The 288,358-nt window shown below is 39.2% G+C and overlaps 5 protein-coding genes and 2 long non-coding RNA genes across 15 annotated transcripts; 3 read left to right on the forward strand and 4 right to left on the reverse strand.

Moving 5' to 3' along the window:
• Positions 1-16,594: 16,594 nt before the first annotated feature.
• RNGTT (RNA guanylyltransferase and 5'-phosphatase) lies at positions 16,595-189,360 on the reverse strand. Its single transcript, XM_063389629.1, has 16 exons — positions 189,225-189,360; positions 183,373-183,482; positions 177,499-177,602; positions 177,283-177,371; positions 172,300-172,375; positions 168,937-169,186; positions 163,164-163,273; positions 162,294-162,395; positions 146,371-146,506; positions 139,736-139,807; positions 125,133-125,297; positions 108,154-108,222; positions 80,573-80,673; positions 51,349-51,415; positions 22,259-22,382; positions 16,595-19,416 (listed from the first exon to the last, which is right to left on the reverse strand). Exons 1-16 carry the CDS (start codon positions 189,286-189,288, stop codon positions 19,253-19,255), a joined length of 1,803 nt encoding a protein of 600 aa, XP_063245699.1. The 5' UTR covers positions 189,289-189,360; the 3' UTR covers positions 16,595-19,252.
• An 87-nt stretch (positions 189,361-189,447) lies between these two features.
• LOC134546657 (uncharacterized) lies at positions 189,448-196,322 on the forward strand. Of its 4 annotated transcripts, none has more exons than XR_010079232.1 (3): positions 189,448-189,612; positions 190,727-192,683; positions 193,326-196,322. It is a non-coding gene; the product is annotated as an uncharacterized LOC134546657 (long non-coding RNA). The 4 variants fall into 4 exon arrangements; XR_010079231.1 differs by having other exon boundaries at positions 189,457-189,612; positions 192,523-192,683; XR_010079233.1 differs by having other exon boundaries at positions 189,505-192,683; positions 193,326-194,102; positions 195,448-196,322.
• A 10,458-nt stretch (positions 196,323-206,780) lies between these two features.
• On the reverse strand, positions 206,781-208,081 carry BORCS6 (BLOC-1 related complex subunit 6). The gene is given in 6 exon segments (XM_063391756.1): positions 206,781-207,649; positions 207,651-207,722; positions 207,724-207,814; positions 207,817-207,895; positions 207,897-207,964; positions 208,015-208,081. Coding segments are annotated over 6 exon segments (1,110 nt in total). The 3' UTR covers positions 206,781-206,916.
• Positions 207,944-210,178, forward strand: PNRC1 (proline rich nuclear receptor coactivator 1). The gene is made up of 2 exons (XM_063389631.1): positions 207,944-208,460; positions 209,022-210,178. The coding sequence occupies exons 1-2, from the start codon at positions 208,080-208,082 to the stop codon at positions 209,460-209,462; spliced, it is 822 nt and encodes a 273-aa protein (XP_063245701.1). The 5' UTR covers positions 207,944-208,079; the 3' UTR covers positions 209,463-210,178.
• A 13,587-nt stretch (positions 210,179-223,765) lies between these two features.
• On the reverse strand, positions 223,766-241,194 carry LOC134546661 (uncharacterized). Its single transcript, XR_010079240.1, has 3 exons — positions 241,072-241,194; positions 237,241-237,338; positions 223,766-225,014 (listed from the first exon to the last, which is right to left on the reverse strand). It is a non-coding gene; the product is annotated as an uncharacterized LOC134546661 (long non-coding RNA).
• A 73-nt stretch (positions 241,195-241,267) lies between these two features.
• Positions 241,268-259,136, forward strand: PM20D2 (peptidase M20 domain containing 2). Of its 6 annotated transcripts, none has more exons than XR_010079239.1 (9): positions 241,268-241,828; positions 241,901-242,049; positions 246,377-246,519; positions 249,495-249,649; positions 252,011-252,146; positions 252,875-254,166; positions 255,875-255,957; positions 256,440-256,547; positions 257,340-257,362. XR_010079239.1 is itself a non-coding variant. In XM_063389632.1 (7 exons), the coding sequence occupies exons 1-7, from the start codon at positions 241,400-241,402 to the stop codon at positions 257,540-257,542; spliced, it is 1,323 nt and encodes a 440-aa protein (XP_063245702.1). In that variant the 5' UTR covers positions 241,271-241,399; the 3' UTR covers positions 257,543-259,136. The 6 variants fall into 6 exon arrangements, 1 of the variants encoding a protein (XP_063245702.1); XR_010079235.1 differs by having other exon boundaries at positions 253,858-254,166; XR_010079238.1 differs by having other exon boundaries at positions 253,858-253,993; positions 257,340-257,355.
• Positions 259,137-260,352: 1,216 nt separating this feature from the next.
• GABRR1 (gamma-aminobutyric acid type A receptor subunit rho1) lies at positions 260,353-275,252 on the reverse strand. The gene is made up of 8 exons (XM_063389633.1): positions 275,094-275,252; positions 273,712-273,779; positions 271,680-271,903; positions 268,089-268,171; positions 266,773-266,913; positions 266,173-266,325; positions 264,325-264,521; positions 260,353-263,524 (listed from the first exon to the last, which is right to left on the reverse strand). Exons 1-8 carry the CDS (start codon positions 275,110-275,112, stop codon positions 263,237-263,239), a joined length of 1,173 nt encoding a protein of 390 aa, XP_063245703.1. The 5' UTR covers positions 275,113-275,252; the 3' UTR covers positions 260,353-263,236.
• Between the last annotated feature and the right edge of the window lie 13,106 nt (positions 275,253-288,358).

Below are 288,358 nucleotides of genomic sequence, written 5' to 3' on the forward strand. Positions count from 1 at the left end.
TAGAAAAAGCACTGGTTTTGGTGTGGGCTCAACAAAATTTTTCAATATCTCACACAAAACAAATTGGTAAGAGAACTTTGCTGAATGAAGATTAGAATAGCCTCACCTATTTTGGTGGAAGGACCTTTCCAAATGCAAGTCAGGAACAGCTTTTCCATTGTTCTCAGCCATCCACTCAGCTTCCCAAAAGTCCCGGCCCAGATTCAACACTGGGCTGTTACCTACATGACACGTTGAATTCAGCTGGAAGAACAAAGAGCCTTCCTAACACCAATAACACACACACACTTTTAAACAAACATGTGGGTTTAGTTACTAACTCCACACCTGGAGTGAGAAGGAGGTCCTCAGTTCCTAAGCCTTCCCAGTTTTAGATCAAATTGCTACTTCTGGAGTGGAAGCAGTGTCTTTCCTGCCCCAAACACAGCTATACAGTGCCATATCAATAAACAATAAAGCGAGGCAAGAGATCAGAGAAATATAACAGTGCTCTGCCACCTCGAGTTTGGATTACTTACAAACTGCATCAATTCCTGGCAAGGCTGACCTAACTTGTGATCCTGAGAGCTCAATAAATTGAATTCCACAGGGTTCACCATGCAGTGGTTTTCTGATGAAAACTTTAAAAAACATTGTTGTTTGGTTTTTTTCCTCTCCACAGCAGCATAGTTCTAAGAGTGTTGCATAAGCATCGTGACTTCTCTTTCTGCTTTGAGATAAGTTTCTTTACGTGCTATGCACTGAGTTCTCCGTGGGTTTTTCTGTCCACCCCAGAGGATGCTGTGTTTCCATGATGTATTATTAAAGTGTGTATGTTGTTTATGAGCTATCCTGATATCCTTCAGTAGGGAGACACAGTCTAAATGTAAAATAGCATTACTGTGATAAATAAGGAGAATTCAAAGCTCTGGCGTCTTTACTGCATGTATGAGATGTGCTTGGATACTAAAGCTATCTTCTTTTGCATGTAAAACACTAACACTTTGTAGTTTCTTCACTGAGATCTGTAAGTACAGAAACAAAGTCTGACTTCTAAATGACTAATGTTTGCAACTGCACTGCAGACCTGAGACGTTGCCTCTGCAGCCACCTGAAAATGATTGCCTGGCTCACAGCAAGCAGGATGGAATGGCAGGAAGAAAGGCCTGAAGTGGAAAATGATCCTGCCCCATCAGTTGACAGGAAGCTTATAAGGTGCTTTGTTGATTCATAGAACAAAAAATGTGAGAACTGGGAGAGACAGAGGCCCAAAACCTAGAATGCTTCACCGGCATTAGCAAGGTGTCTCATGGAGTGATGGGTATAATTCCCTCCCTTAGAGAGTTCCGTGGGGACTGTGTACGAGATCCACCAAAGTGAGGCAGCAATGACCCCACTCTGCAGCTCTCTTTTGACTTAATAGGAACAGCTGGTCACTGAAGTGTTTGCTAGAAATTTAACAAGGCTCAAACAGTGAGAAACGTCTGCCAATAAATCAAAAGGGAGCACCAAGCTAAATGAGTTTTAATTTAAATTCCTACCTAGGGCTGACAGATGAGAGCTGCATGGCTCTTCACGCAGGTCTGTGCCCACAGCAGCAGCTCTGGGGAGATGTTTCTGGACGGCAGCTGGGGGTCTTGGGTTCAGTGTGTGGCCATGGTGTGGAAGAGTGCATCGCACCAAGGGGCGGTGGGGAGAGGCAACGGGGAAGTTCTCCCTCATGGCACATTTCCAAGCCATTTGAACACCATGAAAGCCACTTGGCCATGAATGTTTTGGGTTCTGCTGTGCCCCCCTGCTGCCACCAGCTTGATTCTGCTGTTCCCTGTCAGAGCAAGCAGCCATACCAGAAAAGGCTTTGACCATAGGAATAACATTCCCCTAAGTGGCAGCTGGGGATAGCAACAGGAGGGAAGTCAATTAAAATTTCTGTTCCCTTGCCTGAAGAAGCCCTCACAACCTTCAGTGAAAGGCCAGCTTTCTCTGAACTGGCAGGGTATGGTGGGTATAGGAGAAAGCCTCCAGAGGGTCACCTCACAGTGACCAAGGCTGTCACAGGCACAAGGGGGTTCATGAATCCCTGCTGCTTCCCTGAGCAGTCTTCAGTCTGGCAGCAAGGGCTGGATTTCAGCTTGGGACACTCTCAAAGGGCTGCCTTTGACCCCCTGGGAGATCAGGAGAGCCATGCTGAGGGGAACATGGGTGTTTGCTGATTGTGCCTGCACATCCCTCTGCTCTACCATGAGCAAAGCTGACTTATTGTCAGGCCAATGCTCAATCTCACTCATTGTGACTTTGGAGAAAAACTTCATGGCTGCTCATGGGCACCTTCAGCACTCACAACAGGGGCAATTCCACTTCCACAGACTTTGTCCCTTAGCTGAGCCCGTTTGGCATCCATGCCTGCTGGCTTGTCTGAAGGAGGCTGGCATCTGGTTTCCAGCAGTGCTGCACCATGTCACTCGGGTTTCTATGCCCTGGGGAAAACTGAATCTGCTGCTGAAGCAGCATCCACTTTGCCAGGAGGTCTTGTGGTGGCATCAGTAGAAATAATCCCTTTTCAGGCTGTTGGGGTAACGCAAGCAGTCAGTCAAAACTGCATGAACAAGAATAGCAAGAGGGATATTGCCACCTCACAGAGGTGAGAACACAGCCAGGTGCCAAGGTGGCTGCCTGTGTGCCTCCATGGTGCAGGGTCCTGGGGCCACTGCAGGGCCAGGCACCCTCAGGTGCCTCTCCCTACCCTCCCTGGCCTCTTCCCATGGCTGGAAATCACTGCAGAGGTACATGGACAGCACGCTGGCCCTCAAAACATCCTCTGTGCTGCCCAAGGTGGCTTGGTTTGAATCTCACAGAGATGCTGGATTGTGTGCTCACAGCTCGGGATCCAAGACACAGGGCTGGTTGTCCCTTCATCTGGGATGTGGCATCACTGGAGAGGCAAAGGAGAGAGTGAAGGTGGGAATGGCTGAAGGATAAGCTGCAAGGTGAATTTCTCTGGGCTGACCTCTCACTGAATTCTGCATGGCTACTCTTTGCTTCAGTTGGGGAATTAGTTTGGCTGCTTTTTTTGTTTTTCCCCCAAATGAGATCAGAGATATTCAAAGCATGAGATACCAGTGTTTAGCAGGGGGTATTTTTGGTCTGTGAACATACCTAAATAAATGCATCTGTATGGAAAGAATTGTGATCACTGCCTCTTATACTCACCGATGCTCTGATGGCAAAAACCTCAACAAAAACAAACTTCCTTTTGTAATGTTTTCCAGAAGTATAAAAAAAAAAAAAAAAAAAAGAGAGAGAGAAAGAGAGACTGAAAATAGTGCACAAAACACACACACAAAAAAATTCCACCAACAAACAACCAACCATCCCCCTCCAGATATACTGGTATATTGACATTCCAGTTAGCTTTTCATACAAATACAAACTTCCATGCATGCACCCACATGTATGCACACATAAAATGGATTAGTTTAGTTCTGAAGCTTTCAAAAACAGCAGCTAAACTTTTAAAAAGCCAGAGGCAGCTGTATTGCCCTCAGAAATGATCTGGTAGGAAAATATCACAAGCAGAATGTGCAGGCTTTTAAAGAATTGTGTAGGAGCAAAACGAGCTTATTTCTGTTTTAATCCAAATTGAATCATATGTCTTATGTCAAAGCTATAAAAAACAAGGAAGGTAAAAGAGGTAATTCATGTGCTATAAACTTTTAAAAATTTTTGTATCACATTATTTCCTTCTCTTTACACAAAATTTTTTTAAAAAGTATCAATTCCTAGCAAGAAAATTCTACCTCCTTCCTACCATTAAGAAGAAACTAAGGAAACACATCCTCTTCTGGTATAGCCTGTTACAGCTCCTCAGGAATCAAAGGAAGTAGGACAGTTCCCAACAATGGAGGACATGATTCTCAGATCTTTACTAAGTGAAAAAGCATCCTGTCTGGAACGATTTGGGAGAGGAAGCTTATCCAGGGATAGCTAATAAAATACTTTCTGTGCTCTGTAAAGGAGATGAGTCGATCCTGGGTAGGAGCCGCTGCCCCCGCCTGCCTGTGGGGAGCAGCGCGGCTTGCCTGGCCCTTTCCCCAGCCCCAGCGGAGCTGTGGGGCCGCAGAGCTGCCATCTGTCCCTTGGACACGACTGCCACCACGTCATGGCCCGGACACGGCCAGCTGACCGGGAGGAGGGATCCCAGATGGCAGTCTGCTGAGGATGCTGAGAGCACTGCTCCCTCCTCAGGGCTGGGAGCCCGCGGGAGGGACAGCATCCAGAAATCCTCCGGTACCAGGAGCCTGCTTCTTCCCTGCGTGCCTTCGCAGAATCCTCAAATCCTGCTGGAGCGAGGGCTGTGCGATGGACTCGGCTCTGAAAAATTAATGAGCCAGATACACACACTCTGCATGGGCTCAACATGCCCAGTCAGGACAGTCAGACACTGCATAAATGTGTAAATGAGTCTCAGACTGGGCTAGGACACAAGGAGGATAGAAGACCTGAAGATCTCCAGGCGAGCTGAAAAGGTTCTAGTAACCTTGGAGCCATATTCAGTCAAAAAAAAACGTAGACACCAACGCAACAAAAGCATGATGTCTGGTCCAGAGAGTATTTAGAGTGTGTCAGTAGGGTTCCTGTAGGACATACACCTCCCACTGATGTTACACACAGCTTCAGAGCACCCAAGAGGGTGAAGACTCCAGCACGGAGCCACATCCATCCGAACAATGTGGACTTCCAGCACTCCCTGCTGCCTGCTCAGTACTTGCCTTGGTATGTGGAGCAGGACCTGCCATCTCCTCTCCCTCCACTGCTGTAAATCAGGGTGTATCTACTCATCTCTGTTCACACAGTGCAGGGGAAGGTGATGTCTTTTCAATCCACCTCTTTTTCCTCCTTCCCTTCTCAGAGCAGGCTGAGAGATCGTCACAGCACTGCTTCTGTCAATGGCTCCAAGGCCACGATGGGTCTCCCAGACACAAGATCAGAAACTAATAAAAGAATAAAAATCCAGTAACAGTTCTTGCAACTCAGCTTTTTGCTTTCTCATCCCCCTCACTCTTGGGTTCTGCAGCAATAACAGCAGCAGCAGAATTTCTGTGAACAGAATAATACTGCAGAGTTCAGGTTATCTCTAGAAAATCTTCCCAGAACAGCCTGAAGTGGGCACATGATTTTAAAGAAAGTGGGAGGATGTCACTTTCACTCAAAGGCCAAGATCAATTGCTGAACTGGATCCATTAATCCTGTCTGAGCTGCACAGGTCTCTGAATCACCTGCCTCTTCTGGGAGCACTGAAATATTAGCAAACTAATACAAAAACTATCATCACCCCAAGCCGTGTTCATACAGTGCTAAGAAACTGTCCCATGCCTTTGCACAGATTATGTTGACCTCTTACACTACCAAAGTGGCCTTTATTTAAGAGATTTAATCAGGTTCAGATCAAACAAAATATGTTTTGGAAGACCAGAAAACTGTATAAAATCGCTACCATAAAGAGAAAGACATTTTAGAGCTGCTCTTTCTGTATTTATTTTCTGCATGTGAAATCAGTCAATCATTTGAATGCTTGATAAAATCAAGGACAATTAAACTAAATTGAGCTTTAATTTCAGACTGTGACATATGTCTACGGCTATGTATTTCTTTCTGCAGTGTCTGGAATTACTAACCAGCAGCACGAGCTAAGTTCAAATATCAGTCAAGGTGGGAAAAAATTCTTCACTGATCAAAAAGCAGACAATAAAAGTGTTGGGATACTTTGCATTACTCTAAGAACAGGACAAGGTGAAGCAACAATGACCCAGCTAATGAGGAATCCCACCTCTCTGTGCAAGAGGATAAATGAGCCCTATTGAGGTCTAAGCTCACAGTATTCATAAACAGCACCAGTACCTGTGGTCCCAGCCTCCTGCACACTCAATATCACCTTCCTGAGCCGCATCACCAAAGATCTGTAGAGAAATAATCCTTTATTGGCAAAAGCACAACTGCAACAATTGTTTTTAATCCCACTATCAAATCCAACTTTCATGTCTTATAAAAGCAAAATCATTTTTCTCTGCTTCTTTTGTCTATTGTATCTGCCTGTTATAGGGTCTGGCTTTTCTTCTCTGAGCTACTGGTGCTTCCCTGTGAACTGACCGGAAAATTGGTCCTCCTGACAAAGTCTGCTCATGCAGCAGACTTTATTGCCATCCCACATTAGCTCTGAGTTTGACTCCTGCTCCTGCATCTTTGATGGCAGGTCTAGGCTGGTTGTTAGCCTGGCATAAAGTGCTGTGCCTGCATGATTTTGATCATGTTCTTTCCTTTCAAATCCTCAGATGACCTATGGGAAGAACAAAGCTTTTCCAGGCTGAGCAGATGGCTTGCAAAGGGATACTTTTTCAGGAAGGGCAGGCTGTGCTAATGACTTTTCCAAAGTTCCACCATCCCATTGCCAACAATGTCATTTCCAGAAAGTGAATCCTGTGGCAAATCAGCAAGGAAAGATGATTTTAACTATACAGGGCTCTCTTCAGCCTATATGAAGAAGTTATAAAAACTTTTTTGCCTCACAAACAGTGATGCAGATGAGTTTTCTGGATGGCTGAAGTCCTACAGAGGGGAGCAGAAGGGAGATGACTTGTACTTTCTGGAAAAGTAAAGTCAGTTGAGACTAAAGAGACTAACTGAATCATTTCATTAAGACCACACGGACTCAGAAAAGCAGTTTGATTCCATCCAAACCTTCTCTTAATCACAGGAAGCTACAAAGTAGGATATTACACAGACTAGGGGGGAAAATTAATATCAAACTCCTTATGAAGTTGTTCATTTGTGAAAAGTCCATCCAGCTCAGTCTCTAAGGCACAACAGCTGGCCTATCAGCCAGTCACTATTCAAATCCCTTCTGTCCAGTGACAACTCTATCACAGCAGAGGAAGTGTTAGATGTCTTACTAGAGGTTGGCAGAGCAACTTACACAGGGACCTGTGGCTCTTACCATTTCCCTCTCAGCCCTAATGAACAGTCATGTCTAGAACAATAAAATCTCCTTTTCTCAGTGACAACTTTGAGAGAAAAATCATCTAAGAAGCTGATTAAGATCCAGCTTGGGTACAGTAAAACCTTCTACTGTCTATTTTCATCTACCTTTGAAATGCAGACTGCTACACAGAGGCAACCTAATGTCCCAGTTTAACCTCTTATGTAGTTATCAAATCAAAAGGAAGAACAGTGAGAAATTCAGCAAATCAAAGGCTTCACAAGATGGTTCAGAGACTTCAAAACAGCCTCTTCTCACATGCAACACTTGCATAGGAGAACAGGGGGAGGAAAATGTGTGTTCAGCTCTTCAGTCAGTGCAGGACTTACTCCTGTAACTTTCTGACATCTTTATCTATTATAACAAAACTTAATCCACTTCACAGGCGTGACTTGTTATCAGTTCTGTTTACAGCACAGAGTGCCAAGCAAAAAACCTTCTGCAATAATGAAAGTTACCAACTCAAACAAAATCTCTTGACAGCAGGAGTCTCTTTTATTCTATAATTTATTTCTTGGAAAGAAATTGAATTTTTAGCTATTTGAATTTTTAGCTGCCCAAGTACATCAGAGAGCAGCATATAAATAGGATTCACTTGCAAAATGGAGGCAGCGCCAGACCCATGAAATATGTCAAAAGGGAGATTAATTATGCCCTGTTTTTAATGAGTGACTAAACCGTGCCATGAAATCTATAACGGAGGTATCAGAGAAATTTGTGACCCAGTAAAGTTGAAACAAATATTTAATTCTACAGTATGCACAGACATGGCTGAGAAATTACCCAAAGATTTCTCTAAGAAACATCAAAGCAGTTAATTTCTATCCCATTTTGCTGGGGCTGATATTCTCTTTCATTTCCAGAAAGTTTAGGGAATTAACAATGGTCTTGGCAAATATTTATTCTGACAAGTCAGTATGCCATTCTTCTAGCTATAACAAGTATACTTTTTCCCTAGATCTCTGTTTACACATCATTCTCTCTACCCACCAGCATTTTGGAACAGGGCCCTGTGTGTTGAGGAAGTTACAGCAATAGAAAACGCTACCCCCATATCTAGTCACATGGATGTCATGAAGCTGAATTCTGCTTTATCCAGAGGAACAGAGGAGGAACCAAGAAAAGCTAGACCAGCTCAGCCGAATGTCTGTGAGCTGCCTCTTATCCTGCCTGGATACCACGCCCTGAACTTGGTTGATTTATCTTCCCTCCAACAGGACACACCTCACCTTGGTTGTGACAATCTTCCGTCCTTCGGGACATTGAAGCCCTACTCCAAAACATGGCAACAGAAAGTCTTGCCTTCACATCACTGTGTTTTGATTTTAGATGGTTCACTACACCAGGACAAATTGATTTTTCCTCAAAGCTGAGCAAAACAGAAACAGGCAGTCTTTGCGAGCCACCCATCAGAAGGTTTGAGTTCTCACTTAGGGAAGGTCAGATGTGGCAATGATTTACGCATCACAGACATGAAGGAATGAGACTGGGTTCCTATTTGGGAAATTACACTGCTTTAAATATAAGGCTGAGATTGGAAATATTTTTTTGCAAAATCATCTTCTAATTACTCCAGGCTTTATGCACTTGTGGGTACTTCAGTCCTTGCATGCTTAGGAAAAGATTTTGGGTTGTCACAGAAGGTAATTTTGTACTCTGTCACAGGACCATGGCTCAGCAGAGAGAAGGGTTTGCTGTGGAAATGGCATTCCAAATAGCAGCTCCTGTGACTTTCTATCCCCATTTGCAAAACAGGACAAGAGCCGCCTTGCAGGAGCATAATCCAATGTCAGTGAATACCTTTGTAACCCAAGAAGGGGGAGTACTCCAGAAACACAGAATGCTATTTTAAGCCAATGAATGTATTTGCGACAACAATTAAAACCTCTAAAAGGCCATCTGCTTGTAAAACTTTGAGGTGCAATGGACATTGACGACAGGCTTGTATAGATGCTGCCTTTCAGATTTAATCTATATGTGCTCTGTGTGCACATGAGACACTGCAAAACAGCCATTCACTCACGCTAGAAAGTAATTGTGGTATTCTGGATGATTTGTTGACTAGTTAATGGCTGTCACTGAACATACTGTATGTACATTAGCTGCCCTGTTTTAATGAGAAACAGAACTCTTTAATGTTCCTCTTCTGACATTTTTTGATTTTTAATATGCAATTAAAAAATTACAAATGCAACCCTCAGAAGAGGTTGGAATAGACAATCTCTGGAGGTGTCTTCCAGTCTCAGCTATTCTGTGACTTTGTGAAAATATCTTGGAGTCTTTAGGGGAAATTAGGGGGAATATCACCACCTGTGTGTCAACAGATAGCTGAGACACCAACATGGCTGGTAGCAAAACGAGATTGTAATGAGTTGCTTTTATCTCACACTGCAGCAGAAATGCCTTAACTGCATTACAAAATGTGAACGCGAGAGCTCCCTGAGTGCCATTTCAGATGGCTGCCTATCCCATGTAATTTGTTAATATTTCTCCCAAAAAGCAGGTGTCAGAAGCCATTATGTGGCTACATTTCAGCTGGTCCCATCTTTCTGCACCTTACTCAACACCAGCACTAGGAATGTGTCTCTCTGTAAAGGACTGAAAGAAAATTCCACATTGCCATCAAAAAGAGCCCAAGGCTGGGCCTTGGGCATGTGTATCCCTGGGGAGGGTTACACACACATTGCTGCCTGACCTTGGGAGCCCTTGGACTAGTGTGACTTGTCACCACAATGGTGGCAGCACGTAAGTCTAGGCTTGGTGTTCCATTTGGCATGGTTGATGCTGACATCCTATTCCATAAAAGAAAAAACAATATCCCCCTCTCCCCTGTGGTTTCATGAGAGCCACAACTGCCTGAAAGTTACTTTGGTTGTTGCTTACCCAGATTTTTGCTGTGCCATAACTTTCTGTCAACACAATTTTCTGTGTTTCCTGGAATTTGTTCTGAGTAAGTCTGAACAAAACCTTCCATTATATCTGCTCAACAAAATTTCTGGTTTGTGATACAAAATGGCTTGGCTGGCATCCCACAGCCTAGCTCAACACATGCAAGCTTGTGTTGGAGGTCACCTTTAGCTGGGATTGTGGCACTGATCACTCACCTGGATGTCAGAATGAATTTTGCCACTAAAGTACCTGCAGCTGGGCACAAGGGGGGTGATGTGACACCGATACCAGTTCTTTTAAGGAACAACAGGCAGTCTTTGGATGTGAATTGAATTCCATTGTCACTTAAAATCTGTCCAGGAACTTGAAAACGAGAGTCTTAGCACTTCCAGTGTCTGGGCTGAAGCAATTTGCACAGAGTATTGCAAGCTATTTTCAAGGCTCATCTAACAAAGCTGAAAAAGTTCAGTTTATGAGAAGTGCAGAAAAGATTTCCTGAATTCCACCTGCTGGCTATTGTACTGAAGAGCACGTGGTCTGTGGATACTCTGGACATTGCAGTGCCATTGCTGATCACCATTTACCCCACAGACTGGCTGGGCAGCACCTAGCAAGCAAAGAATCCTCGCATGCTCTTTGTAGCACAACGGACCTGGACTTGACGATCTGAGAGGTCCTAAAAAAGTACTTTAATCGTTTCATGATTCTAAGGCACATCACAAGAGGTGACAACCCCTTCAGCTGTCAGTTCATTTGCTTTAGCATAGTGGAGAGGGGATAAAGGACTAGAACCAGTTCACTCGGGAAATGAAGCCCTGCTGCTGGGCGGGGGGAGGAACCCATAGTAAGAAATTGCTTCTGGAGAAAACAGCATAATTGTGAGACATTTTGTAGTTGTAATGCCTCACGGATAGATTTGCATTTGCATATTACACACTAACCAGTCCCTTGTGCATCATTTAAACTCTCCTCACACAGGCAATGCGCCGTCAGTTTTCATAACCCAGCTGCCTGTACACGAATTGTTCTGTTTTCACTTCTAAAGCTGTATGTGAAAGCAGAAACATTCTGTGCTCACAACTGGCTTTGTGGAATAGGTATTTTTGTCAAATCTCCACAAAGGCAGAAAATATTTTGCCTATGGATTGAGCAGGAGCTACTACATAAAGCAGTAAATTTTGAATTTCCTAATCAGTGAGAACTTTTTCCTCCTTGAAGCTATCATTAGCAGATATTTCAGGCTTTTGGTATCTGCTTCATAGTGCTCCACAGAGACACAGGTACATAGGCTCAACTCTTTTCTCCATCAAAAGGGTGGGGAGTCCCAGTGTCACAGACTGCTGTTCTCATTCCATTTCTGCAAGCCTTATGAACACTCTTTGTTCCTTCACACCTCTGGGCCAGCATGACCAAATCTTAACGAGCGTGTCTTTAATTTTCTGTGAAGCATCAAGAAGCCTCAGTGGCACAGGCAGATTTCAAAAGGACAACAGTTATTATACACAAATCCACAAGGCCTTAGTTCTTGTGCAGCTATTCTGTGTCAAGGGCTTTGTGGCTCCTGTAAATTGAAGACAGAAGAGTTACAGAAGTTGATAACTACAAAGCTGTAGCTGAAAGTGACCTCCTTTTGCTTCAGACCTGTGTGCCTGCATACTTGCTACTGTTGGACTGTCAGCCCATTTCCACCAGTCAGGATGACCCAGCCATGCACTTCACCTCTCACTGGAGCTAAACAGCCCCCACTGTTCCCCTGGGACCAGCTCGCCTTGCTTGCCCTTGAGGGAAAAGAGAGGGAAAACAAGAGGGGTATTTTGCCACCCATCAGACCAAAGAACCTCCTTCGGACACCTGTGCCTTTCTCCTCTAAAGCCTCCAGCCCCAGTCCAGGGGACTGGAGAGCATTACCAAGCCATGCTGTCCAAAGCTGTGCAATTGAGAAACACAAGCCTGTGAGTGTCCAAATGTCTCAGCTCACCTCCATGGGGCAAAGCTCTTCTAAGGCCATGATGGAAGAAGCCAATTTGTACTTTTACTGCTCCAAATGCTGGAGGAGATTGGGCTGGAAAGGAGGGTGCAACACCAGCCTTTTCCTCCATGCAGTCACACTTCTCTCGCTGTGCCTGGTGAGCTGCACCAGGCAGCTCATCCCACAAGGAGGGAGAGTCCAGCCCCACTTCTAATGGGTGCACCAGGCTCAGCAACAGGAAATCAGCATCCTCATTTAGCTACGTGCACTTTGAGAAATGACTTGGCTGTGACACCAAAACCAAAGGAAGTTGTGTTTTTCTGCTTGACGAAAGGAAGAGAAAGGCCAGCTGCTGGTTACACTGGCTGGCACAGGCTCCTCTGAGTGTCAGGGATAAAACACACAGATTTGATGAAAGCAGCAAATGGTGAAACGCACAAAGCCGACCATGACTGCTTCAAAATACAGCATTTGCCTGCTGTAGATTATTTTTGCAGAATACCAGCAGGTCACTGACTCACATGGATAAGTATTACCTGGCAGCAGAATTATCATTGATTTCATATGATTGATTTCTCAGCCACAGAGTAACATACTAAATCTTTTCTGTTAAAAGAACAAACTACCATGGCAGGAGAAAGTAAATTATTCTGGAAGACCACAGCTTAAAGACCAGAAAACCTTTCAGAGACGTTTTTCACTGCCTGATGGAGGAAAGAAACTTGTTTTCTTCCTAAGTGCTTTCCAAGAAGTTATTTTATGGGTCTCAAAACTTCATGTTGTCAAACCAGAATTCTTCATTAAAAAGATCTTGCATACAATAGTCTATAAACTGAACCAAAGGAGATTATAAGTACTAAAATATACAATGAAATAAGACTGACTGCCAAGCAAACTGACAGGGGGAATTCAAACTAAGATTGTTTTGCTATTCTTATCTTACCTCATTATAAGTCAGAGCTTTTGTTTACCCTTGAAAGAGACATGTTTCTGGTTTTTCAGTCCTTCTGTGCCACTCTGAATGTGTCCCCTTGTTCCTGCAATGCCAGGCCTCTCAGCAGACTTGCTTTTCTCTTGGTCCACCTCATCAGATATACTACATAGCCATGTTTGTGGCCCATTTATGAGGCTTCTTAATCTGGAGTTCACCAGAACAGCATTTGGCAAAGACAGCCACCTGGTATTTATTCTTTTACCTTTCCAGTCCTGGAGTCTGCTCAGTTCTTCATCTTAAATTAATACCTACACAAGTAAAATGTGTGTATTTCTATTGGCAGAATATGAGGTAAGAGAAAAGTGGAGCATGTAATGCCCTGGTCCTACATGCCCCAACTTGAGAGTCCAATTTGCCCTTGCCATGCAGCCAGGGTAGGCAGCAGGAAGGCCAAGGCCATACCCAGCTGCTGCAACAGTAACATCTGTAATGAGGAGCTCTACTGGCTCTGCATATGGGTTTATATAGCACTTACCTAAAAAGGGCTCAAAAGTGTCTCCATGCCCTTGTGCTGTGATGCAGAGATGTGCTGCATATTCACCATGCTACTCCCAGGGATCTGGGAGCGTGCTCATGCCCAAGGATGTAACTGTACCCCCAAGCTTTTGGAGCTCAGGAACAGCACAGCTGTTAGGAGAAGAAAAGTGTCTTACCCATAACTCTTCTCTTTCAGGCCCTCATCACGAGCACGCTGGCTCTTGGTCCTCCCTCACTGCTGCCAGCTCTCTCTCTCGACAGTGCACCTGAGTCTCCTGGCTCCAGGGTAGGTCCTCACCCCTCACACCAGCCCTTGCTGCCTCTTCTTGTTCTGCTTCCCCGCTCACCAACTTCCTCTCCTGTGTAAATGCCTCTTTTCTGAGTGTCACTGATGTCTGCTCTGCTCTTATCCTTCCACTGGAATTCCCTACTCCCAGTGCCATCTCACTATTATTCTACTTCTTCCCTTCCTCTTCCATACATGAGATACGAGCAGTCCTGGCTGCCTTTCATGCCTTTGCTTCACAATACCAAGCTTATAGCATTGTATGGTGTCCTCTGTATTGTTGCCTGGTCTCCAGTTCCTCCCACTGCAATGCACTGAGTTTTTGGTCACAGAAACATTCAGCATCCCCTCCCACACCAACAGCAGTCTGTGGAAATTTGTACTCTTCCAAGCTTTTTCTGTTGGATCATCTTATCCTTTTGAATAGAATTTTTCACTATTTGGATTAAAGTTTCCCACCCATTGATGATTAAATTAGTTCAGAAACTTTGAAGTATGTTTTAATAACAAAATACAGTTCTTCCAGTGTTACGAACTTGGCATTTATACAGACCTTTTTCATATGATAATGTTATCGTCTCCCCACATTAGAGCAAGTTCTGAGTAGCAGAGTTAATCAAAACTTAATTTTCTCAAAGTACCATAGATGAATGCTCCTGAACCCAATTAGTATGCTTTCTGCTAGTCAAATAGACACAAAGATACAGAGGGTGGAGGAAGGAGAAAGGAGAGATGAAAGTATTTCTGATGAAATAAATTTCTATAATGGGAGTCAATTTGACTATAATTTGATTTAAATATGTATATTGTTTTTACATCCAGTGCTAAGAGAAGTGGAAATGGTTTGCACTTAAATTTTACTTTAGGTTTCTTTGTAACACCAAAAGAAAGTATTATTACTGTTCCCTCAGCAAGTTCACTATCTTCTGTATTTTCACACCTCTGGATGCATGAACATCACTGAAAGGTTCATGCTCATGTGCTCCCCCCCATTGCTGAATCTGGGTTGAAATAAACCAGATTAGAATGAGCCCCAACTGAGGGAAAACTGTTTTGTAAATGTCTCAATCAACCTCCAACCTCAGCCCTACAGATCTCTGCAGAAGCTCAGCAGACTCTCACCAGGGAAGCAGAAAGAGCACTAACCTATACTCCCACTGCAAACATTAACTAATTTATCCAGATGTCAGTGTAAAGAGTACGTCTTACCTTTGTACATGAAATAGGGAGATGGGTCATGAGGGAGGGAAGGGGAAAAGGCTCCTTGCTCATATGATGAATACTGTCCCAGCTGGTAGATGCAGCTTTGATTTCCCTGTGCAGGCATGACTGACAGGACAGTGCTGCCCTACCATCGATCCCCACGGCTGGGGTCATACAGGAATGAGCACACAGGCTCAGAGTGGAGAACTGCCCTCAAAGAACACGAGTGGGCACAGGTTTCTCTCAGTCTCACACCTGATCGTGGGACAACTGGAAAAGCAGGCAGGTAGGTGTAAGGAGGACTGAAAACAGAAGGGTAGAGGTGAAATCTAACCCCTGCAGGGTTTGTGAGCCTTGGAAGCTGCAGCAGCCCCCAGGCAGTGTGAGAGCAAACCTCGTGCTGTAGCACAGGACAGAAGTGGTTTGGCTATTTAGGGCATTTCAGCCAAATGTTACTCCCATTCAAGTCAGCAGGACTGCCTGGACTTAGCAGCAGCTGTGTGGGGCTTGGCTGCTGGCTGGGGCTAAACCATGACAGAGGACTAAAGGAAAGCAATATAGTCTATTGAAAATAAATAGCTCTTGACCAACTAATTGGATATTTTTAATGACCTTATAAATTTAACTGACATTTCAAGAGTTTCAATGCTGTGAAATAAAAATATTTAACACTTTGGTCACAAAATCCTAATAGCACAGGGGAGTAACATAAAATGTGACACATCATACTGATTGAGAAAGAATTGAGAGGAAGAATTGAAGAGACAAAAATCTGCATAAGAGATGCAAGACGAACAAATCTTATTTCAGCTCCCTTTCTCTCTCTGCTGAGTATAGATGAATCCTAGGAAATTACCTTGCTGTGCCATCACCTTTGAGAATACTCTGAGGTTGTAAGAGAAAATTATGCCTCACACATTATGCAAATGTAAAGTCACACCTCATAGGCACAGAAGTGAAGAGCTGCCATGCAGAGGAGCAGGGATCCTGAAGGACTGCTCCAGTGAACAACCAAGCCAACACAAACTACACAGTGTGACGTGCTGGCCCAGGCACATCAATCCCCTTCCTTAATGCATACAGAGCAGAGGACTGAGTAGGGGATAGAGAAGCTACCATACTTCTCCTGGTGTGCTCAAATGTCAGATCTGGTTCGGCATTCACTTTGAAGCACTGCAAAATCAGAAATAGTTGAGAGAAGCAGCACAAGAATCACACACGTAACAAGAACATAACAGCAGTGGGGACAGGATCTTAATTAGAAAGAAATTATAAAAACAAAGATAGGCTTTTTAGTTCCTAAAATGTGCCACCTAGACAGCTGCAACTTGAAAAAGGAAACTGCCTCATTACAAGTCCAGGAGCTGATCCAAGTAGGTGGGCTAGCAGCTGTAGGGTCATGCTGAAGATAAATCATCAGGGAAGACTCCTGCAGACCTCTTGCACAACTTTTCATGCAGCTGCACTTAACACTGAATGGATAAGCTACATAACACTAACCTGTCACAGAACATGTACTTCAGGCACCAACTGGTTTTCTTCTGGTTCTATTTGCAGCAAGGTCAAATAGCACTTAAAAAGGGCACAATGGATCATGGCCACCACTGGGCTCGGGGGCTTCTACCTCAGAGAAAAGCCACTGAAAAATGTGGATCATTTTCTTGGAGGACTGAACACCAGTAACACTGAGGTATCCTTGTACTTTGCACAGGTACCACAGTACCACTGGAAAGGCATCAAAAGCAAATACATCTTTAGGGAAAGTATTTTAAACCATTGACTTTATTAAAATACTTAATACACGGTTTTTAGAGGAATGTACTTACATTTTCTGGAAACTCCACTGAACTCAAATTTTAATTATATATTTAACAAATGACAAAACAGTGGATGAATTCATGCTGTACACCTAAGTGTAGACAAGTCAGGGTATTGTTTTTCATCATCATCATTATTTTCCTGGCACAGACTCTTCTTTGCTTTAGCTTCAATCTCTTGCATATCTAGTAGCAGAGAAAGGAGGTTTGCGTTTCTCACTGCATTAAACTCATCTGGTCCTAGTAGAAGTCCATTTATTTTCACTATTTTCATTCAAACCTTCTCCAGGAACCTCTCCTTCCAGAAAAGCAAAGGTGATTGGCCTCTCTGAAAAGCTACAGGTCACAGAGCAAAACGAGTTTGACAGCCATATGTGAACATGGAGTTCTGAACCTTTTCAGAATCATTACTCTTTCAAAATATCCATTTCAAACCAAGAGTGGGGAAAAAAGACACTGTCAAAATACAAGGGCCAAAACACATACATGGACTTAGTGGAATGCACACAGAAGACAGCTTGCAGTGCTGCAGCTCTGAAGTAAAAGGTAAATCAGAAGCTAGGTCTTGTTGAAATACAAGATGCCAGAGCTGGGAAGGAGAAAGACGGAAATAACCTGTACACATTCTTTAAAAAATGAAATGTCCTAACCTCATGGAGAAGGCTGTAATCATCATACACACTGCAACTGCCATGAACCATGGAGATCAGTGACAAAGTATATGTTATGACAATCTCACTGACAAGTATAATCTGGGGGAAATTATTCATACCGAGCAAAGAAATAATTAACTGTGTGTTTCAATGCAAGATGCACAGAGGATGCATAGGTTTTCACATCAAATTAATAAGGCTCTTTTTAAGAGATCATTTTGCAACCTTGCATAGGTGATATTATATCTTTTCAATAGATAATGTGCAGAAACTATGTACAGTTGAAAAAAAGAACCTTGATGAAAGCATTTTTTCCCCTCAAGTTTTACCATAGTATAAAAAGTAACTTATATAACTCCTTCAGTTCTGTAAAACACATATGGAATATCCCAGAAAGAGAAACCAGGAACGCCATCTAAATGATGCCGTGTGCATTTATACAACAGGCTGAAACAACCAGAGAAGCCACCACAAAGCAAAGTCATAAAGTTTTCATATAGAAAAAAATAAAATCAAAAAGTAAATTTTGTTTACAAACATGAAAACTCAATTAAACAGAAATGCATTTTAGTTATAACAAATTAATGACCTTCACTAATCAGACTACTGAATGGATGGATGACTCACACACTAAGTAAATCATAGAAAGAGCCAATTCAATCCCTGCTTGATAAATGGATAGTAAACTTTAAAATCTGCATTTGGTTTCCAATTAATCCCAGCTCAGAACAACTCCTCCCTTAGACAGCCAGACGGCAGCTTCTCAAAACTAATATTATGAACATCTGCCTGTCCGCTGCAACAAAAGCCATTAGGGCATTCGTGTGCTTCTTCATTTGGTAAGAAAGAAAGTCAGCCAGAGGATGAGCACAGTGCCACTGGACAGCCAACTCCATCTTTGAAAATGAGTGTCCTGTTCCCTGGGACACTCATCCACCACCCCAAAATGACTTACCTTTGCCCTGCAATTATGTAAATCAGGAGACTTTCTGTCTGATGTGGCTCTCTTCCACTGAAACTACCTTCTCCTTCACACAGGAGTTGCCTGGCATTTGTTTTCCCATTTTGTGCCTGGATGCAAGACTTCATTATCAGCACTGCTTATTACTCTTGCATATCACAGTGATGTGTACTTTTTAGTAGTATTTACAATGGTATCACTGTGGAGAACTAAGCCCTGTACTAGAAACAGTCTCTTTAACAGAGACCTTAATACTAAGGATTTGGTACATTTCTGATCTACAGATAAAAAGGCAAAGCTAAAATCAGCTCACTATACATTTGGCATTAGGTTCAAACATGGGGAAAAAGCAAACATCCAGCACATTCCCTTGTTTCAAAGGGACACTATTTACAATAAGAATTCGCTTTCTTAATATTTCAACAACAAAAACCCAGCTAATTTTGAAATTAGAGTAATCTAAGGCGGCTTAGTATTTAATCAACAGAGAACACAAACAACATTGCTGTTTGCTGTTAAACACAAATCTCAGAAATGCAGGAAAACTATGATCTGATTATACTACGGGTGACAAATCACAGCCAGTTTAATAACAACAGTAAAAAAAACACTTCTGCTTTTTTTAAACACAGCTCCTAAAAAGTACGGCATCCCAATATTTCCTCAGTTCCAGATTGCTGACATTATAAATTAAAGGTGAAAAGAGATCCATATATAAACAAGGCAGCTTTCCACTGACTTCATTGTACTTGGTTCTTGTCTAAACCTTTGGAAACTTAACCTTCAAATACCATAATGTAAGGTTGAATTTATCAGTTACAAAACAATGTCCATTTGTATGTGGAATTCAGAAAAACAAAACAAAACGGAAACCAAACTGAACAAACACACACAAGTATTTACAGCGATTCAGATCTCTGTTTTCCCGGCCTCACACTCGCGTGTCACGTCCTGCAGAACTGTTCCCATCCCATCCTCTGGGAGCAAGGCCCTATGTTATGGTGCGAGGCCTTTTGGGCGGCGGGGGTGGCATGAGTTCAGTGTCAGGGTCAAGGTGGTGCTTCCGCGCCTGCCCTTGGGACGCCGCTGCACACCGGTCAATGAACTCGAACAGCATCTCCTTCGTCACCGGGTTCTGGATGCTGTTGCAGACAGCTGGGAACAAAGAACACATTCTCATGTAACTAAACTGATTTGTTCTAGTCGGCACTTCAACAACTTCACCCTCTCTTGGCAAAATAACAGCATACTCTGGGCTCAAGCACTGAGCCTTAAACACACGCTTTGACAAGGTGGTTGTGTCTGGAGTCACGAATCTCTGCTCTGCCCCCCAGAGAGCAAAGCAATGCCGTGGGCCCCTGCTCTCATGTGAGTCTCCTTCTAAAACAAACTAAAGGGGTGTGGGGGTGTGTGGGTGTGTGTGTGTGTGTGTGTGTAAGGCTTCCTGAAGCAACTATAAAACCCCCAAGAACTGGCATCCTATTGAGGCAAGGAACAGTAACGAAGGCCTTGTGAGACACGGCTTTGAAACACACATCAAATCCAAGCAGATCGAAACAAGACTGGCTTCTAATATTGAAAATGTCTAAATTATGGTAGCTTATTTTTTTTACCAGTTAAGTTCTATAAATACGCTAAACCTCCAATGCATAGTTCTTCTTTTTTTAACCCATATACCTTCATGGGGCAGAAAGACTTGACACCAAGCAAATGGCATGCCTAGAAACCCAGACCACATGGTGGAGGAGCAGCCACGGTGCTGCGTGGTGGCCAAGGCACACATGCACAGGCACTCCTGAGGTAGTTAACATGATTCCCCAGACCACAGTTTGTAAATCATAGCCCATGGGATTTTATGAAACAAGTAAATAGGTTACTTCACTTGAAACAAATGAAATATTTTTAATACTTTCCTATGTAACCTTGTATTCCCCTAATTAATCCTCCTGAGAGATTTAGAGGAGGAAAAAAAAGGAAAAAAGGAGCATGAAATTAAGTGGGAAACCTACAACTATCTTGGAAGAAAGCACAAAATGATTAGAGGATAATTGATAGCATGTAAGGGCTGTCCACAGTAAGGATGCAATTTCCATGCAAAACAATCTACTGACCCCCTAGAGTACTAAACCTTAGGACTCCTTAAAATGTACTTGCAATGTAGCATTGTTACGAATAACAACGATTCTCAAAAGCATTCCTTTGTTTCCTGCAGAATACCAAAACCGAAGGATTACTTTACAATTAATAAAGCATCTTTCTAGCACTATTTTTAATTATCCCACTATTTTTGCTGAAAAGGTGCTTTAAGAGTTGCATAGTATTTGACTTTAGCAGTTGGGAAGCATTATGATACCAGTAATTTAGGAACAGAATTTGAATCATACAGTAAGTGGTGTAACTCAGTATCAACTCTTGAGCGTTCTCTTAGCTTAACCACTCAAAAAGACCTCCTGTTTTCAATTTGAAAGGCAACCAAGTCCAAAAGCAAGATTCAGACAGATGCTTATTTTGTTGCTCTTTCAACCATGTGGAAAAATAAATAGCATTTTTCATCAAGAGAAAACTAATAGAGGATCTAGAGAAAGAAGTCTCAAATGATGAAAGTATAATTTCTGGAGATTCTGACAAATGATCAAAAGTGAAAACTCAGAGCCAAAAGAAAATTTCCTTTTCTAAAAATTTCCTAAAGAAAACTTGAAATAGATCTTAAAAATTCTTCCTGTAGCATTTAACTTTCTTTTCATTTTAATTTTAGGAAGTTCACGGCGTTTTGGGAGAAAAAAGGTCAGTAATAACAAAAGTGCTCTACAAATGGAGAAAATGAGAAGAGAAAAAGGGCAAATACATACACTCTTAAGAATGAAAGAATGAAGAATATACTACTCATAAAAAAAAAAGGAGAAAACTCCAGGGAAAACTAACTATTGAAACACTAAGGTAAACCAGAGAAGAAACATGTAGGTCACGGTCACAAAGAGATGTCATTGTACTTGTATGACTTTTGTGGTCCTTTCCTCTTTCCTGACAGGATTGCTCAGCAAGTATTTCAGCTACATTCTGTGCTGATTCCCTAAGGTGTCAACAGAATTATTATCTCCTGGCAAAATGACCACATTGTGTTTATTCAAGAAAATCTACTCATTGCTCAGGCAGAAATACAAGTAGAAGGGTCTAGAGAAAATCCTGCGTCAGCCCTAGTAATTAGCATGGTGTTAAATATGATTAAACTTCATTTTGGCACTTAACAAAAGTAAGTATCAATATGTTTATTGCTATTCAGCCTTGCACACACTTCTACTCAAACTCTTAACTTCACTGGAAAATAAATATCATCATTTAATTTACAATACTTGGCAAAATACCTTTTGGTAGAGAAACACAAAAGTCTTGCAACTCTGCATGAATATACCTTCACCTTTCATTAGTTTCCCTGCTTCATTGTTTGTGTAACTATTGTTGAAACCCAAGATGACATTTTTCTCCTATTAATTTTCTAGCCCATCTGCCAAATAATGGTTTTGGCATTTTAATGGATTTTTTGTTTAACTAATTCCACTCATAATGTGCCAGTTTGCATTACATGCCAGCAAGCCAACACGATAGGCACTGATGTCAGCTGAAACGATGTTATTGTAAATAAAATCTTTCTTGGCTCTGACTTGAAAGGCATGCCCTGCCATTTAAAGTCATCTTTGCACATGTGTTTGCAGTTCTGTAAAGATTTAGGCACTTGATTCTGTGTTATCTGTTACATTCTGCATCAGAGTATTGGTTTGACTGACTTTATCAAATAACCCTGCAGCCAGAGTATTCATACTGTCTAATAACTAGTGATGACATAAGCATTTGCAAGATGAGGCATTACTATAAAAATTAGGGAAGTCAGAACTCAGACCAGAAATGAGAACACAGAGTGCCTTTCCTACTTAAAACAGAACAGAGGTAAAATATTAAAATTTTAGCCTGAGAAACTTCTAAAGCAAATTGTTCTACTCACCCATGGCAGTGCTGTAGGCATTTGGAAAGCTTTTGTCTATCCTCTGTCTCATGAAGACCCAGCTGTTGTTCTCAAATTTGCACTCTATAATTTTGTTGTCGTACTGTTTGAGTTCTTTTGTCACCTGTATAAAAAAAATTGTTTAGGATAAGTAGATTTTAATTCACAATTTTTTCTTTCTTTTAGGCAAAAACAATAGAAGATCAAAAGCTGCCCTGCATTTTTCAGCAACATGCCTCCATCCTACACAAAAAAAAAGCACAGAATACATTTCCATTTTACATATGCTCAGCTACTCAACATTTTAAAAATACTTTTCAAATTTGCTGTCAATATTCAGCAATTATATTATGCTAAAACATCAGCATTGCTAACAGAGGGGGGAAAAAAGTCACTTCTGGCCCAAATGCAAATAGGTTTCCATGGGAATAAACTGCTTCCAGTTTAAGTGCTGCTGCCAGCCTAAGTGCACGAAATGTATTATCCATGTTTCATCAACCTTCTTTGTTGAAGGTCTCACAGCAAAATGTCAGATTTCAATACTGGAAAAAGCTTACAAAAATTCACTCCACTCTGTACATGACTGAGGTTTTTCTCTTCTTTTTTTTTTTTTTTTTTTTTTCTTTCTTCATGTGTTTTTAAAAATTAAGATGGGAACTTCAAAATAATGCAGACTTTCAAATTACATATATTCTAAATCTCCTTCAGGACCCTATTGATTCATAGATTTGTCAGGAGCTAATATCCCGAGCTATTTGTCTTTCTATCTGGCAACACGGTGTGGTTTGGAAATGTAGTTTATATGCATTGGACTTCGTAGTTGTTTTGGCTACTTCATCCTATGCATCCTAATCTATGATACAATGCAAAATTTTCATGTAACCATGGAAACCTGAGAAGCTTATCTAACACTTTAACAATTTTATCCATATACTTCACTTTGTTCCAAAGAGCCTCTTCAGCAGTATAAAGCTGTATTTTATTTAAACTGCTAGCTGCGTTTAGTTGCTATAGTTTACCAATAAAAAGCTGTACAAGGTAATGTAACACTTTGGATTCAGCATCTTAAGCATAAGCACTCTCATAAAAAGGAGATGGTTACTGCAATTCATTAGCATAATTTTTCACCTCTGTTGTCTACTTGCTCCTGAGCAGTGACACAGGAATTTACTACTGTCAGAGAGATGCAGATTCGAAAAAGGCCATAGCTGTCTCCAGACAGCTTAATAGCACATACAGTGGAAAAACTCATGAACCCCTTTTCCATTAACTCCCAGATAAAGACAATTAATTAAGGAAATGGTCCTGAGCATGGATCAAGTCCTCCTGTACTGCATAGTACAAGATTTGATAAGCAGAACCCTAACATTGTTGGTATTTAATCTGAATACTTGTGTTCACTCCTGGATAAGGAGCCCCTAGGTTTCTACTTGTCAAGTGAATGTGAAACTTTAAGAAAATTTCATAAAACTTGCTTACAATTGAGTCCTGTCCTGCTGCAGCACTGACAGAGTTTGAATGAGGTTTTTGTGTCACACACTGTTCTTTATCCATTCCAGCACCTACAAAGAATTTTTTTCCTCAAATCATTTATTCACTAAGTGAAATTTGTGTCTTCTGTTGATCATTAGCTTGCTCAGATTAGCAATCTTTTCCTTTGCAGAATGCCCTGCACAACACTGCTCTTCTACCATCTGCACTGAACAGCTACATGCAGTCCAGAGGTCTGACTGACATCCACATGTCTATGGATGCATAATTTTTCATTAGGTGTATGCAGGAAAACACAATATCCTTTTCCAGCATACTATGGATATATAAACCCAGGAAGAAACTCCTGGCTGTGCAGTGCCTTGGGAAGGTATATTATTTTGAAAACAGCTGCCTAGTGGAAGGGAGGGCAGCAGGGGGTATAGCCACATGTCTGATTTTCTGCCAAAGCAGGGAAATGTTAGAAAGATCACCTGATAGAGAAGGAAATGCATAAAACTGCATGTAATGACTTCAACTAACCACCCACCTTATAAGGTTTTCCCATGACCTATCATTCTTCTAGTGTTCAGATGCTCAGAACAGCAATAAATTAGATGGCAGCTTTATCTGACTGTGGCAATTAAGCAATATTATTAACTATCGAGAGACTTGCTTGGCCATTCATTAGCAATCTGGAAGATGGATCTTTCCACAAAATATGAACACCTGCCAAAGCATTGACTTAAATGAATTTTCCCATTAGAAAACTGGTGATCACAGCCTTTAACAATTGCAAGTTGTAGTAATTACTTTACAAAGGAAGAAATACAGCATCTACTCTTTTCTGTACTTTGTTAAGTGACCTTAGTCTTACAAAGATACTTACTCTAATATAAAAGACCCTTTTAGCAACTGCTGGGCATTTGATTAAAACTACAAGTATTCTGAGCAAAACACACTTTCAGTATTAAAAGCACTCTTCCACTATTGCATATTAGTAGAATTCTAAATGGGTATTGTTTATACAAAGGACTGAACAAGGCCGCAGTGATTCTGGTATCCATAATTCACAACTTACATCTACCTATCATGTACATGTTACTTTCCGGTATTTCAGATTCAAAGTGGGACAGGGAAACCCTCAAATTTAACTGTCTAGAAATTTCTTCACTTAGGGAATTAATTCTGAGCTCCTCAGCACAGTGTCTTCTTGATTCTCCCTTTGCAGTGTGTTCATCCCTCCTTCTTCCCTTTCAATATTACAGTCCATAGCAGTATTCGAATAATGCACCATCACTTCTCTTCCTCAGAAGTACTTCTTCTAGCTTCTAGTGCTTCACAGAAGGTGAATTAGGAACGATGGCAGTTCTCAGTCAAAACACTTATCCTCAGGTCTGGTACAGTGCCAGCGTTTCTGCCATACTGTTGATAAAAGGCCTTGGACTAGCATTCAGCAATTTCAAGACAGAAGCTCCCACCACACTAAGGACTCCATGGAGCCTGCTTTAATTAAACATTTATTCCTTAGCCTATTTTCGGACACCAGTGAGAATCAGAATACCAAAGGATCAAGCCTTGGACATGGGGCTATCAGAGGTGGTGTGCATCAGAACAGCAGCATTGGTCTCAGCAACAACTGTGTCCTGGGCAAGGACACACACCAACATGTACACTTATTTCTTTTCAAAAGGAAGGAAATTGTTCAGCAGCAGCAATGTTCAGTGTTCCTGCCTGTACTTGATCTAATTATCAGGAACCAGCCTATTTGCCCAACAGAATGAATTTCCAAAAACACAGAGGAGCATCCTTTTGGAAGCTGATTCTCTACATTACAGCTGGTTGGAAAAAAAATGGCTTGAGCTGCATCCCCATTTAGCACTAATTCATTATCAAATCTGGTGTAACACAAGACCAGTGCCTAAGAATGTCAGATTACATGACTGTATCTTCCTTGCCCTGCTGAGAAAGGCTTCCCCCACCATCATCATCTGGGCCATTCACTGGGAAAAACTTCAGTGGCATAAGCTTATTTCTTTTTCTAAGAATGAAGACAGTTAAGGCTTAGGAAATCTCTAATTTTCCAGGTTCCTTCTACCCTCTATGTTCTGAAAGAAATTCAAAATATATTTGTAAAATTTAAAATAATTTCAAAACTCTTGTCAGGCTGAATAACGGATGAGTAACATGCAGCCACAGTTTCTGTTAAATTATAGCAAAATGTGAAAAAACCCTAATATATCCAGCTGAGAAAGAGAATAAACCGTTTAAATTGAATGTAGTTAACTCCGGCCTCATGAAGATGCCTTTACTATCTCTGCTGGCTACCAGCAGCCAATGCTTTTCTGTGTCTCTTCACAGGGCACCTGACTGTCAGACTGGTCCATCATTCCACTCAAACATTAGTCTCATCGCCCTTAACCCTGAAGGAGAATGAAATTCATGGGCAAGCCTCTACGCTACATAAGAGGCACTAACAATGCAAATTTAGATTTTAAGGTTATTAAGTTAGTATTTCAGAAAACATGTCTACAATGGACAGGCTTAAATTTTACAAATGCATCTACTTTCCCCATTTTCAAGTTCTTTAGAAAGAAAAAAGAAGATAAGCCTTTAGATAAATGGAGACTTGGCTGAAAGAAGCCATATGTTTCCATATGCATGTGGGGTTTTTTTGAGCAATTGAAATTATTTCAGTTTAGTAAATAATCCCCTTTAAAGAAAGTGATGTTTGTAAGGAAAATCTTAAAACATTCCATTTCAAATTCTTTCTCTTTAAATGCCTTTTTGCTGCACTTTCCCCCCTATTACCAAATGTAGATAGAAAAACATTCTTCAATCCACACATTTCCATTCTTACTCCACACCCCTAGTCATCAGCCAATCTTTAAGGTCCCTGAAGAAAAGATAATAGCAGAGACAGAAAACCTTCACTTCCATGAGAGAAAAAATGAGCAAAAGCAGCTGTTGAAATCCTACAAAATGAAAAACATATTTATTTTCAAATACAGAATTAAAAAGTAAAAGGAACCATAACATAAAGGCAAGATATATTCTAAATATGATGGGTTTCTATTTGCTAAGAAGAATCTGCCTTTTTACAGCTAGCATGAGCAATGATGGCATTTCCTTTTGATATTCTCAAATACACAAACTGTTTGTTTTCTTTTTTTAAACCTAAGTTCCAGTGCCTGGAGGCAAGAAAAGTTTAGAGCTGCTACATAAGGCCCAGAAAGTAATTCTTCCTCTTACTGATTTCATAACTACATTTTCTCTATTAGGATACATTCCCACAGCCAAAGGGAACAAACAAGTGAAAGAGGCACAACCCAAAACAAATGATCAGCTGTGTGCTCATGAAGGAGAAACCTCTTGGTTGCTTCCCTGTCTCTTACTGCAGGAGAACTGAAGTCCCACCCCCTCCCTTAGGAGGTCACCCAGCAAAAATTAATCACAGTTTTGTAAGAAGTGTCCAGAACCATAACATGTGTGAGCTTCCTGTCCTGAGGGTATTGGGATATGCCAATGACAGCCTAGTAAATAAAACCTCTACAGCAAAACACCACATCTCAAATTCCAGTTTCTGCATTAGTCTCTAATGCTGTGACTGCCCACAGCTGCGAAGTTGCAGCAGTAGGGCAACATCTGAAGATCAGGGAGATGCAATCACAACAGTCAGGGAACAAAAATAAGAATTACATGGGAATTTGAGGAAACAAAGAGGGGTCAACACTTCCTGAAGGAATAGGATGGAGACAGAAAAAATAAAGAAGCAGCAGTAACAAAATGAAACAGCTTCTGAAGATAGAAAGATAAGCCAAGCTCAAAGCAAGATCTTTTTAAAGGTGATGAACTCCCAGGACATTCATGTCAAACGAAGGCAATTGAGAGGAAATGAGGTGTAAGAAACAGTGGTGCTTTGAAATTATGCTTACATGTGATTGCTGGTGAGGTCATGAATATAAGAAATTCTAATGATTTGAGTAAGAACATCTGAGGCACTGAGTAGACATGAAGTTATTAGAGCCCCCACACTTACAGGGCACCGTCCAGCACCTAACACAGATCCCGAAATGTTCATTCAGTGCTTCTTCCTTGGATTCTTGGACTGTTAGTTCAGATGCATTTCAAGAACTTTTTCCCCATTCACATAAAGTACCTCATGATTTTCATAGTCAAATTTCTTAAAGAATAAAAAATTCACAAGATGGCTACTAAATGCCTGTTCACATAAATTGTGTACACTGAACCATGTGAATACTGTCTGCTGGAAAAAGTTAATCTGCTTTGCATTTTTGCTCAAGTCCAAGCAGATTTTGTAATGCAGCTTAGTATCTATTTCTTTATACAATTCAAGAGATTATTTTATCAAACCATAGATTTCTTGCTAAACTAAACATACTGATTGTGTTTCCTTCTTAAGGAATGTATTACCCAACAAATGGTTATCAGCTTGGGTAAACACAATGCAGTTGAGATGGTTATTTACATTAATAAAGCCTTCTAAGTGCAACTATGCTGCTTCTTATGTACATAGGAAATGGAAATGCTCCAATTTTGAGATATCATTCCTGAAAAAGAATATTAAGAAATATAAAATTTTAGTACTTTTCTTCATGTCTCATTAAACCACAATGTTAACACCATGCACTGTAGAATCACAGGAAAAGCAAAAAAAGTAAAATCATGTTTCCAAACTACAAGAATAAGGCTTTTTAAAATTGTGGAATTTTTTTGTTTGTTTTTGACTTCCAGTGTCTGGCACTCTCAGTTCATGATTTAGTCTTTCTTTTTAATATATAATATTTTCTCAAAGGATCTCTCATTCTTACATGTAGTAATTAAAAATATGGGTACTGCTTTCTGATGCATATAATGGGTTGAAGTCCTGGGGTTTTCTTGGCAAGTGACAGATGGAAACATCAGAAATAAAAAGCCTTCCTCTTATCAGTGGTATTACAAGTTTAATGACTTTCAGTGCCAGCTGGAAATAGGTTTCTTAATGTATCCTGGAAGCTCTCCTGTACACCTGACCTTGCAACACCATTTGAACTATCTGTAAGAAACCAGTGTTTTCCTGAGCTTTGTTTTTCACTCTCAGAGGAACACACTGGTATCTATGACAAAGCAGGTAACTGGTAACAGCTTAGACCAAGATGTGGAACTAGACATGAGTTCGCACAAATGTTTTGCTCAATGATCACTATCCTAGATTTTTTTATTTTTATTCTTTTATTCATTTTACTCAGTGGTAAAGCCATTTGCCACAGCAAACCAATAAACTCTTTGAATACTTTTGGGCATTATAACTCAGGCGTCTACATTACTCAAAGAGCAGCTGACCTTTCTCCTAGACATTGTTATCTCCACCTAACTCCTGAGAGAACTCAAAAGCTTTTAAAACTCTTGTTTTCTTTTAATCATCATCAAGAACAGGACACAGAGATTTGGGTGTCCATACACATCTTGAACAGTTAAATGAAACAGAGTAATAAATGATTGTCCTCCTAGATCTATATCCCTTCCCCCTGTGCTCTAATCATCACAGGTCTCTGGATTAAAGGAAAAAAATCTCTGTAAAAACTGAGAAATGGAAGAATTCTGTGCTGAGGATTTGTGAGCTTGGCATAGCTCTGTTGTGACGAGTTCTTAAATAAAGTCGTATTGAAAAAGCAGCTCATAAAATTCTCACCCTCAGCATGCTGATGAAAGAGCAAGAAACTCTCAGAGGAATTGCAGAAACACCCAGGCATTAAGAGAGCAGCAACAGAGCTCTCAAAGCAAGTTGTCAGTGTGACCTTACTGCAGAGTGGATGTGTGTTTGGTGCAAACAGAGCTTCACCTGCTCTACAGCTCATGAATTTGTAGGAAGAGGTAAAAACTATGCTCTGCAAGCACTTGGGTTAACTCTGCAGAGGCCAAAGATAGCCACTTTGCATTTGGCACATCATAAATAACTGTGCTAATAAAAATAATAATCCCTGGAGTCAGTACTGAAAGTGCTTAAGTTCCAAAGAAAAGCAGGCAGATACAAGCATAGTAGTAAAATGCTATAGCAAACTGCAGAACTGTTCAGCAGGTTATGCAAAAAAATAAATAAACAAAAAAAACCCCAAAACACCTTTCTGTGAAGGACAAGGAATCCACAGGAGGTTTCTGAAGGAAAAGCCACCCCATCAGAAAGGTAAGCAACTGTACAAGAGGAAAGAGAACAAGGATATACAGTGCAATCTGGCAAAAAAAGCTGAAATAATAATATTGAAATGATTCTGTGAGAAAATATTTCATTCACAGCTTGATACATTTTGAGGACTGGCTTGCCATGAGCTAGCTTGTGAAAGCCAGTCTTAACCCTCATTTGTGCTTTGTTCACTCAGAGCCTGCCCCAAACAGGGAGCACTGCATAATGAAACACAAAGATCCAGGAGACAAGAGTTATACATTACTAGTAAAGAATATAGTTTGAAAACACCACTTAGCTCATTCATAAATTATTAATTTCTTAAGGCTTATTATTCTCAGTTTGCAAATGGGGAAGAAAGAGATAGTTTGTGGCCACACCACAGGGAAAGCATTTACCCCCCATTAGGTTCTCTAAACCCAACCTTAATTACCCCTCAGGTACTTACACACACGCTACCAAGAAATCTTGTGACACAGGGCAGCTGAAATCTTGTTAATAATTTATCAGTAGAAACCCAAACAAGAGTTCCAGAGACAAAGCAATGCTATCATTTTATAATCACATTGGCAACATTACTCCTACACCTCAAAATAAATGAAAGAGAACTTAGATGATTGTATCAGAATAGGATGTGGAGTTTTTTTGACATTTGCTGCCTTTCACATGCTGGAATTCACCTTGAATAGGATGGATTTCCAGACAACTGTTTGTGCTTCTCATACATAGATTTTAGAGGGTACTTTCTCACATTACTGTTTTCCATCTGATCTCTACCCAAGCTCTTGCTAATGTAGGAGTCTAAGTTAATCTCGTTTTACCTGTACTTATTACACCATGCAAGGGATTCTGTCAGACAGAATCCTTGCTGTCAGAAAGAATCCTTGCTGTCAGACAGAATCCTTGCTGTCAGACAACCAAGGATGTGTTAGAGGGAGACTCCACAGGGCTGAGCTATCAGGAGCTTCCCAGCAGCCTTTCTATGGAGGGAAAAACTACTTTTAAAAGTTCAGACACTATCTGATAGCTATTCATGTGGCATCCAGCTCTAGAAGCTCTTATCCTTGTCAGTTATGTGCCTTTGAGCAGCTTCAGAAGATGAATTAGCCCACACTAGTGTCACAGGATTGGGCCCTAGACCTAATTCTCGTTATTTCTTATCTGGCTTCTGAAACATTCTTAGAAACCGTGGGTTTATACTCTTTCAGAAAGATGCCAAATCATATCAGAATACACTAAAAGAAATCTAAACTAGAATCCAAAGTATCAAGTAATTGAGTCTTTTAAACCCACTTTTACTGGTAACAACACACAGCTTTCAAATTACAGCCATTAAGAATCATATTCTTTTTTTCCATTTAGATCCCAAACAACCACTTGCTTGAAGTTTTTTCCCCACAAATCAAAATTCACCACCAAGAACAACTGTGTCAACACTGTAAGGAAATTTGTTTGCTGTGTTAAATTGAGCTTCAAAAGCATAAACTGAACATACATTTGTGATCATATGTAATGCGTCTTCTTATATCCATTCAGAGTGTTTACTTTATTACAGCTTATTATAAATGTACTGTCTAAAATGCAGCAGCATGACTGTTCCACTTCCAGGCCCTAATTTTATGGTAATCATATGTAATGTATTCATATGTCTACTTCACTGCCTAACAAAGCCCAAACTGGTTTCTTAGCAGACCTGATTCCCCCATGGTTCAAATTTCTTTGCCTCATAAAGTTACTAAAAAACAACATTAAGAAAGATATAATCAAAATTTTATTTTGCATTTTGCACTATAGTAGGCAAGTAAAGGAATATATCATTGGAGGCTGAATTTGGCATACTGACTTTATCAAATACTGGTATCTAAGTGATATGTAAATTATTAAACATGCTATGCAAGCATTATTAGAAAAATGGGGGTAGGGAGCAAGATTATAAATTTATAAATCTTTTCAGCATCTAGAAATCCTATTAATACTTGAAAACATTGAGATTATACAAAGAGAATGTGCAGATAAACTAAGACCAGAAACAGCAAACTTGCTTTTAATCTCCCATACTTAATATGTGTTTCAGTTTTTGTCTAGAACATATTTACAAAAAATAGTAACAGTTTTCTTCACAAATTTCAGGGGCAATTCCTAGTTACTGACAAATCTGACACTAGAACATAGAGAGATTTACAGGACTTGTAGGAAATAGAAATTCTTTTGATCCCCCTCTACTCCATTAGATCAAATGGATTGTCATTAGCCAAGTCTCCTAAGAACCAAAGGGTTGAGCAGAGAGGAGAGCTCAGCCTTGCTCACTGTAGCTTTTACACGTAATGTACAATACATGTAATGGCTTTTTTAGAAGAATGTCAGATCTTAAAATCAGAGAAGTCTCTTACAGCCGAATAACACCTTATTTCTTAATGAAATTTTCAGGGTTTGTATTTGTATTAGGTATTTCTTTTGGCAGGAGTAGTATTAATTTTCTTGACAGTAGCTGGTACAGGGCTGTGTTTAGGATTTGTGCTGAACACAGTGCTGAAGATGTGGAGATGTTTTTGTTATTGCTGAGCAGGGCTTGCACAGAGCCAAGGCCTGTCCTGATTTTTGTACTGCCAGGCTGGGAGGGGGCTGGGGGTGCTTGGGAGGAGACACAGCCGGGACAGGCAACCCCAGCTGACCAAAGGGACATTCCAGACCATGGAACATCATGCTCAGTATATAAAGCTGGGGAAGAAGGAGGAAAGGGGAAGATGTTTGCAGTGATGCCATTTGCCTTCCAAAATCACCGTTGGGTGTCATGGGGCCCCGCTCTCCTGGGGATGGCAGAACACCCGCCTGCCCATGGGAAGCAGGGAATTCATGGCACAACTTTTGCTTTCCCTATTAAACTGTCTCTATCTCAGCTCATGAGTTTTCTACCTTTACCTTTCCTATTCTTTCCCAGATTCTGCTGCTGGAGGAGAGTGAGTGAGTGGAGTGAGTGAGTGAGTGAGTGAGTGAGTGAGTGAGTGAGTGAGTGAGTGAGTGAGTGAATGGCTGAATGGGGCTTGCCTGTTGAATGGACTTAAACCATGACAATAACAAAGCATAAACTTTTACTTTCGTAATACATGATTAAAAAAAAGTCAAACTGCAATGATTTTTAAAACCCTGATATTTTGAGGAGGCATTCTTACACCTCACTGCTGAGGTTGGATTTCACATCCTGCTGATTCTGCCTTTATTTTTGTAAATAATGAGTTTTAACAGGATGAGTTTTAGGTGACTGTTAGAACCACTTGAATGAGGAAGCTGATAAACGTCTTGATCAAACACTGCAATAATATGAAACACAAAGCCAAGTGGAGCCAAACAATGATAACAACAACAAAAATAATCTCAGCAGTGCTATGACACCAAAATAATAAAGCAAAGATGTGTTGGGAAAAAAGCTGCAAAAGTCATGTTTGGGATTTTTCATCCTTCTAAGATTTCAATTAGAAGGAAAATAATCTTTTTCTCCCATTACAGATAATACACCACAACAAAAAGATTAATAGCTGCTGACTTAACGCAGACTTTCAAAAATTAGCTTTGATCAAAGGAAGTGCTGTAGTGAAAGTCAACTGCCCTAACCCACTTCTCATCTGCCTTTATAGCATTGAGCTGGCATGAACTCCCTCCCCTTTCTTGAATGGTTTCCTTTAAACTTCAAAGCCTAACTGGCTTTGAGGCTTAAGACACAGAAAGCTTTTTCCTTCTTCTTCAAAAGCAATTAATGACATGATGTATAATCTGACCTACAATCTAGTATCTAAGCACACAGGTCTTCTTGATCATTGTAGGGCTACAGAATCTAAGGGGCTTGACAGAGAAGTTAATCGTGGCTCAGTAACTGCAAATGGTTTTAGGGTGCCTGCCAGCTGATGAGGTCAGTCCACTGAAAGAAAGCTAAGCAAGGGCTAATCTATCAATGGCACAAATTTGTCGATAAATGAGGCTATAGGGGGATTCTTACTGCTTTACCTTTTATTGCAAGTTCCTCCTTCCTTTCCATGACTCATTATTAATGAGTCTGCAGAGTCTGGAAGCCAGATTTCCCAGGACACCACGGTAATGGATGTGGGGTGGGGCAACACAGACTGCAGTAATCACGAGGCAGAGGAATGGACAATATTCATGAACTTTCAAGAGTCACAACTGGCTACAAAAGATATAACGGATTTTGCAAGATGTGGTCTGAGAAAACTATAAACTTCTTGGTCTGCTTGGGCAGCAGTGTTTCCAAATTAATGAATAAGGACTGTATCTGAATTTTTGTTTCACTATCAGCTAAAAGAGATTGCAAACTTTGAATGGTGAATGCTGATAACAGGAAATAATTAATGGTTTAATAGCTGGTCCAGCCAAAGCCCTAAAATACATGAAGTCTGGGAAAGGCCACTGTATATGAACACACTTTTCATGGCTTTGTCCATATATTTTGGGTTTATATGTGGGATCAGTAACAAAGTAAGTGAGCAACACTTAGTCTTCATTCTTATATTTCACAAAAATACTTCACCCATTTGGCCTGCAAAATCCAAGGCAAGCAAAGCCAAGGAAAGTCTCTTGAATTTTCTAACCATATGACATCTCCAAGAAAACCCTTGTCATAAAGCTGATTTCTGCAAAGATCTCTGCATGGGCCAATTCTTAAAATTCCCCAGAATTCTGAGACTCATTTGAGTGCTCTGCTCAAGTGCTACACTTGTGTTTGAGCTGCTGTCTCCCCTACCTAAAGCCCAGGAACAAAACAGCTTTAGTTCCCCAACAAACACAGTTAAAGATATTTGTTTTGCTTTTCACATGACATAATAGTGTTTCAAGTAACATCACAAGCCCTTTCTAGAGACAGCCATTGAGACTAACAAGTCCAGGAAAAAACAAATCCTTAAGTATTCTTCCCTAGAAGAACAGAGATAAGAAAAGAGAAATAAAGAAAAAGGTAACAGCAATGGTAACTCTGCAAACCTGTTATCCAATAATCTCAAAGTTATTCTTATACACTTGTAATGTGTATAAGCACTTGTAATGTTAAACTCATTTCCTTAACACACTTTAGATAAAACAGCTGCATGTATGTAATTTTGCAGTTGAGAAGTCCAAGGTAAAAGGGAGCTGATTTGTCAGGCAAGAGTGCACACAGTGGGGAAATTTATGAAAAAGCCTTGGTTTATAGTTCATTGCTATAACTACTAGCGCTAATTACTAATCAGTAATTAGTTAGTACAGATTTTTCCTTAAAGTTCTGAATGAAATATTAACAAGGTAGTAATTAAGTAATTCAAGGTCTGTTTGCTTTAGTGTTTGCATTAGCATTAACTTTAGTATTGTAAATCCAAAACTGACTCACTGATCCATAAACGTCCTACTAAATTAATCAGAGACATCCTCTGCTTTCCTTTTATTGAAGGTAAATTATTCTGAAAACCCTTTCTATACATTAATGGTATCCAAAGTGTAACAGGTGGAAAGAGAATGCAATGATGTAGTAAAAAGCAGTAATTGTACCTTGCATTATTTTCTAAAAGAGCAAAAACATTCTTGCCTCTAATCCTGCTTTTGCATATTCCTTTACATTGCTTCTGCTACAGACCAGCCTCTTCCCTACACCCCAGAAAGGTTTAAAAGAAATGCTACAACATGTAGTTAATCTGCTCCTACAATGATCACCAATCAAGCATGGCTAACCATGACCCACTAACGAAATGAAGCAGAAGCTGGGTTGCACTTGTGTGTATTACTGTTAAATTACACCTGGGTAGGTTAATGTGCTCATGGGGCATTTTATTTCTCGTGTGGTGCAGCAGGAACAGGCAGGCAATGGGCAGCTCCTCAAGGCAGTGAGGACCATGGTCAGTACTGACCACCTCTGCAAGGGGCAAGAGGTTCAAGAGCTCTGCTTAGCCAGAGCCTCACTGCCTCCCACTTAAAGCCCCATCAGGGTCTTGGCTGACCCAGTGAGAGTTCATGGATGACTTCTGCACAGTTAAATGAGACAACTGTCTTCCAGCAGACCCCAGGTCATTAATTCTGTTGTGAAACAATGCTGACTTCACTACTTCATGCATGGAAAATAGAGAAAAATCTCACATCATTGCTGGTACAGAATCCAGCACGACATCTCACGAATCTACCACTGAGAACATGCTCAAATATTTTTTATTACAACACATTAAGCTAAAATCAATAGATTCATTTACTGAAATGGATTTAGTACTTCAGCTAACCAAGGGAAAGTAACACTTTTTAAAAAGAAGTGACATTTCATTATAGCATTTGGTTGTAAACTCACTGGCAGAAATTTTTCTGTATACCAATTAAACAGTAACTCACTGGAGTTAGTAACATAAAAAGCAATATTGCGTATTTACAGTTCCCTTCTCAGTAAATGAAAACATCTACAGTTCTCAGCAATACAAATAAAGTCTCTGCATTATGGTTCTAGCAATGCTGCCACATCTCTGATCTTTTCAAATACTTCTGAACTATTTTTCCCGAAGATATAATATGCAATTGTCTCTACAATCAACCTTCTCTTCATTTGGAGAGAAGCAGAAGTGGCATTTTGAAAACTTCAATCTGTTGAAATATAATAGCAACACTGAGTTCTGTTGTTCTTCACTTTTATTCTCGCTTTATGCTGGAAAGATAAAACCACAGTGGCTTTACTACTGTCAAATAAAAAGTAAATGAATAATGGTTTTGTTCACTATTACATAACAAGACACTGCATCACTATTAGTCAATTGAGTTATCTCTCAAATGTGAAACTTTAATAATACTATAATCATTCTGGAAAACTGCCAAGGAAAGGTATATATGACCCTTGCCATGAGAACTGTGAAACCAAATTTGATGAAGAAACCATTTAAATATTTTACTGTAAATTATACAAATAGAGAAACAAATTAAGAATTCAAAAAGAAATAATCTTACCTGATTTACTGTCTATCTACAGCTTCATTTTTCCCCTAGGATTACTGCTTTGTAGATATCAAGGACATTTTTTGAATCGCACAAGGTGCTATTTATCACTTCCCTGGTCAGATCAGCATCCTTCTACTTTTACTAGTACTAAATCTCATCTTTTTGCCTATAGGCAAATCTGGCATGGGCATAATCTGGTTTAATTACATCTTCCTCCTTATTTGCTAGAGCCACCAACTTTGTCATCAGAGCTCTAACAGATCCTAACTTGCAGGACTCACCTGATTTTGAAGACTTATTGATAGAAATGGTGGAAAAAATGGATATCTGAAAATCAATTACCAGAAGCTGAACTACCAATTAAGCTACAGGACTTGTCTGTGGAGAATACTATACTGGAAATGCTCACTTCCAGTTAAAACAGCTGTACAATTAGAATGTAGTTTTACTCTAGCCTTTAATCTCATACTTAGAAAAGTTCAGAGAGAAAGGCAAGATGAGTATTTGCATCATTATATCAGTTATGTCAACTGTTTTCCACCACCTATAAGGAGCCTGCAGGGTCTGTGGTGGCTGAAATTATATCATGTGACCTTCTTTATAGGTATTCTAATTAGACAGGATATTATCTACAACCCCATTTCCTCTCAAAGCTGATATCCTGCATAATTATCTCATTTGATATTTCTTCTACCTTCTATGTTATTGTTTGCAATCCTATTCTTTTTTTCGTATCTAAATTTAATCTGCATTTGCCTTTTACTAGTCCTAAACCAGCACAGTACCTCTCAATACGATAATTTTTGCCATCAACTGCTTTTTCTCCAATGTTATCAGTATCTGACATTTAAAATATTTCTCATTCATGATATTCACTATTCATTTTACATATACTATAAAGAAAGGTCTCAGAAACAATTTCCTAGTCAAAGAATTTCCCTATTACACTATCTCCCACCCTTTGCAACTTCAACATCTTGATTTATTCATGAGTAATTTATTTTAAAGACATTATCATCTGCATTTCGCAAAGGTACTACAAGTTCAAGCTCATTTATCAAGTTCAACCTCATTTTTTCAGTTCAGATTCAAAATAATTCACCTCTAAAAAGCTTAATAAATTTAGATACTCTCTGCCTATAAACTGCACAGTAACAATTTGCTTTCTTTTCCCCTGTCAAGCCTGATCTTGGCTGATGTTCTCATTCTTTAAAATAATAAACAACTAAGAAATGGTAAAAAAATGCCTAAAACATCTTTTATTGCCCCTTTCAATTAGAATTAATTTCTAATAGGGTCTGATCCTCATCATTTTACTTAGGATCTATTTTTTTATTTATTCTTTCTCTCTGACTGTTATCCATCCCACTGCTTTTATTTCACTTGCCTTCATTACCAACAAAAGCCTCTAACAGAGAAAGAAAAGATGAAGAACTTATTTCAAAAATCAGAACAGATTAATAAAGAACAATTAAGATCCCAAACATGGTACAAAATGAGTATTTTCTGATGGAAACAATAGAGACACACAAATTTAAGACACTACTTTCTCTGAGAATTATCTACAGTAAGTTTCATAAATTGCCTAAAACTCCAAGAAACTTGAGCACACTGCCATACTGTCTGAGTATTATATTCTAGTCAAAGAAAATGCAAATGCAATCACATTTATGGAAACGAAGTGTGGGGATGTCTACATCAAAGGAAAAAACAGTCCCTACTGCCAGTCAAGCATAAGAGCTGGCCCCATAAACAGCTGTTGTCATCAAGGTATCTTCAATTATTTAGAACAAATTACACACTCTGTGTGCAGAGGCACACCCAAACCAGGTTTGACAATGCAGTTATAACAGACAAACAGCTGCAGCAACAAATTATCATGTTCAAGAGCTTAAAATCATCATGGACAAATCATTCTCTCTACCAGATGATTTTTGTAAAACATAAGAAAGCAAAACAAAGATGCTGCCAACCCCAAATCACCCATGTATGGGAGCCAGAACACTCTCAAACACTGAAGCTTGTGAAAGAACAATGTGACAAAGAGGACAAGGACAATAGCAAAGCACAACCTGCACTACAGCACAAGAAATCTGGCATTTTTACAATGACCTGATCAGTTATTCCACTGTGAAAAGTAGGAAGGCTCAACGCAAAACAGTAGAAATATCTGCAATATCTATGCTCATCTATTGCTAAAACAAACCTTTCATTCCCAGGATCTTTCTCAGCAATTTTTAGTTGGTAGTGAGCAATAACTTTATGTTTGAGAAACAAAGCTTAAGCCTTTTGTTTTGTCATCTTTTCAAAGTGGAAAATAAACTGTCTATTAATGTGTTATTATAATGAGACATAATCTGCATGTCCTAATGCTCACATTTATCACAGTATGTTTCCATACCACTGGGCATAGGAAAGCTACCATCAGAACAATCAGCTTACTGCTTTGAAAATTCAGTTTTCTGTATGCCTGTACCTCTCAGAATGGTATCTGTAGGGGGTCAATGCTAAATACTTGGAAAATTACCAGTAAGGTAAGAAAGCAAACGAATTCAAGAAGAAGGAATGCTGAGACAAAAAAAAAAAAAGAAAATAATGAAAACTAAAGTCTCATGGCACATACATCAGCTCATTACTTATCAAAAGAAAGGAAATGGGAATTCCAAATGAAACATCTCTAATGTGATAAAAACCTGCTTTTTGGTTTATTCTTGTGGGTAGTATGACAGAAGTGCCCTAACTGAAACAATTGAAGAAGAAAATACTAATGGTCTCAGGGTTTAATTCTGGAGGCTCCTCCTAAGGGTCAGTGCTGCTGTTGGAACAGGGGCTGCAAACAAGACTGTAGGGGAAGGGAAGATATGAATGTTAGCATGACTGTGATCTCCCAGCATATAGGTAAGTGTTGTTTCCTCAGGTATCCTGTATTGTAATGCTGTTACACACCCTCTTCCTTTACTAATGCACAAGAGTTACACCCCATTTCACACATTTACAAGGTCTCTTGGCTCATTTACATCCAACAGCTACTCCAGCCTGTTACTCCTGAGTTTTGCTACTAATCTAGCTACTGCTGCCACTTCCAATTTCTTTTCTTCTTTGCTATATTTCTTTTAAAATTAGTTATATAGCTCTGAACAATCAATAAACTTCTTGAGTTTTAGAGACATTCCTGAGAACACCAGCTTCTCTCAGCTCCAGTTGGACTCAAAAATTTTTAGATTAAGCCAGAGATGCTTTATTTTCAACATATACCACATACTCCATTTAAAAAATCCATACTGTGTCATTATGGGAAAACAGCTGCAGAATTACTTCAAAGTAAAACACCCATCTTTCTTCTTCCGAATAAACATTTTAGTGAAGAAAACACAGCATGTTCTTTGAAAGAGGACCAGGATCTGTAGAATATAATGTCATTCTGCCTCTTAATGGAAAAATGGGGCATAATTTTGTATTTTTTGTATTATGAGAAAAACACACACTTTCAAGGTAAATGTTTAAAAAGAAAAATCCCAAGATACTAAGAATGGAAGTACTGAAAGCCTTGTATAATGCAAGTTGTGGTCACAGCCAATAGAAAAGATAAGAAGGAAGATCTGACAGGAATACTGTATGCTCATATTACAGACTGAAATTAAGCTCTATTCAATCAGCAACAGCAGAGGTTCACAAACATTCGACTCTAAAATTTCCCAATAATATATCCTTATGAACTAGTTAAGTTTCACAGCAGTGACTGCTTATACTCCAAAATGTCACAGAACCCAAAAAATTCAGGTCAGAAGGGACATCTAGCCAACACACAATCCAGCCTACGGCTCTAGGCTGGTTAACTTCAAAGATGAGTGAGGTTGCTCAGGGTCTTTTCCAGTTAAACTTTGAAAATCTCCACAGACAGAGGCTTCACAGTCTCTTCAGGGGATCTGCTGCTGTGCCCAACCAAACTGCATGCAAAATTTTTCTTGCATCCAATTGGAATTTTCCTGCTTGTCCTTTTCCAGACATCTCTGAGAAGTGTCTGACTTTCTCTTTTTCAGCAATCTCACTTTCAATGATGGAGGACTGCAATCAGTGCCCCCTTTACCCATCCCTTTTAAACAAACTCTATTTCTTTAACTTCTCCACATAAGCCATATGCTCTTCCCTTCGCCATGACCCCCACAGGGGTCACTCTAGAGGAGTGGCTTCTCAAGCCCCAGGGAGCCCAGAACTGTGCACAGTTACCCCACGTGCCTCCCAGAAACGCTTGAGCAGAGAACAGGGACCTTCCTCAACCCGCTGGCAACGTCCTGGCTAAGACAACCCAAGGTGTGTTTGGCCTTTCACAGTGCCAGGGCACTTGGCTGGCTCAGCTCAGCTTGTGGGACCTTTGGGTGCTGCTCTGCAGAGCTGCTGTGCAGCCACTCAAAGGCTCCAGCTCGCTCTGCCCCCGATGCACAACTCTGAATTTGCTGCCCCTGAACTTGTTCAGGAGGTTCCTTTGTCAGCACTTGTTTTTCTAAGCTTTTTGAGAAATGATGTATGATCATACTTATTTTGTATTGCTAAGATGCATTTGTAAGCCCGGGAAATGGAAGGCTTGAAAAAACTGCAATCTGTTCATTTTTATAATTCTCAAAAAAAGCATTTGAAGGCTTTTTTTTCTCCACAGTTAATATAGAGGTAAATAGAAAACAACAAAACCCGCCCAATAAGTTAAGATCTACAATCAATTAACTATTATTTTAACCTTTACAGAAGGCTTAATTCACCCCATGCTTGCCAAGAAAAACTTGGATTTGTTTTCAAAAAAACCTACTAGGAGCTGAAATAACAAAATTTGCCCCCCATCCCCCAAAACGCCAAAAACTCAACAAAAAACTCCAACAAAAATCATATTCCAAAACAAAAAAACAATTATTCTATCCTCTTGGCAGCAACAAGAGAAAACTGCAGAGATAATATTCCTAATTCTGTGGACTTCTATGGAACACTGCATGCTTTACAGAGAACCATTTTTAAACTGAATTCATAGCTATAATCATGACAAAAAGCAAAATGGGGCCTGATCCATCAGAAGAGAGTGAATTTGTATATTACAGCTCATTAACATTTTGTTCCTAGGGGCAGCAATTGTGACAGCATACAAAATCACTGCTTCAGTTTTTTGCAGTGTTAATGCAGATTTTATAGTTATTCTCTTTCTGTTTACATCACCAGTTCTAAGGCTAGATTTTTAAAAAGTGTTTTATTTTTGCTCCTTAATATGTCTACAGAGAATAAATATGTCCACTGTATGCTGGCTTTTACTGTATTAGAAATGCAAATATATGATATATTGATATTTATTTATATTATTGATGTCCAACATTTCCAGGCAGGACTGAGAATTCTAATATTCCAGGATCTGTAGAAACACACAAGCAGGCTGGGCTTCTCTTGCCCTTAAGAGAAGCAAGTATGACAAAAGCTGCAACAATGTCAAGACCTATCAAAAGGTAAGGAATAAGTCAAGGGATAAATAATTAAGCAATATGCTTTTTTTCTTTCCTAATTAAGTCTCAAAGTAATCATTCAAAAGTGTCTTTTTTTCAAAATGAGCTAAATTTGTTACCTTTAACAAATATATAATTTAGGAATAAGCAGCTGGTGATTTTTTGCTAGCACCTTCTATTTTCTATCTTGCAGTTGGTTCAGTAAATTCTCGCTAGTACCTCCCTCACCTTCTTTACAAGATATCAACTGTGTGGGTACGGCAGAACCCCCCATGGATTCTGTTACTGTTCTCATGAATTCAGAATTTACTTATTGAATATGTTCAGATTATTGTTTAGGATACAAAAAAAGACATCTTGAACTTGGGATAGAAGATTGCAAGATGTCTAAGCACTCTAGGTTCCATCAAGTTCACACTAAGTCCTGGGGTGTCCTCCTGAAAATCATCTGGCTGCTGCCAATTATTAATTTTATCTTTAATGTAAAACCTTTCATCATTCCTGCCAAAGGCAAACAAAGTCCACAAACCTATTGTCTTGGGTTATGTAACAAAAAAAAAGTGTATTCTATTTCATCAGTAGAAACCAGTTGGGGGATGGTTTCTATTTTCTTTATCTCTTGTAACTCCAGGGGGGAGGAGGGTGGATGCCTCCTGACAATAGGCCATCTGTTAAAACCAGGTGGGGCAGTGTTTCTTATCTCTTTTACCACCGCCCACATTCCAGGGGATATCTTCTGTTAATGGGCCATTAAGGCTCACCAGTGACATGACAGATTACACCATCCCATTGTGAGATGCTCCACCCAGTGGGGGGGAGCCAACTGTTCCTACAAAGATAAAAACTGAGCTGTAGGAACACCAAGAAGCTTGTTTTCCACTGGATTCTTGGAGGAGGGCCGGACCCATCTTGCCAACACTGGACCCTTTTTTCTACAGGATCATCTCTACTCCACAGAACAACATCTGTTACTCCAGGAAGACTTATTTGGACTGCTTCCAACACCCTGACAACAGGGTGTCAGGTCATGTCTCTGACTCTGTCATGGTTTTCTAGGACTTTTGTTTGTTTGCTTGCTTGGGTTTTTTTGTACTACTGCATTTGTATTTTTCATATTCCTAGTAAAGAACTGTTATTCCTATTCCCATATTTTTGCCTGAAAGTTCCTAATTGCAAAATTATAATAATTTGGAGGGAAGGGTTTTTATATTCTCCATCTCAAGGAAAACTCCAGTTTTCCCTGACAGATACCTGTCTTTCCAAACCAGGACACCTATGCCAGGTAACTTTTCATATATCTCAGAGAACCCTGAAGATAAAAAAAAATACGGTGAATTTGACTCAGTACTGTAGAATGATGTGGAAACAACACAGAAGAAAGGAATGAGTAGAAAAAGACAGGTTCAGCCTCCAGAAGGCATTATCTCAGCATTGTATGACTTCCCATGAGAAGACTGTACATTGTTGTCTTGTATCAATAAACATTAGGAAAAAATCCCAAATTCCCACTATATTGAGAAATTATTCTGAAATATCATTTCTCCATCAGCCCTATTTTTTAAGTTTTGGTGCTAAAACTGTTTCCATGTGTTGACTTCTACATGACACACAAGTATAGGTGGTTACCACAAAAGACAGAATAATAAAAACAAAGAGAAGGGTTTCTTTACACAGTGTCACAACAGCCAAATACTAGTAATTCCAATGATGCCCAGTACAGCTTCTATGAGTAGCAAGAGGATATGAAAATCCTACTGTAACATCCCACAAAAATGTATAAAAACCTAAGAGCCACCCTCTAGTTCTCTTGGAAGACTCTTAACAATATTAAATACATATAACTGATGTTGATTACTTGGTCCTAAAGATGCAGTCTGAACTTCAGATGAGGTAGACTATAAAGCTTTATCCTCATTCTGTGTGTTTTAATTTAGAGTGATTGTGTTTAATGAAATGTAGGGACTCGGATTACCTGGATTTATCTTTTTCACAATCACCAAATCATGTACTTATCATGTTCCTTCTCAACACTGTCAAGGTACTTGTTCCCAGTGGAAGCTAGATCCAGATCTGTAGCTCTCAAACCATTGTTCAGCTTTCAGAATAAAATTATTTCTGTCCAGGATAACCCATTTGCTGTCCTTCCTAGCTAAAAATAATCTTCTCCTGCTTTTCTTCCCCTCACTGTTCATGTTAACTCTGCTAATAAGAAGATGAAACAGTCCTTCTCTGACACTATCTTGCTAAGCTAATGAAGGTTACAACTATTTGTCTTTAATTTGATCGGCCCCTGTTCAACCCAGTGATGTCTCTTTCAGCTTGAAATTACTTGTCTTCAATGTGAACAACCAGAATCAAACACTTACAGATAAATCTGTATTTCTGTTTTCTCAGGAATATCTCAATTCAGATATTCCAGGGCTGTACCATCTTCAAGCTGAAGACATTTTTTCCCTATGTCATATTCTATGGCATTTCATACCACATAAAACACTGTAATAGCACATAACAGTAAGAAGGGAAGATAGGCTACAAAAACAAAATTCAGGTTATGACTTGACCATGATAAACAAGAAATTCTTTTGCTCTACTATTTGCTCTGGTAGTGAACACAAAAACCTCTGGGATAATGTATGAAAGACCAGTAAGCAAAGCATCAAAGAATTAAGACACCAACATATACTTAGTGGCTGTCAACAGGCTCAAAGGGAAAACTTTTAAACATTTTTTGCTAAAAAACTTTACAGACCACACTGCTACTATGGAGCTCTGTCTGGACAGCAACTGATTGTGTGGCCAAAGTTGGACTAATTCTTTCCCTAAATTTGGAATGGTCTGAAGACCTGTGCCCTAAACAAGGGTATCCCAAGCTTTGGGATCACTGATTGGAAGTCGAAGCCATTATCACTCAGGGAAGAAAAACATGTCAGATTCAGTTGAGAAATCAGCAGCTTATCCTACCTCAAAAAATTACCTCCTAATAGCAGCAAGACCATAAATTCATTCCAGTTCCCTCTTCTTCAGGAAAGGATTGTTTGGTAAATTGTGGCAAGTCATTTCAGTAATCAACTACAAAGGTTTGCCATTGCTGAAGGAGTCATGAATTCTGTCTGACCTGCTTCTCAGACATCAGTTCAGCCTGTGTGTTTGGACAAAGGTAATGCAGCTATGAGGTTCCCATGAGGTTTCAGCTCCTCAGTAAATTCTCTGAGTTGCTGAGCAGTTGCCTGCAGATCTTAAAGTAAAGGTGGATGGATTTGTATCTGGAGAGTATACAGGTTTTGATTTGATATGAACAAAGAAATTATTTTGGGGTGATTACCTGCTGCAAGGCCTCTCTCTGGCAGAACTTTACTATGCTTTATCACGTTTTAAATTAAAAGTGTATTAGCCAAGGGAAAATGAGGCAAAATGTCCAAAATGAGTTGGATACATAATAGCCTAGAACCAAACTATATTCCTGAAGTGTAGGTCGTCAGCTTAGCTGCCTCAGCAATTAGCAACACTGTTCTCAAGTTTAATAAAATCATAGATTAGGGCTACTGAGGTGCAGGTCAGAGCAGAGATCTTGATTCCTTGCTAGTCCTACAGTAAGACTGCTGTAACTACAGCAAATTCTCCAGAAGCAAACTTAAAACTCAGAATCTTTCTACTGGGATCCTATCATAAAAAAATTACCAACAACACATTATTATTTTCAAAATATTCTTTTCAATCTAACTGTCCTCATATTCTATCAAATCAAACAATTCTGTTTTGAACAAAGTAGTAGTTATTATGAAACTTTTAATAACTGCTCTTAAAATACTAAAAATAAAACAATAGTAATTAATCTTTATTTAAAGGGTAATTTAATGTGCTAAGAAAGCCAAAAAATGAAACTAGTCATTAGCTCATAGTAAAGACTGCCAGAAGCTTCATTACTTATTAATAATGGAGAACTCAGTGTACTGAACATTTCCCCTAACCCCAGAAGCTACTAGAAACTGAACTGCAAATCCTAATAAATTGATTAAGCAGTATGATTTTCTTTATAGATATTACTGCATATAGTGTAGCTAACTTTTCATTGTAATCTACATTGATCAAATCTCAAGTTTAAAAACAACATGTCATAAACCCCAGTAATGTATCCTTCCATTGTGCAATTACTATATCGAGACAATGGACTTAGTTACTTCTAATAAACACAAAATTTCTATGATTAAGTTTTTGCTGTAATAGCTTCCTTGTTAACAACAACAAAAAAAATACTAACTATATTTAGGGAAAAAAGATAAAAGAAAGCTGGCCAGTTAATTCCAGCTGATGACAATAATTTATCTTCTCGATCAAGATTATCACTTCCAGAAACATTTTTCATTTCATCAAATTTCCAAGAGATGTTTAATAAATACAACCACTTAAGATCCAAAGAAAGCTGCAAATCATTGCATTGCTCCAGAGGTCTTCGAAAGAAAGCAGAAGTGTATGACACTAACCACTAGTATTGCTACTGCTAAAATAGCTTAAATGGGAAAAGATACTGAAAGCAAACATTTATGGTAAAACTGTTCTACAATACCACTGAATGGACATTAGAAGTAAACAATAACTTAGAATAGTTTTATTTAGAAACAAAATTTAGTTATTAAAAGTAACAACTCTCTATTAAATTGATTCCTTCAATATAACCTTAATGAACAATCCCCTGGGAAAAAAAAATGAGAAACCATTACCATAGTAGAATTTTGAAATAATTAATTGTCTCATAAGCTAACTGAAACAGCCATCATTTATATAAGTCACTGAACTTACTGAAACTCACGAAATATTACCCTAGAACAAGAGTACTCACAAACACTGTACAAAAACTTACCTGTTCTATCATAAACTTTGTTCAAAGTAGCAACATAAAAAAACTTGCAATACCTATGAACTAGCACATTATTAGAAAAGCAAAGTTCCAGGCAGATCCCTCTAGCCAGGAAAACTCTTTTTTCCCATTTCTTCTACCCATCTGCTACCAGGTGCAAGATTCAAAAGCTTCAAGAGAGAATGATTCCCATTTCTCTTGCATAATGATGTAAAGATATGCAACACCTATCAAGCATAACCGCTGAAAGCAAGTTGAGGAAGAAGATCAGGTAATTTCAGTTAACCTTATCAGTTCAGTTATGTCTCAGAAACAATATAAATATTAATATATATTAATGAATTATTGATATAAGAAAGAAAGACACAGAAAAATCATCCTAGAAGAGACATTAGTATTTCAATCAAATTGCCATCCACAGTTCTTCATCATCAAAGACATTGGTGTAATTATCTCCTGCATAGTTTTGGAAAGTCAAATGTGTTTGCTTTTGAGAAGGGATACTTTGATAAGGAGTTCTTCTTTTTTCTGTTTTGTAAATGCACATAAACTGAAACATGACTATATGAGTGCTAGCATCACAGTTTATATGTTTACTACGAATATTTCAAAGACCTGGGAACATTCCTACTTGTCCAACTGAAAGTGCACTAAAATGCACTGGCAGTACTGCTGTCTAATAATGGTCCACTTTGAGTAATAAATCTACACTGGCAGAGGACTGTAGTGGTTTGGGGCATTCCTTAATGCATACATTTGGCAAAAAATGCTGTATCTTAATAGAATACATAATACTTGGGATATTTGCAAATGAACATGAGCAGGTAATTTATATAACAAGAGAGACTAATCTATCACACAGTGTGTAAAAGCATATTTGAACCAAAAGGTTATAATGACTCTGCCTTATATATATTCAAGGACTGTATGTAGTTCACTGGTCTTTTAACTGATGGGATCATTAGCAAAATCATATTAAATGCCTGAAGAAGTGCTGAGGAAGAATAGAAGAAACCTGTGTCAACAGTTACGAAAGACCATAGTGTTGGAACTCTAGGTACTGAGAATTTTAGGCTCTCTGTGCTGACAGCCTGTGCTAACAGGCTTTCTATGCTAACCCTCAAAAAACCACTGCATTTGACCTGAAGCCATAGAAAAGGCTTCCAAAATTGAGTGATAGCACTAAAATTATGGGTGTATAATTTAAATAGAAGTGTGTAATATCACATAGTAGAAAACCTAGAGTTTAAAGTTTTAGAATATAATAACATATACAAAGCAAAATAGAAGTTTTAGCATAAGTTTGTCCTTCTTCACCTTCTTCTTCATGGATTTAGGTGGTATTTTGTAATTAGATAGAAAAGTCTGCATTGCGGACCACAGGTAGTTAATTATTATTAGGTTAAAAGTAAAAATAATTTAAGTATCATTTTTTAATTAGACAGTTTGTTCTTAAAAACCTTACAGAAAAAGAAATAGAAACCATTTTTTACTCTGTTAACTAGAAGTATGTAAAACTCATAAAACTATAATATAAATAAAAATAAACATCTAAGTCCAAACACGAAACACCATCTCAAGCATTTAATCCTAGCAATTAAAAACTCAAATACCCAAAAAACAATTACATCACTGTACATCTCCAGAGTACATAAACTTCTTTTTGCACCACCAACTCTCAATGTGAATTATTACTGTATTTTTCTTTTTTTGGTGTTGAAGATCTCTGTAAAGCTGTGACCCCATCACTCTAGACCACTTCCTCCTGCTGCCATGCAGCAAAAATCTCTCTAGAATCCCAAGCAATCAGAAAGCAGCTTCAATTTCAAAAGCTTTTTGTCTTTGTTAACTACATGCCATTTCCCAGCTTAAGGTAATAACAAGCCAATCAGCTCACCACTGCAGGATTTAGGACCAGAACCAAAGCAAAGCAAAGCAACAGTGTGCAAACAAACACCTTTATCTATCCCTATAGCCCCCCAAAAAAGTTATATTTTATAGAGTACATCTTGTGGAATTAGGTTATTCAAACTTATCAATGTAATCTTCAGTAATTAAGTGGAAAATAGGCTTTGTTTTTCAAAGGCAGCAACTGAAATTTATTTTGATTATCCACTTATCCTATTCTGTGGCAAATGAGACTATACCAGTGATATATTACCAGAAAGTCTAGTATTAACTTCCTCAAATTAACTGTATGTCATGTATTTACCAAGCATGGTACCATATATAAAGAACTGCAGACACAACAGAAAACACTATTGTGCCCATGTCTTCAATACTATGCCATCCCCTACTCTAAAAAAAGCAAAACTAGAAATACAGAAGGATACATAAAACAAAAAATTGCTTGGCGATACAGGATGGATTTCAGGAGCAATTAAATAGATTAAGTTTCTGTGGTCTGGAGGATGCAAGATGGGGTAATGTGGAGGTGAAGATAAAAATCAGGAATGGAGAATGACTGCTCATCACTTCTCTTGACATAAGGGCTAGGTTGAACCAAAAAGAGTAATTTGGCAATAGATTTAAAAGATATAAAATAATACCTTAACTCACAATGATAGTATGGCTTTGTATGTAGAAAATTTAGTGGAAAATCCCTCAAGCACACTGAGGGAGGGAAGTCAAACTGAGTCTATTAAGCAACAGGATACAGATACCACTTCCAGCAGAGAAGACCCTGCATGCAAATAGTAGGAAGCTGTCTGCAGGCTTTGTATTGATCTTGTTAGTGCCCTCTTTCCCTAGGCATTTGCAAGCGGCCTCCACTCAGTCCTGCAGCTGCATCCTGTACAGCAGCTCTGCAGCTGTCCTGTGAGCAGAAGGGTCTCTACCTGGCACAAAGTGTTAGGAAGGGTACCACTGCTGACTGCAAGCAGCAGAAAACAACTGGGGTATTCACCTCTGCTCTCTCACTTCCACCTAGTGGACTTAAAGTCTTCCCAGTCATGAGGAAAATCTCCCTTTTTGGTACTTATTATAAGTGGATGGAGCAGGCAGAAATGGAGCCTCATCTAGAATGGGAGAACAGTTAACTTTTATAAAGCTATTAAAGAAGCACTAGTCTGAAGAGGTATCAACAAAAGTATACAAGGTTATTTTTTAAGAAACTTCAAGCAAGCTGTTTCATGCAAATAACATTTTAATTGTTTGGTTATTAGCCAAACTGAATAATACACAAGTAGGAACTGAGGAAATGAAAGAGAGGGGAAATAGGAAGATAATATGCATGCACTTCTTATTTTAAAATAATTTTAATACAGTACTAAGGTTTAAGTTATAAAAAGTATTTGCTAGATACAGTTGGGAATACTGTTTAGTAGCATAATTAGGGATGGCAAAGGAACACATCTGAATTTTAGAAATTAAGTTTCATTTTGATGTAAAACAAAAACAAGGTTTTTAAAATTCTGAAGCACAAGCATATGCACATGATGGAGGGAACAATGCAGCCAAGAGTCTGGAATATGTAATAATTACAGGTATCATCTAGGACATGGGAACACTTCAGCATTCTAAAACAGATACCACATTTCCACATTACAGTGTAATGGCTGATATGCTAATGTCTCCCTCTCTTTGTTCTAATGAAAATATCAATGACACTCATCAGAATCAGTCCATATATTCTTGTAAAACATTTTTGTTTGCAAGTGACATGGCAACAACTAATTAGCAACTGGCAATTAGAAACATGAAGCTATTATAGTTCCACTGAAGAAAAAGAAACAATAAGTCATATAAAAGACAAATTATTTTCCAGCAATTTTATGAGCCTTTCATAATAAATCTAATAATACTGAGAAAACAATCTGCGCTTTTTACTGCAGTATCTTCCCTGTCAAGGATCATTTAAAGAACTACAAGGTTTCAAAAGTTGCTTTGCTTTGAAATATCTCAGACAAGAAAACCTTCCGGTAATTAAACCAGAGTCAAAATTAATCAAAAGATTATTGGAAAAATGAACTTCTTTGACAAGCTAAGAGCACAGATTAAACCAAAAACATACCCAGAATATGGTAAACATAACAAAGCAGCATTATTTTCCACTGTTTTTCCTGAAGCTATATTGATAACTTGAAGTCCTGAAGTTCTCTAAATCATACAGAAGTGAAATAATTCAAGTAGCACCCCACCCCCCCAAGCTTAATAATCATACCTTAATTTGTGCAAAAGGTCTGTCAAAGTTTCCAACATAAAGGAGACCAACATTCTGGGTGAGTAGCCTAAAAAATGAAAAGAAGACATCACTTCACATCCATAAGTTTTTTCTGCATTCGCAGTAATTGTTACCAAACCCAAGCACGGCAACAATCTTCACCATGATAGCAAGAGCTACCCTTGCAAATCTGATTACACAATTCTGTTTGAACTACTAAAAAAGGGAAAGATGTGCATTAAAAATGGGTCACACCAGTAATTTGTGTCTATGTTACACGCAGGTCTTCAACAAAATCATTTCATAGGCTTCTTTGTTTTGGATGCCATTCAGTACCATGGAAGAATGGCAGGTATGTGCCTTTTCTATTTATTAGAGACCATTAGAGACAAAGAGACAGCAAGACAAAAGAATCGTAAACAAACACATTCAGAGCAGCAAGCCCAGGAGTTAGATTAGGGCACATAAAAGTATGCACACAAATGACATCACTACAAGCAGAGAAATAACAGTGAACCTCTGTAATATTGCCTAAAGGTTTGTTAAATAAAAAAGAGCCCCAGATACAGCTTGTGCTTGCTGTTCTCTCTAAGTCTTAATAAAGTTGTTGAGTACACCACCAAGATCCAGAGGGACAGGGGGTAATTTGTCTCAAATGCCTGTTCATACTTCCGGGAAAGAGTTTGATTTCTGCAGATACTGTGAAAGTCAATGCTATCAGTACACAAACTCCAAATTCCAGAGGAGCATTAGGGCACTGCTGTTACAAACAGGCTGACAAGAACATCACTGGCCAGCAAAAAGGGCAGGAGAGCAGTGTTCTGTTCTGACGGGATAATTACAATGTTCCTCTTGCTAAGCAAAGGCCCAGCAATCATTCCCTCCAGTTTAGAGCCTCATAAGCATTGCACTGAAATACAGGTTCTTCATAATAATGAGAACTTTTTTGATCACAAATCCTGGAAAGTTTCTGTTTTAATTAAAAGAGACATTGAAAACACATCATACTCTTCAGCAGCTCCAAGTTTTCATTAAGTATTTTCTATTTTCTATTTTCTTTCAATTTTACATCCCATTCCATTTAGCAATAAGGCCTCACATATGAATTAAATTAAACAGCCAGAAATAAGTACAAATGTAGGCATCACTCATCTTAAGCAATGACACTGAGGTGTCTCCTTCTCACACTATTAAGCATACATAGATATATATATACACACTTATAATTCATATTAAGATTTTTTTAATAACTAAGCCACCTGTCATTTTCAACTCATTTCTCATTATTGCCAGGCCTGTTTTCATAAACAAAAGAAAACTGAAACTCAAATGGCAGTAAATAATTTTGAGCCCACAGAATGTACATACCTTAGTATGATCTTGATTCTTCCCAGTTCTGACAATATGATCTTACATGACTTTAAACTGGCTCACCAACAGTGGGAATTGGTGGAACTCAGCAAAATTACAAGGTCAAAGCACTCACACACATAACAGTTAAGTAAAACAGTTAAGTAAGAAGAGGTGTTGAACTATCACTCTTCAAAAACCTTTCTGTAATTAGATATGGTCTATAAAAAAATCCAGTGCACTGACAGAAACTCCCTAAGAAAAAAAAGACCAGTAAGGATCAGACCACATCAGCCACAGTACAGACAGGCAAGTGGGTTCCTCCCTTTCCCTATCAGTGTGCCATCAGTCTCCATCAGGAAGACTTGTACTGTTATGCAATGGTTCAGCAGTATATGTCAGTCAGGATAAGCATATTGAGCTCATTTTCAGTCACAGTAAGTAAAATTTATTTAGAACTCAGGTGTCTGGAACTGGAAAATCCAGCATATTGATCTAATTTTCACCAAGAGCTATAAAGCAAAATCAGAAAATATTTAATGGTTTTCTCAGTGGAACAAAACATATGGGAAGAAATTAGCAAAGAAGGTTTAAAAAGGCTACAAAAAGAAATCAAGGTAGGTCATCCTATTTCAGAGAGAGGCACCTTACAGCAATAAAGTATTCTTACAAAGAACTGCACATAATTATTATAAGACAGAAAAGAAAAACAAAATAATCCACTAGCTGTATTTCCAGTAAGGGACTTTAAAAAAGAGAAGACATTCAATACGATAATCACCATGTGGTTATTCTTCACATTTTCTTTTACCAGATAAAAATGTAGGACCATTAGAAATTGAAGTCTTTAGGATTGCTTTAGTTAGAAGTAACAAACATTCAGGGAACCTTTAGACTGGTCTTTCCAGGAGACTGCCCAGTTGTCTACACAGTTTTAAGTTGCTATCACTGATATACAGTCCAAGTGAACTTCAAGACTTGGCTTCCTTATTAAGATTGATATTGTCGCAGTACAAGCTGAGTACATTACTACTCATTCATATTTCACTGCCTCTGCTAAAAAGTATTTTACTTAAAACTTTTTATTTGTACTCTCATGGCACTTCAAAAAGCAATGTTAATGCAATGTTAGGAAAATTTTTAGGGAATGGAAATATTTGTAGCTTTCCCTTCCTTAAATAAGAGGCTGCATTCTATATTTCTCCAGTTTACACATTCCTATCAGTTCTGTAGTTCAAAATTCTATCACCAACAAGTAGTCAGTTTCCATTTAAGAACTCAAGAAGGTTGAAATCAGCACCTCCATATAATCATAATGTAATCTTCTGAAATATCTAGAGTTTATGCCCCTAAATGGTCTGAATAATTAAAAAAATACCCAATCTCATCACTAGTCTAAGCTCTTTCACTCTGGATCTTTCTTATGAGCATAATCTCTTATGTATTTCAGAGGCTGAGATCACACAGAAGAGCCTGGAGAGGAAAGCAGGCTGCGACGAGAGTCACCACTGAGGTTCTGAATAAGCCAAGCTACTGCAAGAGTGTTACCATCTCCTCAGCAGCCACCAGTGGCAGTGCCAAAAAGCCACCTGCCATTGAGGAGAGGGTTCAGACAGAGGAGTATGTGCCAAACTCCATCTCACCCATAAAAACTCAGCACAACTGACCTCTTAGATGTACCTCCCACCAGTCAGAAAGTTCAAACTATACATAGCTGGGTTTGGAGTTCTTTACCACAATACTAGGCTATACTTCTAAGTACCTAAAATTAACTTTATATTATAAACGTCGATGTGTCTAAATTGATACAGATATTCTCCCCTAATACTCTCAACTAATTACCCTTTGCCTTTAAAGAATTCCTGATGGTAAGCAGGCTTGGTTATAAGCACTTACATGCCAATGATAACTTTTAAATGTCAGTCTTCTATTTCTTACTTAGATTAACAATTGCACAGTTCTGCTCTTAAAACACAATCAGCACTACTCAACCCTGATAAAAGTTGGACATCACTTGTAATTGGCCAAAATCAATACCAGGCTATGAAACAGTGATGACAGTTTCACAGCACAATTATTACCTTTGAATTTCACTTCAAAAAATTGCCTTAAAATTATGAGAAACAATCATCAAAAATACAAATGCTTACTGGTGCTTCAACACATATTCATTTTTATTTAACAATATGTAGCAATATACAAAGTTGCTTAGCTTACAGACTGTCATGTATCTTATTTGTACTCTCTTCCATTCAATACATTATCCATATAACTCCCTTTTCTTTTCTGGACATTGAAAGAAAGAAACATGACTCAAAGAAACAGTAGTTCTTTACGATGCGCTTACAGTTCTTTAATATGTGCCTTAAGTTCCTTAACATGTGCCATATGTAATACAACCCTCCACACTTTCCTCTCCTATTCACCCAGGTGAGCAGATCTCTAGCCCAACACGCCTGTTAGGGCTGCAGAGTTATATTTCAATGCAAACTACATAAAAACCCCAAAGGTGTCACAACAAACCATTTCAGAGTTTTGACAATATAATATCAAGGTCCTTCCAGTACCAAGAAAATGCTGCTAGATAGTTATCACGAAATATCCCTAGATTTGGTCTTTTCTGGGATATAAATGTACACAATGTCTTCAAAACCCAAGCTGCAGGAGCCAGGCACTACTCCTCAACCAGGTAATCCAAAAAAGTGTGGTGGCAACAGTGACATAATGGTGGTTAATGCAAATAAACACAGGACAGGACTAAGAACTTGGGTTAGAGGAAACTTGGAGTAAGGTACTGTGGGATGGCAGGGGATGTAGAATAAAAGGGATGAGAAAGGTATAAAGGAGTGAAAAAGCAGCCCTGCAGGTTGGAAAGCACTGGGGTAGAGCTCTGGGCTAGAGAAAACCAAAGGATTAGAGAATGGGAGCAGCAGAAACTGATTTACCACAGAGTTCATCCTCCCTGAGCATAGCTGACCTTGTTGGGACAAGGTGGGACATTCCCAGTACCACTGCCTCCTTCCTACTGCCTTTGGCCACAGGAAGCAGAGTGACCCTTGGCTATGGACTTTATGAGAGCAGCATGTTTCAAAGAAGCCTGATTATTTCCTCTTCTCCACCCACAGACTACTCCTGCTAACTCACTAATACACATTAAGATGAAGGTGAACAACCCTTCCAGTACTTAAAGGGGGAGGGCAATAACAAAATTCAGGCACTGCTCACCAAGCCACCAATGCTCCAGCCATCAAGTAGTATTTTGTGAAGGCAGAAAAGCAGATGCCTACGAGTTCCTTCATATCTTGTTGGGAGGTGTGCCTTGAGGACATGGTTACAGCTTGATCTGTACCCCAAATGCCCACCCATTCAGATTGGAAAGCTGCCTTGAAAATCCACTCAGGTTACCAAACAGGGCCACCCAAATGAGAGCTGAACGCATGAACTTCTGAGTGGTTCATACACAAAGCAGCTGTGAGTTTCCCTCTAGGCTACCTAGTGCTCTGTGCAGATTATGGAAGGAGGCTTCCAGAAAGGAGCATGCAGAGAAATAAAGGTGCAGGAAGGAGAGGGAGGAGCCAGGAGCCGCTACCTCTCACAGGAGCAAGTTACTGCAGATGAGTGAACGCGGTAATTTGCTCCTGTGCGAGGCAGCAGCTCCTGTGCTTGCTCTGGTGGGTGCAAGACTGGTGGCACATTGTGCAGGGACACAGACAGACTTGCAGCTCTAGCCAACAGCACAGAAGTCAGATAGGCTTGAAAAGCAGGGAGTATGGAGAGAAAAACACAGTGTGGACAGTAGAAGGGCTGAAAAGAGGTAATTGGCACTGGAAAGGTGGAATGTGTAGAAGGAAAATGATGACCAATGAACAAGCACATGGCTTGGGGTGTCTGGTTCCTCAGGAAGAAAGCTGCCCTGAACAGGCAGTGGTGGGCACAGAGCTGCTCACAGCAATGCCTCAGTTACTCAATAGAAACAGAACATTCAACTTCTTCCTTGCATTTCAACAAAAAGCACTCACAAAATCCCAGAACTGATGACAATTTATCAAATAACGTCTTGCAGTATTTTATTTGGCAATTCTAAAATTTAACTCAACAAACATTATGCTTGAAGAGTAGTTCATTGCTCCACATAAGTCAAGGAGTTTGATACTTTATTTCTGGTTTATTCTTGATGGTTGCCTGTTTCATCAGTTCCTGCAACCACCGGAACACGTGACAATGGATGAGTTTCATTCTAGATACGCATGTGTTTTGTTTTTAGGAGCTTTGTAAGTGCTATAGCCTGCTACCATCAGAGCTTTGTTGGATGTAATAAAAGTTCACAGTTGTATTCAAGAATCACAAGATTTTGATGGCATGCAAAACTGCAGAAACTTCCAAAACTCATCTTGATACTGTGCGTGTCTGTCTCCACTTGCAATGATAACATGGATGGAATTGACTGCTTTCTGCAAAGGATGAGAGGCAGCCTCTGTTGTGGTCTGTTCTCTTATCTGAAAGAACTCTCTCTGGATCAGACAGGTTTTTTTTCTGGTTTATATGAACAGTGGGTTGATACCTGAAATATCCTTGGTGTCTGCCTGGAGGGATCTTGCTCTATCAGAAAATGATTAAAGAGGAATTCCACTGATGAGATGATGAGCTAAAGGGATTAAAATACATGGATTACTTCCACTTTACGGTCAGAAGCAGCAAAAAGCAGCTACACTGGCACTGGGAACTGATGTAACAACTTCATCCTTCATATGCTGTGGGCAGACTTGCACTCTCCACAGAGATTGGTAGTAAAAAGATTTCAATCCTGAGATGTGTGCCAAGACTGGAATAGTTGTGAAGCAAAATGAAAAGAAAAAAACATCGTGACACTCAGTGGGGTTATTGACCCATCTGCACATCTGCATCTTTATTGCTAAGAACATATCAGTGTCACATCTGTGGTTGATAAAGGCCAAAACACTCTGTTTTGAATATAAATTGGAGAGTCAAAATAAAATTTTAGGAAAATCTCTGTGACCACACTTACAGTCTAAACTCCCATATTTAAAATAGCTATATAATGGAGATTAATATTAGTTTTAAACGTTTTTATGTTTAATTTTAGAATTTATCTTTTGTGTGATAGGCATATACAAAAATGATACCAATATGCTCTGTATGTGCTTTTAACTGTCTCTGAAAATCACCCTGGGTCTTTTTGCACATTTTGGGCAGAAATGACTGTTAGAAGTCATGAACAATATGAACAGTCCTGAAAACAGAAGTAACACCTTTGTAAGTTAAGTAACTGTATTTTCAAACACTGCTTGAATGTTCTTCATGGGTAGCTTTGAGGATAAAGGTAAATTTCTTACATAATGCTATAAATTTTCTATTCAATTGTGCAAAGAAGTTATTCCACTATGTCATAATTGCACATGATGACCCGAGCACAAAATACAGCAGAAAGGACACAATAATCATGTGATGAAGCCGATGTCCTTTTACAAACATAATAAATATTCTGCCTTTATCCTGTGTTCATTTAAACTGGGAGGGATAACTGCACTGTGCTGCAATATCATAACCATAGAAAAAGAAGCAGCTTCCTAAGCAATTTTTTCAAAAATCACTTGAATTCTACAACAGTGACATTCCAATTATATTTTGCTTCTTGCTTATGATAATCATTTCCGATTGGTTTAAAACTCTAATATGTATTTTCTGTTAATATAAAAACAAGAAGAAAATCAGAAAAGCATAAACAGAGCATTACGAAAAATGATGTTAGGGTCAAAAGAATTAACTTCCTATATTTAATTTTTTTAAGATCATTAATTATTTCATTACAGTAATTCACTGACTATTGCAAGAGTAACATAGTGAAAATACTACACTAGGTATTATGAAATATTTTAAAATATATAAAAGGATCCAATACAAGTTCTGAAAAAGGCTAATAACAGTGCTTGTAAATTTAAATTGGCATATATGGTCTGCAAACAGCATTCCATCTTTTTCTAGAAGTATAGAGAGTCAAGAACTTGATAGTTCCACAGAAGCGGTGCATGCAGAACAAGGACAATGGCAACACAGGAGCTTCACAGGCAAGACAGAAGAGCTGTCTCCTGCTTTCCACAGTGCATTTACCAAACAAGCTGTTTGGGCTGGTTTGGTAAATGCACAAAAATATTCTATCAAAAATTGCTACTCATCATTCAAGCAAGAAAACTTTTTTTTTTTTTCCGGCAAATATAAGCTATTCTAGTATAATCATCATGGTAATGAGTAGGTAAATAGACTATATCTGATTTAGGACATTCTTCCTCAAATTACAGCACACACTGAAGTTATGAGGGAACTGAAAGAGATATTATGCACTGCTGCTTACATAGTAAAAATACAAAAATCCATGGATTAGAATACAGGGGGGAAAAGGTACGGAAGGAATACATTAAAGTGCAAAAAAAGAGATTATAATGAGTTTTATCATGCTAAATTCATCTCTACAAGAAATAACCCCCCAGAAATCTCAGTAAACCTCTTTTACTCCATGAATTCCGAATTTGCAGAATAGTCCAATCCAAGTTAATGGTGATTGCAATTAACATAAAAGTGTATTCCAAACAATATTCCCAGGGAAAAACGCAGTGGGTAGCACAAACTACAGATTTGAATTTAACACCCTCAGCCCTCCCACAACAGTACTACAACAGTGTGTGCCATTTGTCATATTAATAAGCGTGGTGCTTTCAAGCACATGCAACTCAGGCAACATCATCAATGTTGTGTGCTAATTGCCCTTCGAGCTCTTATGTGTGGTACTTGAAAGGCTTCACTGCACCACCTCACTCCCTACAGTAAATCACTATCTGTCACTGACTATTGATAATGGGAATCTTGGCAGTAACTGATCCCTGAAAGACATACTTCCACTAAACAATGTCACCACTCTTATATACCAAATGAAATAAAAATTACATTTAGAGGGCTTGAATCTGCAAACTGAAGTGACCTCATATCTGAGGTAATGGTCTGCAAGTAATTCTAGACCATCAAAAAGAATAAACTGACAAATATGAAGGTTTACTTTCAATTAGTAGGATTTAATTTGCATCAGTTTTTGAAAAAATGTTTGGCTATGGTGGGGATTTTTTTTGGGGGGGTGGGAGTGTTTGTACACAAGCACTTTCCTAGACACAGGGAGATTTTTTCAAGGCACATTTGTGCACTTGATAAATAAAACCACAATATTAGATGTTTCCAAACAGCACTTCTTTTTGTTTGCTGCATTTATGTCTAGAGCTGATAATATTTTAATGTTTGCCCAAAGCATGTTTGGCTTTGTTTTACAGGCAAATAACATAAAGAAGTATTTTGACTACATTTACATATAAGCTATCCATAAAAACTAGAAAGGAAAACTAAGTAGAAACAAAAAGCACCTATTAAATAATCATGCCCGTTCCTCCACCAATGGAATATTACTCCCTGTAGTATAATGAGCAATTTGGCCAGGCTGGCCATAAATTATGTGGAAAATGAGGCTGCTTGCCTTTTCCTTTGGGAGGTTATTACATAGTTCAAGAGATTTCACTATTAGAATCTATTTCTGATCGTAAACATCAATTTTTCTTTCTGAATATCATCCCTTTCATCTCACTGAAATATAGGACAGGAGTTAGGAACTATTCCCAATTTGCTGAAAGATCTGCCTGACACTGGCTGTGATGCAAGTCTGCCCAGATTTATCCATGTATCACAAAGCAAGAGCACTCACACAGCTCTGCAGTGGCCTCACTGGAACACCATAAATCCACATTCTAGTCTATGACCCCATAGGGTCCTTTCACCTTGGCCATCTTTTAAAATATAACAGACACCACAATACAGCAAATTCAACTACCAGAATTAAGTGAATTGATAACATAATGTGAAGCACGAGACTTCAATAAAATACAGAGTCTCATTACAGATATTTTAAAGTCTAAACAAAGACGTTTTCAGTGGTTCAGAGCTAGTTAAGAAAAACAGAATTCTAACAACTAATAAGATACAGAAGAAATAAATGAGATAATGAAAAAAAATCTCAAGCATAGCCAAAGTAGAAAACTGGTTAAAAAAATTGATCAGTAGATTCACTTGATCATGTGGAAATACAGGAAACAACCAAGATAGGGAGACTGAAGAAAAGGTAGTGGATTTGTTTGTACCCACCAGAAAAAAAAGGGCATCTAGTCATGAACATGGGGTTTTTTAGTCACCAAAATGAAATCTCTGCAGAAAAGGGAGGTACTAAAAGGAAAGCACTATTATTATAGAGTTATATTGATAATTAATGTCAAATAAATCACCAAATCCTGATGCAACATACCCAAGATTTCTGACATTTCTTAATATGGAAGGTCTGAATTGCTATTTTGAAAAAATCCAAGTCAATCTTACACACAGAAATAGGGTATTTTCTGCAAACTTCCCAGAGCCCTACCCTTTAGCACAGCATTGTTCAGCATGCCTACCTTGGCCACGCGTGGCAGTGCTACTTAGGAGGTTGCACATCCCCTGCATTCACACTGTGGCTGCATCTGCCTCTCTTTTGATCATTTTAATGAAAGAGTTCTTGGAAAAGTAGTGGGGGATGGGAGAGGCAGCACACTGACATAATCGATTCAGACTGCCAAAAGGCGTCTGTTATAGTCTTATTCCACAGTAATTTATTTTTGAAAAACCATAAAACTAGGCAGTAAGTACTTTTATATTGAAGACACTTTTTACTCTTATGGACTAAATCCAGCTTGAGATTGGACAGGCAGAATAAATGGTCAGTTCCCATCTTGGCAAAGGCCAAGTGACTACTTAATTTATATAACAGACTGTTTAATATATTTATTAGTAATCAGAAAAAGTCAGGAACAGAGAAAGTCTGCTGATGAAGCAAGTTATGAAGCAATAGCTGACAACTTTAGCCAGATTACAAAGTTCATCACTTTGAAAGGAAGCTGATGTTCTATTTAGTATCACTCACATCAGCTCAACATAACTTTCCTCTGAAGTCAATGATGCACGCTTTTTGTGTATGACTGGGGGAAAGGTACTTACACCATTTAACTAAGAGATGTATCATAATGTGAATGAGCCTGTCAACTAGAACCCTGTTATTTCCTAACATTTAAAGGGTTGACTTCAAAGCTCAATGAATTTCCTTTCCATGTGAAGTTTTGTCATTCCTTTGTTCTTGGTCTTCCTAATAGAAAAAAGAAAAAAACAACAAACAAAACACACACACAAACAAAAATCCCAAAACCAAACCGCCCCCCACACACAAAAAAACAAACACAAAAACAACAACCAAAAAAAACCCCACAAAAACCCAACCAACCAAAAAACCCCACAAAAATCAAACAAAAAAAACCACTCAAAAAACCAAAACATACAAACAAAAAACCCCAACCAATCCACTAAAAATCCCCAACCTCCAGATGTAGTTTGTCCTGCACAACTATTCTAAATCATAAGAGCAGAGCTGGAAATTTGAATATTCTGCAATTTTAACAGGTTGTTACTACTGAAAAACCATGACAAAGAACTGGCAGGGAAGTTATGATGGGGTGATCTCATCTGGCTACAATTTCCCCCATTCTGCCCTTCATTTGACAGCACAGATGCTCCAACAGTTTTCTGGTTTTCCCAGTGCCCTGCATGCCACACTAGTGGTAGCAAGACCTCCTTGGTACCCTGAAAGCAGTTGGTAACAGTATCCTTTCCACAACACAGGGCAAACCAAAGACTCATCAGGTGATCTGTACTTAATTCTTGTAACAAAAGAACAAGGAGTCATTGAATTAGCCCAATTGAGTGAGAATTCAAATATGATAAATATTTAAACACAAACCACATAATTAAACTGGAGCTCATAGATGCTGCTCTGGTGTGCAAGAGAAACAGATACTGGACGTGCATGTGCATAATAAAAACATCTAGAAGACCAGAAGTTTCCCCTTAAAATAAAACAGAGAATACAAAATTCACCTGTCTACACTGACCAGAGATATAATCAGTATGAAAATTCCCATCTTCTTACTGAAGATCCCCCATGGGAACAGCATCCTTAGCCATACGGATGCACACAGCCAGACCACTCCATTTCTTTTTCTTCCTGTTTCTCCACACCACTTTAATCATTTATTCAAAATAAATACTTTATTAATTAATCATGCACAACCAGAAAAAATGATTAAATTACAGTACAAACCATTTAGGTATGGGTTCATGGGGGACTATGCAGATTGCACTCCCAAGGTGAAGCCTGTAATGAACAATGGATTGTTTGTTTGGAATATAGGATATGGACCCAGCTGCCACTCTATCCAGACTCAAGTGCCACCAGCAGAATGCTTGAACAGCCATCTGCTGCAAACAAACCTATCACCCAAAATAAGGTAGGAAGGCTGTCAGAGACTTCATGAACTCCACTGAGTGCTTTAAGCTCATTACTGAAACCTTTACGGATGGTGCAAGATTTAGTTCCTCTGTCAATTATAAAATTAAATCCCTCAGCACAGTCGTACACAAACTTGTAAATGAAATTTCTTTTATAGAAATTCTTCAGGTAGTAAGAGATATAAAAGCAATATTCCACATTCTGAAGTATTAGAAAAGCAGCCTTCCTGGGCGTGACAAAATAAAGGACTATTATCTTGTAATATCAACTAACAACACTGTGATACTCGTTATTGCATCTGTAATCTATGAGGCATTTACAGGAAAGCTTCCCTGTGTTCCTAGTGTGTTACTCTGCTCAAAAGAAAAAAAAAATTTAAAATTTCTATCCTGACCCATAAGGCTCTTTCTCTATAAGAGAAATCACTGCTCTGTATCAGGGTGCTCTGCTTCCCTTCAGAAGTGCCACATCTTCTGCAGTAACCCCTTTATCCATTTCGCTGTCTTTCCTTTATTTCTCACTTTAATGTTTAGCTGTCCCTTGGTTGTGTTTTCTACAGACTTTTAAAGATGGCTATGTCCCTTCAATACATTCCACCTCTCCCCCTTCTCCAACCCTTTATCCCAACTCCCAAATTTACAGGGCAAGCATACTTTTATCAGAGCAACCAGGAGGGGAGTGGGAATGCACTGGGATGATGGCAGCTTGAACAATGCGAAGAAATGGAAGGCATAGAGAATTAGGAACAAAAAAACCTTTCTGAGATGCCTCTGCTCCACAGTTCACGAGTGCTGTTCCAGCTGTGAGCAGAGGCATGGTCTCCACTCCAGCTTAAGCCTGAGGCAGCTACTAAACCCACACAGGGCTGTAGCCAGGCTCCCTCCTTCCCAGGCCCTTGGCACACGTTCACATCTGAGTTCACCCTGAGCAGTCCCACACAGCCAGATCCATCATCCTCTGTGAGAAAGAGGACCTGGAAGCTCCATCTTAAGGAGCTGCTTCTAGAGTGGGTTTTTTTTGTCCAATACAACCATTTTGCAAGCTCTTCATATGCTATCAGTATTCTTCTTTTGCAATGCCAGCTTTTTAGACTTTATTTAAAATTATTATTCCATTTTGTGACACTCTCCAAAAAGTCAAATAAGCTGAAGTCTGTGATAAGTAACTTGCAGAAATGTATCTTTTCTATAAACTGGGAGAAAAATAATTGAATTCTTTACTAAAATTTCTGTATTATTATTACAGAAAGAGAGCATATTTTCATTTACTGTACTGAATGATTAACTTTTATTATGTAGGGCACAAGTGAAAGAGCAATTATGATTAAATGCAAACTCCATAGGGCAAAAAATTGGTTACTTCCAGATCCTGGTTGATAACCACTGATTTAGCTGGTATCAGGATGACCTGCTTTGTCTCTTCTTTCACTTCTAAGAAGATTTATGTAATGTAAATTATTAAGTTAATAATTAAAAAATGTGCATTTTTCCATTTTGCAGTATGCCTCCAAGACATAATTTTTTAGTCCAAGCAATTTTGCATGTCCTCTTGCACTATAATTTACCCTTGCTAAAAAAAGCTTGCTTAAAAAAAAATTAGTGCAACATGGTTCAGTATATTTTGGTTTTCCAAGCAGAAAATCCTCATGGTGGTTTTGTAGGGTACTCGTCTTTTAAAGTAATATAGTTAACTGCAAGTAACTATTGGTATTACAGAAAAAAACATTATTCATTATAAAAATTGTGAACTTAATTCAGGTTTGATTTAAGGTAGGACAAAGTCCCTAAGAAAAAGTAGCATGTTTTCTTAGGCTAAGCAATACAGTCAGGAAAAACAAGGATGGAGCACACAAGTTAATCTCAAGTATGAAGAAAGACTTTGATGTCTAGAAATTTGGCTATTTTTAATATATCTATGATAAGTGTAACAAAATATAAGCAATTGGCTTTTCCTATATACCAGCAACATCTTCAGACCATCAAAGAGAAAAACTTATCAATTGGCATACAGGCATACAGGAATGAGATTTCAGCTATTTCATGGAAATTCTATGCATTTTAACCAGGACTTTAATCACTTTGGAGTAGTGATACCAAAAAAAAAAAAATCACCCTTACTGGGAAACCAACCCTGAAGACTCATGCAAATATGGGTGAGAGAAGTAAAGGAAAATGAATAAAACTTCAGCAGGAACACAAAATTGAATCTATCTGGGAACAGTGACACAGTAATGAGAAGACACAGAAGAGAGAAAAGGGCAGACTGGTAGAGCACATATTGCTGTAATAGATGATGGGAAACCTACATTTTAACACACCCCAGCTGTCAAGTTTAATATCAGCTAAGAAACCTAAGAGCTGAGTGTCTCATATCTTCTTTTACACCTTGTTTCTTAAAAGAAGTGCAATTTAGGAGTGATTGAAGTTATTCCATTTACTCAGCTACTACAGATCTGTGCTCTGGTTTCTGTGCTCTGTCCCAGTACAGCCCCTGAGGTCAACTCTTTATGGAAGAATTCAATTTCTTTTGGACATTCCTCTGCTACATTTTACATGCACAGATTAGTGACAATGGGATTACACTGACAGTTCCTGCAATTCTACTTTTTTTTTTTTTTGGTCTAAATATTTGATTTCAAATTCAGGATATTGCTTTAATTTTTCACACCTGACATTTACAGTGGAAAAAGCCTTATCCATGATTGGTTTAAAATACACAGAAAAATAATTAACTCTAAGTTAATATTCCTGAAGCAGTAAAAGAATATCAATCAGACAACACCTAATACTGCAAAATCAAGTTCCAATTGTTCCTTCAGAGAAAACTTTATCACTCCTTTTTGAAGCTACTTTCAACACCACCCTGAAAATTTATTATCAGAGAGCAAACAGGCATTTCATTAAGATATAGATCACTCAGAGCTAAGACAGAACATAATTGTTGTATTTGACATTTGAAAACTAAGAGAAAGAAAAATTAAATTGTTTTCCTTAGGATCAGAATGCAAGAAGAAGGGTTTTTGGAGAAGCTAGAGAATTCTTGTTCATTAAGTTGTTATGAAGATGCCCAGGCTAAAATAGTCTGAGGGAGGAAAGAGTGTGCAGTCTTATATTCGAGAGCTTGTGTGTAAGAAATAATTTTACATCTCTCAACTTTCTCAAGCTTGCACACATGGTACAAGCATAGTTTCTGCAACTGTCCCAACACCCCAGGCAGTTCTGTAAATCCAAGTTAGTCTGTCTGTGCTGCAGTTGAAATGATGGTTATTCGCCTCACTATACATTACCCTTTCTCCATTTTCAATAAACCTCACCTTTGTCTATCAGTGGTTGGTATCTACAGAAACTCAGAGTTATGGGGATTGGGGTGTTTTTATTGTTAGTTTTGTTTACTCATATCAAACTTGAGTAGAAAGCTACCACAGGTACCAACAAATAAATAACAGATTACCTAAAATGAGGGTAGAGAATGAAGTTCACTAGAATTAGGTTTCCTCCCACTCACCTTTCCCACTGCTAATATCATTCCTTAACTTCTGTATTTCTGTCTTTTCGGGTCCCTTTATTAATTAAACTTGAGGATGAGGCTTTGTCAAAAGAAACCAAACAAAATTGCCACCAGCTTCTCTATTAACAGAGTTGCTGTTTTAGAGCTTCAGAAACCCTTTTGATTTTTTAAAGTTATAAAAAAAGAACAATATGTGATTCTAGAGCTATTACATCATAGGAATTAGCTTTAAATAATTACCAAATTTTTGCCCTTCTGTCAGAAACATCTATGCTTTGTCTTGTAAGAAATTTGTATGAAGTCAAATTTAGTGAATGAAAGGAATAATTCAAGTTGAGCAATAATAGAGATATGCCTTCTTAACAAGAAGACATCATTAAACAAGAGTTTCTGCATGAAACTTTCATTTTAGAGGAGTTATCAGTTTCATAACTCAGCTTTCGCAACAAATACTTTTGGACCAAATGCTGTACAGAACCCTCTGGGAAATGAACGACCCTCAGTCTATACAGGGGAAAGCACACAACAGACAGTGCCCTATAATTTCAATATTAGTTATTTTCTGCAGTCAGTAGGGTTCATAGCTCTTCCTCAGGCTTGTCCAGCAAACTTGTCAAGTTTTTAAGTAACTGGTACAGGTTATACCATGCTTTATATATGAGGGATCAATTTACTTTCACTCAAATGAAAGTGTTTTACAAGTGTAAAACCATGGCCCCTCCTCTTGCCACAGTTAGGACATAGGCATGCCTTTGGCTCATAGAGGCTCTATCAAAACACAAAATTTGCCAAACATCAAAAAATCTTAACCTAATCTCTGAAAAAGGCAGGATGTCATCTTCAGAAAACACATGGAAAATTCCTTCATATTTCATGTATCTGAATATTACAAAGAAACAACTGGCATATGGTACATGAAAAAAATTTAATTGTGCAATAGCTTCCTCTTATTTTAAAACTCAAGTAAAACAACAGGGAAATTATCACAATGCACAAACTATTAATCATATCTTATTAAATGGTTGAGCAAAAGAGAAAAATGACCAGTTTTGAACATTTTGTTTAGGTGACATAATTCAAATAACTGAGGCTGAATACTTCTGCTGTTAAAACAAGCTGTATTTATGGCCTATTTTAGCTGGAAGAAAGCATTAGCATGCTACACCACTGCCTCTCCTAAAACCAAAACATTATTCCAGTTTATCGTGATACAGAATTCACCTTTTGAAACACAGTTTCTTAACACACAAGTAAAGTGGGAAGACTTTTTTTAAAGTGAGCATTGTGCAGAAATTAAGTGCAAACATCTCACTCAGTGAGATTTGAGTAATTTCTGCTTCTCTTCTTGAATGAGACCAGAATGATCAACAGTAAGTCCTGAGTCAGAGCTGTGTTCAGATCATTTTAATTATAAATTAGGAAGTCAGAATGTTACTGACACTAAGTTGAGAAGAGTTAACCATAACTCTTCCATAACCATTTTCTCTTCTACAGGAAATTTCCACTTTTGAAAGGGAGATAATAGTTCAGAGCTTTCATTAGGAGATATCCAGTTCACTTGTGAAACTGTCTTAATCTATTCCACAAATCCAGAGATCTGCAACTGAATAGCCACTTTCAAATAGAATTCTGTATTCCTAAGGAAAAAATATTAAAATCCGGAGTATTTGATATTTGATGCTTTAACATTCACTAAAAGAGTGAAGTGCTTTTATAAACATCTGTGTGAAATGATGGTTTTCACATTTTCCCATTGAGAGGGAAAAAATAAAATAATCAAATTCACTATCCTGTTTCATTCTTCTCATTCCAGTCTTCTCTATCGTATAATCAGATATACACATTATATTTAATTTATAATCCACTGATAAATATTTGCTCACAGTGCAATCTTTTAATACTTTGTGAAGAAAAGGCTTTAAGTATGAAAATAGCCAAAGATTACAGCTTTGAAAATATTTAGTTGTTATAAGGGGGAAAAATGCCATCTGCTGGGTACAGCTGAGGACTGTCCTTTTCTTACCAACATACCATACTGTTCTGAGAGAGTTTTCTCTCCACTTAATAATTCATTTTTCCCATCTTGAAAACTGATACAGATACATGCATTGTTTTTGAGGGGATGTAATAGCAACCTCACTAAAACTCTATAACAAAAACTTTTTACCATATACCTCTCAGAGGCTGGAGGGCTGACAACAGATAGGACAACTAGCAAAGGAATAATAATGCTATTAATCTTTCAAATATATTAGACCTATCTTTAACACCCCTTCTCCCACCCCCAAATACTTCACATACTTTTTATTTTCACTTTTATAAACTTCACTATTAGGTGATTTATAAGCCATGGAAAATTGGTTGGTGGAGTAGAGGTGAAGAACCACTTAGTTACCTAGCTTAAAAGCACAATCCCAAGGCTCTGAAACCTCATTAATAAAGCAATAAAATATGAAAAAGAAGTGGAGAATGTCCAGTTAAGAAATATATTTGTATGAAAGGAGTTAAAAATTAGAAAGTGAAAAATCTGATTTAATAAAATGGATAAACTTAAAAATTAAGAAGTGTGATAAAAGGTAGATAGGGTTTCCACATGTAAACATGAAGAAGGAAAGAGAAGAGTTGTTTCGATTCATAACAGACAATGAGACTATTTTACATTTTTGCTTGTTGTTAATTTTAGTGTAAAATGTAATAGCTGTCACCTGTGTGTGCATATACACACACATATGCATACAGGTATGTATATTTATGCATTAAAAATTCTGATTCATTTCAGATGAAGCTGAACCAGCTTACAGTCTTGGAAATCTGGGTTTCAAAGTTAAAATACAGGCTTATTTCTCATATATACAATGATGCTAAAAATCAAGTAGCTCCTGTGAATGTACATATCTTCCTTGTGTTTAAGATAAAAGCTTTGAAGTTGATTTCAGAATAGAATTCAGTACAAAACCATGCGTGTACTTCACACTCACGGCCATGACTGCTTTGTAAAAAGCGAGCAAGCATGAAAACTATGAAAATAAGGAATTTAGCCTTTTTAAGATCTTCTAGCAGGATGACATGTTGTCAGATGGAACCAAAACTCTACCAAAAACTGTTAAATGCTTTTTTCAAATTCCCACTCAAAGTGCAGTATGTGCACATGCTCCATACATTGCAGTTACCATTTTCTTCCCCATTGCTCGGCTAAGTAACAACACATTCTCCATATCACTGACTGATCAGGCCCTGGTTATGCAAACTGATCTCCCGCTGACAGATACATGCACCCATAGCCTCCCTGATTTTAATGTGCTTCTATGGCAAGATAAGCATCTTTTCCCAGAAAAAAAGCTACAAGCTGGGTCTTAGTTAAAAAGACAGCAAGCGTGATTTACCAAACCTATGGCACATCCTAAGTCATTAAGCAGATATCAAAAATCCAATTTATTTCCTCAAAATGAAAATGTCCTTAAAATGTTAATTTTTAAAAATTCATCCTACACATACATAGCTTTTTTAAGTCAATTATCACAACTTGAATCCCACAAAACCAGAGATACTAGATAATTATCCTGAAAAAGGATTAAGTAGGTTTCTTTTCCAATGTCTCTGAAGTAGTAAGATAAGCACATGTACCAAGAGTTTCTCTTTTCTATCAACGAGGGAAGGTGAAACTGCTGATAATCTCCCTACATTTCAGAAGCCCACAGTTGCATGCACACCATATTGATAACACTGTTATGGCAGAAATGCAAACAATCTGCATCAGAGTAATTTATTTTGTTGACATATTTTGCTGATTCCAAAGTACTTGTGAATTCAGTAAGACACAAAAAAAAAAAAAAAGCTGGGCTTTTAATTCCTAAACCAATTTCAAAACATTCTGATGGTATCAAAGCAAACTGAATGGTAGTTCTGGAGCTATGACTGCTATGAATTATTTTTATCTTTAATACAGTCATTATTTAGTACTTATATCTGTTCTTTTACGATTTGTGAGTTTGGTGTTGTCAGAAAATTAAGTACTAGAATGCTCAGAGTAAGACCAATGAAGAGCAGAAACACGTACAATATCTTTGTCTGTCCAGACTGTTTACTCTATCATGGTGATAATTTCTTTTCCCTTTTAGTTTGCTTTATTCTTCTTTGAACTACACCACAGAAGGTGCAGAAGTCATCTGAGCTGAGCTTTTTTTCCCTTTAAATGTATGTTTCATAGAATCACAGAATGGTTTGGGTCGGAAGGGAACTTCGAGATCATCAAGTTCCATCCCCTGCCACAGGCAGGGACACTGCTCCCTAGACCAGGTGACTCAAAGTCCCATCCAACCTGGTCTTGAACACCTTCAGGGATGGGGCATCCACAACTTCTCTGGGCAACCTATTCTAGTGCCTCACCACCGCCCCAGTTAAGAATTTCTTCCCAATACTTAATCTAAATCTGCCCTTTTTCAGTTTAAAGCCACTCCCCTTTGTTCTATCACTACAGGCCCTTGTAAATAATCCCTGGCCAACTCTTCTGTTGCCCCCTCTTCAGGTAGTGGAAGCTTTCCTGTCTCCAGTTCAGAACAAGCCAAACTCTCAGCCTGTCCTTGTAGGAGAGGTACTCCAACCCTGTGATCATCCTTGGGGTCTCCTCTGGACTCATTCCCACAATTCTTTAATTTCAAACACCATGGAAAAATAATTTTCAGATCTGTAATAATCCTATATTAATGCTCCTTTCTGAACATAGTTTAAGATGGACGGATCTGTAAACTCAAGAAAACAGACAATAAGATCTGATCAAGTAACAAAACCGCAAACACATACCACAAAAAAAACCCCAAACGACTGAATATTAATGCATACTGTAAACAATTAATGGAGAAAAAAATATTCTTGAGTTAAAATACCATTCATGGCACACTTAAAAAAAATCTAGAAAATACCCCTTGTCTGAAAAAGACCAAATAGTCATTACATGCAGAAATGCAACAAAATGCATTTCAAAGAAGCTCACACCAATTTCTAAAATCCATGTAAAGCACTTTGAAGATGTTCACAAATACCCTCTAGTAAGTCCTATCATTTAAAAAATTTTTATGTACTGGTGAAAAAAAAACATGTTCACAAATGAGTTCCAGTAAGTTTGAGACCAGTGTATCTATTTCGAGCTATAGCAAAAGGAAGATGAACATTTTTTTCTATGTAAATTAGATGGCTTTTAAATTATGCATCTGGCAAACCTTTACAATGTATGTAACATAGAACAATATCAAATTCCTGTTTATAAAAACTATGTTATTTTATTTTGCAACTCACAAATCTTCTCAAAAAGGACAATCCCACAATTTGTAAATTAAATACATGTACAATAAGTATTCTTACTCTAAGTACTGTACTGAAAAAACTCTATAGTAAAGAAAGCGTAAAGAAAGAAAAACAAAAATGTGTTAAAATATGTATTATTTTAAGTGTCTAACAGTTCCATGTTATTTGCAAAATATTTAATATCTGATCTGCAAGTTATCTTAGAATAAGTCTGATTGGCAAGGACACTGCATGCCATCTGCCTCATGCTCAGGACTGGGTCAGCTTCCAAGTTATATCAAGTTGCTCACAGGCTCATCTAATTAACTTCTGAATGTTTTCAAAGATGGAGACTCCACAACTTGCCAGCCTGCTAGAGTGTTTGACTTTTATCACACTGATTCTCCTCTTGACCTTCTACAATTTGTGTCCTTTGCTCGTCATTTTTTCAACATGAATCTCTGAGCAATGCAGCTTCATCCTCTCTACCACCTGCCATTAGGGAGTAGTAATCAGCAGTAAAGCAGTAATCAGCCTTCTCTTATTTGAAGAGAGGAAACCCAGTTCTCTCAGCCCTTCTTTGTATGCCATGTTCCCCAATCCCCCCCACAGTCTCGGAGGCACTCCACTGAACTTGCTCCAGTGCATCAGTGTCTTTCTCAATTTGGGGAGCCCAAAACAAGACACAGTACTACAGATGCAGTCTCACAAATACCAAATACAGGTGAAGAATCATCCACTCCACTGCAGCCCAGCTATCACATTAATTGTTTGCTTTTGCTCCAAGGGCTAACTCTTGCCTCAATATTGAAGTTTTTCCTTCCAGTATCCTGAGGTCCAGTTTGCCTATGTAGTTTCTAACTTCAACTTCCCTGCACTCTGCCATAAGGTTCAGGGACCTCAAAAGTCTGAGAACAGACCAAAGCAAAGGGTGCAGAGTGTACCCTCAGCCTTTTTGTATCTTTTCCACTATCCAGTGCTGCATCAGCATCACACCCTTTCCTTAAGTCTTCCTCACATTAACAAGGTGCCTACAGACATCAGTGATTTACCTTCAACTCAGTATAGTTTTGGCTTTCCTACTTCCTTCTCTCTACACTCAAACACTGTTTTTACATTCTTCACAGAGGTCTGTCACTGTTTACAGATTCCATACATTTCATTGTTTGGGTGAGTTGACTTAGGAGTTCCCCATTCAAGGAAGCTGTACCTGTTTGCCATACCTGCCTGTCTTCTTGCACAGGGAAGAATACATCCTTGTGCATTTGAGGAAGCTGTTCTTGAAGGTCACCAGCTGTCCTGAGCCTCTTTGCAGTTCAAAAAGACCTGACATGGGATACTACTTCTATTACATGAAAAAGCCAAATCCAACCATTCTGAAATCAAATATAATTTCTTCACTCCCTGCTTCTCTCACTCCTTTCAGATTCTATCACTTTACAGTAGTTAAGTTGAGGGTGGCATCAGACCTCCATTTCCACATTCACAAGTAGCAAGAAATCCGAGCCACATGGACAAATAGGAATAAATATCTATCCAAATGTAAATTAGAAGAGAGAAATACATGGGAGGTATGAAAATTTATAAGATATGGTATTTGGATGCTTTTTTTGATCTCACTCAAGAGATACAAATGGATCTTAAGGTGGATAATCATGATGATAACTGACACAAGCAACTGGAAACACTACTTTAAAGCAGCAGCTAGTACAAGAAAAGGGAACAGAGTTTATAAAACATACGAGACTACATTTACATTCCAATTTGCAAGCATATAGATAATTTTGGGATGATATGAGGCAAAGCTTTTAAAAATCTGGAGAAATGAGTAGCTGAAGTAGAATAATTATCTGACAGATGGAGATTGTCCAAGACTGCCACTTGAACATATAAAAAGATGAGGCTGACTTCATTTTTGAAATAGAACATTAGAAATTCTGAGAGCATCCTGAGTATTAATTGTGGAAGGTACAAGATTTTGTTCAGTGTACCAGAGTATAAATAGAGGTTAGATTCAAAGCTTTACTTTGAAAATAGTTTTTAAAGCCTGAAGCTTTACAAAAGGATTTTAAATATCCTCATATAAGCAATATAGCATATATATTTACAGCGTAGCACTTCGCTAAAATGTCTGTCTACCAGTTTCCTTTGCAATGCCAATGCTGCAGCTGCACATGCACATTTCTACCGTGGTGGAATTTGGGCTTCCCCTTCCTGTTCTTTCTGCACATAACATGCTCTTTCATCTGTTGGCACAGCCATGCCCCTACATTTCCTTTTTTAGGTGGTCAACTCTGGTAACAGCTGAAGGCCTGAAGGTAATAGTTAAGCAATTCACTCCTTTACTTTCACTTGCAACTCTCACAGTTCCACAAAAAGTAAGCAATTCCAAAGCATGTGTACTTTCTTTAACAACAGTACAGCCATAAACACACTTAACACATTCAATCCTGCACTCAGCCTGCTGTCATCCCCACACGGCACAACTTTGCCTCTATTTGCAACATCTTGTCCTTATTTGTTCCATTATTGCTGTACACCTTCATCTGCATTCTGCCTCGTAACTCCACTGTACCCAACAGCAATGCAGCCCCAACACTGACTGTGATCTTTGGAGACTAGGGGAACGTGGGATTATTATTTTTATAATCGAGGTATTACTTGTAAAAGTCCCTTTCTGAGACTGGATGGCACATATAAGAATGAGTTTGTGCTCTTTGATAATGGACATTCTGCAAAGAGGTGAAAAGGCAAAGACTTCACAACCCAAACTAACAACTTCAGTATCACATAAAAGTGGGAATGGGAGGAGAGGAAGGAGCACCAACACCTGGGCCATACAAACTATCACATCAGTTCTGCTATCTTAGCAGATTCAATTAACTCATGTGATTTTTCAGGCAGTTATTATTTTTTTTTAAAGCAGGAGAGTGAGAAAGACTAGCTTATAAAAAGGACAGAAACATAGCTACATGAGAGCAAATCAATATCACAACCATTTTGAAGCAGTTGCAGCTCTTCTTCTCCCCCAGTCCTTTACAATTTATAAAACAAAAAGGAAAACTAAAAAACACTTCTAAATAAAAGGAAAACCACTTCTAAAAAAAAAAAAAAAAAAAAGAAGACATGCACTTGCATGTAGTCATGGTATCTATATCCCATTGTTGATTTGTAATTTCCAATGGATCCAAGGATATCTCCACTATCTTTGAATGTATTGTATTTTATCTCCCATTTTTTGTTAGTTGACAATGTCCAAGCTAAACAGAATTTTGCCTAAACACTGTTTGGGGTTTTCCCCATATGGTCTAGTCAATCATGGACACAATAAAAAAAAAGGCAAATGTAACACTAATAATAGTTCATGCCTACTTCAGATTACTAATTTTTTACAGGAGTACATCTTCAAAGATGAGTAAAATCCTTGATGTTTTCCAGCACTTCAAGGTACTACATAAAATTTATATTATACTGTGATTTGAAATGGTATCAAATTCACCCAGAAAGATATTCATTCAAAGCAAATAAAGCAAAACATTTGCTTTTAATTTGATTTTAGCAGTCTGATACAGATAAAATTAAGGGATCTGCACAGGCTAATTAAAAATCTGTAAAAGGAAGCATAGACATTTAAGAAATTCTGGTTATGGAAGGTACCAGAAATATGCTACTATGTGACATTTTCAGTTGATATTTGTGACATTTAAATAAGACTCAGAGTTAGTTTGGGGTTTCTTGGCTTTTTAAGAAATATTCATACAGTCAGACATTTTGAGAAAAAGCATCTCTACTATTTAAAAGCGGTCTTCCCTGTAATATAAGTGAGAATCTGCACACAGCCAATAAATATCCTTCACATTCCCTACTGATAAGGTTATTTAACTTGTAGGTCATGGGGAAAAGCAATCAATGTGCTTAAGACCCTCTTATTTTATTTTTTTGTGATCATCATCATAATTTAAGAAAACACAAGCTATACATGAGACCATTGTTGTAATAAACCTGAAATGAAAGAGAAGTGTTGGGAAGCAGGTCAGCCTTTTTAAACACATGGAATGCTAGGGCTTTTCAGTTCAGCTGTTGTGCTTCACAAGAGACAAACAACGAAGTAATCTCTTGTTCAACTGATTTAATGAGATGCTGGTTGTTACTGCAAGGGTTTTGTGTTAGGGAGCTTTGGTGTTTGTTTGTCTTTTTTAACTAAGACTAACTATATTAATGTAATGAGAAGAGACTGAGACAGAACACAAGCTGAAATTCTTGCTAACATGACACAAGAAAAGTTAATCTAACCATCATCCTGATGCTTGGAAAGGCTGGACTATGATAAAACACAGGGGACAATTACTAAGGCTCAGCTGATAAGATGTAACTCACTAAGATGTAATAATGCAATTTCTTTCAAATAGGTGCACTGAACAGGAGTGTCAGCATTAGGTCAATGAGGTTACAGAAACCCTGCCTTTCTTTGGGATGCAGTATTATCGTTTTTCTTTATGTTTATTCTTTGTTATGCAGTCTTCATCTTTATCAGGCTTATTCTAAAAATACTTCACAGATTGGAAGACCAATTCTTTTAATTCAATGGCAAAACTCCCTCCAAAATCAAGACTGAAATAACTAAAGCCCAGATAAAAGCAATTGGTCATTCATCCATAACGGGACTACATCTGGGGTGACACAGCAGCTATTTTGCAGTTAACATTTCTATTGCAAACTGATCTATGGATGGAAATGCTCAACTCAAATCACAGGGGAATTTACATAGACGGAAAATAATCACACCGACTAAAATCTGGCAAACTCCCCAGAGGTAACTCCTTTATTCAGATGAAAAATGCACAAGATTGTTTACAATTGTTCAGGATCTCAATTACATATGCTATCTAAAAGACATGTCCAACAGCTGACGGAACTCTAATCTCATCCTACTGAATAAATAACGCTCCTATATGGGGTTTGTTTCAATATCTGAGTGAGTAGGGAACTATAAATGGAAGGGCTGCATGGTTGTAGCTTTGTGATTTGGTTCACTTTGTAATACTACTGCCCAGGCTGTAAACTGTGATAAGATCACAAACAACTGCAACACAGATTTAGTTATGTCCGCATTTCAAGATTTAAAGATGAGCCTGTAAATCAGAACAGAGGACTTGGAAATTACAGACAATCCCTGTTCACATTGTTTCAAGCTGTTATGTATTTGAGATCAATATTTTACCTTGGGCTCCTTATTTGTCTGTAAGAGATCCATACAAAGGCATACCTTCTATTTCTGTAAACGTTGCTTGCCTATCTGTGCCTAAACAGCATGCAATTTCTGTAAATTCTCTAATAGTACTTCAGCCACATCTGTAGTGTTTTGCTGTCAAATGCCCAACAGATTCACTGGATGAACAGCAGATCCCAGAGGGTTGAGATCAGTGGCACAGGGTCTAGTTGGAGGCCTGTCACTAGTGATGTCCCTCAAGGTTCAGTAGTGGGCCCAGTATTGTTTAACTTATTCCTCCATGACTCGGATGGAGGGGCAGAGGCCTCCTCAGCAAGTCTGATGATGACACAAAGCTGCAGGAGTGGCTGATACTCCAGAGGGCTCTGCAGCCCTTCAGAAAGACCTCAACAGAGTGGAGAGAGAGGCAGAGAGGAACTTTCTAGAATTCATCAAAGGCAAGTGCACACAGGTACATGGGGAGAATAACCCCATGTGCCACTACAGGCTGGAGGTTGATCTGCTGGAAACCAGCTCTGCAGAGAAGGACCTGGGGCTTCTGTTGGAGTACAAGCTGACCGTGTGCCAGCAGTGCCCCTGTGGCCAAGAAGGCCAAGGGTATCCTGGGGTGCATTAGGGAGAGCATTGCCAGCAGGTATGGAGAGGTGATCCTGCCCTTCTACTCTGCCGTTGTAAGGCCACGTCTGAAGTGCTGTGTCCAGTTCTGGGCTCCTCAGCACAAGAGAGACCTGGAGCTCCTGGAGGAGGTCCAGTGAAGGGCAACAGGCACGAGTGACAGACAGAAGCATCCCTCTTACAAGGAAAGGCTGAGGGAGCTGGGCCTGTTCAGCCTCGAGAAGAGAAGACTCCAAGGGTACTTCATCTATGTCTGTAGGTGTCTGAAGGGAGAAGTCAGAGGCTGGAGCCAGGCTTTTCTTGGTGGTGCCAAGCAATAGGACAAGAGGCAATGGGCAGAAACTGATGCACAGGAAGTTCCATCTGAACAAGAGAAAGAACTTCTTTACTGTATGAGTGACCAAGCACTGGAATAGATTGCCCAGAGAGATTGTGGAGTCTCCTTCACTTGGACATATTCAAGAACCATCTGGATGCAATCCTGTGCCATGAGTTCTAGGATGACTGCTTGAGCGGGGAGGTTGGACCAGGTGACTAACCCACTGTGGTCCCCTCCCAACCTTACCCATTTTGTACTGCTGTAATTCCATTTGGGTTACTGAAGAAGAAAATTTTCTTTAACTTAAAGGTTGAAACCAGTATCACTGCTTGCTTTTAATCTCAGTGTGGTGGGAGGAGGAAGGAAGCCTAATGTTGTCACATTAGAACTGAAGTAGCAAGACACTCAGCTCATGAAATCAAACAGAATTTTAGTTAGTGCTCAGAACTCTAAAACTGTCTTTATATAGTCTAAAGTTAAAGATGCTGCTTTTAAAACTCTGGTCAACAATTTCAAAACCTGTTTTATTCTGAAGTTTCTTTAAATAACTTTAGATTTTACCCAAAGTAACAACTGAAGCAGGCAAACCTGGAGTATTTAATTCACAGTTGTGTTTCACTGAGCAGAAGCTACTGTTTCATAGGACATTATTTAAGGCAAATACCTCTCTCCCAAGAGTGCTAAGTTATTATTTTCTGACCCATACTTCATTAAATTTTATTTTTGTTGGATGAATGCACTTATATTACTAGTAATGGTCAATTCTCATGTGTGATGGAGTAAAACTTAGCTGGAAAAACTGTACTTTATTTATAAAATACCAGATTTCTAGGATTTTCTATAAGTATGTGCGAGCAGCATAAACACTGACATATTTAAATATTACATTATTTACAGAGTAATTCAGGTAGCTATTTCCATAATATAAGAACTGCTCTCATTTTCACATAGCTGAAATATGATAGAATTTTTCTAGATGCTAAAAAGTTATTCCAATTCTACAATGGATCAGCCATTCTTTAATAACTTGTTTTTAACTGCTACTAACTTTATAGAAAAAGCTTTTTTGCTGGCTCATATTTATAACAATTCATGGTTATAAATAACCAATGAAATAACCAATGATGTAATATTTTAAACATTAACAGCACTGACAGTTTTGTATTTGAAATCAGAGATCAACCAATACTCCTCTAATAATGTGAAATGAAAACTGTGTTGCATATTGTTTCTGAATCACAAGCCAGTACTGTATATGTGTAAACTCCAGCAGAAGTCATAAGAATATTCTAATAAAAAAAACCCTTCCTATCAAATAATGGGCAATTTTTAAGAGAATTTTTACATAAATCTTTCATATTACATTATTCTGTGATTTAAATAAATTGCAAACAAACATAAAATGTTGTAATGAGCTGATTATCTGAAGTAAAATCAAGTATTTCCGTGTATTATTTGAAACAGTTATGTTGTTACAGAAGACTTCCATTTTTAAACACAAAAATTGCTTTTTTAAACACAAACTTTTGAACAGATAATTCTGACCTCATGAAACACTGAGAACTTCTCAGTTGAGTACATTTTGAATAAAACCCCCATATCCTCAAGATTCTCTCTATTCACCAAAAGTTTTCATTAATGTAAGATGGAGATGTCTAAAAGTTAAATGGGCCAGTATTAGCCCTCTGGAATATGCAAGCAATATCTGAATTAGTTGTTTAATCATATTGAGTTGCCTGTGGCACCAAGAAAAAGAAAAGTTAAATGTCAGTATTTCACACTGTCAATTGAAACGAGTCCAGATGTTAAAATATTAAGTGACCTAAAACTCATGAATTTAATTTTAAACAAAATCTTTTCCAAAGCAAGCTTAAACTAGTGAGTCAATCTTTCCCTTCCCCTCCCCAGCACAACTAAACATGGAAATAACCCCTATTTAATATGTGCAGTGACTGAACCAGGCAAATAGTACACAGGACCAATGTAAAGATTTTTGTGTCTTCTGCCATTAAAATCCACTGGTTTTGATTAAGATTTTAACGGTTTTGAAGACAATATCAAAGAATCCCTAACAAGTAAAAATGTCAGGCTTTGTTTTTCTCTAAGAAAACAAGTACTGTTTACCATTGTGCAAAATTCTAATGTAGAAGAAAGCTTTGATTGTTATCATTTTGTCTAAAATCAATGGAATACAGTTTTAGGAATTTAATCTAATACAGCCTGGCTACTCTCAAAAACATACAGGCTAGTGCCAAATTCAAATAGGACTTTTTTTTCAGCAATTTGAAGAAAATTTAAGAATGGGTAAATTCACAATATAAACATCTGCCATTGTTTTCAGTACAACACTAATTACAACAATTGCTTATATTTTGAATGAACAAGTTCTAGAGAATATAGAAAGGCTTAGCCCCAGGAAGTGTCAAGAAATATCAGAGGAGATATTAACTTTTAAGGGACATTCACATGTGTTACAGATTTAAAAAGGGAAGAGATTACATACCCCTCTCCACCAATTCTTGTTATCTTTAGACGAAAATCAACTGAGTTCAGGCTGGGTGGCTTCCATTTCAAAATATCATCACATCGACCAGGCTTGTATTTCTGAAGTAAATTAAAATGCAGTTTAATTATGCTTATTGGTTTTCACTGGTTTTAAAAGTAACAATTCAGCCTTTCAGACTCTATTAGATGTCTCTAATGAATTACAATAGTTAGTGACTGAAACAATGAATACCATTACCATGGAGGTAGTTGTGCTTCACTACTTTATTTGCTTCTCTCTTTTAAAACTGCTTAGCACTGTAGCTCTGCCATTGCATACAATAAAAAACTGAGAATGGAAATAAAAATTAGCTTACTTCATTATCTCTCTATGGCTAATGGGAATTTTCAAGAAAATAAGACAGCAGAGAAAGAAACAAAAACACTCATAGGACATACAGAAAAGACACATTTAAAGTAATCTCAACATTTTGGAACTATTTTATGAACAATATTTTTGTTATCCATGCTGTTGGCTGACAAAACATGAAAAAGGCAGAAGCCACCATACTGCCAGCTCTCAGAAAGACTCATCAGAAATATGTTCTTTCATAGCAAAGGAATTTAAGTTATGCAAAGATTAAAGAACATCATGATATACCAGAATATAAATAAGAGAGCATCTCTTGCTAAAGAGAGAGAGTACACATTTGAACCATAAGTTGAAAGGAACAATTTTCCCTTAAATTAGAGCTTTAGTTTTAGTTTTAGATGGTCTCTGCTATCATCTGCTGCCATTTTGTTCATCCTCAGCTACCAGTGAGAGTTAACTTGTTGACCCCTTCCTTACCGAATATCTTCGTGGCAATGGAGAAAGCCTGAATTAACATGAATAGGACAAAAAAGAATACTTTGCAGATGACTGGAATGAGAAATTTTACTTCTTTATTTATATACAGTGAGAAAATTTATGAAATTTTATATGAAAAATAAAACTAACCAAGAACATCCAAGAACTGTCTTTTGGAAACAGAAGCCATCAGCACCACAATGCACTCATGCTGTGTAAAATATTTCCAAAATACAGACTTTACTGATGTTAAACCTAACAGTTCTAGATCTAAAATGATGAAAGCAGATGAATTTTCTGTTTTCTGATGAAAGAATGTAAAGTTACTCTTTCCAAAACAAATGCAGTGTATCTTACTTATAATTTCTTGATTAAAAGATGGCCAGTAATTCTTAATGATGCAAAAAGGATGGACCAACCTCTCTATATCACAGCACTGAAAGTCTGAGGAAAAGCTATATCTGATCTGTATAAAAACCTCCCTCACTAGAGCTCTTGTATCCTAACTCTGACAAACAGCCAACAGCATGTGCTCAGGGAAGATGAAAAGCAAGGCAATTAGATGTCACATTTTCTACTACTACTCTTTGAGAAACTATCCATTTTGAAGCTCAAAGACTTCCTGATGTGGATGTGATTCAAATGTGATTCCTAAAAATTTAGCTGTTTTCAGTTTCTCTGCATGAGCTTATATAGCCTCCCAGTAAGACCATGTAAACCTCCATCAGCTGCAAAAGCCCATGGAACAACCTTTCCTGATTACCGCGCAGGAATAAAACCACTACCTTTTGTTTATTTTGAACAAGTTTCTGTTGTTCTGGAAGACCTGCACTTCCCAGGGATCATACTAAGAGAGATGCTTAACAATCCAACCCCATTGTTTCCATGCAACTCACAGTTTCATTTGCCTCTATATGCATAGAAACTCAGCTCAGAGGCTATCATTTTATTTGGGCTGTTACAATTTTTTCTCCACTTACGTTACTCTACATTTATCTACATAGAAGTTTATGTAGATAAATTTCTTTTGTCACACAGCCACCTGGTTTTGTAAGAGCTTACTATAATTCTCCACATTTAGGACCAGCCCTTACTGATCCATCAAGAAAACATCACTCAATGGTTCATCCAATTTTCATACTTGCTTACATGAAGTACAGGTGGCTCCCTTCCCTGGTGAGGACTGAACTGTATCTCATCTTTCACTCCTACTTTATAACCAATTAGATATCTGTGCAAGAACCTTGTAAGTCTCACATTACTTTAGTTTCTTCAAGAAAATTTTGACAAGAGGCTTTCTGGAAATCTTAGCAAGAAGAACCATATGATCCTTGCTTAAATGAGTTTTGGTCCCTTTGTTGGAGAGGCATAACCTTCCTTTCAAACAGCGATGTCATTTTCACTAACTATATAAATCATGTTCACCCAGATACCAACTAGTACATTCCTTATTGTTTCTACTCCTTTGTCCCATCCAGAAACCAAGCTTATAGGACTTTCCTGATCTTCCATGATACCTTCATTTTTTAAAAATTGGTAATGTATTTTTTACCTTACATGCTTAGGTACTAATGTAGATTTTTCTCATAGGATCTACTATCTGACTTTTTCAAACTCTTTCTCCTAGACTGACAAGTTATATCCTCTGAAAAGTTAGTAAGAAACCAGCCTCACAACAGACAGGAACAGCTATTCCAAGATCAGTAATGAAAAGCAATGTTTTGACGGAATATGTCTGCATACCTGTAATTACAGTGTAGGATCCACAATTTTGACTCAAGCTTAAAATTAACTGGCTGGCTTACTTGAAGGGAATGGGGGGGATTTTGCTAATTAAGATCGAGTTATTTTCCTTACCTTGAGATCCAGCATAGTGTGAGACAAGTCTCAGATAAACATTTTATTCTATCAATAAAGAAATAATAATCATCACACCTCAAGTTAGTCAAAGATATCTCACTCAGAAAGCAATAACAATAAATATACCCTTTTGACTATTACATTTAATTTTGATCACTGTTAAACAACAGCCTTCTCACTTCACAGCAATTTAATACCAAACACCCGGTAAAGGCAACAGGTAAATTACAGATATCTTTCAGAAGCAATTACAAAGCCTTAGATAAGCCATCAGAATTCAATGCTTGTGCAAGGAACAATTTATACAGCTCCTCCCTGCCCTCCCCCAAGTTCTTCTGTTACCACAAAAGACAGAAATTCACAGAAATCTGACTCAAGAGGAGAATTCATTCAAAGGCCGTATTAATAATCCCTAAGTAAGAGATTAATTTTTAACAGGTGAGTCCATACATACGAGACAGCACCAGAAAGTTATAGAGTTTGAATGCTAAGTGCTAAATCAACTTCTTTAAACATGAGCTGAAGCCAAACAAGAATTCGGCTTGTTAAATATATGGAAACTTCACCTTAGATGAATCACTGCCTACTGCAGACCTGTTCTGCGTGAAGTTACTCTTTATTTTAATTCCAAACCAAAATGTGAAGCAATCTGTTTGAGATCGAACTACACCCTAGCATTTTAAATATAGCATTCATAGCAATGATATCCTCATCACCACTCCCCAACAAATATCTATGTACACGACTACTTCTAAAACATCTGAGATCCCCTGTCATCTCAAATACAAAGTTCATGCTTCAATCTGAAACCTGTCAGCCTAGTCTAAGCACAAAAATTAGAACTCCACACCAAAAAGGTACATTGACAAATCAGAAACTATCTCAAATATCTTTAAAGGACTGGACTAGGTGGCCTCCTGAAACCCCTTCCAATCGAAATTATTCTACAAAACTGTGTCGCTCTTTGCTTGTTTGTTCTTTTAGGAGCCATATTTGAGTGACTTTTAGTTTGCAAAAACAATGACCATTCCAAATAAATCCCCCCAGTTGGTCCTATTTACTATACTTTTATAGTAAAGCTATAGTTGCAGTAGCTGGGCAGCTCTGGTGCATGTAAACTGGATTTCATCAATGTAAAACCAAATTTGAAGTTTTCCTTCAGGGATACACCTAATGCCCTTCATGCTGAAGTACAGACACTGGAGGCCAATTCCATTGCACTGCTACCTTGCACCTGCAGACCACAAACAAACCTGAGCTGTGAAGATATCCTGCAACATCCAGAACTGATGCTTCAGAGAAATAAGTGTCTAACTGCCTTCAGTTGACTGTGAACTCTAAGCTCTCTCTCTCTTTTTTTTTTTTACATCTTTTTACATCCACTCACCATCTACACAACGTTTCTTCTATCTTTTCAGTAGTAGTAGTAGCAGGCATCATAAAAATGTCCTATATTCTGTGGCTATTCTCTCCTGGCAAAACCTCAGGCCCTTACATTTATGAAAAGGATGAAGATCAGAGACAACAGATGTGTCAGAAGTAGCATCGCAAATGTGCCCCTACTATGGGGATCTTGAACTTCAGGCAAGAATACAATAATGACCCTAAAACTCAGGTGGACACCCAATGCCATGAGATGAAGTCATCACTGAAGACAGCTCAACAGAGAGCACATCCTCTGGCATCCCTCTTAGGCTGCTAAGCTCATTGATTTCTCACCTCAAACTCAATCCCATAGGCTCAAGTGGGTCTAGTCAAACCACCATGAGGGTTTTGTTAGACCCTTGTTAGAACCATTTTAGTACTCCAGGGCACAGTTACAGGTTGCTCGTCATGTTGAACCTCAATCCCCTGTCCTGTCCCAGAGTACTAAGTCTAGTTCCCCCCCTTCCTCCACAGCTGCCCAAAAAGGGGGGCACTCTTTTCTCACCTCCCATCAGATCAAGAGAAAGGGTGGCCCTCAAAGCCTCAGGTTCTGTTACCTTAACTTTTGCTGACACATTTCTTGTCAACTGCAGATAGCCTCACGCACAGGTTTGGGATTTGCCTAAAGCCATGGGCCAGCATTTGCATTCAATGGATGGCACAGCAGAAAGCTGAAAGCCTAGACAATGGAGGTATCAGCAGCCCATAAGGAGGATAAACTAACTCCAAATAGCTGCTTCCACATGGGATAGATGTTTCTGCTTAGTATTTTGTAGGAGGAAGAGCGGGGTTAGTTTCTGGGACTACATTCTGGGCAGGCAGTCTCGGGTGTGGGGCGGCGTTGACTCACCATGAAGACACCCACCTGAAGACTGAGTGACTTTAGCCTAAAGTCTAGACAAAACAAACAGTTTCTGTAGCGACTGAAAAGGAAGAGGTGGTGGTATGTTCAAGAGAGAAGTTCGTGTCTCATCAAGAAGAGGAAAAGAAGGTTTCCTTTAGAAGGGTGGATGTCTCACTATCCTACAAAGTCTAATCAGCCAGCTCTACCTCCCATAACCTTTATTAAATACCATCCTCCTGAAGTGCAAGCAGCAGCTAACACAGGCCACCTTACATTTCCCTTCCTCCATATCTTCTCTCACTCCTTCTAAATGACAGGAAGCCAGCAAATACCCAGCTCTTCCTTTTCTCCTAAGCAGCACAGAGCTGCTGCTTGTCAGCCCGAATTTCTCCTCAGTAAACTGGTCAGACCTAGCCCTGCAAAGTATCTGAAGGGCTGCAAAGCCGGCAGCTGCAGGCACGCACCAAATTAGAAAGAAAGCTAAAATAAAGGTCACAGAAAGCTCAGGGAAGGTTTGTTTGCATTGTCATGCTTGCCCAAGAGTTGTGGAAGGTTGAGTACCCTTGAGGAGTAAGGGCAGAGCAGGTGGGAGGGGATGGGGTTAACTAAGACTGGGAATGTACTGGAGTTCTTTTAAATCATTAAATGTAGTTTGCCACATTGCAAATGATATTAGCATCTAACCACATTGAAAATGTAATAAATGTAATAAAGTATTAAATGTAATATTTAATGTAATAAAAAATGTAATAAAGTATCCTTGAATATGAAATATAAATATTAAATATAAAATTTAACCACTAAATATAAAACTTAACTATGACAAATCTATCGTGACAACAAATCTGCTCCTCTTACAACGCAAAACAGTGTTAAATGTTTTATCTGAAGAGCACTACTTAATTCTGAGGCCTCTTAATCCATACAGCAGCTGCTGGCCTGCCCAAGCTAATAGTTTGCATTCAGCTGGGTAAACAAAAAGACAGAATAATTACCCAAAATGTGTTTTTATTTTCTTGCACTACAGACCCTGGATCATTTTAAAGAACTAAAAGGATTGATTATAATCAATCATTTCAGGCTAGACTTTATAAAGAAATGAGCTGAAGACATGGAAGTTGCTAACACTGTTGACAGATTATGTGAATAAATCTCAACAATGGATCAAGAAACCACAAGATCAAAGGCAATCATTGAGTGAATTGTATATTCATAGATTTTTAAGACTGGAAACCCTTACTGGGCTCATTGAGTTGGCTCTGTAGCATAAAGGACAGGGAAACTTGAACAACCATATTTATATCAACCTTATAACTCCTATTCAAACTACAATAATGTTTATCTCAAGTTTATAATCGCTATTCAAAATACAAAACACCTAGAGGAAAAATACAACATAATGAAGAAATCACAACACGTATCTTAGGGAAGTTACCACATTCATTTATTACAGTTGTGCTTAAAAATGCTTATTTCTACACTGAGTCTTGTTAATGCCTTGCTTTAGACTGAAGCTTGGCTCTCCATGTAATTACCTCCCTTTTTAAGATAAAATTAGTAAGTCTGAGTCTTACTGCATGGGTAATTTCACTGTTGGCTAACATACACATCATCATAGTGTAATTTCACAAAAGCCTTTAGAAGAGTAGACAACAGAACCCACTATCCAATATTCTTTTCATTGCTTACACATACAGCAGTACACAAAGTGTATTTGTATTCTTCTGCATTGCACTGAGAGGTGTTGATAACTAGCTGAAAAAACTCTTTTCAGATACATGCCTTTAGCTGGGATTTCACACACTTACTCCTGGAAATACGGCCCACATTCGTCTGTATTCAAGCACCATCACAAGATCAAATGATCCACCTTAGCCTACATGATTGATTTTTCAGGAAAACATGCAAGTTTGCTGAAAAAGTTCAAAATACTAACAACATGACCATAAAAACATATGTAAAATCCCAACACTACCATTAAACACCCTAAAGCCTTTGTGGTAATGTACTTCTTTAACTGTCACCAAAACAAAACAAAACAAAACAAAACAAAACAAAAAAAACAAACAAACAAACAAAAAAACCCACCACAACAAATACAAACAAACAAAAACCCAACCAACCAAACAACAACAACAACAAGAAAAACACACACAAAAAAACCCAAAAACCAAACACAAGACACTAAAACCTACTTTAGGAAATAAGTTACATCACCAGCAGTTAAATTGTGACCCTTAGCTCCTTCAAAAATTCTGCCTTCTGTCCCTTCCAGCTTCCCTTCTCAGTTCCAACTCCTTCTGTTCCTCAAAGTGCCCATACAAACAACTCACAATCTCACCATAGTTCCCACAGACCATTACTGCGATTCCTCATGTATTCTATTTTCTTTGCCTGGGAAAAAGCTAAGCAAAAGGGAATGTGGCACCAGAAGATTCTTGGTCATTGATGGCTAAGTGTGATTAATGCTTGTTCTTGCTGTATATTGAGCCAGACACCAAGAACTGGAAGAAAGGGATATACTAGTCTGATCACAAGCCCGCTGCACTCCCTGGCAGAGGAACAGAAAGTCCAGCTTCTCTTACTAATGTCAGAGACTAACAGGTTATTTGAAAAAACTGCTTTGAGAGCAGTGGGATCGCCCCTAACTCCCATCCTTGGAGGTGAAGGCAAACAGTGCTGTACACTGTGGCATTTATGGTGTTTGGTGGGGCTCACTGGTCATCAGCAAACCAGCTTCAGAGGTTATTCACCCCACCCACAGAGAAAGCTACTTTGAATATTGGTAGTGTAGGAGAGAAAGGAGAACACTGTCCAAGAGCAAACACCTCTAGATTCAAACAATGGGGTGTGTGACTACAAAGACTGATACACAGAAAAAGTGAATAAAATTAGTGCTTTGATCTGAAGTGGACAATAGAAATAAACATCTGGACAACACTTTCTACTTAGACCAAATATCAGACGGTAAGAGAAAACTATTATTGTTCATTCTTGCACTAAACCATCATATTTACTTCTTATTTAAAATATATCAAAGCTGGCCAAACTGACTATCTGTCTTTGCCAAATATATTCCACATACCACAGAGGCAGAAAGAGAACTCTTAGAAAGTCTGAGGAATTCAGAGGCATCTAAGAAACTCCTATGAATGAATGCACTAGATTAAACTTTTGACAAATGCACTTCAGCAAGGAAAAGATGCATAACTTCCACTGAAAAAAGATGGTTTAAAAAAACCCTCTTCAATGGCACTCTGTCTCAAAGATTTATCAGGATTCCTTTGCTCTTTATAAAAACAAATCAAATGTACCAAGTACTGATTTCTTTCTTATAGATATTTGACATAATCTCTCTGTAAACTCTGGAAATAGTAAAGCAGGCATTTCTTTTAATAAATGTGAGTCAACTTTTCCTATATTTGTAAAGAAAATACAGGGAGATGTGATTTGTAAGTACTCGTCAGAGTGATCAGGCTAAGAGAAACTCCTGGATAAACACAGATGCTTTCCCAACACCTGTCAGTTCTGAAAGGCATTTCTATAGCTGAGACAAAACACAAGAATCTAAACACAGAATGGAAAATATGTAAGGACACAAAATGGCTGCAAACTTTGTACAGCTACAAAACACAATTGAAATGCTTTCCAATTTCATGCAGTTTTCATGTGTTGTACCAAACCTTCCACCAAGCACAACCTGTGTCTAACCATGGAGAGATGGCCATGACGCCCTAACTAAAAAATGACCAAAAAACCCCACCCAAAATGCAGCAAATTCCTTCTCTTCAAAAAAACTCTTTTAACAAAAAATAATTAATAAATGCTGCTTTTAATGCTTAGTGTTCAAAATTACCGATTCAAACCACCTGAACAAAGAGCAGTCCTCACTAAACATCAGCTTCTGGTTCAGTGATTTGATCAGAACAGACACACTGAAGTTCAACAAATATTTGATCAGCCTGAAAATAAGGTTGTTAATGAATTCCAGACATTATACAAAGTAATTTTGTCACATCATTGAAAGTAAATCTGCAACAGTAACTTTAGAGACTCAAAAAAGAGAAAAGACAAGTTCCTTGGCTAAACTCAACTAATACAGTGTCCATGGTTAAGCCAAAAGGATGACAGAGCCAACTCCAGATAACACAGTTTTAAATAACTCATTACTTGTCAGTGAAGTCTCCAATGCTGCTTTAATTTCATGTAGTCAAACAAATTTGTTTTAATTCTTCCATTCCTCCACTTCAAAAATCAAAATAAGGAAAAATTAACATGTTTGAAGACACAATCACATCTGTATTCCAGAAATTTTTCCTTTAGAGAGATAAAGAATTAAGTAGGAATGCATTTTAATGCATTAGGACCAGTTAGCTGTCAATAGCTGTTTTGGAATCCTTGTTTGAGAAAATGTTATTGTACCACAATTTGTCTTTTATAAAAATGTGACTTGGAGCTATAGGAAGTAGAATGAAAACTATTATAATCAAAAGTGCCTATGAAATATTAAGCTTAACTGTCATATCAGACTAAGAAGCAAAACATGAACCCATTTAAATACTGTTAGATTATGTTTTATACGAAGTATTTTAACACTTGAATGCAAATCAGGTTTAGAAGGTTAACCTGCATGAAGAAATTATTTTGTTAATATGTTAATAGAAAACTGCTTTTTCCAAAAGTGCCTCTGATCCTTGAGCTAATGTAATATTTATATTGGACTTTGGTAATTAGCAGGCTAAACGTCTTCTCCTCTTGCACTTTAATTTAGCTTTATACCTCCAGCTTCATTAAACATCTTGTTTCATAGCCATACTAATAGCTTTTCTCAATATCCCATTAAGCAAGGAGAAAAATATGAGGACATTTTATTCATAAGTGAAATCATTTACATATTAATCCTATTAATATTTGATAAATGAAGTTCATATCACAGCTATAACTCTATGTTTATGGCAATCAAAATGTAGCAGCTAGAAAATTCTTATTCCTCCTCCCCACAGCAAATTACTATGAGCAGCAGAAACCTATTTTTGATCATTTTTGTCCTTTCACCGAATACAATGGTCTGCACCTAGAAACTCCAATACTTGGGTTTGAAGCAAAACTGAAAAAGTAAATGGCTTCAAATAATTGGCTAATGTATATATGATCCAATATGGACCAACTGGTGTCTGCCTTGGATTATAAACTCTACTTTTGGCAAATTAAGGTAACTGTTGAAGAGCTACATACTTCTACCTTTGTGACAAATAATTTCCTGACAACAGAACTACAGTGCCCATGGTCAAAGGAACTGGTGATTGTCCATGTCTGCTACTTAAGATATTAGATTTATATTGCTGTTGATTATTTTGTAATCTTCTTATTTTTCACCATCACTAACCTCGTTTATTACTTCATTACATATGTCCTAAGTCCTCTGAAAAATTAACACAATAATAGAAACACTCAAGATACTTCAATTTGTCTTCCATTCCTGTATTTGACTCTATATTTCACTTTGTACCACTAAGTTAAACTGAAATGACCTCAGCACGTGGCAGCAGTGTAAACTGTCATTAGAAACTATTGTATTTACTTCTCCAGATGAAATTTTCTTTCAAATTCAGCTTCACAACTCATTAACAGCCTTAACCAGAAATTAATATGATGGAAAAGCTCATATGTACATAACTTTTTCTCAGCCATACACTATTAATTTCTACCTGCCTAGAAACACACATAAGCAAACCCAAAATTAAGAAGCTAAATGGCTTAAAACAACTGTCCATAAACTGTTGGAGAACCAAGATAATACAGAAGCACTCCTGCCTCACTCCTTTACTGGTTTTTCTTTTCTTCTTCTCTCTTAAAGTAATGCTTATTATTCTTCTCTCTGCCCCAGCAACACAACAAATCTTTGAAAGATTCTTAGGGAGATCTTCCTTCTAATCTTCCTTTCACACTTTAATTGTGAAAAAAGCCTTGGTCACATGAAGCCAGTAATGGTAGAGAACAAATCAATTTTTATTGTGTAAAGTGGTCAGTGTAGTTGCTTCACTGCATCACTTATGACCCTTACTGTTTATGTTTCTTTATAAGTTTTAAGTGTTGTACATACTAGCCAAAAATCTTCTCTTATTTCTCAAACCTGATGGCACCAATCTCTCTTCACCTTCTGTCCTTTTATTTTTACCACTCTGTCTTAACTCAAGCTTGAGTGTAGTCATCACTTAAATTCACATCAGAGAAAGAAGGAAGTCAGTCTCTCAGAGGGCTTCCTTATATGTGGCTAGTTAGTTTGTGATCAAAAAGTCCCACAAAAATTGGGTTGGATCAGCAGAAAGTACTTAGTGCTTCAAGGCTGACAGTCACAGCATCCTGGTATAAGAAAAGAATCTCCACGAACTGAGCAGCAGTGCTTTTGGCTGACTCACTACAATAACCCGATTAGCAAGCTGGGTAATTTATCAGTATTAGAGGCCACATTTGCAGAAGCTCCAACCTGTAAACTCAAGGCTTCATCATAACATCGGGTTTGCTGACATTTTTAGTAAGCTACAAGGATAATCAGTATACCAGGAATAACATTTCAGAAAACCCCCTCAGAGCCCGGGAAGATTAATGAAAACTACCAAACTTACACAGAAAGATGCAACAATATATTTCCAAACACTTCTTGAGGAATGCCAGTCTTAAAAAAAAAAAAAAAAGAATGAAGCCTTACATCAAAAGGCAATCAGTAGGCTGGAGCTTTTAGCTAGTCTGAACATAAGGAGAAATGTGCAAGTACGAAGAAATTGCAGCATGTTGGTCTCAGACATAGTCCAATTTCTCTTTATAATTCCAGAGCTAAAAACCACCTAGAGCTGAAGAGATATGCCTGAAAGATGATGCACAGAATTGCCAGCAGGATTTTTTTCTACATGTTGCTAAATGTATCCTACACAAAATTGTCATTAAGGGCTAGCTTATTACATCTTACAGGGCTACAAATCTCCTTGAATTAAATATTCGTGAGTCTTGCTAGGAATACTGAATCCTGTGTCATTTTATAAGAAACAATAGAAACTAGCCTTTTCAACTACGTATTCTAGTACGTAAATTATAAAATTATGAGTTTTAATCATATTAAATTCATCATTAGCCACTGACATTAAAATAGCAAACCATGAATTTCACATTCTTATTTTCAAAAGGAAACATTTGTACAATATGGGAGTTAAGTCCAACCATTAGAACTCAGCACGTGCTTCACAGTGCTTTTACTTTGCAAGTAGTAAGCTGATATGCTCAGAGATGAAAAAGCAAAGTGGGGAAAATGTATATTGAAAAAAAAAATCAGTATGTACTTTCTCTTTCAAATCTCCTACAAGACTAATACAACTTAAAACTGCATTTTCAGGAGACTAATCTGGATAATGAGCAGGGAAAAATCCCAGTCTAAAAAGAAAATTCATACCATGCCAAACGAGAAAATGAAAGGATCCTGCTCACTCTTTGGTGAAATTAATCCTTGTAGTTCTGACTTAGGAACAAACAAGTCAGTGCCTCTGGGTAAGAACAGGTTAAGTTGAATAGGGTAACTATTTGCTGAGCAGTGTAAATAAAGGGTACAGAAATACAGGTTATATTTTAAGAACATTACTCAAAAAAATTCCAGTTACTGTGAACTTAGTTGCTATCCTTTTTGGGAAGGACCTTCTTCCATTAAAAGCAGTGGTTCCAATGTAAGTTGTTAATGTTGCCTTGTAACCAAACAGTAGTTCCTGCCACATCAGATTTTTTTACCCTTCCTACAAAGCATGGCCACTCCTACAAAGCATGACCACACAAACATGCAGACATGCAACACAAAATCTTGGTTTGAATACTGGGATTGAGCAACTGCCATGAAGAACCTGTTCCAACTTCTCTGCTGCTGGCAGGCAGCTTTCATTCTGTTACTGGCAGAAGGGTTGAAGTCAGACTTTTTTCTCCTTTCTCTTCTCTTAAATGTTTCTTCTTTAATTATACCAAACGTTTAAATGTTAATGTAGCTATGCTTCCAGCAAGCAAGCAGCTGAAGGGCCAAAGAATAAGGGGAGGGGGTAAGTGACAATTACCATTTGCCAAAACAAATGCCATCAGGTTTATCTGCTATTCAACAGTTTAACATTTTAACAGGGGAGAATAGAATGAGAAGTTAAGCACAGCTTTTCCATAAACAAATGTACAATGTATTTAAAAAACAGAATCATATTTCTTAAGAAAGAGAACTGCAACTCATAGCGCCAATTCACCGGCATCCATCAAGTAAATTGAAGCATCTGATGTGCAGTCACTGGGAAATTCTGGAGATGAAAGTAGACAAACCTGAGCCAGTTCAGGATAAGCTTCTCTCAAATCTGATTTCTCTCCCATGCATCCTTTTCCTTAATGTCATAAAAAGACAACAGTCCTTTCCTTAACCTCTAGAACATAAAATACAACTGAGAACGCCATAGGAAAAAAATAACATCATTGCTTCAAGCAAGAATCTGTGATGCTGTTTGGAAGACAGTTTAAAAATTTCTTCCAACCTACAAGATAAAGCCAGTTTATCACTTCAATGAAAACATTACTAAAATGCTGAGATAACGAGTATTTTAGTAATGAGCATGCTAGTATGAATTCTAAGCTAATAAATTAGATGTCTGTAAAGCTCAATCCTACTTGTGAAACAGCTTCAATGGAGTCCTTCAAAAACTTTCTTAAAGCAGAATGAGCGGTACAGAGATGACAACAAAGTGAACAAGACCATCAGTCCTCGATCCAGCAGGTACTCCAGAAACAATCAGAGAGCCACGTGGAACTCCATCTCTCTTCACATCAAGAACAGTAAGTACCACGCTCATTTTATAAGCTGTCTTGTAAAAACTTTTTCTCTAGTATAGTACATCCTCAACAGAAGGAGAACGTGACTTTTATAAACCACAATCATTCAATAAGCTATTTGTTGAAATTAATTCTAAAGTTGGGACAAAGACTATGACTTAGCAGATGTGGAGTCAGTGGTACTGGTTTTGGTGGAAAGATCTAGAAATTCAGTTCAAGTGGAAATCAAAGACATCTCAGCTAAAATAGAGCTATGATTGCAGTGAAAGTTGAGGGAGACTACTAGATGAAGCACCATTCTGCATTTACCAAAATACTAAAATAGGTGGATCAAAGTTTTAGCTGCCTTACATAGACAACACTTCGGTTATTAGGCTTTTGAGTACATTTTATCCTCAGTTGCACATTAGTATTTGTGCTTTTGAAATGTGTGAAATTGGGAAAAGCTCTGAAAAAAATGGGTTTCAAAAGGGGTAGCAGCTCAGGTTCTGACAACTGTTTATAACTGTTGGAAACAAACATTACAGAATAAAATGCTCCAAGAAGGTATTACAAAGGATCTAAAGCTTTAGACTCCCCCTCACAACTGGGGGTAAAAGAGAAAGACCATTAAAAAAACACAACCACTCTAGGACACTAAAACCTAATTAGAGCAGAAGAGTGGTGTACAAAGGGAACAACAGTCAGCTGTTCATTAGGAACAGAAGGAACGCAATTTTGTCTTCGGGGTGGCATAAGAATACTTAATGGTGTTTAACTCCCTGCCTCCCTCCTCCCCAGCACCCTTTGTACAGGAGAGAATGGGTCACACGGTGGTGTGCAACAACCACTATTGTTCCCCAACCCCTCTATTCCAGCACCTGGGGATCACACACTCGTGCATTTAAGTGCAGCCTTGTAGAAGAGAACTGTGAGCACGTGTGACTGCAGTCAGAAATGCAAGAGAGCAGTCAAAAGCTGCCTGCAGGTGACCATGACATTGCCCTAGCAGTCAATAAAGGAACTCCCCTTTATGAACAGCTGCCAAGATTTTCATGTCTCAAAACCCCTTTTTTCATCTTAAGAAAAAAAAAAGGCTTTGTAATTTACCCCCAAGCCAATAATTGATTCTTAAACAGTGAGCTACATCATGACTTGAATTAAAAATTTACTGTTATTCAAAATTCCCCTCCAGTACAAGGCAGTTATCACAGTATAAAGCCATTAGCTATGAAGCTAAACATTTTTTTTCCTAAAGCCAGCAAAACTCTACTTAACTTCTTTAATAGCTGTAGGCTTTTTTAAGCAACCAAGATGTGTACAAGCAGAGCAGTATACCCAGTTAAAATCAAGCTGGAATATCTATTCTAGTAAAAAAATATTATTGAAAAAACCTTGCTTTTTGCATGATCAAAATTTTAATAACTTTTTCCCTTTCATTTTTTTCCTGGCCAGTCACCATTAATAGTCCTAAGAAATTAATTCATATCTATTAGCAGTGAGACACTGCAGAGTTTCAGAAGTAATGGAATAACACCCACCAAATTTGGTAGAGGACAGAACTCTCTACTTCTTTTGAAGTCCTAGCAAAATATGCAAGCAAATGTCATGGAAACAGAAGCTCTCTCCATAGTAACACCATTTGTGGCACTGTAGCTAACCACTTTAAGATGCTCCAAGACAAGGTATTAGCTTAAACCCAGTTTTTATTTAGTATTTGTTCCATAACATTCCATATATCTATCAGCTGTAAAGATTTATTAAAAACATTAATAGTTCCCAAGAATGCAGTTATTAAAGCCAAAGTCAAACATAAGTGTAAGGGCAAACTAATTAACTGTGATAAAGCAAGCCTGAGTAACACTGTCTTTTGGGAAAAAAGCCAAGAGACTGATGGCACTGTAAAGAACAATTATATTACAGCTGGTTTCTACTACACTCTCTGACCCCATGCAACAATTGTCCAATGTGCAATAGCATCTTACATGAAACACACAGAAGGAGCTACACAGTAAGGCACATCAAAAATAAAAGTAAAATAATGTTTTAAAAATACAAAAACATATAATTACACCTTCATTATATAATTACACCCTTATATAATAAGCAACACTCATTACCTGCTGTTACACAAAAATTTAAATTTTTATCAAACAACCCAGCAACCAAAATTTTCAAAACCATCTGAACAAAGACTGACCAGCATTGTAGCTGCTCTCCTTGGAGATGGACAAGCTTAGTGCATAGCAATTGGAGCCATGGGAATCACTTTCAGTGAAAATTTATTTGACAAATTCAGTCCTGTTTGTGAACTATCTGTATGCAGTTCATGACTCTGACAAATAAACAACTAAATAAACAAATAAATATTTTGTGGCAATGCCTGTTGGCCCATTTTCTGATCTGATGACCAATGCAAAGTTTCACTTCCCTGACTGTTACTAGGTACAAGGCACATGGTACTATGTGTCCCTTCCATCCAGAAACTGAAAAGGGTCAGTAGTGCAAACGGGTACAAAAATACATTACCTCTGACACTTCTGCAAGTCAAATACCACGTCCTGCAAGCATAGCAAATACATCTTATCCTGCAGAAATTTTTTTAAATGTCAACAAATAATAATAATAATAATAATAATAATAATAATAATAATAATAATAATAATAATAATAATAATAATAATAATTTGTTACGTTCCCCTGGGGAAATGGTTTCTCCCCCCTCAGGGACTTATAGAGCTTGTACCATGTAATTTGACCCTTCCTTCCCTTTCTGACCCCATTGGCTGTGTCCCAAACTGCCCCTCCCTGACAAGAGCTAAGATAAGACCCTGTTCCTCTGTGCATGCCCTCTTTCCCTCTGGAGACCACCTGGAATAAACATCTTACTGCAGCTATGGGTGAGAGCCTCTTTTGAGTCCTTTTTCCTGTCTATGATATATTCCTCTAGAGCCTGAGAAGGCCTGAGCTAGCTTAGACCTTCGGAGGGGTTAAAAAGGAGGATTTATTATCAATAATTTATGTGGTTGTTCTTGTTCATATGAAAATTATGAAAAGTTACACTCATTCTTTACTGGTTCAAATACTTTAATGAAATATAAAGTTTAAACTGAATCCTGTAACAATGTAATGCTTTACTGTAATACTTAAGCTGTCTGAAAAAAAAATTTAAAAAAACTTTACCAATCTTTGTGCATGGAAGTAGTCCCATGTTCTATATAAATATTTTACAGAGTACAGCTGATTCTACTAAAAAATCAAACATATGCTTCCAAAAGCATGCTAGGGCTTAAAAAAAAAAAGTTTTGAAGGTTTCCAAAATATAATATATCCAATTATAGTTCATTACATACATGTTTGTCTTATAGAAAAATCTGTATTACTTAAAACTGACACCTTTAAAAATACTCTGTGAATAACAAACAAAGCAGTAATGCTTTTGTCTATTTGCCTTTGTCTACTGGCCTTGGAGCCAGCTCTTTAAGGAGAGTGGGGGGAAGGAACCCCAAAAGCCAAATATGAATTTGTTTTGCTTGATGTTAATTGATGATAAGATTGCTGCAGAGGAATATGCTGCCTAAAAACTAGCAAATCCTGACCTCTGCCAGTCTCTTCTTCAGCTAAAATCACATTTTTCCTCACCACCATATGCATCAGACATCTTGCAGAATAGATTTAAATAGGAAACTGGAACTTTACATTTTATACTTGAAGACAAAAGGAACAACCTTGAAACTCTTATTTTGTTAATCACATAGCAAACTTCTTTTTTCACCTGTTTTGAGCTCTGAGCACTATGAGCACTGCATCCTATGATCAACTTACATTTGTTAAACAGCTGTTTCCAAAACTATTTAGAATTATCCTTTATTCTTCTGATTCCTTTTTCTCATTACCAGCAGAACAAGCCATACTTTCCCTTAAAAATGGCAACACCAATCCACTGTCTGACAAGTCCCAAAGATACACATTTCAATTGCTCTCATAAGTTAAAGGTTCTCTCTAGAGAATCTCATGTTGCTTAAAAGATGTTTTGTTTCAGTGGCTGGATGAATATACAGATGCAAGATCTCCCTGGGATTTCTAGTGATCACTGTTTGGAAACAAGCAACCTACTGTTTGTCAGTTCAAACTTGTCAAAACTTTCAGATAGGATATAACAAGTGTACTAACTGGTTTTTAATGAACCAGTTCTGTAAGCATACAGAATACCTGCATTTTGGAAATCTGAGATAATTTTCAGCCAGGACTTCTAATAATTTTCCCCTTTTGGAACAAACCAGCAGGCACGCCATAGTTGTATACTCCCCTACTTCAGTGGAAAGCTTCTAGAGTAATGTGGAGAAAACCTGAATTTCATTTCAGAAACACAACTAACACCATTAAAAGAAAATAAGCTTTTGTTTTAGGAATATCTGCTCTAATTACATAGGAAACCTTCATCAGGTTTCTGGTCTTTGCTTCTATAATCAGGCATGAAGTCTAGCACTGCCCTTCTACCTCTGTACTTTATAGACCTGTATGATACAATCACACCTAAATTATTCACCACACACCTCAGCAGAAGACAATGAAATTTTCTTAGAAGCAATTTATAGCTTTCATATCAAGCTCAAGACTTTCATTTTTAATCATGTTAATGGACTTGATTCACTATTTCTGTAATATCAAAGGCTAGGAGTGCTAATGAAAGGAACAGAAAGTACAATTACAACTGAAGCTAAAGTTACTGCCAGTCAAAAGGAGACTGAATTATCACACAGTGTACTGTTGTACCTCTTCAATACAGAATATTATTTCACAGGGTACTGTTCTGTACAGTATCATGAACATGATTATTTTAAATGTGCAGTCACCAACATGTACAGTTACCTTCAAAGATTTATCTAATAATACATGTTAGCACTTAAGAAAAACATTCTTATAGTTAAAAAATTCAGTTTTCACTCTTTGGTGATTTTTATCATGTGTTTTCAAAATCATTGTTTATAAGATCAGTGACCCAGTAAACACTTCAAATTACAATTAACAGGGTAATGTAGAATAAATCATTCTTCTTTTAAAGAAAGTGTCTTTAAATGTTTTGACCATCCAGATACCACAGTGCAAGTGCTGATATTCCTCTGAAACTCATCCTGCCTCCTCACATCTCAGGTATATATATAATTTTCCTGAAATGCTAGGCTACTGCTTACACTAAACAGCAGGATGGAGATCTAGCTAAATATTCTGTTTATCCTGAGAGCATTGTTTTTTACTGCACTGCTCCTGCCTAATAAAGAATATGAACATTTTATGAAGGAACTTCATGAAAACTTGAAAGGTTTTTTGGCTGTCTTGTTCTTCCATGTACAGAAAACAGAACTGGGAGAAACTAATCACAATAACCTAATTCTTCCCAATATTTTGCTACATCTTTTCAGTTTGATAGAAAGAGTACAGAGGGATCATAAATGAAGCACTCTGTTTAGGGATATCTGTTCTGGGATCTGAAGAAAAGAGAGTATTGACAAAATACTTTCTACTATATTGTCCAGTTTCCAAATCATTCCTGATCTATCAGCTTCTCTGTCCTGGAGAGATTGCTGTAAATTTCAGGATGAGTCAGAACACTACTATGAAGACAAGTGACCACTTCATTAATCTATTCAAGAGCTGAATCCAGTGATTAATAAAGAGTTCTCCGTGATTCAAATCAAAAACTCTCTTAAATTTCCCTATCCAGCTATAAAAGAGTTTTGTTGGTTTTTTTTTCAAAACTGATCCACAACACATATAAATCAATGCAATTTTTGGAATACAGACCTACCATTTTACAAAAGGTATGTTTTGCAGAAGCTGAACTATTGTGTTGGTATTCTTACCTGAAATCCCATTTACAGTATATATTCCTAATATTTACCTATTTATTTCAGTTAGAAAGTACATGTAAACATAGTTAGAAGCAATGACAGCAAGTGCACTCCACAAGCTCCCTGACAGCTGGCTTTGAGACAAAGAAACTGTGCAAAAAACATTTTTGAAAGCCTTTATGACTGATAACTCTACAACTTTATTTTCCCAACATTTAAAACAGTAGCAGGCAGAGAAAGTGGGTTTTTTTCTTTTCCTAAACAGCACATGCAGAGACACCATCATATTAATGTCAACTGACAATCCCAAGGATGACTAACCCACATTATGTAGGAAAGGTCTTTCCTACTGCCACTGACAGGCAGAAAGATTAAACTGCACAACAGAAGTTCAAGAATCCATTTAGATAGCACCCATAAATGCAGTTCACTGCCTGAGAAATCAGAGAATGTCAGGCAGTACAGGTCATTAGCAAGCAAATGAGACAACATACCAATTAGGACCAACACTCTCCTTAGGTAATCAGACTCAAGGCACTGACATCTATTCAGACTGACATAGTAAGAAAGTCAGGTTAAACAGTCCTAGCAAATAGCAAGTATCTTTGCATTTCAATCTGAATGTACTAGAGGACCAAGAGCAGAAAGTAAAACAAGAAAAACTTTTGCTGCACCCCAAACCTTACTGTATTTAGAGCTAGAAATTATTCATAGAGGGAAAGAGGGAAAAGTAGATATTTTCTTGAGTGCGAATCATCTCACATTCTTGGAAAGTAAGCGGAAATCATAAAAATCTGCTACTTTCAAAAATCATGGTACTTGTATCTAGGACTCAAACAATTAATTAAATAAGCTGTAATTAATTTTATTAGACCTTACTGGTGTTTAGGTTAGCATTTCTTAATTTTCTCGTTTTCTGATTAAAAAAAAAAAAGAAGTAGAAAACAAGTCACTCCACGGGAGCAAATACAAACTTTAATTGGTATAAAAGTTATACCTGTATAGTCACAGAAAACTCCTCAAAGGAATATTGTGTATTGCTGATATATTTGGGTATGTTTGTAAAGCATATGAAAAAATGGTATATTTGAGAGAGGAATAGCTACTTAAGAGATGAATTGCAAAGAACATTGCCATGGAAATTGAATGCAACAATTATTCATAGGCAGAAAAGAGTTGCAAAGCTCAGTGGCATTTCAGGAGATCGACAGCAAGTTCTCTGTTAAAGGAAAACCACAACTGCACAAAAAGTCTACACTGATACGACAACAGCATCCCCTGACAGCAACAGATTCAGTCAGGAATATTCCTCTTACAGAAGAAAACACGTGTAGCAAAGAGGTACTCTAAAGATGAAAGGTTTAATAATGTGGATCGACACAAAAGACTGATGAAAATGATTCTCTCCAGATTCTCCTTACTTCTGCTGCCAACTCTAGAAAAAAAAATCAGGTGGTGTGAGCATCTGTGTTAACAAACTGAGGTGCTGATGTCTTCTCCCAGTGACAGGATGCATAGGAACAGTTCAAAGTTGTGCCAGGGAGTTTCAAACTGGATATAAGGATGCATTTCTGTACTTGAGAGGATGGTGAAACACTGAACAGGCTTCCTAGAGAGATGCTCAATGCCCCAGGGCTGTCAGTGTTACAGAGGCATTTGGTCAACGTGCTTAATAATATGCTGAAATTTTTGATCAGCCCTGAAGAGGTCAGGAAGCTGGACTAGATGATCACTGTACATTCCTTCCAACCGAAGTTGTCTGTTCCATTCTATTCTATTCCGTTGCCTCCAAATCTTATATGAATCACTACAAAAATAGAAAGCTAAATCCAGAAACATATATTTGTTAGAAGCAAAAATCTATGCTATTATATGATTCTTCCTAAGCCTTTATATATCAGCTTTGTTATTGAGAGTATATTTGGTATATCTGAGTCTGCCTGAAGCCATTACTTGCTATTGCACTAGAAATATGTAACAATAATTGTTGTCCCATCACTGACAAACAGGATGTTTGAGTTTCAGAAATAAGCCAGCAAGTGACTAGGCCTATGATTAAAAATTTACACACCATTTGATAAAATATATACTGTGGAAGAAAAGGCTTTCAATTATATAGGATTATTTAGGACAAACTGGCACTGCTTAATGAAATAAATCATGGAGATATTTTATTTGGTGGTATCTTTTGGAGATATTTAATTCAGTTTTAACTTCAGTGATTTTGGATGAACTTTTACAATGACAGAAAATAACACAGCCTATTATACAGTGGGAATAGCACAAATAATTAACAGGCAACCGCTAAGTCTGCCAAAGGAAGGGAAAAAAGATATAGTAATAACTCATGCAGTGTTTTTCAGTTATAAAAACCTGTTCATTATTCTTTCATTTTAAAGGCTAAGCTTTGCATTAGTATTCAGTATAGGGAGTTATGTGTTAAATAATTCAGCTGTTCTTTAAAATAACATTTATCTTAGAAGAACAGAGCTCAGCAGCTGCCCTTCGTCCTTCCCTCTAAAAATCCCAATTCCACACAACTGGATCTTATTTCTCATCCAAAATAAGAGCATAGCAGAGTATCAAACAGAAATCAACTGGAGCCAATGCAAAAATGTAACAGAGCTCAGGAGGCAAAGACAAACCAGAAGATTTTAAGTTGTGATACAAGCTTTCCACAGATGCTTAAAAGCTGTCCTTAGGCCTTCCTAACTGATGGCCAGTGAGTCTTCATTTAGTTGGATAAAGTGAGAAAATAATTCCTACATCCTTTCCTGAAGCAAAGGAAAAGTAATAGTTTTAGTCAGCAAGAAAGCTGGTTATAAGGAAATTACTAGAATAAAAATTAGACAGTCTGAGATATCTAGCAAGGCTATGATTTACAAGGTAGACATGAAAAATAATTTCACTGATGAGTGGGCACAGGCCAGAGAGCCAATTCTGCCATCAGAAGAGGCCATTTCTGAGATTTCATTAAAAATGTACAAGCTGGTAACCTGCTAGTGCTCTAAAACAAATGCAAGAAGTTTGCTGTTTTGAACCAACATTTCAAAAAAAGGACTGAAAGCTTCCAATCTTCACACAAGTATTCAGAATCTGTAAATAAGGCATGTGGCTTTCACTTTTAAACTGTTATAAATGCCAGGACAAATTATTTCCAAATTCAATAATTTGGTTTATTAAAAATTCAAATCACAAAATTTGGAATTAAATCACAGAATTTTAAGCAATAAAAATAAAAAAAAACACCCCCACACAAACAGCGACACTTACTTGACAGAGTTTCTCCCGGGAAAAAGAGTCAAGGGTGACCCATAGACACAGACCCTGGCCGTCTGTGTTTCAAGCTGGGTACACACCTTCGCCCGTCCAGAGGCTCAACTTAAATACACTTTATTTCCCCCCTCGGCAGCACTCTTCCCATTGTTTCTGCTAAGCACCGGCAATTAAGAGTGTTGACACTAAACCCTAAAAAGAGCCCCCTGGTCCATTCAAATGCTAATGTCCAGAGTAAGTCCTTGCTTTGAGTAATCCTTCGCTGCACGTAGGCAGGGGTAGGTTGGTCCGTGTTCATTGTCTCATCAGTGCCTCGTGTTCTCACCTTCTATTTCTAGACCAGGGAGATCAGGAGAGGTGCTTTACAGAAGTCCGCGAAACACGCGGGTTGAGCATACACACATACCTTTATACAATATATTACAGTTTCCAGCTTATAATTATTTATAGAACATGAATTAAATAACCCGATTTTTCACATAAACTAACTCACTCACTGTCTGGGGCACGATCCCAGGGTGAGATACCTGCCCATGAAGTTTCCTGCTGCTCTGTTTTACTGCTACTTAGCCCTTATCTTTGGGCCCTGCTCTGCCAACCTGTCACAGGTAGAGGAACCAGAAAGTTGATCAGATGGAATAGAGCTGATTTAGGCATATGGGAGTTATAGTGATAGGATCTTAAATGGATACACAATGATGTAGGCAAAAGAAGTGTCAGGGAGAAGCAACAGAGAAGGGAAATCAAAAGGAATGAGGAAATGGGCTGCTGGATAGAGAGAATGTATGAAGACAAAAAGAGTAAAGGAAAAGAGTGCAAAGGGAAGAAGAGAAGCAATAATAAGAAGACATTTGTCCGTTGTGATGGAGTGGTTAAGAGTTAATGAGGAATTGCATAAGAACCATACATCACATCAAGCTACCTACAAAGCATTCTTAAATTGTAAATGAGGCAAAAACATCCATCACTTCCATTAAACATGCTCTTTTCATGATCTGTGAAAGCTTTCATACTGAGAAGGGAGGAAATGGGCAGGAGATGGGATGCCTCAGCCACTGCCTTTCAGCTGTCACTGTGAAATGAAAGCCACTGTACACCACGACCAATAACCAATAAGTAACTCAAGTAACTGATGAATTAGGAATAATAATGCTCATTATTATGTTAGTCTGATCTTGCAAAATAAACTAACCTGCACAAGCAGAAAACAATCTCTTTACTCCTTAATGTTGTTTCTACCATGATCAGTCACAGTGCAAAATAATTTCTGCTTCAGCACAAGAACCTTGCTATTCATAATAGAAGTTTAGATAGGAATAGTAACAGAAAAAAAAAAAACAAAAACCTTACATCTGCCTGAGACCCTAGATTCAGTAGTAAAACTCTTTCACTCCCTTTTCATTAAAGCATACTAATTTCTCAAAACTGGACTAATACAGAGACACTTGATGCCAAATCTCTTCAAACCAAAGAGAAAAGTGAGAAAACCAAGAGCTCTGAGAGGCTAAAAGCATACTCACAAGTAATTTTGGATGTTTTGAGTTTTATTGCAAATCAGAATTATACCAGACTTCAAAACAACAAAATAGTCTTTCTCCATCCATATTGATTCCCAGTACCAGTGTTGCCTGTAGCTAGTGGGGAATATTCATATACTCAGATCTGGATGCCTTTTTCTAAGAGCAGACAACAAGAGGAGCAACTCTGAGTAGACCGCAGCAGAGGGGAAAGGAAACTCAGAAAAGACTTTCAAACAGTATGAACTAACAAACTCAACATTCCTTGTATTAAATAGTTAACTTCTGCATTCTGCTTCACCTATCAAAAATATGGTAAGTGTGGGTAATTTTCCCCGAAGAATTTTCTGTCTGTACATGTTGACATCCTGTTTATTCTCCTCTGCTGCCACTTCATTCTTTGTGATTTGACTTCAATTCCTGTCCACATTTGTGTACTCCTCGAAGCACACACTGGATTTCAGGAGCTCCCACAAAATGTTCTTGAATTTTGAATGGTTTTCTAAAATTCGGAGCATTTCTATCTATCCTTTCTTTCTGCAAGATCAAGTATGCAAATAAATATGGTTCTTCATTTTCTTCTGGATATGCCATGGTCTCTTCACTTGAGACAAACAGGTTTTATAAAGGTCTCTAACTATCAAATAACTAAAGTTCAGGGCTCTACATCCCAATCAACAACACAGGGTTGTTTTCTCTCTGACAAGACCTAATACATCATGCATTCATGTACAACAAAAAAATTATATCAGTTAGTATTCTCAAGGGGCCATTTATACACTGTTATACTGTTGCTCTTTTTTTTTTTTTTTGCTGCCTATTAATTTATTCCCTCTGCATCAGATAACAAAAAAGCTATCTCTATCAGTTTCATCCCTTTCAGTTAACCAGCTTTAATGCTTCTTTCCCAAGTAACAGGTCTACAATAATATTTTTCACTCTAAATATGTTACTTATACGTTTTCAACTAAGAAAGTCATTACACTGAGAAAACTGCATATTGCTTCATCCAGGAAAATCAGTTTAATAACAAGTGCAATAAACTATTAACACTTGAACATTAAATTAAACAAATACATTAAATATTAATAACCTTTATAAGCATTTATAAAAGAAGACTGTTTTAGTTGGGTTATAAATTTTTTAGTGTGCTAAATCAGAAAACACAAGTTCTAGAAACAAAACATATCAGATATTGATTTCCTGTAACAGTGACTAAGAGATATATTTTTCAGTAAGTTCATTTCATCTAGAAAAGGTGATTTCAGCTTTAGCTGTAGTAACTCTGCTTAGCTTAGCCTCTAATTTTCAGAGAAGTCTTTCTGAGAAACATTTACAATTGCTTTAGATCCTAACAATATGCTAAGGTATCATGAGGACTTCTTATGAAAGTGTGAACTTTCTTTCATTAGTAGTTTTGCTTTAAATTAGAAATTATTATGTATTAAAAATAGTATGTGACCTAATTGCTTAGTTAGCTGATGTAGAACTTGAAATCTTGAAAAGAGAGGTTTATCTTATTTCCAGATGGGAATATCATCAGCCCTTGCTAGGATCTACAGTATAGGAAGTAGACCAGGAAAAATATGTTTCAACTGGAAAAGCATACACATGTACTTTCCACAAGTAACTGGAAGGGTGGAAATATCTGTGAAATTTGAAATAATTGGAAACAATTCCTTGCTTGATTCAGTCAACACACCAGAGGGAAGAGATGCCATCCAGAAGGACCCTGACAGGCTTGAAGTGGGCAGGTATGAATATTCAAGTTCAACAAGGCCAAGTGCAATGTCCTGCACCTGGGTCAGGGTGCAAGCACAAACACAGACTGGATGGAGAATGGATCAAGACTTCCTCCCTGAGGAGAAAGATTTGGGGGTGTTTGTGGAAAAAAAGCTCAACATAATCTGGCAGTGTGCACTTGCAGCCCAGAAAGCCAAGCAAACCCTGCATCACAAGAAGCAAGGGCAGCAGGGCAATGGAGGTGATTCTGCCCCTCTGCTCTGATGAGGTCTCACCTGGCATGCTGTGCCCAGCTCTGTGGCCTCCAACATAAGAAAGACACAGACCTACTAGAACAAGCCCAGAGCAGGGCCACTGAGATGATCAAAGGGCTGGAGCACCTCTTCTATAGACAGGCTGATGGAGCTGGGGATGTTTAACCTGGAAAAGAAAGGGCTCCAGGGAGACCTTATAGCAGCCTTCCAATATCTAAGATGGGCCTACAAAAACAGATGGAGAGGGACTTTTGACAAGGGCATGTACTGACAGGACAAGAGAGAACAGCTTCAAATTGAAAGACAGTAAGTTTAGATCAGATATTAGGAATAAGGTTTTTATTATGAGGGTGGTCAAGCACTGAAACAGGTTGTCCAGAGAAGCTGTGGATGCTCATCCCTGGAAGTGTTCAAGGCCAGGCTGAATGGGGTAAAAGGTGTCCCTACCCTCCTCCAGCACAGGACTGAAATTAGATGATCTCTACATGACAGCTTGAGTCTCTTCCGACTCAAACCATCCTATGATTTACAAGCTAAGAAAAAAGTCAAGATGGATGATGCTACAGCCATGACCTATGCCAATATCCAATATGCACTGCAGTATATCCACTGTATCTGATTCAACAGCAGGAGTAATAGAATGCATGAGGCAGTGATAGCTTAAGAAACACTTGCATTATTTTTCCTGGTTGTCTGCAGTACTTCTTTCTGGTAACTTCTCCCCAGGCCATTTATATACCTTTACACTGGCAGACGTAGCTCAAGAATTTATCATGCTTCAATTGCATTAAAACAACATGAATCACAAGTTTTAATGAAATTTTAATGTGTGAGCATCCTTGAAAAAGCAAAATAATACAAGAGCTCAAATCAATGGTTTAAAGATTCATGAAATTCATGCAGTAATAGAAAATTCTTCATTATTTAGCAGCACATTCGTAGTACATACTCTAAAAAAACATGAGATGATTCCTGAAAACTACCACCATTGATCAGTAAGAAATCACACATACTACAAATGAGATAGCAACTAGTCAGAAACAACACTGCAAAGTAATCCTGACCAAAACAAAGATTAGCTAGTAGATGGATGAGTGGGGAGGGAAAGCGAGAATTTCATCTGGGACTAAAGGAAGAAAAATCAATTCTTTATGCTACTTACTCCTGTAGGCTGAAATATCAGTCCATCCACTTCATGGCTAACTTCTCTGGCAAAGTTTCCTTCCAGGAGCTGTAGAACAAAAGAGAAAGAAATCCTTTTTCCATAGAGAAATGCACATCAAAGTGAGTAGCAGTGGATTATATGTTGCTATTGCAGTCGTTTGCCAGTAAACAACTTATTTATGGTTTAATGTTAGAGCTTGGGAAATGTCAACGTCAACAAAGTAGCAGCTTCTACAAAGAATACTCAAGGCTACAAAATCCTTTGTCCAAAAAGAAATACTTAGGAACCAAAATGATTTTATGTACTAGAAAATAAAGAAATATCAGTTCTGATACAGGACACTACAGTCATCTGTGGGCAAATTAAAAAATCCATTTGCCATTTTAACACACAAGTAGCATTTACTTTAGATTGAACTTCTTTCCTGAATAATACTTCAGGGCAGCATTTGAAATTCATGTTTGACAGACTTCCTAACTAGGGCATAAACCAGTAACACAGCTACATGACTGTAAAACAACTCTTTGAATTAATTTGTATTTTGAATATTCTATTTTATGCTTTCAAAGACTGTGAATTCCATATGGAGGTAAATATATCCATCAAGAGGAATTTACCAGAGGAAAACCGTCTAATTAAACAAACCACTGAAACCAGCTAGTCAACAGTTATGAGAATTGATGATATACTTCCCTATTAAATTATGACTTGCCTAAGGAAAAGCAAATAACCAGGAGAATTACAATTGACAAGTAATAGCAAAAATTAGGAGAATTACCAAAACATCTCTTTATTAATTTCAATTTATGTTTCACTGTTGAGATGATGTATCTGTCTTGAAGTTGTAGATACTTTTAATAATATTTGAAAACACTTTGGCATGAAAGTAATCACATGGTGATAAAACATAGCAAATACAGAACCAGTAAATCACAGTTTTAAAAGCATTATTTTGGCCTGGTCTGCTAATTTTGTACAATTTCCTTTCTAGAGCTCAACTTAATGACCTGCTGACCAAATTATGACTAAATTATTCAAATGAAGTCAATAAACTATGAAAGGAGCTGAGAACTAACATTTGTATCCTACTAAGGCTGTACAACTAAAATTTGTGTTTCATGGATCAAAAGCCTGACAGCCAAATACTTCAAACAATAATAATTCAACATATTTCACTTAAACCTGTAACTGCACAGAATGACTGATCATTTTGCTATAAAAAGCCAGCTTTTTCTCTTACTCAGTCATTGTCCTATATTTGTGTCTATAGCTCCAACAACAAAGCAAGCTTTCATTATTCAACTTATAGATATAAATTGGAAAAAACACACTATAAGAATACTCTCATGTGGAAAAATACCTTAGGAATATTTAAATCCAAGTAAGAAACTATCCAATGAAACACAATTTTTCAGAAGAGAAAGCCATAATTGAAACTTGAAGCTGCACCTTGCTGTTATAACCTGTTGCTGTCTTGAAATGTACAGCTGAAGTTCACAATGTAATGCATCTGCTACCACATGACTACACAAAATAACAAGAAAATAATAATAATAATAATAATCCCAAATTATTTCATAAATCTATTGTTAGTCTTTTTTTTTATTACAGCAATGAGTGAATTGGAAAAATATTTAAACAAGTGTCCAAAAATTTTTAAAATAGTGGCAGTTTTTTATTTCTACACAAGCTAAGTCTTCCGTGGGTCACTTGCAAGTTACTCAGCAGTTCCAAAACTGACTGGCCAGTCATCTACAATAAGAGTATACTTCAAAATTACAAAAATGCACAAGACTGATTTCATTAAATTCAGGTACCAAAAAACTCTCACTGAATAATGTTAATAGTAAGGAATAACGATATTTTAAAAACAAACAAACAAAAATACAGACAAAACCCAAGCAAACAAAAACAAAACAGACACTTCAAATTAGTTGAGACTACTTTTTATAAATTTCTAACCAACTTATCAAAAGTGGCAAAGTGAGAAATCAATCACCTCTGTTTCTGCCTCTCTGTTTTTGAAGTTCTTAAGGAAAGTACAATTTGAGGAGACAGTTACTTTGGTGTTGGAGCTTACAGAACTGAATTATGCATTCCTTCCCAAAATAAAACTTCAGAATATAGAAACAATCTTTGAAGTGGGAGTATGTGGAAAAGCAGAAACAGTTACACTGTTTGGCCTGCAACTCTCTCCACTCTGGTGAACATGTAGTTTTAGAAAACCACATTAAAGTACTATTACAACTTGAGAAATGGAGAGGAAAATATAAATTAAAATACAGAAACTTCAGAATTTCAGAAATACATTGTAATACTTTTCATTTACTACTTAGTCAGAATTACAAAATGTAAAGGAATCTGTCCCATCAAGCTGCCACCCAGTTTCAGAGTCAAACATGTTCTCCATTTAAAGGTCCACAGTGTTTTCATTAAGAGAGCTCAAGTGTCAATTAGAAATCAAAGACAAAAGGATTTTAAATCCAGAACAAGCCTCAACAGATAACTACATTTCTTTGTACTTCCAGTTATTCTGTTTTCATCCTCATTAGGTCATTTACATGTATTTGAATGATAACACTCTCTCTAGAAAGGAATTTTGACTAGAAATTATTAGCAACTGGGGGAAGGGAATAGAGGAAGGAATATACATTTTCTCTGACATTATTCCCATAAAATTTTTCTTGAGAAAATTAACTATATAAAGGTTGTCTGTGAACAGCAGAATACACAGACATTGAATATTGTAAAATGTTTGGAATGACATGGAAATGAGCAGAAAATGGATGTTTGACATACAAGCAAGTATTTTTGACTCTAAAGAAGTTACATTTTTTTCAGTTTATGAACTTCAAATGCAAATATCATGGTTCGTCTTTTAAAAAACGTTCAATGTTCCACATGTTCAAATTTCTAATTAACTTGAACAGAATGGTCTTTTAAATCAGCGCCATGATAAATGGCACACCTGCTTGACTGGGATGACTGCCATGGATCAGATAAAGTGCAATGCATCTCAATGACATTTTATAAAAGATGGGTAAATGATGCATGTGAACCAGCTCTTCTGGCATCCAATTCCTTGTTGCCTCATGGCATCTATTTCCACCTGAGATCCCCTTTGTTCACTCCTTTCAGCTTCCTTCTTCCCTGTGAACACTGCAACAAGCCGTTGCAGTGTTTATTATTAACAAGTTTATTTTTTTAAATTTTTCCTTTCATACTTTTCAACTATTGTTAAAATTACTGTTATATCTAATAACACTTCTCTAAGCAAAAGAATGGTATAATTGCATAGATTGAGTGGAGCTGTATGATGACTAACAGGATTTCTCCTTGCACCTTAACCACTGAGAAGAACAGGAGTATTTCACCAAAAGAGCACTAATAACTTGCTGAAGCTGATTTTGCTAAAACACTGAACAGTCAGCAGTTCTTCTGTGGATAATTGAAAACTCGCTCTTTAGAGATCTCTCTGTACTTATACCAACCAAGAAATCACTTTGCTTCTTCAGCAGGAACGGCAGAAGATTTAGGTGCACACAGATTTCATACAATGCTAGTAGGTTTTCATCAGTGTTTCCGTATTTCTGAACCAAGGCACATAATTCTATGAGTTTGCAGATATTATATTATTCATAAAATAAATAAGTCCAGCAGGTACTACTGTGCCTTTTCCTTCTCCTTACCAAAAAAAAAAAAAACAAAACAAAACAAAAAAAAAAACCTCATTGAAACACAGCACAATGTGAGTTATGAGGATTCTGAAACATAATGACGACTTTGCAAAGTCATACTGACTTTCAACAAAATAATTTTACTAAGGTCCTTGCACACACATTGCAATTAAAATAACAACAGCTAACCATTTTGTCTGTATTTCTGATTCAAAACTGACACTGCTTGGCAGCCTTCTGAAATACTTTGGGATACAGAAAAAATGCCTTTGAATGTTATAATACAAGACAAATACATGTCCCTTTTCCTTGGTTTTTCAGTTTCAGAACTGCTATATGCTTCCCTTCAAGTCAAGATAGAACAAATCTGCCTGCAGTCCCTATGGAGTTTTCCAGATCCACCATCAAATTCCTTATCATCTGGACCTGTTCACTCTACAGAGAGCTGTGACAGGGAACATATTTCACTTTAAAGTAGTAGTTACAAATAAACTATTAATGGAATTGCCTGTCAGTCAGAACATAAAAACATGGGCCCTACTGTCATTCCTAACTTCAGAGAGCCAGCATCTTCACCGTCTTAGGTTTCAGTCCAACTTAAAGGACCATCTCTTTCTCCAAGGATGACAGCCCTCACCATCAGCCTCGATATTCTCACATCCTGACAACTGTTGAGTTTTATAAACATGAGCTCATACATCTCTGTAGATAACCTACTACATAAATCTTCATAAATCCTGTGTTTGAATGACATCAGAAATCCCACAGAATGATTTTTATGATAAGATGAGTTAAAATAATGCAAAAATAGTCTGGTGCAGATTCATCCCAATTATCACATTTCCCAGAAATAAATGTCTGTACCAGGCAGTGATGGAGCCATCATCCAAACTACTGACATTCTAAATTCCAGCTTTCAAACAGCATATTTTGAAAAGGAGGCCTCCTGGAAAAGAACTAAGCATGCATTTGGTGGGGTATAAGCTTCCTTTCAGATGATATGCAGGCTGCTGTGCAATGTTTCAAAATATTATCAAATGCAGCTTAATGCCAAGTGAGGGAAGCTGGTCCTCTAAGCTACGGCTGTGGTCTCTGCTCCTTCCTCCTCACCAGAACCTTTCCAGTTTCCCCTGTCCTACAGCATCACATCTTCTTGGTTTGTTTTGTGTCCAAAAGCAGAGAAGTTATCAAGACAGCTGCTTTCAGTCTCAAAGCAAAAAAGCAAAAAAGCATCAAATAGCACGTGAGTAACTAGAGTAACTATGCCATAGGGAAAAAAAGTTTCATATATTATTTAAAAATAAAACACAGAATCTCAAACTTTTCACAAAGAGAAGTTGGCTAGTTCACATTTTAACAGAAACAGAGCCCAAAACAAAGTGTTCAGAGAAGTTTTGATTTCAGTTAACTGACTGAATTACTACAAATATATGGTAAACCTTTCAAAACAATCTCTAGTGACTGTGGGGAATTCATGGTTTGGGGAATTAAAGGAAGTACACATCTTCTCAAATATAGATTAAAAAAGGGGGCAAAAAATCAAAAACAAACACACAAAACTCAATCCATGCAGACTTTTTTATCTTTTTCATGTTCAGGATACCAATCATCTCATCTAACACTGCATTAGAAGTAAAACAGTTCATCTAAACAAACCTAGTGTAAATTAAAATCTGGGGGCAGATGGGAGAGGATCAAAGAAACACCTTTGGCAGATCTACTGCTTCCTACCCTCCCTGCTCCAAACCACACATAGCCTGGATCACCATTTCAGACTAACTTTCAGACAACTAGGAGGATGAAACCTTCTCCTCTCACACATATTTAAGTTCCTCTTCAAGTGATATGCTCAAGCGCCAAGTAATTATTTGGAAAACTGTGCAATCTCAAATTATAGCATGCTGTGATGAAGAACACAATCTTCATTAAGCTGTCCAACGAAGTACTACCTGTGCAATTAAAAAATGAATTCCTATTTCTCAGCAATTTTTTCTTCGTTCAACTTTTCTTCTTTGCTCCTCTTTTTAGACTCTGACCAAGACATCTCTAAAAGGGTTTTTTTAGAAACAAGGTTCACATTCCAAACATTTCACAAGGAAACAGATGTAACTCTTCAAATATTTCAATCCGTCCTCAAAGATATCCCACAGATACCATTTTTTTATCGACTGAAACCCTGTCATTTAGACTAGGCAGAATATTCCAGAAAGGCCACAGCAGCAAGAAAAAAATGCACTCCCTGTTCTCTTTCACAAGAGTCTCCTTTCAAGGAAATATCTAGATACATGAGCACAGTATTTGACCAGCCAATGACTTATTACAACTACCTGCTTGCCTCAGAGTGGCTCCTTTCACATAGTTCTGAAGATCCTGAAATCACAGCCAATGGTCTCAGGAGTGTGACTTAATACATGGTCACAAAGTAAAGACTTCTGCTTCAATGTTAACATTTATTTCCCTCAAAAAACCACAAGTGATCTCTCATTTATATGATTTCAAGTTTTCCTCCAAATGACCTATAAAAATGTTGAAAAGCAGGTTTTCAATAATTTAACATGACCCGGTTTCCTGTGCATTAGTCTCATTTCCTAATCAAAATATGATGTTCTTCCTTATGTCAGATAAATGAGGTAAGAACAGTATCAGTTGAAGTGTATCTGCACCAGGGTAATGTCCAATTTTATAATGCACCCTCCTTCATTAGTCATTGTAGTTAGCTATATTTATCTTACCAGCAATCAAAGGAAAGAAAGAAAATGCATCATAATAACTGAGAGTACAGACAGAAAACCACAGCTTATACTATTCTTAAGGTAATATGCTAAGAAAAAATCATGAACTAACAAAATATTTCCTGGCACATGCCAATGATCTAAAACACGCATAAAGGAAAAGTAGGATCAAAAACTGTAGAAAATAAATTAAAAACTGAGCTCTCTAAGAAGTAATTGCTTAAAGAAGTTTCCTATGCTAATTAGGAACCAACACATATTGAAGATAACTGCTACATTTTTAGTAAACCAGTGAAATTATCTACTTTGCCCTAACTGCATATGGAACACAAAGTATAAACTTCTCACTTGCTCATTACTTAAAAAGAAATTTCATGCTTTTGGGCTGTAAAATCAGTATGAAAATCCTTTAAAAAAATTCATGCTCAAAGCTCAAATCCTAGCTTTCACACAGCTATCCACTCAAGATGCTAATTCTAGACAAAAACAGAGAAAAGCTGCAAACATTATTTTGTCTGTATGAACACGTACATCTTGAGAGCACTTGATGTCAACCAGTAACTCAGTAACTAAACAAAAAGAGTAAAAGTAAACTCCCAAGGTTCCCCTGTTTAACAAAATCACCACTGTTTTGAAGTGTGTAACCTCTGGCAACAGCTGAACCATATGATGATGAAAAATACACCAAATGACTGTGTAAAGATGCATGGGAATTTTTTCAGTTGAAAAAATTTTAAAATATATACTTCTTATAAAATATTATTTTATGGAAAGCCTTTCAGTTTGTTAATTTACTAGAAGCCCTGAAATCAATCATACTGAGAGACTAAAAATAACCTCTTTACCAAGTTAATCATACAGAACATTTTGGCTCAAAAGACATGAGAAAACACCTAATTATGGCAATAGATTTGTTCCCTATAAGAATAAAAGCAGATAATGGCAGCATTGTGAGTGAACTGATGTTCACTAATATGATCAAGAGACTAATTATTATCCATGAATCATTTTTAGCATTCAAAACTTGATTAATGTCAGGTCAAGTTTAACATGTGATAGGTTTTATTAGTAATGCTCAGCTATCCACAGCTTGTCAATGTACATGAGTGCCATCTGTTAGGTGTAGGAATAGCCAACAGCCACAACAAAAACACATTGGCTACAACTGGTCACTCAAGTACATTTCAAGAATTCCTTAAGGAATACCCTAATAATTTTAAACACACTAGACCAAATCCAGTACTAAATACCTGCTAAAGACAGGAAACTTGTGGCCCAAAAAAGTGAGCATGCAAGGCATGCTTTCCTTTTTTAAAGGTCAGTCAAAGGTGTGTTTAATAATATTGAATATTCCACAGACTGACTAGTTTCTAGCAAATATTTTTTTGCAAGAGAAATATGTGTAGCTTCCTCTCTACACTCCTCCATGGATGTTGAGTAAGCCCTCCTGGAGAGAATGCCCTGCTTTACACTTCAGAGCATCGTTCATGGTATTCAAATACATATGGTCCTAATGGCTCATCTAGCAAAACACTCTTAGAGGATGCTCAATCTGAAATTCATATTCCACAAAAAAAAAATCACTGACAGCCTTCCATTTGTTCCAATTACAGATAATGTCAAGAAGAAATCCTTTTGTGGGAGAGTCACTTTCTAGTATTTCCCAGCACTTTGCTGGAGGTCAGCTTTACCAGGGGGTCAACTCTTCCATGTACAGCCCATTGTAGCAGGACAGGAAGTCACCTGAGCACTTCCACTGAATCTCCACAAGCCCTGTACTAGTAACAGCGTGAGCAGCAAGGCTGAAATAACATGAAGTGGCAACAGACAGGTGCAGGCACAGAGAGGAAGGAAGGTGACCTAATTCTGGGTTTGCTCCAGCAACTATGAACTCTCCTCTGCCTACAACTAGTTACAAACTCAGCAGGAACATTGAAAGAAACATTTACTTATCTCATAGCTACATCAGCCCTCTCAGACGCATTTTAAACGTGTTCTCATTTGATGGCCCTCTTGCAGTCCAAGTGGATGAAGTGGCTGAAAGGCTGCAAACCTAGGCTGCCACTGGTACCTGCAGTCTGCACTTTAGCTCCAAGTATTCTGTTTCCTGCTGAAAAGTGTGATGTGCAGGGGCTCCCAGACTTCTTTGTGTAAAATATGTAAAGGTCAAATATGCTTAAGACTTAATTCTAGTTGGTAGATCACAGACCAAAAATAACATTAATTCCAAGAACCACAACTACTGCAGAGTGTCTTCCTCAATCATTTGCCCATATAATTTCATACTCAGTGACTGACAAGGGCCCAAACCACTAGTGACTGGTCATTAGCATTCTAATGATGCCACTCTTCATTATCTTTTAGAACAGCAATTCTACAGAAGGGTAGAGTCCATATATTTTTTCCAGAAGAGGAAGGCAATTGAAATTCCAATTTCTACTCATGTGATAGGGAATGGGCAACATCTCCAAGCAAGAAAGCCAAAGAGATCCATCCCTTCTCTCTGCAACTTGGGCTGCACCTCTTGGGGAAAAAATCAAGTTATTCCACACACCGGACTTTTGGAGCTTCCCCAGTTTCTACTGGAACTGCTGCCAATTTCACAAGGCAGTTTTAAAGTCTGCTTTTTTCATAGAGAACTTAAGAGAAATCATATCTGAGAGAAATCATATCTGAGAGAAATCATCTACTGAAAGCTGTTTCTTAAATCTACTCCCTTCTAAAAGATTCAAAGAAGAGATATGAGAGTAGCTGGAAATCACTGTAGTGTGTGTTGGGATGCAACTTTGGATGTTAAGAAAGTCTAAGAACCAGACTAGCTTGATTTCACTACCCAGTCACACAGGAAAAAATGCACTGTGAACAAGAGTAAAGTATATTGTGAGGGTAGCAGGGAATCAAGTTTGATGCTTCTAATTTTTTTTTAATATTCTTCTTGGCTTTGCAGCTAATTCATTAACAGCACTTTTCAAATATGCTAATAATACTAGCTGTATGCCATGTTTCTTAGTTATTTGGAGATATTTAGAAGAACCTAGAGCATGCTACAGTAAGAGCACCACTGAGCTATCAGCCACGTGCTGGTTCTCAGTGAACAACTCCAAAGGTTATGCACCTAATATATTCAAAACAATGCCCAAGAATAACACAAGCCCTATGTGTGTTAATGCTTAATTTGACAGTACATCTGCATTCCTGAATTCAAAATAAGCATGAGGCACTTCTCACTGTCAATCTCTTCTCAAAAACACAATTGGGAAACTGACATCAATTAACTAAGATGTTTTCAAATGCTTCTTTCGAATAAGAGAAATAAGCTCCTCCAAGAAACTTTAATTGACTTTTGTGATAGCTTCAAAATGAGACAAACATGGACTCCTTGAAGCCTTGCAGGAATGACCCTGCCAAACAACAATATTTCATATTTATTTTTCCTGATGAAGAAACAGCAATATATTTCAGCGCTTGGCCATTTCATTTACTGTTCTCTTCACAGTTCTCTGTTTCAAACCGCACAGTGTCTTCATTTTCTTTCTTTTAGGCATGGAGATGTTGCCCACATGGCTCTCCCCACACTCTCCTACCTGGCAGAACACACCTATCTGAGATTTCAGTCTTGCTAGAGCTGGAGGAGGTTTAATAGGTTCCATTAGCAAATGCTTTGACCTATTTACAAATTAGTTGCAACCTATGACATTCCTGAATGGATGAAAGGTGCTCAGTAAAGTCTGTAATGTCTTCAACTAAGCAAGGCTCTCATCACACTGATGGCTTGCAAGCTCCCTAATACTCTTGACCAAATACTACACTCAATAGTTCTTCATAGTCAAAGGAAAGAATGGCACCGGCTTGAGTACAATGGGGCTGAATTATCTTCAAGTTACACACTTGATAAGGTTTATCTGTTACCCAGTCCCTGTGTAAATCTGTTATCCCTGTGTAAACTGGTCCAACATAATCTGGTCTCTGGTTGTCTAAATCATTGATAGGTCTGTTTTAATTAAGTCAGATAATTGAGGATTTTGGTTTTTTAAGCATTTCTAATAAGACTTGTCAACAAAGACAAACTGTATATACAATTCAATTAGACACAAAACTGATATAAAAGAATATAATATTCTCATACATTTACTGTTACAATTCCTGATTCAAACTGGGGTAATATTTTCTACTGGGCCTGAAGCATTGATTTTAATAAAAAAATTAAGGTTTTACTTCATAGTCTGGATGTTTAAAAAAATTGATTCTTCTGCTATGCAATGGCACTTGAGGGCTTTATTTGCTACAAGTTGAAATTAAAACCATAAAGCCATAATAGTAAAATATTAAGATTTTGTAATTTCTTTATTTTAAAGATTAATTTTGTACAAGGTCTGGTTTCGGGGTTTTTTCTCAACATTGGGCATATCACAAGAAAAGAAACAGCTAGCAGCAGTGTCATATATTCTTGCACCATAATAAATTGCTTTAAATGTCACCCCTATTTTTACCATTTTCATTGTGCTTTTATTCATTTTATCCAAATTAAGCGCATGTCTCTTGAACGTCATTCCAATAGGAGAAGGCTGATGGCTTCCCTGTGGAGCTGCATTGCCAGAAGGCAATGGGAAGTGACAGGCTGTGAAGTGGCACAATGGACAATATTAAACAGTTGCCCCTCAATTAATGACTGGAGTGACCCACTTAGTCACCACAGCTGAGTCTTCTAACTAATTCGGAAGATCTCAAATATACAATTCAATTGCCCATACTGGCATACCAACTGGTAATTAGGTCCAAACAGATTTACATTTCCCTGGTTTGGTAATACACCACAAAAATGAAAGAAGAAATCACTGTTAAAGACACTTTTCCTACTTAGAAGGGTATATAGTATTTCCACTGCACAAAATACAGAAGAAATAATTTACAAAAATGTTAGAACGTTCAAATCTAATGTTAAAGAATTAAAAGCTAAGCTGAATATGCACTATCCTGATGTTTAAACTTACAATGTGCACCAAGTAGAACACTTCATACATAAGCCTTTATTTTTTCACTAGTTCCATGGCTTTTTTCCTCACATTATAGTTTGACAAGTCAGAATTTAATTACATATTCCACATCTGAATTATTCTACATTAATTTAATTTGTACCACTAGCAATATCTAACATGAGCTACAAGTTATGAAAATAATCCTTCATGGAAATACCCAAGACTGTTTGTTCTAACTTCAGTAGATCACTTTCTGAAAAATGTGAAATGTAACTAATATGTGAATAATTTCTTAAACTAAAAGAAAAAATTTCTTTCCTAACCAAAATTCTACTGTGCTGAAATATAATACTTGACCTTCAACATTACAAATAATAATAACCAAAAGCAAGTAGCCTAATCCTCTTCTGTTTACTCTAGGAAACAAACACAGATCCTTGTTCATGAATGGGTCTCCTTAAGTGACTCCAGCAACACACGGAGGCTAAGTTAGCCACAGCTGAGTCAGTGTTTGCCTGAGCTTGAGGGAACCCAAATCTAAGCAAGTTCATGCTGCCTCCCTGTCCCACAGAAAGCAAAGGAAGAGTCAGAAGCAGCTGGACAGCCCACCAGCACTGGCCTAAAAACTCTCTGCTACCCTCAAACTCTGACTGACAGAAACTCTGTTTACCAAATGGTATTCACATCATTTCACTGCTGCAATCGGCTGCATGAAACAGCTCCAGCTCAAGCACTGAATTTCAAGTGGCAGTAACCTACATTTAGCTCAAGATCTGCAGTTTAGTCACCTATTTCATCTAAAAATTTACAAAGCTTCCACTTGGGCTGATTGGCTGCACTTAGCTTTACAATTCATGTGGTAAAATAACTTTGAACAATCTGGCTGAAGTACTACATGCTGGGATATAAGACAGCTCCCAAGTGAAGATTTCAAATTCTAGTATAAAAATAAGGCAACATCTTTGCAGCTTCTTATTCACTGTTTGTTTACTAGGTTCCTCAGGTCAAAGATTATTTGTGTTTACAGGAAGAAAAGCGTGCCAAAAAAGAAGATTTAAGTGACCGTTACACAAGCACAAAAGCATCTAAGGGTGGAATAAGGCAATATTGCTCTTACACCATTAAACTTTCCATTTTTGGAGAGCTGGAACAGGACAAAGTGAGCAAGAAATACAAGAAATAAAGAAATAAAAACAAACAGAAACAAAATAGTAGAGGGGACATGGGTTAGAAGACAATTAAAAGGTCATTAGACGACAAATAGGCCAAAACCCTGGAATGGAACAGATGGAGTGAGAAATATGATGTAGCCCAGACACCGAAGAATGGCTGCCAACTCTAGGTCAGGAAATGCAGGATTGAAAGGTGAGCAGATTAAACTGCTCCTGAAGGCATAGAAAATCAAAACAAAAATAAAAACAGAGGAAATAAGTCTTCTTGGCAACAAAAACCCTCCAGATGGTGACATTCCCTCTCCACCGAGATGCAGACTTCAAGATCGTCAATAAATAGAGTACTTGACACTTCTGCATCCACCATTGCTGCCATGCAATTCTTCTGTCTTCTGTCCCATGATGCAAAACTTTTCCACGTGTTGTCTTTAGGCAACTTGGAGTATAGGACAGGGCTTTGTCATTCTCATCAGTCTAGGTTAACAGCTCTTGGCAGACACGCAGGAGCAATGTCTGCATCCTCTGCCCTTCATCAGGGTTCACGCTTTCAGGGCATGCAAACACTAGCGTACATCTGCCTCAGCTGTCTGCAAAATACATCAACATCAGCAAAGTGTGCACTTACACAGTCTCCTGCATCATCAGAGGTCCACAGCCACTTAACTTTCCAAAGCAAACCGTCTCAACAGGAGTTATACCTTTATTGGTATAAACTCTGAACATTGCACCTCTCCTAACTACAACAAAAGCAGTTCTAAAAAGTAAAAATAAAAATTGAAATGTCAAATAAATCAGGAGAACAAAGTAAGTCATCTGTCAGTTCACAGATTTGACTGAAAACTTTTAAGAAGATCCTAGATTATTTAATCTTCTAGCAGAGATTACCTTCTCTCTAATTCCTCTAGGACAAGCTGTCTTTTTAAAACCAGATAATAGTCTAAGAACTGACAAGTCATTGACATACAGCGTGCTAACATTTGCAAAAGGTTGCTCATTTGACCTGTATCATTGTTTAACCTTTAGCCCTATTGTTCCATGGAGAGTGATGGGCACAATTCTCCATGGGACCACAGACTGCACAGAAAGGAACTTTTCTCCTACTCATGCTAGACAGAATTTTCACTAGACAATGGGCTTTAGTGATGACATCCAGACTGAGACTGTCCACACAAAAATGCCTAGCAAGAGAACTGTGAGTTGGTTTAAGCAATGAAAGCCAAGAGTTTCCAAGAATTATTTCTATGCACCTGTACTTCCTGTTCAATATAATGAAAAAAATGTCTTGTTGAAAATATATTATTTATATAATATATTTTCAATATATAAATATATTATTTATATATTGAAAATAATATTCCTGCAAATACAAGGCCAAAGTTCAAAGCCTAAGAGTATGAAGAATTTAAAGCACTAAACTAAAACTCAGGCTCTTCCACTGACTGCTGCAATCCTTAGGCAACAGTTGGGAGAATCTGACCACATCACCTCCTTGAGTTCTGATGCAATTCAATAAATGCAAAGAAAGCAAGCAATGCAACAAAAGTGACCAATCATGCAAGTGTAAGGACAAACACAAAAATTCAACTTTGCTCAACAATGTCTAAGAGTACCTGGAAGTTACATTAAAAGGAAAAATTTATCACAGAATACATGTGTTCCCAGCTAACACTAAAATACTAATCTGTGTTTGATTACAGAGGAAAAAAAATTAGTGATACTGCTTCCTTCATCAATATCAGAGTTCAACAAGGCAACATTTTTAGAGACTCTGGGAATACACAATCTGCTCCCCAGTGATTGTCCGTTTCTTTTGCCTTACCACTAAAACTCATTCCTACAAAAAATAAAAGTCCATCCAAACATCTTAAAATAACTGTGAAGGCAACATTATAAAGACACAGCCCTTATTTCCAAAATCCAAAACTAAATCTCAAGACACAGCTACAAATGCTGCCATACATTATAACTGCACTTTAAAAGTGCATTTCATTACACAGGAAATTGATTTTCAGTTTAGAAAAAAATCAGTCAGTTCCTAACTCTGGTATTAAAGTTCCAAATCCATAACTCTAAGAACATTTTCATTATTGGATGTATTATATAACACAGCACAAAGTTTACTGCTATTTCAAGTAATTACTTCCACTTTTTCACTGAAAACAACTAAGTCTACATGGAAAACACTTATTTTTTCTGGTATAATTAAAAGTTTTAGCCACTTTTTCTGCTATTAAATATAGTGCTGAGGCTCCTGGCCTCTTGAGTAATCTTCCTACAGTCCACACAGTCTAACACATGCTTACTGATACATTATTTTTAATAAAAAGAATGGAGTAGAATGTCTTAGATCATAGAAAGGAATGATGGAGGGAGGCTGTGAGAAAGAGGTACAGAATATTTCTTTTGTGAGGTTCAAACTGCACCCTGCAAACTGCATCTCTTGCAAACTGCAAGAGAACATGTTTCAAAAATTAAAGCTTCTCAAGACAAAAATAAGATGTGATGAAGCACATGATTGTTTGCTTGATCCCAAGCAAACCCCAGTTTACTGAAAAAATAAAAAAAAACCCCAAGAAACAACCAACTCCAAATCATACTCCAAAAGTTTTGATGAAACCTATTCTGACCAGGTATGAGTTTTGCACTTTTTCAGTCTTGAATATGCTGGTGCAATCAGAGCCATCCTATCTGTGACCAAGGACTGCTACCTCCATTGATCTTTGAGAACAACAAGCCTTGGAGGTGACTTCAGAAGTCACGTCTTCTCTCAGTGAAGTACACTGGGAAGAAAGTAGGGAAGAAACCTAGGCTTAAAAAAACCACAACTTTTCTGAGACCAATCTAGGGTGTATAATCTTTAGGGATCTTGTGATGGTTTTTAGCCAGAAAATAAGCACCACAAAGCTGCTCATTATAGTCAAGAAAGGAAGGATCCTGTTACAGTCTTTCTAAACATGAAAGGATCCAACTCTTCTTGGAAAAGAAAAGAAAAACGCCTAATTGAACACAAACAGAACATGTACCTAAGCAGGTTCCACTTGACACCCTTTAGGATCCATGCAGCAGCACCTGTCTCTGTAGAGGGATTGATGGATAGGAACAGACTTAGCTGACACAAGAAATTCCTTCTCTTCCTGCAGACCTTGCTATCCTGTACAGAGTTGGCAAACCCTCTCAAAGAGGAAGTCTGCTCGCTTTTTCAGCTATACTGATGAGGTATTCATCACTATGTTTGTTGCTATAGTTGCAGCAATGACTGAATAAAAATAGGATAAAGATCCTTTGGTCAAAACAATACTATTTTTAAACAGTTTATTCTCAGAATAGGGCAATGCTTCAATAGACTGGACTATTGTTTATAGTCTATTCTGACCATACATAATGAAAAATTCAGAAAGTTATGATGAATATGAAAATGCAATCCCTTTTTCATTACCCTAAGGAAGTTTTACAGGCATCACACTCATTAAGTTCACGGAAGTAATGAAATGAAAAAGGTATTTTGAGGTAAGAGCAACAATAATATTTAGTTTATACATTGATCTTTTGAGAATATATTTGATGAACCCTATTCTTTTGAGCAGATATAGATTTTAAATCAATTTTGAACCAATAATTATTTCTCGTAAGTGTTTATCAATATTGCCTTAGATAAAACTCCACATCAATACTGGAACTGCTACCTAAAACTCCTTACAGTAACCATAGGGCATACAAACAATTCTCAAATATTGACATAAAACTTATTGCTTATTGAAAACAATGATCAGATATCAAGCCTCCTAAGAAGGTTTCTCTTCTAAGAGGAGTAAAAAGAACATATTTCAGTAGGTAAGACTGATTTAAATGAGGACAAAAATATCCTATAATGTACACTGTACAAAAATAAAAATGTGTCACCTAAACTCCAAAATGTAGAAGACTTCAGAGTCTGTCATGATTGACACTTAAAACACACACCTCAAATCAACAAAAAAAAAAATCCAAGGAAAAAACACCAAAGAAGCCATACAGCAACCACAAAGATCCAAATAAATTAAATGTGTATAGATATTTTTATCACAAAGATGCTTTTAAGGTGGTGGTAACACATTAGGGTAAAAAGTTGTTGACTGAACTGCATTTGAATCACAATCATCTCAAATGCAGATTGCAACGTCCTTAAAGTTTTACCTGGTACTTCAGTTTTATTGATATCTTCAAAAACTGTTTTCTAAAAGCCTAAGGTAAGTAATAAAACAAAACAAAATCCACTTTTCAGAATATCCAAGCCGCCAATCAGCCCACGACCATTGCTGAACATTTGGTTAACAGAGAAACTCACTGGAAGACACAACAAAAATGCTGAGGGAAAACCTATACCTACCACTGTTTTAATGCCTCCGGTACCACAACATAAAACAACTGAAATCAACTTACCTTTCTGGAAGTGTAGATGTCAAAAAATGGTTTGTTTCGAACACTGAATGGTTCCTGTGCTTTGTCAATGAGACCACTTTTCATCTTTTCATGTCGTGGAAATATAATCTCTTTCTCTATACATGCAAGCCGAACATTAAAATCACAGTCTCCAACAGGCTGTCCCTGCCAAGTTACAAAAATCAGTATTAAAATCAAACACCAAATTATTTGAACCATCTAAGTTTTCCTAACACAATATTTAAAATACTACAGATACATAGAAGTATTATCAAATTACTAGATTTTTCCCAAATATGTGGTTTTCAAGCATTTTTTCTCAGGCTGTAAGAGGTTTAACCAAATCGAAGTTCACAGAAAGCTAGAAACCTGTAATATGCATTCAACCACAAATGAATTAAACACCTAAATACCTTTAAAGTTAAGTAAAATGACACAAATATTCCCTAATTATAGCTTTTATATGGCAGCTATACTTCTCCACATAGCTTTCCTCTGAAGTTATATAGATCATTTTGTTCACAATACTTTCAATGACAAAGCAACAAGATTTACACATTTAAGTGAATTCCTTGCTCTGAGTGCAGCATATTGATGCCTTGAAAGAAACATTAATTAACGTTCATTTTTCTGTCATAGAATAAAGAAAAGTAGCTGCAGTTGGAAAATGTGCCAATAAACAATGGCTACAAAAACCTGCAAGATATTTGATGGCTCAGTCACAAAAAGGCAGTAAAACCCTTCACTAAGCCTCAGCAGCATGCCCTGACCTTTCAAGAGCTGAAATAAAACAGCAGCTTTACATTGCTCTTTCTATATTTGGTGCATTGCACCAGATCAGTATGAGCATTCAAAATGTGCATTTGTCAGATTAGTAACGGCTTGTAATGGTGTTTATTATCTTTTGAGCATTAAATAGTGAGGAAAACACGCTATGGATATCACTAGAACAAAACAAGCAACTGTCAGCTAATAAATTCTAAAGCTCGTTTCAATCGGAGGTGTCACTTTCACAGCAATGAGACACAGAACTCGTACATTTGCACTGTTACAAGTGTGATATAGCACCGAAAGCTATTTACATGAGATCATCCCTCATTTTGCCACCCCATTCACACAAGAAAATAATTTTCAAAACCCACTCCTTTCATGGTCTACAGGGAATAAGCTCACAGAGCCTTGGCTTGCAAACCATAATTCTTCAAAAATTGAAAGCAATGAGTGAAAGACACAGGGAAGACATGGGACTCAAATCATCAATGGCAGCAGTATAGCCAAGCAGAAGAATGGTACCAGCTACCAGGTATCTCTGTACTAAAGGCAGCTCAAAGGAAAAAAACACTGCTCCAACATGCGTCAGAGAGGAGCTGAATTGGTCAGCTGGAAAGACAGCCGAAAAAATAAATGGCAAAATGACATTCTGATGAGGCATACAAAGGTAAGAGAGCAAGTACTATCCAAATGGGTATCTCAATTAAGAGAAAAACTGAGTGCCAATTTTAGACAATATGAATTTAATCAGTTCTTTCCAAAATCATATTGGCTTTCACCATAATCTTTGACATTTCATGCTCCCAACATGGCATTAAGTTTCTCTTATATTTCTTTGCCAGGATTAGAACCTACTAGACCTCTACCAAAGTCCTCAGTTGTTCATGGCAACAGCTTTGAGAATCATGCATTGCTCCCATACCACATGTAACTCACAAGCACTTTCTTTTAGGACTCTGCTTCAGTCTACATAAGAACAGGCAGCATAGCCACCATCACTGTGTGTGGAAGCACATCTTGTACAAAGCCTGTGGCAGACACCATGGGTGAAATGTCTCCCAATCTCTGTTCACTGATCCATGCTCGTGAGGAAGAAAGCTTAGCTGGCTGTTAATGTACCTGCAGTGTTGTCTTCCTTTCAAACATGAATGTGTTATCAGTTAAGAGACATTCCAATGAATGGAAAATTAAGAGTATGGAAAAATCCAAGGGGCAAGAGAGTGGTTCACTCTTTATTCATTTCTCACAGAATACAAATGCATGATCTACAGATTTTTAAGTGTCACAGACAAAATCTTGGAAAATTAATCAATCTTTTCTTCCTTCTTTTACCTTCCTTTCTCTCTCTCCCTATGTATAGCATACAAGCTCAGTGACTGAGCTTGTCCTGGTTTATACATGTAATTAAAATACAGAAAACATATCTCAATCCCTGTAACAACTGACTGAAGAACTGATTGAAGAATTTTTTTTCCTGAGAAATGTGTATATATGGTTTTTTACAACTTAAAAAACCTCATAATTTTCTAGGTAGATTTCAGCATGATCTAGTGCACATTGTCTCTTCCCTACAGTACCTTTTTGACTCAGTCACATTTTATTAGTAGGTCTGAAAGAGCAAATTAACTAATTAATATTTCATACATTTAAGCTTCCAATAAGCCAATATGCAGCTAGGTTATTTAGAAAGCTTTTTTGACAATGACTCCTTCAAAAAATGGTTTTATACAGTGATTTAAATTTATTTCCATCCCTGAACAGTTAAATTAAAAGCTGAGGCAACTTCATACGCACCATAAACCAGCTGAATCACTTTCTTTTCCTTAAAATATTCCTTTCACTTTTCTCATCTACTTGGAACTAATTATGTCCTGCAGTTCTGCCAATCATATCTTTCTGTTTTAAAGCCTGTTAAGTGGAAGGGTATATTACAGCTAGGTTTCATCAAATAAAGGTCAAAGCTAGGTTGACATATGATTATACGAGAAAGGAAAACACAGACAATGCTGCCAAGCTATTTCTTCATCAGACTAGTAAACTAAGAAGTCAAAGAATATTTCCTTCTCACAAAAGCACAGGACATTAGCAATAAGAAAATTAGCACATAATTGAATTTAGCTCAAGGACATACTGAATAAAAGCAATATTGCAGGAGAGTGTATCTTTCTTTGTTATTAGACATAGACATTTCCCATAATTACAAAAAATGTTGCTGCTATATAATGCATTTATCCCAGACATATCCAACATCTTGGAATGACAAAATTCTTTGCTTTTAGCAAATAAGTAAGAGGGTAACGTAGGCTGCAATAAATAATTCAGAGACCTTGACAAAACCAGGAAGAGATTATTTAGTGTATGAAGTACACTTTTAAAAGTTGTCAAAAACCAAGACATTGTTGTGTGCATAATCTAAACCCAGGCATTAAGTAATAGCATGTTTTTAGGCCTTATAGATGTTTTATTAACTTAAGCATTCAGAAAATGAAAATCTTATTCTAATATGTACGTTGCTACTTGTCTAAGAAGGATGAGGGTCACTACTGCTTGACAGCATAGTTACTGAGGTAACTTAAATGATAATTCCTGTTCTAGACATTTTAACCTAAAATAAGTGTGTTAGCAAAGGGTAAAACAAAATTAACAAGTAGCATGTATCTCCTACCTATGCTAGAAAGTTACACTTCCCTCTCACTGTAAATAAAATGTATCCTAAAGCAAAATATCATTTAGACAAGTCTTAAGAGAAAAGTCAACTGCTGAATCAACACCTCTTCCTCAAAGAGCTGAGTTTTCATCACCTGTTGAAACTCTGTGCATTGCACTAAGGTCACAGCATGGAGTGGGCTTGAAAAATATGCTTTTGATGTTAAAACATCCTCCACATAACTTCAAAATGTGAGATGAAATTTCCACTGAACTTTAAAACCCACCCAGGACTCAAAATTTCTAAATTTAAACTTGGGTTATTTCAAATTAACTTCTCAACAGAAATCATACATAACAAGTCACACAAGAATCACAGAATTAAATGGGCTTTAAAACACTGAAAAACAGGGTCTGCAGCTCATTTAGTATCCATTGTCTTGAGCAGATGGGGAAAGGTAATTTATTTGCTGAAAAAAACCAAGGGAAAAAATAAGAAAAATTTTAAAATGCTACTACCAAAAAAAAAATCTACCCACCCAACAAAACCAGTCCCTCTAACAATGCTCCAAATGGGTGCCAGAAGGCAGAATGTGGACAAGCGTCAGGCTGTGCTCCTGCCCTCCACCCATTCCCAGAGACCTCAGCGTTGAAGCCACAACCTCATGTTACACCAGGTGAGTAACTCAAATCCCAGGGCATTACATACAGCAAGATAGAAGGAGTCTCTGAGACGGGGATTGGAGGATAAGCTGATTTCTGTTGCACACCCTGCCTCTCTCTCCACAAGGAGAAAGGTATCCCTGAGGATCCACCATCACTCTCCAGGTTTCAGTTTCCCTTCCCTTGTGTCTCTAAGGGTTACCTCATGGTCACAGCTCAGCAAATTCCATAAGCCTTATATGGAGAGTCCTTTACCTAGATGGATGCATGAACACACACACACACTACACAAGCGCTAAATTCCATAAAAGTACTTCATCTTTGATTTTGGTATTTACATGGTTTTTTCCGCAATGCAGCTATAGTAAAAAGAAAAATAATGCCTGGGCCTCTGTACACAGCTGATAACCAGCATGGTCCAGGATAAACTGAGAATATTTATTCTTTTCCTCCATGAGATATGGCTGAACTCTATCCACCAGCAAAGCATGCTCCATTTGCTCCTCCAGAGCAGTACCTGAGACATGAATAATTCAGCACACACACACACAGACAGACATACGTTCCATGCACATCTTCACTTACTGAGCCAGAGCGAAACATATGTCACAACTGTCTTCGCTTTAATGATTTTGAGAGAAGAATAAAGAGTAAGCTCAGCCCGATATTCTACCCTGTGGTTAATGTTATTATTGACAATTCATGGCACCCACAGCTGACATCTGCATTCCCAGTGAAAGCCCATCATTAGTTCTCCCAACTTCTGAAGACCATGCAGTTTAATATTTTGCATTTTATATTAATGATCTGGCATATATTTCTCCTTACCATGGTTTTATAGATGCTGCCTTTTTTGTGCACATAGCTTTATATAAAACCAATCTCAAGGTGCTATTCGAGTTTGCAAGTAAGATTATTACTACATTCAATACCTAAAAAAAGGGTTTTTTTTATTTCCTATGAAGTTCTTCTAAGCAGGGTTAAAAGTAAAGTATAAGAGAAATGAAAAATTTTATAGAATTATGACCCTTGGTTTTTTATTTCTAAAAGGCAAAAGGCATGACAATCAATAAATAGAATCTAAAAATTAACTTTAAAATTTTGGCAGTTATCTAACTTCAAAATTTTGGGGCTTTTCTAACTTTTATACTCAAATATTGAAAATACATACAACAGGGGCAAGGAATTCAGCAGTTTCCAAAGTTTCTAAACTTTATCGGCATCAAGGAGGTACAGTGTGTGAAATACTGTTTCAATTGTAACAATACAACCAGTGTGCTGCAGGAACATGATTACAATTTATGTGTTGTTGTTTTGTACAATGAAATATCACTCTGATTTACCACAGAACAAAATGGTTTGAAGAATCAGACCTATTAAAAACATTGCTTGAGACATATATTAAATTACTATATTTCCTTAAAATATATCACTGAAAATAAATTTTAAAATGTACAAAGGAAAGAAGTTAGTAGCCAATGGATAACACCAAGGTCTAACAGAACATACAAATATAGCTCCATTGGGGTTTTTCATTAGTAAACATAACTTGAGCAAAATATCAGGACTGTCAAAACTATGACTAAACAGATATGACCACAACAGAAAAAGTAGACTGTACTACAAACATTTCTCTCTTACTCTTCTTGGATTGCTCAAAATTTTAAACAAATTCACAATAAAACCCACAAAACTCTGTAATTGCAACTGGATGATAAATTTGCATCACCAGTATAAAGATAACAAATACAAAGCAGAATATTTACAATCAGTTGAAGTGACTGAATTACAATTCTCATCACCAACACGGGGCAATAAAAAGGCAGAATTATGGAAACAGGCATCTAGCACAGATGAACACCTAAGCCCTCTCTTTTGAAAACAAAGCTCCAGTTGGGCACTGAAAGCTTAGTAGTTACTATTTTCAGAGAACAGACAACTCAGTCAAATTCATTGATTGAATGTACAGTGACTTCATTTAGAAATCCTTCTGAGCCCTCACAACCAGAACTCAATGAGGGAATTTTACTGGGACATAAATGACTAAAATAAAAAGGAATCCTGTTCCGTCTAGACTGGTTGCCTCCCCTCAGGTAATTTGAGTAGACGAACTTCCCACTTCAATTACAGAAGGAAAAGTCATAGTTCTAAAAAACCCTAATTATAAAACAGATGTGTCATTATCACCATGGGATATTTACACAGAAGAAAATTGCATATGGGAATATAAGTTTTAATAATTTATTTTACACTGAATGTAGGCTATCTTCAAAGTCAAACACAGGATTTTAGTGCTTCTGTTTTTTCTAATTATTTTTCCTAGAGCTTGTCTTGCATGTAGTATGGAGGGATTCTTACCTTAATTGGACCACCTAGTGTCTGTTGCAGCCAATATTTTCTCTTTCTACTTCTACTCTCCTCACACTCTTTTCCTTTCTATCAGCCATTCACAATGACTCCTCATAGGAATAGCTATTGCTAAGTTTTAACAAGGCTGTCTTTATGATAAGGAATTATCACTCCAGTGAATTAAAGAACCGTGGGAAAATTCCTTCATCTTAAAAACATTAGTCAAGCCATTTTATACTTGAAAAGATTGTGGCACTGGTGTTTTCAGAATATAAATCACATCATGGTATTTAAAATAAGACTGTCTAGTACAGTTAGTATGAAGCCTTGTAAAAACTAGAAATGAGGGGGGAAAAAGTAATAACAATCAGCACTTATTCACAACGACTGTCTTAGAAAAGGAACCACCTACGTTGCCTAAACCATGATAGAACTAAAAATTAAGTATCAGCTTGTAACACCTGAAGACTTGTAAATATCTATCATTTCAGTACACAATCTGTTTTCAGATATCTAGTTCATTGTGTTCATGGTTATCTTATGAGTAAGAAACACTGAAAATATTATACTCATTTCAAGAGAAACTGGTATTCTTCTTCATATTTATTTTAAATAAGAGGAATATTCTAAAAAGGATGAAAACATAGTCTTCACATTCTCTCCTAGACCATAAGAGTCAGTCAGGCTATTCAATCATGTTAGAATTATAGATTGGTCTGGGTTTAATGGGACCCTAGAGATCATCCAGTTCCAACACCCTGCCATGGACAGGCACACTTTCCACTAGACCAGGTTGCTCAAAGCCCCATCCAACCTGGCTGTGAACACTTTTAGCGATGTGGGGCATCCACAATTTCTCTGAGCAACCTGCTCCAGTGCCTCACAAAGCTCACACTTAAAAATTTCTTCCTACTGCCTCATCTAAACCTGGCCAATGAAAGCCATTCCCCATTGTTTTATTACTACAGGCCCTTGTGAAAAGTCCCTCTCCAGATCTCTTCTAGGCTCCCTTCAGGTATTGGAAGGCTGCAATAATGTCTCCCCTAAGCATTCTCTTTTCCAGACCAAATAATCCCAATTCTCTCCCCATTAGGGAGCATAATCCCAATTCCGGACTGAATAATCCCAATTCTCTCTAATCTCAATTAGGCATGGAAACGAAAATACTAGTGAGGTCCTTCTTTCAACCTTCATAAAACCAATCCTGAATTATCCAATTATATTGGCTACATCCTTCTAATTAACTTTGACTGGTTTTTTTTTCTTTAGTTCTTTTCCCCTAGAAACAGGAAAAAGATGGGAAGAGACGGGGAGAAAGCTGAAAAAATGAAATATTGTTGCTAGATCAATTGTAGAAAAGGAGTAATTAAAACTAAATTAGGGAAATAAGACATTACAACATTGGAACACACTCACTGTTTCCATATGACATTTCCCCAATACTCTATAGATTTTTGTTTTGAAATATATTGGACAAGAAAAGCCGTGTTTAAGACTTCACTGCCATTACTTAGAAAACTAGACATAACAATGCAACTGGAAAACCTGCCCCACTGGAAAGTTTTTCACACCTTCTACTTCAGCTGTGATTACTGTCACATTTTTAAGATATTTGAATATTTGCTTGAGACAGAAGCTAGGTTTACGTCCACTTGGCAGTCCCTATGGGAATGACTGTCATAAACTATGAGCTGAAGGAGACAGTTTTTCTATTTAATCATAAGTTTCCATAGCGTAAGAAGATAAAAATATACTGCAGACAAAAAGTGAGGGGTTCTAAATGTTCGAATTCATGAGAAGCAGAAAATCATTTAACAAAGATATTGAGAAAAGCTTTTTAAGGAAACCTTCAAAGAACAAAAAAATTGGTTTTGGACTTTATTCTCCAAACAGTGTTTAAGATTTAAAATATCTCAGTCATTTCATTTACAACCCAACTTAAACTTTCAGGTGTGACTTTGTATTTTTTACAGCAAGTTTCATGGTTTACTGAGAAAGTATCACATCAGGGTAAGCAAGTAAGAGTACAGACACAAACACCTGAAAAATATAAAGGATTTAGTATTATGGTCACTTCTAAAGCTACTCTTGGGGAACTACTTGTCCTGTATCTCTCTCCCAGAAGCAACACTTCATGTCTCTTCTGACAATTAATGATAATCTGCCATTCAAAATTTTCTGGTGAGACATGCTTCATGTTGAGGTATAAGAACACTTATATTTTGAGAATAAAACAGGACATGATGGAATTTAATTAACTCCCTTTTGCTTTTATATAATACTCTCTTAAACCTTATTTTGGAAAATATGGAAAACAAGGCACCTCCAGTATGATCCATAGTGCCCCCCTGGGTTGGGGAAAGGAGGATCAAAGTAATAGATGTAAGGAAAAGAAAGAAATCAATGGGGTTTTTTCACACAATCTAACCAGAAAGTAAAACAGTCAAGCTTCAAGCTAATTACAACACTAAAGAATGCTCCCCAACAGAAAGCAGCTTAGATAAAAAAAATAAGAGCATGAAAACACCAAAGACATCCTGATCAGCATGTACTAATTATCACTCTTCAACAATAACTTACTATTTGCACACACCATAGCAAAGGAGATCTTTTTTGAAAAGAGATGCAAAAATGAACAGAAATGCTACTTTCCAGTTGCTGTGCACTTTACCAAAACACAAGGAGTAACAGTGAAGAAAGCACAAGGTAGCTGTCTGAAAGTTTACCAAAAACATAAGATTTTTAAATTGTGCTATTCAGACATACAAGTCAGGTTTTTAATGATGGATAAAAGATGAACAACAGGGAAGGGGAATAAGGCAAGAAGGACTTTAAAATTACAACCAGCTATGACATGTCAATCCTACTTCACGGACCCAAAAGCTTATTCAGCATCACTCCCTTACTGTGTTGATTGTCCATCCTGTAAGCCACCATTTGTTGCTCTTCCGATACTGTAATACTGCCCTTTTGGAATTTCAGAATACTCAAATCCATTACCTGGCCAGGCTGCCCTTGCTCTCAATAAACAGTACCATAAAAACTGGAGGCTGATGAACAGCCAAGCTTAATGCACCTCTCCCAGACTAAGAGCAGAAAGCAAAGCAAAAAATGAGTGGATGGTCCATATTTCATTTACCTGACAGCCCTGAGCCATGAAGGAATGAGGTGACATGTATTGAGGGGTTGAGAATATAACACACAACAGGAACACCAGTACAAGCATTTGGGTGTTTGTTAGATAGGTCTTCACAAGAAATAATCTAAAGGGTGCAGGAGCAAACATGCCCATAGCATCCTTACTTTCCAGGGTACTATTAGTAACAAAAGCATTTTAAATCTGTATTTTCAGGTGATACCATTTGAAAAAGAATCTCAGAATTAAAATTAAGGACAGAAGGGTGACTGGAGCCAGGTGCATTTGTAAACAGAAGAGATGCAATTAAACACTTGCATCTCTGAATTGTGCCCTCAAAACTTTCACAGTACAACTTTAAGATAAGGTTAATAGGCCAAAAAGTGAGCGACAGCATGGACTGTGAGCCTTACATTGCTTTAAAATGAGATTTGTAAAAGAAAAGTCAGATATGGTAATATTTTACAGGGATTTAAAACAAACATTTTATCATGCATTAATTCAATGAGCACATTGGCTGTGGGCAGGATTTATGACCAGCATACCTGTTTACCATGACAAATTTTATCAATAGCAACAGCATTGTTATGTATAATGACAAAGAAAACTTGATCTTGACTTAATTCAATGCACAAAGTATCAGGAATTTAATCAAATCTTTATCTCCTTTCTAAGCATTTAAATAATTACTCTTCTTCAAGCATTCAGTCTATTCTTACCATTGCAATCTGGTCTCACAAAAACTTGGCTAGAGTTAAAAAATTTAAAGGCCAGGGTTAGAAAGGAAAAGGAAAGTTGTACTTATTTTCAGCATCTTTGCTAAGAATGCATTAATCAGATCCTACACCATGCCAGTGTTACTTTTTGTTACTTAACTGAGGAAAAAAATAGTTCCTAATGTTTAGTGTCCATACATTTACAAGTAGCTACTCAACATTACCTAAGAAAAAACAAGGTTTTTCAGGAAGAGCTGTCTCCAAGATGACTGGAGAATGAATACACATTCTTTTGTGGACTGTTTCAGATGAAAAGGGATTTCGGTTTGCCTGCATTTGCTTCCGTGGCTATTAGTTATTCTACTGTCAGCTTCCTTTGTTATGTTAGAATAATCCCCCAAATTAGAAATTCTAGCTATACATCTGCAGTTACTATAATGATGAACTCAACTACATACAGATACAAATCAAGAATCTGAAAAGCAACAAGTACTGTAGGGATTTAGCTCTGTACTCATTAAGACTAAACACCATAAGGAATGTTGGGTCCATTTATATTCAGAGTAATATGAAAAAATCCAGATTTTTTGTGTGTGGAGCTCACAAAGGTCGAGAGGCATGCTTATTTCACTAGGATACAGCATTCTTTCTATAAATTTGACTTTAGCAGGAGAGATGAAAGCAGTGAGACAGCAATGTCATATTTTGAGTTGCTATTAATAACAATCAACACCATGCCTCAGACTGAAGAAAATTACAATAAAAAGATCTTTTTAAATCTGAAGAATCACTTGTTTTTCTTGACACAAACATCTCTTGCAACAAAATGGGATGTGTTACAAGCTTTTAGAAACTAGATGTCACAGAAACAGTAACTAAAAGAAATAGTCAAAGGATTCCATCAGCATCCTTGAAGACAGACTTTTGCAGCAGCTATACATGATAAGCATCAGAATTCAATACAAACCCTATCATGTAAAGAGACAACCAAAACAATTGACATGTTTTACTTAAGAATTCACTTATAGATTTCTCCCAATCAAAGAAACTCAATTTTTTATGTTTCCTTCCTCCTAAGACTTTTCTGTATAGACACCTAGAGCCAAATACACACTATGTATGTCAATCAGTCTATTCTCTTAGATTCCTTTGTTTCTTTCTAGAATGCTGCTCTAGTTTATTCCTGACACGCTACAGCAAAATCAAAAAGTAAGTAACAATAAGCCTCACCGATAACAACACGGATTAAAATTTGTAACAAGCAAGTCCTTATCCACTCACTTTCTCTGCATTATGAATGCAATATTTCAGAGAGAATATTCTGACAAAGCCAGAAAACTCTGCAGTGCTCAGCTGGAAAAATAGGTCATGCATTTGACAATAAGCTCAGATAAAAATATCTTAGTTCACGAGACCTGACTAAAACTTGAGGTTGGGCTGAGCAAAGGTGTTTATCAACAGGGTTTGAATGTGCATTTCCCCAGCTGCAAAGCTGCATCTCCAAGAGCAGAGTAAGCTGAGTCATGTGGGGGGTGAGACAAGGGACATGCTGCAAATCTTGTAACTCATGATGGAAAGCAAGTACAGTAACTCCATCATTCACCTTCACGACTCAACTACTTTCCATAGCAAAGCAAACAATGCCAGATTCCAGAGCAACCTCTGCTTTGGGGAATTTTTGGAGTGAGGATTTGTTTGGAAGGCAGGGAGGAATGTTCTGGTTTTGAGCAGCAGCAAAAGTGAACTTTGTGTAATTATTTTATTTGAAGATCTGCAAAAAAAAATGAACAAAAAAAATGAATAAAAACCTAACTTACACAACTTAAATAGGAACTTACTTTTTCTTGCCATTTACAAGTTACATTATATTTACCTCTCTTGGTGATAAAATTCTGTTGATCATTTCTTGCCAAGCCAAATATCCTTGGGTGCCCATTTTTATAATTAAGCTTCTAAAATTAACCTAAAAACAGCTGTGCTTTTTAATCTTTATAGTAGGGCCACTGCTAATGACTTCTTGCAGCTAAAGCCCTGCTTGCACTCATACTGATAACATTATCTTAATTTGTCCTTGACTTTAAAAAGGTATTACATAGTAACTAGCTCCTCTTTCTCATTCCCACGGCACAGAAAAAAACAAACAAAATCAAACACTGCTCAAAAGCAGACTTTTCCTAAACACTGAGAATCCTCTGGAAATCTACTGATCATTTTTCCCATTTGCCAGGTGGGATTCATCATGCTAAGTATGGACACTTCACTACAAATGAGGGCTTCCTCCCATTCCACTACAAGACAAAGCTTAACCAAAATAATTATGAGTTTTGAAAAGTGTTATTTTGCTAGTACATGCACATGCCAAACTGAATGATGGTACACTTCTTATATTAACATGTTTACTTCAAAGGAAGTGCAACAGCAGTGAATGGCAGGTTAGACTCAAAAGGAGAGCAGAGACGAGGCAAGACATGAAGGTAAATAAACATGGAACCACAGGTGGAGCAGCAGGTAAGAAAATGTAAAAAAAAAATGAGAACCCATGAGTGGTTATAGAAGACTGTATTTTTCAGAGGAGTACATGGAATTCTTGCTTAGGGAAAAGTCTTAATGGTAGGAGGGATCCAGGAAACGAACACCTACTTTTCAGAAAAGGCTAGAGAAAGGACATCCAGATACAGAATTAAAATGTGTTAACAAAAACCTTCTAGTCCTAATCTAACACATCTTCCCCACAAATCACTCCTTTTAAAAAGCAGCTGTCCTAAGCCACAGTATGACTACACTTCCAAGAATACTTGAGTAATTTCTGGTGACTGGTACCATACCTACACTTGCAATTCCCACTTACACTGAGTGATTGAGCTGAGTAGTACCTTACTCAACACTGGAAGAATCAATTGTGGTTTAGAAAGGCTGAAATGTCCTGCAGTTTACTAATATTGGTTTTATCCTATTAGAAGCACTGAAACAATAATTTTGTTTTTTCAGAAGCATTACCAGATACTAGTGTTCTCTCCATGGGCTATTTTGGCTAAATTTAACACACTGTTGTGGTTTAACTACAGTAGGTGCTAAGCCTTCCACAGCCACTCACTTCCCTGGAATAATATGGGGGAAGAGAATCAAAAGGGTCTAAGTGAGGCAACTCAAGGTTTGAGATAAACAGAGTTTCAAAGTCATAGCAAAAGCTGCACATGCAAATAAAAGCAAAGTAAGGAAGTCATTCACCACTTCCTGTGGGCAGGCAGGTGTTCAGCCATCCCCAGGGCAGCAGGGCTCCATCACATATAATGGTGACTTGGGAAGACAAATGCCACCACTACAAACATCCAAATGCCACCACTACAAACATCCATCTTCCCCCAGCTTTATATGCACAGTACAACTCCACATGGCAAGGATGCGATATGATGTGATGGCAAGGATGTGACCAACTCCCTTCTGTCAGCAGAAGTCAGCTGTCCTGGCTGTGTCCCCTCCCCTACTCTTTGTGCACCCCAAGCTCAGTCACTGGTGCAGCAGGGCAAAACAGAAAAGGGCTTGAAGCCATGCAAGTGCTGCTCAGCAATAACAGAGAACACCCCTGTGTTATCAGCACTACCCCATGCTGATTTGCAAATCCAAAACACAATACTATGTGAGCTACTATGAAGAAAACAACAACAAATAAGTCTGGTAATGACACCAGCAAGAGCCCCTAGGTGATATTCCAGCCTTTATTGTATTTGAAAGCTGGTTTTATAGAAAACAAGTTCCCTATTTCTAGTACTGTTTAATAGCTCTTTCTTGTGATCACTAAGACTTTATTCTTAGACTCTATTCTTCTTTTCCACAACTTCTGCAATATACTTCCTCATTATACATTTTCCCTACAGCCTGTGCCACTGGGAGACCCTGCTGTTGAGGACTTAGCAGAGGACCAACTGCCTGGTTTCAAACAGAGATTTGAGAAAGAGGTGACAGAGCAGCCTAACAAGTACTGTGAAGCTCTGGTAACAAATACACCAGGCTAACTCCTCCATCCCCTCTTGATTTCACTGCCTAAATATTCAAACATGCTCCAGAAATGCGAAATTTTCCAACAGTGTCTAGCAGATGGTTTCAAATGGCCATTTTTTTCTTGAGCAAGTGGAAATAAATCAACATGTATTTTAAGGCTGTTTTCAGTCTAAATTCTGACGCATTGCTTGTTATCAAGATGCAAAATACTCAAATGCCTTTGGTGTTTATATTTACTCTGAAGCTTTTACTTATATAAATAAGATTAAAACTGAAGTAAGAATTAGTAACTAACGATAAGCAGTAAAACTGAAAGTACTTACATTAAACTTAATAATGTCGTATATCAAGTACCGAGGGACAACCTGTCCATTAACCTTGTCGATGATCATTTCCTTAAAAAAAGAGAGAAAGCATTGGCATTTTTTTCATAACTATAGAAGAAGAATGTCAACATGTTTATACATAGTGCATATACCTGCAGGCATGAAGCAATCAAATACTGGCCACATCGTTATAACAAAAAAAAATTTACATCAGGTTAAGTTTATAAAAATATTATCGTGGTCTTAAAGGTCTCTCATTAAGCTTTCAACAAAACACCAGGAAGCTGTGCTAGGGCTTCCTATTCTGATTTGCAACATTTATACATCAGTTTCCCCACAGCTTTAAAAAATTTGAGTGAACAATGAGTTTTTAGAAATGTCAGTAAGAACTGTGATCCTAAGCCAACGAATCACTACTGGAAATCTTGCCCACAGTCAGAAGTACAACAGCAAGGATGTAAAGAATAAGCATTCACATTCATTTTCTACACTTAGGTTGGATCTTTTCATTTGAACAGTGTCCTAGGCAGCAGTGAGAGCTGCAATTTGCTTGAACATTGCACTGTGACTAAACAGGATGGCTCCTTCAGACAGAAATATCCCCGACACTCTCTGCAGCACATGAAGTCAGCTACCATTCAATATGTACCGGCAAATCAGACTGAAAACAGGTCAGGTAGCAAAAGAACATTAATGATCAACATCCAAACACAAAGTTTCCAGAACTTAATGGTACATTCAAAAACACATATACCCTACATGGTGGTGCTTACATCTGTAATTCAGGCTTCCTATGACAGGAATTAGACATAGTATATAGAGTCTCAGGAACCAACAAGACTGAAAATTGTAACAAACAACCACTGCTAGATCATTTCCAGAGACAACTCTGAAATAACTCCCTCCCCTACCTGATTCTTGGCTAATAAGTTACAGGAGCTACAGATTTTTTTTTATTATTAAAAAAAATTAAAAGTTAAAATTCCAAATTCACACGAACAAGATAAAACAATTGAAAACCATGAAAACAGTTCACTATGACATGATGAAAACAAAATCAAGAGCTCAAGAATTATTTCAAAAAAGATCGTATCAACTCAAATTAATTTTGTTTAGTTAATGTCCTATTATTTTTATGTCTTACAACCTTTTAATTTCTCTCAGAATCCATAGATACTACAAAATAAACCCAAAAAAACCTGATTGACTCATGTAAGATTGATTTTTCAGTCTGTACAACAGTAACAAGATTCTTGAATTGTACCTAGCATCTAACCATAATTTGCTTTGAAAAAAAAAAGTAAGCAGTTCAGTTGTAAAAGCATAGATTCGGTTTTTTAGCAAACATAAAGCTTGAAGCATTTAAAACTAAACTAGAAGACATGAACACACTGTTCTCAAAAACCACTGGGAAATTTTAAGTTGCCTACTTAATATTGTGGAATCTCATCTTCTGTGAACACAACACTGAGATGAACACTGGGATTTCAAAGCCATGAGCAGCATTCACAGGTGTTGCGAATGTCTACCTGAGCTGGCCTTATACATCATTCCACATAATTTTTTTAAAAAAATAAAAATTAAAAAAGCATTAATCCAATGAGTGAAAACTGTTCCTTTGTAATATCGCAATATCTTACCTCTAAAAATTTAGTCATGGGCACTATCAAATAACATGTGTAAAAAAGGTCTACATAGAAGTGATGTAACAAATGCCATTCTGCCAGCGTCCAATATTTAGGTAGGACACTGGTGAGCTCTCAAAGGAACAGCAGACACAATGCTGCAATGCCTTCCTTGACAATAAATTTTATAACTAACTACAAGAACAGATGGGTACGACTCAAGAGACAGAAGGCATGATATGCAAACTTGGATGAGGGTGCAAAGATATAATGCAAGGGGGAAAAAAAAACAGGATAAAAAACCCCACTCGAAATTCCTCATAGTAATCAGGTGAAATAAATAACAAAGAAATAGTGAAACAAAAGAATGCTGTTGTTTTTCATTAGCTCTCAACTGAACTGGCAGGTGAAACAACTTTTTTGAAACACATTTAATTGTGCACATAGGGTTTAAAGACTCACTTTCTCAGTATGCATATTCAGAACCTCAGCTTTGATGCAAAGCTAGCATTTGTATGCAAAACCCTGAAAACATTTCAATGCCTGGTATTACAAGATTTTATGCCTAATTTTAAAAATCTGAATCTCTGCATATTCAGTTTAAGGATTATAAAATGCAACAAAGAGGACCAAGAACTGTTTTTAAACATCTTTTGAAGTGTTTATTTTTAACTTTTTCTCTACTTCAGACATGTAAATATTTTTATTCTATTACTGATCAAATAAGTCTTTTTTCCTCATCTCCTCCCTTCTTATCTTCCTCCCCTGCCTCCTGTTCTCTTTGACAACCTGAGTGAATCCCAGCTACCAGAGCAAAAAACAATAGCACAATATGCCTTAGAAGATGAGATGACAAATTCCTGCACTGCTCATCTTCATCACGACAACAACATTCCCTGCTCCATTAGTTACGCCAATACAACTGTCATAAGGCAAAAACTATAAAGTGAGTATAAGAATGGCTCAGATTAGAAATGCTCTAACACATCATTATTTTACAGTCTGATTTCAGAACCTTCCTTAAAATTACCAGAATTGAGAAATACACCAGGGAATAGCCCCCAAGACAACTTCAGAGAAGACAGGAAAATGTAGTATCTGAGAAATGACCACAATTAAACTCATTCATTCTTACCTGAGCAATGATCTAATACTATATTTAGACTCTATTTAAGCCAATTTTTAGATAACTAAAAACGTAAACCCAAATCCACTGAAATGACGTATAATATAACATAAAAGTATCCATAAAGCACACCTGCATCCATGCAGTTTCCTTCTACAGACTCCATGAAGATTTACAGCCAGTATTGTGTGTTTTAAAACTATCTCTGCTATTAACACTTTCCCATTAGCCACTGGTCTAGGTATTTACTTAACCCATGGGTCTGAAGAACACGGTCCAGTGATCAATTAATGCAATGTAATCTGGCAGCACTGTGCTGCTGTTACTCTCCTCAATCCTGCGGTGTTGCACTGCAGAGTTGTTCAGTATACCACACCTGCAACAGTGCTAAGAGCTTTTTGCGGGACAAGTACCAGAACAATGATGCTGGACTGAGAACTCATGGGCTTTTTTCCTTGAACTACATCTCTAGAGAGTAACTGGGACTTAAAATAATCCAAAATTCAATCACAAAGCAAAGGATCCAATTTTACCAGCTACTTGCAGAATGTATTTTTGGCTGACACAGAGTATGGAATCAGATCTAATAATGCACGTGTTTGTTGTTCTTTTTCCTCCTGTGCCTTTTCTTAATCTTTTATCCATTTATCTTTAACACAATTCTAGTCACTGCTGTATTTCAGGATTGAACACAGTTTTTGTTTCTTGCCTTTTTTCTTAAATCTATTTTGCATAATCTATTTTCTACCAGCTTTTGCAAACTCAAAAAGTTTTAAGTTCTGCAATTTTTGAGACAGCTTACAAACAGGAAGGTCTCTACTGCTACAAAAACATAAATGAATCTTTATCTAACTGTCCATTTATGAAATTCCCGGCCCTCTTAAGTCTTCAAGTGTAAACAGTATTTCATATAAAAATAAAATAATTTAAAAATTGTTTTAAAACTGTGAAAGTTATTTCAAAGGATGCCTAAGGATGCCTCTGCCTTTTCTTCTCAACTGTTCCAAAGCTGAGCAGAATGCCAAGAAAGCTCCTGAAAATAGCTGTTTCGGTTCTTTGCATGACAGCCAAAACATTTGAACAAAACTATGCATTCCCTCAGATAACACTATGGATGCAAAACACTCGGCTTCTAAAAGAATAAGTCATACTAGTCACCTGTAGGTGAAATTTAAATTAGCTTTAATGAGCTTTGCAGAAAACTTTCTTCCATGACAGGAGAACAATTGCAACTGCAAAGCTGGAGATGAACACAGAGTGTTGCAGATCTGTCATCACCCTGGATGTAACTGATCACGTAAGAACTGCTTGCAAGTAATTTCAGCCTGAAGTGAACCACAAATGCATCTGAAATTCTCAAAGACAACCACATGAAAGCCTTACATCAGAGGCCTTAAAGCAAGTTAATAGATCCCTGAATGCATGGAAATTGCCTTTATGAAAGTTTCATGTATACTGTCATTCTAAATAATGTTAGGGGGACATTAATCTTTTGTATTCTTAAACCCAGTAGTTGTTTGCTGCACGGAACTCATATTTCTGTTTTCTCTTGCCTTTTTTCTCATACTTTTAAGAATACTGTAAAGCCATACCAATTGGACCATCCCATTCTATATTTTCATTCTCTGAAAGAGAGAAAGAAGCTACTTCAAGGATAGTAAGTATGAACTACTTCAGCCTGTAATTAAAGAATAAACTTCAACAACCCTTCGAGCACTAACTAGCAAAATATGTTACTAGAGAAAAGGACAACTTCTTCCCATGGATTTAAAAAAAAAATAAAATCAATCATGCATATATCTAGAGAGAAGGATCATTCATGGATATTTTCATTTGGCATCAACATTAAACAAATATTCAATTACAAACTTAAGCTCTTCTGATGCTTCAATTAATAGGCAAATCTTATCCTCAAACTTGTTAAAGGAATTTCAATTGGAAAAAAAATATTCCAGCAACAGCTTTTTATTTAACTTTGTTTGTTTTTATTTAACATTAATTATTTAAATTTGTTTAACTGTGTATGTTTTTATTTTATTTGTTTTTTATTTAAAACAAATTCAGAAATCTGCACTATGGAAAGTATTTGTCCATTGAAAGGTCTTTGTTTTATCTCAGAGTACTTCATTCAATCAGTAGTTGTTCATTTCATGTCATTTTGCTTTTCACTTTATTTAAAAAAAAAGTGTGGGAAGAAAAAACAAGTAAAATCACACTAAGACTGATTTTATGCCAATAAAGTGAAACACCAAAATGCACTATTAACAGTCAAACTTTTACAGAACAACAAATTAAGCAAAGTTGTAGTTCCTGCCCTGGGTACCTGAGAGAACTTTAATTATTCTTAAGAGACCTAAACTATAAATCTGGGGAACACAGCACATCAGATCTCTTCTTCCATGCCCCAGAGCTACATTATGCACTTATCTCTATCCCTGTCTTCCACTGTGTACGTATCAGCCACCTTTACTAAAACATCTGTTTTGAAATAAAGAGAATCATTAAATGAAAGAGCAGCCATTTCCCTCAAGAACACCTAGGACTGCACCATATGGACACTAGCAAGTCATTACTTTCTCAAGAGCCTTAGAAGTAGCAGGGGAAAAAACCAGCAAGACCAGGCTTTTTATCTCAAAAGTATGGAACCTAAAGTATGTCATTAAGAATAATATTATGTATATCATTAGGAAGCTGCCTGGCTGAAGAGTCTCCTACCAGACATGACAGCTTGTGCAACCACTTCTGAGCTGACAGCATGGCATTTCTTGCATTATGCTCTCAATTTTTCAGTGAAGCAGAAGTGGTGGAAAATATTCCATTATCTGCTTCTCTGTCCCTAAGACAATCCATTGTTCCTTGCAGTAATTATCCTCGCAGATTCAATTTATACACGCTTCACATGTAAATGTGTGTGTTCAGTAAGACACATCACTCCCAGAAGTGACATTTCAAGCACAATACTGACAACAAGGGCCTGAGAAAGGAAAGAAAGTTAATAAAGACGATATGGCTGTAAAGTAAACTCTGAAGCATGAGGCTTCAGAGGATCAATATGGAAGATATCTCAGGTACAAAAATACTTCATCAAGCAGCAGTTACAGCAATGTAGAGTCTCCAATACTACTGAAACATAATAGGAAACTACACTGAGCTATTAGTGAAAGAGCGAGTGGAATTCTCTTGGTCATGTGAAATAAGACAGTCAAGAAAGAAATCATTTCTTCTTGTGGCTATGGTTCTGAAAAGTTTGCCAATAGTCCAGCCCAGCCTCCAAAACACAAATCCATATGTTTTACAGCTTGTTTTACAACTGGCTCAAAAAGTTCATTAGCAAGTTTACATAATTTAAATTAGCATAGCAACTTAGAAATGTTTTAGCCTTAAATAAATGTAACTAAGCCATTTCTAAATCACTCAAAAACTTAGATCAGTTGAAAATAAAGGTCACAGAAACAAAAACATCAATTCACAAAAAGTGTATCAAAACATGAAGAAAATTTTATCAAATTTTATAAGTATTTCTATAAGCTGTAAAAAACTGACCATGTTTACTATTTCAAAATATAAAGCCATAGCAAGAGAAAGTTCTGCAATATTTTTTTTAGATTCTCTTCAAGTTTTTCCTCATATTCAGAGAATGTCATCTCAATACCTTAATTTGTTTCAAAGACAAACAGCTCCCCCCAGAGCAGTCATCAGTCCTATTCTGTAGGTAAGGAATTTCTTACAAAATGCAACTCCCACATTCAGCCAGTGACTGAACTTATATTCCTCCTGAAATCCTATGATTCACCAATTCAGGAGTAAAACTTTGGCCCTGTTTATGAACAAAAGCAAATAGCTCTGAAATTGTTACAATGGTTATACAATATGCTCCTTACCCCATCTAGAAGAGTGTTTGCTAGATGTGTGCGAAGATCTTTACGAAACGGAAACTCCAGGTTGGACACATGAAAAATGGAATTGTCTCTATCAATCATATAAACTTCATTCTTGCCATCAATCAGCATCATGTACCTGCAAAGGCAGTGTTAAGGTATTATAATTACAGGTATATCCTCAAAATCTCTATTGTTTTGTTTTGTACTAAATGTTAAAGAAAAGTAATTGTGACAGATATTATTTAAAAAAAACATTTTAAAACGATTTTTTTACATTTAAAAGTTTAAACCTGTAAACTAACCAAAGGGATATCCTAGACCATATGATGTTCTCAGCAATAAAAAATGGGAAAAGGAGGAGGAAGGAGGGAACATTTGGAGTTACAGTGTTTTTCTTCCCAAGTCACCATTGTAAATGATGAAGCCCAGCTTTCCTGGAAATGGCTAAACACATGCCTGCCAATGGGAAATAGTAAAAATTCCTTACTTTTGTTTACATTTATCTTTACCCTTGATCTTTCTCACTTTCACCCTTCTGATTCTCTCCCTCATCCTGTTACAGGATGCACGACCTTAGTTGCTACAGGAGTTAAACCAGGAAACACCTCAGATATTCCTTTCACATGGACAAACACTTCAGGGCTGCAGTTCTTCAGCTGAGTCCATGTAATAGACCCCTAAAAGCCCACGGAGAATTTTCACAGGCATTCTGTATGGAAAGAAAGTTTTTGCTAAGCATACCTCTCTACATGCCATCTTACTTCATAACTAGATGATCTGGATGGTCCCTTCCATCCAATCCAAAACATTCTATGATCCTATGATTTCTATGATTCTGTATCTTACTTCAGAGAGATGCTGAGAAACAGCATGTGCTGAGTTTGAAGACAGACAAAAATCTCATCTCAGGACAGTGAATTACTTTCATGTAGAGTCATCTGTCTGGGTCTCATGGTAATATACCCATCTAGCTTAGAATCTGAACAAGTTCTCTGTTTGAGAAAGACATTAAACTGATCCAGATATGTCTCATTTTGGAAGTAGATTTTTTGAGGGTTTTTTAGCTGAATGGCTAGATCTCCTCTACTCTCCCAATTTAGTAAATTATTGAAATAAAACTATGAATGTGGTCCAAACAACAGAATTTATCAAAGTTCTAATTACTACCAACAGAAGACAGAAAAATTAGGTAAAGGATGGACTGACAAACAGAAGTGTTCTATGAGCAGCTAATAATTGAAAATGTGCAAGAAGCAAGAGATAGGCAAGGTTTTGGTGAAACTGAATTTATCAATTAATCAGGCATTTGAGCTGGTTGGTTGGTTGAGGGTTTTTGTTTGCTTGCTTCACTCAAAAAGTTAAAGTTCATGTGCTTAATGTCAGGTTGAAAGTTTTCCTGAGATGACACTGCAGGCATTCAAAGAGAACTCTTATAGACTGCTGAACAGTACATTTCTGAATATTATTTTGATGTACCATGGCCATTTATATTTTAAGAAGTTAATTAAGGTATTAGCAGATAAGCACTTGCACCAGAATAGAGAACACGCCTCTGGGCAACACCACAAAGGCAAAGAAAGAAGAGCAATGATTTCTCAAACACATTCACTAGAGAAAAAACACAGGAACTTATCTGTCATGCATTGCACTGCCCACTGTCAACACTACTTGCTATTACAGCTGTACATTTATTACTAATTACCTCTATTGTGTGAGGACTCCAATTAGTAACCAGGCCCCATTGTTTTAGATTCTGGGCAAGTACACAAGATGACATGGTCCTACATCAGATGGCTCAATCCGAATGTAAAACCAGACAAGTGAATAAAATAACAAAGGCAGAGCAGCAATAAGAGCAGTAACAGAACTGCTCATTCACCTCTGAAAACTATACATGGAAGTAGAGAATCCTGTTTGAGCTACAAACATCATCTCTCAAAACTGTCAGTGCAATTACTACAAACCAAGAAATTCTGACAAATAGAGGGTCAGGGTGTCCATACAGATTAATCTCACAAGCAGATAAAATATCTAATCATAGAAACGGTAATCTAAAGTTTTGTTAGAAGCTACTTTTCATTCAGTTCTGATCCTAAAGCAAAGCCTATTAATAATTCTAATTGTGACATTATTATTAACACAGGAATTCAGGAAATAAGATGAAAATTTCATCAGCAGAGTGACAGCTCTTGGCATTAGACAAACAGATCTCCAAATAACCAACCAGAGTATTAATAACTTTAATTTTTAAACTTTAAAAAATGTCAACCATCAAATAAAGTTTCCTTTTCAGAAATCAATTATTTTTAGCATACCCAAATAAAGGCACCTGTATCAAAAGCTCATTTGCCTCCACATATATCCTGTATCATGCAATCCATATCAGTTGGGCCCCAAACACAAGCTAAAAGAATTATTTTATTACATTTCCATTTTCAGTTGAGTTTGTTTTGGTGGTGGTGGTGGCCTTTTGGTTTTTACACTATCTTCAAGCTGATATGAGCTACACTGAAAATCCTAAGTTAAAAATGGAGGTTTCTCCTTTATGTGTATGTTTAGCATTTTTCATCATTAAACTTGAAAGTACATTTCAGGAAGATATTACTTAATGCATAAAATAAGGTAAATTACTTGGGGTCCATCAATCTACTGTCACTGAGATTAACACACAAGAACAGAACTGCATTTCCCAATCTCCAAATACAACACTGTACCCACTAAACATGTGGCCTCTGCCCTTTTATCCAAATTATTAGGATTCATAAAACTGGATTTGAAAATACTCCCCCAATACAGTACCTCACTGGTGTACCACACATAGCAAAGTGCTTGCCAAAACATATTTACCACAAAATTGATTGACTACGTATTCACAGAAGTTCTGTCTCCAATTTCAATTTTGTGATGTGTTTTGTCTATGTTTAACTTCTTTCTCTCAGCCAAAATGACAGCAACCACCTCAGCAGTAAGCTTACATATGTTAATTTTGTGCTTTATAGGAGTTCTAAAACCTTTAAGTATAACATAAAAATATAACACAGCCTCCTCAAACTTTAAGATCCTATCTTCTGAGCTTGAGCTCAACACACAAGTAATTTTCTGAAAAAAAAAATCTACAAGTGGCAAATGGATTAGAAATATTGTTTCAAAGGAAGCTTAAAAATTCAGCTCCTCTAGGAGCTTCATTTGCCCTGCAGTATTTCTTTAGACAGGCTATATCAAAGAAGATTATTTCTTTCGACACAGTGCTGCTGTCGCTGCCTTTTTTTCATTTTCCTTTTTAAATATGCCTGTGTCTGTATTATCACATTAAAGAATGCAAAACATAAGAAATTCCATCACCAACTCTAAGCGCAACGTACAGAGCAGCTCTCCATTCCGAAGGGAGTTCATTACACAGCCTGGAATTCAGTCTTGTGAAAGTGCTGCCCTCCCACACAAATAAGCATTACCCAAATCCGAACAGCAATTAGCATCTCTAATATGCTCACTGACACAGAGGCAACAACGAAACCCTGCTGCAGATATGATTTGCAATTTCTTAATTTCCTTTTATGATTGGCAACATCTCAAAATCACGGGTGTGTCACTACTCTGTACATGGATCAGCTAAGACAAGGCCAAGTCATACGAGCGCTTTACTTTGGACCCCGCCGTTCCCTCCTGACAAGAAAGCATCAACTTCTAGCCAGATGCATCACTGAGGAAATGGCCAGGAGAATGAAAATTAATGACGGCCCTTTATCCACTGACGGTAGGAGATCATCTATCTATGTCACTAAGCTGCTGCAGTTCCATGTCCTGACCCGAATCCACACTGTGCTGGATTTAGAGTAAGTTTAAATTAAAGAGTTTGAAGCTGGCCTATGGCACATGGAGCAAAACACCCTATATGCCAATAAATGGGAAAGGCTCAGCTTGCTTTCTTCCATTAACTGCTGCTGGCAAAGGTTGCTGCTTCAAAAGATGTCTCTTCAAGGATGACAGAGCCTAAATAGAGGGACACTAACACAGGAACTTACAAGAAGACTTACAAGATTATTTTCAATGCGTAAACAAAAGGAAACAATGTCTTTTTAATCAGCACACTGACAGTTGTGTCACAAACCACCTTCTCCAAAGTTGCACACATGTCATTTGCATGAGTACACAGCACACCAGCCATCAAGAAACACTGCTTGCTACATGCAGAAGCTGCTGCAGAATTATGTATGCAATGGTCCAAATTCCAAATAGTGTTTTTAAAAACACACACACAGACCTTTGGAAGTTAGTCGGCTCTGATTATACCAACACTTTGTATTTCTCTCACTTATTTCTAAGTTAAAGTATGCCATCAACAGTCTCCACAGCACTTTAAACCAAAAAATCCCTTAGATTGTGACTGACAGTCATTTCCAATTAACAGCCTCCAGCTCCAATAATTCTCATTCATGACCTTGCATTTTATACTACTAAATATCTTTCCAGTCTTATTATTCTGCTCCTGAGTGAATTCAGTGGCTGATCTCTCTCATTTGTTTATCAGAACATACTTGGATTCTGTTTCAAAATACTTAATGATAAAATTAATATTCAGGATCTCTACTTGTGCCTTTTTATGCAATTTCTTTCAAAACCATCCATTGCCATTTTCTTTCAATCTGCTCTTTATCTACCTTAGAACTCTAGCAATCTTCTTAGCCTCACTCTCTCTAATGAACAGAAATTTTGTCAAAGTCCAGAAGCAAGAGTCTTTCTAGATCAAAACCACAATTTTTCCCTCATATGAACTCCTAACAAAATGGCTGAACTCAGAGGAAATCCCATTCCTCATCTATACTGCAGACTGTGTTCCTCAGTCACAGTAATTCTGAGTAATTCTATTAACTACTGCCCTTAGGGCAACCAAATCTGTCATTTAATAAAGAGAAAACCTGCGTTTTCATTCTATTTTTAAGTCTCATTATAATCATAATGATTTAAATTTAAAGCAAAGCCTTAGCCTGATTGATCCAAACTTAGCTTCTAAAATCAAGACCTTTTTTTTCCCCAGTATTAAAATACTGTTACTAAGCTCGTGTTTAGTACATAGATGTATTCTGTATATCTCTTGCTACACTCAGAAGCACCCGGATTTGTCACCTGTTAAAATGTTCCACCCTGGTAAGAGGGTAGAATTCAGCTTCTGGTTAACTTCTACAATTGTAAGGTGTCTCCATGGGGTGAAATGACCAGTCCCCTGTGATTCAAAACTGTCTTGGGTAAACTCTTATTATGGAGGTCAAGACACTCAGCTTGCATTAGATGTGCAAGTGTGTTCATTGTGACAACTCTGACCAGGCATCTGCAGGAGATTCAGTAGTAACCCAGAAGTTTTCTTTAACAATCTTGTAGTGATTTTTTTTTTAATATCTGAACTCTGTAACATTTTTTTATCCTTTAGTTATTAGGAAAATAAAATGTTACTCCTCATATTTTACCTTGCATCTTTCCTAAACAAAATGAATGCTTTCCAATATTTATGTTACAGTCAAGAAAGTTATCCTAGTTCATCTGCTACACCAACACCTAATTTCATGAGCAATCAGGTTTTAAACATCCAGCCTCATGTTCTGAATCATTAGTTCAAGATACCACTGCCCTGACTCCATGCTAGTACAGAAAAAAAGTAACTTTCTTGTCTTATTGATCATATATCACAATGGAAGGGCTATGCTTGATTTTGATATTCACAGCATCATTTCAGGTGGAAAAGACCTTTAGGATAATTGAGTCCAAATATAAGCCTAACACAGCCAAATCCACCACTAAACCATGTCCCAAAGTGTCACATCTACATGTCTTCTAAACATCTCCAGGCACTGATGAATTGATCTTCACCAATCACCCTGCTTATCTGAGAACAAAGAATTTCATTTCCGCAGGATTTGTTGAGGTGGTACTCCAGATAATGAAGTAACCTTGTCAAGTCACCACTGGAAGTTAAGAGATACACACAGCTTATACAGCTTTTCAGTCTCCTTAATTTTTACTACTCATCAGTTTCCTCCCACGCATCAAAATCTTTTCCTTATCCTTGCCTGCCACCACTCTCCTTTAAACTCTAAATGCAAGCTTCCCTTTTCATTTGTTCCCCTTGACACTGCAAGGTCCAGAGGAGTAATTTTGTGACTGTTATGGCCCTCAACATCACCAAAAGTGAGGCAGTGGATCTGGAGATGACATTTACTACAGAAATCTTCAATATGCTTAAAACTACAGCAACAAACACTGCAAGTCTGAATATCCAAAAGGTACCACAGGCAGGAAGGGAAGAGATGTGATCACACTTCCCCACCTTAGAAGGCTCTACATAAACTGTCAGCTGAAAAAGCTCATATAGCAGCTACTCTTTTAGGGCTCAGTGAGAGCACAGAACAGCAGCTGCAGCCAAACAAGCAAACAAAACAAATCAGTAGAAACAAATAATTAGGTCAGATAACAGAGTAGTGAAAAAATACAGAAATAATGTTGCATCATTATACAACTTTATGGTATACCCTCACCTGGGAAGTCTTTTAATAAAGGAGACAACAGCAACATTAAGTACCATGGAAAAATGCATAAGAATTGTGGAAACTACTATAATTTCTCCTAATAAAGTTCTGCAGTTCAGACTGACTTCGAACTTTAGCTTTTCCTGTTTTATAAATCAAAGATAAAAGATGCTTTAATCAATTTAATTGGCAAATTCAGATGGCAAATTCAAAACCAGTGTAAAACTACATTTTCTATCTAAAATATTATTAGACTGTGAAACTGGTGGTAAAATGAAGAATTTAGCAAGGTTAAAAAGGACTATCCAGTTACAGTGTTTTTCTTGTCTGTCTCCCAGGGTTTTAATTAAGTTAGAGTGCTGTGGGGATTTTGTTTCTTTATTTTTAGAAGGATATTAAACCTTATGGGTTAAATTTAAAGTTGTGTTGTAATCATTATTTGACTTGCAATGAAGGGTAAATTAAACTATAACTACTACCTGTTGAGGAGCTTTTATAGTGTATTACGACATGATTTGTTTGATGTAAAACAAAAGAATTGTTAACAAGCTAGAAAAGATATTACCCAGTAACAACTTGCATACTAACAGATTAATTTTAAATACTAGATTCTTTTTGTTTCACCCAGTTTTTAACAATGCTAAGTGCATTTCTCAATTAGCAATAGGAACACTGCTGAAAAACAACTGCATGGTATAACATTCTGATTACTGTTTTAAAGCTGCAAGATTAATGGAACAAACTATATCTCAAGCTTGACAGAACTCTTGAATTGTTCCATAATTTTTTGCTTTTGTTGTTGTTGTTATTATTATTATCTTCATTATTTTTTGCAGATAGATTTTCAAGCTTGCTTGAACTTCTTTGGCTCCATCTCTCTCCACAAACCTTTGTCTGAAAATACCTTGGAGGTTTAGGGTAAAATTCATGCCTGAAGCAACAGGCTAAAAAAGATATTTAAGAAAGAATAACAAATTAATTTAGCATTAGATGACAAGTAGTTACATTGCTTCTTTCCCCAGGCAAGTGAATCATAATGTCTCTCATGGAGGGCCGTAACAGAACAGTCGCAAAAAGAGTAACACAGCTTTGAAAAAGGAGATCCCTCTAACTTGGAACTGATTTATGCCACAGAGTATTCTGGGTCAATTCTGCCTGCATCACCAGCACAAGCCACAGCAGGAACACAACTGCCATTTGTGCTCACAGAATAGATCAGCTCCAGGAGAAAGGGATGCCCTAGTTATCTGTACAGTTCAGCTTCACAAAGCGAATGTCATTCTTCCCTGACTGAACATAAGCCGTTCCGCTTCATGGATGTATCTGTAATGTCCCCCCAGGAGAACCAGCAGCACAGAATGTACTGCTCCACTATTAAAAGTGGGCTGGGAGAAAGGAAAATAAATAAATAAGCCAGTAATCACTGACACGGGTTGCTTGAAAATCAGATATACATGCAGGCACACCCTTTATCTGGATCTGATTAGAACCTTTTAGGACTACAGTTGAATATTCTAAGATTAGAATTCATAGCACAAGCTACATAATAAGCATTTTAATGCATTTACTATTTATAAATAAACAAAAGAGCTTGCTTACATTACAATCCGTTTAAATACTGTAATAGTTGCATATGAATAATCAGTTAGGTAGCCCAGAACTGTGACCATAAAACTTCATGTGTTGTCAAGAGGCTTCAGAACTGTGAAGTATCAGGCCTGCTGCTCCACAGAATAGACTTCTGTACAGTATCTCATCAGCAGTGCTCCTGAAACACTTCAGGAAGGGACACAAAACCCTTCTTTCAGAGTCCTCACAGTGTTGCAAGCACATATAAATGAGAAACCACAATGTAGAGTAAGAATGCTTTCTTTGGCATTCAAGTCAATTTGGATCCAATGATGGATAACGAGTTCTGTCACACCGATTTATTCATTCCTCTGCCTTGACTCAATGGCTGTAAAAGGAAGATTTCAGAAGATGAAGAAGCAATAAAGTGATAGGGATGTGCCTTAGTATTAAATGCATAAATACACCATGACCAGCCCCCCACAAAAAAACAAACACAAAACCAAACATATTTTCATATCCAGTGCTTCAGTATATTAGTCCAACAGTTCATGACATTCTATGCTGCCTCATTTGACTGACAGTCTCCCAATCAAGAGAGATTTCTCCTGGTTCAAAATTGATAGTCAAACAAAATGAATGAGTCATCTGGTAATACCCACAAGTCTGGCTATCAAAACCTGACAGCTCCTCTTCTGCTGTCAAAGTCTGCCAGCCAAAGCCTAGACATGCCCTCACTGCCAGTAGGGAAAACAGGGGAAAAGGACAACAGGGCAACGGGTGGAGATCATGAGGCCACCTTGCCCTAGACCTTCCTTGCCCTGAGCTAGAACATCTTTACCTAGGGCCAGGGGACATGCCAAACAAACCAGAAGTGCCCTTAACCCAAACTCAATTCATCAGTTTTGTTTTTACACTCTCAAATGAAAACTCATGTGAGCATACAATATTTTTGGTTCTAATGCTGTGGAAAACTGGCAAGTATTAGTGATATAATCCTAAATTTACTGGCCAACACAACTGTATAGGACAATTATTAAGATGCAGAGTGAGTAACAACTCACAGCTCCTGAACCCCCAACTCTCTAATGTCAAAACACATCATTCCTGCCTGCCCATCCCATCTCCTCTTCCTCTCCTACCTAAATGCACAAAATAAAACCATGAATTTGGCATCTGCTTTTTAGAAAATTAAGAGGAATACTGTATAGAGTGCTTAACCTATGAATTGCTCCTTTCAGCAATCATTAGAAAGGCACTTTATACGTTTTAATCCTGAACTATTTATGTGATCTTAATACATTTTTGCAGAAGCTTCTGCCATTATGTTATCATTAAACATTCAAAGTTAATCTGCATGTTCCTAACAATTACTACTGTAGTACTGTCGTTTATAAAAGCTAATTATTTAAAGCTTTTAATCTTGACTGGAAGGGAGTAAAAGCTTAGTGCAACCATTTCAATAACTTTCACAACTTTAGTTTCTAGAGAAAATATAAACTAACTCCACTTAGATATAATATTCAAAGTAAAGTCAGTGAAACAAATTCTGCATGGATTGCAGCCTCATTCTCAACCAAAATTCTTCCCTCTACAGAGGCAGATGTATAGAACTAGTTTAAAATGCCTGAGCTTGTTTTCCCCTAAAGAATAGATAAAATAATTATGAACAAGGACCACAAGGGACAATGGCATGTAAACAAAAAATGGGGTTTTTTCCCCAATGACCTTAAAAACTTATCATAACAACACAGTGTGGAGATTGGAAAACGGGACTAAGAACAGTCACTTTAATCTTAAAGTAAGGGGTTTGGCTCCAAATCTCTTCTTTAAGTGTCATCCCATTTTTGACAATTTCATGCAAATAATAATAGAAAAACCCTTACAACTACTTCTTTGAGAGATTCAATGAAAATAATACAAATGTCTGAAAAATGGCTGTCCTATACACACAAATGATGTATAATTACCAGTTGAGGCTTTGCCCATTACTGATAGTTATATAAGCACAATTGAATCAAGCTCATTTAACTTGCAATCAAAATAACTTGGGTTAAGCCCAGTTGGTCACAAAACCTGCCACTCCTATTAAAAAATCCATTTGGTCCTGAAAAATCTATTCAGCACATGCCCAATCTCCTTTAAAATTTCCCACCACTGAAACATACCACAGCCACACAGAAAGGGATACGAAACACTACCAACTAATGGTGCAAAATTGATTAATATTTAAGTCTATCTCTTAAGGTAAGTGAGGAGAAAAAGGAAAAGAAAAGGAAAGCATGGTTTAAAAGCAGCCAGATGATTCTTGTGTGGATTCTTCATCCTATCCTATGATTAGGAGGCCAACATTCCTTCCTTACTCCACACAAACACGCATTAACCCTAAATATGACTCAATGACAAGACACTCAAAACATAATTTATAATAATTCACTTTCTCAGTAACTATCTGGGTCAGAAGGCAGGGTGCCCAGGGAGAGAGCATTCATACTTTGAGAAACACTCTATTACTCATAAATGCTTTGTTGTGATTAACAGCCCTTAACTTTCCTGCTAACACCATTTCTGAAGATGTCTGAATATCTCAACACCCTACATTTTTGTCCCCCTCCTCTAAATTAGGCAAGAATGCATTATCAATTTTTCAAACCTCTACTTCAGAACCTTCCACTACCAGGCAGAAAATTTCACATCCATGAGAATCTGCTCATGTAACTTGTACAGTCTGAAAATTATTCTATGGCTTCTTTCTCATTCCCAATAGTCTCCTTCAAGTTCAACTCCACATTAATATCTTTGCTCCCAGGAGACAAGCTTTCCTTTGCAAACCCAGGACACTCCAGATCTGCTTTCAAGACAATCTGGTCTCTTGTTCTTAATAATGAGCTCTCAAGTGTACAGATTTGGGATTTAATTGGATTAGTACTACTCGCCAATCTTCTCTGTCCTCCTTCATGCTCATTATTACCTCAGTTTTTTCTCCTCTCTCTCAGGGATAATAGATTTTCCGTGAACTCATTCAAGTATCTTTTCTTTACGCATTTGCAGACAGGCAACCATTTTGCTTCCTTGCCACCTAATTTTGGGCTAGTACCTGTAACCTCCTAATTTCTAAAACAAACAAACATCTGTTTCTCAGTTTTCTCCTTTTTTTTTAAGAGTTGCTTTTGGTAGTGCTGATTTTTTCACAATTTACTCTGGATTAAATGACTTTTGGACAACTGCTCATATTAGGAATTTCCAATTTCTCAGTTAAGCATACAAGCTTCAACTTATCATGTAAAGGATCAAAGAGTAGGGAAAGAAAAATTATTGAGCCATGGAAATCAGAGAGAAACTTCAACCTTGTTTTCATGACATTTATAGAAAAGTTAGCTTAAAATATACTGAGTAGATTTCCTTCAAGTAAGGGTCACAAATATGTCTCTGAAAAGGCTGCAACAGCCAATAATTTTAAAGTTCTTTGAAAAAAAAGAAATTTTCTTCAATTTCTACAAAAAGCTGAACTAAAAAAACCCTAGGAAATTATCACAAGTTGATAATATAGTAACTAAATCAAAATAATTATATTCAATATAAATCAATACTCTCTCTATAAAGATATATTGACTTATTGATACATTCAAGATAAATCAAACTTATTTGATTAATAAACATTCCAAAACATGCCCATCCTTTTTACCATACAATTAAGTGTACATTTACTATTTTTATTTTGTATTAGGATAACAACAGAAAGTTAATTACTTAGGCAACAGGCCTTTCTTTTAATGTAAATGTAATTTGCCAACCATAAAAGAAAAAAACCAACTTCACAGATGTACCTATTTTGTTACAAACACACTAGACAATTAGCAGCAATTCTCAAAGAGATGTTTTATTCTGCATCTACTTATTTGCATTTAGATATCTGCAAGCCATCAAAATTTGCATGAATATTTTTCAAATTTAATAGTCTTTGGCAAGAACTACCTGTTCTGCATTTTTTAAAGTAGCTGCCTTACTATAATTGAACAGCCATAGTATTATGATCATATTTATTATTTTTCACTAAAACTGCATGCGTACAGATGTGAAAAATAAAAAAGATACTCAGAAATGTAGGAAAATAACTTACTCTCCTTAATCGGTTCCATTTAGTGCAGGTCACATTTTACCATTGTAAAACCCAGTCCTGTTTCATTGTTTTGACTGGAATTATTCCACAGCCATTTCTAAGCTTTTTATTATTCTTAGTGGTAGCAGTCTTCTCTTCAGAACTGGTGTCTCATTACTTTACCCTGCCTGAACATTGAGCTCCATTCATTAGAACAAGCATCTGCTACAAACAGTATTAATGAGATCCATATGAAGGAATACAACAAGCCCCTACCCACCTGGGCTCATCATTTTACAGTGCAAAGCTGATAATGCAGAGGCATCCAGCAAGGCATGGAACACACTGCAACAATTCCCTTACTCAGATAGTAACTACTATTTCAGAAACAGGGCACTGCAACATTGGAAACATTTGTAAAGACGTATCTACCTTGTAGCTACTGTTAACATACAACATATATTTCATCTCAACAAAGCCAACAGGCATCATTTTACTAGTGGGAAAATTGCCCTTTGGTTTATGAATAAATTAGCATTACAATTATTTATAAGACACCAATAGTTTGATTACTATTCCAAAAAAAAAAAAAAAAAGATAGAGAATTTACACCAAACTGATCAGAATAGCTGCAGAACTCAGTGACTTTTATTTAAATAATAATAATAATTTAAAGCAATATGATTTTAGAGGTGGTTTTCTCCAAAACAGCGTGAGTTTGCATACAGTATTTACATACAACCAAGTAGCTGGTACAAAGGAAATATTTCACCAAAGAGTGCCAATGCTAAATGAACTTCACAGATCTTTAAATTTAAAGTTCATTTCTCTAAACCTAAGATACAAATATACACATCTTTATACATTGGCATTTACAAACAGGAGGGGAGAAGTATTTGTTCACACTGCATTTTTCCTTTTGGGACAAACATGTTCCAGAAGGAATGCTGGAGCAGGACCAGGAGGTGTGCCCTACTGATACTTATGCAAAAGGGGCCCTGGAAACCAGGGACAGAAGAAGCAAGACCACAGTGAAGGCACAAACTCTTCAAACCAGAGCAGACTAGGCAAAGCAAGGCTAAGTCAAAAGACTTTGAACTCTCAGCTCCAAGAGAATGGAGGAGGATCAGATCTGACTCAAACCAGACTCAGAACTCACATACTTACAAAAATATGTAAGATACTACTCCAGTAAATCTTCCCATCATATTTTATAGAATCACTATCAAATAATTTAACAAATAATAATTTAACTAATTTCACATTGTTAGTCAACATTATATGAGAAATAATGCTCTTTTGTTTAAGGAAATACTTTCTCTTTTTCTAAAATTATGGGTAGAAAAATACAACAATGCTAAGAAAACAACATGTACAGTTCTACCACTGAAAAAAAAACAAACAATAGGGAAAGGGGAAAAAAAAAAAAAAAGAAAAAACCCCCACCACAACAAAATCAACATGGCTCTTAAAACAGAGGATAAGTGGTTCAGCTCCAGTCAGAAACTAGAATAGCAAATTCTTTTGAAGAAAAGTAGATGTCCTGTGAAGTAGTGAAGCTACTGACACTATGTATCAGTTAAGAAAATGTATAAAGATGCTTTAGTCATGAAACTTCTGGGAAAAATTACTGGTGCAGAAATAAAATACCGGTATTTAACAAATAGTGAAATTTAAGAAGTTTGACTAAGTTGAGCAAATGTCGCTACTAACTAAAATAAAACTGTTTTATTTCAGTAAGAAAGTATAACAGAAAGTTACTACTTATGCATCTGCTTTAAGTCCAATAGGGTCAACAAAACAACAGTGCTTTTTAAGCAAAGAGAGAGAACAAAGCAACAACAACAACAAAAAAGCATGCAAGCCTAATAATATTCTAATAGGCAAGGTCTAGACTGCTGCATCTAAAGCACTTTTAACAGAATAGCTTCAGAGATATTGGATGACAGGGGTTCCATCTCCAGATAATGTAAGCAGGGGATCCATAAATGGGTCTCCACTAACTGATGTCTTAATATTGAATTCAAGAAGGTCACGCCTGTCAACACAAGCATTCAGAATAACTAATGAAAATCTGTTTAATTACATATGAAGTCTGGATCACTGGAGAACAACTAAATAATTAGAAGCATGTCCAGTGTAAAAATGATTGTAATAATTTTTCATTGTTGATTAGGATACAAATCATGCAAAGTGTCTAAATGTCCGAATAATAGCTCAGGTTTTCATCTTTAATCTCTCTCTCATATTACTTAAGGTGAATTTCATTAACACTGGATCTCTGTAGGTCCATTTTCTTCTCTGAATATACCTATCAGTCTGTGTATCTCCATAATTTATTGCCAGTTATTATGTTTTGAAAAAATTTAAAAGAGCTATTTAGTTTCTTCAGTTTTGTTCTTCATCCATTCTGTTTTCCCATTCTAAAACTACAAATACAGGATAGAATGTTCAAAATACTGAAAATTTCTACAAGAAATTACATGTACACTTTAATTTCTTTCACAAAATGCAGTCTTCCAGGTACACTACTATGTTCTGTATAATTGCTTTAGTACTCAGAATGTAGGCATCCCATCCCACAGCTGAGTAAGAAAATGAGAATATCACATAAGACATCAATTTTCCAAATTAATGACACAAGATAGGACAAAGACTCTTGAGGTCAGTTTAAGCTGGCTGACTTCATTTGTTCAGGATCAGCAGCTTTGGAATGCCCTATGCCCTGTACTGCTGTGAGAATATGCCTTGACCTCCCAACACTCCATTGCCGTAACTTCCCTGGGAACACCTGCACTGCTCTGTCCAAGTGCTTGTGCATACAGCCAGTGTTAGTAAACCAATCACTCCCACACATTTCTTAATGCTTGGATGCCATACTGACTGCAAGCTTACTTTGACTTTTCATGCCATGCTCAGCCCAAGCTAATAAACCTCTGAAACACAAACTCCAGAGAGGAGAGACACTTGAAGGGTCTGGGGTTTTTTATACAAGACAGCTTAGTTCTGGCTGAATTGTCCTGAATCCTGACTGACTCCATATGGAGCCACTTGGCAATTCTCATAAAGACATCCAATTCCCCATATTCTCCAGGATTTTCATTATCTAGGATATTCCATTATAAAAGATAACAAACCTAGCAATATAAAGAACTCAGGAAAAACATTAGAATATGTCCAATCAGTCCAATTAGGTTGTAGTTTGTTATTAAACAAAAAGCACCCCTGCAATGAATGTTAAGAGAACTGGTGAGGGAAGATAGAATTATTGACTCTTTAGCTGACATGAACTGTGTGTTTGAACAAAGGATGACAGTATGAATTTAAAAAAGACCCTACAAAATTTCTAATACTACTCAGCTTCTGAAGGACCAATTAGAAGTTATAATTTAGTTTAAAAATAAAGTTTTCACCTTAGCAAACTCTCACTGGTATGTAAGATTATTCTAAGACCTTGGTGGCAAGTCGTGTCTGACAGCCAGGCCAGGGTTATGGAGAAGAGTAAGGGTACCTGCCCTTGAACAGTCAGTGTGTTCATAAAAACATATGCTACTAGGAAGAAACTTGGCCACAAACTTCAGCAAATGTTGGGTACCAAGACAGAATAAAAATTAATCTATGGAGCCAGTTTTGTTGCTATGCTTTGTCCTTTGTACAAGCAAATTCACTTTCCTCAGAAAATACAAACTGTCTACTGAATTTACTGTGTTTTGCTTTTTCATTTAAAATGAACTTACCGGGTGCCGTCTGCTTTCCAGCTAACTTTGTATGGCTTCTGCTCCAAAAATTTAATATTTTGCTTGTCCATGGAGACAGGCTGTGCTCCAGGGAATCCAGTCCTAATAAAAAAACCCATGTTTATTAATGGTTCTGCAATAAATAGTCACACAAGTAGACACATCTTTTACATCAGACTCAAGTCACACCTCATACCAGACTTGTTGAAAGGTTAACTCTGAGTCAGAATATCTTCTCCAATAAAGTATTTTTCAACAGAAGTCAAAAGCCTATCTCACAAGAACAAGATTATTTTTTTATGACAAAAAACTAAATTATGTGAAACTTCAAAGTTTTAACTCTGCAGAAACAGATATTTAATTTAAAAATTTAAAGCACAATAAGCATCAACAAGTTAGGAAGCAGTGTGGATCACCAATTTTGGAACGGAAAAGTTCAGGATAGTAGACATTAAAACCAACATTTTTATTAGCATTGGACACAAATCCAAGTTGGCTATAAAAATGAGTATTATACCTCTATACTGAAGTGTAATAGCAGTGGTATAAAAAAATCTACTGCTTGGGAAAGAACTAAATTTTATACAAATAGTTGGACTAGGCTACATCTGGAATTTGAACAGCAACGTTTTGCTATCTCAATGGAAAAGTAATTCTAGAATCTGCTTTCTTAACATCAAAAACTGATCATTCCATTTCATAGAACAGTGCAAGACTTTCACTGACAAGTGTGTTTGAGGCTTTTTTTAATAAACAATCCATCCAAAACTGGTCACCTTTTTTCTCATTTTTACAATGAGCAGCTTCATTCTGCAAAATGTAACACACTTCTAGACAGTATAAATAAGTAAGTTCTAAATATTCTCATACCCTTCCCATCCACAGAACTGCTGACATTTTTGCTGTATTCCTCCTAATTTCGGTTGCGTTGTCACCTGGGTCACACATTTAACTGTTATTCCTTCCAAGAAAATTGCACCCTAAATAAAAGAAAAAATTTTAAAAAATTAGTATTAAAGCCTCCATAAAAACAAATCAGAATATGTCAGTACAAGATTAAGTCTGTGCTCACAACCCTCTAGAGCAATACTAGCTTAAACATTCCTTACAGATTTACCCCCAAATGCCAAGATACATTCGCTGAGCTTTGCCAGGAAACTCACAGGTGAGCCATACTATAAACCCAGGAACTGAAATGAGTTATTTACAAAGAAAAAATATATTATTAAAAAAAAAAAAAAGGCTATAGGGATATGGCAAAAGGAAGGGATAACTAGTACTTAGATGCTTACACTACTTAGCTAATACTCTCAAAAAAGTTGATCTAGGACAAACTTAACAAAGGAGAAAATATAAACAGCAGATTTGCAACAAAATATTTGTATAAATATATTTTTATAATTTATTGTTAATCTAAACCAGGTGATTAAAGTGGAACTGCTATCCTGAATGCCCCAGAAAAGCCTACATAGAGATCAAAAAAACCAAATTGGAAATAAAACTCTAAAAGAACTTGTACATTCTAGAAAAAGTTTGATGCCAAGAGGAATAAAAACAAATCTTGCATAACAGAACACATGAAAACCATCAGGTCTACAAAACTACAAAATTAAAGATTTCTATGGAGATCTCAAATCAACCAGACTTAACAAAATCTCAAATAAAATTTTAATGCACACGAACAAGAACAAACCATGGCTATTCACCTGTTGAATCCTGTAAGTAAGATACAAGTATCTAAGATCTGTTCTCTAGTTCTCTGTTTCACTAGAAACCAGCTTTAACAAATCCAGCTGCATACTACTAATGAAAGGAGTAGTATTTTTCTCCTCTGCATTTGCACACACTGTGGCACTCATCTGTTAAACACTTGAGCAAGTCTAGGAACTAATTTGGCAAAAAATAACATCATAAATTGGTAATCTTCTGCCAAAACAGTATCCTAAACTACCTCACCATAGGATAACTCAGTACCAGTGCCAGCAGAAGGCAAGCAAAAGGGAAAGCAGGGAAAAGCAGGACCACAGTTTTCAGTACAGCCTGCAGTTAGTTAAGATTGGCTCAGTCACATCACCAAATCACATTCAGAGAACAGAACATCCCAAAGGTATAAACTGGTTCATAACCTTAACTACCTTGAGCTCCCCAGACTTTCTGCGTGCCACTCACCCCATACGATTCACATGGGCACCAGCCGTGCAACAGCGCACAGGGGAGGGGCAGGAGAGGCAGACAGCTCCTCGTGCCTGGCCAGCACATTGTCTGAATTCTGATAAGTGGGGAAGAGCACCAGGAAACAAAGGAAGGTGGTTCTGCTTCGGTGAATAAAGGCAGAGAGCAGTGGCAGTATCACTGCTAAGATTGAAGTAACACGCAGGGAATGGGAAAGATTTTCCAGAAAAGAAAAAGTAATAAACACAAAATTCGTACTTGAAAGTGTTTCTTGCAGATTATCTGCTCCAAGTGTAATGACTAGCTAAGGCACAGCACTATGAAAACAGTGTGAGTCACCTGGGCATTCGTGCTTGGCTAACTTAGCACTCCAGGTTTTATGAGGACATTCTTTGGGTAAAGTGCTAAAACTGAGCCAGACCCAGGCAGTTTTTACCCTACTGTTCAGCTACCAACGCCTTTGGAAACAGGACACTGGAGACCATGGTGCAGAGACTCCAGAGAACTCAGATCACCAGCAGCACATCGACTCCTCAGCACCTGATACTAAACCAAGAGTTTAAGCCCCAAAGGATCCAAGGCAACTACCTGCACTTGGTATCTACACTCTGCACAACCTTCACACCACCTGTACTAATCAACCTTGCCTCACTTGCCAGGAATTTCTCCACCCATCACTTTAGCTGAAGGAGAAGTGGCAGTGTGGATCATCCTGTGTTGGTTCACATCCTAAACACCATCTGGAGGAGTGGGTGAGTGGGAACAGCCCCAAACACACACCTTCCTGACCCTAGCAGCTAGCACCAGGCCTGGGTGAGAGCTGTCTTCAGCTACTCAGACTTGACTGCGTGCCAGTATGCTCAGAGACTGCCTCTCAGAAGACAAGCAACATTCCAAAACGTGTCAGGAAGAGACATCTTCTAAAATGAAAGAAGTGAGAGACAGTTGCACTGATCAGCTTAGATTTAATACCTAGAAACACAGGTGCAAACCACAGTAACTGCCTCTTGGCATGTACAAGCAAAAAAGAAAACAAAATCATATTGACTGTCACTTAGTAGCAAAGGTGTTCCACTAAACATTTGGTTTTCATAATGAAACAGGCTTCACAGAATTGGTATTGCATGCATTTGCCTTGGTTTGTCTTTTGTTTGCTTATCTTGTCCTCATAGAGGAACTCAGAAAACATGGGGTAGATGTTAACTTCCATAAAACAGAAGAGTAACCTGTTTCAAAACCAGGTTCAGAGGAGTTAGCATTTCACTAACAAAATGGAAGAATCTGCAGGGTCTGGTTTAGGCATAAGATAATTAATTTATTTCCCCTAAACTTCCTATTAGCATTCTTATTTTTGTGACATCTCTGACTTTAGTAACAGGGATACAGACTGGGATGGTAGTTTAAGATTCAGTGGTATTCTTAATTTTAAAAATGGGCTGGAAATAACACTGTGCAATTCAGTATAAACAAAGTTCTACACTTAATAATGGATAAGAAATTATACAAACACACACTGGTAGATAATTAGAGAAAAAGACATGGAAGCAGCAAGAGACCAAAAGCTGAATTAGTACTGTTCTGCTTTGTAAAAGGCAATTATGTTGAGATATATAAACAGAAATATTAGCCTTAAGACATGTGAAATTAATTTCTCCCTATTAAGCCTTACAAGGATGGCCTCAACTAGAGGGTTGCATTCAATTACAGGCACCACAGCATCAGGAAAACATGAGTCAACATGACAGAATACAAAGAATAACAAGAAAGGTCAGTAGTATAAAAAGTATGGACTATAAGGAAAAAGTGAACTAATAAGCATTTAACATGGAGAAGGAAATGATCCCCATATTCAACACATAAAATGGTGCTGCCAAACCAAAAAACAGTATTTTTCCCATATCCTTCAAGATGCCCATAGGCAGAACAATAAGTGCAAGGGTTAAACTTTGCAAAAGAGAGTTGGTTAGGCAGAAAAACCCCAAGACACTAATATTTAGAATCAATGTACTGTGATAGTTAATTAATAAATATCTTCACTACGTCAAATCAGTTTAATTGCTTCCTTCTGTCTCACAGATGACCACAAGACACCTGCACTCAAAATCGTGAAGAAAATCATTAAGAGCCACCATCTCTTCCAGACTGTTTAAGATGTCACTATTCATTTCAGAAGCTCTGCATCTCACACCCTGTAAATGCATGGGACTAGAAGAGACAACACTCCTTAATAAACCATAAAAGTTCCATATGACCCATAAAAGGTTTGTAGGCTCTGGCTCAGAATTACAACTTTTAGTCTGATTTGCAAAATGAAGTATTTTTTTCCTGAAGTGAGATTCTAAGTGTCAGTTAATAATGTTCTTTTGATGCTACAATCAATACTGCATGCACTGACAAAGTCAAAACTTGCTTGGATTTCCTGTGTGGCACCTCAGACTGCAACAAGCAGATTTCCTGGTACCTGCCAACTTCCGTCAAGTTATGACAAAGGAAACTGTAATGGCTTTATGTTCTAATGATTCTTACATTTTCTGTAGTGTAGGAAAGAAAGGCTGTCAAGATTTTTTGACATCAAAATATGGAAGTTTTAATGAAAAATGTTGCAGTAAAGCTTCTCACATCAGAGTTTCCGAAATGGACAGCATACTAACTTCATTTCACAGGCTAGCTGGCAGCTGTTTCTGACTATTCATTATGCTAGCAAGATGCCTGGGAGCTGTCTCAGCCTCTATTACTAAACTTTTCTTCTGTCTCCACAAAGATTTGGGTCAAAATGAGGAAAATTCACACCACTGCTATCACTACAGCTACCTGGATACCTCATGGCTTTTAGAAAAGAGACGAATTATAAAGGTGGAAACATTTGCTGCAGGAAACCAACACAATACTGAAAATGCAGCCCTTCAGAGAGTAAAAGAAGAATATCTGAGCAAGAGGTATTTACCTGATACTCACTCCCCCTGTAGACCGCACATTTACAAGGAATCACAAACAAACTGTATCCATCTCTACTGAGTTAAGAAGTCCCATCTGCCAGCCAAGAACCATGGTAAAGAATTCTGCCCGTTCCTCCTCTTCATGTCAAAGACTGTTCCTTCAGAGCTGCAAAACTGAATTATACGAATATGCATATTAACTAGATGATCCTTTCTTTCACAAATTATCTAACTCATAATTAACTTTTAGTTATTAATATGCTTATTCGTATAATTTAGCTTCCAGCTTTCAACAAAACTACAGCGGCAGACAAGAAAAAGCCCGGGAAGCCAGTAATCATTCCTGTTAAATAGATCAGCTGAGTTTTATACCTCATGAAAAGAGGCTGCCATTGTAATTCATCATAACACCTCAGGCCCTAATGATTCAGAAGGCACATCAAAAAAACTTTAAGATTCCAGCTCCCCCCCAAATATTTAGGTATCAATGTTTTACTACAAGGCTAATGGAGGCCATACCCCCTAAATATACTTTTACTATGTTTTTAGGTGTGGGAATTTTTTTATTCCAGATGAGGGATAATTTAAAAGTTTTCAAAGCTCATCTTGCTTCTTTAGACTGGATTTTGTATTCCTGTCAGGCTAATATTTTCCATACTCCACCTGTAAACCTTGTTAACCACCTGCAGTAACAACAAAACGTGTTTTTGCAGCCTATTTCAATATCAAGATTTCCAAGTGTCTGCAAACAAACACACCTCAGCGCACAAGTGAAATAATTCAGTATTATGAAAAAACCCCTATTTTTGCACTCAGCAATAGTCTAGCCTACTTTATTTGCAAATAAAAAAGCAAATCAGAAATTTGAAGAAAACTGAGTCACTAGTCTTCACATGATACAAATATAATCTTTGTACTTGAGTATTAGTTCATATCATGGTAACTACAGTAACTTACTTCATCAGAATTATGCAGGTGTATGTCAGAAATAACAGCAAGTGATCAGCCATATTTCTTATAAAGCTAAAACAGCTTTGAACACAATAAAATTTCAAAGCTGCCTTGGTTTTTTAAAGCTCATATTGCTTTTTGCTAATCCAATTTTCAATCCTACAAAATTTCCCAAAGAAAGACTATTTACCAAAATGAGCACTGAATTTTAAAAATTCTGAATTGCATCCACATGACTAAAAAGAACAAGAGCTGTTTCCACCCAACTCTAATACCATTTCATCTCTAAAGACAGACTAAAAATTAAAAAAACACTTTTCTATCTCAAAAAATTTTTATATTAGAAAATTCCTAAGTCATTTTTACAACCGGAATATTTGAGGTGTTGAATATTAAAGTTCAAGGTTCACATAGGAAATACAAAAAAGTTTACAATGGATCTACAATTTTTTCCAGTTAGAGACAATATTTCCAGTCCCCATTTGCAAGAGCAGTGACACGTGTACAGCATGTACATGAGGTAACTGACAGCTATGAGGTTATAAAACTATGTTTAGCAATTAGAACATTAAGTTCCAAATTACCAGTTTTAGGCGTTCTTTTCTCCTCTTGCCAAAGGAGGAGCTTGATGATCCGGGTTCTGATTCTGGGCCTCCAGGTTTACCATTATCATCATCCTCCTCTTCATCATCATCAAAGCACCATTCTGGAAGCTCTGGTGGTGCTGGTGCATCATCTTCATCGCCGTAACGACGAAATAATTCCTTCAAATAGTCACCTTTATAAATACCTGGAGGTCTGGCCTGAGCAAAAGTAGCCACAGCATCCTCAATACTGTCAAGAAAAAAAAAAAAAAAAAAAAAAAAAGAAAAATCCCTCTGGATGCTTAATTTACATGTCTTAGTCATGTCATGCTTTACCAAACATAAGAATTATTGGGACTGAGAATCAATACAAATTCAGAAGTGGTAATTGCAAAAATATTCCCTGTATTTGAAAGTCCATGCTTAGATCTGTCTGGTAGCAGTTGCTCTTGCACAAGATTCTGTGTAACTCTGTAGGCACTGCAAATGTCCTCAAGTGACTGCAGCTCAGGCTGCTTTGACTCCTTATTGTAGCTCCTAGTGGTCTGCTGATCACTGTTTTAGCACAGAAAAACTTCTTTTATTGCTATGGAGAAGCAATAGGCGACATACAGGTAAATACCTGAGAACTGCATGAACACAAAAACAGACCAAAGAAACATATCAACAAACTTAATGAAGAAAAATGCAAATGTTTAAATTCAAATAAGGTTACATTTTTCTCTGCCAAGAACTGTCCTTCCTCTCATTAGAGATTTTGCCATCATACTGGGAAAAATCACCCTAATCTTTTTAAATTACTTCTTTTTCCAGAAGTTTCTCATAAAAGTGCTGTGGTTCACAAGTCTTTTATGATGTACCTAATACTTAATCTTGCTCAAATAAAATGGACCACAAGAAAATTAGAAACCAAAACTAACAGTCATGCATCTTTACCAGCCAGCTGGAAAACTCATACAACAGTGAGCACAACACAAGGGTTTTTCTGGGTAATTCTGAATATAATTCTGTCTTCCATTTATAATGGCTGTGAAGAGCAGTAATGCTCCAAGGATCAATACTTTAAAATCTTACTGTAGAGGGGAGAGGAGAATCCACAAAAATAGAGATGTCCCTGTTAGCCTTCTTAACAAGCACGTGTCTTAAAACTGGAACAAAAGCACATTCTATATCCTATGACATTATTTTTTTTCAGATATTTAATTCAAAATGGGGTTTTTTTTGTCTGACCTGTACAGTATGGAATGGAGCCTGAGAACTTTAGGAGGTAAATTTTCCAAATCAGACAGAAACAGTGTCTAAGAATCAGTAAGGCTGATTCACTCCTCTGATCTTTGTAAGTGGAGAAAACAAGACTTTCTCCAGAGTGACACTATCACATGGTATCATTTCAAAAATGACAGTTTAAGAGTCTGAGTTACTCAGAAGAACCTTCCTTCTGTTTTCTAAAACTCCTAATTTCTTTCTCACAAGACATTTTTTTTTTTTTACTTTGCTATCTTTCCTAAATTATTTCACATCTTCTGTAATGAATGCCACTGAAAGGACAAAACAAACCAGAAGTTATGGGGTCTGAAAAATGGTCGAATTTTTCTCTGATGATATTAGAAGAACTCTATAATCTTCTGGAACACATGGCAATGAAAGCCAAAAGAGGTAGCACAGATTTCATATACAGAATCCTAGCTGAAAGAAAGCACTTTTCCAGGTTCTAGAAACACAGCAGTCTTTGTGAAAAATGAGTTGTTGAAAAGAGAATCAAGTAAGGTTTCTGACCTTATTGGTCAGAAAGCTGAAGAGCTTTCAGGCCTTTCTCTAAACTAACTACAAAATATATCCCATTGTACACAATACAGCAGCAACACTCCTACATCATACGCTTAAGGAATGAATACGGATGGATTTTTCCATCAGGAAGATCTTATTTCCTCATTAGCAAGAAACAGTGCCTTGTTTTAAGGAATGATACAGCAAATTAGATTTATCTTGATACAATGCTCAGCATTAACTAGCATCTTGGCAAAATTGTTTCTTTTGCTGTGGACATTTTTTCCTACCAGGGATATCTGGATGTTCTATTAAAATAATCTGACAACATGAACAAACTTGATACAATTAACTACCCAAAGCGAAAACAAATAAGACATGGCTGTTGAGTGTTAAGGCTCTTCCCACCAAGGTTTGAAAACAGAGGGGTGGCATAAAAGCAGCAGATCCAAAGAGATTCAAGTCCCTTTCCTCTTCAGAACAAGGATCAATTCTAAGTCTCTTTATTGCATGCTGCTTTAAAATTGTTTGATTAAAAGCATACAAATTTTCTAATCCATAGGAACAACGAGAATCATACTATAAAGACATTTGTGTCTGTGTCTACTTCCTATACACACCTACAATCCTGCAAAGATTCAGCCACCCATCACTAATGGTTTCCCATCTCCATTCTCCAATGCCCTTATTCCAGGTTTACTAGCAGACAGCAATGACCTAGTTCTTTGCAAACAGCTTGCACATGCATGCTAAGTATAATAACTCTATGTCCAGCCACAAGAAAATCCTGCAACAGGAGCAGAATTTTCTTCACTTAAAGAACTATACATAAGAAATATCATCAGAATGTTTAACGGGCTTGTCAAGAAACATGACTTTCACATGACTATGTCAAGAAGGAAACAGTGTTATGTAAATACTATGAAACAAAAGTTATGCAAAAGTTAATGTCCAGCAGGATGGTACAGGCATTGTTTGGTACAGGCATCTTTTAAAACTAATGTTATCTAAAAAAGATAATTACCCTGTATGAATGAATCAATATTTTTAAAAGATTAAAAAAAATGGGTGAGTCTGTACAGAAGCATGCTGTAGACTTTAGTCAAAAAACAAGCTGGAAACAAGGGCTTCGTCTGCCCCAATCCTTCAGAAGTATGTATGTTACTCTGCTGTTGCTCTAGTTAATCTCTTCAGATCTCAAAAAAGCCCAAAAACCTACACGACACTTCCATGAAAAAGATGAAAAAGTACAGGAAATAATATTTCAGGGATCTCAAAACTGTACATTCTAACTTAAAATGTGGGACATGTCATGGGAAAGAGACAATATGATATATATACTGCTAAAGGCCCACACACAGCAGGCACAGCTAACTTTTGACCTACCAGACCTGAAATTCTTGACTGCAACAGGCTAAGCTACCAAGGGATGATATGAAAAATGTTAATATGGGCTGTTTACTCAAGGTCATTGGGCAGCTATAAAACAAGCAACAGTGAATACATTAGCATAGCTGTCAGGACAATGAGTGAAACACACTGAAGAACCCTTTGGCCACATTCCACAAATGCCCAGGAACTAATATTCAAAGTTACCTCCAGTCCAACTTCTCGACCAAAAAGGCACAGATCAAAAATCCAGTTCTATTGAAACCATGTGTACAATGGACACCTAGAAAAGACAAGAAAAGAGCAGAATCACTTGCAAGTGGTTTTAACAAACATATTTAATATCAAAAGTATGGGTTTGGATCCTTCCACCTTGATCTGTAACATTAAAGGGTTATCTTCCTTCACATCACAGCACCACAGACCATATAAGGCATATAAACCTAAAAGGCAATTTACTATATTCTTCCTGCAAATTAGCAGCAGCAGGGATAGGATATTTCAGTTCACCACAATCAAGAGCACTAACTCAATGTGATTGAAATATGGCTAATACAGATAAGATTCACAAATCTGCTCAAATGCTTGTCAGAAGGCAATAAGATAAAATTTATTAATTGAGCTTTTAGTGGATTCAACAAGCATGATATTCATTTCATATCATCAGGCAAAAAATCGTATTCAGATTACCTTACCTCAAAATTGAAAGGGGTGCCAATAGACCACAATTCTAACTCAAATTCCCTCTTGCCATGCTAAGACCAGACTTACTAATTTGGAAAAAAAAAAAGAAAAAACTACAAAAAGAAAACTATTCAACAGTATAATCACCTTCAATTACTTATCTTTTCAATGTGAAAAGAAGAATTAAGTCTTCAGTCTCTATTTTACTGAACTCATCCTCCAGTGAGAGGAGGGATACAGTGTCAAATGCATTGCACATTTTTTCCTCAAAAGGCAACAGCACCATCTAGTGATAAGCAGACCAGCCTTAATACTATTAAAAATGTCATGAAGGATTCAAAAAAGATGTTGCCTCTTCCTCCTACCTAATTTTAAATGATAAGTATCATTTAAGTTTCCACTAACATCAGGAGCAATTATTCTTAACATTTTTCCGTTGTTACCGTAGAATCATAGAATTGTTTAGGTTGGAAAAGGCTCTTAAGTACATCTACACAGCTTTTAAATACCTCCAGGGATGGGGACTGAACCATTTCCCTGTGCAGTTTGTTCTTGTGCTTGACAACTTCATCTTTTGCTGAAAAAATTTTCCCTAATGTTCTAAAACTCCCTAGTGTAACTTAAGACCATTTCCTCTTGTCCTGTCACTGGTTGCCTGGGGAAAGACACTGACCTCCCTCTGGCTACAACCTCCTTTCAGACAGTTGTACAGTGATAAGGTCACCCTGAGTCTCCTTTTCACCAGGCTAAACAATCCCAGCTCCCTCAGCCACCCCTAATAAGACTGGTGCTCCAGACCCTTCACCAGCTCTGTTGGCCCTCTCTGGACACACTCCGGAATGTCACTGCCTGAGCACCAGTGCCAAATACTGGGGACAATCACTTCCTAATCCTGCTGGGCACACTGATGGCTCATGGTCAGTAGAGCAGCACACCCAGGTTCTTTTCTACAGGCAGCTTTCCAGCTGCTCTTCCCCAAGCCTGTAGCATTATCTGGGGTTGTTGTGACCCAAAGTGCAAGACCTGGAACACAACACCACGAAGCAAGCCACTTCAGTTTTACTTCATTTCCTCATTTCTCTGCCACAGCTAGTAAAGAAAGTTTAGTAAAAATTCACTTGATGCATATTCAAACAAAATGTGAACATATCACCGTGGAGGCCTAACCAGAAAACAGACTGGGGACACAGATCTGGGTGCAACAGAGCATGCCGGGCAGAAGACCCGGTTTATTTACAAAAACCTACTTTTATACCTTTTCTATGAGGCCTGTGGATTGGAGGAAGGAATTCCCACCTCACCACCACATTGGTGAAGGGGACTGTCACACAGTCTTGTTTGTCCCAGCAGGGAATGTAAAAACAATGGCTATGTTTATAGAACAAAGCTGGTATTTACATTAAAAGAGCGTGAGAAGGTACGAACTTCTCCTTTAATATGAACGCTCAGCAAACCAGGAAAAACTCATGGCAACATGAACATCTATCTTTTTTTACAGTCCTTTACACTGAAGTACAAACTTTTTCAACTGGAGAACCAAAGAAGTACCTACAAAGGTAGACGGACTAAAAAAACAAACCAACTTTAAGTGGGTAAAAAAAAATAGGTATTAACTGTAACAGGGTGAGGGTTTGTGCCTGCCCACCAAGGTTCCCCTCTTGATAAAGCAAAGTAAAAATTACCATGATTTTTTTGGATTCATCATTTCTAACAATTTAAAAGTACTAAATACTTGCATATATATATTTATTTATATATTCATTTAATTTGATGCAAGTTATACAACAACTTGCATCAAATTAAATGAATTTTAGCTTCTTTATGTAATTTACTCCTAACAATCATTTCTCCTTTGTTTTCTGCTGAAGCAAAATTTTTGCATGTCACTTCCTTAAGGCTGGCAGGCATAGTCCTGTCTTTCATGCTGCAAAAATAAAGTTTCCTTCCTATATTGTTCTAGATGAAGTAAAAATTTTGATCACTTATCATTCACATTTCAGTCTCTTTTTATATCTAATCGTGACACTGAGAACGAAATTGCACACAATTGCTATCACTAAGTCCTGCAGCTGTTACTGCTGCCAAGAAGGTTAAGTCAATAATTTTATAAAAATGACTAAGATAAGAAGCATCTCAGCATGAGACCAAATGGCTTGGAAGAGAAAGATCACACAGAGTGTGATGTTGCTGTAGACCACTTGCACTTTTGATAAACATCTTCCACACCAGTCTCTCTGATGCTCTGTCAGAGGAAACAAGTGCCTAAAATGACAAGTTCCAGTAATTCACAAAAGCGAAAAGGAAAATTCCAACATTCCCCTTTTACTATGAAAGCCTAAACAACATGTTCTTCAAAAGTTTAGTCAACATACTATTTTCTTCTTAGTTCTTTGTAATTGACTTTTTTCCCCTCTAGAGGTGAAATGTCTAAATAATGGAAAAACATCCCACACCTCATTAAAGCCAAAAAGTTAGTGACTTAATACTAAAAATGGCATTTTGTTAAGTTGAAATATCAACTAAATAGGTCTGCTACTTATAGGATATCACCATGCTATCCATGCATTATATAAATTGCTGACCATAACCACTATTTCAAGTTCTAAAATATTATTGCAGGACCAAGTGGAAGAACTGCAAAAGGAGACTCAAAATGAGGAATTGCCAAAAGAAAAGTGAGTGGGATCAGTCACCAACAATATCTTGCTTCTGGCGTAAGTTTTGAAGTACTGTTGGTGACTGGTTCCACTCACTCTCATTTAGCAGTTCCTCATTTTTTAAACCATGTAGTTGTGTTATCATTCAGAGAAGAACACGCAGGTTTCTGTCCTGGTTTCAACTAAGGCAGAGTTAATTTTCTTCACAGTGGCTGGTGTGGGACTGTGTTTTGGATTTGCGCTGAACACAGGGTTGATGATACAGAGATGATTTTGTTATTGCTGAACAGGGCTTACACAGAGGCAAGGCCTTCTCTGATTTTTGTGCTGCCATGAGGTGAGGAAGTTAGGAGTGCCTGGGAAGCTGGGAGGAGACACAGCCGGAACAGTTGACCCAAACTGACCAAAGGGATTGTCCAGACCACAGTGCACTCAGTGCATAGAGTGGCAGGAAGAAAGAGGAATGGGGGGACATTTGCCTTCCCAAATCACCATTAGGTGTGATGGTGCCTTGCTCTCCTGGAGATGGCTGAAAATCCGCTTGCCCATGGGAAGCAGGGAATTCGTTCCTTGCTTTGCTTGTGTGCATGGCTTTTGCTTCCCCTTTGGAGCTGTCTTTATCTAAACTTGTGAATTCTCTACCTTTACCCTTCCACTTCTCTCCCCAGTCCTACCAGTGGAGAATTGGAGGATTGGCTTCAGTGGGGTTTGGCTGCTAGCTGGAGTTAAATCACAACAGTCTTGAATTAAACTGCATTCTGTGTACAAAAAAGAAGCAAGTATCTGAAATACAATAAATTCTGATTCAACATGAGGAAAAAGCACCTGTATATTGTAAGAACACTGGAAGAGGCTGCCAGAAAAAGTTGTGGAGTCTCCAAGCTTGGAGGCTGCTCAAAAGCCAAATGGGCATAGTCCTGAGGAAGCTGTTCTAGCTGTTCTAGCTGTTCTAGTTGTTCTAAAGAAGGGCAACTGAATAGACAACTTCCACAGGTCCCTTCCAATAACTTCAGCTATCCTATCATGCATCTGGATGAATCCTAAACTGCATGAACATACCAGCTTCATTTACCTAGCTCTTAGCAAGGACACCTGCACAAACAACTGTTCCATGTACTCCTAACACAGACAGACACTCAGATTCAAGAAGGCTGCAAAATCATCCTCCAAGAGGATTGAGGATGACACCCATTCAGACTCTGGAAACTCACCTGAAAGTAATTTCTTGTCTCTGATAGTTTGCAGACAGAGATGAACATTAGTATGATTGAAAAAATCAGAGTAAAATAGTTTTTACTAAAACTAGAAGGCATGCAAATGAAACTCAGAACTTATTTCTTTCTGAATAAAAAGAAGTATGCTTAGAACATTCAAATATTTACTGCAAGACAGTATACCACAGAAGAAAAACTTAGCCTAGTATCTACTACCAGTTTTGTGAGACTTATTAAACAATCTCTGATAATTTAGTTACCAAATATGACCTCAAGTAAACCAGACCACCAAATGTCAACACAATACACAACTTGCATTTGTATCAGCAGAAGTTACAAAACCACAGTGCAAATATCATGTACTTGTAGACAGCTCTTGGGCCTGTATAATTTTCTGCATTAAGTCAACAGCTGTTATCAAACTAATGAACCCAGAAACACACTACTTTGTGTAAAAAAAAGAAAATATATTCATTTTGCAGTAAAAGCAATCAAATTTATTTATGCATAAACACTGTACTGAGGAAATTCCTTTGCTCAGACTTCTAAGATTAAGAGACTGCAATTACAAGCAAATATGAAACAAACTAAGAATAAAAACTAATGATGGGCATAAGATGGATATAAGCTTATACCTATAAGCTCTGAAGGATTCTTATCACTGAAGTGTTCACATACACGGATAAATGTTTCTGTATTCTCAGGTGTAGGGCACTCACCATGCCTGAAAAACACAAGAACACATGGATTAGGAGATATCTGGGGGAAAGGGAAAAAGAAAAAAAAAATTCTTCAGTGTGAGCTTTCAAATTAAAAGCCAAAGAAATAATTAAGAAGTGCATACAACTTACCCTTTACATTGAAGCTTTATATATTTAATTCCCTCTTTCTCTATATCGTTTCTGTCATAGAATCTAGTGGTGTTGGTCAAGTCTACTAGCAAACCCATTTTAACCTAACAAACAAAACAACAAAAAAAATTAAAAATAAACATATATGTGGTTCAAATACCAGTGCATAAATACTAAATGTCTAAAAACAAAATAATTAAAAGCAACTACAGGCTACATTTGTAAGTTTAAAAATTATTAAATATTGCATTTGTTTGTAAAATCTGTATTTTACCACTATTACAGACATCTGCATCTCTTTGTGAAAGCTGGTGTCTAAATTAGCACTAGTCATCAATCCAAAAACTTCAGTTTGCTCCAACCAATGATTCTAAATAAGAAAATTCTGCTAGCAGCAACAGTAAAGTCTGGTAAAGAGTTACTTTAACATGCTAAAAAGACAAACATGATGGAATCAAGTGCTCTTATGTGTGTGTTCTGCAAAGCAGAACAATACTAAACACTGGCACAGTGTAAGAAAAATTAACTACTGAGACTTACATATAGGTACACTCTGAGAAAAAATAATTCATTTTAATTTATCTGTCTATTGGAGTGCAAAACAACAAACATATTTTCAAGTTTATCAAAACTTATCAAAATAATTAAATTCCTAAAAACATCTTATTTAAAGCTAAAATGCAAAACAACTTCAGACATTCAAACACGCTGTCAGCAGCTAAGGTGGCAGTGTCAACCACTCAGACTTTAGGAGGTACCTGAATCCAGGATGCCTTGCCCACTCTACCCTAATGTGCCCCCTTGTGCATCAACTTAGGTTTTTAGTGTTTGTTTTTATAGCTGGAAAATAGGTCTTTCAAAGAGCCTTATGGAAGTTATTATGTTTTTAAGAAGGATGAAAAGCAGAAATTCCACTGGGTGGCACAAAACACACAGAGTATCAAAGTATACCCTACTGATCTTTGTTCCAAACAAAATTTACAACAACAAATCTACCAGTTTTACTGTGTAAAAACAGCCATTCTCACACCTGAGCAAAGAAAGTGTTTCTGCTTTCCTGTCTTGTAAGTGCCAGCAATTGCTTTTGGACAAAAAACTCAGTGTCATGCTTTCAGGTAGGACCAACAGACTGGTAACAATTTAACAGTGCAGTTGGAAGAATTACAAAGTAAAACACCATTTCCACGCAATTCAGAAACTACACTACAGTTCAGAAACAGCTATTTCACATTAAGATGTTATTTAGTAGACCCCTATTATCTACAGAGATAGCGCTCCATGATATTCAAACTTCTCATGATAAATGTTTGTAATACTTAAATACTTTCATATTACTTTTATTTAATAAATATTAAACAGCATCATTATGCTATGTCAACAGGATTAAAACTTCTAAAGTAATATCCAGATCAGTTCTGAATTTCTCATTGTAAACTTAGCATATTCTATTCAGAATACTTTATTTACTCTTATTACTGTGATTTGCAGAAATACAAACCACCTCACAAGTGGCTCGACCTGAAAACAATGTTAAACTTCAAATATAAAGTGTCAATGGAGCTGCTAAGCATGGAGACTGAGAGCAGTCTAGACAGTGATTAATTCTGTAGGAATTATGCAAAGGCAATTAATTCAATGATTACTTTCCTCCCTCTCCATTCCCTACAGCATTTTGCAAATGTCTCCAAGACTACTTAATTCAGGCCTGTAGGACTTCTCATTTGCTATTCTTTTGCCATTATTACAGATCATTTCAATCATATACAACTGAAGCTCATGTGAAGTGACCTGTTCCTCACACACTTCATGGAGCAGAAAGGCAAATGGGCATTGAGTGTAATTTATCCAAAGCTATAAAAGCATTTATGGTGTATAAAGCATGTAAGATCTGAAAGCAGTTTTCCTGCTTTACAGAAAGCCTAATCATTTGCATTCTCAGTCCATGGGACTGACTGCACATCACACATTACAATTTACAGAGTGCAAAGCACAAGGAAATTATACAGAAATCTTTAAAGAATGGGAGATTACACAACATAACTAAGTATACAGCTATTATTTTCAAAAAATCCATGCAAAAAACCCCACCAGTACCACTGGAAAAAATTAAAGCCTTTCCCTCACTTCCTCACATTCCAAATATCCCCAGCTGTTAATGCCTTATGCATGTGCTCTTCTGCTGCTGTGCAGTAAAATGGGCTTTGCTAAGTTCCCCTGTATGACCCCAGAAGCTTCTCCTTGGACACTGGAGATTGAAAACACCCTCCCCAGCAAGGAGATAGCATACTACAATACACTGAATTCACTCCAGTCTCAGGAATTTTTTCCTGCATTTCTTATTTGAGGAAAATAGTTTAGATCAGTGATTGAACGTATCTATGAAAACAATAATGTGGCTGAAAATTGGTAAGTAGCTTTCTTAACAGGAATTCTGTAACTTTAGCATACTAATTACCCAAACATTCTTTTGAGTTAACTAATGTCCTAGCTCTTCGTGACAGAAATAAATCTACCTGTAAAAAGCACAAACTGTACTAACCTACCTACTCCAGAAATAAATTTTTAAAAAATTATTCACGCTCCTGCAATTCACTTAAGAGAACATTAAAATACTATGCCAATACTGGTGATCAGAAGAAAAATGGTGCTGCCAAGGCTAATCAAATCAGTTTCTAACATTCAGATATTCAGCAACTAGGAGAAAAGGAATCACACAGGAAGCTTGTTAGAAACAGTTTCTCCCATACAGATGTTGTCTTAAATGCTAAACCAGTACCTTCAAAAATCTGTGGTAACAGCAGTCTCTCTCTATTGCACAAATCCAGGTGTAAAAGTTTCTGCTGAAGTCTTTTATTTGAGAGCTAAATTATATGGATTTAAGTAGTAACCAGTTTTCAGAAGTACTTATTCTGCAAAATATTAGCAGTAAAAAACACACTGCAATAAAATTACAACAACCATGCAGAGTGAGCTACTTTCACCTTGGGTGGGAAAACTCACTCTTACAGGGCTCCTCAATTTCACATTTATTTCATTGCTGGCTTGTTGGTAATCTGCTGATCTACAATAGAGGACTTCAGTAACCACTACATAACTTGGCAAATAAAAAAGAAATATATATTTTCAAATAGCAAACATTCATCAACAATGCCAGGGTCCAATAGAATGTAATGGATTTGATGAGAATAGAAAGTTTGAGAGAAATTCTGCTTGTTAATCAAAATTACCAAAATATAAGTGGGGATCCTCATGCTACTAATTTTAATATAAATTCTAATAATCTGATGTCACTCAAGACATGAATTTGTAGCATTACAACAGTACTATGTGACTACTGGAAAGGCTATAAAGTCTCACCATGATTGTTTATTTTTGGTAGCAAATCACTAAGGAGGCAAGCATTTAGAAACTCTGAGTAAGGCTGTGAAGTTCTCTGTAACTCCAAAATATATACAGAATTTAAATTACTTTACAACATGAAGAATATTGGTTTGGGAAAATTTCCATGTATGCTCATCAAATCCAGTCAGAGTCAAAAATAACATAATACATAAAAGAGGAACTCAAGTAGAATTTAAATGCACATTTCAGAGACTGAAATATTACAGTTTATGGTTTAAACATTTTTCTGAAGGATTTTTGTCCATTAAAACTGTATAATGAAGCTACACCAACAAATGCTGCATCACCAAAGCCCACCCTGAATGGGCCCCCTGACCGAGGCCCTGGAGTGTAAGCTGATCTGAGATAAGGTAAAAGTGACACTATTCTCAGGTCTGGACTGGGAGAACACTTCCACAGGAGAATTCAGCCCAGCAGCTTTGGAGTGGAGCCACAGCCCCAGGCTTATCTGCTGCCAGGTCTGCACAGACTCTGCCCCAACCCGGAGGGAGGAGGAGAGGTTCTGGTGTGTGGCCTCCGGGCAGAGGCAGCGAACACCAGGCACAGACTGGTGCAGCTCTGGGGTCCCCACCCCAGGAAAGCCACATCGACAGGACATTCACGTGAGGGACAGCAGAGGGGGGTCATGGTCCATCAAAGGCCACCCTGAATGGTTCCCTACCCCTGCACCGGAGCACTGCATGTGATGCAAAATGATGCAACTGACACAGAGCCTTGCAAGGGACAGCATCAAACTCCCCCCTGCTCAGGGGGGCATCTGGGCATTCCCACCTGGCCCAGATGTACATTAATCCACTGGATTCTACACTTCGTGGCAGGGGACCCTCCCCACAAAGACCAGAAAGAGGGGAGCAGCAAGATGTCACTGGGACCCAAAGAAGGGTGATATGTTTCTATTTAATCTGTCCCTGTCACTCTTTCTGTGCCCTATCCACCTCTTTTTTCTACTTCTTTCTTTCTTTCTCTTTGCTTCTTTTACTGTTAAACAAACTATATCCTTTTCTTGGTATCAACATTTAAACTCATTTTGCTTTAATCTTGTTTTCGGAAATATTTTGAACAGCAAGATTCTTACAGTTTTACAGATTCTTACAGATTCTTACAGAGAGTTCTGTTTGATCCTCTGTGATTAGAGCAGATCATAAAAGCACAAATGCAAGAACTCTAACAAGAAAAATCCTACTAGTTCAAGCACTGAGAACAGGCACATATGCTTCACTGGTTGTAGTTTCTTACTGCATTACTGCACAGGTACCTCTACCACTGCTACACTGAGTAGTTCATCATCTACTTCACATCTAAGCCCAAATAAGATTAATAAAATGAGGATTCTCATCCTTTAGTCACCTAATTCTTCTGACATTTAAGGTCTGAGACTGATAAACAAAATCAGAATTAATTTAACCTTGATCAACAGCAAAAAATAACGAAAAAAACCACAGAAAAAACACCACTTGCATGATTCATCTCAGAAACAATCAAAACAAATGGGACTAAACTTCTATACTAAGTTTAATAACCAATCAAATTAATTAGGTGGTAAGCCTTTCTTTGCCTGGCAGGCTCAAAATCCCATTTCCCACATCTCCAGATGCACTGGACTGGCCATAACCCTTCAGAGACCTACATGAAAGGCTGGAAAGGTCCTGTTCCCCATCCTTATTGTCACAGCTGTGCTGCAGTGCAGAACAACGTGCAAACTGAAGCACACAGATAGAAACGGGCAAAGCAGAGAACGAAGAAACGAGCCAGAACCACAAGTGTGTAGTGGTGGATGCCAGGAGGTTTAATAAGGCAAAGTGCAGGGTCCTGTGCTTGGGTCACAGCAGCCCCGGGCAGTGCTACAGGCAGGGGGAGGAGTGGCTTGAGAGCCGCTGGGCAGGAAGGGACATGGGGGTGCTGGATGACAGAAAGGGACATGGGGGTGCTGGATGACAGAAAGGGACATGGGGGTGCTGGATGACAGAAAGGGACATGGGGGTGCTGGATGACAGCTGGCTCAGAATCAGCCAATGCTGTGCTGCCCGAGTGGCCAAGAAGGCCAATGGCCCCTGTGCTGTATCAGCAATAGTGTGGTCAGCAGGAGCAGGGCAGGGATCATCCCTCTGTACTCAGCAGTGGTGAGGCTGCACCTCGAGTGCTGTGTCCAGTTCTGGGCCCTCACTTTAAAAAGGACATTGAGGCGCTGGAGGGTGAACAGAAAGGAGCAACAAGGGTCATGAAGGGTCTCTTATGAGGAACAGCTGAGGGAGCTGGGTTTGTTTAGTCTTGAGAATTCTAACCTGTAAGAAAACACTTTCAGAAATCCATTAATTGCAGAGGAGACCTGAAAATGTAAACAAACAAAAACTTTTCTGTGCTGGTGTCCCAAACAAGGCCATCAACCACTTTTTCCTCAGATCTGGAAAGAAACACTTGAGCAAACAGTGGTAATGAAAGCAATGTTTCAATTATTAGAAAATTTAACTTTACCTTCAGACTCTTTAAGTAGTTGGATAACATACTCGGGTGGAAACGATTTTCTTCAGCAACCTGTTCATCATATCTTGGTCCTAACATTGTCTTCAAGGGTAAAAACTTCCCTATGAAAGATAATAAAAATTTTCAGCATTTTATGTATAAGTAAGAACTTAAGAGTCAAAGCAATATGCTGAGTAGTTTTAGACATTCACCTTCAATAATAAATAATTGCAGAAATAGTACTGTCAACACTGGAATTTTTTTAGTTATGAGTTCTCAGAATTCACAAGTTTAGAAGTTTAAAGGAAATACAGGTCAGTTCATCTAAACCAGAATAATTTAACATTTTTAGCTAACTTTTAGTGTGATTTAAGTTGGGGGGCTACAGCACAACAAAATGTAGAAACTTTAAGTTGAAAACACGAAAACAGCATTTTAAAATGACAGTTTGTCATCCAATCATGTAAACATCAGCTTTGATTAACTACAAATATAACACACAGTAGAGCTCCCTGCAAACAAAATTTATCAACACTCTATAGAGTCTCAAATAAGCATCTATCTTTTGAAAAAGACATTAGAAACCACAGAAGACAGAGAGATGTGGAAACTATGAAGCTTTATGCAACAAGTTACCTCAGATGAAATGTTAGTGAGCAACATGAGAAACAGCTTCACTGTTCACCTGTCTGAGACTGTTCCAAAATTTACAGCTAAAAGGAGAGTTATTTTGTCATACTATCAACACTCACATTAAACAGTAATAAATTATAGTTACATCAATTTGTTAGAAAACTTCCACTTTGTTGCCCTTTGCCTTTGCATCCCAACAGTTACACACCCTCCATCCACCCTGGGGTTGGTTGGGTTGGATACCTCTCCTCCATTTCCTCATTTCTTCAACTACCTAATTTTCTTACTTCTTTGTGTTCCTTGTCACCTTCAACACTATCATTCAGCCTTTCTCTATTAGCCCTTCCACTTTAACTCATAATACTCCTCTGTACAGACTGATTACGCGAATCCTAAATTTACATGATCTAGACACAAAAATCTATCATCACCCTAATTTTTGCAAAACAACATCATGCTTGAAAGTTTTTTTGACTTTGCCACTTTTCACACCCATACTAACACATCTAGTCATTTATTATGGAACACAAAGAATGTAACTAAGCTTTTTTAACCAAGGCACTCAAGAATAGGAGCTACACTGACAAAAGAGTCAATGGCTACATAAGAAAACCTCCATCCTTTACAAGGTGCTGGGAAAACAGAAGAGTGGGAAAAGTGCCTGGAGGTTACAATTGTTTCCCCTAGCATCTGATATGAGACTGTACAGTCACACAGAAGACTCCTGTTCTCCATCTTCTGGAACAGAGAATAAACATGTTCATTCTCTTCCTAGCAGCAAACCTTGATTTAATGTCTGATTTGCACTCTGATTTCTTTTTGAGCAATCAAAATACATTTCTGTTCACTGACAGGAAAAGACAGACAAAGTAGTGTAGTCAGCATCCCCTGCAGCATTTGAATACCTACAGACAGCTGTGGAAGTGATGAATATTTCATATAGAGCCCATTTACTATGGCTTTCAAAGCTGAAACACAGATGTTTGGAAGTATTTAGGTGCTCAGCTTCAATAAATTCCAGTTTCTTCTTCTTTACCTGGAAAATTTGCAATTTGTTTTTTGTAAAAACCCCCCCTTCCCTGTGTACATACAAGCCTCTCATTAAGTGTCACCAAGCTACTGAAAATCTAACCTTTAATTCTAAAAAGACTTCTAAACTTTTTGAGTAATGGGGACAAGTATAAAGAAGGCAGCACCTACTGTCTCTTCTACAGTTTTGCTTTACATCTTACACCAAAGAAGTGATGCAGTAACAGCTGATTGCAACTCAAGCCTCCATGCATAAGTTTTTGAAGATTAAAAAATCGTTTGCTGAATTAGGTGATCCAACAGTAACACAGTGATACTTTACACGGATATCACCCCAAGTCAAGTACCTAAACTACATTATGACACTAATTGTAACTCCTCAATAGAATTTCTAAATTAACTTCAAAATGTTACTGGAACCCTGACAACTGATGATTACCTATTTCCACAATTAAGTATAATTTGTCAAAGAGTTTTGGAAAGTGGCTATTAAAAACCATTTTCCAAATTAGTTACCTGTCTAACAGATGGTATTTCTTTAGGCTGAAAAATAGGTAAAAATTCTAAAAATAAGAGCCTCGTATATCAGAGCACAGACATCAAGTGGATAAATCTGAGGGAAATCGAAGTGAACAATGTAAGACATCACATTTTCTATATGTACATGCTCTAACTTTGTCACTTTTTTTATCTTCAAATCTAAATTCTAGAGCATATCAGTGAAAAAATACTCTTAATTTAGCCTAATTTTCTGTGACATGAAACTGTCAACTCAAAACATGACATACATAATTATGTTTGACCATGATATGTTTAGATTGAGCATTGATTAGGAAGGCTAGACTCAGTAAAGTGACTGAAGGGTATAAAATTAAACTGTAAAATCCACAATTTAAAAAAATCTATCTCTAAAAAGTAACAATTTTCTAATTCAAGAGAACTATGCTGGATCAAAGCATCCATTTCACCTAGTATGTAATCACCAGCACAGGCAAATAAGAATTAGGAAAAAGAGTAAAACAGTGACAATGACAATCCATGATCAGATTATCCTCCCCAACTACAACCAGCTATAGGTCAGAAACTTCCTGAATCAGAAGCATTACTCTCTATTTAAGATGCTTTCTCATATGCAATATGGATGTTTTCCATAATAGCCCACAGTTCTGCATGCTACATGTGTCTAGAATAGGATTAACTAATATGCATCAATGGAAGGAGGCTGGAAAACACTGCTGAGACACTTCTCATGCCTTTTCTTCCATATCTTGCTAGCACTTTTCATGGCAAAATTGCCAAGAGAATGGTTTTTCAGTGGTCATGACAAGTAGGTATCTGCTGAGATGCTGATGCCAAGACAGTAAGGCTGAAGCATCCTGTTGACTTCAGATCTAAGCATTCAAGAAACATCTTTTCATCAAAATGACTGAACTTCTACTACAATGCAATAAATGTGAAAATGTGTGATTCTGAGGAACTGCTGTACCATAAAACCAGAAAGTGGCACAAGACTACCAATACTTAAAGCAGTGGACTGGAAAATAATGGGAGATGTAGATGAATTCACCTTGTCCGGGATAAAGGGCCCTGTTAACCTGAATGAACCCAATCTCACCAACAGCAGAGTTTCAGGCCTCATTGGTACTTGTATTGAGGTCATCTAGAAATTCAAGATGCCACAACCATGAGACACGAGCACCATGATCAAACACTTGATGAATATGAGTCCACAGAAGCCATACAAACTTTGCTTAGCAACACTAATACACTATCAGATGGAAATAAAGACGCACACAAGTGTTTAGAAATCTGATTAAAACACTAATTAAAACTAGAATGTAACATATCTGGGAGATAGTAGTACCACATCAGTTAAGCCCTAAAAATTGTCTCCCATAAAACTGTTAGATGTCTTTGAATGTAAAACAGCAAAGAAGGGAAGAAGACCAGTGGCATATCATTACTTCTGGTAAGTTGTTCACACTAAAAAACTAAAAATCAGGTAAACAAGAACACATCCTGATTAAGCACCCAAAGAAATGAGCCAACACTTTCACCTTTTTTACTGTGCATTAACTTCCTGTGAATGATCCCATGGAATGGAAAAGAATTACCTTGCAGTTCCTGAATAAACAAACACACAAGCAGTGATGGCACAGCAGATGACACACTGATGACCCTCATTCAGGCTTACTTTAGGTTGCTATTTCTGAGAAACCATGGCTCAAAAGACAGACAAACAAAAGCCACAGCTAACAGAGATCAAGAACTTGCTGAGAAGAAAAACACAGAATAAAGAATCATTAGTCTGTTTTTGTCGTGGTCAAAGGCTTAGGCTATCAAACCTCTCTAATTAGACACAAAATAACGAATGTGGCCAGGAGAAAGAAATAATGGACATGAGCAATCCAACAACACTGTTATTTAATTGAGCCAAGTTCAGAGAAATACAAGGAATTTGAGGGAAACCAGTAACCCACAAAATGAACAACTGATATTAAATACTGACAAATGCCAAATAATGCATGTTGATGATTACTGAGGATTAAACCAACTGAGATGCCCCACCAGGTTCTAAATAGTCATCAGTGTCTTCCATTCCACAACCAACTGCCAGCAAAAAAATGTAAGATGATGTGGAAACGTGGCATAGAAAACGCAGGAGTTGTAACTATTAAGCAAGTCATGGCACAGTGCCAGTTTAAATAACACATTGAGTGGCACATGTTGTGTTTTGAAAACATACCTTTACATCATCACAGAGAGGGATATGAAAGGAGTGAAAACTAGAAAATATTGGAGAAAAAAACAACAACAACAACTAGGGGTTGGAATTGCTTGTATTATAAAGAAAAGAAGATCTTGAGAAAACAGAAAAGAGATATGTTTGTTTATCTCATACCAAGCAGCAGAGGAAACATTCACCTGAAGTCAGTATGATAGTCAACACACAATCAAAATGTGTGATGACAAAATGTCTAGATGACACTGAATTCACTGCCACTGCATGCCAGAAGATTAGATACCAAGTAACAACCGAGACAGTGCATCATGGGCAAGAACACCCAAGAAGACAGTAGCCACTGACAAACCCTGAAATACAAGTGTAACACTGGAGTACAACACTTTAACTCATTTTCCAGCTAAAGAACTCAGGAATGCATTGGTGACTGGAAGGGCACTGTCAGTCAGTGGAGTAACAAATTGACATAGATAAGACTTCAGAGCATTCAGTTAAAAGAACCAAACATGGAAGAGGCTGCACAGAGGACTGGTATCCCAGAATTGGTCAGGGTGGAGGGGACCACAGAGGGTAACCTGGTCCAACCTCCCTGCTAAAGCAGAGTCATCCTACAGCACATTGCACAGGACTGCGTCCAGATGGCTCTTGAATATCTCCAGTAAGGGAGCCTCAACAATCTCTCAGGGCAATCTGTTTCAGTTCAGTCACCTGCACAGTAAAGAAGTTCTTCTTCATGACCAGGTGGAACATCCTGTACATCAGCTTTTGCCCACTGCCTCTACTACTGCTGCTTGACACCACTGAGAAGAGCCTGGTTCCATCTTCCTGACACCCTCCCTTTAGATATTTATACACATCAGTGAGATCCCCTCTCAGTCATCTCTTCTCGAGGCTGAATAAGCTCAGCTCTCTTAGCTTTTCCTCCTAAGAAAAATGCTCCAAGCCTCTGGTCAACTTAGTAGCTCCAGTATGGCACCCTCTGCATGCCTGGCTGTCGCCTCTATCATCAGATGTGACAGACAGGAAAAGTTTTAGCCCGAAACTGAACCAGTGCGAGGCGAGAGCCCAGCACTAAGGCTCCGTGGGCAGGGGAGGGCCCGTACCCCTGCACCTCGGGGTGAGGCCGAGGCGAGTCCGTGTCAGAGAGGACCGAAGGAGGGCGAGCCCGGCGCTGAAGGCAAAGCGCTGCAGCGGGCCGGGCTTTAAGGAGAACAGCCGCCCAATGGGAATCAGATCCGGGACAAACACCGGCCGGGAGCTCGGAGGAGAACACTGCACAGCCATAGCCCCGGGACAAAGAGCTCCGGCCGGGACAGAGGGCGAGAGGCCGCGGCGGCCCCCGGCGATGCGGAGGAGCGGGACCGGCGGACAGCGGAGCGGGCAGGGGAGGGGGCCGCGCCCGCCGCCGCCCCGCGGCCGCCCCGGGGCCGGGCAGGGCCGGACTGGGCCGGGCGCTCACCTGCCACGGGCTGTCCCCTCCTGGGGCAGTGGAGCCAGCGCGGCGGGATCTTGTTGAAGGACATGGCGGGGCCCGGGCAGCCCGGGGGGGGAGGGAGGGAGGCAGGGAGGGGGCGCGGGGTGCGGGGCGGCCCCGGGGCGCTCAGCGGCCCCTCGCCCGCGGCGCCTCCATTCACACCCGGCTCCGCCTCGGCCGCCGCCGCTCACAGAGCGCCGGGAGCCGCTTCCGCTTCCGGGGCTCCGGGACCAGGGGTGGTGCCCGGCCGGGAAGAGGGCAGCGAAAACTGGCGCTGCTCGGCCTGAGAGGGGAGGGGGTCGCGAACTGCTGCAGCCTCCTCCTCTTTGTCCACAGGAGGGCCACAAAGCTGGAGAAGGGGCTGCAGCACAAGGTCTACAAGAAACGCCTGGGGGAGCTGGGGGTGTTTAGCCTGGAGAAAAGGAGGTTCAGGGGAACCTTCTCTCTCTCTACAACTGGCTAAGAGGCGGCTGCAGCCAGCTGGGGCTCGGCCTCTTCTCTCAGGCAACCAGCAATAGAACAAGAGAACATAGCCACAAGCTGCACCAGGGGAGGTTTAGGCTGGATATTTGAAGGAATTTCTTCACAAGGATGATTAGGCATTGGAATGGGGTGCCCAGGGAGGTGGTGAGGTCGCCATCCCTGGGGGTGTTTAAGGAAAGACTGGACATGGCAGTCGGTGGTGTTTGGTCATAGGTTGAACATAGGAGGGATCTCCGAGGACTTTTACAACCTAATTGATTCTGTGATTCTGAGTGAGCACCTTCAAGCCGCTACAGGAAAGTAACAGGAGCTCAGCTGGAAGCAGCGGGGGGATCATTTGTCCAGCCACAAGAGCAGTCTACAAAGGCTGCTGCAAATGCAGCGTTTACACAGGTCTTAGGGAAGACCGAGCAGGTGCCTGAAAGAGAACGTAATCCACCGCTACTGAAGTAGCAATCTGCATCAGGTTTGGGAAACAGTCTGAGCTGAAAATAGCTAGATGCTTGGACAGACATAATTCCTCAGCTTTTACTTTTTGCCAGATATGCTGTTATAGCCAGAAGTGGATGTGGAAATAGGTGGATCCTTCCAGTGCAGCATATTCTAATCACGATGTAACAGGCTTGCTAGTGTAGCAGAGATACCTCTGTCCTGGGCCTGCTCTTTCTTTTGTGAAAAAGCACACCCGGAAGGATGGCATGCAGAGAGAAACAAAAATTTGTTTCCATACAGAATGCCTGTGAAAATTCTCCGTGGGCTTTTAGGGGTCTGTTACATGGACTCAGTTGAAGAACTGCAGCCCTGACGTGTTTGTCCAAGTGAAAGGAATATCTAAGGTGTTTCCTGGTTTAACTCTTGTAGCAACTAAGCCCACACAACCACTTACTCTCTCTTGCCTGTAGCAGGATGGGGTAGAGAATCAGAGGGGTGAAAGTGAGAAAGATCAGGGGTTGAAATAAATATAAGGAAAAATAACTAATTGATTTACTGTTTCCCATTGGCAGGCATGTGTTTAGCCATTTCCAAGAAAGCTGGGCTTCATCATTCACAATGGTGACTTGGGAAGAAAAACACTGTAACTCCAAATGTCCCCTCCTTCTCTCATTTTTTATTGCTGAGAACATCATATGGTCTGGGATATCCCTTTGGTCAGTTGGGGTCAGCTGTACCAGCTGTTCCAGCTGTGTCCCCTGAGAAATTCCTGTGCACCCCGAGCCTGCTCACTGTCAGCGCACCAAGAGAGGCAGAAAAGGTCTTGATGTTGTGCAAGACCTAATAAGCATTAGCTAAAACATCCCAATATTATTTTGGTCACAAATACAAAATGCAGCACCTTAAAAGCTATTTCTATGAAAATTAACTATCTCAGCAAAAAGCAGTAGAGGTGGCTTCAGTGAATCATTAAGAAACAACAGCAATAGATTATTTTTGTACCTGGTTTTCCAGTTACTTGCATTTCAGTACTGTTCTGTCTGTACTTTCTGTTTTGCCATAAGGCAGGCGTGCTGCCTTTTCAAGTCAGTACGTGCCACAGCTTGCAGAACTAACCAGAGTTGTGTATACACACATATATAGGATAGATATAATAGGAAGCTCTTAGGTTCTGTGAATACATTAAAACAATGAAAATAATTTCATCTGTCTGGAATTTACTACAAACTTCATTACACATTTTCCTCCTGTGTTTTATAACTGGATTTTATTAGACATAGTTTCTTCCCTAGAATATCCTCTCATAGTAATTGAGGTATTCAGTTAGGTAGTTTGCATAACTGAGTCATTAGGTTCTCATACTATGTTGGAAGTTTCTGAATTTTGTCTTCTAAGGCTTTTGTCATCATCAGATACTAATCTTCTCATCGTAGCTAAAATTGAAGGTCTTGCTACAGCAAAAGACTAATCACATTAATTTCCCTAACTGCTTGATGGGGGTTAGAGTTGTTTCTTTTTTACTTATAGAATTTTTCCCCATAAGTTGCTGGAGACTAACTACTGGGTACTTGTGAGTGCTTGACCCAAACAAAGAAGTGGCCAAGGGAAAGGGTAGCACTGGGCTGCACCTTTTGCTTTTGGGTCTCTGGGAGTTGTCTCTCGGAGGGGGAGATAACGCCAGGTTTGGGGCAGTTCATCTCTTGCTCTCGGCATTGGAGAGAGAGGACGGTCGGGCTGCTGCTTGCTGCAGGAAGAGTTCACTGTCACCACCCTGTCCCATCCTGGGAAATCTACCGTCATCTGCTTGGGTGCCCAGGAATCCTGAGCTCGCCTCCTCCTGCCCTGCTGGGCCGACCCTGTCCCACCGCCGCTGCTTCTTCAGCATTGCTTTGAGGCTTTTCTGCTACTCTGTAGCCCTGCACTGCCCAGCCCTGCCGGGACACCCCTGCCTCCAGCTGCCAGCACAGAGCTCCTCATCTCATCCACCAGCCCGGGACTTTCCACCCTTCCAGCTCGGCCTCTCGGAGTCCTGCAGGGGCACCGAGATCAAACTGCCCCGGGCTTTCTGTGAAAGAAAGCCCTCGAGGTTCCTGGTTCTGTTTATTATTAATGCTGTAGTTGTTGTTTGTTTGTTTTGCCATATATGCTAGTAAAGAACTGTTATTCCTATCCTCATACCTCTGCCTGAAAGCCCCTTTAATTTTCTAAATTAGAATAATTTGGAGGGTGGGGATTTGAATTCTCCACCTCTAGGGAGGTGCTGGCCCTCCCTAGCAGACACCTGTCTTTCAAACCAAGACACTGCCAAATGTACTTCTGTTATGTTACTTTATGCTCTTTGAAATAAGGTGCTGATTTTCTTTTGCAGAACAAACAAGCAACAAGTCAGACACCAGGTGGTGCTGAAGACTGGCCAGAAAAGAAAGTGAACTGAGTGCATGTTCAAAAAGAATGAGAAGCAAAAACCAACAGCAAGAGATTCAGTATCTGATTTCAGTAAATTGGGAACGACGTGCTGTAACGTCAGTGGTATGGCAAAATTAGGAATGAAACCATTTGGAGAGGGGAAGATTAGTACAAAAAGATAATGTGAAGTAATCTGTTCTCATCACCTAGATTTCAGATTCTGATATGCTTTTAAACAAGTGTAAGAGCTGCAGATCAGAAATATCATGTTATATACATATAATATAAAAGAGGAAGGTATATTTTATTTAGCAATTCCCAAGGCAAGTAATTGTTTACAGCTGATGTTATGTGCTATATGCATATATACGGACTTTGCCATATTAGACACTTTGAAATGATTTATGCAGGCATCTGGTGATGTTTGCATGTGACATCAAACACTCTTTGTGAACAGGCATGTCCTGCTTGCCTTTATACTGACAGTTAATTTTACTCTTCTGGTGTCAGCAGAGGAATCCAAGTCTCTCATGTCTTCCTGTGACTTTCCAAAGCTGACATGGCTGTGTCTGAACAAGGACTGTGAGGGTGGCCATAGTGGTCATTTCAAGCATTGCTTTGAGAAAACAACTGCAAGGTGTTAATAGTCTATGATATAACATTTCTCTTTACTGTATATAAATTTTCTTTTATCTTAGAGGTACTTAGATGCTTGTACACTTAACTCCAGTTTCTGCTTACCAATTTTAATCCTTTTCCTGGCAGAGCAGACACTACAATCAAGAAGTCATTTTCCCAGGATGCAGGACATCTTCTGTGCCACGGATATCACTGCTTTGGTTTCAGCTCAGCCATGTTGGTTTAGGTGGTGGGGAGCTGAGTTTTTGTTCTTCCTTGACTTTAAACCATTAAAAAAATACCACACAGGAACTGCACACACAGAGCTTTTAACTCTTTTTCCTAATTACGTACCAGTTTGGGTATGCAAATTACATTTACCCAAATTGTTGGTGATGAATAATTTTACACTTTTAATGTCATAAATTATATAGCCACTTATAATATTAAGTTATGTGTTTCACAAAAAATGAATAAATTAGGTACTTCTCATGACAGAAGAACACATGGTGTTGCCCTCTTCTATAGTGATAGAGGTCCATGACCCTATTACTGTTCTGCTTCAGTATAGCATTATTTTCCACGTGTTCATAAAATAATAATGAATGTAATATTAAAAACATCCCTTGGAATGCTCTATGAAACAGACATTTCTAGTAAATCTATCTAGTAAATACATTTCTTTAAAAAAAACAAAAACAAAAACAAGACAAAAAAAACCAAACAAACAAAAAAAAAAAACACACACAAGGACAAACCTCCCAACAAACAGATTATTTGCTAAGCTGAGCTTGCAAAAAGATTTCATTAAGGGAAAGTAATTGTGAAGGATGCTAACTGTATGCAAACTTAATTCATATAATATTATTTTTCCACTTTGTGGCATAGGTGTTCACTTGGAAAGAGACTTGATGCAAAACGCTCGTAAGTACATGGAACATAGAAAAATATGGTTTTTATTTACTGAATCAATTGATTTATTCCTTGATTATTGGTTTTAATGTTCATGGCAAACTGACTTACGAGTGCACTGTTCTTTTATGACTGATTTCAGCATTCATGAATCTTTTGTGGGGAGTACTTGTGAAGAAATATTTTGACTTCGTTACTGCAGTTGTTTTTTATTCCAATAGCACTTACATTCTAATGGTATCATAAGAAAAAAAAACAACTGAAAATAGTAAAATTAAAGCATAGTTTTAGATTTCAGTGGAAGTTAATATTATGGTTGCTTATGGTTGCTAATACATATGTAGGCTTCTACATTTAAAAATCTGTGAGTATGCACTGACTCTTAAAAAAATCAAAAGAAAATTCCAAGAATGCAACATTCTAAATTCATTCCTATTTGTTGGGTGTCAACAAATATTTAAGAACCTAACTTCTGAGACAAATTATGTTTGCAGGTTTGAAAATTAAAATAAGATTTAAAAAGAAAGTGATTTTTTCCTTATGTGTATACAGTATGAAAAAGGGATGTTGAAACAAAGTTTTGAGTGCCACAATATATTTGAGAAAATAAAATGTCATTTACAGTGTTGTTTCTAAAGCGAGCTTTGAGAGAAAGTCAGCAACAAAATTACCAGGTTTTAGTCTTCATGACATTAGGGGGCACCACAACCTCACAGACTTGGAATGATGTAAGTTAAAGTATGGTTACTTTTCCCGTCCAAAGTAAACAGGGGACAGCATAAAACAAAATCAGCTCCTGGAATCATTCTCTAGTGCGAGGTTATGATACAGTTCTTAATAAAATTTCAAACAGAAGACAGCCCCTACATTCAGTAGAGTATAGATGACACCCTCCTTTTTCTAAGGGTAATAAAATTAACAGACTAATGGATACTATATATACATCCTCCTTTCAAGTCTATTTAAATCTTGAAGTTTCCTTTCAGCTGAAGCCTCTAAGGTATCACAGTGTTAGTTCAATCAGTGGAGTGAATCTCTGTGTGGGCAGGGACTACAGAGTGAGCTTGGGACAGAGCTGCTTTAAATCCGGGTCCTTGGACTGGGTGTCATGCCTGGTGTAATCACCATAAGCTATCAGTGCACACCACCAAACACGGCCGTGCTGCACGGATGACGTGTAAATCTCACACTGCAAGGGGGGACATTGCCAGTCTTAGCCCAAGACAGGCAGACGTGGCAGATGATTTACTTAGTAGGCGATTTCCTCAGCAGACCTATCGAGGAAGAAGGTGTCTCTTCAGAGGGCTGGTGTGCTTGAAGAAGGACAACAGCTGTGATTTCAAGATCTGTTTTGCAGGCCTGAAAAACAAGATGCCTTGCTATTGATCCTCTACAGCTGAAATGATGGCGTGCTTGATGTATCAGAGATAAGAAGCTGGACAACAAGCTTATAAGCAAGATGCCTGTCATTCCTGGAAGACTAACACTGGTCTCCCTAGTGTTCTTACAGCTTGACCTAGACAACTGAGCTCTGAAGGATGATTTTTGATGGAAATCCACACTGTAAAAAATATCCACATGTAACATTGAAGAGTATATGTTCTACTGCAAAAAATGAATCATATGATAGTAGTGTGCTTTGAGTACAGATGAAGTAATCAAACAATTAAAATGTCATGAAGGGAGATGACTAGCAGTAGGGCAAAGTATGACATGATATATGAGAAACTCATCTAATTTAATTAAGTGGAAAGTATGACTCATAGTCTTTGGAGCTGGGCTGGGGAGTGACGATTCCACAAAGTAAAGCAACGATCTGATGCTACAGTTTCTAGTTTCTCTATTGTCTGAATATGGATGCCTTAGTAAAAAGCTCGCCCTGACTGGAGGCAGTGGTTAAAACTAACGGAGTAGCTGAGGTCCCGGTTAGTGCAGGAGGCAGACTGGGGCAGAAATAGCTGTTAGAGAGCTACTACTTCTCTACAGCCTGAAATAACAAAGAGTGGCAGTGTTTCAGCCTGTAAACCTGCATGCATGATGATTAAGACCTGGGTTACTATACTGGCAGAAATCTTTCTCATGTGGTCAGTCACACAAAGAAAAGATTATTACTCATTGGCACTCTCAGACTTTCTGTATCATAATTTTGTACCTACAGATATATATGCTATGATTCTGTATATGAATATATAGGCTGTGCAGAATAATACATGTAGGACCTATAATAAAGTACCTGAGAAAATACATACAGAGTTGATTTTATTTATAAAACCTTATTATCCAAAATATGTGTAACATACTATACAAAAGTAAATGAAGACCACAGTCACTCTTTTGAGATGCTTTAAGTCCTGAAAATACCCCAAGAAACTGGCCAAAGGCAAAGGAAGGGAATACAGACTAAAGCAGAGGGATCAGCCTGACAGCCCCACAGGCTTTTTAAAAATCAAACCTGAATATATATATTCTATACAAATTAAGGTATGGTTATATATATATATATGGTTATACATATAATCAGATGCTTAAACATTGCTCTTGTGAGGTTAGCCTCACTTTCTGTTGGTGTGCATTGTGGAACAAGCTGTACAAGAACACATGCTACCCTTTCCCAAAAAAGCTTCACTCCAAAGTAGAGAGAGGGAGGGGTATCCTACATCTGCAGCATCACTGATCTAGAGAACTTTAAGAATAAACTGATAAATGTCATTTTAAATAATGATGTTGAATAGGTTGTAAATTCTTGTCATCCAAGCATTACTTAGAGAAAGGAAAAAATTAATTTTTGTTTGGAATATGTCTGTAACTTCCTATGCTCCTTTCATATTCTCATCACTTTAGGCTTCACAGAACAATGATATTTTATTATGGACATGATAGAATAGGCTTGGCCTCAGGGAACTGCCTGTAGTCCACTGCTGTTTATACAGCTACATTGGAGTCAATGCCACGTCTTTCCACTGCTGGGTTTTACCTACTGCAACTAGGTTAAGAGTAATGAAAAAAACCCTTATCATCCTTATACTCAAACCTCCACTCAGTGTGGAAAATGGCCTTGTCCAGATGGACTTTTAGGGAATTACTCAGAGAGATTTAGTTCCTCCAGAAAGGGAAGGAGGTAAGAAAATTACCCTGTACTTGTCTGAAATTAATTTCCGAGATCTCTGAGTGGTTTAAAGTTTTGTACAATCTGTACACTCTGAAAGAGTGCAGGCTGTTACTGGAAAATGTTAACATTTCTTCAGAAAAGTCACTTTGTGAAGTCCTGTATCTAGCTCAGCCCTGCAGAAACAGCTTCTCAAAAATCCCCTTTGGGAGAAAAATCTCCACATGTCCTTCTACTTTCTGGGAGTTAGATCTGCTAAAATGATTTCAGTTTGGTTGCTTGGGGTTTTTTTAATATAATTGGATGTTTTGTCAGAGACCCACTATGTCACACATTCTAGGCTTTCTAACCCTCAGTGAAAGACTTAGTCTCAGTGAATTTAGGCCTGACCTATACATGTTCTCTAACATGGAGAATTAGAAAAACATGCCAGCATGTGTTGCTACACAACAGCAAAGAGTAGTGAACAGAACTAAAACATAAATTATTGGACAATGACACAGAGATAAAAATGCCCAAATGAGTACAAATACCATGTATACAATGCTGGTCATACACAAGGTTATGCTATTTTAAAATAGGAAGCCAGCTTTGATTATTTGTTTCAGCTGCAAAGTTTGATTACCACAGAGGGAACAGGGAGGACAAAAAGACAAGACATTTTGTCCTGAAAAACAGCCCACTTCATTATTTTCTATTCTTCTCTGTACTGCAGTTGTATCAGCTTTGAAACAAGTAGAGCTGTTGCTAGGTGATCTTCTTTATCTACTTTGTAGCTGGAATTTCAGCCAGGCTGAAAAAGAGTTTTTATATCTCTAACAGCATAAAATTAAATTCTAAGGCATTAATAACTGTTTTCATACAACCCTGCTTCTAACTATGGGCCTCTTTCCTGGGGCCAACCCAACCACCAGCACAAGCAACGCCCTTTCGTAGGCTGCAGGTCAACATGATTTAAGTGGTAGCAGCTGCAAACCCTCCCTGAGCATTTCCCTTATCTCAGCTGTGTGCATCTGGCTGGAACACCCTTTCCTCTCCACGAGGATTCCTCCCTTGTGCTGAGCAAACATCTGTGCCGTGGGACAAGGCTGGGAATCCATGCAGCCAAAAACAAACAAGTCTTCCACTCCCTCCTTGCTTGGCTCAACTGGGTAGAGTTCCTCACTCTGGTTTATTTTGTGGCTGCCCAAGGAGTCTGGGTAAACTCAGAGGGAAATGCAGTGGATGAAAAGGAACAAGTGGTCATGGCTTGGGCAGGAAAGAAGATGTTTGGGCTGCTTGAACATATGCCTGGCATTGCAGCCAAATATAAAAAGATAGCCTCAGATTTTCTTAGGTTTGTGATCTACCAAGGAAATCTGGGTCAGCTTTATGTGTAAAGCTGAACTAATTAAAGTTATAATTGACATTATTTATCCAGATCTTGAAACAAACATGTCATTTATACCTTAACTGGATAATGTGGGGGAGCGGATTTTATTGTTCTATCTCTTGAGATTTGCAATATAGAGAAGACAAAGTTAAACCCAGGACAGTTGTCACATAACCACAGTCAGCAAACTAGGGTTATATCCCCTGTTGTTCCTGATATACCTATGTTTTGTTCCATCTGTTACTGATACCCACTGTCACCATAAACAATTTTTTTTTTTTTAACTTTTGGGTGGCAAAACCACATGTGCAAAAATCAGCAATTGGCTGGGGTTTTTTGGAGGTTTTTTTGGGTTTTTTTTATGGGATGAGGGCTACAAAGGATAGTTCAATCACATTCATCATGTGTTTAATGTCAAGTATTATTTTCTTCTATGTGACCCATAACATGCAAAACCCTGACAAGTATCTGTGTATCCAGTTTCGACAGCATTAGTCACCTTGGAGATACAGTAATTTCTGCCACTGAAGGAGAGGGTGGCCTGCAGTGTGTACTTGCCAGCCCCGCAGATCCACCCCAGCCAATGTGGTGGTACAAACAATCTACCACCTGGCCTATTTATTCTTTATTCTGCCTTCTAGAGAAGCAACCTGGAGCCAAGCTTTCAGAGCTCCCTGTGAGATCGCTGATCTCTCTCTGCCCTAAGGGCATGCCACTTCTTCAGCAACTCGCAAAAACTCTTCTGCAGTGAGAACTCACTTTCAATCACACCTGCTATTGAATAGGTTGCCAAAATACAAGTATTTCAGCCTACTAGCACAGTGGCTGAGCCAACACGCTGTATACACAAAGTACATTTGTTAATTTATCTTCTTAGGAGTTGTTCAGAACAACAGTGTAACCCAGAAAAAGGAGTCCACTAACCAGGAAGGAAAGCTGGGAATGGAAAAAAGGGCTCAGTAGTACCATTCCCTGAGGGAACTGTTAAGAACTGAAAAGGGATTAAAACAAACAAACAACCCACAAAATTCCCCCAAAACAACAACAAAAAAGCCTAACATATAAAAAGTGTAACAGAGAAACCTTTTGATAGGACTCCCCAGTGTTGGCATCATCCAGCTGCCTTTTCATAGAAGTAGTACATACTGTTAAAGATAGGTTATCTAGCAGGCAGCAGTGACAAGTCATCCTGCTGTATGTGTCTCATGCATGTGTAACACGGTTTTATGTTCAACCCGGGAAACTTTTGTTTCCCAGGTACTGTGCAAATGGATATCAGCAGGATACTTAATTCAAAGTTCATTTACAGATTGATAGAGAAATAAATATAGTTTTGTCCCAGTCTTGTTTTGTCTGTTAGCCAAGCTGAACTATTTCTGAGACAAAGCATTGACCCTTATCTTGAGGCATAGCTTATAAATAATCAAGGTCAAAGAGCACACACAAGTGATTTCACAACCATAAGTGCTGATGAATGAATGCCGCAACCAAAAATTCCTACAGTGCTACGTAAATTCCAGTAGTCATCAACAAGTTACGCAAATTTTCTGGTTTATATTAACACGTAAGGGTAACATGTTCCATGACTCCTGCTTTGCTGAATGTCCCGATCAGTTACCTCACTGTTCAGTTAAAGTGTAAGAAACAGACTGTAGCATGAGGTTGGACTGAAGTCTTTGCAATCATTGCTGATAGGTATTTTAATTAAAAAAAAATCTACATACTTATAAGATCTGCACAGCTGACCATTATTAAAACCTGAATTTTAACAACTTTTAAGCTTGACTTTTTACAGCTATTCTACCCAGTACAGTCCAACATTAATTTTTGTTTTGAAACAGATGTTTTATCACTTATGTAGAATTAGTGTTTTGGTCATGACTTGCATTTTTTCCATTGTCTGTGCAGCACAGACAGTACGAATAATCTTGTTAAAAAGGAATTGATTTGCCATACTAAAATATGTACACATGATTCTTGGTGAACAAAAGAAAGGAACTGTTTTGGCATATTCTGTACTCCAAACATTCCATCTCATCCTTTTTCACCATGATTTCTTTCCAAAGTCTGTTGCGAGTAATAAATATAACACATCCCACTGAGTTTAATAACTTCCACAAAAATACATCCAGCTCTTTACAAAGTCAGCAAGAGCCCTGTGTGAATGCATGCCAAAATGAAGGCAGAGAGACCAGAATTTCATTTAGCAGTAGCCTTACTACAATATTTACTTAATCTTTCTATGATTAAAAAGAAAAACAATATAATTTGCTTTGGGGACTTGCACATATTGCATCACCTCACCATGTCACGTTCTGTTTGGTGTTCTATAACCCCAGCCTTGGGAGCCTACGTAAGCAGCAGCTGATTGATTTGCACCTCTCTTACCAGATATATCACAGCACTCACAGTTATAATAGTACTATTTTGCAAGTAGTTTGTAATTTTTATTTGCATTTGTTGGCCTATTATTAAAATAGATCTGAACCAAATAATAAGACCTAGCCCTCTCCAATTACAAATGTTTAATTTTTCAATAATGCCTCCTGTTTAGTATAATTATCTGCTATATATGTAGTTTCTGACTTGCCAGTGCCTGAGGTTTGATTTTAAAGCAAGACAATTGGTGGTGGCTATTCTGGATGCAAGAAGCATTGCAGAAGACAGCAGCACAGAATTATGGAAAAAGAAAGTGTAAGGTAATTTACTGTGACATTTTAAAGGCTAAAGGAATGTATAACATCAAAAAGGAATAGGTCAGGTAGGCAGCAGAAGCCTCAGCTAGGACTTGTAGATAGCCATTTGAAATTTGAGGCAAATAGGAATGAAAAACAAGGACAGCTAGAAGAGGACATAACTGAGCTAATAGGGGCTGGTGCCTTGCCAGTACGATAACACAAATGTAGGAAGTCATGCAATTGCAGACAGAAGATAAGTGGGATCAAAGAACAGCACAAATAACTAATGAGGTCCAGAACAAGGTTTTGCCAGGGGAAATGGGGTACAGCTGGTGGCTGTCGAAAATGGTGAACGGGGCGGGGGAAGAGAGGGTGGGGACACAGTTGTAACTTTCCAGTTCCTCTCAGCAGACAAAAGAAAGCTGATGGCAGCGGAGCAGGAGAGATGAAAGCCTTGTAGTTGCACATCTCTTTCTTTAAAGAGGGAAACAAAACCAAACTAGATCGGTATCATCAACTATAAATGGCATGGAGGAAGAGTTTTGGAAAATGGAAAATCACAGTGTTGCTCAGTGGTGAGAAACTCCCCTCCCCTTCCAGCAGAGGACACGTCACTGGAAAAGTCCCAGCCTGCGAAAAAAAAAATCCACTGAGTAAACAAATTGCACAGGCAGCGAAAACAGAAAGTGGAACAAAGTCAAATGATACTTCGGTTTTAAAGGAGTTCATTTTCAGGTTAGAATTTCCTTGAGTGGCATCAGCTCAAGTTCAGACGAGAAAAATCTCATTAGAGTGAAAATGCCTGGTAAACTTCACTGCTGATATTAGGCCATTGAAAGAGAGTTCACTTATTAAAAATCTAAGATTTCAACCTGGGAACTTTTGAATTTTCAGCTACTGAGTGCAGTAAAATGATCCCACTGACAAACCAGATACCCAGGATTGGCGAAGTTTGTGGGTCCCCCGTCCCCCCCACCTTTAATTTACATGTATTTCTAGACAAACTCCTTAACTAAACCTTTCTGAACAATTCACTGGGCGAGGCTCTTTGTCTTGCAAGCAAGTTCATTGGTGAGAATTTTTCCAGCCTGTCTATAAAGAAAACAAGGGGAAAACTTCCTTGGTGACAATGAGACAAGAAACACAGTGTTGTATAAAATTCTAGGATTCTTACCTCTCTAACTAGCATTCATAAAAATAAAAATACTGACATAAATTATTACCCTTCCCTGATAAAAATCTACTTTCAACAAGGGTACTTCATAGTAATTCATCACAGCAACGTTAACTCAGATTCTGGAAACAATTACTGTGGCAGCACTTTGTAGCTGTAATCTAGGAAAATAATCAAGACAGTTTTACCTTTGCTTTTCTGCTCCCACACGTAATGAGTGCTGCTGCATCCTCGTCAATGCACGTGACAGTCCAACCCTGCTAGCAAACTTTTCACATTCTCTCAGACTTGGGAAGAGGATCGGTTAAGAGTTTTTGGGTGAAGAGGTTATGAGTTTTTTGTTTGTTTGTTGTATGGCTTCTAATGTGTATAAACAGTGGAAGGGAACCAGAACTGAAGGTTTCAAACGTGGATTATCATTTTTCCTGTTCAAGACAAGGGTAATGTTACTGCTGTCACAACAAGGGGCACAAGGATCTTGACTACTAAGGTGGAAGCTCAGGGCTCAAGTCCATTGATCACATCTCTAATTTTGAAGCTTCAAACAACAGAGAACAGTGACAAAAGCCTTCCTGAAGGGGCAAACGTGAAATTCAGTCGCGTTTCAGTTCCTGCATCTGATGCAGTTACTGCGTTAATCTTTCGAAAAGAGAACTGTCATGAATTTTCCATGTGTGCTCTTACATGCGTGGGAGGAGGTTCCACAATGGGGCCAGGGTGAAGACAATGCTTGTAAAAATGTACTAATTGGACAAATTTATGAGTTTTATAGGAATGCTCTTTCCTCAAAGTAATTTTTGGGCAATAAAACCAGGTTGTGACAGTATCCTAAACATGATCTGCTGTTCTTTAGATGTTGTTCTTTTCATGAGTACACACTAGGGTAGATCAGAACAAGGTAGTGTGGCATCTGACAGCCAGAACCTGTCTTATGCAGGATGACACCTATTGCAAACACTTAACACTCTTTTCAGTTTTGGCTAACACAGTTTGCTAAAAGAACTGATCTTACTCCTCTGGAGAGCTGTTGATAATTTGGAGGCTTTGCAATTTTTTGTCTTCTGGTAGTACAACCATGCGGTTTGAAACCATTTCAAAATAGTTGCATCTATAATGCTAAGAGGTTTGCCCTTGGATTCAACTCACATGCTGTTCCTCACACTGGCAACTCAGTCATGGGAGTAAGTACCACCAAAAAGCTGTACATTGCAGCCAAAAATTTTGTGCATTTTAGATACAAGACACACACAAAGTTGATGTATTTACTTATTGAACATTTGATGCAGTTAAGCAATAGTGGAAAAAAAGTCTTAAAGGTGAAGTGTTGGTGAGGTTCATTCTTGCTTTGTGTGACCAGGTTTTTTCTCAGCTGTAGTAAGGTTTTATCTGGTAAAGCTTCTTTAAATAGCATGTATATGGAACTGGATCAGAGTCAGGGAATAGAAAACCTCACAAAGAAGGGAAGATTAAATATGCACTGAATGAATCAGAACCAACCATACCTTAATTAGAAAAAGGATTTCCAAAGTCAGACCTTACACTTGAAAAAAAAAAGTCAGACTCAGCCAGTTCCTAATGGGGTCACTGGTGGTTTTCAGAGTAGAGAAGTCATTCCTAGTCCACAGCTAATTCTGCATGTGACTTTGTTTAGTGCTACACACACACATCATTATATTTTGTGGACTTCCTTCCCAGACCTTGCCCATCTTGTTACAATGAAAGTTCATTGGCAGCTGATAAGGAAAGTAACCAATTGTTGCTGAGTGACTATGCAAGAAAATATATGCAAGCCATTTGAAGGTCTTGGAAAACCATGGTTTTATACTGCTCACCCACAGACTAAACAAAAAAGGCTAAAAGAACCTGAAAGTTTTCACTCTCACCATCCAAAAGCTGGAAGGTGCTAGAATTAACACAGGATTTGCACAAGAAAGCCTGGACTAGAATCCAAAGGACTACCTTCACCAGAAGTTACACTCACGGGCAGTTCACACGGGATTTCAAGGGCAGGGCTGGCACCAGAGCTGCGCTGACACAGACGCTGGCAAGTGTCACCATTCCTGCAGCAGTGGAGGCTGGCATGGACAGGGGGGCTGGAAACCACAGCAGCCCTGCAGTTACCAATCGATATTGACTGAGGGGGCACAGAACAGGCTGACATCAATTTGACTGTGCCTGCCCCAGGGATGGCAAAGGCACAAGGCAGACACCGGGAACAAGTGAAAGAGTCACTTCAACAAAGTTCAGTTAAACCTGCCCTTCAAAAAAGCTCAGGTGTTCAGAAAAATATTTAAAAAACAAACCCAAACAGCATAATTACTGCTTTCTTCATGCTTGCAATTCACTAGTCAGTCATTACATTTTCATCACATGAATGACATCACTGTCAGAAATTATTGCCTGAGGACCTAGACTGAAACCAGCTCTGCAATCACATTAAAAGGTCTCTGTGCAGATGCAAGAGCAGAGTTTAAATTAGCTTTCAAATTATTTTTCCAAATAAGAAACACACTAAGTGAAACACCTCAACAACTAATCACTAACAATTAAAAACATAAAAGTAATAACTTTATTCTACAGACTAGACAATTTTAGTAAGGAATTAGCATTGACTGAAGATGACCGCAAATGAAACACTATCAAAACCCAAGTGTACTCTTTATGGAACACTTTAAAGGCTTCATCTTAGCTTGTGTGAGTGAAGAGTAGCTGTACCTATGTGGCTACACAAATAAGCTTGCAGGTCTTTCCTGTACATTTCAACAGTACTCACAAATTGCGTAAGACCAACCTTTGGTGTTCACTCTTGGCGTATACTAAACACACTTAGCAAAACTACTGCATCTGCATAACAGACGAGTTAAAACTTTCTCAGGAATAACAAAACTATTAAAAGTACAGCTGTTACCGAAGTGTTAAGCAATCTTTAGTGTCTTCTAGGCCCATGGGATAGCATGCAGCAGCAAAGTTCTTTTTCTCCCTGCTAACTTCTTTTAGGACTTTGATCACCTCCTGGAGCCACAACTATGTCTCCAGCAGACAGTACCAGAGAAAGCCCTACCTTGGCACAGCCCAATTCCAATCTTGTCCCGTTGCTAGGGCTACAAGCCCACACACGAAACACACCTCTGTGCTGAGAGAAATACACGGACATGCCAAGGGGCTCGAAACAGGCCAGAGAGTGGCATCATACAAACCAGGGTGGCATTAACATTTTGTTATATTTATTTTGTTATAATTCAGTATTGTCTGCGTGCAGAAGCGCAGGGTATCACAGTGTCCACGCCTCATTTGGTGTTTCTAATGAGATTACAGTGGGGTAGCAGCTCTGTCCATCATAAACCTGTCTGCTCTTCAACCACAGGTTGAGCAGTATTTCTGGCTACCTTTATTCCAAGGTTTTTAGGAGCCGTTGGTCACCAAAAGCACTTAGGTAAAAACACAATGATCATTTTTCTGCTGAAATCTTGTTACAGGGACATTTGCGACCTAAATGGATTGCTACAAGCCACCTAAGAGGCTTTTTGCATTGGAACATTAGCAAGTAGAAAATTCAGCTACTCTCAGGTCTCAGAGGAAACACTCCCTGATATAGCAAAATCCCTTCTGCACACTGTGATGCATATACAAAAGCTTCAAGTGATACAAATAAATTATTCCCAAACATTTTATGTCAGTCACACACCCACATAATGTAATCATGTACTCATATTCCTCATGTAATTAGATCTTTTCCCTACTGGAAAGAAAAAAATAAACCAGTAACAAAAAAGCAAATTACAAAATAACAGGATCATTTCACAGTGATGCCATTTAAACTTTTACACCATGAAAATTGTAAGGATTAATAGAAGCAAAGCACATTTCATCTGAAGGCTTTTATTCAGAACTTTGGATTTTTTCTTATCTGAATCTCAATTATCTTCCATGGACTTTATATTCTTCTCAGAAAGCAAGTATCTTTACTATATGTATTAAACTTACTCTTATCTTAAAACTGTGTCCTGTAAGAAACGGCGTTCCGTGAGTTTCTTTGCTGTAACAGCATAGGTGAAAATTACCAAATTAACTACAAATAAGGACATAAACCTGTAAGCATCAAGCAGGTACTCACAAGAATTTTGAATTTGATTTTAAAAAATTAACAGCTACTTTTAATTAATACTCGTTAGTTTCTCTTAGCCTTCAATAAATAGAAAGCATAAGGCATGTGGAATCCAAGTTCTTTAATGGAGCTGAAGCTAATAAGCATCATCTGCCATTTACCCCGCGGTTTTCAACCGGGACCTTTTCCTTTGTCGGTTGCAAAAATTTCTCTTCGTCCAGACCAACACAGGCGATCTGGCCACCGATGCCGGCAAGTCACACACGGGAGAGAGCGAGCGAGGACGTGCAGGCGGGAGCTGCGGGCGCCGTGCGCGGTGGGGCCGCTGGAGCGAGAGAGCAGCGGCCCCAGGCCCCCGCTGCGGGCACGGGAGGGGCGGCGGCGGCAGCAGCTACTTGCAGAGCCCTTCCAGCCGCTCCAGCGTGCCCTTCATGTCACGGATGCGCTTGGCCAGGGCGGGCACGGGCTGCATGGCGCGGTCCAGCTCCTCGCAGCGCGCCACCAGTGCGTACATGGCGCGGATGCTGAGGTCGGCCGCCTCGCCCAGGCTCTCCACGCCGTCGCGGTAGGTCTGGATGCAGCCGACGCTGAGCGCCGTCAGGGCCTGCAGCCCGCAGTGCACGTTCCGCAGCAGCTCGTCCACCTGCGCCGCCACCTGCCCGGCCAGGGCCACCACGTCCTGCAGCGCCCCGGGGTCGATGGCGGGGATGGAGGACCCGCCGCCTCCCGCCGGAGGCTCGCCCCGCGGGGCGCCGCTCAGCCGGATCCGCCGCTCCAGGTTGTTGGCTACGAACTGGGTGAGGCGTCCCTCGCGCAGCACCGTCCCCTCCAGTTCCAGGGCGCTAGCCAGCGTCGCTCGCCGCCCCTCCGGCAGCTGCCGCCCCGCCGCCGCAGCCCCTCCGCCGCCAGCCAGGCTGAGCGCCTCCAGGCTCCGCTCGTCCCGCCCCCGCCCCTCCGGCGGCGCGGCCGCCGGGCCCGGCTCCTCCATGGCGAGCGACGCGTGCCCACCAGCCGCCACCGCCCACCGGGGGCGCGCCGACGCCTGTTTACGTCTCCCGCGATTGGCTGCGGGGCCCGCGGGGGTGTGGCCTCGGCGATTCGTGCGGATCCCGATTGGCCGGTGGAACACCGCCCGCCCGCCCCGCACTGCGAGCCCGTGACTCGGAGACCGAGGGCGTGCCCTCCCGGATTGGGCGGTCCCAGCGGAGGCGTGGCTCCGAGTGTTTGTGTCGCTTCCGATTGGCTGGAACGAGGGCAGAGAGGCCGCCGCTCCTCCGCGATTGGCGGGGAGGGGCGGTGCTGGCGCCGTCAGCGTTCGGCGGTTGGCGCGGGGGCGGAAGTGGGCGGGTCGCGCCCGGGTAACAACACCGGGGAGCTGCTGGCGGCTCTCCTCACTCCCCCGCCATGTTCTCCTAGCGGCGGCTCCGGTTGCGCCACCACTTCCCCAGCCCGTCACAAAGCCCGGGCAGACTCTCCTCAGCAACCCGACCCGCTTGTCCCCGCTTGGGCTCGACCCCTCTTCCCCGGCATAACTCTGGGTACCCACGTCCCACCATGGTTACCAGCACGGCGCCGCCGCCCTTCCTGGCTCGGATCTCGGCGGGCACCGAAGACCCGCGGCGGCTGCCGCCCTCCGCCCTGCTCCAGCGCCTCCGGCGCGGGGACAGCAACTGCGAGAACCAGCCCAGCTGCTGCCTGGCGGGCCCGGGGGGCAGCGCCCGCCCCGCGCTGAAGAGGGTGCGGCGGAGGAAGGGAAAGATCCGGCCCGGGCCCGCGGGGCTCCTGCCGAGCCGCTACCAGCAGTACCAGCAGCACCGCGCCGGGCTGGGGAGAAGGACGCCGCTGGGAACCGACCTGGTGACGGACGCCCCTCCGGAGGAGCCCCCTCCGCCTGCCCCCTCGAGACCCGCACCCGGCAAACCCCTCAGGAAGGAGGTAAAGACAAAGCTGCGCTACTTCTCCTCACTTCAGCTCTCTCCCGGTGCCGGGCGAGCGGGGCGACCATTTTACTTTTCCCTCGGGGTGGTCGGGGTGGGGGGGAGCAGCGAGCGGGGCGCCCCCTCAGCGCGGTGAGGGGGGGCCGGGGTGGGGGGGGGCGCAGAGTTTCCGTTACGCTCGGCCAGGGGCGGGGCGGGGCTGAAAGGCGAGCCGCATCGCCCATTGGCCACTCGGCGCCCGCCAATGGGCGCCCGGCGCTGCGCCCCAGCAACAAGCCAGATTTAGCGCTGCCGCTGGCCGCGCGCCAGCCCCGCCCCCCGCTCGCCGAGGGCGGGACGTGCGAGGCGCGCAGCGCCCCATGGCGGCCGGGGGGGCCTCCGCGCCCTCAGGCCGAGCGGTGCGATGGGCTGGGGGATAAGCCAGAAATAACGGGGAGAAGGCTGCTCGGTACCCCTTCCCCTGCGAAGCGCCCCCCCGCGCCTCACCGAGCGTCGAGGGCAGTATGGGAGCGCGGAGGAGAGGGGTCGTGGTTGATGTGACTCTTCTTTGTTTCCGCAGTTCTTAAAAAACAAGATGGGAAAGACGGAGAAGGCGGCCATCCCCTACGGCCAGCCCGTTCACAGCTTACACCTGTGTGAACAACCAAAGATTAACAGGCAGAAGAGTAAGTGTAACACGCCAGTGACGAAGATCGCCTCGGCGAAGAAGATAGAGAACTTTTGGCAGGATTCTGTGTCACCGGAAATAGTTCAGAAGCAGGAGAAAAAGCCACTTAAAAACACAGAGAACTTCAGAAATGCCAAGTCCAAGAAACCTATCACCCTAAATGAAGTGAGCCAAAAAGAAAATTATGCTGGGGCAAAGTTTAGTGACCCACCATCTCCCAGTGTCCTTCCAAAGCCTCCCAGCCACTGGGTGGGTGGCACAGCTGAACTGTCTGACCAAAACAGGGAGCTGATGGCAGTCCATTTAAAAACTCTCCTAAAAGTTCAAGCATAGTTTCCAAGATCTCTTGAATAATTGGCAAAGAAAACTCCATCCAGGAAACTTAAACATGCCTTGTTGCAACAAAAATTGCAAAAGACTGTCAAGTCTTACAATCACATAAAAAAAATCCTTGTATTATATTTTTTATGGTTGTGTAAATAATGTACATCTTGTATTATGTGTATATTCTTGTTCATACTTTGAGAGGTACATTTTAGTTTTGTTATGAAAGGATGTATTTTGCACTGCCTGATTGGTAGATGTCTTGTATATAAAATATGGACAATTTTACGTGTGTGCTTGACACATGAAGACTTGACTTGCTTTGCACAAGGTAATGAAAATTTTGGAAGGAGAGTACAGCTTTCTCATTAAGGTTCCAGATCAAATGTGAATGTTTTATTTGTGCACTACTGACAATAGTTTTACATTCTGCCTCCCAATCAAGTATAAACATGGAATTTTCATACAAATGTGAAGTTTTGCCCTCTGCTCTGGAAACTATCTGGAATTTCTGTTCATCTGTTCGTTTTTAAAATTAACTGGAATTTGACTAAAATTCCAACCCACCAATTTGAGCACTGCTGATTTCTTTAAAGAAGTTTAAAAAAATCAACAAAAAAAAAAAACCAACAAAAAAAAAAAACCCAAACAAAAAGAGCAGAGCTTTCTGCCAAAAATTCAATTGGTCACTAAAAAATTAAATAAAACAATTTGGCCTCCCCTTATACATGTCTGTGTTTTTCTTTGAGTGTGTGTCTGTTAATTCAAGTCTGTGAATTTAAATTACCTGATTGCCTTTTAGTGCATTAGTAGAAATACTTCATCTTTTCACTGTCTCAGGCAAAATGAAGAGATAAGTAACTCACTAAGAATTCCTTATACTTTAAAACAAAGTCACCTTTGTGACAAGTCGTTCTAGGGTTGTTTGGTTTGTTGAAAATACATGTCAAGCAAGTTGGGCAGTTAGACATTGAAATTCACGTGGTAATGCTCCTCTAATGTTTCCATAGTAAGTGGCTATTAAACGAGTCAATAGTGAAAAGTGGCAGTGGCAGAAAAATGAATGGAGCAAGTCAAATTTTATATTTTTCACCAGGTTTGTCTCTTGCTCATTAGCCGTGCTGGAAAATACATTCCCCTGACTTAAAGTTCTTTAAGAATTGGACTGTGGATTAGTCTGACAGACATGTTGAGGAGGTAACAGATTTGCAGTTATTTTCCTAATCTAGTGTTTAAGATTAATACTAAGAAGCATGTGAAATTTACATAAGATAGAAGAGCATTTTTAAGTGTTTTTAAGTTTTTGGATCCACCAAAAATACACTCTAGTCCGGTGTCCTAGGAGAGGTATGTAGGAAGAAAGCGGCTGCTTGTATGTGGCTGAGGTGGCTCTCTAGTGTGCACAGCATTTGCAGAGATGCAGGTTAAGCAGCATTAGGTGTGTTTATGGTGCACCTGCTGCAGCTTTGGTCCAGAGCATCTTCATTTCACACGGGCAATTGGTGGGATTCATTAGCTCAGCCTTGATATGAACTTGGTCAAAAGCTCAAAAACTAAGGTTTTTTTGGCTTGCTTATAGGCGTTCGTTATGTAGTTATAAAACTAGGCTATTTAGCTATAGATGTTCTAAATTAAGGGTTGATACAAAATATTTGCTTTACTCCAAAGAATTAGAGGCTCGCGGTCTTGCAAAGGAGACTGGTATTGGTGTACTCGAAGTCAGTGTGTGGCTTCAACAACCCAGTTTCCTGCCTAATCTAAGTACTCCATAATTTAGTGTCCCCCATCTTCTAGTCTAAAAATGAACAAAACCCTTCCTGGTTTTCTGTTTGTGGGATTTTTAATTTTTTTTTTTAATTCTACTGGAATCTCACCGAGGATGACTCAAGGACACTCTGAAGTCCCAGTTTGCTATATTTGGTAAATGCTGTATTGATCTGCCGTTGTGCCTGTTTTTTCCCCTTTTTTTCTTCTGCCTGAGTGTCACCGAAGTGCAAAGCAAAATGCCTTAACAATTGCCCATAGCTTTAGGCAATGGTTAATTTTGTCTGATCACCGTGAATGTTGCTAACTAGCTAGATAAGAGTTTCCATCAGCCAGTGGGTTGCATTGTTTAGAAGGATGTGTCCCTTTTCCCCCGATTCTTATCTCATTACCATCAGCCTCTCCCTTACCCTTCGGAGCTGACAGTGTGAGTTCTAGCTCTGATCCTGCCACATACCTCTTTGTTCCTGCCCTGATTTGCCGACGCACCCCTCAGGGTTAAAGAATTCATTAAATGTAAATTACCAATAGTTCTCAGCTCCTTGGTCAATTCTTTGAGAGCTGGTGGTTGAGATTCTGAAGTGTTTGGAACTTAAAACTTCCATACTTTGTTGGACCCCAAAGGGTAAGATAACAATCTGGTCTTTCTAAACAGCAGCAAAAAACCCAATGCATATTTAGCAGACGTCTGTGTCAATAATCCGGCAGGAGTGTTGGAGCACTGCCTGTTTCTGTCTTCCCGAGATCTTTGGGCTGAGTCCCTTCCTGCACAATTAGGCTTAAGTGCAACATACACTTCAACTGACCAGCTGAAAATCAGAACGTGGTCATCTTCTAGGACCATATTCTGCACTTGTCACTTTCCTGCTTTATGTTTCTACAATATCATCTTACAGGGATTTTCACTCTCAAGTTTTCCTCCACTTTGACAGATTCCTTATCCCAGTTCCCTGAACAGGAGCCATTGCATTACATGAATGTACTCTTTTTTTGAGTTTAGAGCCAGTAAAACATTAGTGTCGCATTTGGAGGGCTTGTTTGCAGTGTAATACGAAATTACGGAGTGACCAGCCTTTAAGGAAGAAAATTAACAAAATTAGTGGATGTGTTATCAGCTAGTCATGTATCTGCTGTACAGGAATTAAATAAATTGCTTATTAAATCTTCTGAGGTCATTAAGGAAACTGAACATTAGCACTTCAGTTAGATAATGGAAATGCTTTCTGTTTAAAAGTCTAGTGCAATGTTGAACAGAACTGCAGGGGAATCAGCCGAGAGTTAACTCCCACCTTACTTCTAAACAGTCAAATGTGATGCGTTGATGGTCCTGAAGAATGAGCTCTCACGGAGGACACAAGTATCTGTTGTTGGGTTTTCACCCGTGGCTAAGGCTCAGCCCAACAGACAGCTTCATTAATAATGGCTGGCTTGGTGCTCTATTAAGGCTAAAATGCCTCCTAATGCAACAGGAGCTAGAAATCCTGTGTGCATTTGAACTCTTATCACACCAGGATCTCTTTAGAGATTTTGCTGAATTTTGCTGAGTATGTAAGCAATCTGCATATGAGAGTGTAAATTTAATTTTATTTCATCTGATTAATATTTTATCCAAGGCATGTCATTTTAAGCTGTACTTCAATTGAGATTTTTTTGAGCTTTTGCATTATAAAACATTTGATAACTGTCACACTTAGGGATTTTATCCTTTTTTACACAGTTTTGAAATCAATTACAAAGGTCTATAGACTGTATGAAGCCTGAAGATTATAAATGATGTTCCATTGTCATTTTGAAAATAAGTTTACCTTTATTTTCTACATAGAGTCATAGAATCATAGAATGGCTTGGGTTGGAAGGAGCTTTAAAGATCATCCAACCCCCTTGCCATGGGCAGGGACACTCCTCTAGACCACGCTACTCAAGGCCTCAATCATACTGGCCTGGAGCAACTCCAGGGATGGAGCATCCCCAACTTTCTCTGGATATTATGTTCCAGTGCCTCACTACCTTTATAGCAAAGAACTTCATCCTAATATCTAATCTAAACCCACTCTCCTTCACTTGAAAGCCATTCCCCCTTGTCCTGTCCCTATATGCTCTTTTTAAAACTCCCTCTCCATCTCTCTTGTAGGTTCCCTTCAGGTTTTGGAAAGAAAGTCTTGACACTTCCAGTATGCAGTTAAACACATTGCTTATTTTCTTCAACTTCTTGTGCTCTTTGAACTTTGATTTTACAATGTGCTCTTTAATTTTTTTTCATATTATATGCTTGACTGAACTTTTTAAGAGGATTTATTTTCTATTGTAATTTCTAAGATGGTTTTCTGTTAGGAGTAGGCTAGTTCTTACCTGAAAGAGGCTATGATGTAAGCAAGAGGTAAAGTTGTAAAATATAAACATTTACTGTGAAAAACTGATGCTACCTTGCTGAACAGGAACCACAGTGTTAAATATTTTTGATAGCGAGAAGTAAATATTTAGTTGCTGTTTCACTAGAAAAGATTGATGAAGGGTGTATCTGTCAGTTAAGGAGAAAAACTATCCAATAAAAGGACCTAAGTGCTGAAGTTGAGCAGTAGAATGTTACCAGCAGTTTTGAGGCTGTGAACTTTATGGCTTGCTTTGAGAGAGTAGAAGGATGTTATCAGAGCTAAGACAGGAAGGTCAGCAATTCAGCTGAATTTGAAGAAGTTTCCTGAGGAATTAATTTGTATGACAGACATGTCCTAGCAGAGTCTCTCCCTGTGTTGAAGTCAGCATTCTTCTCTAACTTTTTTTCCCATGGGGTAATAAAATCTCATTTGTTAAACTCCCAAAAAACATAGGCCTTTAGATTTTGCAAAGCCCTGACTCTCTTGGAAGGCTGCATTGGTACATGGCACTAGGCTGCATTTATTTAACCTTAGCCTAGTGACATTGCCACAAGTGTGTGACAGATGCATCACTAAGTCTGAGTGGTTCATAAACCCTTGTCTTCAGTTTGAGAACTAGGCTGCTTATGTGCACTTACAGTGTAGATTGCCAATGGTGAGTAAATTGGTCTTTCCCAAAATTATACCTGGAAGAGGAAGTGTTTGGAGATCTAGGACTTTTCTCACACAGTCAGACTTTGCTGACTCTTTTGTTGTAATTCAGTAAGTGGCTGTATGTATTTCAAGAGGTGGTGTAATCATCATGGCCCTTGTGCCATTCTTAAAGTCATAAAGCAAAATATTTTGAGGAGATTGCTGCTTGTATTAAAGATGCCATCTTCTCCTTTAATGAAGCACTGTGCTTTCATCAAGTAGGCCTTTGAACCCTTTAATTTGCTAATGTCCTTATAAGTGATGATGGCAATGGCCATCAAAATAAAATTTACTTTTTCATTTCCTGAAACAAGACCTAGAGCTACATTTAATAAAGGGCTTAATACAGAGACTCAGACTTTCCTCTAGTTTCTCGCTTCACCTGATTCTTGTGTTCTTTACTGCCTAGTGACATAGCTGCATGACAAAGAATAAGGTGTGCTCTTACTTAAAATGATATGTAATTTGAGATCTGTAATTGCTTTTACATCTATATAGCATGAAGCTTTTTAAAGTTTCATTCATAGCATCAGGATATTCAGAAATTGCATGTTATCATATTTAGAATAGCAATAGGTCATTGTAGGAATTCATGGAGCTGTAAATTGGTTGACCTTGTCCAAATTTTAGACATTCCTTGTATGCAAGTAATAAAAAATGATGTATTTTTGTGCCCCTTCTCTAGTGTACTAGGAGTGAAAAGGGAAAAAATGGTGAGACAGGTAGAAAAAAATGCCCTGAAAAACAAGGTCATCTAAGAGATGAAAAAAGCAGTGTAGATATCATTGTTTAATGTTGGAAGGAAAGATACTGCAAGAAAAAATTATCTCCTAATGTTACTGCAAATTTAAGGAATTTTAATGGCTAGATGAAACTCAGTTTGCTTCTGCTCCTTGACTGTGACCATCTGGGGAATGAGTGTGAGATGACAGATCTAGTAACTAACTTTTTCTCTGACTGGTCAGTACTGTTATAAACGCCAGGACAAATTTATTGCCAAATTCAATAGTTTGGTTTATTAACATCCAAATCACAAAATTTAGAATCAAATTATAACAATTTCAAACAATAAAAACAAAACAATACGAACCCCACGAACAGCAAACTTACTTGACCGAAGTTCTCCCGGGAAAAGTAGAGCCAAGGGTGACCCCAGAGACACAGGACCTGGCAGCCTTGTCTCTAGCTGGGTTCACAAACTTGCCCACCTAAAGACCCAACTTAAATACACTTAGTTTCCCCCTCGGCAACTTTCCTCCCATTGTTTCTCTAATCATCGACCATTAACTTTATTTACATTAATTCCCGAAAGGGTCCCCGGGCACATTCAAATGCTAATGTCCAGAGTTAGTCCTTGCTTTGAGTAACTGTCGTAGAGGTGTGTGATGACCGGTGTAAGTCCTCGCTGGCACGTCTTTGCTGGCACGTAGCGTTTGACCTGTTGCGAGTCCCAATGAGTTGAGCTGCACGTAGGCAGGGGCAAGTCGTTCTCACCTTCCATTTTTGGAACCCGGAAGATCAGGGAGGTGCTTTACAGAAATTCATACAATATATATCACAGTTCCCAATCTATAATTATTTATAAAACATGAATTAAATAACCATATTTCCCACAACTCCCCCATTTCTTTTCTTTTGTCAATAATTTTAATTCATGTTTTGTATTTAACTTAATTGTTTTCCTCTCTCGAGTTTCCCGTTCCTTGGAGAAACACCTGACCAGCGATTCCTGAACCATGTTTGCCTTTTCTGCTTTTCTTCTATCTTTCCAATTCCCATGTCCCTGACTGCCTTTGAGTGCCAGCTAGTTACTTGTGTCTTAACAGGGGTAACTTTTTGGAGGAGCCTTATGTCACACTCCCTAGAGTGATCCGCAGAGGCTTCCCTCTGTCTGGCCCAGCGTCTGTCGGGTTGCAACCGAACAACGGGGAAGTTTCTTCGCGACAGCAGGGGCTCTCTGCTCGGACCCTCGGGGTGGTTCGGACGGCACACCTCCTTTTTTAAAAATTCCCCACCGAGATTACTTTACTTGCTCTGCCACCCACGGCACTACATTAGTTCGACGGCACTCCGTGGCTAACACTTGGGCCTTTAGATCCAATTTTCCCTTTAACCCCTTTTCGTATATTGAATACCACCCGGGATACTTTGGTTCTATCAATCCCAAACGTGTGGCACAGTTTAAGAATCGCATAGTCAGAGTCTGTTTTTCCTCAGAACACCTGGGGCATAACCCCAGCGGCCCCCCCACCCCCACTTGCAGTGCACCACCCAAATTTCAAGACAATAATTGTATTTGAAATGGATATATGGATTGCAGGGGGGCATCCAGGTTCAGAGCAGCGCATGGATATTTCTTCTGCCATTTGTTTCTGATATCCTGGGGTTGGAGTTCTTTCTCTTTAAATTTCTGGAGCTCCGGATTCACCCTTCCTGATGTTCTAACACCTTCCTTCTGGTTACCCTTCCCTCTCTCAGTCCTCCTTGTCGGGTGGTTATTAAGTTTCCTTTGAGGCTCCTCTAGGCTGCAGCTTAATGTTTCCAGGGTGTTGGCATCCTCGGTGCAGCCGGACCCTCAGATCTCCGGGGGAAGAGATGACCTTCCATTCGGGGTTTTCCCTCGGGGCTGTTAGTTTCTTAACCCTGGAGGCGTGTGTCCAGCCTCTTTCAGCTGTTCGGATGGTTGTATCTGTAGTTAAAAGGACAAGAAAGGGTCCCTCCTAATGAGGGGTTAATGACACCGCTTTCCAAGCTCTGATCAGTACTTTACCTCCTGGTTGTATCTCATGAATATACATCGAAATCCTGCAACTTCCTCAGATTGAATTTACCTAATACAAAATTCCAAACCAGCCCAATACTACAAGAATATTGTATAAAGAGAATCCCTGTCATGTCTACCATTCAGAAAATCTGAATATTAGAACAAGTTATCTAATAGTACATTCACACCTTTACCATAAAAACAATTTTGTCCCTGGATCACTATGATTCTCACCTCACTATCCACCCAATGTACCATACCATCCAGAATTTTTCCCCTTTTTTGTACTGTTACAGGAAAAATCAGAAAGAAAATTTTACTTCTTATTAAACATACAAACAATTCTTTTTACATCCTACCAATACTTCTGACAGTGTCCACTGGATATATAGCGAGCAAACAATAAACACTAAGACTACTCCAAATCCCATAGTATTAACACAGGATTTAGCTTTTTAAAGAAAAATTCAGTTTAAAAAATCATAGATGAGCACAAACAATTTGGGCTTATTTCAAGAATCAAACTCAGCACATTCAGAGTGATTTGGCATACAAACAAACATTCATAAAACCCAGTATCCTACAATGCTCGGTGACAACAGCAGTTTCCAGGACAATCAGCTGTTAAGGTTACACACATCCTCACTCAGTTTCTACAGCCTCAGTGTAATGAGTCTGCACTGCTGCTAATTAACTGAACTACAAATTTATATTCCAGACCCCTACTCAGCACATTCTCAGATACACACAGCCAAAAGAAGGACGCAACTTGAGTGAGACAATGAGACCACCTTGTCCCTATTTTCGATGTGCACCCTGCCATGGCCATTCTCACTCAGCCTCCAAGAAGCATCTGCCTTCACAACTGCTTCTCACCCTTGCTTCAGCCACCCCTAATGATCAGCAAAATTAACACAATTCCAGAAGCACTATCGGACCTTTCAGCTCTGCTGTTAGCTTGATGGCGACACTTCTTATTTTGGTTTGTAATTCCACTGCCTCGTAGCAATTGTGACTACACTCCTCAGATCCTCCCCAGGACCGAAACTGGGCGGGGTTTCAAGCAGCAGCAGTACGGAGTTCTAACTCCGGGGAATTTACCAGAATTGCCTCATATTTCAATAGCCGGGATTCAGTAAGCCATTTAAAACATACCCCACCGGTTTCCTGGCTCCCGCCCACTCCTGTGTAAGAACTCCATACGCCGTGTGATTGCTAACATCCACGAAAAGCTGGAACTCCCGGTTAATATACCGGGGCAGTTCCCATCAACTACTCGTGCAGATCCGTCTACAAACCATTTCTCACAGACAGGATCAGCTGCAGACCCCTATTTCAGCGTGGCAAGATACAATCCTGCAGCAGTAGCTGAAGTGACTTCTTCCCTTCATCAGAGAGCCAATTCAAACAGTCAGTGAGTAGTACAACTTAATAAAGGATAACTTTAAGCAAAATTTGTACAAATTAAGAGAAAAACTTAAGACCTCACCCATAATCCTGGGGGAGTATTTTAACAAGACAGAAAAAAAACAAAGCACACCAAATAGAAGAAACTATTACAAAGAGCAGAACTTACTCTGTAATAAACCATACATTACTTAAATTCGGAACTTAAAACCCAGAAGTTTTCCAAAGCCAGGAGTCACTGTAAACATCAGGCCCCGGTAATCAGACAGCTTTATCTAGTACAATTATCAGAACATTAACACTACTGCTTTTTACTTCAGTCCAAAAAAACTTCACAAACTTAGCCTTTCTTAACAAACAAACTCGAGATAACTTGTGCCTAATTCCCAAAGTAAAGCTCCTGTATTTGCTATACATTCTTGCGTATTATTAAACTTAAATACACAAGCAAACACCGACCAAACTTAACACCGGTGACAAAATGCTGCCTCTCATACATCACTTACTCTCCACCAGAAAAACACAGGCACCAGGGCAACCTCAAGGTTCACATCCTCCAAATTGAGGAGCAAGTAAGAAGACATAATATCAAAGGGACAACACAAACCATCTAAAATTAAGAATCCCGGTTCCCAACTAGATAAAATACATACAGAATAGGAACTGCAAAGAATAAAGAAAAATCCTGTAACTACCAACACAGAGAATTATACCACTTTCCCAACTTAATACTAGAATCCTGACTCCAATTACCATTCCAACACTATCTCGACAGAAAGATTTAGTTTCCTGCCTCTCAACAGCCGCTTTAATTTGGACTTCACCGGCCACATGCTTCAACCTTTTGAAAGAAAAACTGAAACACACAAAACCCTTGCAGTACACTGTCTGCCAACACAAATGCCATATTCCTGCTCAAGCTGACAATCCGAATTCAAAATGTAGCAATTGTTTCAAACATAGACGAGCTACATCCACCATACTATCAACCTTTTGATTTGCACAAAATCCTCACATACAGTAGACAGACAACTAAAAGGAAGATATATTTTCAGCTTTTCAAGAACAAACACCTAGGTATTTCCTACGCATAAGTATAGCTCCCATTCTTGGTCTCTTCTCTCAATACTTTTATCTATTTTTGCTTCTTATTTCGCCTTACAGGGCGGTTTTCTGCCCCGGGCAGCCTTGTCTAATCACTTTAAAACTGCCGCTTTCCTTCGTCTCCCGGCAACCATGGACTGACTCGCCCTGCCGCTTGCGGGAAGGGGCGGGTTTCGTTCCATTCCCACGTTAGTGAAAAGAAAAAGAAAAAAAACAACTCCGCCGATCTCGTCCAGGAGAAAAAAAACTCTTAAAGCAAAATACACAACTCTAGGGAGTCTCCAAAATGTATTCAGCCTGAAGTAAAAGATCTACCACCACCAAGGAAAAGAGTAGGCAAGATTCCTTTTAATCCCTTTTCTATCTTTTTCTCCTTTTGCAGACTCACGTGAATTTTCGCATTTCTAATTTGCACGCTTCCCAACACCACTAGTTATTCTCTAATGCATTCCAATTCACCTTTGGTAATTTCTGTTTTGCTCTACTGTCAAATTTCTTACGGGAATGCTTCTTTTCCCCCATTTTTCCTCCCGGGCCATTCTTGCTCTCACACCAACTGTCCCACCCCGAATCCCTCCCGGGCTCTTCAAGATCTCCTTCGGGGGTCCTGGTTTTAGCCAGGGCTCTAACTGGTATATACCTGTCTGGTTTATTCTTCCACCCTTCGTTTTCCTTACCCTTCTTCTCTTTTTCTCCATATTTTAGCGTCGGTGGCCGAGGTGCGGGGTCAGGACCAGAAACGGGGGCAGGATTCCCTCTCGGGAATCTCCTTGAACGGGAGGGAGGTTTCTGGAGTGGCCGCTGAGCTCGGGGCTCCGCATGGGTCTCGGATGGCAGTGTTAACTCTGCCCCTGAGAAGGCCGGGGAGGAGGAAGTGGTAGGGGTAGGGGCTGGCAGGACGGGGGCCACCGAGCCGTGAGAGAAGTTTATCCCGTAGTCCAGTTCATTCCGTGTTTCCCTTTCCTCAGAACACAGCTTTACTCGTACCTCATACCATAACAGAACATATGCCAATTCCTCAAATTCTCTCCTTTTCTTCTTCGCTACATGTTCCCACAGAGCTTCCCACGCCCATTCGTCAAAAGTACCAAACACAGGCCATATAATATTAGGTCCTATCTCCTTTCCTCCCCAAACATTCATACACAAATAAATCATCCGATCTTTAGATGCTCCTCTCCTAATTGGGCATTCTTGCCAACCTTGCAACAACTTTCCTAATGGACTTTTCCGAGGAATTTCAAGATCAGCCCTCGCTGAGGTTTCCCTTAAAGAATCCTCCCGATCTCTGCTGAGATCTGATCCCATACTCCCCGTGGCACAGAAGTTATGGGATACCAAAAATTAAATCCCGAGTTTCCGAACTCGATGCCGTTAACTTAATGATCCAGCGGATGACCGTTCCGTGGATGTTCGGTTAACGGCGGGGCTCTGTAACCGCCACCGAAAAAATTAAGCGACCCCCCTGGTCGCGGTCAAGAAGGCTTACTCGTCCCCGAACTCAAAAAGGGACGTCCTCTTTCCTTCAGGACCCCTGGTGACCTCCCCCACCCCGTCGGGTAGCACTCACACACGAAGCGAAATATCACACGTTCCAATCGCTTCCCCGTCGGTCGGCCGTGTCCCTCGCGGGAGCAGCGGAAACGCGACCTTAAGGTCCGCTCTCGCTTCGTGATAAATCACGTCTCATTCACACACACACTCACACACACATACACGTTCTCAAGCACTTGGTCACCCCCACTCAACCACGCTATACTTACGGTCCTTTTCCTGCGTGGATTCTTCGTGCACTTAGATTTTTACGAGTGAAACAATACCGCGGTTCCAGGGGAAAACCCCTGCTGAGTTCCCGAGCCCCCCCAAGCTAGCTTGTCCTAATGCCTAATCCCTTTGCTGTTGTGGGTTCTGGGTTCGTAAAGCCAGTTCGTTCTTCCGGACTTACCCGCTCTGCCAGGCCGCTTTTTACGGCGGGGCGCCCCCCGGTCAGAAGCAGGGATCCGTAGAATATTCAAAACTGGCCCCGCTGTTGGGCGTCAAAATTGTTATAAACGCCAGGACAAATTTATTGCCAAATTCAATAGTTTGGTTTATTAACATCCAAATCACAAAATTTAGAATCAAATTATAACAATTTCAAACAATAAAAACAAAACAATACGAACCCCACGAACAGCAAACTTACTTGACCGAAGTTCTCCCGGGAAAAGTAGAGCCAAGGGTGACCCCAGAGACACAGGACCTGGCAGCCTTGTCTCTAGCTGGGTTCACAAACTTGCCCACCTAAAGACCCAACTTAAATACACTTAGTTTCCCCCTCGGCAACTTTCCTCCCATTGTTTCTCTAATCATCGACCATTAACTTTATTTACATTAATTCCCGAAAGGGTCCCCGGGCACATTCAAATGCTAATGTCCAGAGTTAGTCCTTGCTTTGAGTAACTGTCGTAGAGGTGTGTGATGACCGGTGTAAGTCCTCGCTGGCACGTCTTTGCTGGCACGTAGCGTTTGACCTATTGCGAGTCCCAATGAGTTGAGCTGCACGTAGGCAGGGGCAAGTCGTTCTCACCTTCCATTTTTGGAACCCGGAAGATCAGGGAGGTGCTTTACAGAAATTCATACAATATATATCACAGTTCCCAATCTATAATTATTTATAAAACATGAATTAAATAACCATATTTCCCACAGTACCTACTGTTCATTACTAGAAATTGCACCTTGATGCAGCATTCTTAATGGTTAGCACTGCTTCAAGTGTCACAAAATGCTGCACAAGGGCTTACTGCTCTCAGGTTTTCATGGTTTTTTAGCAGTAGCCAGTTAAAGTATGTATATTTTACTGTATGTCAGAAGCCTTCATGTTTTACAGGTAAGAAAACAGTCATGCAGAAGGGAACTAGCTGGCTTAAGATCCTCAGTAGGCTGTTCATTCACCCAGGAAGTGAACCATACTGTTTGGAGGTCCAGCCAGGTTTTGCCTTTGCCAGTACACATGGTTTATTGTGTGTGTGATCTGCAAGTCTGCCTTGTCTCACTGTGTAGTATGTAAAGTACATAAAGTACGGTTAATACAAGGTTCTGCTTAGAAATGTTTGTAGTTTGATAGGACTGGTGAGATAAATCCGGATGCACCTAGGTTTTCTGTTGTATACAGTTTATTGCACAATAATTTTAGCAATTTGCACAATGAAGATGACTACTATGCTTTTCTTTACCCTTTTTCTGGACCCCTTGATAAAATATATAATCTAGACATACCACTGTCCTCTCCCCATGACCAGCAGTGGAGAGGCTGATGGTAAGTCAACAGTTTCTGCTCATTAGCTGCTGTTCTCCAGTGCTGTACAAGCATGCTGCAGCCAGCAGCTGGCTGAGAGGGCCATGGACATGTGCAGTATCCTCATAGTTCCTTGCATTTACATTTGCTTTATCTTTAGCCTTTAATTAGATCCTAGAAGAAAGAGAGGGGCCTAGTCTTTCCCAAGAGAGAGCATCTTCCTCCAGGAGGACAGAACATGCAATTTGCGAGTGATCCAGTTTCTCTCTACCACCAGCCAGTCCTTCTTAACACCTCAAGCCTTCTCAATCACTTTCCCAAACTTTTTTTACTTTTCACTGCAGCTGTTTCTTTTTTCTTGTATTTCCTCCTAAATGCATTTAATTGTTCTCGGTTTCCCTCACTTCCAGGGAAATGTTCATACATGTAGGTTTTCTCACTTGAAAAATCAAATTGAGTGTGCCACATTTATTCTATCATGTTCTGGATACAATTCCTCCAAGAGAGTATGTACAGAGGACAGTTAGATTTTTACAAGAGGCAATGATTCTCTTGAGCTTTTTCCTGTCAACCTGATATGAATTGCCCTGTCAAGCCTTGATAACCATAACATACCTCACTGGATATCCTGGAGGACTGGAAACAACTGATGTACTGGTTCACACAGACACCATAGAAATAATCTGTCAAACACAACTCAAACCCCAAACAATTAGAGTTTAAGAACTGTTTCCTCAGAGATCAGGAAGTCTGAGGGGTCTGACTTGGATTGGTCACCGGCAGGAGGACATGCCAGGAAGATGAAAATGCAGTCTGCAGCTCTGAAAATCATGAACCAAGGCTTTTGATGTCATTTGCTAGGCTGGGTCTGCTGTTTGAGAGCCTGTCACGTGTATAGCCTGCTTGCTGCATGTGTCCAAAACTCCTTAGCCTCCTGCTGAAGGACAGTGGCTGTCTGAGTGTTTGGTGGTACTTCCATGGTTAGCCAAACATTTCTGACCTAGCTGTGTTGTAGGCAATTTAAGGTAAGAGTTTACACTGCTCCTTTGTGTTTCCTCTCACTTTGGTCAAGGGTAGTCTTTCAAATTTATAACCATTGGGACTGAATTCAACAGCAGCCATGTGACTTCTTGCTGCATGTAAGTTAACTTTAATAAAGAGAAACTGGTACACAGGTGCCATTACTTTGTCCACAGAGATAACTCTGATCAACTAACTGTGTGTGTGCACTGTTAGTTCAACTGAATTCCTATTTTCAACATCTTTCATTTTCACTCTTTATTTTTCAGTTATGGATTTTTATTTATTTTTCTGACTACAATGCTGTTGGGAATACATGCTGAAGCTCTGGAGAGCAATAGCTGGGTACACAAAAATGAACAAGCAACATACACATTGAAATTTCTGTCTTTAGGAAGTGTTGGAGTAAAAGGAGGGGTCAGGTTAGGACCCCCAGTTCTGTCGAGCCTCCATCTGGATCACATAGCCACCAGCCTCAGTAAAGTTCTGAAACATGCCAGCTTTGATGGCTGTATCAGCATATTTCAGAGTGTTTAAAGAAGGCAGCCTTCCAAAAAAACCTGTGAAGGTTTTCCCTTCACAGACCCAGAAGTAGCACTCGGTGAGAGGGCAGCCCACACCCTGAAATAGCCTCGAGATGAAACAGAAACTTCTGTACAGCCAACACAGCCTGATTTTATCCTCTCCCTTGTGGCAATGCTGAAGAGTTAACCTGCATTGCTGTTATAAGTGATTATTTTAAGTAATCCAGACTGTTGCATGTTTATGATTTTTAACACATACGCACTCTACTTTTAATATACTATGGGAAAACAATGTGAAGATGTGGGGGAAGGGTAAAAGTAATCTTGATCAAGCCTTGCAGCCTTGATCCAAATGCCATCTTAGTCACAATTTTCTTAGTTAAGGGCTTTGCTCACTTCTAACACTGCTGAGGTGGTGATGTGGGTGGCACGCTCGGGACTGGGAAGGATGTGCTTTCCCTCTGGGCTTCAGTGAAATACTGAAGAAGGTGATGGCACGGGAAGCTGATACCTGATGACCAGAGGAAGGAGCTCTGCTGGCATAGAAACCTTTCTCCATGTTGTCTTCCTCAGCTGCAGCCAGACATCGCTTTTTAAGGACCTCTAGCACACCTCCACCCTTCCTTAATTTCCCTGCCAAAAATGTAAGGAATGCATTTTACACACAAAGTAACCACGGACACACTCAGTACCTTTTTGGTTCACTTCCAGGGAGCATTGACATCAGGTAGACACAGAGGTGACGAGGAAAGAAAAGAATTAACAGACAAAAGGTTAAAAAACCACATTACTACTGACAGAAAAGATTAAATGCTCCATGTGCATATGTGATGCAAAAGAACACTGGTACATTTGCTTCAGCAGATGGAGTTACTGCTGCAGGTTTCTCTAAAGCACATGAATACAGCTTTATGTATGCTCTGCTTAAGGGTCTGAGGAAGTGAGTAGCAGGGAAAACGTAGCATCAAGGCCTCGTAGGGCATAGGCTGAGTTCCCCCTAGTGGCTTGCTTTGGCATTCCACAGGGGTGGCCCCGAAAGGCTCCATTTGGGGAGCAGCAGCTCATCTCTCCTCATTACAGTCTTGCCCAGAACCCATGCTTGTATTAGGCAGATGGAGGATATAATCACTGAGTAATTCTTGGTGAGGGCCTAATTGTAAGTTAATTTTAAGTCAGTTATGTAAACAGATTAAATCAATCCATCCCTGTATTTATTTTTCGTCACATGCAGACTCAACCACTCTTAAAATTCTCTGCTTTGTTCTGCTGCTTCATCGAATTGATGTCCACTGCTAATATTTGCTGCTGCTAATACCTGCATTAGGCAGAGGCTTTGTGAGATCCCAGTGAGTCAGAATAATCTATGCGATGTCGTCAGGCAGTTTGGGGAAGGGCTCTGCAGATGGCAAACACAGCCAGCAGCAGCTCAATCTATATTTGTGGCTCAGTGTAATGGATTTCTTTGTAGAGAATAGCAGTCAGTAATTTATTAGGCAAGAATATTTTTGAATTATTGTTGTTTGGTGTGTCAGAACAATGAAAGGATAGCAATCAAAAAGGAATAGAAGAAAATAAACAAAAAGGTTAATGTTTTTGGTTTTCTTCAGCTCATATTTTACCAAAAAGGCAGCTGGAGATTAGAACAAGTGGATTAGGCAGAAAACCTTCATTTCTAAAAGAAAACATCCGGTGTTCTTTTGGCACTATGTACAAAATACACTAAAAATAGTATCTTTTGTAAAACAGAAGCTCATGACCTATTAATGACTGCATCCTTGGAGATTTAAAAATTTAGAAAAATCACATTTCCTTCTGCAAACTTATGAACTTTGGAGGAAATTTCAATAAATAAAACTGTATGTTGTTGCTCTCTGTCCTGTTCTTTTATCACAGGATAAACAGTGTAGAATATGTCACAAATCAAAAAAGTTAGTTAGCTGTGTCTAACCCTGGCTTCAACTTAACAGTTAGCAAACAGCAAGGGACATGTATATCTCTGGCAACTATTTTTACAGGTTTGGAGGAGATTATAAATAATTCTGTTTTTCAGAACTTGACTAGTTAACTAGGCTGGTACATATTGTTAGTACGAACCTAGTCAGAACATAGAAGAGATATGTATCAAGTTATATATTTCCAAAGAAATCTCCTGTAAGCTCTTAGAGAGTAGTATAAAATACAATGCTTTTAAATTTCTCCTACAAACTTTCCTTTTTTAACATTGTCTTGAGTTATGTAACAAAAAAATGCATATTCTATTTCATCTATTGAAACCAGTTGGGGAGATGTTTTTTCTTCATCTCTTGTAACTCCAGGGGGAGGGGGGGCAGATGCCTTCTGATAATAGGCAGCTGTTAAAACCCCATGGGGCAGTGTTTCTTATCTCTTCCACCACTGTCCACCCCCCCGGGGATATCTTCTGTTAATGGGCCATTAAGGCTCACCAGTGACATGACACATTACACCATCCCATTGTGAGATGCTCTACCCAGTGAGGGAGGAGCCAACTATTCCTACCAAGATAAAAACTGAGCTGTAGGAACACCAAGTAGCTTGTTTTCCACTGGATTCCCAGAGGAAGACCGGACCCATCTCACCACCACTACAGGATCATCTCTACTCCAACAGAACCACATCTGTTTCACCAGGAGGATTTATTCAGACTGCTTCCAACACCTTGACCAACAGGGTGTCAGGTTGTATTTCTGACTCTGTCAAGGTTTCTAGGTTTTGTTTGTTTTTGTACTACTATATTTGTATATTTAATATTCCTAGTAAAGAACTGTTATTCGACTTCCCAAAACTTTGCCTGAAAGCCTTTAACTGCAAAATTGTAATCTGGAGGGAGAAGTTTACATTCTCCATCTCAAGGGAAACTCGCAGTTTTCCCTGGCAGACACCTGTCTTCTCAAACCAAGAAAAAAATATTTGTAATTATTTTGGTTAATTATGGTATTCATAAATGTAAATAAGTTATAATACTTTCCAGACCTCATGGATTTTAAATTTAACAATATTTTTCAGCAGTATATTTTGTAGATTAGATGCCCATTAAGTGACAAATTAAAAATTCACTGCTAAAAGCCTAAAAGCCATACGTTATCATAACTGAAAATCTTCCTCTACACAGGATAAAGCAAAACAGAAAAATTACAGCTTATCAAAATGTCCCTAATACTTTTAACTGAATATGCTTGACTTTTAAAATAGAATTTCTATATGAAAAACCAGATGATTACTTGTCTAATTTACCTGTGCATCACCTTTCACCGTGATTAACATAAGCCTAAACTAATCAAACTATTCACCTGATCCAAATGAGCTAATTCCACTTTAGAGCATGGATCCTATTTCATATTCACTCAGCCTGGCTTTCTGTTGAGTTAGCACTTTTTTTTTTTTTTTTTTTTTTTTTTTTTTTTTTTTTTTTTTTTTTTTTTTTTGTAAAATTAGCAAAGCTTTTGGCAGGTTTTGCAAGACTTGACAGTTTGGCCTCAGCTCTGTTCTGGGGGAGATTATGACATGGAGGTCTCGGAGTGTCACTGTGCCAGGACAGATTTTTCTCTTGACAATTGGAACACCAGTTCCTGAATCTGAGGACCTTTTCTGGGAGCTTGACACCGATTCTTCCACATTCTTTGACCTTTCCCATAATGATTCAGACTGTGACTTTGTCCTTGATTACCCCGCTTATCTACAGCATCCTGGAAATGATCTGGTCTGGAACTGAGAATGTCATCTCAGTTCTCAAAGCTCAGCTGTGGAAGTGTCACAGTGTCACCTATACTCTGACAGGCAAACCCAACACACTATTATTACAGCACTTCTTCAGGAAAACTAAAGTATATTTTATAGCAGAAATTACATCTTAGTCATGCATCCTTGATCTGTCTTGTCAATTCTGTAAACAGTGTTCATATATATTGCTTGGTTTTCTATCTCACAACACTGTTTTTCACATTTAAGAATAGTTTCTTTGCATTCAAATTTCTGACAGCTCTGGATTTGTGCTACCAAATTAGTCATGTGAAGAATAAAAAGTATTGCTGTGAATTGAATTAAATCAGCAGCAGAATAAATATAAGAAAACATTTTAAACACAGCATTATCCCTACCATCTCCTCAAAAGAAAATGGTGCTGACAGGTTTTTGTGAATCTAGGGCTTTGTTCAAAGTAATTTCATAAGAACTTTCCTATATTCTACATGTAAATGGAGTGTTCCTGTTTAAGCACAGAATCTGGAGGAGATAAAAGCAAATGAGATACATAACAGATGAAAACTTAGGGACATCCTGACCAGAAAGCTAAATAAAGCTTCATTAATGATTTAGTCCTGCATAATAATGGGATAAAGTGCACTTCACCCTGGGACATTTACATGTCCGGACAAATCTCATTCTTTGGCTTTTTAACTAAGCGTGGGTCTCCAGTCCAGACAGCAGAACTTCTGCATTACTGGGGAGAGGACATTCAAAGCGCTGGGAGAGATATTTCTGAGAAAAAGCAAGTACAAACATGCACACCAAACGAAGTCAGTCACAGAAAATGTCACCATGGGTCTAAGACCTGACTTTACAGACACTTATACACATGCTTATTTTTTCTGTTAGTGAGTGGACCTAGTGATATGACAATTCAGAACCAAACTGAGCAGGTACTGAACCTGTGTTCCTGCTCAGGGCCTTACCAAAGTTCTATGTTTGCACACTAAGCTGAAAGTTACTAATCATTTCCCCACAAACTCTACATATACCTTCATCATTTTCATTCCCCTTGCATTATGTATATCCCACAAGGGCACTAAGGAAGCAAACGTGATAGATGGTGGTCACCCCATGGACTAGGATGAGACCTGCCTTGTGAGAAGGGTGTGTTGTTCCTTCACCATCACCTGAATGATGTACTCATCCAAAGGGCTGTTTGTGCATCCTTTTGAGGCAGGAAGAAACGTTGTGTGCTGCAGGCCTTCAATTTGATGGTCTCTAACCCTCCCCAGCCAAGGAGATTACATCAGATCTGCTGCCATGGGAGGGCAGCAAGGATTTATGACTGCTTGAGGGGAATGTCTGTGCATAGCATGATGTGGCTGCAGTGCCAGTGTGCCTCCCTGGGACCTCCAGTGGCCATGGTTCATGGTTTGTATTATGTGAAGGAGCAGAAAGAGATGTCACATCTGTTGTAGGAAATGAGATGTATATTTTGAGGATATTGATGAATTATAATAATTCCTCATTCTCTTGCAAGACAGACGTGTGGCTCCCAGATGGGGTATCTGAGATGTTTCTCATGTAAGCTGAATACCTACCCCATGGGGAGCACTGCAGGTCTATCTGCACATTTGGAGGTTGGAAAGTTCCTCTGGCACTCCACAAAAATTGCTTTGCTAAGGCTCACGGTATTAAAGTCTAATGCAAGCAGTAGCTCCCAATAAATGACCAAAGGTAATTGAGGCTGGAAGTCTTCACTGAGTCTCGGGAGTCTTCTGGGCCTGCCTCCTGCTCATGGAGGGGTGGCTGCTAGGTCAGGCCAGGTTACTCAGGGCCAACTGTGATCATCTGAAATGGTGCCTGGCAGAGGGTTGGATGGCTATTGCCTTCAGCCTTTCCTTGCAATACAGGATTCTCCCTGTCAGAGAGTATAAATAGCTCTCCATAATGGTAACAGGTTGGGTTGGATTTAAAATCAATCTGTCTCTGTTACCTGTATATTGAGTTAAAGGGGCTGAAAGATATAAAATGTTTAAGAATGAACAGGATTAAAAGAATAAGCAGATTTAAAAAATCACAATGGGTCTTGTGTAAAGTGTTTTGATTCATCAATTGCCATCTAAAATCAAATGGTTATTTAGTCTAGTGTCCCTTGAGAGGATTTGACCCAGATTGGTGGAAAGCATATCCTTATGTTACAAACAGGATGCCAAGTACAGACACTGTACTCATAACAGAATTGAATGTTTGTATGTATTTAAATTGTAAAAGTTTGAACAGATTAAAAAAACCTAAATTATCCATACTGCATAATTAATTGATTAAATTGTTTTACAAACAGGATGTTCAGCAGGCTTAAGATAACTCATTCTCTTTGCCAGGTAGCAAATAGCAGTTTTGTATTAACTGGCCATAAAATCAAATGAATACATGCTGGAACCGTGAGCTTCACACCATGTTACTCCACAAGCAGAGCTCAGTAAAGCATTTGACCTGTCTGCCCATTGTGTCTCACAATCGACAGTGTTATCCAATTTTTCTTTTTCTTTATGCTTTTAGAAGGATTTATATGCTCTTTTTTTAAGGGACATTCTGGAAAATGGACACAATAATGAAGATTGGTGACATTTACAAAATAGCTGATGAGGTGCGTGAAGACACTTGATGCTACAGAAATAACACAATTCAGAGATTTTTCCCATTGAAATTAGCAGTAGAACTAATGAATGGTGTATACCTTAAAGCAAATATAAGAGGAGAGTTGAAAAATCTGACAGTCACTTTTATGTGTGTGGTGCTGATTGAAAGTACTGGGCTGTAGTCTGTTCTTTGGAGAATGAAGTCTTTTTTTCGTAAGTATCCTTTAAAAGTAAAAGGTGATATCATAGAATCAGTACCCAGCCTGACTCCAGAAGAGACATTGCTAGGGCTAGAAATTTAATTTTGCTATTTTGAGTCACTCACTTGGACTTTCTGCCAATCTGCAAAGTAATCAGGCTAGAAAATCTTATGATAGAGGCACCTGCTGCTAGGAAACCCAGATTAATATTACCAGCACATATTGAGTAGGCTACTGAACAGCCAACACATACTAATGATGCCTGGGCTGCAAAGTCAGCTGGCAGCCTCGAGACACCCCATTGTTGGTCCCCTGAGCTCTGCAGTTCCAAAGCTTCCCAGTACCAGCACAGACACTTCTTCACAGAGCAATGTTACCCTTTCTTTTTGAATTTATTTATTCCAAAGTAGGTCATGCCTTGCCATCTGCTGACACTTAAAACCCACAGAGGTTTCCAGATTCCCTGTGTTCTCCTGCAGTTTGACATGTATTTTTAATACCCTGTTGCTCTACCTACCTGCTGTATGTACTGAGACTACTAATCACAACAGCTTGTTCAATCACTTAATGCAAATGAGTGCCGGTCTTGAAGTAACATACTAGAGGTGAGTATGGCTGAGAGGGGAGGGAACACAAGGGCCTGATTTTTTTGCCCATGGTGAATCCTGGGCAATACTGCTTTCAACAAAGAGGTGCTCATGTCCACCTGCTTTCTGCTTCTCCAGCAGCCTTGTTGAAAGCTTAGGAAAGCAACCAGTCCCCAGATAGGTACACAGTAGCTCTTTCCAGGCTGCAGTTAAATTTGCTTCTCTTGTTCTCTAACGGTGAGCGTGTGAATTGAAGAGTATTTCACATCCACAGTTATCTTTGAGTTCTTTGCACAGCATTCTCAGCTCTCTGCCATGTTCATTGTGAATTACCCACACACTGTGAGGATGATTAAAAAAAAAAAGAAAAAACTAGTGCTCCTGATTTAAAGTAACAACATTCAAGTTATCCACAGGAAGATTTCTGGAAAGGCACATGTCCATATGCGTGCAACACTGGCATCGCACACAATTCCTAACAAATATCCTTGGTACGTGGTACAATAAGCAGCAGTAAGGAGAGGGGAGCTCACATATATGTGATATAAGACATACATACAACATAGTACAGCATACACAGACATTGGTACATGAACCTTGTGCCTGAGAATGTAGGAGATGGGCTTTTAATTAAAGGAAGTAGTCCTGACCACCTTGCTACTAACTGGGTGTTAGCAACAGGAACAAGGTTATAAAGCAGTCCAACAAACTGCAGCTGAGGGTCTCTAAAATGGGCCTTGAAAACAAACAGCTTAACTCTGTGCAACAACGAACACGCTGAGGAAACTAAAGATCTTGGGCTAGAAACAACTAGAACACATCACCTAAATTTGCCAGAAGTCACTGGGCAATGTGTGACTTCACCTTGAAATCATCTTAACCATTAATGGAAAGCAAAATGGATTGGACTAGTTTGTTTAGTAATACGGTTTGACCTCCACTGTTTGCAATTGTCAGTTCTTGTTCACAGGTTTCTGGATGCCTTTGTTTGCTTGAATTTTAAAAATACAAAAACATATTTGTTTCATTTCACAGTGATGACCACACAAGTTCATAACGACCCCGAAATTCTGGCAAAGTTCTGCACGTGTGTTACATTGATTTGAAGAAATCCAACTGCACTCTCATGAGTTATCTATACAAAATCAGCAAAGTTCATAGTATTGTAAATTAGAAATATGATTATTTCAAGTAGGCATGCATTTGCTTTTTTTCCCCAGAAAACCAATACCAATTCCCACAAACCTGCAAATTCACTATACCTGTAAACCTCGTCAGCAGTAAACCCAGAAGTATTTAAAGTGCAAACATATTCAGTGTTTACTTATATTTGTGATACTACAAATTAAATTTAAAAAAATATTTAAAAATCATTGTATACTATAGTAGTTATAGGTACTGTGTTATTGCTTTGTATATTCCCACTGTGACTAGATAAAGTATGGGTTTGAATGTATTGTTTGAAATTAGTATCTTAAACAAATAATTATTAATGAATCCTTAAGGCTTCTTGTGTTTGTATTTGCATAATTAGTACAAATCAAGAACAAAAATAATTGCTCTTTTTAATGTAATTTCCAGGGTATTATGGAAAATGTCAACACTTAATAGAAGTGTTTTTATTATTATGCAATATATCATACTTCTGATTTTTAAAAAAATAATAACGTAAAAGCTTTGAGGGTAAAGAGATTTTCAATTAGACACAGTAAGCTGCTGGTTTTCTATCTTAATAGCTCCTCAGTACCACTAAATCCACAATCAAGAATTTAATACTAATTTGTGATGTCTAACAGATGTAATCCATTTAAGTTTCCTGTGGATTGCAAATATATAATAAATTTGCTGTCTATCTGCAAAATACTATTCTCATATGAAACAAATTAGAGGCTCTCACATAAATTTCGTGAGAAGAAAATGTCCATCTATATTTAGACATAAATTTAAAAATAGAAAATTGTATATTGAATTGTTTGAGTAGTCATCTTCTGTCTGTTTAACCCAGAAATAGATACTGGCTATGAACAAACAGCTGTAATACTTCAAAGGCTCAATGTATTAAAAATAAAGAACTCTAAGAGCTGAAAAGTACTTTCTTCTTCCAAGGGAATAAAAGAGCTAGGACCTAACTGTGGTTCTGTTTGAAACAACAGCAAAACTATTTCTAGCAGCATAGGATGTAAATAACTAGTGGCATAACTAAAGGGTCATTTTAACATCAGGAAACATAAGATTTTTTTCTTTACTTTGAAAAGTTTAACACAGTCTCGATTTCGTTTTTCACTTACGTTTGTATATATGAAAAAATGTTATTAACCATTTTTAAACTGGGAGCTGAGAGAAGTAATTAAATGTGTGGAGTTCGTGTAACAGTATTTGACTTTGTTTCAGCTCTATCAGGATTTAACAGGGAAAACATCTGGTCTTGTGCATACAGGGATAGATTAACTCTCTTTCAGAGGTAGAGGAGGGGCAGTTAACACCGATGGGCAGAGCGGCTGCAGTCTCTGGCCATAACACACCTACCTGTTCTCTGTGTGTTTGCTTTCCGTGCTGTGGTCTGTGAGTCAGCCAGCACAGCCACAGTGGGAAAGCTGCAGTCCCTGCTCATTGCTGTGCTCCTCTCCTGCCCAAAGGTGAGGTACCTCAGGCTTTCAAGAGGAGCTGGCAGCCACAGAAACTTAAGCTTTTCACATCGCATCATCAGTTTTTCCTTCCAGTGTTTGTTGCCCAGTAGTCAGTATGACTTCATGCTGATGCCAGAATGATTTTTGCTTTCATATTTCTTTCATTTATATAGACTATTGTTGTACAGTTACATAGTTCCTAGCTAGCTCCAGTACTTTTCCCCACCCTGATAGGCAGAAAGACAAAATACATTCCAGAAGCTCCAAGGCCTGGGGGCTCCAAGGCCCCTATCCTATCTTGATTCTTCCTGGGAGCCAAGGTTGAAACCACCTCTTTGAGACACATTTTCATAAACAAAGTTTATGAAAATAAACTCTGGGGTCTACAGAAGAGGTGGAACTAAAATGGGGCAATTATTTCATCACTTGTGCTTCTAATTGAGGATTCTTGTCAATTATGCTAATTTGCTAAACTTATAAAACTGTATTCACCCTGTGCAGGGTGGGCATTTTTCCATATCTGTCCCTTGGAGACCTCCAATAAAGACCAGCCTTTATATTACCTCCTATACTACTATTGTCTTGAAAGTGAGTTGTTTTATTTCTAGGTCTTTAAGGTATCAATGCCATGAAATGAACCACCGAATTTTGCTGGCACTAAATAAGAAAAATCTGCTCTTAGAGGAAGAAAGTAACTAAGAATCTAAGTTACAACCAAATATAACAAATAATATGATGCTTAAATAAAACAAACAAAAAAGGCTCATATTGTCAGTAATGAAGCTGTTTTAGCATCAAGTGTCTTGAAGAGACACATATTTGATCAGGCTGCTTTCATCACAAATCTTTTCAAACTAATAACAATATGACTGTATGATACTGCTAACTGCAGAAATTATACAAATATAAAAATTGATCTATAGTATAATGTGAAATAATGACCATATCACAGATTAAAATACATATGAAAATGTAACAGTGTAAGAAACAAAAGAGCATAGTTGAGGCAGGATATTTTTATTGGAGGAGTGAGAGGGATTCAAAGGCATTTTCTGCTGAGGTAAGATCTCTAATATTTGACCTTTTCTTGCTGTTACAAAAGTAAAATTTGAGTATGAAAGAGAGAGCAAGCAGTCAGTAAGTTTTGTGTATTAAGAGTCTTGGATACCAGTAATTTAATTCTCTGTTTACATTATGCTGTGCATACATCTAAGAGCCCCTGAGTAGCTGATAAGTTTTATGTAAGTCTTAAGAGAGACAAACCAAGAAAGAAATCTAAGTTTATCTAGCCCTGTCCTTTTTTTTTTTACCCTAGAGCTATCTGTTCTAATTGGCAATGTTTAAGTCAGACAATTTTTGAACTTTTCTTGGAGTTAAGTGATGTTCCTTGTTAAAACAATCTCACCCCAGTTGGAAAAAAAAAAGGCAAAAATAGCTACAGCTAAGCCCTTGCTGCATTCTTGCAGCTTTCAGAGTGCAAATGAAAATCTGCATCAGATAGAAAAGTACTGTTTGTTAAACCAGTCTAAAGCTGGCAAAGCTCATACCAGCCTTTGTGGCTAATGGTTCATGAAAGCGATTGTTTTGAAAATAACTGTGTCGGTTTAAAATATTATTGCCTGTCTCCCAGAGGATACCACCCACACAGTGGAGTCAGCAGACTGAGAACACAGATAACTACAAGCCGCTTCAGGATAAAATCCAGTGTTTAAGGCATAAAATGCCAAGGGGGGTGGGGGCAGCTGGAATTAAGTGTTTGGACTTTGCAGTGAAACAGCTCAGAGGCAATTGTGTCTCATTCTGCCACCAGAGCTGGAGCAGGCATCTTTGGCAGGCACAAAGAGCTGGGGCCAGCAGCAAAGAGCCACGGTGAGAGTGTCTGAGCTTTAGCCACATCTTTCACCTTTCTGGTACAGGTTCACAGCATTTCGGCAAATGGTGAGGCCTTAACCACTTAACCACTAGCTAATAAAACACGCTGTGTGAGGGATTTCAGATTTAATTCTGAGTATTTTACATGATGTAACCAGACATTAAGAGGGAACAATAAGCTCATGTTTTCTGTCTCAGTCTGCTCTGAATTTTTGACCTCACTGTGATTAACTCTTAAGTGGTGGGAATGATATGTCTACAGGGAGAAGATTTTACTTTTCTGAACACACATTTTTTCCCTTAATAAGGAATGTAGAAGACATGTAGTGGCATCCTTGGTCCAGTAATGGTTAAAAGAGACAGTATGCTTCAGTGACTCAAGCCATTTCTCTTCTTGAGTTCCTTAAAATTCTTCGGCTCTGTGTTGATATTGATACTGTGACCTGACCAAGGAAGCCCTTACCATGCTTTCTTTTTAAACACAAGATTCACTGTTGTACCATTGTATGTCTTGACAAAAACTTCCTAATATTAAGCTGTTTGTAAACCAGACTGGAATGTCATCTTAGGCAGGCCAGTGTATAGCTCGTACACACAACAGCCTACTTTTGTTTTTAATACTCACTGTGCTATTGTTTTTAAAGCTTTGGATTTTGGCTTGAAATCCAGGCCACACGGAATTTAACAGCCAAACTTTCACAGAGTTCAGTCTGATCTGGATTTCAACCTCAATGCCTAATGTTGCTAATGTGGGATGTGGTAAACTTGATCATCCAGTTTTTTATGGCCACAACAGATGCTCCTTCTTTTAGACCAATGGAAAGCTACTGAACTTCATCCACCCTCCGAAACAAAAATACAAGCATTTGTTTACAGGCTGATTCCAGGAATATGAATTTAATTAGCAGCTGTGAGGTTTGTTCTTGTTTATTTATGAACAAATATATGCACAATTCTTGCTTTTCCCAAAGAAATGTTGCCAGGGTTGCATTTCCTCTATATAATAACAGTATTTTAAACATTCTCATCCTCCATTATAATTTGTTTAGCACAATCAATATATCATCATAGTATTTTTATCCAGCTTTTTAAAAAATGGACCAATATTTTTTCCTCTGTCTTAGAAAACAACATATTATGGTTATATGTTTTTCATTTTGTAAACTTATAATTTAGAATGACTATAATACAACATTTTTGTAATCGTGACCCAAGGCACAACTTACAGAAAATGAAGGTATTGAACAAAAATGTTTTCTTCCTCTTGAAGATATTCAATGAATTTTCAAATCAGCATATAAGGTTAAAAGACTGATGCCTTCTCCTAAATTAGAAGAAAAAACATAATAGTATAATAACTGAGACCTGGAATTTTCTAATATAAGGAGCAAGAAAATTATTGCTAATTTGAAAGATACTATCCCATCTCTGGGGTAAATATCCTGTAGTTCTACAACACAGACAACACACACCGACAAGGAGACAGAATAGGAACAAGAATAGGAGTGCTAAGGCTCTTTATTAAAGGAATGGAAGCCTCATTAACATGCATCTGTTTCTTATGAATAAAATAACTTTATACCTTGTCCTTTGTCTTTCCTGAATTGGTCTGATTTCAGGAGTCACAGCAGTGTTTTTATTGTGCCAGGTTAAAATTTCTTGTTGCCTTGCTTAGTCTTCAGCTTATGTGAAAATGTTTCTTTGCTTTGTTCACAACCAAGCCCCCCACTTTGCTTTAATACATGCTGCAGCTGTGTTTATTTTTAGTTCTGTGGGCTGTCCTTGACAGTGATGCTCCCAGCAGCTCTGTCAGGGTAGGATTTATCAGAGTGGCTAAGCAGCTCATGTTTCCACACACCTAGTCTCACTACAATTTCCTTGTCCTGGCTCTTTGTGGATCTTTGCCCAGTTTAACTCACTAAACCAACAGGAAATTACCTAACTTTTTGAATAAGCTATATTTGTGCCATTTTAGAGAACTGCATCAGCTCAGGTAAAGGTCCCACAAATACCAAAGGCAGCCTAGTGAGTGGCACAAACTCTTGGCTGCATGAGGGAAAATCATGGTGGAACCGTGAACTTTTAGTAGCAGAGACCTATTGTGTGTCTGGCAAAACTGTTTCCAGATGAAAAATGTCCATTTTTCTTTTCTAAGCAGATTTTTACTGACTGAACTAGCTCATTGAAGGCAACAGGGTTGCTGGACCCACACAAGAGAAGCAGCAGGAGCACATTCTAGGACATACGGAGGGAAACTCCTGGTCAGCAAGTCCCTCTCAAGGAACCACACTTGCAGGTTGTACACAGAGTGTGCAAATTATATGGGATTGTGAAGTGGAACATACCAAAATAACATAATTATTATGTGAACTGATGTTCATACTAACTATCATTACCAGTTTTCAAATGTGCAAATTGGAACTCTCAAGCTGGCATAAACTCTGTCATGCTTAAATTGATACAATTATTTGCTATCTTAGTGCTGCATGCTTCACAAATCCTCAGCAGACAAAGAGGATTCCAACTCTATTCTAAAGTTAATTTCAACCAAATGAGACAGTGGTCACATTAGTAATTCAATCCTCTGATTATCTGAGATATCTCAGTTGGAAAGGAAAACCGCAAGCTGTGAGCAGATAACATCATCCCTAAAAGTAATTTAGCTGTGCCCCATGAGCAGTAAATTTTCCTGGAGGAGCCAGGGCTAACTTTGTCCCACTTTTGGATGCTGGCATTCCTGTGCACTCTCTTCTCCTTCTTCAGCCCTCCAAACAAGCAGCCAGTTTGTTTGGAGGCAGCTGCCACGGTGCAATCTGTTCTGTGGCCAAGCCTCAGCATTCCTGTTAGCTGTGGCTCTGAGGCTCAGCATCCTCAGTTGTAATGCCACACTGCTGATCAGGTATGTAAAGCTATGGAGTGTCCTGAATGAATCTGTGCAGGTTCAACACGACCCTGTGCTTTTATTGAAGAAATACACAACTATATAGTGAACAGCAGTGCCTCAAGGAATCTAGTAGAAAAAATTTATGAGGTGTTTTTTTTTCCCCTCCTCACTAAAACTTAAAGTGAGAGCCAGCTTTTTCCATGAATGCAAAAATGGCTGAGTTTGATGTATGCCTAGAGTGATTGCTCCTAAAGAATGCTGGCCCGGCACTATCCTCAGGGACATTCTGCATCCTCCAAAGGGCTTCCAGCCCTAAAAATCCCTTGGCAAACAGATCTGAATTATGTGACCCTTTGCTGAGTATATGGCCCCTCAGCTGTTGACAAATAATTACTGCATGCATCCATAAGGATAGTTCAACACGAATCCAGAGTTCAAACTAAGTTCAGCACGTTTTGAGCTTGATGGCTTTATTCCACTTGGCAGAATGTGGGGGTGGAGGAAAAGAACCGACCATAACCATAATACTTGTTGTAGTATGTTGCAAGGGTAAAAATAGCTCGTGACAAATGTAAGGCATGAGAGCCTGAGCTCTTCTTGGAGTGACCAAGGGTCTATAGGGTTTGGGTGTCACTAAGAGAAGAACCTCCCCCATCTTCTGTGGAGAGTGGAAACCTGCAGTTCAGCACACCAAAGCACCTCTCCCATTGACAGAAAAGTTGTGGAGAAAGAATCCAGGGGATAAATGAATATAAAGTGAATTTCTGGTAATTAAATAAATAAAGGAAAAAAAAACCCAAACAGAATTAGTAATTTTGTTCCTGTTGACTTCAATTTTTATCAGGTATGGTTTGGTTCAATAGGCAGGTTCTTTGCTATGTAGCCTGTATCTAAAAACTCCTGATCAGGCTCTCACAAATCTGGACTATAGAAATCCTAGAGAAATTTAAAGATGAAACCCAAATCCAGTCAGACAGGGCTGGAAAAAAAATTTTCCTGGTTGGAAAAAAAATGAAGATGTTGAAGAAAACAGGGTGTTTCCAAGCCCAGAAGAGCCACAGGACACTGCACTTGAATGCAACCTCTGTGCATTGTAATGTTAACACATGTATGTAACAAGGCATGTGTTCCATCAGTATGTCTTAGGTTTTTTGACCCAGTGCAAGAGGCCAATCCACACTCAGAGTCAGGTATTTGATTTATTTACAGTTCTGCACAGAAAGGGGCGCTGGGTGGCAAAATCACTATCAAAACATTTCACTACATACACATTTTAGCAGAAGCATGACTGTTCTTTGGCTACAAGTTACATGTTTCTCCTGTTACTTAGTGTTCTATTTTTATTGGCTGAGTCCCTCTTTTCTTGTGATAATTAGTCCATACACTCTGTCTTTCCCTTCTTTTGAGTCAGGGGGCCATGAGTTGGTGGTTACGATCTCCCCCTGACAGAATTTCCTTTCACCCAGTTGGAGCTGATTTCAGCACAGTTACTGAATAGGCTTTTTTAGTTTCTATCTTATCATGGGAGCTCTGCCAAACGTTCTTGTGGCCTGTAAATTCTGCATTCTTTCTATCCAGTATCAGTGGAACATCCTCCTTCCCAAGCTTTTTTAACACCACCCTCTTCCCCCACCAGGTCTGAGGTCACTGAAGCACACCAAGCCCTGAAGTTTAACAAGGCAATTCATCTTTCTAATATTTTATGCTGGTTTGGCTGGTGTGGAGTTAATTTTCTTCACAGTGGTTGGCATGGGACTCTATTTTGGATTTGTGCTGAATACAGGGTTGATAACATAGAGATGTTTTTGTTATTGCTAAGCGGGGCTTGCACAGAGCCAAGACCTGTCCTGATTTTTGTACTGCCAGGCTGGGAGGGGGCTGGGGGTGCTTGGGAGGAGACACAGCCGGGACAGGCAACCCCAGCTGACCAAAGGGACATTCCAGACCATGGAACATCATGTTCACTATATAAAGCTGGGGAAGATGTTTGCAGTGATGCCATTTGTCTTCCCAAATCACCGTTAAGGTGTGGTGGGGCCCTCCTGCTCTCCTGGGGATGGTGGAACACCTGCTTGCCCATGGGAAGCAGGGAATTCATTCCTTGCTTGGCTTGTGTGCGCGGTTTTTGCTTTCCCTATGGTACTGTCTTTATCTCAACTCGTGAGTTTCTTACCTTCACCCTTCCGATTCTCTCCGCGATCCCGCGGGTGGGGAGTGGAAGGGGCAGCGAGGGAGCGGGGCCCTGCAGCACAGCCGGCACGGGCTACGGGCGGGCCCCCCAAACTCCGCCGGCCGGGGACGCCGCGCTAGGCACGCTGGGACGGAGAGTTCCAGCTGGCCGCCGCCCGCAAGCCAGGCCGTCATTACGAACTACACTTCCCAGCGTGCCTCGCGACGCAGAGAGGCGATAAAAGGGGCGGCAGGGCAGGTGTCGCGCCGGAGGGCAGGTGCGGGTGACAGGTTCGGCTCGGAACGGAACCGGTGCTCCCGAGGGAGGCCTCATGGAGCCACCCGAGAGCGGCCCCCTTACAGCCTCCGCGCTGGAGACGCTGAAGCAGCGGGCGTGCGAGAGTGTGGATCTGAACGCTGCGCGTCTGGGCGCGCTGAGCCGCGACATCTGGAGCCGTCCCGAGCTGGCGTACGCGGAGCACCAGGCGCACGACGCCCTGACTCGCTTCTTCTCCGGCGGGGACCTGCCCGGCGCCGCCTGGGCCGTGCAGCCGCGGTACAAGCTGGGCACAGCTTTCCGCGCCGACTGGGGCACGGCGGCCCCGCAGGACCCGCTCCGTCTCGCCTTCCTCTGCGAGTACGACGCGCTGCCCGGGCTCGGGCACGCCTGCGGCCACAACCTCATCGCCGAGGTGGGCGCCGGCGCCGCGCTGGCGCTGAAGGCCGCCCTGGAGAGCCTGGCAGAGCCCGCGGCCGTGCAGGTGGGAGCCCGCCCGGGGCAGCGGTGGGGAGCGCTCGCTGACAGCCCCTGACTCTCTGCGTTTGTGCTGCAGATCACGGTGCTGGGGACGCCTGCGGAAGAGCAAGGAGGAGGCAAAATAGACCTGATCAAGGCTGGAGCGTTCGATGGCCTGGATGTGGTTTTCATGGCGCATCCCTCGCAAGAAAACGCAGCTTACCTGCCCGACGTGGCCGAGCATGAGTGAGTGGGTGGGTTCAGATGGGAAGAGGTTGTTTGTGATTAGCTTTTTGTCGCTTCCTGAGAAGGGGACCTGCTTTAGCAGTGGCTGAGCCCGGAGCCTTGCAGGTGCCCTTCAGACACAGGTATTTGCACTCAGCTAAGGAGCCAGGTTAGTGTTGGGGAACGCTATTCTGAGCCATTCATCAAAAATGGTGTGTTCAACCTAGTGCTCAAATCCTTGACTGATCGGACATAATGTTCCATATATCTCAAAAATCCATTTTTTGTTCTGATGTTCCTATTCATTTCTTTTAAACATTTATGTGATTGTGCCATGTGTTGAAGTAGAATTTAAAGATGCAACTGCACGGTGTCAAGGGTCGTAGTTTTGTGCTTTCCTGGGTGCCAGTTATGTGGTCCTCTATGCATTTTAATCAGTTTGGAAGGCGTTTCACGTTTGCCTTCCTCCTTTTGAAAAGAACTGGCCAGCTAAGCCTGACTGAAGTTTGGATCTGTAGTAACTTCCACACTAAATTTAGTCACAGCTATGTTGTGTGTACTTACTCTCACATCAATTTTTTTGGTTTTGATCCAAAGTAGTACCTGTTTTCCTTCGTGTTTGCCCCCAGTGTAAGGATGGACAACAGTCCTACCCTCATACAGCTGCCTTTCTTGCCAGGCATATAACTCTTAGTAAATAATACCTTGTTTTCTTCTGATTAGCCCTGATGTTCAGAGACAGCCCTGGCTTACTTGTGCATTGAGGTATCCGACTCATCTCAAAGTACACCTTGCTGCCTGTGCATCCCCAGAATTGAGCATGGTACATGAAATGCAATTGCCTTAGATCTTACTCAGCTGATGCAGGGACCACAGTGTTTCCTTATCATTTTGGAGACAGCTGGCATGTTTGGGACTTCCTCTTCAGTCATTTTCAAACAATCAACTCTTAGGCAAATTAGGTACACAATTTTTAAAAAATACTTTGGAGCTTCATTCTTTTCTCGCTCTGCCAGTCTTCAAGGCCGTGCTGTTCTTCCACTGGTGTTATAAACAACAGTTTCCACAGTGTCCCTGCAGTTGTCTACCAGCAGCTTTTGTTCCTGTGTTTTATGTCACGTTCTATGGGTTATGTGATTCCTGATCCCAGGGTCTTACCTTGCAGAGACCCCACTAGTAAACTTCCTCCAGTGCAACAGTTTTTACAAGTATTACATTTGACTGTCTCAGACTAAATTCAGAATTATTTAAATATCTAATTTTCCAGTCATTCATGACTAGATGCACTGGGAACTGTTTTTAGATTGGTTGTGCTACTGTCCAGCTCTGATATGCTTGATTTTACTGACCATTTTGCTTTTACCAGGGCTGTTTCCAGTGGTTAATTTGCTTCTGTTACTACCAAGTTTCATGGTAAAACAGACAAGGGTCAATCTTCATCACCTGGCCAGCTCTCTCCTATATTCCTTCCTCTAAAGAGTATTAACTGGTTATTGTAACCTCCCTCAAGACTTAGCCCAGCTGGCCTTTGCCTTACCTTAAGACTATACTTACAGTCTCTAAGATGTAGTTTTCAATGATAGTTTCGTCTTTCTGCTTGCAATAATATTTTGAGTTTGATACAGTAAGATTTGGAAACCTCTCTTCAGAGGTCAAGGTCTGAAGTAGGATGCAAGTCCTAGATAGCCTTTAAACCTTTGGACATGGAGGAGGCATGGGATTGAAGTGCTGAGTGAAACAACTTACTACATCCAAAAGCTTGAAATACTGAGTTTGTCATGTTCTATGTAATTAGGAGATTTCAAAGGCAGTTTTTCTAATTTTACTTGATATTTGGTTGTTTGCAGGGAGTTTAAGGACTGGTAATCACTAAGTTGCTGGTGTTGCTTGTGTCTGTGTCTTGGTTTGAAAGACAGATATCTGCTAGGAAGGGGCAGGACCTCCCTAGAGATGGAGAATTCAAATCCCCTCCCTCCAAATTATTCCAATTAAAAAAAATTAAAGGAGCTTTCAGACAGAGGTATGGGGGTAGGAATAACAGTTCTTTACTAGTATATATGACAAAACGACAAACAAACAACAACTACAGCATCAATAATAAACAGAACAAAGAACCTTGAGGGCTTTCTTTTACAAAAGCCCAGAGCAGTTTGATCTCGGTGCCCCTGCAGGGCTCCGAGAGGCCGAGCTGGAAGGGAGGAAAATCCCGGACCGGTGGAAGAGATGAGGAGCTCTGCGCTGGCAGCTGGAACAGCAGGGGTGTCCCGGCAGGGCTGGGCAGTGCAGGGCTACAGAGTAGCAGGAGAGCCTCAAAGGTCCGAAGAAGCAGCGGCGGTGGGGGGAGGCTGGAGAAAGCGAGCTCAGGATTCCTGGGTACACAGCAGATGACGATAGATTTCCCAGGACGAGGCAGAGGGCAGCCTGACCGTCCTCCTCGGCGCTGAGAGCAAGAGTGCCCTCCCCTCCCCCAGATCTGTCTTTTTGCCTTTCCCAAAGCTCATCATCTCTCCCCTCTGAGGGACACTCCCAGGGACTCATCAACAATAGGTGTAGCTTCGTGCTGCCATATCCCTCAGGTACTCCTTTTGTTCTGACTAAGTAGTCATCAAGGCTTCTTGGAAACTTATGGGAAAAAATTCTGTGAGAAGAAAAAAAAAACCAAATCTAACCCCCAACAGTCTGCAATTCTGAAAGCTGTCTTGTGCCTTAAATAAGATTAACATATTGGGATAACTGGTCAATACATGCCAAAGTTTGCTGTTCTTATTCACTTACTCTTCACCTAATCAGCCTATTTATTGTTGGTCAAACAGGATCCACATTCTTCTGCTGGTGTTCTTAAACTGGCTTAGGGTGTTATTATTCTGCAGAGTCTGTTGAGTTTTTCTAAGCAGCTGTGGCATTTGTGTAGCAAAAGAAGTACAAGTAAAGGAATGCTGAAAGATTTTTTTTTAATAAGAAACACATGTTTCTTGTGGAAAAGAATACTGCAGTATGACTTTTTGCTGTACTTTACCTCCTTTCTATTTTTTTGAGAATGCCCAGGGATCTTTGTGAGCTGATTTGAGGAGTTGCAGTCTAATACTTGAGATATTAATGGACAAGGTTCTTACATTTCCTAATGATAATAAATTTTAAATAAGACTCATAGTCTAGAGAATGGGCTCTATGATTGTCTTGGAAGATTAGTAGGGATAGAAAAAGGCATGCCTAGTTTGGATTGCAGCAGTAGTAAGAGATGTTTCCTGTTGCAACAGTACACTGCATTGTGTCCCTCTTTGCCAGCCAGAATTTAAGTGCTGGTGTTAACTTGCAGCTGTGGCATGGTTCTGAGCACAAGGGGTCACTTCAGGATAACAGGTTAAGTTGGCATTTGTGCAAGACAGAAGGACAAGCAAGTTAGGCTGGTCATGGCGGGATAAGAGGTTGAGTGTCTTTGGGGTGGGAGGAGCACTTGAAGATTGAGTTTTTTTCTGTAAAGGAGTGAGTATGGAGTACAAACAGATTTCATTTTGTGTATTTTATAAATAGTGAGACCTTGTATGTAGATGGCAGTATTTAATATTTTCCTCTTTTGTAAAGAGTTATCTTATAATCTGAAATAGTTATTTTGTAAGGCTAATATTAATGGCCTTCAGATGAAGCAAAGCGTGGTTTTTTACTGGATATATTAAGGTGCAATATTTTATGACTTTTGTGAAGCTGCAGGATAGACTTGCATAAGATTTCCTCCTTATTGCAAGCCTTTCTATCACCTTTTTAGAAGGGTGCAAGGAAATCCTTGCTGTAGCACAATAATGTGCATTTTACAGTAGGCTGTGTTTTTCCATACTTGCAAAACTTGACTTTTGTTATTTAGACATGGGTTATATGTGATCTTACGTGCTAACTTACATACTGTACGCATTTTATTTGACAAGAATTAGGACACTCAACTTCCAATTTTGAATTGGAGGAAAGGGTTTGTTATCTTCTGAGAAGAGTGTTAGTAACTTTAAGTCTCAGAAAAGTCAGGGAGTATAAAAAAAAGCGGTGGAGAAATTAAATTAGTATTTGAAATGTGTACTCTTCAGGGAAAGGCTGTATAATGGTATATTCCCAATAACTCTCTTGGCTGACTGGCTCTTGGTATCATTCCATTTTAGTGGTTTTCTAGAAATGTTTGTGTTTTTCTGCATTCAAAGGTAGTTTAACTCTGCAAGAGTCTAGTGCCAGGTAAATTGTTTGGTGTTACGCTGCGCAAAATTTAAATAACTTATATTTATGGGAACAAAAGGAACCTTTTCATTTCAAAGGGATTTTTTTTCAGTGAATGAGAAACAAATAAGCAATGCCTTTTATTTCCTAGTGTGACTGTGAAATACTATGGAAAAGCTTCTCATGCTGCTGCTTATCCTTGGGAAGGAGTTAATGCATTAGATGCTGCTGTTCTTGCGTACAACAATCTGTCTGTTTTAAGACAGCAAATGAAACCGACCTGGAGAGTTCATGGTGAGATCTTCATTAACCTAATGTCCAGCAAGTAAGAGTTTAGGCTGTTGAAGTACTAACATAGAATGTCACACATTCCAAAGTATTGCACTAAAGCACTAAATTAGTATAGTCACTTCAAATATTATGAAACAGCGCCATTTCATTTAAATGGTGTCTCTGCAGTCTTTAAAATCATGTCAGTGTCCAGAACTAACTGCTCAAAATAGGCTGAGTTAATATTTACATAGTTAAAATAGTCACATTTAAAAGGGGACTCCGATGCCCGTGTAAAGGCTAGGCCAAATTTCATGTCTTGAAGTTGCAGTTCAGAAAAAAGTAAAAAAGTGCAAAGTTTATTTTGGTACATGGCCTTGAACTCCTTAATATATGTGGACTTGCAAAGATGTAAGATTAAATGCTTCTAAAAAGTGAAGTATTACTTTCTGCATCACTTTTTACTAGACATTCTATTAATTAGATTTATTGGAAGAGTCTAGTGGTCTAGAATGAAATTTATTTGGTGAAGTGCAAAAAACAAGTGATGGTAGAAGATTATAGTCCTGGTTAGTAGCCCAATCAGCTAGATGTTCACTGGATTCTAATATTTAATATCTAGTAGGTTTTGGATTAGAAAGGCCATTTTGCAGTAAGACAAGTTAACCATTAAGCTTGTTTTGTCCTCCTTGAACATTGTGCATTTCTACCTGTAAAGTGAGAAAGGTTCAAAAGGTGAGGTGAAGCTGGCCCTTAGCTATAAACCCAGAGTTCCTTGTTGCCCCCAACACAACTTTTTCCAAGCTGAAATTAAGAAACTTTGCCAATTCTGCAGAGCTGTTTTGAATGTAGAGCTGTTTATTTGGAATACTTGTTATGAGCTAAAAATCCTTCCAGAAGTTCTGAGCTGATCATTATGTGTCTTGGCTGCTTGTGCTGTATATAATACAAGTGTGCATTTCTCTCCAGGATATCTGGATGGAGTCCTAATCCTTTTGACTGTAGATGAAGCTGTTTGCAGTTCTGTTGTGCAGCATGCCCAAAAGAATATCAGACAGTGGGCACAGCCTTCTCTATCCTATTTCTCTGTAGAAAACAAGGCTCTTAATTACAAGTTTTGGGGTCTGCAACTCATGTGTTGCAGGTTTAAGGCTGACAATGCCTACGTCTTCTGTTGAATCTAAGCCTAAACCCCTAAATACTGCTTTCTTTGTCGTTTCTAAGGGCTCCATGGGTAATGTTGGCAAAAACTCCTAAGTATCTAAACAAGCCTTCTAGAAGTAATGCTCCCTGAACAGCAGCAAAACTGAAATTACTGTGTTGATATAACTGCTGTCATAAACCTGTTTTTTCGAAGTAGAACTATTTAAATTACTTCTGGGAAAGGACAAGCAGCCAGAATGAGATTTAATTTTAGGCATGCTTTCTTTACAGCATTGTGTAGGAGATCTCATATAGACTTGGAGTATAATCAGTGTCTGAGTAAAAATATGATGACAGGTGATCCTAAAAATAGTAGTGTTAACCCACTAACAAAAGCTGAAATAATTTCCATTACTTGAAGTCTAGAATTTCTAACCAAAGTTTCACGTACTGAAATATTGTTGTCTTGAATTCATCTGAGATTTTGATGTTATCTTTCTTCTCTGCTTATGATTGGAGTATATGTTACCCACTTGAAAAACAGGAATGTAGATTTTTTTTTCCTGCTCAAGAAGTTGTATTAAACAGGTAGTTCAAAAAGTTTCCATCCAGAAGAGCAGATCGGGTGCTACTAATAGTGTGCAGGCAGCCTACTTTTAATTCAGGTCTGCTGTCCAGTCCATATTGCAGTTGTATTGAAATTTAACTGTAGACCTACTCACACTCTCTCCAGTTCCATTTACAATTGTGCTGGACAAGACAAGTGAAAGCTGTTTACTCGTGAAGCTGCTTGTTCTGAGAAAGCTTGTTATGGGTGTGTGTCATGCAAATTTGCATGAATATTTACTGTTTCCTTTCCTGTGATGTCAGTCCCTCTCATCTGAGCTGTTCCTATTGTTATGGACAAATACCGATACCGAATTAATTCAACACTTTGGATTTTATTTTGACTGTATTTGAGACTGGAGGCAAAGTTCATAATCTTAATAAGTTTTCTGCACCAAAAGAAACATTTTGTTGCCTATTTGCAACCCATTAGTGCTGTCTCTTCAGGCCTCAGTGACACACATCAGTAGCTTCTGCAATATTTCCAGTTAAGGTAGAAGTTTCTCAGATTCTACAGAAAACAAATCTAATTCCACATACAAGAGCTTGAGGGTAGGAGGGCAGGGAAACAGCCTGTTGGAAGCAACTAGCTGTTAGTGCAATGAAATCTAATGTGGAAATGGGATCTACAATATGTTCTTGTCAAAATATATAAATCCTGCTGTCTTATGGTAATGCCTTTGATACCATAATGGTAAAAGATGTAGTTAATTACACATTTCCTTAAGGGAGCACTTTCAACTCAAACTGCACTTTCTGGAGAATTAATATGAGCAAGGTAATGAACTTTCTGTGCACTGCAATACACACATTATTCCAGTATTGCTGAGAAATGCAACTGACTCAGTTTTTCTTCAAGTTCATAAAGTAAGTTGGAAACATTCTAATAGAGGAAACATTTAAAAGTTGGAATCCAAGTTAGCCCTTATAGCAGTTTTTTTCTTGTTGGCAGACAGATTGCTTTATGACTCCAGTGCATTGAGTTTTATGGGATTAATTAGCAATGCTAGTTTGGCCTGACTCTGGCATGTAAAACAGATGTCTAACCAAAGAACGCTGTGAAATTGTGCTGACAGACATGTACATGTTCCACTTAATCTGACACGATGAAGAAACTTTGTCCACATAGTGCATTTTTTATGTTGTTTGTATTTCATGCTCAGCTGATGTTTTTTGGTTTTGTTCATGACAGGGCTGAAGATCAACCAATTGCATTTAACACTGACAACACAACTTTTATCTTTCTGCAGGTGTAATAAAAAATGGTGGTGTGAAACCTAACATCATTCCTTCTTACACTGAACTCGAGTTTTACTTGCGTGCACCTTCAAGAAAAGAACTTTCTGTTCTGACGGAGAAGGTTGAGAACTGCTTCAAATCTGCAGCAGTGGCCACAGGATGCAAGGTAAGAATATATTCACTGTCATGTGTTTCTGTTTCACAGACCAGAACAGGAAATCAGTTTATTTGTCTGCATAGTGTTTTGTTTAGCCAAAGTAAATCTGAATTACTGTTACACTTTTTGCTGTTCTGTTGCATTGTGTCCTGAAAGAAAGCTTTGGTTTACAAATCGAATGCCACAGAATCCTAGAAGAATCTGTGTTGGGGGAGACCTCTGGAGGTCATCTGGTCTAATTCTCTGTTCAGAGCAGGACCAGTTGGAGCAGGTTGCTGAGTGCCATGTGGACTTTTGAGTACTTCCAAGAATTAAATTCTACCACCTCTCAACAAGTGCTCTACCTGCCTCATGGTGAACAAGGGTTTTCCTAATGTTTGTGCTGCAGTGACTTGAGGTGGAAAACTGGAACAGATTTCCTACAGAGATTGCAGTGTTTCCATCTTTGGAGATATTCAAAAGCTGCCTCAGTATGGTTCTGGGCAGCCAGCTCTGGGTGACCCTGATTGAGCAGGGGAACTGGGCAAGATGACCTCAGCAGGTACTTTCCCACATCAGCCCTCTGTGATCCTCTTGTATCCAATGAGAATTTCCTTTGTTGCTTCTTGTTGCATCACTTTGACATCTGAGAAGTCTGCTTCTGCTCTCTCTGTACCCCTCCCATCTGGTAACTCTAGACAGCAGTAAGATGCCCCACTAACCTTCTGTTCTGTGCAGGCTCAGCAGATCAAGTTCTTTCAGCCTGTCCTTGTACACTGTGTTCTCCAACTAATCATCCTGGTGGCCTTCCCCTGGCCTAGCTCCAGTCTTGATTTGAAGAGAAACCAAACAAACACAGCAGCAGATGTAATCTCATAGGGGTTGTCTCCATCAATAATAAAAATACTAAAACACTATTGGCACCAATCTCAGTTGCAGATGAGTGCTACAAGTAACAGGCAGCAATGTGGTATTTTGTGCCACTAATAAAACACTTGGAGCTTGCATGTCTGTGTCATCTGAGCTGGACATGTTGTCATGCAAAGCTAGGCTTGGTCATGCACTATCTGCTCTTAAATGAGTTCCATCTTGTATGCTGGATGTTCACAGTCACCCTGTGATTCATGAGCCTGGGCATGAGTCCTAGGAGCATTTATTTGCTCTGTAATCCCTCTGGTAACTTGAGGATAGGATGATCTGAGGAGTGTGTAGTTTTCAAGGACCTCCTCTTGGCCCTTCAAGAGGATGTGACCTTTAGCTCTTATTCAGTGAGCTAGAACGCCCTCAGTTCCAGTGACACTAAAAAATGATAGCTCCCAGACTGCATTTCTGCTTCTCTTACTCTGCATCCTTGGATGCATCCTGCCTGATCCCATGTACACTCAATTTCTTTAAGTGCCCTGTAATTTCTTTTGGTTTTGCTGTGGGTGATGCTTCTGTCCTACAGATAGTGCTGCTAGGCTCAGAGACCTGGGAGGCTTGATGGCAAACCTTACCTGTAGAAACAAGCAAAACAGGTATTGGGTTTTCTGTCTGGTTTTTTCCCATATTCTTGGTCATTAGGTCCATTGCCCCATTAAACAGCAGGCTCATATAGCAACTGAGTGATTTTTCAATTAGCACTCTCGTTTATTTCGCTTTTAGTAAATGGAAGTGTGTCTGGTTCAAACAATTTATTACCTTTTTTGTGTTGCTAGGATGGATGGTTCTACTTGCTCTGTTAATTACAAGCTTATGATTAATTCAGCTGTAAAAAGAATGTATGTGATCATCAGAACAAATAGATAAGGGGTATGTGAATGTTAGCATGTCACTTTTATAGTCTGTTTGAGGCATTAGGTGATGTTTTCCTACTGTGTCCCCTTCACTATATCTAGAAAAGAGTTGCAGAAAGTGCACTTTATGCAGAATGAAAATTAAGATCTCTTTAGAAATTAGACATTGATAGTTTTTTTCCATTTGTTTTCAAATTTCTTACCTGTGTGAAGCCATTTAATGAATGGGGCAGTAGTTATTGGAAGCATTCTAAAAAAAGGTAACATACAGTTTGATAAAAGCTTATGTTTATTTCTATGTAGTTTAGTAGTACCTGCCAGCAAAATCATTAGATACTGTTACAGGAAATATTTTTTCCTATTTTTAGAGCAAACTTTGAAATCTCTGCCTCTGGAATTTGGCTGTCTAGTGCAAACTGAACAGAACACCAGCTGTGTTTTGATCAAGGGTGATATTTGGCAGAATGTTGTATTTTTGAAAGAAACTTAGCACTTACGTCTCTTTTGCCTTGGGCTTGAAGTCTGGATATGTGGGGGTTTTTTGGCCTTCAGAGTGTTTACATTGAAATGGTTTACACTGGAGAAAAACTTAAAATAATTTTGGTTTTTTGTCTAGGTGGAAATAAAAGGTGGTGAAAATGATTACTACAATGTGCTTCCAAATAAGAGCCTGCAGAAAATTTACAAGGAGAATGGAAAGAAGCTAGGAATAGATTTTATATCAGAAGATGCTATCTTGAATGGCTTGTCAGGTAAGTCCAGCTGCATTTTTCATTGTGACTTAAATTTAGGTTGATCAACCCTCAAGTGTGTAAAATAACAAAATAGAGCTAAGTTAAACACAGTTAGGTCAGAAGGAAAAGCCAAATGACAATGCTGAAACTCTGTAGAAGGTTTATATCTCTGGCTTATGTTTCTGTATTTGTTGTAGAAGCTAAGAACAGGTAAGAAAAGCAGTAAACACCTTCTGATAATAGTTCTGAAAATATTTCAAGTAATAAACAGTTTGGTTGGGGGAAAGGATGGAAAGCTAAGAGCAGTCTGAGAACATGAGGATGTGTCATGAATTGTGTCTCATTCTGTGGCTTTAAAATACAGAATCCTGTTTTGCTATAAATGGACATGAGACTTTGTTTTTAGAAACCTTGTTTAATAATATTTTCCAAGCTTACATACAAACAAATCTCCGAGAATGTAACAATTATTTTAGAGGGAGTTTTTGGAGAGATTTATAAATGGAAGTATCTCACTAACCCTAATTTAATCTTTTCATTAACAGGTAATTACATGCCTCGAATTTTAGTTCATGAGTTCAACAGATTAGTTTTCCAAAGGGTGCTCTTTAAGTAGGTGTTCACTTTTGGTTCTTAACTGTGTCTCAGACAATTTAACTTTTTTGGTCTCTGAGCTATAACAGAAATGGAAATTCTTGAATGCTTAGGTGGGTTTCTTGTTATCCCTCACACTTTTTTTTTTCCAGAATCTTCCTACAGGAGCTCTGTTCAAGTCTCAACTTCTGCTTATACTTTTAGCCTTCACTACTGATCTTAAATGTATTTATGAACATTTTTACTCCATTCATGCTAAAGGTTTTTCTCTTAGAAGGAAAATACTGTTCTCAATAAAAAGTTACTTTAATTAGTTTGATTGTGGTACTTGTCTTCTCTATATTAAATGCAGATTATCTTTGGAGATTGGACAAACTTGGTGTTTAGGAACAGCTCTCCAAACTTCTTTTTGTGAGTTGGGGAGACATTGTATCTAATGATATTCTTGGTATCTAATGGTAATGGTTTTGTTTCTGTTTCTTACTTCCCTTCCAAGTTAAACACTGATTCATTGTCTTTTGTTTAAAAACAAATTATAGCTTAAGGCAGATTTCTTCCTTCATTCTTCAGTGTAATACAATAAGATTTACTACTTTGCTTGTTTAGCCAAAGAAGAGGGCTGAGGAGCCATAAAATGTTTACTGTAGTGCAACTTTCTGGAGCTCTGCTAGTTGATTCCTCCAAACCGCTGTAGTAAGGATGATCATGAGTATCAGTGATCTTGCTTTTGTTCAGAGTTCTTGAGGTGAACTTTTCAGACACCCAGCTGCAGTAGGGCTTTCATATGTAAGTTATATGATATGCTTGATGTTAACCATTAACTTCCTTAAACCAAAACTCCCTGTGTGGCTGTTCTGTCCTTGAGTTGCGTGTCAAATGTCAAAATGTGCTTGAGCAATTGCTTTTTTCTCTCACGCTGCAGTAGGGTTTACTGAATTTTCTTTCCACAGCTTCTCCTCTGAGTTTTTGCAGTGGGAATTCAGGAGAGGTAACAATGCACAGTCTCCAGAGCCATAGGAGTGGAATGAACTTTGTATGCTACCCTTTTCTGGGGGCGGTTGAGTATTCTGTGTTGTCTTTTTCAGGACCTCTATTTCTGTTTAGTTTTGATGTGGTTTTCAATGTTTTCTTTTAGGATATCAGTTTCTTCTGTTGAAAGGGAAGGAAGATAGCTCAGTTGCTTCTCCATGTCTGTGCAGCGGAACAGTCGTTAAGAGCTGAGCGTACTCGCTGCCACCTCTGCATGGGTGTTAGTGTCACTCTGCTCCCAGGTATCGCTCTAGGCAGATAAGCGTCACCAAGGCTTCCTGGAGTACCCCAGGTCACAGACTCCACATGTGCCCTGTGCAGCTCTGCTTGCTGGGCACACCGCTGGGGGATGTGGCATAATGTGAGACTGAGATAGCTGGGACCAGGTGCCAGGACCTGTTTCTCCTTCTGCTAGGTAGGGTGGCTTTACTACAGGATATCCATAACCTCCTTAAGCAGATGGCTTAGTTAAACATGTCTTAGTTGAGGCACCCATGCCTGTGATAACTTAATCTGGTCAGAATGTAGTGTTCATGGGATTCATTGGCTTCCTGGGCACAAAACGGATAAAGAAAATCCTAAGAACGTCTAGTATATTTGAAAATTCCACTTTTGAAGCTTGGGACTGTGAATAAATGTTTTCTGGAATCTTTTCCCCTCTGTTCATCTTTGTGGAAATACTGACTCCACTAAATATACATTGACTTGAAGAGGCTTCAAGGATATATTTTTGAGAGGCTGGAACTCCAGTATATCTCTGTGGAAGATAGCACAGGATTATATATATTGCATTGATAACTGCAATTACTTATGCTTCCAGAAGGAAAACTAATCTGTGTCTACCAAGTATACAGTTTCAGATGTTTGTATGGAAACTCTTGGAAGACCTGGTGTTCTAAACATACCTATATGTTATTCTCATAAAGGGAGGAACACTTGGTCTGATAGAGGGGAAGATTTAGGTGTCACATTTTTATTAAAAGCTGACTGGATTTTGCCTCTCCATATTACTAGAAAGTACCCAATTTAAATCTCTTCTATTCAGCAAAAATAACATGTCAACTGATAGTACATTGAATATGGATATAAATTTAGGAGGAATGACATGACTGAGAGCTATGATACAGTGAAATTTCTAATGTTTCAGTCACTAAGTTAGTGTAGGGAAAAGGGCAGCACAGTCTTTGCAGCAGTTTGTGTATTGGGACTTGGTAAGGCAGGTCTAGAACCCTTGGTTAAGTCTGGAGTATGCAGAACTTCTGGTTTGTCTGTCTGGATTGACCAAAGAATGAATCAGTAGTGGAGACTACTGGAAATTAAACTAACTTATTGCTGTGCCAAGAGCTGGATTGTCTTCATATGCATCCTGAATTTATGGGAAGAGATGGTTTTGAACAAACCTTGCTGTTTCCATTATCTGTAAGGAGAGTAAATAGCAAACTCTTGTCCTAGTAATGTAGGCTCTGTGGACTCACTTTTAATAACTATAGGCTTCAAGTAAAATCTGTATTCTTCAGGCATTTAATTACTAAATCTTAAGGCATTAGCAATATTTTCTTTTCATAAAGTATCACGATATAGAGGCTACCTGATGTGTTAAAATTAAATTTTATACACTATTGCTAAAGAAACAAATTCTTGTGTCTCTGGCCCCAAAAAAGTTAATTGGGATCTTAGTGGGTCATCCCTATTTTTCCCTGCTACAAAATAATGCTTCCTCTGGTATCTGAATATCACAATAACAAATAATGTTGATTTCTCCAGCTTTAAAATGTCATTTTAATGGATAATGAGTGGGTTGCTTGTTTAGGTAAAAAACAAGAACAACAAAAACCACCAAAAAAAACCCCCCAAAACCAGCAAAAACCACCAAACAAACAAAAAACCCCCCCACCAAAACTACTTGGGATGTAGTTGTAGATTCTTGGGTGATTTACTATGAAGAATTTTCTACTTTGGGATGATATCAGTCAGTAGATTAGGCAGTGAGATAGGAGCTAGATAACATACTGAAAGTGATAGGCATAAAAGAATCATAATTAAAATATGTAGCATTGCTATCAGGTGTTTATCTACAAAGTCCTAGCATTTTGTCTGGAGTTGAGTTCTGATTTTATTTCCAGGGTGCTTGTGCCATTGAGCTTTCCATAACTGAGAATAATCATGGAGGGAAAAACAGTTACCCTCGATCTGTTTTTGTTTAAAGGTAAATAGTTTCTACTTTAGTCCCCTACAGAATGCTGAATATTTATTTGCGTGTTGGTGAGAAGCAGGAATTGTTGGGCCTAGTTCTAAAGGCTCTAACATGGAAAGAGCTGAAATGCCTGACATTCCTAAGGTTTGCTTTCCTGTTTCTGAATTAACAGCTCACTATCAGGGGATGCTTGATAAAAATGAGCAGTGAAAGGAATAGGAGCATGCTGATCCATCTTCCTTGCAGTCCAGTAACTGATTGTTGATCAGAATCACACTGGAGAGCATCACCCGAGGATGGCTAGTTAGGGGAAACACCTTGGTGACAGGAGATACTTGTATGGATAATGACTCATTAGAAATGTTTTTATTTTAGTATTTGGGGCAAAGGATACTCCATTTTAGGTATGGAGAGAATGTCTATCATGCATTTTCTTACAGCATTCAAAACCGCCCAACACTTTTTCATTAAGAAAATCTCTGTGCTGCTTCTAGGTTCCACAGACTTTGGAAATGTTACATTCGTGGTCCCTGGGATTCATCCTTATTTTTATATTGGTTCTGATGCATTGAATCATACTGAGCAGTACACAGAAGCTGCAGGTGAGTGGAATTGAAAAGGGTTACAGGTATATATTTAGAATCCTTAACCATTGTACAGTCTGCTTGCTGACTACTCACTACAGCAAATCTAGAAATTAGAAATGCTTCAAATTACACACCTGGCTTTCCCATGTTTCACTGGAATTCAATGCTGCTGTGTAGTAAATGTTTAAAAGTGTAAGTACTAGATCTGAAATTGGCTGCATGTGAACACCTTACAGAAACAGGCTGGCTTTTGTCCAGCATGATGTGGTCTGAGCTGAGTAAGGATCCTGAAATAATTAATAGTAGAGTTGCAGAAAAAGCTGACCAATGTAGAATTTCTTGGTTTGTTTTTGAAGTTACATGTATATGGGTAGCATAACAACTCCTCATACTAAAAGCCTGATTGGATAATGCCATCTGGACAAAAGAAATTAGAAGTATTATCTGTAACTGCGTATTCAGAAGAATTTCTAAACATGAACTGAAAGATAAAAGTCATTTTTACTCCTAAAACACAGTACTTAGGAAATGTAACAGTGCTAGCTTATAAAACTCCACATTTTCTAAAGAGCATAATGTGAACACTCACTTTCCTGTTCTCAGTCTTAGTTGTTTATATCAGTACCAGAAAATTAAATACTTGCAAAAGAAAAAAATGTTTTGAGGCACGGGAAAATAGGTTTATTTCATACAAGTAGATTTTAAAGAAAATGTTCTTGCAGCTGAAACTTACGACCTTATGCAGTAAGTAAGTGGTTTAATATTGGTAATCTAACCTGAAATTCCTCTTACTCTTTTTTTCTGCAGGGTCACAGACTGCTCAGTTCTACACGTTGCGCACAGCAAAAGCTTTGGCAATGACAGCACTGGATGTCATTTTCAAGCCAGGTCTGTTAGAAGAAGTCAGGGAAGACTTCAGAGAAGTGAAGCTGAAAGAAGAGGAGCAAATAAATCCGGTAGAACCTAAAAAAGAATCTGGTGTTGGTGTAGGAGCATGTGCATCACACTAAACTTGATTAAAACATTCTCAGTAGGATTGAGTTTATGGAGATGCTGTACTTAAAATCCCAGTAGGGGCTGGATAAATACATAGCTGAAGAAATGATGATTTTACTTTATTTGGACTTTAGGAGAAGTAAATAGTATCATTACTTTTAAAAATGTGAAATTTCATGTAGCTGTAATGTTTGTGTTCACTGCGGTGATGATTTTCATACAGAGATTTCAAATATGTTCTCTTTAATTTGCAGTGTTGAGTAAATTATAGTGTTTAGATCATTTGTCAGTGATTTTCTATGTAGTGCTATAGTAATATTCCTTATAAAGGGAGTATGGCAATTTTCTGTTCTAAAATAAGCACTTTTCATTCAGTGATCTTGTGCTGAATCTGATCTGTGAACCTTTTATAAAATTTCTGGTCAGTCACTTTTCTTGGGACAAGATGGAGACTTAAACCATGAGCTGGTTTCACTGGAGAGAAGGGGCTATGTTTGGAAATACAATTGGTTTTGATAATAGCTTCCAGCAATGGAAGAGGACTGTTTGTATGGGAATGCAATCTGTAAAGCTTGATTGTCCTGAAATGCATTGATTTTACTCCTAATAAATTTTGGAGGTGTTGCAGAGAAGTCATGGATCAAAAAAATGAAAAGCAGCTAAATATTTAATTGATTAAATGAACACTTTTTAACTACTGCAGGAAAAAATCTGCTCTGAGGCAATACAGGTGTCCACAAGGTGTAGCATTAGCTTATCTGATCTGAAGGAGATGTATGCCCAAACATGTTAGGATGTCTTTTAATTCGCTGGTTAAAGGATCTTGTGAGTACAAAGAAGTCAGAGAACAGATGGAGTGAGGAAGCAACTTACTGATTAACGTTTTCCTAAGCACAGGTATTACTGTAGGCTCCAGGAAGGAAGGCAAGGCAAGCTGTATTCCTCAGGAATAACTGACTTGCAGAAGTATTTTTTTAACAGCCTTTAAATGGTAAACTCTAAAATTCTGGTCAGCATTTATAGCTTATTGATTTCTATATTGACTTTAATTTTATGCCAGTATCCTTGCTTTCATTAGCAAAAGATTTTCACAGCTGGCTGTGTGAAACAGATGAAGGTGGGACTCTGAGCTATAGATGTGTCCAGGATAGTAAGTTGAATACTAAATCCAACGAAATTTCTTCTAAGGTTTGTCAAAGGAACTTTGTCCTTACCCTTTAATTTACAGTCTGCCTTGTCAGCTCTCACAATTGCAATTTATTAAGACCTACAGGGTTAACAGGCTAGTACATTGATTTCCTTGGCACATGTGACTTCTTATTTCCTCCTGCAAGAACTGCTTAACTTGTTGCTTTGCTGTTTCTGAGATGGAATGTTTGGATCCCACATAGGTAGAACATGCTTTGTTGTTGTGCTTCCTACAAGCTGATAGGCATTAAAGCCTTCTCAGTTCTCTTTGTCCAGACTTCTTGGCTGCATCATATCCAAGATGAGTTAATTAAACTTCTCTGAACTAAAAGTGTGTCTTCATTTTGTTGTAATCATTGCTGTACTGAATTGAAGTACTGATTAAAGATGAGTTGGTATTAATAAAGGAATTTGATTGACTTTTCTTGTCCTTTGCTTAATATTGGGATGCTGCATGATTTTGAGTAGCGTGTTTGATTTTTTTCTTCCCCCCCCTAGTTTGTTATGATTATGTAAGACTGGGTATTTTAAGCTTTCCATTTTGGTCTGTGTCTGTGAGGGTTAATGCTTTTCAAATATAGTTTTTAATGTTAGTCTTTATAATCTTATGCCTGTTTCAACTGTTAAAACGTGTTGGAATTGATAGAATAAGTCAGAATGTGAGATGTGAGCTTGTGAGTGCTCGCTGAAGGATCTCTGTTAGGCTAAAGCTGGTCTAGCCTCCAGTTTGAATTGGGTTATCACCAACACTAGGTCAGGTGATCTTGGCTTCATTTGTCAAATCCTTGAATCCTCTTTCAGCCTTCTTTCTCAACTCCCCACGTGAGCTAATTCCAGTTTGTCTCAGAATGTTAGTTCTTGAGGTCCAGAACTAAAGCACTTTGGGATTTAACTTTGCAATTTTACTATCACAGTGATACTGTGTATGGCAGAATTTATTCCTGTGGGAATAATTTTTTGATTTTCAGTCATTTATGCTTATAAATCGCACATATATGAAAATATCCAACATGCTTTTAAAGTTGCCCTAACTGCAGTCTTCCCCAAACGGTTTGTAATTTAAGAATATTGGAATATTTGTCAGGAATAGTATTCTCAGTAATGAATCAAGATGTGTAGGAAATTACCTGTAATGGCTGAAATGGTTCTGAACTGCTGGTGGCAAATCACAGCTGTGAAAGGATGAGGTGATGATGTCCAGATGTTGTGAAGAACTTAAGGCCTCTAAAGTGTAAAGACTACCAAAGGCTTCAGCCTCCACAGCTAGAACCGAGCCGGATGTGCTCACAGGCAGAACCTGTGTCTATCCACAGAACAGACCTGCCTTCTGTACATAGCCTCACTGCAGGCTGGCCTTTGGGTTAAGCTCAAAGACATTGCAGATTACCACCCAGAGCAAGAAGAACAAGGACTGTAACACACAGTCTGAGAGGGAAAGCTGAGTGTCATCATCATGGTGATCTGGAGTTTGCCTGCAAGTTTCTTATCAGAGCCCTGCTGTGAAACTCTGGGACTCTCCAGCCCTATCAGCATAACAAGATTTAAGGATGTATTTAGTATTCATGTGGATCAGGTCCTCAGCCTCCATGTACAAACTCATGGGGTTCATGCTTTTGAAAGTAGAAAACACACAATGCTGTACAAATGTGAAGTTTTATTGTAATTTTGAGTGTTTCTAGAAATAAACAAAAGCAAACCTCTCTGATTTATTGTAGAAGTGGAAAGAAGCTGAGTGTTAATGACTGGATACAAAACCTATACAGTGAAAGGTTAAAAGCCAAAAAAGTGTGTATGTAAATAAGTTTAATGAGTACAGTTGCTGATAGCAAACACTGACTGTATATGACATATCCTGTAGTTATAGAATGCGTATATATACACATTTATATAAGACTGAAAAGGCACTAGAGTTTCCCAAATAAAACACAAGTATATTAACAGTGTAAATCCAAACACTGAGGTTGGGGAATCAGTTTAGGGAGTTGTGCCGGAAGGGAAATTTTGAAAAATCACATGGGAAGTTAGAGACTAGGTTCCCAATGAAAGCCAGGGAATTCAAAAGTCCAGCTCCCATTTGTGTCTTCAAAATCTCCTTTAATATACTGATCAGATGCCAAATAATGTATGCAGTATGAGATTAATGAGTCTATAAAGGAATGTACTGTACTGCAGCAAACTACAGAACATTAAGCTTCTTATGGAGCTGAAGAGCTTACTATAAAATCTGGCACTCCAGTTTGTGCTATTCTTAAATTGTAGAAATAAATGGGTTCTTGCAATACTGAGAATCTAAATACATTCCTGTGCAAGTTTGCCCAAGAACTCTTTGAGCTATTTGTGGGGAAAGTTGTCATCAGAATAAGGAATAAGGTAGGGTGGGAAAACCTGGTAGTCAACCTTTTATCCACGTTTGCCAGAGTAACCTTTCTACTTTCATTTGACTGCAATTTTTACAGGTTTAAACAAACAGAAAAAAAGGCATTTTTTAAATCTCTTGAAAAAACTTGCAGGAGAATAATTTGATATGAAAGGGACTTGATAAAACAAAGGTGTGATGGTTATATGTGCATGTGGAAAAGAAAAACTGTAGAAATAAGTAGTAAAACTATATTATGGGTGGGTGTGTCTCACAATGATTTTTTAGTTTTTGTGATTTAACTGCCTTAGCTGTGGAGTGTAGGCTGTGTGAGATCAGTATAGGTAGTTTTTTAGGTCACAATTTTAGCAGTTGTAAAAAATGCTGAGTATGTTTATGTAACATTTATTTACATAGGAAATAAAAACAACAACCAGCAGTGTTCAAAGAAGTGCAATGACTGTGTCACACACCTGATGGTAGAGTGACAGAACAGGCAGGCCAGGGCAGGTGTCATGTAAGAAGATTCACTGTGGAGTCACAACTGCTTAGGTCACAGCAGCTCCACCTGTAAAACACAAGTGTGTCTGCTGTGCAAAAGCATGTGTGTGTTTAAAGTCCTGTGAATGCAAACCCTCAGGTAGCTTTGTGAACAGAGGAGTATATCATGTAGCAGCAGAACAACTGAATGATCACACGTCTGAGACACCTTTGGTGCTGCTGGTGTTGTAAAGGCCCCTGATTCCATCCAACTGATTCTTGTTTTTCTGAACTATTTTATCACTTCTGTATTACAGATCCTGCCTTTTCCGTATGGAGTATATTCACACTGACTAGCAGCTCTGCAGACACTGTGTTGGAGAGCTGGGGCTTAAGTCAGTGCCAAGTGTCCCCAGCTCCAGCTGCGTGCCCTTGCTCTGTCTTGGAAGGTGCTGAGCCTTCTCTGAGGGCATGGTGGGCTGCAGCACGCTTGGGGACAATGGAGCATGAAAGCAGATTCTGTTAGCTGTACCTGTGTCTGCAGTGGAGCTGCTATCTTATGGTGGAAGCTGTTTTCTTACTTCATTCTAAAGGTTTTGGCATGGTCTCTCTTGTAAAGTCCTTACTACTGCTTTGTCAGCTATTGAGCACCTTTCTGTTATGCTTTTACTACAAACAGATGAACCTGGATTTTCCTGGAAGCGAGTACAACTACTGCTGGCATTGCAGGCTGCAACAGGCTTTCAGGCTTATACATAGGCTGGTAATGCCCAGACTACATCAGAGGAAAGAGGCTTCTCCTGAAGCAGTTTGGGGTTTTTTTAATAGACAACAGATTGTCTCCACTGGATCATTTTGTAGAGAAACCTGTTCCCAGGAAACTCAAGAGCAAAACTACCAGTGACCCAAATAAACAGATCCAAGGAGAGCTCCTGTGTTTCCCAGAGGATTTAGTTAGCATTACAGGAAGTCTGGCTTTTGTTCATTCCTTATTAAATGTACATTGCAACTCATATTTTAAAAACTTAGTCAAGACAGTTTGGAAATATTTCCATGTTTTAAATACTATTAAGATAAAACAAAAGTCTGAAAGTATTGCTTCGTGGACCTGTCAGTGCAGTACTGCTAATGAGTCATGCATTAAGCTGTGAAAGATGTAGCCATCAATAACCTTGCCAAAGCGTTTCCCAGGACTGGATATTTTGTGTTAGTAATTACTATTTCTGACCTCATCCTGCAAACATGCAAGTATTTGCATATTCTTGTATTTATTGGTATTGAATGTGGTCAGTCTGCTGAGCTGAGAGATGTATGCATGCACTCAGGTACTCAGAGAATTAAGATTTCAGGGGCACAAAATGGAGGATGCACCATATATAAGCAACTGGCAATTATAGTCACTTGTTAAAATAGTTTACAGTGGCCTGTGAGGCACAAGAAGGAACATAGCACATCTTTAAATAAGTATAAAATTTTAGATTGTATATTCTATCTGTTGCTGACATGTGAAACTTCCACAATTATTTATGCCACAGATGAGTTGCCTCTAATAAAAAAATTAAATCCTAGAAAAAATCATTTTTCCTTCCAATTGAAACAGTTCTCTATTTTCTTTCTGTTACCCCGTGAGAGTGTACTTTCACTTAATGTCACAGTGCTCTGTGACTGTAGAAGTTATGAACCTTTATGAAAAAATGGACCAGTATATCAAATTAAACAGAATGTATGCCCCAGGGAATATGATCCTGGAGTACTTGTCGATGGCGTGGGTGTCGATGCGCATGCTGACGTATCTCTGGTTTTTCCTCCTGGCCGAGCCCCTCTCCGAGCCCAGCGCCAGCTGCGCCATCATCCGCTCCTGTTTGTCCCCGTCCTCGGACATGAAGTGCCCCAGCTCGTTCACGTCCCCATCGTTGTAGCTGCCGTCCACCATCATGGCCCGGGGCTGAGGTAGGCTGCATGCACAGGCAGGCTGTGGGCACAGACAAGGACAGCAGGGGTCTGAGCCGTGTCCACACCGTCACAGATATCCCTTTGCTCCTTCCAGCCCACGCAGGTGGGGAAAGGCCTGGGGGATTCACGCTGCTGGGATGCAAAAGGGGGAACAAAATGGTGGAGCTGGGAAGGAGCTTTTTCCATCTGCGCTTCCATGTCTGCAAGGCACAGTGCAGTCAGAGAGAGCAGGGCTGCCTGTGGAAAAGCTCCTTTGGCTTAGGCACAGGTATCAGGGTGTAAATGAAGGCTCACATGCACCTTGCAGCTGAGGAGATCAGAGCAACACAGAGGGAAAGCATAGGAAGGAATGTATGACGCCTGCCCCATCTGGAGAGATCGTAGGCTGAAATTTTAGTTAAAATTTAATGTAACAAGGGCAGAATGGGAAAATCAGGACCATTATATAAGTTTAGACTGTGCGTAGACAAAAGTGGGGGTATCTGTCACGTCATCTGAAACTGATTCTATCCACAGGTTTTAATCTACAGTATAAAAAAATATTAAAAGATAAAATCCTAAGACCCATTCCATTTATACAGGCAGTGGAGGACTAGACCTAGAGGGAGTTAGCCCGTGTAGACTCCAAAGAAAGAAGAGTAAGCTTGGGCGTGGCAAATCTTTATAACCCGCAATGCCTCACTGCTGGTGTCCTTTTGCATATACTACATTTTCCCCAGGCAGCTGTGAGCAGCACTCTGCAGCTGCAAAGCTTTTCCAGACTTTTGGCACACCTTTTCCCAGGGGCAATAAAATGACATTGGAGATAGAAAACCTCACCTTGTCCCGCAGCTTCCTCTCCTTCCGCTCCTGCACCGTTGTCAGGTAATTCACAGCCGCGTACTCCAACACCGAGAGGAAGACAAACACAAAACTGACCCACAGGTAAATGTCCACTGCTTTGATGTAGGAAACACGAGGCATGGAGGCATTCACCCCGGTGATGATCGTGGACATGGTCAGCACGGTGGTTATCCCTGGAAATACACCAGCAGAAGAGACCAGAAAATGCTTTCAAACCAGACTTCATCGCAAATACAGCAATTGTTACTATTTCCTGACATCTGAATTTACCTTGCAATATTTTTTCTTCACTTTCAGGTAATGAGTTTCACTGCCTGAGGAGGGTCCAGGCAGCCCTGATTTGTAACTGGGAATTTCTTGGCTCTTTGGTGAGCACAGCTCTAATTCTGGTCTCAGGTGTTGCTTGTCTGCCTCCTCACCACACCATTAGCCTCCCACCCTGTGCTGGCTGCACCCCATTCCAGGCTCAGGACAGTCCGTGAAGGGGTGCAAGTACCTGGATTTGAACTCAATTATCCTTATGGGTCCCTTCCAACTCAAAATATTCTGTGACTCTATGATTCTGAGTATCTCAGCTTCTAGTTCAACCCCTCCACAGTGTGGACATAAGCAAAGCTGCTACTTTTACCCATTTCCCCTGTATTTTTTATATGCTGGACTTCTTCTGGGAAGTCCTGCTTCATGAGAAGTCACAGAAGTCCCCAGCTGATTCTCACACCTGGTCTGTGCCTTCACTGGAGCAAAAGCAAGGAATATGGTGCCCCACAAGGCAGCACTGGCCCACATTACACCCTGGATGAGCACAATGAGCATGTGAGCAAGGGCAGGAGCCCCTGTGGTTCAGCACTGCCCTGGCTCTGAGAGAGCCTCTCCATGGCCCTCTCATTTCAGGGGCTAATTATGTCACATTAGTGAGTACTTTGGAAGTTGAAATTATGTCCATAAGCACAAAGCACTGAATTCACAGGAGTATCTAAGTGCTAAAAATACTGCTAAGGCACTGCCTACATCTTCTGAAAAGCCATGGCCCATACCCTTATGCTTCTTTTAATGATGTCTCGAGGCAATGGGTGCTGTTTCTAAATTCAGATGTGAAAAACTGCCCTATTGCCATCTCTATGTTGTCTCTATATTCTCTCCCCTGAGGAATATGATTTTAAGAATAAATAAAATCCTGAAGCACATTGCCTGGAATAAGAGGAAGCAAGCTTGAGCTCAGAATCTGCAAAAATCCAAACAGCACTTTGCTGAGGGCAAAGCATCCACTTTAGAAGAATATTTATGTCCATGTCACAGTTCTGCACCTATGGGGACTCCTGTGACATACGGCCTCATCTCTCTGAAAGATGCTGCAAAAGGGGAAGCTGAATGCCTCACACTGCAGTGCAAACTCATTTAACAAGTTAAACTGCATGGCACAGTTCAGCTGTGTTACCTCCATCCTCCCTCCTCTAGCAGAACTCAATAAACTGAAATTTTGTCAGGGCTGCTGATACTGATTTTCACCTTCTCGCTCACTGAAGTCTCTGAAGGATACTGACACCTTGGCTGTACACCTGCCCTGTCTCTGTTTAGAGCAATAAAAGCAGAGTGGGACTTCTGTTCTCTGATTTATTCCATGTCCATCTTGTGCAAACAGGGAAAGCAACTCTCTTGGCACTGCAGGGCACGAGGAGAATTTGCACGTCCTCTCCCTGGGACACGCGTGTGGGGCCTCAAGGCAACACGGGGGCAGTGCACAGCACTAGGGATTTCACCTTGATGGTCAAGGCTGTGGTTGCAGCCTTTGTCTCTCAGGTCTGCTGATTACAAGATTGTTTTTACCTAATGGGACTCTGGCAGGAACTGCTCGTCGGTCGATCCAGAAGGACACCCAGGACAACATGACCATGAGAGTGGCAGGGAAGTAGGTTTGGAGCAGGAAGAAGAAGATGTGCCGGCGTAACGTGAAGTTTATGTAGAGGCGATTGTACCACCCTGTGAAACAAAGAATGAAAAAGAGAAGTTACACCAACATCAAACTACTTTCATACAGGGTGATGCTGCACCAGGGGAAAAGTGACTAACTTTCTTTTATCAAAACACAGTTAACGGCTGCAGATCATTGCCATTAACAGAAAAAACTCCTTACTGAACCAACCATCAAAGTCAAAGCATCTCTCAGGCTGGCATCTTCCACATAACCTATGCAATCAGAGAGTTTGATTCCAGTTAAGACTTGGTGTGACCTCAAGGATTATCTTTCCAGACTGCATGACCATTAAGGTGGAAGTGTGTGGCAAGGACAGCCAACTTGGTATAGAAGGGTGGCAGGTCTGATGGGATACAGACAACTCCCAGTGGACAATCCTCCATGGCCAAGGTCAAGAGAGGCAGCTTTCACCCTTTCTTCCCCCAGCTCTGGCAGGTGCCCTGGTTGCCCACCTGTGCTGCTGTAAAAGGCAAGCTTTGTGGTGGTGTGAAACTCCTGAATCAGGAACTGGGACAGCGATATCCTCTCATCTGTTTTAAGGGAATCATTCCCATTCTTCCAGTAGAGCATAAGGTCATCTTCAGTGTAGGCATCTAGTGAAGCAGAGCAAACTCAGTATAGTGCACTAAGACAGCTGTTACCACCCCCACAGCCCAGGGCGTGCCCACACAGCCCTCCTGGCTCCCTCACAGCTCCCAGCTGAAAAACTCAAATTCCCAAATGCTACCCACCTAAGTGGTGGGTATGGCTGTGGCAAGGAGTGGACTAGCTCATTGTCACAGCCCTCAGGCCTGATGCCTGGCACATTTTGTTAACCCTCCTGTTTCTCTAATCATAGTTTCACACAAGCACTGTGTGTGTCAAGTAACCCACTGCATCAAAACTTGAAAAATTCTTTATTGTAAACCTCCTAAAATCAGAAGCAAAGAAAGGGAGCCTTAGCAGAAAGAGTCTGTTTGGGGTGACTAGAGAAACAATCTATCAATGGTCTGAGGCACACAGGAGGAAAAACTCTTGGATAAATTTTCTGCCTATAGTATACACATGAACATTACTTCATTTTTTAATACATGTGGAAGTAACAGTAATGTTAATCCTCTCAGATGGGTTTAGTAGCAGCTCTTTTCACACAGGGAGAAAAAAGTCACATATAAATGTATTAAAACAGAATTAAGATTGTCATTTCTTATTGTAAGCTTAAGAAGGAGAAGAAAATAACTCTAAAAAGCCAAATGTTTAAAATGTTGCTGTATGAAATCTGGCCAATTGATATGTGCATCATACAAAGGACATAAGCTGGGTGTATCTCAAATAGGACTAAGAAGCATTAGATGAAGGCAATTAATGTCACTACCCCGTCGTGGTTTCTACATCACAGATGAGCAGATGGTGCCTGTGAAGAGCATACAGCCATTTATCCATGGGTTTGAGGGCACCTGGGCAAACAGGAGCTGTTGGAGACTGCTGACCTGCAAGCAAGTGACCCAGGGCCCCAGAGGGGCAGCCTGCTGGCATTCAGGGCCACTGGCAAGACAGTGCTCACAGCTGGTTTTTAAAAACACTTGTTGCAAACACTATCTAATTCTAGTGAAAAAATACAGGCAGGGAGCTTTTCTGAGGGTTGAAGTCTGATGACTTTGTTAGAGCTCCCATGAATGTAGCAGCAGTTTAATTATTGGTATAATTATTGACATAATAATTATTGGTATAACACAGTTTGGGTGCCCGTGGGGTGCCCTTGGCTCCCCTATACCCCTGCTTTACTTACAGCTTTCAATCTCCAGGGAACATGTCTGTGTATCCAGGGGAAAGCGACTGAAATCCATGTTGCACATTGCTGTTACTGTAACTCTAGGAATAATAAAAATCACTCCATTAAAAACTTGTCTCCTTATGTGACTAAAAAATAGTAAAGCTGTGAGTTTGGTCTTTTATTAAACAACTACAGCCAGTACCACTCAATTGAAAATAAATTCCTTCCATTCAGCTGAAGCTATTCCGCTTTAGTTAAAGCCATTTCTTTAAAGCCATTTTTCCTCTCAGCAAACTACTGTTAAAAAGGTGACTAGAAAATTATGCCATTAAAAATTGCAACTAGTTGACAAAAGTATTGGAGAAGAAAATGAGAAAGGGCAAAAAGGACAATTCCCCCCTGACAATCAGCAAACATATTTCTGCAGACATCTGTCCTTTAAACAGATGCCTTATACGATAAAATAATTTGCATTTATCAAAGCCATCGTAGTACCATGAAGGATGCAAGTAATTTCCTTGCACACAGTGAATCTCCAGCTGCTCAATGGGCAGCCGGTGATCACACACGGGAATCAGCCACCAGAGGGCACAGGGCTGGAGCTGGAATGCAACAGTGACCACCGAAATGCTCTGGTCCATCAGTCAAAATCTCTGGCCTTGCTATAGTCTGATTATCACATTTTTAACAGCATAATTTAGTGTTTGAACTGGAAGCAACCATAAATCTTGACTGGTTTGGACTCTAGAGAAGTAAATTAAAATAAAAGTATTAATCATATTGGGGAAAGAATTACGAAGTTATAGAAAGGGGCACCATATTCCTTGCTTTTGCTCCAGTGGAGGCACAGACCAGGTGTGAGAATTAGCTGGGGACTTCTGTGACTTCTCATGAAGCAGGACTTCCCAGAAGAAGTCCAGCATATAAAAAACACAGGTGAAACAGGTGAAAGTGGTAGAGAGATATCTGCCACATAGTGATAAAAACCTTATGTTAGTAGTCCTTCTGCACTAGTGGGTTCTGTCTGATGTTGCTCTCCTGTCTGGATTTAGCTTTCAAGTGAAAGTGCTTGGCTCAAATGGACGTTTAAGGTGCCAGTAAGGTCTATGGTGGTTTCCAAGATAAGAAAACAGTATCTGGCAAAGAACCCTAAAAAGGGAGACACCAAGGAAAAATACACTCTGCAGGCAAAGGCTTTCAGCAAGGCAGACAGGCTGTAACAACCTGTTTGTTCTTCCAGGAAGCCTTTGTCCTTCCCCAGCACTCACAAAGCATTGCAACCTCTGCTGCTGAATTAAGTACTGAAACTCAGCCAATTTGCTATCGAAGGCATTCGCCACCGCTTCGTACCGGGAAATTGTTTAAGCACAAGGCTGTGCAGGCTCTGAGCAGTCTGATGTCCCCCTGTTCCCATCTTTAGATAACCAGAAGTGCTTGCAATGCAGATGACTGGCAGCTAAATGAGTGTGTAGGCATACATGCTATAGCTGAAAAATATGTCATATTCTTGTCCTTTTGTAGTGTACTCAGGACCTGACCAAACTTTGCAAAGGCCTAAAGAATACCTGAACCTTGTCTGATCTGCTGAGTGAAGAAAAAGCTTTGATAATGAGAAGGTAGATAATGTTCAGGCTATTAATTCAAATGAACTGTAAGATAAAAATATCAAAGAATAAAAGAATTCTTATCAAACTGATGCCCCCTAAGGAATCAAGGATTTCTTTGCTTGACTTTTTTGTAGAATCATAAAACATCTTGGCAGGCTGAGAAATCATCCCCTCACCTTGTGGCAGGCTCAGCTTCACCTCTGCCACTACCAGCATTGCCTAAAGACCTCCATAGCCTTCACAAGCAGTGTATTCTGCAACTTTCCACTAGTTCAGTCTATGAGTCTTGTTGATACTGACCTCCTATCAGTCAGGTTTTCCTTCTTTTTGTCCTTCAGAATATATTATCTATCATCTGATGCTTCGTTTATTTATCAGGTATTTTGTTATTTCATTGCTGTGGAGGTGATGTTGACATTCCTGCATCAGAATATTGTACATAAATTTCCTTTCTAATAGGTTTTTATGGGTCCTTTGGCAATACTTGTTTTCTAACTGGATGGAGCTGCCGCCGAGTAAAACAGAAGCACAGTTGGTTTTTTTTTTTCTTTTAGGGATTGACAAATTGATTGTCTGGGATAGAGTTAATTTTTTTTTCACAGTAGCTAGTGTGGGAATACATCTTGGATTTGTCCGGAAAACAGTATTAATAACACAGGGATATTTTCATCAATGCTGAGCAGAGTTTCCAAGCATCAAGGCCTTTTCTGCTTCTGCAAAAGGGAGGAGGCTGAGAGTGCACAGGGAGTTTGGAGGGGACAGTTGATCCCAGCTGATCAAAAGGACATTCCACAGTATATGGCATCATGCTTAGCATATGAAGAGGGGGAAGAAGGAGGAAGGGGTAGAAGTTGGGAATAAAGGCATTGATGTTCCAAGTGACTGCTACATGTGAGGAAGCCCTGCTTTTCTGGGGTAGTTAAACACCTGCCTGCCCTTGGGAAGTGGTGAATGAATTTCTTGATTTTCTTTGCCTGTGTATGAGGCTTTTGCTTTACCTAATTATCTGCCTTTATCTCAGCCCACAAGGGTTTTTTGCCTTTTACTGTTCCAATGCTCTTCTCTCTCCCACCAGGAGGGAGTGAGCCAGCAGCTACACGGGGCTTAGTTGCCAGCTGGGTTTAAATCATGACACAGATGCTCCTCACTTAGCATCTCCAAGCATGGAAGTGTTACTTATCAGAAATTAAAAAATCCCAGTTTAGGAACATTCAGACTTAGGTCAATTGATGCACTGTTTGGAAAAATAATGGAGAAAGCCAGGGTTGGGACCACCCCTCAAGGCAGAGGACAAAGCAATGTTTACCAGAAGTGTCTCCTGCAAGAAGCTTTCATGGGTCTCACATGAAAATTGTGCAAAAAAGCAGGAAGAGCCAAACCAAGTGTTTGGGTTGTTCTAACCATACATGGGAGGCACCAGGAGCTATATACCCTTGCTCTGAAGCTTGTCACTTCACATGCTAAAGGATATTCCCTCTGGGTTTTTTTGCTTATAAAGTGGCACTCAGTATAATTTATACTTCTTCATTATTGCTTTCAAGAATAGAAACTGCACATTTTGCTAAGCCCAGAGACTTCGCTGTGTAATGAAGTGGATAACTATAGCTGCCCTGGACTTCTCTTTATTATCAAACACTGCCCTTTTATTTAGAATGTGTCCTGCCTCTTCAGCAGTGCCCTGTGGGGATGCAGCCTGCTAGCCCCCTACTGAGCTGCTCCAAGGGACTGCCAGTCTGACTGCAGCTTCTCAACAGGAGCAGGGGCTAGCCATGCTTACAAGGGGAAGGGACAGTGGCGGAACCAACAATGCTGGCACAGAAACTGGCTTTCTGCAACAGGCACTTAAATGTACTCATACAGGCACTCTGTGGATAGCCAGCACATTCATTCTTTTTATGCCTTTTTTTTTGTATGAAGTCATGCAAAAACACAATACAGGAATCAATGAAATTACTTTCTCTTTCCACTAATAGCTTGCATTGAGCGAATGCAGTTTTACCTGAGGCTATAAAGTACCTTCCCATCTGGCTGGACCCGCAGCATGACATTGTCTGTGGTGGTGTCGTGGATGAAGGAACGCTTGGAGTGGACGAAGAACATGTCGGGCACCCAGATCTTCTTCACCAGTCTGCCGTCGAAGGTCATGCTTTGGTTGTTGGTGCTGGGGAAGGACAGCCTCTCATCTTTCCAGTAGTGCCTCAGATAAAGTGTCATGGTGAAGTCCTGCAGCAAACAGACTTGGGTCACAACTTACACCTTATCAGCATGGCAGTGATTGCTCCTCTCTGGGACAAACCATGAACTGTAAAGCACCTCTCCTCAGGGCACATCCACTCCCTGGGCTGCAGCTCGTTTATTCATCAGGTCAGACAGATTTACTGGCTTCAGACACAACTCACTTCTCAAGCTTAAGCTTAGTACAGAATGAGTAACTCTGTCACTGATGTGTCTTCATTTAAAAAGCAAGTAGTGATCTTGCTAAGCACCATGGCATTTTTCTACAAAGCCACACGAGATAAAAAGTATTGATTCTGAAAATACAAAATCTTCTCCATTACCATTTTACTAACAGCCAGAATGTACCCTTAATTTTCTTTTTAACCCAAGGCCATCTAGTGGTTGATGAGTTTTCTCGTGTTGATGAGTGTTGCAACATGACACTAGAGGAGGAACAGAGGCAATATTCAGATGCCATGGGAACTAATTCAGAATCATAATGTTTGCTTAAAAAACCCCAACGAAACAGGTTTGTAACAGGTTTGTAACAGGTTTGTTGTTTGGGTTTTGTTTGGTTTGGGGTTTGTTTTGGGGTTTGGGTTTTTTTCTTAAATTCTAAGTCTTCGATGTTAGTTCTTCCACTTTGCTTTCAAGTCCTAAAGCTTTTTAGGGGCCCTCTGGCCACCTTCACAAGCTTTCTCCTCAGCCAGAACAGGGGAAAGCTCAGGACACCCATGGCTAGCTGTCGGGGTGCCAAGAGCACTGGAGTCAAGGAGTCAGCTGGAGGGGTCCCGAGCTCTGGGGAAAATGCTCACCCCCGAGGTCAGATGACTGCAGATATCCCAGCGCACACAAGAGCTGAAATAGCTGCAGTGAGAGGAGCCTGACATGCCACCAGTGTGTCTGCCAAACACCAGTTGTGCTGCCACACAGCCTTGTTCCTGGCTCAGGCATGGGAGGAGGTCCACCGCAGGTTCTTTCACCCTCTGTGTTTTAATTAGGAGCACAGAAAATCTGGGGCTTCCTGTGAAACCTTCAGAGCTGCTTGATAATTTTTTTGAGAAGTCAAAACATTTTGAAAAATATTCTGTATTGGGGAATGATCTTTTTCTCTTCCAAAGCAAAACCTGAGTTACTGAGAGACTCTGTGTGTCATGGAATTTTTTGACTGGAAAAGTGCCCTTGAAGACCATCTTGTTCCAACCTCCCTGACATCGGCAGGCCATCTTCCACTAAACTCAGCTGTTCAAAGCCCTCTCCAGCCTGACCTTGAATGGGATGGGGCATCCACAACCTCTCTGGGCAGTCTGTTCCAGTGCCTCACCACGCTCTGAGTAAAGAATTTCTTCCCTATATCTGATCAAAACCTACCCTCTTTCAGTTTAAAGCCATTCCCCCTTTTCCTCAGGAGCTCTCTGATCCCTGACTGTCTCAGAACTTGTCCAAAGTGACACTATGTCTGCAGCATGTAAGTGCCTTAAAATAAACACATTCATTGGTCTCCTCAGAGCTTTTAAGTGTGTTATCACTATTTAAGAAAATATAGAAACCCAAATCCTTTGAGACAGTCTTGGCAATGTTTTATCATTTTGTCCTAGAGAAAAGAAAATGTCAGATTTCTTCCTTCTGCTTCAAGAGCCATGAAATGGTAGCATGAGGTCAGTAGAAGCAATTGTTGGCAGATTCAGATCAAACCTGCAGCTGCCTTTGGAGGCTGTGGAGTGTTTGTCCTTGGCAGCATTCAAACGCCATGGACACAAACCCAGGTAACCTGCAGAGTTTTGGTCTCCAGAGATCCCATCTGTCATTCTTACCATGTCCACCTCAGAAATGCTGTCCAGACTTTCAACTTGGACATCCACTCCAACAGGAATTGCAGGGCCTAGGAAAAAAAAATAAAATTAGGAGTGGACAAACCTATTGAGACAAAGCAATCCTCTGACTTTACTATCTTACAGAAAGAAATAGATGCTCAGTCTGAAATAGAAACAACAGTAAACCTATAGAAAGTAAAAATGATTGGAATTCACAACAAAAATCTCCTAATAACAATTAAAGTCAGTAATAAGACTGATCCACTAATAACTTTCTCTTTTTATTGTGTCATCCTCCACGTGTCCCTTCAAAATTTAAAAGCAACTTTGTTTTTAGCTCTAGTGCTTGGGTCCAGGACTGGCGAGACAGATTACTGGAAGAGGATCCATTCACAGAGAGACCAGTGGTGGCACAACAAAGGGAATGTGGAAGATTTTCCCCCATTTTTTGCTCCCCTTGCAGGCTAATAACATTCATGAGAGCTACTATGTGTATTTGACTTTCACAAAACTCACTGCTCAGCTGTGGAAAAGAAAGGGTGACAGGAGGGGATACCTTGCAGGACACAGGCATGTGCCACTGAGCCTGAGGCTCCTGAGGGGAAGGATCCAACTGTGACCCCATGTAAGAGGGATTCTGAACTTTTTCCCTCCTCCAGGCTTTGACTAGTCCCTCATATACCTCAAGCAATTACAGCCCAGGAGAGCTGTCAAGTAAAATAATGCTCACATTTGTTAACTGCTGTGAAACTGAAATGTTTTTAAATTAATTGAACATGCTGGTATTTGGTATATTGAGCATTTAGTGATAAAATCTTCTTTCATCAGAGTATATAATGGTATCCTGGATTTGAATGACCATCTGTCAGCCAGAAAGGGTAGATAAATTACAACATTCTCTAATCCGATGGGCTGAAAGAAAGCGCGTTCTCCTTCATCCATTTCCCTGAAAGCTTCAGTTGCTCTAGCACACAGCCACAAAACTGTGAGCAAGCACTAACACAGGCAGTCAAGATATTTTCTTTTGGGTTGTAAATGAATTAAGTGTGGTACATCCTTTGATTATGCACACGTATGGCCATACTAAGACAAAAACTTAGAATTTCCCCCATCATCCAGGAATAAACATAAGGTGTACTTGCAGATTTTTATCAGAGGAAAGTATCACTGAGCACCAAGAACAATATATTGCCTGTTAATCACATTCCTGTGCCTTTGACTATGCTTTTTGCTCATCTAGAAGGTTATTTCACTGCACCTCAATTAACAACTCAAAAGATATTAGAGAAAGAAATGCCAATCTGCTTCTTCACCACTGTAGATGTTACAGTATAAAAGGAATGTGTAAAACAGGAACAGTGTCAAATGTGCATGTTTCATACCTCCAAAACCTGGTCTCATGCTGAAGTCATGGTCATCTATTCTCAGCAGCTGCTCTGACTTCGTCAGGGGAGATTTGGTGATGTCAGGGCTTCGTTTTAAGATTGGGCTACCAGGAGGAGAGAAGCACAGGTATGAGCCCTGAGCAGTGCCTGCGAGAAGTATGCGCTTGTTTCACTCCATTTACTCCCCAAAGCATCCACCCCTTAGACCACGAGCCTGTGATTGTGGCAGTGGTTGGCAGCACATCATTAAAAACTGATTCCTGCACTGAGCATACAGCTTAGGCACCTGTGATAATTTTAGCACTGAGAAAACATTTGTTTGGTGGTTTTTTGTTCCTGTAAAATTCTCTCTGCATACAGCAGCTTGGTGACAGTCACTAAAACGTGTGGGCTAGAGGAATAGTATGTGTGGGTAAGTGGAGAGGGGGAAGCACTCCTGACATTGAGTTATGATGGAGTGTGAGGCCAGGAATTAGGGAAACAATATATCAAATAAGCTACTGGCTGTTGCCCAGGAACAAAATGGAGACAGTCTGGGAACCAGGCCAGGAGGCAGGCCATTCCCTAACTTGGGATAAAATTATTAGCTTCTGCCCTAGATTTCCATCAAGGATAAAAAGCAGCATTACAGAACTGTGAAGTCTCTGAGCATCAAAGAGCCTGTGAGGGTAATTCCAGAAGCTGTTGGAGTTGCATCAAACACTGGACAGAGGAGGTTCTGATCTCCTTGCACATCCAAAATGCAAACCAGTGCCCCAGTGCTTTGACTGGGATGGTGATGGCAGCAGCTCCTTGGTTACAGCCTTGTGCAGGGGAAGCCTTTGCTGCCCTTAGAGCCAGCTGCACACCAGCCACCTGGGTGGCAGGAGGGCTCAAAAGAATGAGGAAAGGTTTTGCTGGTTCTCAATTTTAGAAAAGATGGCACAATCAGAGAGGCACTCATCTGAATATACACAAGACAAGTAAGAAGTAGATGAAAGGAAAACAGTCTTACAAAGAAACTTGATGGGGAAAAAGTTCCTAAGATAAAGTTTCTCATTAATTAAACTGCTTAGTCATGCTGTACATCTCAAAGACTTGTTGAAAGTTGTACAAGAAGCCAATACAACAATCTCCTAACAGAGACCTATGATGTTTTCAGCAATCCCTCTCTCAAATCCTTTATCTGGACTACAAAGTATCTCAGAAAGATGCCTAGTCTGAGTTCAGCAATTTCTAGGAGGGTTGCATTGTCTACTTCCATCAGTGAGTTCTAGTCATGAATTATCCCTCATTTAAAAAGGTGGCTCCTGCTTCTGCTTTAGGTTTAAGTCAGCCTCTGAAAGACCTGTGAGTGTACATTAGGGAAGGCTTATGCCCATCCAAGGCAGAGGAGCAATATTAGCAGGCCAGTGGCAAAGCAGACATTTGTGTGCAGGTTTGACTGTGCTCAGAAGGGTGCTTTCTCCCTGCCAGCGACTGAGGGAACTCCAAGTGGCATGAAAGAGAGCCCATGGAAGGGACTCAGGTCTGCAGGAGGGATTTTTGGAGGGAAAGCACCCAGCAAAACAGCACAGCCACACAAACTGCGCATCAGCACCACGTGAAGCCCGGAAGAGTCTGGCAAATGGCCCTGGCCTCACCCCTCACCCCCATGAGGGCGTCAGGCAGCGGGGCCTCCTCCGGGGCCTGCTGGGCGCTGCTAATGGCGTGGCTAAAGCCTGAGGACATTGTGTGAGTGAGCCCGCTCCCCCGCCCGGCCCAGCCCGGCGCTGAGGGCCCGGCCAGCAGCAGCTTCCGAGGGTTCGCTTACCTGCCTTGCTTGTGCACCTCGCCGTGGGCTTCCCGCCTCTGCCGCTGCGGCCGGCTGCGTGGAAACAACGGGAGAGGGACAGCTCAGACACATGGACGCGGCAGGCGGGCGAGGGTGTCAGGAGGGAGGCCCCGGATCCCTGCAGCATTGCTGCTGTCACACGTGAGAAACGCTGCTTACCTTTTCTTTTCACCCTTTCACCAAAGGCCGGTGTCAGGCTGGGCATGGCAGAGGGTGGGGAGGGGAGGGATGCCCGGGCTCCCAGTGGGGACAGGGCAAAAGGAGGGGAGCCCTGATTTTTGTAAGGTGGGATGGCTCTGGTTTTGACTGTCCGGCGAAGTACCCGGGCAGGCAGCTCAGGGCCCTCCTGTCCAGCCTTGGCTGGCAGCACCAGGGGCTTTGGAGACAGGAGCTGCCCTGGGGCCTCTGCCGTGGGGGCACGGCTGTTACATCTATGGACCACAGTCAGCCAGGTATGTTCAGGAGAAGAAAATATTTTCAAGTTATTTGAGGGGGGGGAAGGAAGAAGAAAATGTGAAAATTGTTTCTGGCTTCGTACCATCTCCCAGCTTGCTGTCAAGAAAGGTCTTCTCAGGTCTTTGGCCAATATTTTATTTAATCATTAAAGGCAAAAATATTGCTTTTGGCGATGGAAGTGCTAGCTTGAGCAAAAGTAACATTTTAAACATTTAACAGTTCTAAGTCATCTTTAACTAAAAAAAAAAAATAGCTTCTCTCTGTAATAAACACTAACTCAAATCAACTTTACTAATTTTTGCCCATTAGTATACATTTCAAATCCCTCTGGAGAGATTTACAGTGGCAAAACTCCTTTTGCAGTAGTGGCTGTCAGCACCTGAGCACCATCGCCCTTTGGTGTGCAGTGGAGGGACCCCAGGCCTTGTGGGACAGTTCCTTTCTGGGCTGGGAACATTCCAGAAGCCAAAGGATCAGAGAGAAGTTCATCTCCCTGCTGCCACAGAGAAGCAGACAGCCAGGACAGGAACGGGCACATTGGGCTGCAGCATTGACTCACCCTGAAGTGAAGCATTGGATGAGTAGGATTTTTTTTTTCCAGAATCTGCTCTGTGCTTCCCAGAGGAATTCTAGGAATAAGTGCACAGGCAGACCAGTGTTTGGGGGAGTCTTTGGGCTATGCAGCACCAGTGCCATTACAAGAAGCAGCTTCTGTGGCGCTGCTTGGACCTAGGCATCACAGAGCAAAACACAAATGCAAAATGCACTTTCTGTGGTCTTCTTCCTGGTTCTACACCCTTGCTGATACGTCTCACTGCTGCCTGCTTCTCAGTTACTGGCTGTCAGGAAGTAATTTCCCGTGTTTTGGGGATAAGCAGATTCTGGCAACAAGCTGACCGACTTACATGACTTTAAAGTGCCCTAGTAAACTCTTGGCTGTTCAGGAATAATGCTGGTATTCAAACTGGGACGAAGCAGGCCATGTTCTTGCAATTCCTAATTTTCTCCTTTGTAGGTCTTATCTAGTGCTCCACAGTGGTTCTGTCCGTATTCTGCTAGTCAAGGGAGACTTTAAGGCATGGCCATCAAGGATTTGTGGCCAAATCATCCCCATCCTCTGCACTCAGCAGCCCCAGGTGCTTCCTTTTATTTCCTCCAGGTGTTTCTCCATCCCCTCTAAAACGAATTTTACTTCCTTGTAACAAATAAGCATAAAATGTCCCCCATGCTCCATCCACTGCAGGGTGCTGTGTTCATTTGAGCTTTGTTTTGGGTATTTAGCTTTTTTTTTTTTCCAGCCCTGTTGCCCTTGTCACAGCTTTGTGGCAGCACAACATTTTTAGCTGTTACCCAGTTACTTCAAATTGAAGCCCCATTTCTTTCTACTCAATAAATATCTTTTCTGCTCTGGTTCCTGGGGAGTCCTCTGCTGGCTGAGTGATCGATGGCAGCTCCATCATGGGACCCCATTACCCTGCCTGTCTGGGCTGTGAATCGATGGAAAGCTGCTGTGGCTTCTGCTGTTTCTGGGTGTTTGCAGTCGACAGCCTCACCCAGGAGATCCAGCCCAGACACTGTGCACAGATTGCTCGGCACAACTAGCTGTGATTGTCCCTCCTGCCTTCACTGGAGTGGCAGGCTGTCTGTAAAACTCAACAATCATTCCTGAGGTGAAATATACTGAATAATGAACAACCCCTTTCCCATTCCCCACAATATCAATATTTATCTCCTAGCAGTTACAATGCTAAAAGGCATTTCATGTCTTGTGAAGCTCACAGAGATGCTTTGTGAAAAAGCAACTGGAGCAAAGTGTCATTTATTCACAGTGCTCCTTGTGGATTGCTGGAGTAGCTCTTGGGCCCCTGATGGCATCTGGGGTGATGCAAGCTCTTCAAAGTCATTGTTATTGCCCCAGGTCTACCCAGTGCTTCAAAGGATCTTGAGATGCCTCTGCCATCAAGTCTGAGGCTTGGTGGGGCTGGGAGGCAATGATGTGGCTGAGGCATAGGATAGCTGGGGAAGAAGATCAGCCAAGCCAGATTTTGATCACTATTGCTACAGAGAGAAGGCAAAAAGCAGTTACTTTTTTTGTATTTTAAAGCATGATATTCCCTATTGCTCTAATAGTCACTCCAACACAGCAAAAAGAGTTGCAGGGTTAGGGTTAACAGTGTCTGATTTTCAGAAGAAGCAGCCCAACCATGACATCTGAAGGTCCCAGCAGGCATTTCCAAATGCACAGCTTCACAGGACATGTGCCAGAGGAATGTCAGGTCCACACTTACAATGTGCACCAGAAAGCCTACGTTATTCTTCATCTTGGAAATAAGAGCTTTTGGAAGCAACCAAAACAAATGTGTGAGAGGTCATTACCCATCGTAGCATTTTAGTTTGCAATTACTTCTGCAACATACATTTCCCACCTATAATCTCACAGATCTTTATAGAACCAATACACCTTTGTCAATCCCATGTCCATCACTGTGTTCCCTGCAGGGACTTGTGCTGCCTCTGCTGCCCTCTCCTGCCTTGCCCAGGTGTAATTTGATGGGAAGACCAAGCAGAACACGGGTGCTGGCATTGCCCCGCCCATCATGGCATGAGGTGTGTGCAGCACAGCAGGTGCAGGATGGGAGGCACAGCACAAACTGTCCACCCCTGCTCACACAGGGATAGGGGCCCCAGAGCTGAGTGCCATGGCATGGCTGGCAGGAATGAGGGACTTTCATCTCTTTCTTTACTTTCCAGTTAGAAGTCCTGCTGAAAACTCACCCAACAAGCTGCATATCTTGCACAGCCTTGCATCAGTGGTAAGGAGGTCGGTGGATCAGCCACACTGCTGTGCAGCATGTGCTGCAGAGCTTGTATCTGACAAAATTAGGCAGGAGAGGGCAGCAGGGGCAGCACAAATCCCTGCAGGGAGCAGTCTTGGCAAGATGGTCATGGGATTGGAAAAGATGTATTGGTACTATAGAGATCTGTGAGAAGTGTAAATCTTACTAAATACCTACTAAATGCCTACATATTTGACTAGGCTTTGCTTCTCCCTGTTTTATGACGCGTTAGTGACTGGGGTTCATACCACATCAGCATCCTGTTAAAGGCCAAAACCAGACAGGGGAATGCTGGGTTAGGGAGTGGGGGAGAAGCAAAAAGAAACTGGGGATTGCATACAGAAACATACAGGAGGTTTCTGCAGGGAAAATGTAGGGCAGAAACAAAGAAAGCTGGGATCTGCAACTGCGCTTGTGCTTTGGGTGAGACTGAGGAGAAAAGAGAGTGGTTGGGCAGAGGTGGGGAGGGAAGGAAAACATTGGATAATGCCAGAAGATATCAGAAGGAGCAAAGAAGAGAGAAGACATCAGACTCAAACAGTGCCTCATCATTTTGTGCGATGACTCCTGGGGCACAGAGAGCCTGGACGGACTTTCATGAGTAGTGGTGTCCCTCACCATACAGTGGTGCTGGACAGAGGTAATGTCCAGCTCCTGGAGACATGCGAACCTTGCTGGGCTAAAGAACTTCCCAGCCTGTGTCCCAAAGGAAGAAAAGAGTGTTTGGAGCAGGGAGTTCACAGACAATTCCTCCATAGCATGCCTTATGACATGCAAATGAATTGGGAAGGCCTCAGCAAGCAGGAGATGCTGGTGGATAGGTGGTGTAGCAGGTCCAGGTGAGGACTGAGAAGTCATCCAGAGCCCAGAGTAGAGCTTTGCAGGGGGAGGAAAAGTGAGGTACCTAAATGGGAAGAAAACCCACCCAGCACCTGAGGGAGGAAAGAGCAAACTTGAAATGAGAGGAAGCTGCTTTTACCTGGTGACATGCACTTCACCAGACATGATCCACTGTGTAACACATTAATTCCCCAGGGATAATGTAGGATGGAAACCCACTAATTTGTACTCAGATTGAGAGACTTGCAAAGCCATGAACTGTAAACAAGACTCTAAGAACTGAGGAAAGTTGCACTTCTTTTGCTCTTTGCTTTCACATAAACACTGAGTAAGGAAAAAAAGAGAACATGTGTACACATATTGATTACTCAGAAAAGTTGTGTCACCTGAGGTCCTGCACTGTACCTGATATTGCAAAAATGGTAGTGCCCCTATGTTGGAGGAATTGCATCCAGTGCATGGGTGTTTGTTGAGTTTTGTGTTACATATGTTGAAAGGAAGAGTTGGAGGAAGCAGACAGTCCATCCTGCGAGCTAGGAGGAAGCAGGCATGGTGCCAGAAGTCAGCCAAGTAAAAAGCAGAAACAGATGGGGGGAGGGGAGAAATAACGGGGAACATATCAGAACGTGCTGAAAAGCTTCATGTCTGACCCAGTCTCAGAAGAAAAATTGACTTGCAAGCAGACATCAGCACAATGATCAGGGAAGGGCATTTTAAGGAGTATTTAGATAGTTGGAGGTATTTAAGTCAACAGAGGCTGATGGCACTTCCCCAGGAGCACTGGGAGTACCAGCTGCTACAAACTCTGAGCTGTAAGCCATCACCCTCAAGGACTTCTCAGAGATGGGTGATGCCCCTGGGAGAGGGTGAAGGTGAAAATAATACCTGGTTTTAAGAAGGAGGTTGGAGTTTTGAGATCTGAAAATGAATTGTGACAAACTCAAGTGATCCACTGCTCTGCCTCTCCCCCAGGGAATAACGAGATGATAAAGATCAGTCAGTGTGAATCTTTGCAATAATTGACATCAACCAGTCTAATGTCCTGTCTGATGATGTAACTAGCTGCCTTAGTGTAAGCAGGAGGAAAAGTAGATTTGAGTGAGGTTTTTAATATTTCATTACTAAACAAGGGAAATAGTGTTGAGATGAAACTGTGACTTTGAACATGGTTGAAGTACTATAGCTATAGTAATGGTAAGTAATGCCATTAATTTGCTGCTGAGAGACACTAAACAACGTTTCAGAGATTTCATCCTGGAAATAGCTTGTCAATATCTTCAATAATAACACAGATGACAGAACTATAAAACTCAGGCATGGGGGCATGCTTGAAAGAGAAATAGGCATTTGGGGATCTAGGGTCACAATTCAAAGCAGCCACAATGTGTTGGAGAAAAGGTTTGATGTCAATATGACAAATTGCAATAAAAGAGAGTACTAAGAACAGCATGGAATATGGAGAAATAATTATATAAATGATGAATAGAGAATAACTAGCTAAAAAACCCCAGAATTGCAATGGAATAGAACAGAACAGAAAAAGCAGAATTGTAACAATTCTGCTGTTGGGGCAACTTTAAGAAATATTCATATTGGCACAGGACCAGAGATAGATTTAAAGTAAATGGATTGAACAGTAACAAGTCAACAGGCTTTTACCTAGAAAAAAGCCAAGTAAGAAACTGTTGAATCAATTGTCATTGGTGACACAGGACTGGAAGGCAACAGCTTTCCCCTTCTTTGGAACTCTAAATAGCTACTGACTGTTCCACTGGACTAATCAGCTACAAAGATAGTAAAAACCACCAAAAGTAGACACCAGATAAATATAGTATGTATTGAAGAAAAGCAAGAGGCACTTTGACTTTTCCTGAAGGATATTGTGCCCTCTAGAATTAAGGAGACTTGAAGTTTGGAAGAGACCTTTAAAATCATCAAGTCCACATATCAACCTGGGACCACCACCAAGTTCACCATTAAACCATATCCTCAAATGCTATATCCACTTTTTTTTTTAACATTTCCAGGGATAGTGACTCCACCGCTTCCCTGGGAAACCTGTTTCAATGCTTCACAATCATTCCCATGAAAATATTTTTCCTAGTATGTAATTTAAACTTCTCCTGGTGCAACTTGAGGCCATTTCCCCTTGTCCTGTCACTTGTTACCTAAGATAAGAGACAGGCACCCACCTCACTACAACATCCTTTCAGGCAGTTCTTGTAAAATAATGGCCTTCTCTAAAAAGTTAGTGACCTTGTGGACAAGAGTGATCAAGATGACACATTGTACCTCAAATACCTGAAGAGTGTTGACAGGTTCTTGTCATAAAGAAACCAGTCAGAAAGAAGCTCCCCACATGTGAATGGTTACAAAACAAGAAACAAAGGAATTATGGAGAGTTTTTACCATGGAAACAATATTTACTGAGATATGTAACCGTTCAAAGTAGTTAGAATCAGAACTATGGGTGGAGAATTGCAGCAGAATCTCCAGACTTAAGAAAAATACAGTGTTAGCAAATTCAGCAAAGCGTACATTGATTTCTACTTTGTTTTTTGTGGGTTTTTTTGGTTTTTTTGTGTTTGTTTGTTTGTTTGTTTTTGGTTTTTGTTTTTTTTTTTATTTTTATTTTTATTTTGCTTTCAGAAACAATGTTAAAATAGTGATGGCCTCCAAACCAACTGTTACTGCTAAGGAACTGTCACTGTGATATTTGTTGATAAACATCAGCTTAATGATGGACAGTGCTCAAGAGGACAAACAATGGTTCAGCATTATTTGGAACAGAGCAGCAAACCAGACCGAAGGCATTTCAATGCTGTTAGCAACACCAAGGCATGTTCATATCTCACATATCCAATGTCCATAGCTAGAAAAAATAGCTGAGTAAGAGAAGAGATCTGGGAGGTGGAAAAGCCTTCCAGGCAGCTTGAGCAGGGTGCTCAGGGTGGGAAAGGAGAAGAGGCATATGAAGTGAGGAGTAGCTTGGTGCAGGTGGGCAGAAATCTGTCACTCAAGACTTTCCACAATGCATAGCAAGGAGAAGAGATTTGAAAGAAAGTACATAAACATGGCATATCATCACTGTGAAATTCACTCTGAAATCTGTGAGTGCATTCATACCAGGTGAGTTTGGAAAGTGACTGAGCATTTTTTAGAAGAAAAACCATCCCCATTTCAGATGTGAACTCAACCCTGAAATGAGAAAATCGATTTATATGCACTCAGGAGGGAAGAAATTACCTTGCAGCATCTTTGAATCGGGCTGGGGTTGGGGTTTTTTTGGCTAGGCTGCACACAGCCTGTTACGTCTCCTCACACCAGCTCATAAAATACGTTGCAGTAATGGTGAGCCAGAAGAAAACATGAAGCTGCTGATCCTGAGCAAGTTGTAATATTGCCTGGAGCTTCTATCCCTAGAGGCCAAGTAAAGTTGCAGAGTACTTGGGTGTATGAACATAGCTACAGAAGTGCCAGTAGAGGCTGTTCTGCCACGAATGAAACTAATAAAGTTAAGAAGCTGTGTGGGGCATAGACCCAAAGTAAATACTAGACGGGATGAAAGGAGGCTGGTGATAATAATGAAAGTAGAAAATACAGTTTTCAGAGCATTATCATTTGCTGTGAGAAGTAGAGGGGGGACACTTCTGGCTGGTCCAAGAAAAGGTGCCATGCACGATTGAAATTTCTTGAAAGAATGACAGGGGTGAAAAGACAGATGAGAGAAACAGTGAAGCAATAACAAAAAATAAGCTAATGTATAACAAGATAGAGGAGCACTGTTGGAGGAAAGAAAAGGGGTTGAGGTAAGCCACGAAGTAATATGAAGTTAAAAGCAGCAGGGTAAATCTCGACAGATCTGTGTGACAAGGGGAAGGGATGTGGTTAGGGACAAAAAAAAATGAGACAGATAAAGCAGAGGGCAGAGAAAGGGACAGAAAAAAACAAAAAAGAGAAACAGCTTATCGAAGAAGAGGAGGAGCCTTGAGTGAGGGCAAGAAAAGAAGTGAAGGAGATGAAGATAAAAGGAGGAAAGGGAAAGGCAAGTTACTCACTGGGGAGATGGAGAGATACCACTTGCACTGGCCTGAAGTCCACACTGGGCCTCTTGCTCTGCTGAGACCCAGCCCTGCTGGAGCAAATGGTGACCAGACAAAACTCAAACTGATCCTGGAAAGCAAGGTCTTGGAAGCTGCGGGCTCACATGATCTCACTCGCCACTGGTAATGTGGCAATGCCTTCAACAGGCATTTTACAGTCTTACTATGCACTCCAGAAATCTGAGCTAAAGACAGCTTGCATTAGCAAGATCTGTTTATGCAAGTGGGTTACTATTTGGAGGTAAGAGTGAGGCAAAATTATTACAGCATGGTCAGGGAGTGGTAGGAACATGACTAACAACATGAAGTGAGCCTCTTAGGTAAGATTAAACAAACATGATCTGTTGATCTGTTACAGTGAAATCTTTTACGTTGAGAGATGTTCATCTGAAAGGTGGTTTTAATGCTGTCCAGGGAGATTTTAGTGTTAAAAGAGATTTTTTTTCCCCAGCAGTTAGCTCTGGCAGAACTACATGGCTCAGCTCCAGGACATCCTCTCTAGTAGATTCTGCAAGTTTAATTAGCAACACAGGCTTTGGCCCTTTTGTTGGCACAACGATGTTGTGACTTTTAGTGAGCCTTTGCATCATTCTAGTGACCTCCCCCCAAGCCTGGTGGCTTTCCAAGATCCTGAGCAGTTGGGAAAACAGCAGACAGCTCTCTTGCCAGTGCTCCGGAACTCAGCTCTTTCCTGTAGGAGTTTTGGCACTCTGAATCTAACAGGCATAAAAAGCCTTGCAATCCCTGCAGGTTTTGCACACAGCTGACTGCAAACTGTGAACAGGTCTGCAAGGTGAGAAAGCTTTTATTTTTATATTGCTGCTCTGTGAAGTGAAATTCCTTTGAAGTGATTTGTCCTGGAGATTAGCAAAAATAAGTAGTTGAGTCTTTGACTGGCACACAGACATTTTTACAGTGAATTACAATATTTGAGGGCTCTGTAGTAAGTCCCATGCCATAAAGCTATCTACTATGCTGCTTTCACTGTGACTGTATGCATACTTTGACCTAGACTGATTTGTCATTTTCTTGTCACACTATGTGATAAAGCCTCAGCAGCTTTATTTAAGGAATTATTTGGAACCTTTTTCAAAATTTCTGTCATGCAAACCCAGTCCTCATAAGACTGTGGTGCATGAATGAACTCCTGTGAGCAAAACCTCACCTGTCTGCTCACTCTTCTTCACAGCTCTTGTGTCTCATGCTAGAACGGGGTACCTGCAGTGACAAAAATTGTGACAGAGAAGGTGTCTGACCCATATACTCCGTTCACCGTATCTCTAGAATGTGAAGGCTGTGGATGTGAGCTCAGCTGGATCTCGCCAGGTTAAAAGACAAGCCTTGGAGCTGAAAACTACAGATCCAGGAGTGAGTTTTAAGTTGAAAGCAGAGTTCAGAGCAAGTGAGTCCCCTTGGAAGAAACTAACACCATCCAAAGAAACAAGCTAAAAGCCTATGTATTCCTCCATCAGCTGCACAGTGAGAATCAGGAGCAAAGCTGGACACGTCTGTCAGAGACAGCAGGATGCTGGCAACCCACACAACTTGGCAGGTCTTTACAGCAGGTGCCTCTGCCATGTGCCAACACCGGTGGCTGGTGCTGAGCCCTGGCACTAGGGCAAGAGGATGATCTTGTTGTCCTGTAGGGGTTCTGGGCATTAGGGAGGTTGTGGGTGCAAATCAAGCCATTCTGAGCATCTGTGATGGTATGGAGACAGACTTTTCCACTTCAAATAGATTTTCCCATCAATCTCCACTGAGGTCTGTGTCTTTCTTGAAAAAGATACAGTGAAAGGATGGTCCTTACCACAAGCCTTATGGAGCAAGAGATAAGAGTGTTCAGAGAGGAGTAAAAAAGGTCAATTACTCTTAGCCTCTCCTGCTGCATAAAGGCTGCTCAGAGCTGGGTGTTGAAGGGAGGGGGAAACAGAGTCAAACCCAAAATGTTCAGGAGCAATGTTCTCTGCAAGTTTTTCTGATGGTAATATAGCATCCTCCATTGCTCTGATTTGAATCCAGGATCTAACTCTGTGATGGAAACAGGAATGGACTTGATTGAAGTGATAAGGAATCATGCCTACTTCAAAACTGTTTTAAATAACCAGCATCTTAATATGTAAGAGACTACTTCATGAGAGCAAAGAGGCTTGGCTATACCACTGAGATGATGTTCTGCCATACACAGATGCCTGGTAGTGTTGGGCAGGCATGGTCTCCCACTGGGAGATCCTGACTCCAGTCTCAGAAGGTCAGGGGGATTACTTCTGCATACAGCACCTGCAGGAGTGCTGTAAAAATACTGCACCAAGTCCTGATGTCAATCCTGAAAAAGCAGTGAAGAGACAGAGGAAAACAAGCAAATGACTGGGTCAAAGCTTGGGAAACCTCCTGCATTGAGAAATGTAAGAAGCTTAATCTCCTGAATGTATGTAAGCAGAGATGAATGGAGACTTGATCCACCTGCAAATACCTTAATGGAGAGGAGACAAGATAGCACAGAACAGGACCAAATGGATGGAAGCCAGAGTTTAGAAATTCTTGCAATTCTGTTCCGAGTTTGACATTGAAGGTTAGGGGTTTGGTACAGAAGGTTTGTTGTTCATGCTTAGGAGGAAATCCTAAGGTCCTATGGTCATCCTATGGATGGCTATAATAGTATTTTTTTACCTTACATGGATGTCTCACAGGCTGTCCCATCATAGGGCAAAGTGGGCACTGTAGTGGGCACCACACTGCTGATGGATAACCCTACAGCCACAGGCCAGCTTTGTTCCTCTCTCCCCATCAGCTCTCCTCAACATCACTGTGCCCTACTGAGGAAGAAATAGGCCAGAAATGACCTCCCAGGCCAGCGTGGGCATGCTGGGAGGGCAGCAGAGCAAATTTTCCAGAGCCACACCACCTCAGGGCTTTCTGATGGGCTTACCCTGGAAAAATTACACCTTATATACAAAGTATGGGTGAAGAGGCAGTTCCTGCATTTACTGAACACGTATTTCTTTTCCATTTTCACACATTTTTAACACTTTTCTGCTTTGATTTGTTATATTGTCACTTCTTTGCACCAACGCTCTTAAGCATTTAGTGCAGTGTAGAACGTTCCTTAAAGATGATAAACAAGAAAATGGCAGTGTGTGCACATTCCTCTCATCTGGATGCTTCCCAGCTCACACTGTGGTACTTTGCATCTCACCCCTTTAATTTGCTACAGCC

This window comes from Prinia subflava, chromosome 2 (genome assembly GCF_021018805.1).
Source record: "Prinia subflava isolate CZ2003 ecotype Zambia chromosome 2, Cam_Psub_1.2, whole genome shotgun sequence".
Classification (NCBI taxonomy): Eukaryota; Metazoa; Chordata; class Aves; order Passeriformes; family Cisticolidae; genus Prinia; species Prinia subflava.

What these genes read in the sequence shown, in the direction of transcription:
- RNGTT (XM_063389629.1), bottom strand. Translation starts at nt 189,288, where the DNA reads ATGTCCTTCAACAAGATCCCGCCGCGCTGGCTCCACTGCCCCAGGAGG. An exon ending in ACGACATTATTAAGTTTAAT is followed by an intron (nt 125,298 to 139,735) that starts GTAAGTACTTTC and finishes GTAACTTGGCAG; the next exon opens with GGACAGCCTGTTGGAGACTG. An exon ending in TGATATTTCAGCCTACAGGA is followed by an intron (nt 80,674 to 108,153) that starts GTAAGTAGCATA and finishes AATTTACTTCAG; the next exon opens with AAATACAAGCCTGGTCGATG.
- PNRC1 (XM_063389631.1), top strand. Translation starts at nt 208,080, where the DNA reads ATGGTTACCAGCACGGCGCCGCCGCCCTTCCTGGCTCGGATCTCGGCG. An exon ending in GCAAACCCCTCAGGAAGGAG is followed by an intron (nt 208,461 to 209,021) that starts GTAAAGACAAAG and finishes TTGTTTCCGCAG; the next exon opens with TTCTTAAAAAACAAGATGGG.
- PM20D2 (XM_063389632.1), top strand. Translation starts at nt 241,400, where the DNA reads ATGGAGCCACCCGAGAGCGGCCCCCTTACAGCCTCCGCGCTGGAGACG. An exon ending in CCCGACGTGGCCGAGCATGA is followed by an intron (nt 242,050 to 246,376) that starts GTGAGTGGGTGG and finishes TTTATTTCCTAG; the next exon opens with TGTGACTGTGAAATACTATG. An exon ending in TATCTTGAATGGCTTGTCAG is followed by an intron (nt 252,147 to 256,439) that starts GTAAGTCCAGCT and finishes TGCTGCTTCTAG; the next exon opens with GTTCCACAGACTTTGGAAAT.
- GABRR1 (XM_063389633.1), bottom strand. An exon ending in AAGGTACTTTATAGCCTCAG is followed by an intron (nt 268,172 to 271,679) that starts GTAAAACTGCAT and finishes TATTATTCCTAG; the next exon opens with AGTTACAGTAACAGCAATGT. An exon ending in AGAGGAAGCTGCGGGACAAG is followed by an intron (nt 263,525 to 264,324) that starts GTGAGGTTTTCT and finishes CTGTGCCCACAG; the next exon opens with CCTGCCTGTGCATGCAGCCT.